Consider the following 288,358-nt stretch of genomic DNA (forward strand, 5'->3'; position numbering starts at 1 on the left):
CCCTGGTGGGGGGTGCGGGCCCCTTGGCGATGGTGGCTGTGTCCCTTGGGTGCCGGCTCCCTGGGCCCGGCGGTGCTCTCTCCGCACGGTGGGGGGGTTCATATTACACCTGAGCCGGGGGTGTTCGTGTCCCTGGGGGGTGGGTCCTGGTCCTTGCCCCTGAGCGCTGGGCCCCGCCAAACTTCCAACATGGCCGAGCCTGGTCGGGCCATATTTATAACACCCCTTGAGGGCCACCCTTTTTTCCCCGGGGTTCCCCCCTCCTGGGCGGGGGCGGCGGGCCCCTGCCTTGCTCCTCCCTGGACCAACCGTGGGCCGGGTGGGTGGCTGCCTGGAGTGCGGAGCGGGTCTCCCTTGGGGGGTCCTGGCTCGTACCTGGGGTTGGGGCGGGGGGATGCCCGGAACTCCTGGGTGGTGGTGGGGTGCTCGTCTGGGGCTGTGGGCGTCCTTCTCCGGTGGGGCCCTGCGTTGGGCTCTTCCGGCGCGGCGGGGGGGCTGCTTTCCTGGCTGGGCTGGGGCGGCGCTCTCTTTCCCTCCGTGCCTCCCTGCTCTCTGGCTCTGGGGGCCTCGCGGCGGCCCTGCTGGCCCTGGCCTGGGTGGTGGTCTTGGTCGCCCGGGGGGCGGTCGTTCCCTGCCGGTTCCCGTGTGGCGTTGGGGGAATTCCGGCTGCCGCTGCTGCTGTGGCGGGGGTCTGGGTGTGGGGGTGGCTGGGCGCTCCTCCTCCTTCTTTTCACATTCCACCATCCATTTTAGAAGAACATAAACACTCACCTGAGCACAGGTGTTAGCTCACCTTTGCACTTATAGTTTGCATGATTGAATGAATGAAATATTTCACACTAGTTGGTTTAAAGGCATAGGTATGCGTTCGTGAACACTATCTGTTTTGTGTAGAGGTTTACATGTGAACATTTTTTGCAGCTAGCAGGTGTGTTGATAATATTTGAGTGTGTGTGAACAGGCCCCGCCCTTTTTGTACTACATTTGAACTGTACCGTAATGATAAACAACCAGTAAACCTGTCTGCTTTATGCTGCTTCATGGTCTTACCCCCCCCTCTCACTATCACCCCCCCCCTCTGACATCCCTCCCTCTTCTTCCCTTCTTTCCTTTTCCGTCCGGTCCAACACCAAATATTTTCAATCATGGTTGAAATGAATAAAGTTTGGCCTCAATTACAAAAGGGGTTTATTCAGTCATACCTTTGGTTTGTCTGAAGATTAATAACCCCTTTTGTTAAAGTAAAATATGTCCAATACAAGAGGCCCTCAGCTCTCATCTGTCTGCCTAGCTGTTGGACAGGACAAGTTAAAAAAAAAAAAGAAAAAAAAGAAAAAGAAACTGTAGGTCCATAACCTGTGTGTTAAACTCTAAAAAATTGCACATTTATCCATCTGCCTTTGACTGTATCCTTATCATTTCAGCAGGCATGCATCCAATGATTCAGCCATGAATCCTTCTGGATAGCCACAGATGCCTCAAAGTCGTCTGCTCTCAAACACTCGTTCCTGTGTGCTTAAAGATGCAGGGTTATCTGAATTTGGCCCACAGCCTGTGCAGTTGACAGTAAACATGGCCTCTACAATGACAGCTGTCCCTGCTTTTCCTGAAGCCACTGAATCGGAGCCAGATCCTTAAAAGAGCCTGTCTCCCAGCCTTGTCTTCTGCAAAGGGAAGCCAAACAAAATGCAAGGCTTCAAACATTCAGGGGAAAAAGGTAAAACCATTTTGAAGACTTAAGGAACAAAAAAACTTAAATAAACTGGACTAGTTCAGTAGTGCTTAGCATTACTAGATAAAAAATGATAAAACTGTGAAGGTGCCAGTAATTCATTGGGGGTTCAAATCCCAGGCATCTGCCTTTCTCTGGGCGAGGCTTTTATATGGTGGCCCTGAAGTGCAGATCACTTGCAATTCATTAATGAATACATAAAAATGAATAAGAAATGACAGAGTGTACCATCCACATACAAAATAAACAAGTGCTACTAAGGCTCAGCAGGGTGACTGCATTGGGATAAATGTTTTTCCTGGGCAATAATGGTGACAGAGAGAGGGAGGTATGGAGAGGGTAAGTGGTGCCCTTGATGTCATTAATACATATTTCATAACTCCTTGTTAGCAGCCCAAGTGAATATTCTGTCACTATTGGTTTACCTGTATTTTATTTTGGTAGGATGGTCTGTAATTGCCATGTACTCTGGGTAGCAGGAAGCTCAGTGTTTTTAGCCAGTCCAAATCTGCTTCTGCTGTGTCTACATGTCCTGTAAACCTTCTAAACCAATAGCTGTAGGTTTGTTATGTGTTTTATAGCTAACACGGGAAGAAATCGTTCATTCAATGCGTTACTTAAAGTCAGTTTAGGCTCGGTTTTTGTTCATGTTAGCAGTCAGGAAACAGATCTACCTCATGTGGCTTGTTGCTGCTCATTTGCATAATAATGCAGGTGTTAACTGTGTAATTAGCATTTAAACAGTTCTTGTGATTTCTTATTTTGTAACTATTTTAATTTGTTTTTTTTTCATTTTGATTTCTGTAAATCACTTTTGTTTTCCAATTTTTATTTTATTTTATTTAGTTTTAAGGTTATCAGGAAGGTAGGCACTAAGAGACATCACTGATTGTTTGAGGACGTTCATCTGAAAGTTGTTTGGCATGAAGCGATCCTGGAATTACTCCTGTCATAAAACCTTTGGGAAAATTAGACGTCATCATCCAATTAGTCAGATTCCATAGTTTCTACCATTTCCATTTTCTTATGTGATACTATTTTTACATTTTTATTTGGTTTTCTGAAATGTATCTTGTTTTTTAAACTTTGTTTTCATTTCTAAAAATTAGTGGTTTTTATTATTTGTTTGTTTATTTTAATTTTTATCTCTAGAATGTTTTTGCACTGAATGATTTGGTGGTATGATTGGCACCTCAGTACATTTAACCCAACATTTCTGTTGATCGTTAGACTGTGGCTAAGAACAGCAGCTAAATGCACTTTTGTTGACATATTAAGACAGAAACTTCGAAAAGTAGTTCCTTATCTGTGACCCTCCTCTCCTTCCCAAATGGCATCATTCTTCCCCCGCCTCCTCTCATTACCCCCCATCCCAGCCCAAGCAGACGCCGTGCTCTCTGCGCCCACCCACCCAGCCTTCAGTGGACTGAAGCATTTGATCCGTACCAAGGATGATTCACGCGCTGCGATCTGGGCAGCAGGAGCAGCAGAGGAGCCGCTCTCTCGCCCCCCTACATCCATAATTCAGCATCTGCTCCTTCTTCTTCCTCCTCCTGCCTTTTTTCGCCCCCTCCCATCTCCTCCCTGCCTCTGCTGTCTCTACTCACCAACGTGCACACTCCCGCACAGCATCCACAACCTGAAGCATCAGTCGCTTGGAAATCACTCATCTGGAACTTGATGCCAAGAGAAGGTAGGAGCAGAAACTAAGTCGCCACTTTGGCTTGATGTGATTGAGAGTTTGTGATGCGAGGAGCGCGTGGCGTCTCTTCTGAAGCCTTGTGGGTGACTCGCCTCCCATCTTACCGCATAATTGACCCTTTTTCCTGACTTTTGTTGGTGAAAATTCTGCTGGGGTGGCCGTGCAGTGAGCCTGCTGAGAAAATATTTCCTGGTCTTAAGACATCAGGGGGTACATTAGAAAGAGTTGAAGCATTAGATGCTGGTTTGCAATAAAGTTTAATGTCCCTGTGTGAGTTACAAACCCCCCTCCATCCCCAACACACACATGCACAGCCATCCCACAGGCTGCTTGACTTTTATCAGCTCATAAAGGAAATCGCTGAAGCTTAGCAGAAGACCTCCGTCACTCTTGGTGGCACTCAACGAGAACTTGGCTGTGTTTTAAGAAGCCTCGTTAAAAGGCTGATAGCTTTTGGCTTTGCAGTGTTCTGCTTTTCATTGGTGCACACAGTTGTGTGGTGAAATAATCATGTTTGAGGGTCATTTTTCTAAAATGCTTCCAGGACGTGTTAAACTGAGACTCAGCCAGGCTTAGATCAAGCTACCAGCTTCTCCCATAACTGTAACAGCAGCATGTGGCTACAGGTGGAGGCTGCAGCCCTGCACGGGGGCAGAGAGCCAGTGTGATTCACTGTGGTGTGGCTTTAGGTTGATTCCAGCTGACTGTGTGTTTCATAATGCAGTAGGTGTGGTGAGAGGGAGGCGATGTGTGAAAACAGAGACACAAAGAGTGTGTACGATCTCACCCAGAGTGGCTGCTGATGTGTTCTTACATAAGAAACCATTAAAGGCCAAGAGGCTGAGTTCTGATGCAAGATGGCTACAGATGGATTTCAAAGAAAAGGCTTCTCTGAAGGATTCCTGTGAAGATTCCCAAAACAATGAGGAAGCGCTGACGGTGACACCCTCGCTCATGATCAAATTCTGCACCACTCTAGACACAACATCTCTGAATCCAACATCCACTGTTCCTGTCAGAAATGCTTTTTACATGTTTTTTTTATTTTTTTTGAGACATCTACAGTTTGTTTCTAACTCTTGTGACACAGTTGGCCAAATAGTTCAGGTAGCTTGAATGAAAAAGTACTTTAAGTGTTTCTATATTTGTGTTATTATATGTAATATGTTAAATTTAATTCATACTGTCCTGTCATTCAGAGATAAACAAGGAAGCTTCTCTCCGTTAGAAAATATCCAAGATATTTTAAAAGATTGCAGAATTCACACATAAACTACTCCAGATACCTGTTTACATTCTAGAGTACAACTTTAAATGTCATTTATGGCTCTAACATCATGAATAAATCACAAGTCTATCTTAATAAATAACAAAATCTCTTTTCTTTGTTTTACTTGTCTTGTCAGCAGCTGAGCAGACACATAGGAGCTGAAGCCTCTGGTGTTGGACATATTTTACTGTTACAACATATGAATATGTTCTTCTTTATTGTCCCTGACTGAGCTAAATGATCTCTGAAAGGAGAATTAACTTAAATGTTCATCATTTTACCGGAAACCTGCAGCTGTTTGAGGTGAATGTGGGACTATAATGTTAGCTAATCCCTGATGTTACAGGTCTGACAAAAAAATTAAAGTAGAAAGTCAGGAGAAAAAAACCTTTGTTTTATAAGTAAAAAGCCTTTTGGTGAATATGTGGATTGTCTTCAATAATAAAGGATAAACGGAGTCAGTCACTGACTGTTCTTTTATTTTCTCCCACTTTGATGGGATCAACCTGAATGAATGAAAATCTGCACAGATGTGTGTAATATGTGGCAGATTATTGAGAAAAGCCCAGTTTATCAGGACGTCTGATATAAAAGTTTTCTGGTTTGTACCGTAACATTTAGATTTCACTGTATTGCTGCCTTTGTCTGAACAACTTCTTGGTTTGTGAGGTGGTTGTACCGCTATCCGTATGAATACGGGTACGGGTTTGAGGACGGGACGAGTACTGGTATGGGTTCAACTTTTTTTCTTTTGGTTAACACTTCGGCTTGGAGAGAGATGACCATTGCACTTCACTCGCTCTGTTTCAATCACATACATGAGCAAAGCGTTATCAAAACTCTAGAAATGTCACAATGACGCTGTTTCCATTAAATCCTAATCATATAAATAAACACAAACGAACTCAGGCGACAAGTCTTTCAACAACATGACCACGGATGTGAACAATACTTTGATTGACGGCAGATCTATTCAAATTCCTGCCACGGCTCTAGCGGCCATCATCATCTATCAAAGGAGACGTCTGCGTCTTCTTCATGGAGCGGCGAGCTCCTTACACGTGGGAGTGGCTACGGATGAAGTAATTTTGGGAAATGGTGGTGGGGATTTTACAGAGGAGCTGGATCCAACCAAGAAGCGCATCGCCATCCGGTTGTTGGTCATGTGACTCATTTAATTTGAAAAAGTGTTTCCGTTGCAGTTTTGTGAAATATGTTAACATGTTGATATGTCTCAAAAACCCCTCCTCCTAGCGGGAAAACCGTTTTGATATTTTCTTTGGTGGTTTTTTTATTGGGCATTTTCATTTTTGCAAATCCAGTTTGTCCTCATATTCAATGGTAACAGAACTTTTGTTATCAGTCAGGTCTGCCATGCTGGTCTTCTTTTTCATACAACACACTTAGCAGGAGGAAGTGGCCTGTAGTCCACATAGTTATAGTTGTTAGTGTGTAAATTAGAGCAGTTTTATGAGCAAAAGTAGCTGTTTATTAGTCTATCCTTTGTAACGGAAAAAATTTACTGTCTTCTATAAATTTTACTTTAATGAGTTTCTCTGTGAATTTAATTTCATTTAAACATTAGCATTAGTGCTTGTTAGATAACATATTAATATATAAGTGTGTAAACTCAGTGAGAATAGTTCCTTCATGTAATCATCTATGCAGGTTTGTATTTTTCATGTGGAAATAGGTGGACTTATACATTTATGGGGGTTAAAACAGAGTAGGTCCTGTTTTTGCATTCTGGAATGAACATATTCTGTACTTCACGCTTTTGTAACATAAATACTCTGTAAAAGAGCATGAAAATGAACAAAGTGCAGGAAGAAAAGACTGCGGCTAATGAGCATGACGCTGTTCGTGGAGGAATGGCGCCATTAGCAGTGGATGGTCTACATCTGGCCTCCAGAGTTAACATTTTACTGTTGAACTGCTGATTTAAAATGCCTCCAGCAGATAGGTGCGATTACCCAGCTGCCACCTGCGACTGGGACACAATAAGCATAATGGCAGCGACACCAAATTACTTTCATGTCAGTGACTGAATTCTGTTTGACACTCGGCTTTAAATTGAGACATTCACCAAAGTCAAATGGCTCGGGATACAAAGTAGAAAATGTTTGAAATGTCAAGATTGTTAGATATTCCTGTCGACTCCTTTTTTCTGCTCACATTTATTCAGGAAACCAAATTTGTGCTTTGACACAATGCTTATATTGTGTCATAATGCCAAACCACATTGGTATTTGTTTTTTTGCTTTATGTAAAGCCCATAGTCTCCTAACAAGTGCTTCCCTCAGTGTAAAGTCTGTGTCCATCACTTAAATTAAAGCTAGAAGCCTTTCTCTTGTCAAATTACATTCACTGTAAACTCAACCTCTTATTGAAACCCTGTCTGACATCTACTTCACTTTCAGTGGAACAGAAAAAGAAGCTTTCAGATCAATTTTTGAAATAAAAACCCTAAATGATTGTCAGTCACTTGCTCTTGTTGCAGTAATTTCAGCCATTTTTCTTCTGACAAAATTGTTGTAGGTCATTGAAGTTGTTCATCGTCCTCTTTCTACACAGACTTTAAAGCTCTGTTAAAATGCTTACAATGAGGTCATGTGACTCCTCAATTCTTTCTTCGGTTACAGCATTTCTAACATGTGTATGTCGCCTTTGCTTTGGATCTTTGTTCTGCAGCGTGGATCGAGCTTTAGGCCCCATAATAATTTGTCAGTGCCCAGGTCACATTTGTCGCAAGGCCATTGGACGGGAAACGCCCCAATCACTGCAAAGAGTGACTCAAGCTCATTCCATCATCCACGGTTGGAATTTCACGCCAATTATGGCGCCATTTAACTGGAACCCTTTTTTGAGTGATCAGAAGACGCGACTGTGGAGCAAACTTGATCCAGAAAATCCAAAAACTAGTCAGTCTGAAAATGAACTTTTGCAGGTTCTTCTATGAAATTACATAGATCTGTTTGTCACCCTCAGGTGACCCAAAAACAAAATCAGTTCTCTGGAGATAAAACGAACAGAAAGGCTGCCCTTTTGAATTTTTTTTTTTTTTTTCTTCCTGAATTAGTCAGGATGGCAGGGGAAGAAGGGGAGAGTGAAGAGTGTGTACCCACTGAGGGCGGGGCATACAAAGCCACTCGCAGCTTTAATTGTTTTGTTCCCAGAATTCTATTTTTGTGTCAGAAGTCATGACTCTGTCTCCTGCTCTGATCACCAGTGGGAACCGTCTCCGGAGTACTGAATTCACTACATCTCCCAGCAACCCCAGCATACAGTTCTTGGATGCCACACACTTGACTCTCATTTGCATTCACTCACAGTGACTCTACACTGAGCCTCACTCAGTGTGAAGGATGTTTGTGCCTGAATTACTGAGGGTTATATTCAGACATGATCCTCTGATTTCCTGATCCTGTTTTGTCTCTGACTCCGTTTGCCTGCTGGCCCCGAATCTCGTCTGGATCCTGACTACCCCGTCTCTCCTCTGATGATCGTATGCCTGTTATTGACTCCTGCCTGCCTGACCCTGATTTAGCTTTGTGGATGGTAATAATCTTTAATCTGATTACATGAACAGAGAGGAGTGACGTGCTAAAGCTAACATACTGCTATAAACACGGTCACTATCTCCGCCTCTCTCGGCTTTAATTCAAAGTTTCAGTCAGAAATGTAGAATAGATAAATGAAAATTGTTGTATTTTCATTTGTAAACATTAAGATAAAACCATTTTTTCACGTTCATGATTTCTCTGAGCAACTTATTTTCTTTTTGATGAATCTCACATTGATTATTATTCATCTGTGAAATATTTGAGGTTAGGCAAATGGACCTTTGATATTTACAGGCCTTTTGAAGCCGCTTGCTGTGATTCCATTGATCCTCATTGATCCATTCCACATGAGACGTTTCTCAGAACGCATTTACTTTGATCAATGGGTCCAAGGGGTAAATTTAAAAGTCTGCCATCTTTCTCTTGCTTCATCCACTCCATACTAATCTTTCTGTATGGTCTGAAAATGATAATTTATTGTTGAGTTACTGTTTGCTCAGGCTGCGCGGGGTAATTTTCCAGTTCTGACATCTATGGATTTTCTGTGCTTTCTCCCTCTACCTTGGTGGTTGGTTAAATTTTTTCTTAAGCGTATGTTCTTTTCATTCCATCTTTTTTCCATTTGTTCATTTAAGAGAAATCCTGCAGGGACAGACTCTAAAATTGGGATTTAGGTTGATTCTAGCACATAAAAAACACAACATGCAATAGCAAAATGTTAAACATCCTAAAGGATTGTTAACAGTTTTTATTTTTAGTAGTGATGGAAACTTCCTTTCAACAGTGTTTTTTGGGAAAACATTGAGCACAAAAGAAAAAAAGAGAAGACGAAGAGAAAAGTGTGTCACCATAACAGCATGCAGAGAGTTTTGATCTGAGTTTGTTTATTTCATTATCACTTCACAAAAAAACCCATTCACACATTGACAGATTGGGCTCATCCATAAACACGAGCGCCTAAGTTTTGCCTTCACAACATGAAAGCGAGCGCTGCCGTCCAATTTGTGGATCCACCCGAAACTAAACAAAGCTCCGCTCCGAGGAGCTGAAACTCCGACACATGAGGGAACGGTGAACGCTTGTTATGGAGACACATTAATGAGAGCAGCTTTGACATTAAAAACTCCCCAAAAGACAAAGTAGTTAAGTGTCACATTCAAAACCAAATTCAAAACCGTCAACACGTCGATTTATCACGGCCCAGGACGCTCTGCTGCACAGAGAAAGCGAAGCTGTAGGGTTCTGAGCTGCAGCCGGTGATTGCATAAGTGGAAACAGGTGTGATGCTGTCTGGAAACAAGGAGCAGGTGTGACAAGTGCAGGGGAGGAAACCCGGTCTGGGCTGAATCCAGCACAGCGGATCAAGATAAACATGTGAAACGAGCCTCCTTCCAGTCTGTCTTCTTGAGATTCCTAAACCTGAAAAGAGGCCGTGTCACTTCAGGAAGACCTGAATTGCTATACGTTGAAAAGCTAAAGTGAGCTGGACAGTCTTCACATTTCCTCATGAAGCTGAAGACGATGAAGATGCAGGCCCTGACAGCAGCAGAACACTTAGAGTTCTGTTCAGTCAAGTTATGAAAAAATACAATACTTGATTTAGAAATAAGGAAGGTTATTTATCTGGTGCCAAAAGTGACATCACAGTCATCATCAGTAATGAATTTCCCATAGGAGTATTTTAGACGCCAAGATGCAGTTGTGCCTCGTGTGACCTAATTTGAAGGTAATCTGCCCGTCCCCAAAAGGCACCATGGAATAAATACATTTGCAAACATTGCTGTAATTGAAAGGCAGCCACGCTGCAAAGCAAAAGTGCTCATCTTTGGTTGTGTGCTCTGAGTTGTCTGAAAACATTGCTCCTCTGAATGAAAGTGATGAATGTCACTTGTTTCCAAGGCAATTTGGGTTGTATGAAGAGTTCTTGTGGATCGATTGGAGACTTGAAACTGCTAAAGTGGTTTGCCTTCCTTCAAAGTATCGACTTGGAAAACAAATCAGGACAATGCTGTAGTGAAAGCTCATTTCCTGCTCGGAGGAATCCTCATTTTACTTTGTGGAGGAAGAGGCATCTTCAGTGAGTCTGTGGTTTGGAGAGTTTAAAGTCACAGTTTTGTTTTGATGGATTTGTGCTAAATGTAACCTCTGCATGTAATCACAAAGCAGAAAATGTGGTTTTTGTCTGGAAAAGGAGACTGCATCGTCTGAGTGGACCGTCTGCATTTGAGGACAGCTGTGTCGTTTTTCTTAGGCTGAGTGATAAATGCAGTTTGAAGAAATCCCTCACAGATGTTTTTTTTTTGTAGAGCAACCTTTCATGTCTAGAAAAGACATGTCTAGAAGTTACATTTTACAGCCACTCATGTGTTGATTGGCTCCAAACGAAACAAATAAATGAACTGTTCAGTTCAGGCAAAGAGTAAATTTTACTCATAAAAAAACAGCACTGAAAACGTCTTCAGATCCATTTTCAGACATCAATGAATACCTTTTGGGGTCATAGGGTGGCTGGAGCCTATCCCAGGGACATCCTGGACAGGATTCCAGTCCATCACGGGGCCACACTCACACATTCACACCGCGGGACGTTTTAGCATCACCTATTGACCTAGGAAGCATGATGTAGATTGTAGAAGCAAACCTGAGAAAACCCAAACATGAACCAGAAGAACATGGAAAACTCCACACAGAACAAACTCGGCAAGGATTCGAACCAGGGACTTTTTTTCTATTTTATTTCACTCATGGGCCGGTTCCAAGTGACCCACAGCCGGGGGATTGGGAAGCCCTGGTTTAAAGGACACAGCAGCCCTAAAGACATGCTCCAAAAATAACGTTACAGTTGTTGACGTAACACAGAAGCTAATTCGTTAGCAGGTTTGCATTTCAATTTTCACACATAGAAAACGTAAAGCTATGCAAATATGTTACACCAGGGGGCGCTGTATTGCAGTTTCAATTCTGCCTCAAAAACAGGATGGTATTTTAAAATGTAATAGATTTGAAGTTACTTTACAATGAATTTAAAGAAAATGCAAAATGCATTATTTAAATGATGACATTAAAAAACCATAACAATTTAAAATTGCTTTTATCTTTTCTTTAGTATTTTATTTTCTAAGTGTTATTGAAGTGTAAATGTTCCTATTGAATTCTAAATAGCAAAGTGTATTTTCATATTCCAAGTATAAATTGCACATTGAATTGTCAGGTGAAAAATGTGTTTTACTTTGATTTATGACTCAGAACAACTTCCATAGGTTACGCCGTTTGCAGTATAAATATGGTGTCTCAAAGAACCTTGGGAAAAAAATGACTTTTTAGTCGAGCGCATTCCATTTTGAAGAGATCCCTGATCATATTGATCACATTGATCCAATCAGTTCCTGCTTATAGTGTCAGTCTCTTGAAGACTTCTGGGTAATTTCATGCATCGTCCTATCAAAGGTGAAAGCAGAATCTGCAGGTTCCTGCAGTAAGGGTGGCCACTGTGACATCACAGTCTACAGTTACCATCACACTAACTTTAAATCCCAAGCTGCAAACACTGTATTTTTACCTAAATTATTACTATCTTCTGACCGCACATGTTTGCTTTTGTTCCTTCATCTAAGACCCAAAGAATTTCCACACTCAGGATTTTTAAGATCTTTTTTATGTATTTATTAAAAATCAAACAGACAGCAGATTGGGACAAGCTGCACCCAGACAACCACGAAAGCGACACTCGGGGAGATGATCACTTCTCCAGCCCTGCCTGTCGAGCCATGCTGACACATTCCCCAGCCTGAAACAGTAACACATGGATAAAATATACCACCTGCATCACCAGGTGTTGACATTCATGCGGAAAATGGAGCAAACATGTTGTTTTCTAAGAACAGCTAAGCCCTTTTTGCTTATGGATTCTATAAGCTGTCAATGTTTCGTTAAACTGGAATCTTTTCCATATTTTTTGGAGTTAAAAAGCAACATTTGAACTAGAAATACTTGTATATTAATTGTGCTCCATGTTTTTTCTGTTTCTTTGCTTCAGAAGCAGCTGCTCTCATATTCTGTGCTCTTCTAATTAACCCCACACAAAAAGTAAGGAAATGTGTGTTTGGTAACACAACTAGTTACAATCTCAAACTGTTAAAGTCTGTTTATTTCCAGTGAAATTGGTGCCAAACTTGTGAGGAACATATATTTGTGGGATGAGCAGCAGAGCTGCGGATGTGGGTGGAACCAGGAAAAAATCAGCCAAGTGTTCTCAGCCAAACAGCTTGTGTTTCTGTTGATATCGACGTTGTTTTGTAGCTTCTGGTCTCCCAATCAGACGGTTGATTGGCAGCACCTTAAAGCACGAGCCCTGCTGCTGCGGCAGCAATAAAAGGGAAGAAAGCCTTTCCATTTGTAACTTATTTAAGGCTGGAAAAGCATTTCTACAACGGTAAGGATCTGCCAAACGCATATTATCTTACTTTTTGTGCTGAAGTGTATCAATCACAGCAGCCGTCCCCAACCTCAGGGCCACAGACCGGTACCAGTCCATGGGTTACTTGTTCCAGATAATAAAAAAGAATAAATGCACATGGTAAATTGGATCAATTGTTTATTTTCACTTTGTGAGGGAAGCTTTATCTGGGAAAACTACCGGATTCTGTCTGCCACAACTTGTGTACTTGCATGTCTTAAATACATCCCGCTACCTTTGTGAAGCAGCTGCTCTGACAGCTAAAGTTAAAAGCTAACTAAGTCAATAAAAAAATATGTATATATATATATATGTATACATATATATCTTCAGAAAGTTTCTTTGGGGAGAATACATGTACTCTGAGAAGCTTACAGACACGACGGATTCACGTTTAATACAATATTCAGAAAACATCATTACAGTTTTTTTTTGGTTTGTTTATCCGTCACACTTTAAAAGTCGGACGCAGATAAAGTTAGTGTCCAGTTGTTAAAAGAACCCAATTTTAATGTGACCTGAGTCTAAGTTTGATCAGGCTGTGAATATTTAACAGAAAATGACAATTCAATAACAAAGTTGATTTGTATAAATGTGTGAAAAGGGACACATGAAAGTTTCCTTACAGCAAATTAGGAGGAAGCTGTTCAGAAACTTTAGCACAGAAAATATACTGAGAATGAATCTATGAATCAAGATTTCCTTAAAACAAAGTAAAATATGATTATAATTATTTTTTTGCCCTGAAAGATAATCAGAGCTGGAATTGAGTTTTCAGGGTTAAAATGAGTCCTTATGAAAAAAAACCTAATAATAGAAATAAAGTTGCCTTTATTGAATTTTTACAAATCAGAAACAAGTTCTACAAATCAGCTGCTTTGCTTCATCTTCATCATCTGTAAAACCTCTTTAGTCAGTATCAAATGATCTTTTTAATTATATTGCATGAAGCAGAATTTTAATTTGAAAAGTAGATTTTTCAGAAACTTTAGCCTCTAAGCTTGAAAAAAAATAAACTGCATACTTTAGCCCCATTCAGACCAGTTTGAAAATAGTGACTCACTGCATTGCAGCAGGACTGACCAGTATGGAAAGTGAGGAAAATGCAGAGATTGGCTGTAGTTTTGGGTGTGTCCCTCCTGGGCTTCTGTGGGGAAACTATGTTTGTTCATTTAAAGGGCCTCTCCTAAAGATTTTTAGAGGATCTTTTCTTCTTGTCAACAGTAATCAGTCGTTTTTTAATTCAAAGGGAGAGCCTAAGTATGATCGTCGGCGTCATAATGAGTTGACGGCTTGGATAGCTTTCGCTCACACATTGCCAATTTGTCATTATTTTCTAATTTAGACAACCATGAGTGAGATCATTTCACACATCTGCACCTGCATATCAGCAAAAATGGCCTTTAGTGGAGGGGAGGGGTGGGCTCTGTGTGCTGGAGGGGGTGCATATTAACCGCCAATGTGAAGGTACAGTCTTTAGCCATGACCTATTCTTTTTGGCCAATGGAAAAGAGAAGTGTGCCAACATGATTAATGGTCATGATTACCTCTTCAGAAAATGTGGTTTTCTGGCCCAGCAGCTTCTCTTTTATGACTTAAACCCGGGGCGGGAGGTTTCATCATGCAGGCAAAGCCACGCACAGACGTGTGGGGATGACCGACGTATCCCGGATGAAGTGTTTACCAGCACACGCCTGCAGACAGCAGCACGGCTCGGCACGGATGGCAAAGGGGAACCTTTACATCAGCAGTTTAGGTGTAACGCAGTGCACACATCAAAAAACAATATCCTTTATTTTTACAGTGCACTGACACAATAATTCTGGGCAAAATGACATCCGACACGTTCCAGCAGTTTGACTCCGGAGTATCATTGTGCGTCTGGTTTGTGTCTTTGTCATTGGATACTGCAGTGAAGAGGATGTAGCAGGACGGAGACACAACTTTGCTGTTCATTTAAAATTAATGTGTGGCACCGGAAAATTCTGAAGATCTGCTTCAGTTGGTCAAAATGTACTTCTATTCTTTTAACCTTGGAGACTGTAGAGATTGTACCAAACTCTTCAATTCTCTCAGAACACACATGTGGGACGAGGTGATTCTATTAGCCTCAGTGCAGACCTGTGCAGCTCTTGGTTTCTATTCTACCTCCGGTGTTTATCTGCTTTTAGCTAAGTTTTCATAACAACACTATTCTATTTTTATACTTGTATTTTTATTGATTACTTGTAAATATTTTCTTTTGAAATCATAGTATCACCACTCCAAGGCTGCTACAATGTTGTTGCATTATGTACAATGACAATGAAGGCTGCTTCTTCTTCTGCTTCTTCTGCTTCTTCTAAGAGCAATGAGCTGATAAACAAGCCATTTTTGTATTTATATGATTTCTAAAAGTCGATGTTTGTCAGAAGTGGACTGTAGGCAGCACTTACCGGTCCAAGTGTTTTTATGTTTTATATCTAACTCCAGCTTTAGAGGCTGCTGCTTTTTATGTCCAATCTAAATAACAAAAAGGAAAATAGGAAGGGGCTTCATCTGAGTTTTCTGTGACAGAGAGAAAGATGCATTAATGCCGAGCTATGCTCTATATGTTTTAATCAGGCTTCAGTTTCCTTTTTTATGTTCATTTTGAATATTTTATTTCAAATCTGTCAAACAACCCTAAATTAGCTTTTGGCTGAAAATGAAACCTTAGGATTAAGGAAGGTTGCTGTGAAGGTTTGTCAGTGGTATTTCTTGGTTTTGGTCATATTCTGTTCTGAGTTGTCTTCATTTCAGTCAATGACATTCAGTGGATGTAAGTGTCTGCTGTCCTGCTCTTCATTATCAGATCGTCTGTTTGTCACTCTTTTATTTCTCCCTCATTGTGGGTTTTGGCATCTTTAGGTTATTAAATGTTTAAGTTTCTGCCACCAGTAGTTCCTAACATCTGATGTTTAATATAAAAGCAAACTCTGGGATAATGTGTATTTTAATAAGGAAGTGAACTTGCAGTCATGCATCTAATGCAGATAATTTGAGAGTTTCTTCATATTTATCCTTTTTAGCGTTTGTTGGATCCTGTCAGTAGTTTTTGTAGCTATCCCGTCTTGAAAGTTTGGTATTAGTTTCCACTTATCCATCCGTCTGCACCCAACCTCCACTATGATACTAGACAATCTATAGTCCAGTACATGAGGGGATTCCCAAACCGTCCTGTGAACCAAACCACTATAGATGTTGTTCCCTGGTAACTGACATTACTCACGACATGTTTGCAACTTAAACCAAACCCTTTGGGTCCCTGTGGATGAAATCCAGGCCTCAAAACACCCGGAGTCTTCACACAACCCTTCATCTCGGTCGCACATGTAAAAAGTTCTTTCTGGTTCTGCCGCACACGTGCTTTTTAAGGTTCTCAGAGGACACTTCAATCTTTGGCCTACAGCTAATTCCTGCAACAAACATGACAGTACTCCTCATTATAACTCGGCAGTACTTCACCTCAGACAAATGACTCTCCATCTAGCCACCAAGCCTCAAAGGTTAGTCCTTCTAAAAGGTTGCAACTCTCTGTGACATTTTCTTTGATGACTTACTTGGCCCTCTGTTTTGATAAATATCAACTAGGCTGTTGTTGCCACTTGGATTTACTTTCTCATTAAGACATAACAAGAGGGTTTGTTCTGGATTAAAGTCAACTGATAACGAGGGAAGCAGACCTGTGATTAATTAAGGATGTAAATGAGCTGCTTCCCGACCGCGCTGCATACGTCCTTGGCTTTTGGTCGGATCCTGTCAGACACGAAGTGATGGCTGGGGGGGCAGCAAGTTGGACATGTTTATCTGCAACTGACATAAATAAAGTCAGTGAAATCAGAGCAAATAATCATCAAGTGAGGAAGAAAAGAATCAAATCGCAGGTACGCTAAAAATCTTCCATTGGCTCCATCGACTGGTGAACAAAAGTTCTTGAAGCACTAACAGCATCATCCATCAGCTGGAGGCTGGACTTGTTCCAGAAGAACAGGCAGAGGTCTCCAAAGTGAGAATAGCTGAGTTTCTATCTGAATGATCTACAGCCACTTCAAACTCTGCAGATACATCACAGTCACATTTGTCCCAAGAGACCGTAAGATCTCAGTTATGGCACCTTAAACACCTTTAAACATGTCCGCAGACTCCCATTCCATGTTTTACCTAAAGATCATGGACATAAAAGCTACAAATGGATCCAGACCATATTTGGAGTCAAAGCTGAAGTCCAGTCACAGGATTAAGAAAAATGACTAAAGATTAGTGGAGGTTTGGATGATGACACAGGCTTACTATTTAATAAAAATCATCACACGTTAGTGATGTTTAAAATCATTTTTTGATTAGTCATTAAAAGATGGGTACAGAGCCAGCCGGAGGCTGTTGCAGTCGATTCCCAGAGGAATAAAATCCGTCATGTGTCCAGAGCCTCTCATCATTTCTGTGCTGACTCAGCCGTTTCCTTAATGAACGGCAGCTTCTGTGTTGTTGCCAGGAGTCCCACTGCAGCAGCTCAGCTGCAGCTTTGAGTGCTGCTCAGTCACTGGGGCAAAGGAAAGCCTCACCACTGAGCACCATCTGTGTTGTCGCACTACTATCACACCTTTCTGTGCCAAATTTAGACCCGGATCTCATTTATGGACAGATCAAAACTGTTCCTGTGCTGGTGAGCAGAATACTGCAGAGATGTGTGGCGTTCACATGAAGAAAAAGAGGAGGTCCTGCCACATGTGTGCAGTGGGACACATGCTTGTGTGGTGGGAATGCTCTTTACTCTTAGGAGTGGAAACCCGCTTCTGTCGATGACAGAGCACAGATGGCATTGGTTTGTGCACGACTCTGCAGCAGAAATGCTCTATGAATGCTTCCAGAAGAAACCCTCTTTACATCATTAGAAACTGTTGCCTGTTACTTTAACTCTTCACCACATTTAAAGAGCCACTCTCATGAAAATGGTGTTTTTGCTTCTTTTAGCATGTTCTTTGGGCATTTTGCTGATGATTGAGGACATAGATAAAGAAAATTAAGATCAAAATTGCATTTTATTCAAGTCATTGTGAATCAGAAGCAGACAAAAAATGCTGCTGGAAAAAACTTCTAGCTGTGATGTAGGTACTACAGCGGACCACAGTCTCCAAGCTCCGCCCCTTTCTGATCATCCACCTGCAGACAAACAGATCCATGAACGTCTTTGTTTTCCTGGTCTGAGCTGGAATCTGGATCAGAGCTGGACGGATGGGTAGCTAATGTAAGGTTGGGGTGTGATGGGCTGTTAGCTAGTAGGAGAGAGTGTAAACAAAGAGATGATGGGAAATGGGGGTGGACTTACTGCAAGCCTATAGTCTGCCCCTAACTCTTAGGTGAATTTTAAATGCACGGCAGATTTTTGGATTTCGGCTAAAAACGTCATAATCATATTCAGAAGACATTGAAAATGCATTAGAAGAAGAACGGAGTCTGAATTTAAATGTATGTTTCAGGTATTTTTTTTCTTTCATAGGTGAGTAAAAGCCCACATAAACCACTAAAGGAGGAAAAAGCCCTAAAAATTAGTTTTCATTGTTTTGCATTAATGCAAAGATTTTGCTTTGGTTAAAACATCTTATCTTAAATGAAAAAAAGTTTTCCATATTTTATAAAGCATTTAAAATCAAGTTGCTTGTGTAAAAATGAGAAATTGCATCAAATTAATGTACAACAATTCACTTTATGACATTTAACACACCAATACTTTGTTATAACCACACACAATGAATCCAAATGTCAGTTTAGCGACTCACACATGCATACACTGTCACTCCTTTGCAGTTATGTGTAATTATCCATGGATTATACAACTTTCATCACCGCGTTTATGGCCGCACTCACACTCTGATTGGTAGTACACCTCGTTGGTTCCCATGTATAGTTTATTCTGTGTGGTGTCGAGCATATGATTGTGAGGACTGTCATGTGGAAAAAGGTGCACGGTTTCTTGAATGCTCCAGAACTCCTAGCCCATCTGTCCCTGGGTTTGTTTGTTTTAACCGCATTACATGGAGCGTGAAGTTAAAGCCTGTCGTAACAGCTCCAGTGTCTGCGAAAGCCTTCGCACGGTGTGATCACACGTGAGGGATTAGTTTTTCTTCTGGGACACTTTTGATTACACACACTCTCACTAACAGATTTCACAGAGTCATAAATAACTTTGAGAAATTTGCACAGAAATAAAGGCCAAAAAAGAGGGAAATGCGATAAATATGTGCTGATGCGCCTCATATGAACAGAAACCACGAGCAACCTGAGCCACGTTTGAGCATCCACTTAAAACAAACAGCTCTCTGGTATTTTTTTACATCCAAACACATCAAATAATTTGTTCTGCTGTGGAAACCTGCCGAGAGTCGCCGGCCATCTGATTGGATTAGAAAACGTATTTCAGTTTCAATAACCTCCATCTAATCAGAAATACAAGACAGAAGCTCTTCTGCCGCCAGTCTGTCCTCCGCTTTGTGGAAAACTGGGTTAAAGTGCACACGTGTTTAGAAATGAGTCGCTGAGAGTGTTGGTGAAGAACATCAGTCAACAATACACAGATAGTGGATTTATTCTAAAAAATGATGACGATAAACTATCTTCTATTTTAATACGTAGTGATCTTCGCAATACGAATGAAAAACTTATTAGAGAAACAGAAAAAGTGCATGAAGGTAGTCCACAGTCTTTGGCCGGTTAGGCTCTGGGTCGGAGACGTCTTGAATGCGAGGGATGACCTCGGACCACAAATGTATGAATCCCAGAGTCTAAAGCAGGGGTGCCCAAATCTAGGCCTCCTTCTGGTTTTCCAGAATCCCTGCCTTATCTGCTGATGATTACCTGGCGGCAGTGGCTCAGGTGGTTGAGCAGGTCAGCCAATGATCGACGGATCGGCGGTTCGATCACCACTCCCCCAGTCAACTTTCGTTGTGTCCTTGGGCAAGACACTTCACCGTCCCTGCCTCCAGTGTGGCTTTGCTGGTGTGTGAATGTGTATGAATGTCCCGGTGATGGTCAGAGAGGCTGTAGGCGGGTATACTGGCAGCCACGGCTGTGTCAGTCTGGCCCAGGGCAGCTGTGGCTACACTAGTAGTTACCATCACCAAGAATGAAGGAGGAGTGAATGAACAATGGATAAACACTGGAAGAACTGTGAGCATCTGGAGAAGCACAGAAAAAAATCTAATCTATTATCATCAACGTCATTGCCTGATCTAGATGCTGATGCTGCCAAAGCAGAGAGCCATAAGGAGAATAGGGATGTGGGCCAGCGAAAACATCGGGAATGTTGAACATCCATGAATTTTAAGGCAGGAATTTGATTGTGAAGAAAGCGGGGACTTTAGCTGTTGGTTCAAAGTGAAGACATATTTATAAGTGACATACTGTGTGGAGTGAAGTAACCAGTAACCCACTTAGAATTGAAATCATTCATTCATCTTCTAAACCCGTTTTGTCCCTCTGGGGGTCACAGGGCTGCTGGAGCCTATCCCTGTCACAATTAGAGCTGTGTGGCAGCATCACCCCTCCCCTTCATGTACTGTCTCCCCCCTTCACAGCAGTTTGTAGTTGTTCATTATTATTTGAGGTATTTATGGAGTTGTCGTTTGGATGTTCATTGTCGCAGTGTCCTGTTTTGTCAATGGTGTCATGATTTTGTCCCACATATATGGGGGATCTCGGTTATGAAACCTTTTGGCATTCCAAACCCTTGGATTTGAGTCCTTCCTGCTCCAGGGTACCTTCTAGTTACTAACCATAACAATCTCGGCCACTTGTGGTTGAAGGCGGGTTACATCCTGGACAGGTCGCCAGTCAAATCACAAAGCACACTCGCATTCACACCTAGGGACAATTTAGAGTAACCAGTTGCAGAGTAACCGTGCAGCCTAAAGAAAGTTTCTTTTTTAAATAAATATTAAAGAGTAATTCAAATGTAATATGGGGGGTATGTTTTAAACATATCATGTAGTTTTATCCATTACTGAGTAACATAAGGAGACATTAAAGACTGCAGCGTCCACTTAAGCACATATTTACAATTCTGCTTTAATGAAGCAATAATCTCTTTTATACCACAACCATTCTATGTTATTGGTTTCATTATATAATATTTAAGAATCCCATTCTGAATGCACTAACAACTGTAAAGCAATGAAAGATTAAATACATAAATGTATCATGTTGTGCTAAATCAACTACATTCATAAGAACTAGCAGCCCAGGAAGGATGAAGGGCAAACCTATGGCTACTGTCCAACAAAAACCCTGACAACACATATAAATAATGGCTTCCGCTACTAAAACGCTGATAACAGTCCCTCTGAGATTCACGGGCTGGGCTGGAAAGTGAATCTGAAGAGCAAAACTTAAATTATTTGGACATAAAGTGGAGTCATTATTTTTTTTACTTGTTCCGTCCAACAGCTAAGCGAACAGATTAGAGCTGAAGGCCTTTTGTGTTGGACAGGTTTTACTATCACAAGAAGAGGTTATAGAACTTAGAGAAACCAGAGTGTACATTTGTATAAAGCCCTTTTTGTTTTTTATTATTTTTTATTTATTTGTTACATTTAGTGTGTGTGGGGAGAGAGGGGAAAAGTGTGAATAGAAAAAAAGGGAGAGAGTGGGAGAGAGTGGGATGCAAGCACCGATTTGAATGAGTTAATATTTTAAGCTGTAACAATTATACCAGATCTGCTGGAAAGACAAATATTACATCAAAGGTGAAATGAGTGGAAGACATCTGTCCATCAATACACTTTGGGTTAGGAGGAGGGATGAAGCAGACGGAGCAGTGTGGCAGTGTGCACGTGCACGTGGGGGTGGAGCCACATGCACGACCAATGTGACCAATGTGAATGTCAAAGTCTCATCAGCTCTGTTGGTTTCAGGCACTCTGAGGCTTCATCCTCCATGTTAAAAATGTTGCAGTTATCATCTCTATCTAATTGGATTTAACAATGAAAATAAAAGAATTGGTGAGCAATCAGGAAGAATCAACCACTTTCCTTGTCATTACTCATCCACCGAAGTGCATTCGTCTTCAGAATGGGTGCGATAACTAAAAGATGGACGTCTTGGTCTGTTTTAATCATCCTCCTGTTCACTGATTGCCCCCCGATGTCTTGGTGGAGCCTAAATATTTCCCACTATATTACTCATAAAGCTCAGCTGATTGCATTACTCATATCTGGGAAGACTGGATTATAGTAAAGCCCTTTGACTCTATTGCTTTTGATTTCCCTGGAGGCACAAGAATGAACTTTAATGAATCTCCATTCTTACCTGAAGGCTTGCAGTGCTATTCCTTAAACTGACACGCCTCTGGAATTAAACGAGTCAAATGAGACACATCGAATGACTAAATGCAGCAGTTACCTTCTAGTTTTCTCATTCCCCTTCATTTTTAGTCAAATTCACTGATTAGCAAAGACAGTTTTTCAACATTTTTTTTTTTACAAGAAATTCATCTTAAAGCTAAAAATGTTTACATTTCTGTCCACCTGAAATACAAACCCATAACATCTATGGCAAAGTTCTTTGCATTCTAAAACGTAACAGTGGACTTTGTCTAAAAACGCTGGGACCCAAAAAGCAATTTAGAGAAGTGGGAATTGTTAAGACAAAGATGAATGTAGGTGTTCCTATTTAAACCACTGAGTCTTTAAAGCCCATAAGAACCCACGGTGAACACAGTGTAACTGAAAAATATTAGCCATGGATTCTGTGGTGCACTTGCTTTATGGTTAAATACATATACGTTTATTATTAAGAAAAAATTAGTCTGGGTTTTTATGGGTTAATAACTAATGTAAGTAATAGGTAAATTGCACATCTCAGGTGGAGCTCACCCATCTATCCAAATGATTGGTTCTTAACCCTATCAGATACCTCCAACGACTGGATCAGTACCTGGGCGAGAAAAGAAGAAATATTCTATTTAAACTAAATAGTTGAATTGTACAAACAAGGTAAAATATGTGTGTCCAAAAAATGGTCTTTTGAAAAACTCCAGACCAAAAACTATGACAGACATCTGAACACTATGCAACTCAACTCCAATCAACTGGAATGAAGTCTGCCTGCAAAGGTTGTGAATTGATATGAATTTAAAAAGAGCAATGAAAGCAGCTGCCTCCCTGACTCCCATCCTAAATTTAAGTAAGAAATTATGAAAGTTATTAGAATTTTTGGATATCAAGCACAGGCTGAAAATTATAATAGCTGATTAATTATCAATGCTGTGAGTTTTTTCACGTTTTCTCTGTTTTTATTTATTTTTTTCAGGAAAAAAGTCCCTGTTGGTCAGCATTCAGGAGGGGTTAGAATGAACTTTGATTTAATAAATGTAATTATTAAAGAAATGTGCGCCAAAGAGGATTCTCTTAATATGAAAACAAGTTTCTCATGTAATCCAATTTGTTGATAATACTGACTAAATAAAATGTAATATCTAACAGATAACATGAAATATGTAATTTAAATAAGAATATGGACAAACATCTTCCATCAGTAAATGAATATATAAAGTTAACTTGGACCACTACCAGGATAATCTTAATAACCTTTGAAATTGAGTCTTATATCTATATTTCTAAGCCTAAATCCAATCTTCATGTTTGAAACTTTTGTGTTTTATTTGTGCCTTAATATTTTGGACATGGGGGCCAGCAGGCTCCACCTACCTTCACTGAGGCATCTGATTGGTCTGTTTATAACTTGGAAAACTTGAACTACAGAAAAAACATCCTCAGAAAAGAGGATTATTAAGAAGATGTTAAAAAGTTATCAGATCCAGAATGGTTATTCTGACCAATAGAAGGACTGAGTAACTGTTTGTTTCTCTATAGAAGTCCATAGGACTTTGGCTGCTCGGAGCCAGCGGATACTTCCTGTTTCCAGTCCTCATATACACTCAATTAATTCTTTAGAAAAAGAACATTTGTGGGTTTAAAATGTTAAAAAGTCCTACAAGCAACAAACCAACAAAACACCAAGTTTCTACCAAATCTGAATGAATGTTCTTTTTCACCTCTTCATCATCACTAACTGCTCTCTGTCCAATCACGGCTCTTCACCTCCTCTGCAGCATTCATTGCAGGTCTGTGAAGAAACTCTTCACCTGTTCTTCATCACTCTAACTTCCTGTTTTTGTCTAAGCTTCCGTGTAAACGAAGGTGATCTTCATGCTCACCCCAAAACAATGTATAGCTTCATGTGGCACAAAAACACTGCATTCAAATTAATGCATTTTGAGCTATTCATCCAAGTAAAGCCCCCCCTCCTCCGTAGGCCGACTCTGCGTCGCAGCATGAAAGTATCATGACGAGGCAAAAAAAGGCAAGAATACAGCAAATGCTTCTGTTAGTTGCCATTATTTTGTCTCTGATGTGGACATTCAAGCTCTGTTAACCCTGTTTGGAGTATTTTTTGTGTCTAAAATGTTTTCCAGAAGCAGGCCTGTATAAACAGCTGTGGTTGTCTTTTAGTTGCATGATGCAACTCAGTGCAATGAGATTTCAAATTCAGCACATCCAAGGCGCAGATGAAGTCTGTGGTCTGTCAACCTCCGGAATCCTTTTCTCCTCTGATTGTTACAATAAGCTGTAAGTCTTGGATAAGCTCCAACCAGTGTCACTATTAAAGAAATCTCCAAACCATAGACAAGTGAAATTGTTCTTGACGTCTTTACATTCAGCATTGGCCAATCTTTATGTCTTAGGGAGGATTTCATAGCCGAAGTTCTATAAAAAGCTTCGCTGAGTCAGCTCTGTCAAAGCTGAGTGACTGTTGTGACTGAGAGTTCTCTGTTTACATTCGAACAGTTTTCACATGGAGAAAGACAGCTTGGTGGAGGGTTGTTTCCCTCTGAAAAATAAGAACAAAAAAGACATTTTCCATTCTGGTGCAAGTCAAACTGTTCATATTTAATTCACATTTTTTTAATTTATTACCACTTTGAAGGATGCCAGCTTCAGCAATTTGACCTTGGAGCAGCGTAAACGCAGACACACTGCAGAGAAATGTCTATGATTGCGGCACAATATGCATGAAATGGCACATTTTGATGAAAGCTGTGCTTGTGTTCAGCCCCTCTGTGTTGAAGCATGTCTCTGCCAGATTTTATGGTGAGTCCCCGAGAGCATGGCTCAGAAGACAAATGTCTTCAGGTAAAAAGGATTTAATTGCAGAACAAAAGGAATAGCTTGTGGCTGTTAATACAGCAAATGTCTGTAACAGGCAGATTGTTGAAACGTAAATGTCTTCACAAAGGTTCTAATGCCTGCAAAAAATGAAAGTGTTGATTAGTATAAACTAAGGAAAGAAGTAAGAACTCTTTGGATGAACGAAGAAAAATAAGTAGTTTGCAGATAACGTTACAGGACAAACTAGTCATGGCTTGGAATTATGAAACAAAGTCCCTTTATTAAACTTTAATGTTAACAACTTCTACTATCTTCAGTCAGAAATGATGTTTGTTTATGTTTATTAACTAATAATTCATAAACTTCACAGTAACAGTACACAGAGAGGAGATAACTTTCTCGTGTGTGTATTTATCTTAAGTTGTGGTATTACATAATTAGAACAAATAAAGAGCGACAATCGCGTTTCGTGCACTTCTGTAAACCATGTTATTGGGGGGGTCCCTTCTCGAGCCTTGGCCACGGACCAAAACAACTTATATGTAAATATGTACATTTTTGAATATATTTTTTTACAGTGCATTGTTTTTCGCGCTCTGATTGGCTGTAGACCATTGTAAATCAACATCCTACATAAATCTTTGGTTGAAAATGGATCTTTGGACTTATTTTTTAAACAAAAGAAAAAAGTATTATAAAATATTTGTCTGCCTGAGAGAAGTGTATAAAGTGTGAAGTTAGAAGTTCAGTCTTAACTTCCTGACTACCAGCAAAACAAATGATTCCTCTGTAGAGGACATTTCTAAACCGGAATATCTCCTAAGCACTGCTTACGAATGAATGGACTCCTTTTGTTTTCTGCAGGGAACCTTTGGCACTTTTCAGTGGTGCCAAATGTAAAGGGGTGGGGCTCTGGGAATTGTAGTTTTGGTGGATTTAAAAAGAAATATTTTTTTTTTTTGCTTTGTAGTCAGGAGAATATGCTGTTGTTGTTCAGCTTTCAGCATATCCCTTCAGGGGTCGCCACAGCGAATCAGCTTTCGACAATTCTGTGGTTTGGCAGAGATTTTTACGCCAGATGTCCTTCCTGACACATCGCTGTGTTTTACCCAGGCTGGGGAACGGCACAGGGTGACCCAGACTTTGGCCCCCCTCGTGACATTCTGGTTGTAGTGTAAAGGCCCGTTCACACCGGGACGAATTTCGCCGGCGATTTTCGCCGACGTTTAACGCCTCGTGACTAAACAAAGGGCACCAATGAGAGTGTGCACACCGACGCGAAAAAACGCCACGCGTCAAAGCGTCAAAAAAAAAAAAAACGCCTCGGGTTCTTTTTTTTTTTGGACGCCTGGGTGTGAACACAAAAAATGTGGCGAAAAACGCCTGGCGAATATTCGTCCCGGTGTGTACGGGCCTTTACTTGAAAGAAACCTTTCAGAGGATGCAGCATCTGTTTTTTCGTGTTTTTTCAAATAAAATGGCAGTTTCCAGTTTCACAGCAAAATGTAACTGGAGCTTTGCACATAGACTTAAAAATCGATACCACCTGATTGATGTTTGTGAATAAGTGGTCCCAACGCGTTCATGGAAAGTGATAATTTGATCAACTTTTTAGGCCCAGAATGGAAAATTGATTGTTCTTTTTTTAAGAAAAGCATTTGTTTATCTCAATGGAGTGGAAACCAGTCATGACGACAGTATGTCAATTTCAAGATCAATTGTTGGCTCCTTGCCTCTGGCATTTGCATTGCATTACCATAGTAATGACTTTTTGACCCTCCTTCTTGGAGACTAGGCATTCCCAGTTGTACAAGTAAGTGACACACCTGAAAGTCATTGGTGGAGTGGAATGGATTTTTCTCACAGGACCACATTTATTTACATGTCAAGTGTTATAGCTGCCTGTCTGTTCTGTTTGGAATGAACTGGGAGGATTGTTATCCGTTCCATTTTATTTACGTCCCTACAGGTACCCGTGCAAATCTTAAGGGAACTGCAAGACCCACCTGTGCTCCCCTTAACCAGGACCTTGAATCAAAGAAGTGGATCCCCCGCTTAAGCTTATCTATTTTGCCCAAAAGATGTTCAGTGACTTTTTGCTCATCTGCTGCATAATCCGTTGTAATGTTTAAACTTAGTTGATCAATGTAATCAATAATAGATTTTCCAAAGTTCTTTTTGTTTGTTCCTCCATTCTTTTTTCCTCTTTTGCTGCAGCGACTAAGCCATCTCCTTGTCTTACTGAAGATTTTCCTTTGTTTGAGCATTTGTTCTGCTGAAGGAAAGACCTTCAGAAAGCTCAATTGCCAATTACAGGAGAATGAGGGTCAACTGAAGCCCTAGAAGTGTTAAAGAGCAGAGAAGGAAGACATGAGGGGGTGATCAGGGAACCCCACATTTAAAACGCAGCCAAATATATTCTAGTGTCATAATAAAAAGTAAGGAGCGGGGCTATAGGAAGAGTAATTCTTTAAGGACACGTCTTCAGCCTGAGGGCTGTTAGTGTCACCTTGGGTTTTCCAGGCATATGTTTCTCCTGGATACTGTTGGGTAAACTCTGGAGGGAGCACAAAAACCTCTGAGTTCATTTATTTTTCACAAATTCAAACATCCCACCGTATAGAACTCATGCTAACGCAGCCACACCTGCTTGATGTAAACCCATACTACGACGTGCTAACAAATGTGCAAAAGAGACAGTCCCACACTGTGTAGCAGTTTCACCAGAACTGTTACAGAAATGCTGGCTGGAAACACGGAGAAAATCCCCAATTATCAAATAAATATATAAATAAGTGGATCCCCCATTCACAGATGGCTGAACGTCTGCCATGCAAAATGTCCCAGAGGATACAAACTTGCTTCCACTGCCAGGCAGATATTTGGCATTTTAAATGTTGTCAGTAGGCCCCATTTGCTGGCGCGGCATCCTGGCATCACATACACAGTCACACATTTGTACAGCCTCAGCAGAGTTAGGCCGACTGTTGTCCCATCTCTGAGATGAAACAAACACTTATGGAACTTTGTGCAGGAATCGTCACACGGCTCTAGTGCGGACAATAGCTCAAAGAAGACGTCAACGATGGGTCATTGTCTCTGCTGCTCAGACAGGGATGGATCCTTTTTCCTGGTTGGTTTCTACTTTTTGGGTAACAGCTTAAAAAAATGATGATATAGAATTCTCATTTGCGCTGTCGTAGTATTCTCCAGTCTGAACAGTTTCTCTTCTCTTGTTAACGATTCAGTCACCTGTTTGGTATGCTGTTGATTAACTGAACAAAGAATTGATTCCTGATCATCCAGTCCCAGCAGACTTTGCTCCTCATCATGTCTCGGTTGTATCTTAAAAGCAGCAAAGATGAGCAAAACGATTCTGCTGTAATTTGTAGAGCTTAACGGATTTCCTGTCCGTGCTTTCGTTTAGCTGCTCGATGAGATCTGACAATCTACACTCGTGTTTCTTTTTCCAGAACTGAAGTAGACAGAAATGTCTTTTACAGCTGCTGAAAGCCTTTTTTATGTAACCTTAAATCAGGAACCAATCCATGTATTCATTGGTGCCTGACCCAGACGCACTTTTATCATTATTTAAATGTCAATGTATTGTGCTCCTCGGTTTTACAGTTTTATCTATAATTATTAACTGGTGAGAACAGTAGTCAATGTTTTTTTTGTTTTTTTTTTGTTGACTGAAACACATTTGACTATTTGGCTTGTATAAAAAGCTGCAAGCTGAGTTTAGTTGCTTTTGTACTCATCACATCTGAATACAAACGTTTCTTTGCATCCTTAAAAACAGTGACTTTCTTCTTATATTAAGGCAATTTAGCTTTTTTTAAGCTGGGAGGAGCATTTCTATTTTCCCTTTTCTTGAATAACTGCATTCATCTGGATTAAAGTATTTACATGATCTTGAAAACGGTCTTTTTCTGCAGTAACTGAAGTGCATTTAAATGCACTCATTAATCCAACTCTAGGAATGAATAAAAGTCAAAGAGCTTTTAAATAGATTGCCATGGTGAAAGTCTTCTGTCTGTAGGGTTTAAGGTGGTCCAACAAAAGCCCCGGTTTGACCTCTTTGTGCTCCTAATACTTTCAGGGTTTCCTTAACCGCCTTTCTCAGACCTCTGTGTTTGCCGCAACAGAAGCTTTGATAAATGCTGGAATTACTGGTATTCATAATAATGATATTTTTCAATGCAGGAGACAGTTGATGGTCAACAGCAAATAAAACCCAGATAAATCTGAAGCTGGGGGGGGTATTGCAGTCTTTGTAATCACACACAGGCCTGTATGCCTCCAACAGCACCTCAAAGCCAAAAAAAGCATTAGAGATCTTACAAGCATAATAATTAATCAAAGGGGGATTATCAAGGGGATTATGCGCATTGTTGTCTGTTGCAAGATTAAAATAGTCTAACTGGCCTTGAAACCGTAGCAAAAAAGACAAGTTAATGAACCCCAGGTGGAAACACTTCAGTTTCCTTTTAAACGTGTTCAGCAAACGTCAATAAGTAGTTTATGTTTATAGACATCAGATTTTAAAGTAGCTCACAGACTTGACTGTTTTCACTTCATGTGTCATTACGGCAGAAACAAAACGGCTTTTGTTTGCTCAATGTTTTCATTTTAATCATGTTTTTTAGCGCACAGAAGTGTGGATTCTCCCCAGCTGTGACTTGATAAATATGTAATAACTTTAAATTAGCATAATAGCTCAATTTTACAGCCCCATTTACTCTCATTACAACTAATACAAGTGATAAATTTGCATTATCTACACCCTGACACTTATATTAACGCTTTTCCACAAAGACTAAACGACAAATGTTTGGAAACATCAGTCTGCTCTTAAGTGACGTCTGAGCTGTTTCAGAAAGTCTCTCATTTTAAAGAGCCATATAAAAAACGGTTATTTTCCTTTAAAGTCAAAGTAAGTTTTTGAGCAGATGAGTTTTAGTAATGAACACACCTAAAGTCAGAATTTCAGTATAAAAGACATCGAAAGCATGTTTCCACATCTTGAAGATGGCGTGTTTGAATGCTAATCTATTTAAAGACCCACTCTGATGAAAATCTTGTTTTTGGTGTTTTTAACATGTTGCTTCTGTTGACTGAGGACATGTTTGTAAAGAAAAATACGTTTAAAAGTTTATCATTTTACTTCTGAGTACGTCTTTGTTTTCCTGGTCTGAGCTGGAATTTAGATCTAAACTTTATAGCTGTATAGATCTGATATTGATCACCATTTCTGTTGCATCAGTCATGTTATGTTGGGGGTGTGAGGGGCTGTAAGCTAGTGGGTGATGGGCAGTGGCAGGTCAGAAGATGATGGGAGTGGGTTTCTAATGTTAGGCTGATCTTTGTTTTACTCTGTAGAGCACATCTTAACCTTTGGATTTAAAACTAAAGATATGAATTTATCTGAACCCCAGTTCCACAAACGCCAAAGTGAGCTGAGCTAAAGCAGATTAGTTTTTGGATGGTTCCACTGAGAGCCTCTTTAAAGCAACGTTCAGGACAGTTTGACCCACGTTCTATAAACTGCAAGAACAACCAAGACTGTAGAACAACACGCACCTAAAATGTATGGACGATGGGAGTTAAAAATCAATCTATAAAGATTCTTCTTCATATCTGCTGGTACAAAATATCTTAAAAATATAGAAATTGAAAGGCTCTCATTTAAGATGTGCATTTATTGCTGCAGCCTCAGTCAACTTGAACTGTTTGTTCTGGTTGGACTGGAATAATCTCGTATGTCAGTGTAAAAGCTGTGCATATGACAATAAAAGGATTCTGATTCTGATATTCTTGGGGAAATGGATGGTTTCATAGCTTATTGTGATTTTTGTTTTGTGACATATGCATAGGATCTTTGAGCTTGATGCTGTGTAAAGTGCAGTGAGGCTGGCTGCTGTTATCGTAAATTAAAGTTAGATATTACACACTCAGCTTTAGAGTGAGATTTTCAAATCATGTGTGTCGTTTAGAGGAAAGTTATTAAACTTGTGATTGGTATCATTTCAAAATAAAACCTCAACCTTACGATCATCAAAATGTACGTTTACAGCTGAGTGATCCGTTTAGAAACCCGGTTCAGGCTGTAATGAAATCTTCTCTGCTGTCCTTATTAAACGGCTGCATAGAAGCCGATGAGGTTTTTTTTTTAATGTTGTTTCTTACAACATAATCATCATGCACATAATGCAGAACCTTTAGCTCTCCTGTTCCAGTGATTCATGCATCAGTTTACCAGCAGAGAGGAGAGCAACAGTTTAGAATGTCTTGTTTTTCAAAGCTTAAGCAGTTTTACTGTTTCAGTTCAAAAATAGATGAAATCTTCATTTACATTTGGTGGCTTCATGGGGTTCAGAGAAGAATGGTCTCCACGTCAACACCTCTCTACTGGCTCCTATAGAAAATGAAAAGAAACTATTGTTTTTCACAAAGAGGACATGCCACTTCCTAAGTTTGAGAGATTGGTGTAAGAAAAAAGTACAAACTACAGCAGAATTTCACAAAATAATGTCATTTTTTCTGTCAAAATCTAACTTTCATGTTCTACAATGTTCTATTTTATGTTTTCTTAACAAAAACTGTTCTGTCAACCTTTGGATCAAAACTTTATCTGAAAGTTTTTTGTAATCGGAGACGTTTACAAAAAGACATTTATAAATGTCATAAAAAATTCACAAGGACTTTTTTGACCCTTTTTTTCCATCCATTCGTATCTTTCTAGTCGAGGACCAGGAGCAGATGTCTGTTTTTTTAAATGGTGATAGATTCATGGATGTAGTGGAGGACATGAAGGTTAAATGGAGGCAAATGATTGGCTGTGGCGCCTCCTAAAGGAACCAGTTTTTTAACAGCCCAGAAAAAAATCCCCTAAAAAGTTATTAAATCCTTTTTTTGTTTTACCGTTTGGTGAATGTTGCCTATATAAATGTGTCAGAAAGTGTTTGTAAATAGGGATTTAGTTTCAGTGTTGCGTTAGATCTGCATGCACGGCGGCCATGTTCAGGTTAAACCTCCTGATCTTTCTCTTCATCCTGGTTTTGTGAGGCTGCTGAGTTTCTCTTTCAAAAAGGAGCTGCTGTTTGGGTGTTTGGGTCGTGTCATTGGTCACGCTTCAAAAAAAACCTGTTTCTACAGGTAGTCTTGGTGATTAAAACAAAACTTGATGTTAATTAAAAACAATTCTAAACATGTGGTTCTTCTAAACTTTTCAAACCAGAGTAGATCATCTTTACAGTTCATTTAAATATCTTCCCTGACAACAAATTGTCCTCTCAACATCAGGTTTGGATTGGATAATAAGAATTCCCACCGTTTGGTTCAGATCTACAGAAACTGGTTCTGTGTCTTTAAGGCTGGTCCTGCACAAGGTGGTTCCAACTCTAGCTAAGCCTTCATTCCTCATTTACGTTGTCTCTGCAGGCATTTATCCATATAGACCCACCCAGTTGAGCTTTAAATATTAAATATGCCCCAGGACAAAAATCAATAATGCACATTATGCACACAGCGGATATCTGAAGAAACGGTGTGAGAGGGAAAAACTGTCTTCATTTCCACAAAGAAAATGTGATGTTTGAGGATTCATTTAACTGATAAACATCCAGTTCTACTTGATGGTCTACTGTAAGGACAAAGCACATGTTCTAGACATTTTAGGGAACTCTGCTTTTATCTTAGCATTTTTCACAGGGATTCATGGAAACTAAACAATAAGTAGGAAGGCTTTGCAGCTCTAACAAACATCCTATGAGCTGTGATTGAGTTACTCCTGGAAAGCCGTGTCGCTGCTTCAGTGCAGTCAGATTGTTTCATTAAACAGTCAGAATGAACGCTGGTTGGATCTGCATCTCAGAGAGGTCCACTTTCTACCTGTCAATAGTCTGCAGAACCAACGTCTTAGCTGACTTCTGCAGTTTGTACTGATGGATCCTAAATCTTCCATCTGTGTCCTCCGGGTTCCAGCCGTTCAGTTACTGCTTAGAAATGAGGTTGTTTTTAATCTATTGAGCCACGTTGAGTCACGACTCTGAAAATGTGATGGTAATTACCTCAGACAGCAACGGTCTGCCGACATTATGTACCATTTATTACGGCTTTTGAAGTGAGAATCTGAGAGACTCGGCTGTGACGATGCTCTGCTGACGCCGTGTCATCATTTCAGAGAACCACCAAGTTTTAGCCTCCGCCTTGGTCTTCCCTCAGAATGAAGCCAAAGGACCATCTTAAAAACACTATTATACTCTTTTTGTATTTTTATATCTGGAAAATAAAGTGTAGTTTTTTTTCAACTATGATGTATTATTTTTCTTATATAAATGTGTTGTACATGTTTGAATACTTAGTTATTAATAAAAATCTGATTGTTGATACATTGATGGAGGTCGTCTGAACAACAGTGCTTCACTTAACTTAAATTCACTTTAAAGCTTTTTCACCAGTAAAAATGGATGGAAAGTCACGTTTAGTCTGATCTGATCAAGCTGATTTTACCTCTGTAACGAGAAAGTTTGTTTCCACGGTTACGGGGACTTTGTTACTCAAGCAGAATCAGGAGGGATCAACAGTGGGACTTTGTTAGAGTTTGGAAAACCTGTTATGAGTCTCTGTACAGCTGGAGGTTCTGATCCCAAAATTATGAAGAATGAATATTTCACACCAACAGACATCTCATCCTGATGAGAGAAAAATCATAAAATATGTTTTATTTAGCTAATATTCCAAAGTGATTACAATGAAATCACATTAGATTATCATTGAGTTACAAAGACATGAAATAGTGAAAACAGAAAACTGTTGAGAAATGATTACAATCATCAACACATAATAAGGTGAACATTCTAAATGTATAATTACTATAATAATGATGCATTTTATTTAGAATGCGCTCTACATTTTGGATAAAAATCTCAAAGCGCTACAACGAAGGCAGGAATAACAATGATTTAAAAATAAGGACAAATTAAGACAAAAACAACAAAAGTACTAAAAAGCATCATTAAAAAGGAAAGTCTTTCAGCCGTTTTTTTTTTTTTTTTCAATTTCCAAAATCCCATTTTCTAATGTTGCTTCTATGATGAAAAAAATCCCACAGTCTTTGAATGTGTCATCCCACAGCCCATGAATGCTGGTTGTGCATGCGCTCACACGTGCACGCTCACAGGCCGTGGGTCAGAGCAAAGTAGTGATGCCAGAAGAAAAGATTAGAATGACAAAGGAGAATGGCAGTGAGTCGGTGGAGCTGCAGGGAGGAGGACGGCGGGGATGGAGATGCTAAATAATGGCTCTCTTGTGGATAAAATATAACCTCTGCTGAAAGAGGGGAAGGCAGCGGAGGGAAGCAACCATAACATTTTAAGGGCAGACTGAAGAAAAAGAGCACATGGTGTTGAGAAAGTAAGGTAACCCTAAATCAACGTTTTATTCTGTTCTTGGGTAAAAGCCAAGAGGAGCACAGAGCGCTTTCTGCTGAGCTGATCCTGGTGACATTTCCTGTCAGCATTTTTATAGATAATTCAAACTGTCAGTGTTTTATTGAAATGCTTAGCTGATGATTGAAAGGAAAGCGATCCTGGATGGAAATCAGTGTACAGGATTTGACAGGAGAGGTCCTCCAGTCATGCCAGCAATTATTTGGTGAATGTGAGATTTATTTCTTACTTTAAGGAGGATTTGTTGTTATGGATGGAAGCCATGGACGTTTAATATTAGACTGACACTCCAGGCTGAGAGGAGCCGCTGCCTTTCATCTGCAAAATCCCTTCAAAACTCTTTACAATCGGCCCACTTCCATACTGAAGACGCAAAAATACCACGATAGAAATTAAAAGGCAACATATTCCAATGCTGAGCAACAGTCACATTTACAAGATGCCACAGCAAAGGCAAGGGCCCACAGTGAATTCAAGATCCATGAAATTTAATTAATAGACACCCACCCCTCTATCTTTTGCTGAGGGCAGGTTAAAAGAAGGTCAGGCATCTATTTTATGCATGTTCAAAATGAGTAATAAGGTTATTAATCCCCCCACGTGACCTAGATGTAATGAATGTTCGGTGGCACTGCGTTCAGCAGAACGGAGAATCATGCATTGAACCTTGAGTCTCGGGCTTCGAGCAAAGCAGAGGCGTCACAGGAGGAAAGGCGGCGAGTGGCGAGCAGGGAGGAGTGATGGATTCAAGGTGGTAGAGTAAATAAAGGAACATTGGCTTAGAATGCACCACAACCTAGGAAAAGGCAATGCCACTGATGATAATGGAGTACACTGATATGATTGAGAATAAAAGTTGAGGAACAAGAGTTTCCACGGCTGAGCTGCATGTCGTCTCCCTCTCTGGAGCATGATGGTGGGAGTGGGAGCCTGTCAAGATACATCCAACAAGGTCAACTGGTGTATAGCAGCGCGGCGTTACCTGAATGCCAGTAAAACACATCCTTCTGCCCGGGCTGCTGACCTTGTCTTGTTTAATGAAAGCTTGTGTCCGTGTGCAGCTTTGCAGCGCGTTAAACATCCCGTAGACTCACCTGCAGATGAAGTAAAATGGCTGTGACATCTGCCCACCGCTCTGTGAGGCAGAACCTGAATCACAGGAATATGAGCGCATGAGCAATGGCTGCACGAGGCTGTTCTGATGATGCTGGGATTGGCACAGCACGGTGAAATGTTGCTTCATTTAAAAAAGACGCTAATGGAAGGAGGAAGTGTAGCAGCGACCAATTAAAAAGGGATTTGCTGGTACTTCAGAGATGTTGGTGCCTCTACTGATACTCACCCTTTTTCCATCAACAGACAGCTAAGCTTGGGCTTTCTTCACCCCTGAGGATGAATACAACAGTCAAGTGTCAGCTCAATGCAGAATCAGTTAGGAGATTATCAGCAGAAGTGACTGCTAACCAAATAGATGGATAAATGGTGATCGTTTGTTTTAAGGGATAAAAAAAATGACCATGAACTGGAATCCTCACTCTATAAAGAAACCAAGTTGGGTTGTTGCTGTTTTGTGAATTGGATAAATGCTCAAATGCTGCTGCTCATTTTTGGCTCAAACCCGTCCTCTTTGGGTTTGTTTGGAGCTTTAAATGAAGCGTCACCTCTAGTAAATAAGGTTTATGTGCTCATTGCAAGCAGGACAATGTCCGTCATCTTCTAATTGAAGCAGAGGTGGTCTTTGGGTGCATCATGCGACTCTCCAACCTTAAGGGTAGAACCACATTTCCCCTTCAAGCATCACATTTTTGAGCCGATAGAGGATATGTGGTTTAGTGACAGGTTTGCATACGTTGACATGAAAAAGATCATTTCTATAGAAACATTTTTAGGCAACAGTACATCCATCTGAACACGTTTTCAAGTTTGGTGACATATGTTTGTATTTCTTTGATCTGCATGAGAACCAATGAACACCATCCTTTCTATGAATTCAGAGTATGCACATCCTCCAGACATGTTTCACTGCAAGCATTACATCATGCTATTGTCCCGGACAGCATCCTAACACGGTCAATGTGCCCATTAACCAGCAGTGATGCTCTAACCGTTGACCCAAATATTAACCTGGACACGCCTCATTTTCATGACACATCTGCTGCTTACAAATGACGTTTGCAGGATGTTCATGGCAAACATGATCGCAGTGGTGGGACATTACATTACACGTATGTAGCAGACTGCGACAGACTGGCGCCTGTCCAGTGTGTCCTGCCTTGTAGCCCTGTGACGCTGAAATTTATGGATGGATGGATGGATGGATATAGATAGAGACCAGTGGTGTCAGTAGAGGAAAGTGGATGGAGTCCAGTCATCAGAAATTCCTAATTTCTACCCACACACAAATACAATTCTTCTTCTTATTAATGATACATCCATGTTACATCAGTCAGTCTACATCAAACAATGTCCCCACTTCTTTATGGGAGACTATGATAGATGATAACACACGCACCTAAATTGGTATATTGATGTTCAGTTTCAGGTCTTCTGAGACTTGTACAGCGACATGATGCTAAAACTGTCTGCATTTATTCACTTACTTACATTTTAATCCCCAATCAAGTCCAATTAAAAAGTCACATTTCTATCATTCCTCTTATGTCAAAGCAAGGACCTTCTGACCCAAAGGAACCTCCCCCTTCCTGTCTGATCTTGTCCACGCCTGATTCCCATGACCCCCCATGTCAGAGTAGTCCGTCACCACATGTCTGAGAGTTACGCAGCCATAACTTGCGGCCAAGCTTTAAGAATTTAATTATTTATGAGATTGGGCTTTTCAAGTAGATAAGCACCCAATTTAGTTTTTCACAATGCTTGTAAATTGAGCATACAAAAAGAGGCAGAGCTGAAAACCAGAATTTATTTGAATTTTACTCTTTTTTTTTTTGCATGAAACCACAGTGGAACTGAGAACAAAATATCAGCGATTAGCAGATTCACAGTCAGACTTTATTCTGAGCAGAAGCAAAGATTTCTGCTCAGAATTACTGCTAGTCATTTACTGAGTAAATCAGTTAGAAGTTGTAATGAGGAAAAATATGCTGCTGCTTTTGTTATTCTCCCGTCTGAGGTGTGACTTTTCCCCAGACATGTGCCTCACGTCATTGCTGCATCAGCCTTGAAAACGACTGAAAAATAGTTTGAATGTAATGTAATTTAGCCCACCACGTCAGTCCAGGTGATGGCTGCATCCATCATTGTCAGCAAAGGCTGCATCAGTGCAGGCCCCAAGGTTCTGCCAAAGGATGCATGAATGGTGAATGTCTCACTCAGGTGTCCCAAGTCATTCTGTGTAGGAAAAGACACGTCTGAGGGAAAGTGGCAGGAACACCACGGCCAGCTTCTCAACAACCAGAGGACAGCCATGAGACACACAGGCTGCTGGGAAAAGACAGACCTCAGAGTTATGCTTCTTCTGGTGCAGTGAAAAACGTTCAGCTTCGGGGGCTAAAGCCCCGGTTGGAGTCCATAAGGTAAGATGGAGCATCATCGAACAGGCTGAGGGTAGAAGTTGTGCTGGCGCTTTGATTGCTGTTGACATTTAAGCCGGGTAACGGTCCACGATTCAGGGGGAGGCTATTTTATCATATTTCATTAGCGTTACTCATTAGAATCGGATGGAGGCTTTCAGAAGAGATTTTTGGCTCCTCACTGATGTTTGTGACTTCTACGTCTGCCTCGGACTTCAAAGGTTTCCTTATCTGCTTTTCATCATGTGGGGGCTGGCAGTTTTATGAACCAGTCAATTAAAGCTTATTACAGCAGTCCCTCTGCTGATGCTCCACTTCTATCCATTTTGCAGATTGTTGTACAGTATTTATGGTTTTTATTCTTCCATGCAGCTTCTGGTTGCTGCTCTTTTTCTTCAGGGTGATCCTTATGGAAGTTTAATGACTCATTTTCTTTTTGTTTTTCTGACTACACATTTGAGAGTCACCAATCAGTTTATTTGTTGATTTACACACAAGGTAAAAATGTTATTTTAGCTTATAAATACGTAGGATTCTTTCAAGTTCTTTGATATATTAATTCCATTGTCTGCGTATCAGAACTCTGTGACAAATATCAGTCATTTTTCTTCAGAAAGGAACAACGTGGGAAGCGTTCGTCCAATGTCAGGGATGATAGAGTCCAAAACAGGAAGAAGCTGGACCAGTTAGGAAAATAAAAGCCAAGTTACGTTTGAATTACTGATAGAGCGCATTTTGTGATCCTTGCACCCTGAACCTTATGACTTTCATCTGTTAAATGACAAACACCCTTCAGCAGTTCATCCACTTCTGGAACCTTTCTCGTGCATCCGTTCCACCTTGACTTTGAGGCAGATTTATGCTGCTTCTTTAAATTCTCAGTCACACACAACTCAAGCATGAAAATAAATCAGGAGTTTACCATCTGTCACTACACCGACCCAAGTCCAAGTTTAAAAACTAGCTTTGATTTTTACCCAAACTGTCAGGAAACCAGGAAAAGCCGAGGCATCAGTGAATGCTAACCAGATCCCTGCACATCTATGTTTGGGCTGTCAGAGCCAAGCACAGCATATTTCATGAGGCGGGGTGGTGCCAGCCTTTCAAAGCATCCTCATTTGGACGTGTTCACGTTCCCAGAACAAGTCAAACATTGAGTAAAGAAGGAAATCCAAATCACCAGCATCCATTTCCAGGTCCCTGCCTGCTCTGTGCATGTGTAATCTGAATGATGATGATGATGAAGGTGGGTTCGTGATGAGATCAGTAGGGTTTGAAGAAAAATCGGTTTTCTCGCAAAATACTGTCCAAAAAAGACCAAATGAGTTTTCAGGTTCAAAGACACTCCTGAAGAAGTACACGTTGCTTCTGAGCATTATTGAACCAACACACCAAACTGAAAACACACAAACTGTATCAAAGATCCACATTGACACGGTTCCACGGAAATGCAGTGTTTCCAGGGTTTTACTTAAATCAGATTATTGCTTTGGTGTCTCTAGAAATAAATGCACATCAACACATGAACTAAAGAACACGGTGAGCCGGACGGACCAGGGGATGAAGACAAATAAACAGTGGCTAAGTATGTGAAGGGGGTCCCCAAAGGGGGGAAGGAGCCCACCCCCAGGCACTCCGCTGGGGATAGATATGGTCCCCAAACCAAATGCCCCCCAGGTCTAAATAAAGTGCAGTTAAATCTACTAATGTCTGTCACAAACGTTTATCCACAGGTGTAAAGCTGAGTTTCCCCAAAGTTTGGAATGATGCACCTTTACAGGTCAGACTAGCTCCTTTACGGTTAATTAACCAGTGTTTTGAGATTTCTTTGTTGTTTTGCTTCATTCGATGTTGTTATTGTGATTAATTATTGTTTGCATTTTTGTCATTTTAGACATTTGTAGTGTCTTTTTTCTTTCTTGCAGCACTTTTATATCATCCTGTTATTCAGTTCATTTTAAATAAAGCTTAGTTGAGTCATGAAACCTGAGAGGTTCAGCAGAAGTTTGATTTGACAACAGGCAGGTAGCCTTTAAGAAATCATTTATTTAGACATTGAGATTTTCACAAAGACCAGCATTGTATAAAATATTATATACAGTAAACTGAAAAGGAAATTTTCACCATGATCTGTTCCTCTGATGGATTCATTCCTGATCCATCCATCGTTCTTGATGACACGTTTTGCTCACAGTCTCCTTGTAGACACCTCTTCACCTCTTTCCACACTTTACTCTGTTGTTCTAGACTAAGAGAACTTCCAGCCTTCCTGCTTCCTCATGCTGGTTATCATTTCTTTTCACACCTGCTTTCTATCTCCACAGCTTCTTTCCATTAACTGATTTGTCTCACAGTATTTTTCCTTTCATTGTTTCTTTTCCTTCATGTCAGATCTTCTTGCTGCTCTGTGTCCTCTCCAGTCATGGTTCAGCTTTTCATGGTTTAGTTTGTTACAGTCGAGAAAATCGTTGTCTTTTTGGTTATCAAATCTAATCATGTTTCCATCAGCATCGGGTCTGTCACACCACAGCATAAGCTGAGCTGCTATCTTACCAGTGGAAAGGGCCTAAAACAAGAGGAGGAGAAAATCTGTTTTTCTGGCTTGAAGTTGTTTTTGGTTTGAAGTGAACTGGAAACAGATTTCCAACCAAAACTGTAGGTGAACTGTAGGTAATGTAGTAACTAGTAAAATGAGTTTCCTTTCACCTGCCAGCCACTGTTTACCTAATAAATCATTAACTCCATGCAGACATTATCCAAGCTAGCATTTGTGATGAGGGCGGAATGAGCAATGCCGTTCTGGATGTTGTTTCTTTCTCTTCCCCTGATGATTGCTCCGTTCTTTTTCCAACATTTGTAAATTAAGTCCTCAGAACTTATTCACAGAGGGGCAAATGTTTTAATTTGGGACCAAAATGAAGATGTTTTCTTGGAAAGCGTTTCAACCGTTTTTCTCATGCCACAGAATGGCGTTCACACTGACCTGCCGCTACCTGATACCAACACATGTACCTACAGTTGGAAGAGTCTTGGTGTGAAATGTCAAAGTGGTGTCAATCTGGTGAATCTCGCTCCAGACATTTTCTTTCGCAGCTCTATTCTGATGAATGAAAGACTTGGTGTCACAGAATTCCGACTGAGCGAAAACCAAAGGTATTAATTTCTCCACTATGATCAATTCAAATAGTTGGAACCTCCGTGTTTAAAAAAAAAAAATAGGCTGCCTTCCCTACATTATCGAATAGGTCCCTGATTGGTCAAATTTCAACTGGTTTAACTTTTGAAGTGTGCTCAATGGCCGCATGTTTCATTTGTAGAGCCTGAAAAGTGACCTAAAAAGGTCTGTAGCGACACATGAAAGCATAAGTTTTGACCCAAATGTGCTTTTGCACGTTTACATAGACTTTTCATGGAAAGTGGTCATTTGAACACACATTTCTGAGTCTGGTGTGAACATAGCATCCACTTGGAGAAAGTTGAAACAAATCCAACCAGAACCAAGACATCTGAAAGACCAAAACTGAGACCCAGAGTCTGAGCCAGCACCAGGGCTTCGGTGGGGACATGGAATCACAAATCACAAAAAATGCAGCAGCTGCTCATAGATTAGGTTTAAAAATACTTAGTTTCCCACAGTAAACATCCTAAAGTAGGAGTAGAACTTTTCAGCGACATTACAGGTTGATTAAAAGGATGGATGTAATCGGACATGTTCTTGGTTCTGGTGAACTTTACATTTCCAAATGTAACTGTCCTTCCCCTCAGAGAGATCATGGAAACGGTGGCTCATTTCCCTCTGCTTTCCAACACAGATGGTTGATACTGTACTGCAGGGTGGGGGTGGAGGTGGAGGAGTCTTTATTTCACCGTGGGTGTGCATTACAAACCGCTGCAAAGCCAGCAGCTGACAGTTTTATGGATGGAAGGGAGGGCTCTCTGGAAACCAAGACGAACTGAGGTTTATATCTCCACAGGGGTGAATGCCCGTGTTCCCAAACAATCGTATAGTAAATGTGTACAATGTTTGTCTGAGGATCTGTGCAGGGATCCATATTGCTTTGAGACTAGAATCTAATAGTCTTTCCAAAGATGTGTTTCTTCTGCCCGCTTGCACTTTGTTCTCCAGAATTTTCCTGTCTATCCGTTCTACTTGCTGAAGCGAGGAGCTTGTTTTGGCCTGTTGTGAGGGATGTTATGTGTGTGTTAGCGTGACCTCAGCTGACATGTTTGAGAAGATCATGTTACATCTGATGCGACCATTCATGCAAGCATATCCACAAATATTCCCTCTGAAAGAAGCAAAGCTCTTAATTATTAAAGAAGCAGAATTGATTTCATGAATTAACAAAGAAAGTGAGGCTTTAAAAGAAATGACCCTTTTAGAGGAAGACCTACCACGTGTGTTTATGCTTTCAATACGTGGGTAATCTCCCAGGCTCTATTAAGTTTGTGACCATGTCCAGCTGGTTTGGGTGTTTTTTTAGGTCTAAATACAAGAATAAATAGATCAATACACTTAGGAAGATATTTTTAAGGAGATCCGTTTAGTGTATGTTTGTATTTAATCCTCCAAATTAATGGATTTTGTTAAATCACTTTAAATACATGTTAAAACAAAGTTCTGTACAGTTCAAAGTTCTGTAAATCAAACAGACCCTACACACCTCCCACTAAAACCTTTAACCTTTTAACACCAGAAAGGTCCCAATAGGACATAAATCATGTTGACCGTTTACACAAAAAGTGTAAATTCACACCCATTCTGAAGTGAAAAAGCAAAACTTGACTGTAAAACTTTGCATATCAGCACAAAGCTGCTGTTCTACACCTCAGAATTAGCTGCACATAAACCATTTATAAACCAGTATAAAGGGTGTGATGGTCAAACCTGAAGCAAATCTGAGAACTGTTGGAATTAGAGTCCACCTTCTGGTCTTCTTTAGGACACTTCTCCATCCTCTGGGTAAAGCTCTGTCCTGATTGGTCAACTTCAAGTTTTAGTTCACACCTGTGTTTTGACTGGGTTCCTGTTTAGGTGGGCGTGGCTAGTCATCACAAACAGAACAGGCTAGGAAGATTTGAAGACACGCAAGTCACTGAGACTTTTTTAAGACACATAAAATGATCTTATTGTAAATTCTTCACATATATGAATATATGAAGGGAATCCTATTTGATTCCATAGACATTTACAGGAAGTGTTCTTTAGCTAAACTGAATTTGAAGGTCATGTAGCTGCCTTTATATCTGCTCTTGAGTTTGTTTGTGGAATTTGAAGGCTCTAATGTGTGTCGCACGGAAAATATTATTATATTATATTATATCTGAGGAGCAAATCTATAATTCGGTTAGTAAGAAAACTAAAATAGAAAGTGATTTTTGGAAAGCTTCACTGTCAGCTGTGAACTAATGATGCCGCTGTCATCAGGTGTAACAGAACTTCAGGCTTTATTGTTTGCTGTGTTTTACCAAAAGCTGTTAGCCGATGATAACACATACGTCTACATGCTCTATTGATGTGTTTAAGGCTCTTCAGTCTCACTTCAGATGGATCTTTCTAAAGAGAACAAAGACGTTTTGACAGATTCATGAGGGCAACATCAACTGAGGTTTGAAATGTGTTTATGGATATTTGAGTTGCTACAAAAAGCAAAGTTAAACTCCCAGAATGTAGCCTTTTTGATCAAAGTACATAAGAAAAGAGAACAAACCAGCATCCGACCGTTCTCAATGAAGCTGTTATCTTTTTGTTGTGTTTTGTGTTGTTTTCTACAGTGATTGTGTTGTATGTTTGTGCTTTGAACAGCCTGTTGTTCCAGATCTGCATAAAGCGCCGCGTAAGTATTTCTGTCAGTCATTCCACTCCTTACAATCTCAATGTATACAGCTATGTTTACAGTTTGCCCCCCAAATGGGGGATTTAGGTCCACTTATGTCCTCACACATTTTCAACTGCATATTAGCATATTAGTCATATTAGCAGGTGGCAGTATTAGTCTTAAATCCTGTTTTTTTCATCAATATATGAGCAAATAGGAAAGAAAATCCTGGGACAGTTGGCTGACTGAATTTAAACTGTTCAGGCTCACTTGTGGACAGATTCCAGGATAATTGGTGACATTCGGGTTGTTTAATCAGACTAAACGACCACGTGAGTCTTTTCTTTCTGTGCTGAAATCTCCTTCCTCAGCTGCTGGAGGCAGAAGATTTCCTCAGGACACCATTCATCTTCCTCTGGTGTGAAGGTTAAGGACCTGTTCACCTGACCAACACGTATCATTGATTGTGGTACAATGCAGTGTAACTGTGTGCGAATGCATGTCACGCTTTTGCTGCACTTCGCTGGTTCAGTTGGCGTTGTGTGAGAAAACATTTAGACTTTAAGGGCCCACTGGGATCCGGCTTCACTCTGCCAGCCTCTCTTCTCTCTTACATTGAAAGGAGCAGGAGATCGGTCTGAGGCTTTACAAGAAGAAAGACACTCAGACTCCAAGGTGTATTTATATATATATTTTTTTCCAGGTATGGTAAATATGAGCAGATGCCTTCATTTTGTGCTACAAGTGTTCAAATTTAGTTTGTATTTTTTTAAACTGATTTTGTTTTCTGACCACTTTTTTGATTAGATAAAAATACATCCCATACTTGTAGGTGTTTAGAGTTTTTTTCTCTCGTATGTATGTATGTATGTATGTATGTATGTATGTATGTATGTATGTATGTATGTATGTATGTATGTAGGTATGTAGGTATGTAGGTATGTATGTATGTATGTATGTACGTACGTACATCACAGAGTGACACTCCTAGTGTGTTATAAAGTACGCTACAGTACAGTCTATCACCCTGAATAAAAAATACTTTTTATGTTGATCAATATTCCAATGTACTTTTATAAATGTTTCAGAAATGTTTCTGAAGGGTTTTTGATGAGTAACGATCGGTGACAGACGTTCTTCGGCCTCAGGGTGGGGCGTTCTCTTCAATACGCCAAATCCGTTAATATGTGTTGTCCCCAGCTGTCCCACCTGGAAAATGTGTCTGCTGTTCCACAAGCCGGAAATGATCTGGAAATGATCTGGGTCACAGACATGTACATAAAAAAAAAAAAAAAAAAACAGGAAATATTCTCCCAACCAAGGCAAGAAAAATGACATGAAGATGTAGAAGAGCAAGAGTAAAAGGTGGTAACTCTGAGTGCGGGTTGGGTTGAAGCTTCTGTCCAGATGCTAAAGTGTTGTTCACAGCATGGCAGCTGTCACTCAGCTGATCCGGGCACACCTGCTTGCTCCCAGTACAGCCGCTTTGTTCAGTGTGTTGCTCAAAAGAGACTTCAGCAGTTTGACTATCAAATGATTTTTGTCAGCCTGACTGCTGTGCAGAAATGGAAGCAGGAAACAATGGCCTCGTTCAGCTGGACCTTTGGCTGACTTCCTTCTTTGACACGACCAGTAGGTAATAGGAGTAACTGGCTGTTCTTTTAGGAATTTCAGCCTCAGGGAAACTTCAGAACACAATCAGGTCCTCTGAATGAGAGTCAAGAAAGGAAGTAAATAAGTCCTGCTATTAGCCGTCACTCAGCAACTAAATCGTATTTTGTGTGGTTTGCATCATGTGGTAGAATGTCTTCTGGTTTTGTCCATTGTTGAGGTTTTCCTTGGACAGACATCGTCCTCTGTCATGGCGCCTGTTGGACTGCATCCCTCCGTCCTCCCCTCAGCGGTGACGCAGCACGCCTTCAGACTCTCCCTGATTCTTGGCCCGTCACCTCTGCCTCTTTTAACCAGCTTCTGTCTTTGTGTCTTGCTGTTCAGAGCAATTTATGTAGAGTAGTGACTACAAAGACGTGATCGCTCTTTGTCATGAAAATCACCCGCGGCTGTTTTCAAGTTTTTTTTCTATTGCTTGACAACAAAAGACATAATTGCCCTCATTCAGAAAGTGTGACAGCTCTCCTGACATGAGATAGAAATGTGAACAAAACTCAGTTCTAACACAATTAGTTGACTTTTATGTCAACTCTTCTTCCACATTCGTCAGGACAAACGCATTTTGTTTTTTTTCGGGTGAAATAACAAGCAGCAGCTGTGCCAGTTTTATTCAATAACATTAATTAAGTAATAAATCAAGTCAGATAATTATTTTCAAGCAAAACAAATCATACAATTTAACTGAGAGGCTGGTGAGGATTGTGTTGAACATCTGAACCACAAAAAAATACATGAAATGTGTTTTTTATTGGAATTGTCTTACTTTTTTAGTTTAAAGATTGAAGTATTCACACAATTAGAAATGGAAAAATACTTTTTCATAATCCACCAAAGACTAATGTTTACACATGTGTGATGTAAAAGCTGATAAGCTAAAACATGTTCACGCAGCACGTGCCAACAGCAGACGATGCGTTAACGTTAACGTCGCAGGCTCCTCATCAGAGGGGATCCATCCTTTAATGCTGTCATTGCTGTCTTCCTGCTCAGTTATTATCCAGAACATTTATAGTTTAGGGTCCTCGCATGAGGCTGAGAACTGAAGTCTTGTCCAGGATTTTTGTTTGTTTATGCTTGAGATCAAGTGTTTTCCATGTCTATGCCGACTCCATTACTTGTGACTCCAGTCTGAGCAGTGAAAGTCAGATCCCATCTTTCCCAGAGGAAAAGACTTTCTTCTTTCTTCACTTTTTTTTAAACCTTTTCTAATGTTTTTTTTTTTTTTTTTTTTTTAATCAAGTTCTTTGGAGAGGCATAAAAAAGTTCTGCTCCCTGTTGTTGAAACCTGATGTCCGTCTCTGTGGCGCCGCTGACCACGAGGCTACACTGATGGTCCCAACAAGACTGCGTGCTCCAAGTCAATAAGACCTGGACTCAGATTTAAGACACCTGGCTTTTTGGGAGTAACAGTGGAAACCAAAAACACAGCAGCTGCAGGGCAGGGTTTATCCACACAAACAATTACAGCAGATTTTCACAGCACCGTGAGGACAAGGACTAACGTTTTCTGAAAGAAAAGATGGTAAACTGATGTTTGCAGGGATGATTGAAGTGCTGGGAGGTTGGTAATACGAGGTAGGGAGGGAGAAAGCATGTTTACCTTCCAGCTCTGTTCACGGTTGAAACAGCTCAGACAAAACCAAATCAATGCCTCCACTCACAGAGTCCAGTTTCCCTATCAGGAGGCCGATGATCGGGCCCTGTCATGGTTTTACTCTGAGAGGGGAAGGGCCCATCACTCGTCACACACCCAGCCGTGTGACAGTGGTGTGGAGAAACCTCCTACACCTTCATGGGAGCTCCTACTTTTTCTAAAAATGCCCAACCAGAGGGATGTCCTGGGAGAAAAAGGGTCTACTTGTTACGTGAGAGGGTTGAGGACGTACCCAGGCGCAGAGAGGATGAGGAGGCAGGAGGTTGTAGGGGAAAAGGGGCTTTAATAACATAAACCAAAACTTCAAAATAAAACCACTGCAGAAAGCAGGCAAACTCGAAATACTCAATTATACTTATGCAGACTGGAAACTGGAGACATGAAGCTACAAACTCACACAGAGACGGGGGGATCAGCATAATATGGACCAGCACAGGAGGAAGGGAAAGACAGGACAGAAATACATAAAGGACTGACGAGACACAATCAGGTGATGATGGGGAAAGGTAAAACTCCAAACCAACAACAAAACAGGAAATACTACAAAATAAAACAGGAAGTAACTCAAACCAAGACAAAAGCAAAGAAACTAAAACCGTGACACTACTAAAGCTGTCACTTTAGGGAGTTACAACCTAGTGATACAAAAACCACAATGTGTAAACACTCAGGAGACAAAACGATTTCAGTTTTCTAAGGGGGCAAATCCGATGAAGAACTTAACTTTGTCTCATAAAGGGGCACCACCTTTCTTCATGAAAGGAAAAATTAGTCAAAGATGTAAATGTATTAATTTTATATTAAAAACTGATTAAAAGAGTAATCTTTAAAATCCGTCTCAACACTTTAGGAAGTAAATTGTCTTCTGAAGGGACCTAATCACAAAGAAAGAACAAGATGGACAACAACTGCATTTTTGATATTTATTAGATTAGAAAATATAAACAATAATAAACAAACAGGTAAAAGTCTATTTTTTGTGTCTGTGTGAAAGTTGGTGGATGAGCAAAGTAACGCTCCAGAACAGTTTCAGAAAAATATTACAATCTAAAGAAAACAATCAAGTCAAACTGTTCAAGACTCTTCTTTGGCTAAATAAAGTTGGCTGTTGGAATGTCTAAGCCTTGGAATGCGTTCCTGATTATAGAAGACTCACAGTTCTTCCTCAAGTTCTCCTCCTTTGAGAAATCAAACAAGTCAGACGTCATTATGGCGTTCTACAGGAATGTTTCTGTTCCACTGTGTTGTTTCTGTGAGATGAAGTCTTCACTGCTTTTTGTGTCAAAAATTTTTGTTTTAATCTTCTGTCTAACATGGAATGATAATAAAACATTGATAAACTCTGTGGATTATTGGCTGCAGGACAAGATTAAAGCTGAAAACCATCAAGAATCAGAATGTGACCAAACTGTCCCTCTTATGAACTTACGCCTTATGACTCCTGCCTGCCTGACTCTGATTTAGCTTTGTGGACTTTTAGTTGAGCTAATAAACCTGCTGCCTTTGGATCCAGCCGTCTGCCTGTTCTTGAGACACAGAGTCTCATTTTCTTCTGTTTTATTCCCAACCAATCATGAAGAGAAGAATTTATTCTAGCTTTAACCAACATAAATAATTAAGAATAGAGAATTCAGTGTTTCATCTCATGAAATGTGGATGAAGCCACAAAGCAGAGTCTTGAAGCAGACCTGTTGTTTTCAAATATTCCAATTATGACCATATAATCTTTTTCCATTCAGGGTTACGTGTTTATATGTGGTTAACCTGTTTTTAAGACATTAGAATTTTTATAGTAGTCATTTCTACTGTTAGTAGTAGTAGTAGTAGTAGTTATAGTACTGCTTATCAATATTTCATACAGGGTATGATAAATGGTAAACTGTACTGGGAGAAGTTGGTGAAATCAGTGTTTATTAAAAATATTCTGAATCAGTCAGAGTCCCGTCAGTAATGTGTCGTCCAGCACAACTTCATACAACCCAGGTCACGCTGGAGTTCCCATTTACTGCTCCTCTGGATGAACATCCCTCCATGAGGGTGGAGAGACCAGCAGGAAGTGGAGGGATCCTGCTGGTGCAGCTCATGTGCAGAAAGCCACGTTTCTTTTCTTCTTTGTTGAGCCGTCTCCCTAAACAGTGATAACACCTAAATATACCAGCTGCCACAAGAGATGGATGGGAACTGTTCAATATTCTGAGAGATCACATCTTCTAACCAGCAGCAGAAGAAGATATAGATCCAGACCTTTAAACACCGAGCTGGGGTTCAGGGAGTTCCAAAGACAATAAAGCCTCTGCAAAGGCTGCACATACAAAATCCCAAGACTTTCCAAGACAGTTCAGTATGTTTGCGGTAAGTTCTGCTCAAAATGTGAATCTTAACATGTCCTTTGTGTTGTCTAGGAGTTGTCTCTTGTGAATGTTTGTGGGTCACTTCTGTTCCAAAGGTCCTTTTGTCAATGCCGACCCTAAATAAATAAAAAATGTCCAAAAGTCCAAATCTTTAGCTAGTTTAGGTCTTTCCTGATAATTGTTTTCTTCTTAAAAAAGCATACCCATGTTTGATGATGATCCGGGTTTTATGCTGCTGGATGGTGGAGCCTCAGTGGGTTGACTTGTTGTCTTACTATCAGAAGAAATGATTGTCTTCCCGTCAGAGTCGAGGGGCAGCAGTGATCCCAAAGAGACAATTTGTGCGTCTTCGTTGTGGTTCTTTTGCTTCAGTTAAGACTTCTTGATTTTCTTCCACATATGATGAATCAGGACATGAACTCGGGACACTGACCTGCAAAGCGCCTTCACTTGACTTGACTCAGACTCTCATGTGAAAAGAGGAAAATACACACTTTATACTCTACATGATAGCATCACACAGATTTGTCAGCTGCACATCCATGATACCAATCTCCTGCTTCACCTTATCCCAAAGGTGGTTTACTGGGTGCAGATCTGGTGACTGTAGAGGCCGTTCGAGTCCATAGAACTCATTGTCAAGTTCTAGAAACCAGTCTGAGATGATTCCAGCTTTATGACATGGTGCCTTATCCTGCTGGAAGTAGCCATCAGACCATATGCCCATAGAGAGAAACTGAATGCCTGCGTAAGAGACATCGATACCTGGATGACAATTAATGACCTCCTCCTAAACTCAGAAAAAACTGAGGTCATCATACTAGGTCCTAAAAACCTGAGAGATGCTCTCCCCGGATGGCGTAAGCATAGCCTCCAATTCCATAGTTACAAACCTTGGGGTTTTTTATCATTTAAGGCTCACATGACACACTAGCTTTGAACTGCAGCAGATGGTCTGGACCATGTCTACATGAATGCATTGAGCTGCTACCATGTGATTGGCTGATTAGACATTTGCGTTAACAAGCAGATGGACAGGTGCCCCTAATTAAGTAGCCAGTGAGTGTATCGGAGTTCAGATTATGTTGTTTCTACTCTAAAGTAACCTTTCTGTCTCTTGTTTGAGTGGAAGGTGGGGGTGGGGGGACATGCTAGCAGAGGGTAAAGAACCAGAAAAGGTTCAGAAGAAACCCAAGTGTTATAAAAGAATTAAAGCAATCTGTTTATCAAAGCGACATGTAGGATGTCTAAGTGTGTTCTATCAGTTAATATCTTATTTTAGATATTAGTTGATATCTAATTTCTTTAAGAACACCCCCCCCCCCCCTTGGTGAGGGAGATCTTTGGTTTGTTCGTCTAAGTTTGGCTTTGCGTCAGAGTTGTGTACTTCTGATTAGAGCAGACACACATTTCAGTGAAAGCGTCCTGGAGGTGGTCCATCATTTGGTGTGATTTCAGCTTTTTACAGTGATTACATGACTTGTTGCACACAGTCAGAGCCAACATTACATGTCAAAATCTTAATCACTAGTTAAAAGAATTCAGAATGAGATGGAAACAAAGACCCATTAGAACCATCAACGCTGCTTTTTGTCCCTTTTTCAGCTCAGTCTGAGAATGACTTAAGGAGAGAAACACAACAATATTAGAGCGCTGGCATGAATAAAGTCATTTGGAGGTTCAGAGCCTCCAGCCATAATTGAGTGAAACAAACCAAGAGGAGACCTCTTGATTTAACAAAGTGTAAACACAGCAGCTTGTGGCTTCTGTGTTTTGGCTGGAGATGACATCTATCAGTTGGAGATGAATGAATAGAAGGATTCCACAGAACGACTGCACTCATTTGGAGCTGTCCTGCTGAGTTCATGCCGCCTCGCTCTCGCACAAACATCTCCACACAAACACACAATTTCAGAGCTCTGTCACAGAAGTCCTGGGGCTAAGAAGCTTTCTGATTTACTTTGGTAATCTCAGCTGTAAGCCCCCCCCATGACTGTCAGTGTGCACTGATGAGGCGAAAAAAGAGGATAGAGTGGTAAAAATGTAATTACTCTGAATCTTTATTTTGTTTGGAGGTAATTAGCAGTGTTGCATCAACCTCAGGAAGAGGAGTTTGTCTGCCAATTATCTGGAATGGAGCAGTGTTTGTGGTGCTTTTAGAGCCCAGTAGCCCCAGCTAACACCCCCAATTATACCTGATGTGCTCCCAAACTGCCATTGTTACCCCTACAGGGCAAACTAATGCAACCTAGCCGCTGTGTTTCGTTATGATGTTTTCTTGTATTCTTTAATAGATAAAAAGGTTATTTATTGTGCGTCTGGGCCGTAATTATGGCAAATACCAATCTTCTGCTCTGAAACAGCACAGACGGAAGGAGGTTAATGACTGTTTGAAGGAAGAGAACATTTTGTATCCTATTAGGAGCTGCTGCCTGTCCTCTGGAAGGAACATTGAGACTTGCATGTAGGAAAGTGTGATTCAGAGACTGGGTTGAGCATAATGTACCTCAGCTGTGTGCTGCACACTGAGAAGCTAAGAAAAAAATGACTTTCATTAAATTACACTGAATTTTATACATCAGCGATGACAAGCTCTCAGAGGGGCCAACCATAATATAGAAGTGCACCATCTCCCACACTATGGGCAACAAAATTAAATATTGCAGTCATTTTTCTGCAAATGCACACCGTATGTCAAAGAATTCTGGGAAAAAAGATGTGGAAAAAAGACTAGAGAGGCCCAGATTACTGATGCTAAACATTTTAACTATAAAGCCTAAAGGCAGAGTCACACAGCCACTACGTACTTTTGCACACATTGCACATATTGTATGGGTGAAAATTTGATGTAAAAAGTCAGAAAAGTTGTGGTCTTTAGGTGAAATTTTTTACGGATGTATCACGAATGAACAACAGAAGAAGTAGGAAAAAACCACACAAAGAACACGTAAATCAACGTAGAACATGAACCGTGTGTGATTATTGATCTGTTTGTATGCAATTCAATAGTGATTTGTGCGTCAAATATGTCATTTTAATGTGAAATGTGCACTGTAAACGTGATATAAAAGTTAGACATCGGTGGTACATCCGTCAAGTCTGTGAGACGTACGTTGGACAAATGAGGAACGCCACAAATATGCATGTGCATCTTTCATAAATTCATGCACTAAAAACCATGATTTATGTAACATTACATATCAATTATGTAAAATATTCATAAACTGCATAATTCTTAACCAACCACACGTTTTGATCTGCTCAAAACCAAATCCACGGAAAGACCCTCGGCCGAAATCTTCGCACATCAACAAATGACGAACGCAAGAAACACTTCTGAATAACATATATCACATGTGGATCACTGGGTGTGCACGTGATCCGTAAGTGCCCATAGGACGTCCACACAAACTTCACTCTGATTGGCTAATTTCCTTCTTCCTCACAGTCACCTGCAGAAGCCCGTATTGGAACAGAGGCATAAGCTGTACAGTAAGCAGTGGAAGTGCTTTAACAGTGAAGCTGCACAGCAGAGCTTAATAATGAGTGATACCACAAAGACCAGATGTTCAGCTCATAATCCAGCTCCTAATTTGATTATGAAATTGTCGATACAGTCAGGCTCTACAGGGAAACTGGATGAAACCACACAAAAACACCTAATCATTCATCTGGTAAAGGCTGCAGCTCCTGCAGTGCAGTCATGGGTCAGATGCCAGCTCGTTCTATTATGAACAGCGATTTCAGGCAAAACCGCATTCAGCAGTTTAACCCCTCCAGGGCGTGAAGGGGGATCCTGATTGGTGCGTGTGACACTGTAGAGGAACAAATAAAAGCGTTAAACTCTCCCTCATTTCTCCTCACATACTTTTATGCATTTAGATAAAAATGATCGTGCTCAGCCGGCACTGGATCCTCTTTAATTACACTTCAAAGAGTTCTAGGACACGGGTTGTGGCTTACATTGAAAATCCACGGATGAGACAGAAATGTGGTTTCACACTCGCTTGTCTCCATCATCACGGGAGGAAAAGTGCACGTCTGACAGGCTGCAAGAGCTTCAAACTGTCTTCCCAAACCAGCCTTTGGACAGGCTGTAAAACACACAGCAAGCCAGAAAATCTCAATTACACCCTAAAACTTCTGCAAAAACGAGGCTAGACAGAGCTACGCAGAAGCTTTACGAGTCCGTTTTTCAGTTTTAAAGAGACATCCTTTTTCCACGTCAGGAATGCAATTTATTCCCGTCCGAGTTTGCTGCTCCCATAGCTGCTTAACATAAACTACTCATAACTGCAGAGCAGAATTCATGGAGGCCCGGCTTTTATCGGCCGGGATTCATCACCTGCCATCTTTGGATCACTTATCTGGGTGAAAGTGTTCCTGCTTGGTGTGAACTCAGCTTTTTTTAATTTACAGCGACTCAGGGGGCCATGTTGCATGAGAGACATGTTACCCATAATACTCAGGGGTTGTAAATCAGCAGGGCTTCTGTGGCCCAGAAAGTCCAACAGGGTTCAAAGTTGAAGCTCTCTACCGATCACGGTTCTGACCTGCGGCAGCGGCAGTCGTCCTGGACTGAAGGACCCGATTGTTTTGCATATTTGTTCTTACTTTCTGCGTGTTTAAGGGGGAAAATTGACCCTGCTACAAACTCACTAACGTTTGCACAAGTAACCAGTGAAAATATAAAAAATAATAGTAAGAATGATGACATCACAGCAGGAGAGACCATTAAAAACTAAATGGGGTCAAAAAATGTGTTTCAAAATCAAAGGACATGTGTCTGGAAAATCCAAAGGAACTTTTCAAAATTATTATGGGATGGCCACAGGTCCGTTGGCTTGACTGCCTTTTTTGTAGCGCATTTTCTCACAATATCGGAAAACTGTTGCTTTGTCAGAGTTTTTTTTATATTTGACCTCAGAAAGAAACCGCCATCTTGAATAAAAAAAATGTAAAAAAAAACTTTTGTTCCTTGTAGAAATTTAAATTCTTCCCAAAGGATTTTGACCGATCACCTCCTAACTCCTCGAGCATCATCGGGAAGCTACTTAGGAAAACATTTTGTAAATAAAGTTTGTAGATTTTCAACAGCGTTAGCAGGGTAGGGTTGCAAAAGTGGTGTTTCCCTGTTTCTTTTTTTCTACCAGAATATTCTGATCATTTAATTACATGAATCATTGAATGTGTTTTTGGTATTTTCAACATGTTCTTGTTGCATTTTTCTGATAATGGAGGACATGTATAATGAAAAAGCTCAAACTTAATTTCTGTAATATTCCAAAGACACTACTAATACACATTGGATTCAATTCTGTCATTATATTTAGAACTAGGCCAAATCCGAATTCGTCAACCTCTGCTGCTCTTTCTCCTTCCAAACAGGGAGTTATGGAAAATAGTGTCTTCCAACTCGGACGTCACTTCCACTCCATGACGTCATCAATAGTCACAGGTCAGGTACCTTAGCGCAGAGCTGCTAGTGCTTGTAAATGCATTAGAAAAAACGGTTTTATAACTTTAAAAAGGTCAGGCTAAATCAAAAAGTCATTCCCTACATTTAAATGTAAACTTCTGGGCATCAGAGCACACCAAGGTGAAAAAAAGCTTTTCTTTTCTGCGACGCAGATTAACCTTTTGAGGTTAGCCCTCAAAACTATTTGGAACAATCCACCCCCTTCCAATGCCCCTACAATTGCAGGGGTAGGGAGAAGCCATAGGGGTAGGGGAAGAATTCGGATTTGGCCTAGAAGTTTTTTTCTCAATCTCCTATGAATTATTTGTGCTGTTTTTATGTACCACGTCTTTAAAATGCGGTCACACGGAGCTGCTCATGAGCAAAGCATCAGTGTTGTGGTGCATTCAGTGTCTAATGACTCCGCTTTTCTCTCCAAATAAACTCTTTTTAAGAAACTTTCTGTTTCTGCTGTGAGTCCAGCAGGTTTGTCCTCCAGTTCTGACCAGATCCTGTTTAAAATTGTGGCGTGCTGCTTCATCAGTCAGACGCTATACGGATGTGAATAAATGGAAATGACCATCAAGTGCAGACGGTAGAGGAGGAGCATCAAAGAAAAAAGACATTCACTCAAAGGAGACTAATAACAAATTTGACGCAAACATTTACTCGCCATGTGGCGACTAACCTTCTACTTTTTACTCGGTAAAGAAGGAAAAATGCTTGTGAGGGGGGGGTTAATTTTGGACCCGTGATGCTCTGCAACATCATATCTGCATTTGCAGGAAACGGTCTTTTAGCTTAACATGTGGCTGAAACTGCCGTTAACAGGCTTTATGCAGCTTGTCCCACTTCCAAGGCGTTCCTCCATGCCAAAAATAACCCCTGTGCATCCAGAAAGGAGACCCTGTTGTTCAGTAAAATGTATGTTCAGCAGCTGTTGGTCTCTTCAGAGCAGCTTCGGATTCTGCTTGGAACCCCCCCATTAAGGAATCCTCAGCCTATGCTTCAGAACTGGCGTGGCATCATTTTCCTCCATCACATGGGGGCCGGGATGAAGTGTTGTGGCTGTCAGACCCAAATGCACCTCGGTGGAGTAAAAGGGAACATTGGTTGACGTGGAGAAATATATCAGTTGAGCTGCTCCTCTGGCAGAAGCTGTTTGGCTGCGTAGATCAGGAAAATGCTGCTGAAGCAGCTGCTGCTGTTTTTCTCTGCTGTTTGTCATGACCTGAAACAAAGAACCTGCAGGAAAAACTGTCTCGATGTCTAAATTAATTATTCTGCCTTTTCTGACAGCTCTTCCAAGAATGAGGAGCTGCAGAGTGTGGCGGGAAAATGAATATTTACAGCTCTGCGTGAGATAAAATGATGGTAAAACTCCTGTTTTTAATGCAAGGATCCACTGTTTTTTACAGACAAACTCCTCTGAAGTCTGCCGTTCATCCCTCTATCATCCCCCCCTTTGTGAATAACAGCAGCTGACAGCTGTTTACTGCAGGAGAGTCCGCCTTAACTGACGCCCTAAATGGAAATAATGATTGTGGAATACTACTGTGAGTTTTATTTCTTGGATTATTCATCCGTTGAGTTCTCTGAAGGCTCGGAGAACAGCAGCGTCCGGACGGTTGGACCCCCCCCCCCCCTTTGCCGTAGGTTTGATTCAGAGCATCTCTTCAGGACAGCAAGGCCAAACACCGAGCCGCTTCAGGGGTAACCTTGACGTAACATATTGCAAATCCACAGCCACCACCACCCGCCCCCCCGTGCATGTCATCACATCTTTGCACAAAGTTCCTGCATGCATTAAAACGGCCACCATGCTCCCCCCACCAGATGCCCCTTCTCCGAGCATATGTCCAAGGTTATAAATCCAGATTACCTACTTCTTGTGTCGCTTCTTGTGCCATCTGGAGTGATTTAAGCACCGGGCTGCACTTCTTTCAACACCAGCCCCCTCCCTCAGCCAACAGACGGGGGCACCTGCTCAGGAGTGACTTGGCTCCCACTTCACTCAATTAAAGCTAGACTTAATCACTGTTAGGGGTTTGATATTTTCCTGGGATTGTTTTTTCCGTTTGCATTCTTTTTACCTGCTGATCCACAGGAATGTGAAGGAGTATTCCTGATGTTCTTCAGAATCTAATGAGGAAATGAAGGCAGATCTGAGTTCACCAAAGGTGAATCGGCTGCATCCGGAAACAGTCTTCCATCTGTCCGTTAGGAGCCATTTGTGCCTGCAGGACTAAGAATATATCACCAGTTTTTATCTGGAAAAAAGATGATTGTCTTCTTTTTTAAGTTGAAATTCTATCAACTATAGATGTAAACATGTTGTTAAAAGTTATTCCTACAGCTGGTGGGTTCTTTTGAGTCCATCTGTTGGAAGATGAGTCTTCAGCTCTTTTCTTTTCTTTCTCCTAACTTTTTATGATCAAACGTTTTCCAAAAATATTTTAAGATTATGTTAAACATCAGTTTTACTCAAAACTTTGCTTTCTTTTGGTGTTCTAAACCTTTGTAGTCTCTTTTTTTATAAAGTCATTTATTTGCCAAGGCCTCCAAACTGCATTGTTTTTTTTACCAATACTTACCTGCCAATGACTCTCCCAGATGCAGTTCAGCAGTGGAACACAAGTTTTGTTTTGTTAGTTCAGCTTGTTTTCCTGACTTTTTACAAAAGAAATCATTTTTTTCTTGTTGGTGTATTTTTAAATAAAAGAGATTGTGTCAGATTTACAGCTTTGCTTTCCAGGTTTTATTTATAAATGTGTAGAAACAGTCAAAGGGTCATGTCTGGATGTCGTTTTTTTGCTAAATTTATTCTCTTCTTATCAAAAAAATAAATAAAAATAAAGACAAAACCTTAGATTTCTGGAGACATCAGCCATCAGGCTGATTGGTGAAAGTGATCGCCATGGAACCAATCACTGCTTAATGACGTCTGGCGCCAACATGGCGGCGTTCTTGTCACAAAAAAGTGGTGACTGTATTCACTTTGTTCGGTTGGAACCGTTTTCTATGGAAGTTCTTAGTCAATAGTTTGATAGTCAATAGAAACACAGTCTGAGCTGTGAGCCTCAATGACAACAACTGAGCCCATAAGTCTGTCAGGAGTCATTACTTCTAGGTTCTCCAAGGACTCATGTTCTATTCTTTTACAGGTTCTTTCTAGGATGGTTATTTGATATTGACTGATTAGCAGATCGGATGCAGAATCAAATGTGTGAAATCCAAACTTTTTGATGCAAAAGTTGTTTTTAATTCTGTCAAATTCTCCCAAATCTTTGTTTACTTGTAATGTGATTACTGTGCTATTGTACGTAAATTCTTGTAGGAGTCTTCAGAAAACATCTGAACAAGTTTCTGCATATTTTTCCTCCAACATCGTAACTATTACAATCTATATTAGCATAAGTGTAAATTAGCTGGGGGTTTTTGTGGATCATGTAAACAAACAACTGAAAATAACCTCAAACACACGGCTGACCTATTTCAAAAACTTTGCTGAGTGAGCTCAGCAGTTCTGCAAGGAAATGCTACACATGGAGAAATCAGGGATTCTTCACACTCCTGTTGTTTCCACATCCGGTCTAGAGGCCGCAGATTGAAAGAATAACACCAGAAGTAGCAGGCTAGGCCATGTGACACTGACCATGTCTGCCAAGGACCACTGAGGATGTGGCCTTTTTCACAGGAGCACACAGGGAGAGGGAATGACACCTGAGTGACCCCCAGACCCACTGATGGAGCATCTCCCCTTCACAGGCCAGTCAAGCTCATTGTCCGGCTGTCTTATCTTCAGGGCCATTCCTCCTGACGGCGAGGACTGACTGAGCGGATGCATGGTCATTCCTGCAGGGAAAGCCCTGAGGAGGGTTTTGGCAATGCAGGAGGGAACATCAGAAGAGCTTGGTCTAAATATTGTCCTGAGTATTTTCAAGGATCCTTTTGAGATTCCAAATGTAGCTAATTAACATCCTTGGGAATTCTTAAAGATGCCTCAGTGATGAGGAGCTTCAGATGGACCAGTCTTATGAGAAATGATGGAGAGATGCAATGGAAGAGTGCAAAGCACATTTGGTGGGTCTTTGTGAAGGAGGCCTTTTTGTGTCCTTCAGCATCAATCAACTAAACCCTTTCAGAACAGATAATGGGTCACTGTTGGTCAACGAAAGCACAGCATTAATTAGCCGTCTGATCAGCACAGGACCAATTTTAAAGCATTGTTACCATAAAATGGCAGATTCTCTTTCAAAAGCTGTTTTTTGTTTTGATGATCATGAAATCATGGAATTACCTTGAGGAAAATGCTGCTTGTTAGTTTCTGGGTGTCTGGCTGAGAAGTCTCCCAGGATAACCTTTTAAACAGCATTCATTTGCCATGACACACTCCAGTTTTCACATTTCAGAGATATGTTGAAGAACAGCCTAGAAATGTGTGACCAACAGGATGGGCACACATTAAATTGTGCCAAACTTTTCCTCAGAACTTTGACTCTCATGAACTCTTTTCCTGAAAGTCCTGGACATGAATTCTCGTTTCCCACCTGCTGCTGGGAGAGCGTGGCTCTGCCATCACGGCCGGACCAAACTCTGCCTTTGTGCCGGAAATGACAATTTCATCGCACATTATCCCGCATAATGAGGTTAGAGATTAAGATGCTGCCTCTCCCAGTGCACAGGCTGCACGAGTGCATTGGACTGAAATGACTCCACTAAGCCTCCTCATTGGCTGTTGTTTGGGCTGAGAGAGATGCAGTGCTGAATGATGACTCTACCCGTCTTTAATTTGAATTTACAGAGATGTGTGGAGTTGGGACGAGATCCTGAGGTATTAAGTGGTAACTGTGTCATAGCGGGCAGGAGGGTGGGGGTCCTGTCAAATTAAAATAGCTGAAGCTTTTCTCTTGTCTCACTCAAAAACTTTCCTTTCTTTTTATATTTGCTAAAACTTGATTTTCTAACCAACATAGTAATCCACTGCTATATGCATTAATAAAACTGACTGTTTATATAAAATGGCTTCCACACCAAGAAAGTTATTATTTTGTTGTCATTTTAAAAGCAGTAAAGGAGTTATTAAACGTTTGCATGACTAAAAAGACGATGGACTGTTGTACTCATGCGTGGGTTCATGGTGTGTGGTGAAAGATGAGGGTGTAGCAGGTGGTTGTTTAAGAAGATTCACTTTTAGGCGACAAAACATGAAATAAAAGTAAAATATATAAAATATTGTTGTTGTTTTTTGGCTTTATTTGCTCTTTAAATCTTGAATTCACGTGGATCTTGGTGGCAGAGACACAGGTCAGTGTTGCAGAACCTCATCTTCTCTGATATTCGGCCTGGAAGCTGAGGAGCTGAACCAAAAGATAAACCCAGAAACGTCTCTGGAGAAACGTCTCAGCCTTCGTGTTAGCCTGGAGGGTGAGCGGCCTCGTCTCTGTGGGTCCGTGTGTGACCCAGAGTCAAAGCTAGGACTATTATGTGAGGAAGGTATTGATCTGGCCGGACATAAAGCTAACAGCCATGAACGTTTACAGTTTAGAGACTGCGCTCCTCAGATGTTTATCTGGACTCTGTTGGTTTGTCGGTCTGCCATCCCGGCGTCTGAGTTTATTGGCATTGTGGCGACACTTCCTCCTGACCTTCAGATAAGATGTGTACTCGCCATCGGACTGCCAGTCTGAAGTGAGACATCAAAGCGTATGGATGAAAGGACTTATGCAGAGTGAGGTCGCTGACCTCAGCATCAGTCACCCTTCATGAGATATTCAGTATCTTTCAGATTGAATCACTTTATGATAAGGAATGTGGATTTACCAAAGCAGACAGCAGAAAGTGAAGCTGTTTAAAACAACCATGAGGACCACTGTCAGCTACTGGACTTACAAACACTACCTGTCTGGATAGGTGAGAGGCTAATCCCGCCGCATGCTTTCTGCTGTGCTGCAGCGCGCCAGCTGGAGGCCATATTTAGCAGCAAACACCGACATGCTTGACCTGAACCAGTCTGACACAAGCTGGATTACCTGGTGATACCATCCTGATTCTCTAATCCCAGATCTGTCTCGCAAAGATTAGCGCAGAAGAAATCAACCCCATGCGAGGCTGACAAGTGACACGCCTTAACTGCCCACACAGCCCCCCCGCCTGCACCAGCCCCACTGTTTGTTGGCTGTCTTCTCAAACCATCATGAAACTGACTCCTGGTAAATATCTGCTGCTGCTTTGAGGGCTTCAAAACATTCATTGAGTTATTTCATTACAAAATGATTTGTAGCACAAACTGGGGAGGGGGAACGTGTGTGTTGAGCTCAGTCAGAACAAAAACACAGCCAACATGTCAGCTTTGTATTTTTGTTTCAGCTAATCCACGGCCAAACATTGTTCTGATCCGTGTCTAATGTTCTGTTCAACAACAGACAGGCTTCTATCAAACACTTCTTTCTATTCCTTCTGTATAAATGCCACCATTTTAACATTGAACTCAAAGTTACACAGTTCTACACTTTGTGGTCAAATCACGCTTTACTCACTAAAGTGACTAATCCGCTTTAGACAATCAGTCAAAATCAGCGTAAAAGTATGAAGACAAGAAAATCCAACACTGCAGGGACACAGATGGAGAAGATTCCAGCAGAAATACAGCAAACATTAAAGAAACAGTGACTTCTCCAGAGACACCTGCCTTTGGCTGCTAAAATGTGGTGGATTCTGTTTTTCTCATTCCTGTTTATTTCCAGCATGTTTTTGTCCTCTGATGCTGCTGCCCCCCCAGCAGCCTGATAGTCTTTGGCTGTAAGACAGTTTGAGAGGCGCAGGTGTTTCCCCACGCCTGGCTCTCCATGCAAACGGCGTCCGACAGCGTTGATTCCCACTGAGCAGTCGGGGTTCAGGCTTCCAGCACCCGTCCGTCTCGGCTGCCACAGATGCCTTGTAGACACTTTGATAGTGTTGCTGCAGCAAACACGCTTGTCACTTTATGTCTTATCAAATGCTCCTGCCTCGGCATAATTACAGATAAGCTCCTAAAGCCAGCAGCTAAATGAGTCCCGTGGATGGAAACTGAACTAACTGGGTCTAAGTGTCTGGGGGGGGCATGGCAGACGATGGGAAGATTTCCTCAGACCCATTGAGTTCCTATAGATTTGGGGCTCAGGATGAGATGCAAGTGGAGACTGAGGCTGGCGGCGAGTTTAGGCCTGAGAGAGAATTATTGTAATTAGTTCTTTAAATCTCACACTCCTCCAATCTACTACAGAAATAAAAGAACTGCAGTTTACCTGCCAGGAAAGGTTTCCCTCCTTTGTATCCACTGGAAGCTGTTTATTCAGGAAGGAGGGTTATTTTAGAACAGGTTCCAGGTTTGCAGGTTTCTTTTTTGCATAAATTCCTTTCAAATTTTCTGTTAATAAAGATGTGAAGTGAGGTCAGTCTCACCACATTAGACAGTGCTGCTGAATATAATGTCAAATATTTCATTTTTTTCCCTTTCTCAGGCAGTGCAGCCATGAAACTTCTAAAAGCCTTTTCATGTTTGTGGAACAGCTTCATTTGGATGACATTTTCCAGACCTCTAATCAGGGGTACAGTTCTGAGAATGACATGCTCGTTTCTTCTTATTGAAGCAACAATTCTTTCTAAATTCTCAGAATGGTGCTTCAGTCGTTTATTGAGGTAAAGAAAGACAAAGAGGTGAGGCCACCAGAGCGGGATGGAACTACAAAAAACTCGTCTGGATAAACTTTCACCACTTGCAGGCTGCAGAACCAGACGGTGATGATCCGTGTTTTCCATTTATCCCTGATCTGGATCGGGATCAGGAGGGGCAAAACCTTCTATGGTTCTGGGATTCATTTCCTCCTGGATGGAGATCTCTTGGTTTTATTAGCAGGAGGACACAGTAAAAAGACATTAAACTGTATGCAGACCGGAATACTATTAACAAGTCAATTAGCTATTTATGAAATATGTGCTTTCAGCATCCCTGCAACAGTGGAACCACCAATGCATGTCGATAGGATTTTCCTCTTTTTCCTTTCTGTTTTTGTTGCAACAAACTCACAGTCAATAAAAATGTAAAGAACCAAAAAAACATATATTTTAAGAAGTGAAAACATGTTGGTGATTGATTTTGATGTGATTTTTTATTTAAAGAAAGAAGTTTACAGCTGAAAAGGTTTAAACATTGAAAATAAGAGCATCAATTATCATTAATAACTGCTATGTTCCACAATTTACTCAGATTAAACCCTAAGAATACTCTGATAATGAAAGGGAGGGTTTACCACTCCATCATCTCTGGTCATTTGTCACCAGGAGATTCCTCAACTGGTCTACCACGTTTGCTGGTTGTTCCAGAACACGCTATGGTCAAAGTGGAGTCTCCTTCATGCTTGTTTCTGCTCTGCAGCTCCACAAATGTCCCTCAGGCTGCTGTGTTGCTGAACAAGACCTCCTGTTTTCTAAATGAATGGGGACAGAAGAATAATTGCAATTTCAATCCTCACTGAGGCACACAAATCAATTTTACTGGATCTCCACCAGCATCAGTTTAACAGTAAAAAAAAGAAACATGGCAACGGTTAAAGAGAAAAAAAGCCCAGAAGAGCCAGATGTGTATTGGTGCTGATGCAACCGCAGATGGAAAACATTTTCTACAAGAACAATCGTTCTGCACGCGAGAGCTTTGATTGTGTCATTTGTTTAACCATGATTTGTGGGACCGTCATAAAGAGGTGAAAAAATGGAGCCGATCTTAAGGAAAGTCTGGTAAATAGATGTTGCTGTGCCACAAAATGATTCCATGACATCCAGCAGGATTCACCTGAGTTTGGCAAACCCCCAAACTATAAATATGTCATTCCTGGTAAAAACTGAGTGGAATACCAACACATCTGAGTCTGGGAGGGGTTTCTTTCTCTGATGGATGTTATGTGAGAGTGGCAGAATGGCAGATAGCCAGATGAGAAAAAGGCTCGTCTGAATGATTTAAGAACGACAAATGAATCCTTCTTAATGTTAAAGGGTCTATTTCAGGCTTTTCTTAAGCCTTTCAGAGTAAAATAAGTCCATATGACCATTTTTTGACACACTAAAGAATTTTCGATGAAATATGAGTTATTAACAAAACTCATTTTCTTACCAGAAAATAAGACGACTCAATCTCTGAGGCTCCGCCTTTCACTACTTGTGGGTGCCGCCCATTTTATGAGGTCAACCCAGACCCGGCGTCGGCGGTGTGTCCATGAAAGCAAACCACATCCAGGCATTTGCAAAGATGGCTGTGCCGATTGTAGCCTTACGACCTCAAAGGCGTTTCTGACGGGGAAATGAAAGGCCAAGAAAGGTTTCTTTCTGTATGGCTGCTGTGTCGCCTGCTCCCAAGATAAACTCCAACCGTTGGTTTTGCAGGACAAAGACCCTTTAAAGGGACAAGAAGTGAGACGGTCTTTGCAGGAACCGTGGTTTTCCTTTCCCCAGATGGTTTCAGACCAGCATGCAGTGGAAGTGGCTCCATGATGGACCGTGAAAGAGCAGCGCTCCGTGTTTTCACCTGCCAGCAGCAGTTTTTCCAACTGACTGACCTTCATGTGAATCAGAAACTTTGATAAAGCATGTGGCGAGTCAGGTTAGTGTTCATGGCCTATTTGCTCACAAATGTCTTCTTCTATCTTGCTCAGTAGCTCGCCCCTGGCCTGCTGGACGTACAATAATGCATTGTACGTGAGGAGTCACCTCTCAGCTCCCATGGGCTCTGACTGTATGGTCATGGACGTACACATTATGGGCTGTCTCATGGGGCCGTTGACCCCAAAGATGAATCTCAGTTTTCTGCTCCTCTGTTTCCATGGCGTCCTCCTCATTACAGCAGGTACATTTTATTCCCAGCATGCTTTGTGAGCTAATAGAGTTCCGACTTGGGTCTGAAGTTTTCTGACATGTTATTGATCAGATCAACGATTCAAAAAGCAGATTGGCTCTTAAACACCTGACAAGAACACAACAATAACACAACACAACACAAAAGCTTTGAAACATGAAATCAAAGCTTCTGCATATCTTTATCATATTGAGGCATTAGTGAGAAAAAACAAACCACAAAATCTTTCTGCATTTTACTTGTGTTAAAAATGCAGAAGTATTCAATTTGATTTTCCCACAAAAAAAGTTTTTTTTGCTGAAAAAAGGGACCAACAATATTTTGTAAAACATTTAAAATCCGGCTGTGAACAGGAAGTCTGTTCCCAAAACAATTGGAAGAACCTTCCAGCAGAACCAGGCCCAGCAAACATCGGCCTCGACCTCCTGAGGTCATAGGTCAGTAGAAAAGTTGAAAAACCCTGATTTGAAGATAGCAGTGACTTGAATCCACGCCTGGTTTCTTTGAAGCCAACAGGAAATTATGTCACATTCAAGATCCAACGTCACCTTTCTTTGCCCCACCCATTTGATACCACACCTTTAAATTTTGTCAACACAAAATCATTTAAGTCAAAGGCAAGACAGTTTCCATCCATCCATCTATCATCCATCCATCCATCGTCTTAACTCGCTGAATCTTTTCAGCCTATCTCTGCTTCTGTGAGGCGAAGGTGAGATTGAAAAATGGGTAGGAATGAAAAATAAATAAAAAACTATGGTGTGAATTGAAATAATGTCTGACTAATCTGTTAGAAGAAACTCTACTGCTGAAAAGAAACCTACAACAGAATGAATAGGCATTAAATAGAAGATGCATCCACAGAATGTAGCAATTGTCACTACGTCACAGCTATACAAGCTTTTTCAAACTGCCTTTTTTTGTCTGCTCTCATAGTGAATCACAATGACATGAACAAAGAAATACACAGAAATGCAATTTCCTACTCAAAAAAAAAAGGTTTTTCTTGGGAGCGGTTCTTAAAAATGGGAGAATTTAAACAGATGCGTTTCTTTTGATGATAATTATAACTGAGACTCCAGAGCCATCGAGGGATTTCTCTGTAAAACTGGGTCGTCCAGGACCCCTGGTGATGTCATTTAGTAAAGTCATGTTGTGCAGGTCAACCGCAGACAGAAAATATATGACCTCATTAAAAGACCAGGACTCTTTTCCCAGATCGGCAGGACGGGACTTTGGAGTCTTGCTCTCATGAATTCAGAGAACACTGGTTGTTTACCTTCTGGTTAATGGAAATATTGCAAATATCGTTCATTTTTTTGTTTCCTGACCTGCTTTTTCTCTCATTGAATCCATTTGTGGCCTATTAAAGGTCACCGGTTACTGTTTCTGAATGTGCTTCTTGTGTTTTTGTAGAGTAACCAGACTCCACATATTTGTTGACTCGCATGTCTTTTTGCCACTTCTAGCGCCGTGTGAGTCATGTGGTACGTGGGGCTAAGCAGATAACTAGGTTCATGAAGTGAACTCTGATTGGTTAGGCTGGCCTGCAAATGAGATGTGTGTGCCTGAGTGGACACAGCTCCTTGGGGCAGTGCCAGGAGCTGGAGGGAGCGTGCACTGCTGGAGCGCTTCCAGCAGGAACCTGCAGAGCATGTTTAGTTTGTGATCACGTTGTCTGGACAATAACGCAGCGAAAGAGCCTGGATTTCATTTAGACTTCAGACAGAAAGGAGTCAAATATTATCTATTGTGCGCTTGGATATGTCCTGTTTGTCTTTTCAGATTGCCTCTTCAATGGGAGATCTATAAAAACAATAGTGAGAATGGGGGATGCAGCAGTAGCTGAAGCAAAGCAGAAACTTTTTAGCATTGATTTTAATGAGTTTTCACATCATGTTTTTGTTCAAAGACTTTAAAAAGGTAAGATGAGTCAAACAGAAGCATTCTGGGAATTTTTATACTAACATTGCATAATCACTAAGCAGACCTCAAATATTTTTGTTTCTGTTCTGAGAGAATTACACAGATTAAAAAGCAACATGTTGATCTTTTAGAAATGCTTTGACCCCCTTCTAAAAAAGAATGAGACCAGACGAATATATTCTCCACATTTTTTAAAACGAGTCTTCAAAATCACCTGCTTGGACCTGATGGGCGCTCTCCATCTCAGCATGCATGAAACGGCATAATCAACGCTCGCCGCCGCCTGCTGCAGCATGCTTCATGCAGCACGCTTCGCTGCAGACTTTGTGCCCACATATGCTTCAAAACGAGGAGGCACACATCTGTTACTTTCTGGAGAGATAAGCATGGATAAACCCCCACTTTATCATGTTTTATAAGGATTTCTTTAAACACTCTGAATTGCGAAGACGCGTTTGGGACGATGCAGGAGGCGCATCCACCCTCACTTTGTTTACACGCATTTCTTTCACAGACACAATCAGATTCCTGTGTTTGTGTCAACACAGTCTGCTACTTTCCTCTGCTTTTGTGTGCACAGCTGCATTACAAAGGAAAAAATGCATTTTTAAGCTACTGGATAATCAAGAAATTTAGAAAATGACAGCTGGGGAAGCCGTGTTTGTTCCATGTGATCAAATACATGTATGAAGCTTTTTACTGCAGAATGTTATTGTAAAGTATTTCAGTTGTTAGAGTCGTGCCCTACATGAACTTCAATCCAAAACTGAACATGTAGAGCGGTAAAACTGTTCCTTCCACCTCTCAGTGTACATTAATTTAATCTGTGCACCTTCACAGATGTGGAAAATCAATGCAATTAGGGCGGTGAGGCCCATGCATCACCTGCAGAATGTTTCAGAGCAGCAGATCGTTCCAATTCTTCATTTTCACTGCGTGTTTCAAAGACGGAGCTAAATGCAGATGCAAATCGGAAGCAGACAGACGTTGATTTAGACTCATGACAACGAGCTCAGTGAAGCTCTGAGGCGGCAGACGAGCATTTTAAAAAACAAAACAAGGAAAAACCTCGAAAACAAACAGGAAACAGAAGGTTGAGCACAAAATACAGGAAGAAGAAGAAGGCAGTGTGTGATTGGCTGCTCAGTGCTTCTGATTGACGGCTTACGCCAAAGAGAATCTGGAAGTGAAAAGAAAAATAAACCAAAGAGAAAACAAAAAGAAAACAGGAAATCTCTTCTCCTGAACATGTTTTCTGCTGAATCAATATGAACAAGAGTTAAACAGTACAGGATTAATTACTGTTAAATTAGTAAACCAAAGACAGTTTTGTTCACATTTGGCTCCATCCAGATATTATCTGACAACAGACTCTTCAGGTTTTGTGGAAATTACGTTTTTCATTTTTTTTTATTTTAATTCATGTTCAGGGAACAATAAAAATAATCAGGAGATGCATCTTAGTTTAAAAAAAAAACATACAGACGTAAAATGACATTTTTTGTTTTTTTTCCATTTCTAATAGAAAGGTTTTATGTAACAACACATAATAACACAAAGTGGACTTTTAGACTGTAATTCACTCCGAAATGGTCAATTATATTTTATAACTGCAACATTATTTCAATCTTCTTAAATCTGGACCGTAAAGCATTAAAAGGTCTGGATACAAACAGACAAAGCTTTCTAACCTGAGGTATTTCTGAAGGTTGAATCCTTGCTGGTGACAGCTGAGCGCAGCTAAAAGCAGCTTCACCCAAGGCTGAGCGCATCTTTCTAACCACTTAGCCAAACTTTGTTAGATCAACAAATATTGTCAAAAATAGTGGAAGTGTAAAGAGCTCTGCCTTGTCAGGGTAGAGTGCTCATAATTGGGAAAAGGATAAAGAGGAACCCGAGAGCACAAACTCAAAGCCCCTAATGACCATGTGGTACATTTGGCCTTCCAGACCGGGGGTCCGACTGCATGAGCTGCTGTCAAACTGCAGCGTTCACTGTCAATGAATGATGGATGCACTTAGAAAAACCTTTTCTAGCGTTTGAAAATAGAGTTAAAAATGTTGGTCTAAGACAGATATTCTGGAGACTCCATCAATCCATCTCCTGAACCCGCTCAGCCCTGTGCAGGGTCACCAAAGGAGGCGGGGTTACGTTGGATTCCATTTTAAGATTTTATTTCTACCTTTAAAACATTTGAAGATTGAAACTCCTTTTTTATTATTTACAGCTCTGGTTCTTTCCAGAATCTGACTTAAGCCTAAAGGGGCGGAGCTTTCCCTTCAGAAGCTCCTTAAATACAGAAGCAATCACATTTAATTTTAATCAATATTATTACCTTTTTCATCTTTTGTCAGTTTCTGTAGTATTGCATATGTGTTACCTGATGATTTTATATTGTTTCATTTCACTGTTAAAATTATTGTTTAAGTGAAACTCTGTATTTTACAAGTCTTTGTTTGGACCCATGACCCGGCTCTGGATGATTGATGGATGATGGATGGATGGATGATGAATGGATGATTGATGGATGGATGGATGGATGATAGATGGATTATGGATGATAGATGGATGGATGGATGATAGATGGATTATGGATGATAGATGGATGGATGGATGATAGATGGATTATGGATGATAGATGGATGGATGGATGATAGATGGATTATGGATGATAGATGGATTATGGATGATAGATGGATGGATGGATGATAGATGGATTATGGATGATAGATGGATTATGGATGATAGATGGATGGATGGATGATAGATGGATTATGGATGATAGATGGATTATGGATGATAGATGGATGGATGGATGATAGATGGATGGATGGATGATAGATGGATTATGGATGATAGATGGATTATGGATGATAGATGGATGGATGGATGATAGATGGATTATGGATGATAGATGGATTATGGATGATAGATGGATGGATGATAGATGGATTATGGATGATAGATGGATTATGGATGATAGATGGATGGATGAATGACAGATGGATGATAGATGGATGGATGATGAATGGATGATAGATGGATGATAGATGGATGGATGGATTATGGATGATAGATGGATTATGGATGACAGATGGATTATGGATGATAGATGGATGGATGGATGATAGATGGATTATGGATGATAGATGGATTATGGATGATAGATGGATGGATGGATGATAGATGGATTATGGATGATAGATGGATTATGGATGATAGATGGATGGATGGATGACAGATGGATGATGAATGGATGATAGATGGATGAATGACAGATGGATGATAGATGGATGGATGGATGGATAACAAATGGATAGAACCTTGTGTTCTAATTTTTTTTTTCTAAATAAGAATCTTTCTTGTTTTTTTACATATACTGTTATGTAAACCTAACTTTTACTGGATGCAATAATAATAATGCTGTTGAGGTGACAAGAAACTTTTAGAGTGCGCATCAGGAAAGGAGAAAAAGGTTGTTGGGAAAAGGCTTTATTTAGTTACCTTAAACTGTGATTTTTCCCTCCCAACAATGACAAACTGCAGAATTTGCTGCCAGCCTCAGTTTTCTGGGTTAAAGTTCTTTGCTGGAGGTCAGAGGAAAGTGGTCACGCTGCTCCAGGATGACAAACGAGCAAGAGTAACTCAAGTAACGATTTGTTAAAACCAATTTATGCAAAAGACCATCTTTGAATGCAAGCGGCGTTGTTTCCTAAAGCAGATGGGGAACACTGCAAGTCTCTGTTTTCCGCCGAGAGCAGGAAATCCGGGCTGCAGGCCCGGCAAATCCGGCAGAATCAGCCACGGCGAGATGAGGGACGCATGGAAGAGCTTCCATCTCCAGAAATGATTCCAACGTCTTTCTACAAGACCTTTGCTCTAGAGATTTACAGTCTCAACCATTTCCTCATTATCGCTGAATTACCTTATCTTTAATCAGTTTGGTTCCCTCTCAGCTCATTCATTTGCTGATGTCAGACCAGGTTTAAGTTACCTTGGCCTTTAAGTAAACAGCTTTTTGTAACCCTCTTCTAGTTTGGACATCATTAATGAGAAGATATCTAATCTGAGCTGGGAATGTGAGCAAAGAAAACATCTCCTCCTTTAATGATGACTGTGCATGTTTGCAGAGATGGGCTCACCGAAGACTGTAGAAGAGAAAATAACAGCCAGATGTTTGATGCATTCCAATGAGAAATGTTTTTACTGTCGGTAGCAAAAAAACAAAGATTTGGATCAGTTCCCGGATCGGTTCGTGGTCCGGACGGCTCCGGATGCTCCACAGGTGACAGGAGGGGTGCCGGGCCTTTGAAAGCCACGTAACCTTGATGCTCGTAGGCCACATTAACGCCGACGTGAGAAGCAAACACATTCCCAGCTCTGCCCTGGTGATGTGTGTCTTCCAGCTTCAGCACAGCCCGCTGCCTCCGCCATTTGTCTGTGTCCACAGCAGTCCCCCACCCACCCACCCACACCAGCAGCTTGAAATGAGATTCACTCGAGTGCATAATCCCTCAGTTCTGCTTCGTTGTGATTAATTGACCAAATATCTCCCATATATGGATGGTCCACAGTAGCAGCTTTCATAATTAAAAAGGGAGGGGAGAAATGGTGCACCGCAATGATGTCCTCGCAGGTTTATCGCTGGCAAACGTGTCTGAGAGCAGCGCGTTGTTATCTCTAAGTATCGTTAGAGGATCTTCACCAATTAGCCCCCCTGGCAAAATGATTTACTGACATGTCATTAAAAAGCCGTCAGGGAAATGGACATCATGCAGAGAAACGGCCTTAGGATCGATATCCCAGGCAGCTCTGGAGCGCTGTGCCCCCCGCCCGCCAGCCTTCCAGGAGAAGACTGTGTTGAGTTTCACACATGAAGACGTTCTCTCATCAGAGAAATGATGTTCTCCTTATCAGAGTCATGGAGGGCTGAAAAGTGTTCATGTTTTCATTTTACGGTGTGTTTTTTTACTTGTCCAACAGCTGAGCAGACAGATGACAGCTGAAAGCCTCTCGTGTTGGACAGAGTTTACTGTTACAACAGGGGTCAGCAATCTTCTGACACACCACAGGTATATTTGAATAAACCCCTTTGGTAATTTAGACTAAACAAAATTAATCTTAATTATATGTCTAACAATCTTTGTTGGACCAGACAAAAGAAAAGGAGGGAAGATAAATGGGATAAATATGTTCTGATTCATACCTTACTTTTCTTCGAGATGGCATGAGGTGCCTGATAATTAATAATTTAATGACATAGCAGACCTCTGTCAGTAGGAGGTACATTGCCCTTTTTAAGCACTTAGACGTGCAGTTACTTTTTTGTCCGAAATTCTGATCACTTTCGACTAATGGGTGAGTGGATTGGACAAGCATTTCACTCGATCTTTCACTCTAAATGTAGAGGTGTGGCTATTCTTATTAATAAAAACATCCCATTTGTAATGTCCAAAGTTGAAACAGACTCCTCTGGGCGCTACTTGATTATCACAGGCAGATTATACAATACACCAGTTGTCCTAGTTAATGTCTATGCACCACACTGGGACAACAGCTGTTTCTTCCTAAATTCTTTTGCCAAAATCCCAAACATGAACACTCATCACTTAATATTTGGAGGAGATGTGAACTGTTTACTGTCACCTAGTTTAAATCGTAGTTCGTCACGATCTGCATCCCTGTCCAGTTCAGCTATTCAGTTACAACGCTTTCTTAATACAAACGGCGTTGTTGACACAGGGTGATTCTTAAACCCCAAATCTAAAAGTTATTCTCTTTTTTCTCCAGTCCACGGGACATACTCCCGCATAGATTTCCTCTTTTTGGATCAACTGTAAAACTATCAAATGAATGAACTCAGTAGGGGTGGGATCACATAAGCTGGCCTCTTCCCGCTCCTTTTCAAGCAATAAATCAAACTCTACTTATACCTCAGTTAATGATCACTGTATTTAATTAAGCATATATGATTAAAGTGACATTTTGTTTTTTTTTTTCTGTCTTTTTAATCTATGCATTTCATCATTTCTGTAATGAGTTTGATAAATTCTTTATTGCTTTGACTACAATGCTTGAAATAAATCAATAAAATCAAAAATCAAATCAATAAACGGCTCCTCTCCCTGGTTACAAAGTGTGAATGTTACAAACATGCCTGTTGGCTCCAAAAATGTTCACATAAAGCAGGTAAACATGGACACAATACAACTAAGCTCACACATGCATGCTTATGCATTCAGACTGCAGGTGTTGACCAATGTAGCCAGGGGGTATTTCCTGTTTGGAGCGCCAGGGGGGAGGGGCCACTCAGTCCAGTTCTTACAAAGGGCCAAAGGTGTGGTCATCTGTCCCACTCTGCTGCACTTCCTGCAAATGACATTCAGTGGATCTGCAGCTTTTTGATGCCCCAGAGTGTAAATATGAAGAAGCCGATAGCTTAATGTGCAGTTTTGGACATTAAACTGTTTGTTTGCCATTAGCAACACTTGCTAGTCACTGAAAGACAGACTCTCTTCCTTCACAATGACTGCAGTCTGCAGAGGATTTTCTGGCTCATCAAATTTTCAAGTCCACTCTCGTTTTGTTGGACAAATGTGTTGGGAGGAACTGATTGGATCATTTTATATCCCTCCTAGAAAACTTAGCTGCATTGAAGCTAACTGTGATTAAGTTTTTCTTTCATCTGCAGTTTTTTATTGATCCCTGAAATGGAACAAATAAGGGGCGGAGCTATAAACACACCCTACCCAGATTGTTGTGCCCCATCAACCCTCCAGAGGGGCAATTTCCTTAAAGGCAGTTGTTTTTTGTTTTGTTTTTTTAATAAATAGTTCACATGGAAATTCAGCCATCACACATAAACAGCTGCGTCTTATGATGGGAAAGTTTTTTTATTTTTTACTTGTTTGCCTTGTTTACATCTAAATCATGTTGAAGACCCACAAATGCTGCACGTTTTTGCAGCATTTTTCTGATGATGGAGGACATAGATAAAGAAAATTGAGTTTAAAATGTGCATTTCTGAGTATTTCTTTACTCAAATCGTTGAGAATCAGCAGCAGAAGAAAAAAGCCATCTTAAAAAAAGATCGTATTTGTGACGTGGGAGGGGGCCACAGGCTCCCTGCTGCCTGCAACATGAAAGGAAATGGGGGGCGGGGTTACTTGTGCTGATGAATCTTTCTGAGTCCTCGCACCGTCTCCCACCTCTTTCATGCTATTTAGTGACGCTCCGCCCCGATGGCCACCGGCTCTGCTGTGATTGGTTGAATATCAGGGGGGGTTGTGTGACTGTTCTTGATTGGTTCTGCTGAGAAGCACCACTCACCGTCATGTCTGTGGACAGGAACACGTCTGGATGTGTAGACACAGAAAGGTTTGTTTTAAACTCTTTAGGCATCTTTTCATCCACGGTTGACCATTACTGCTGTAAAAATGGCTGCAGCTGTTTGATCAGGAGCTTCTGCTGTTCAGGGAAGAGCCGACAGTGACGTCTGTCCATCTAGTCCACCTCTGTTCATTCACTCCAGACTCCTTGTTTGACATCAGGATTTCTGAACGTCCCCAATAAAACGTCCCAAATCTAAACGTGGAAAAATACTTAGCACAGAGGTAGAGCGGTCAACCTCTGAATGGAAAATTGTAGGTTTGGTTCCCGCCCTGCATGTCCATGTGTCAGTGTCCTTGAGCAAGACACTGAACCTCACATTGCTCCTGGTGGTTGTGGGCTGGCAGCAGAGTTCGGCACACACATCAATGTGTGAATGTGTTCATGAATGAATGGGACTGTATAGTGCTTTGGGCCTTTAAGAAGGTAGTAAAGCACTATAGTATGGGTATACTATGTAGTATATCATACACCAATTACCAAATATACGCATGCAGTACACCAAATGAAGGGGAAAAAACTCAGCTGTAAGCTGGTGGAGACACGGCTTCATCTGAAAAAGGAGGACAGTTCTATCATTCATGAACTGCTCTGCCCCACAGACCTAAGCCATTGTCCAATCCCCGTTTCTGGTTAGTGGCAAAGTTTTGTGTCCACAAAGTAAAATTCTCCACAAACATTTTTTGAGTTTTTTCTCCAACTGATTTAATTAAAATTAGCCTGGACATCCAGAAAGAAGGATTAAGGATTGACTAAAGTTTGGGGAGAGTCTGTCATGGAAAAGCTTTTGGAAATTCCAGTGCAGAGTTACTCCTGGATTTCTGGCTTTCAGATAAACGACATGATGTTTCACTGCTCATTCAAGCAGCGTCCTTACTTCTTCTAGATGAGCAGTCACGTGCTTTAAAAGTGCTAGAGTTTCAAATCACTACTGATGGAAACCTGCAAACGTTTTCTTCAATATTATCTTTACTTCTTTCTTGTTCCAGAAACATCTATTTATTTAAAACCGATTGAAACCTATTGCAGACGAACCTCAATGACACATCGGCCTCCAGATTCTCTTCAGATATAATTCACCTCTAAGTCAATGTCAGCATTTTAAACATTTGAGGTTCAAGAACTTTGACTTTTGTCTTGTTCGGCGGAGCAGAGTCTGGAAACCTGTCTGCAGTTTAAAAGAGACTTATTACTTTGTTTAGCATACTGAGCACATTTCCTTTGGAGGGTTTTAGCCGGCATGCCAGCTCTGGAAGTGGACCAGAGGCACACTTGTTTTGGCAGGGGGAGCGAGGCTTGGATGAGATTGAGGCTGGAGGCAACGTGCTGAGGAGCTGCTGATGCCTTCAAGACCCCTGTCTCTCCGTGTTCACTTCCTACTGACTCATCTCGCCCCTCGCCTCCTCGTCTCTGATGCCTAATCCGTCTCCTGCGCACACACACTCTTTCGTTTCCACCCTTTCCCCGACCCCTCGCCTCCATTCTCTTTGCTCCTCCCTCATGGATTAATTGATGGACGAATGCTAACAAGTTGCACTCTCTGAATCTCTCCATCATGTCCGGGTCCCGAGTGTCCTCCATCCCTCACTCTCGTCCTCCACTTGCCCATTTCACCACTGTGTTCATTATTCATTTATTTTCCCTGCGGACCTGCAGAGAGCCAAAGCATGGCTGGATTCATAAGCAAAGGCAACAGCTGGCCCAGGGGTACCTGAGCGACGCGAGCGTGAGTTCTGAGAAGCCAGTGGCGGGAACAGAGTGACTGACGGACAAAACCAAAGGCGAAGACGAGAGCTCTAAATAATCATAATTAAAAAAAGACCAATGAATGAAAAGCTGAACTTTAATCAGATCTGAAGAACAAAGCAGGAACGTCAGGAAACGTGGAGAAATAGAACAAAATACAGAGGAACGGAAAGCAAATTACAATCAGTGGATAAATAGTTTGAAAGTCAGAAGTGAGGCAGAGACAGGAGGGAGGCAGTCTCCAGAGGTGACCGTGAAGCATGGCAGCATTTTGTTTGTAGACAGGAAACAACGGAGCTGATGAAACTGGCAGTCAACAGCTCAGCATCCGGGATGCAGAGGAGGTCTGCTGTCTGTTTCTTCTCATCGCCTCAGAGCGGCTAGACAGCCAAAATTCATTCCTGCAGCCATGCCGTAGTGTCGCACACATGAAGTTCCTGATATCTCTGCCGTGTTCTCGTCATGTCTGCTGCTCCGTGACAGCCTTGAGTTCTCTAACATTTTTTCCCACTTGTTGTGATTTTGGGAGATTATTCTGGGGATAACTTGGGATTCTGGTGTTCCAACCACAGACATGTAGGAGCTACACCAAATGGATAATCTGCCATCCCCCAGAGGATTCTGATTCACAGCTTTAGCCTTCTCTGATAATTGGAGGACTGGCAGGACCAACAGTGTTTCTTCTGTCCTGGTTAGAGCAGGTTTAGGAAAATAGCCCCCAAAAGAGCAGATGTTATAACTGTTGTTTTTTGGTCTGGTCTGCTTGAGTCTTTGCTTCTAAGGGGCTTTTGAACCAGGACTCCAACCCACCAAACACTATTCAAATCCTCCTTCAGGCTGGTGGAAACCATCTGATTGGATTTAGAGGAATACAATCGTCAGATTGAGAGTCTAAACCATTTTCTGTTTTATTTCTTCTGCTTGGCAGTTTTCCCTGAGATTTTTTTCACCCCAAAGCTTTGGCATTTAGGCTCTTTTCTGAAGTTAAACTGAGAAAAGATGCAAAACTCCATGTGTCCATGTTCTTCTAACAGGAACTGCAGTTTTTTCATTTGGTGTTTCTAGTCATGTTCCAGTTTGTTTTGTAAGTTTTCTCCCACCTGCGTCTGCTTCATCATTTCAATGAGCTCAACTTGTTTTTCTGCAAATAATTGCTTTTAATCCTATTAAAGTTTGAATATATTGCATTTTGCTTGCGCTGTAAACGTCACATCCCACCATCCACGGTCAGTTTATGACCTGACAAGATCTCAGGGGAGACGGGCCTACTGTCGAGGGACGCCCTCAGGAAAAGTGTTTTTTTATGGATGCAGATGCAGCTCGGAATTTCATCAAACACTCAATAAAAAGAGGTTCAAAACAAAACATGTCTCTTATGAAAAGGCTTAAGGCGTCAGTTTTCATGATGAAGGAGTAGTTCATCACAAAGAGATGCAAGTCTCTGAATGGATTGAAAAAATATGCTTTTTGTTTTTAAAATGAAAGTCTAAGCTGTAATTCTGTATGTTTCTAGTCAGAACTTAGATGAAAAAGTTTCAGATTTACATAAAATATGCTGAATTGTTGTGCTGAGGAAGGCCAAATAAGTAAATGTGTCTTAATCTTTCACCCGCCTTTTCTCACCAGACTAATTAATGATGATGAGATTCTTGGTGATACAAAACACAGCTGAACTCTGATTGACTAAAAATCTCAAGCAGGAAGCCTATTAAATGAGTTTTTAAGGCAGCAGGTTTGAGTTTTCTGATTCTGCTTCCAATGAAACAGGATCTTCCTCTTTGTTTAGCAGAGATGAAGCTCAGAACCTCACAGGATGCTCTGGATCCTCTCAGACGACATCGTTATTGTTTTTTTATGTACAAAAATGGAGCAAAAATTAATAAATGAAAAGATGACTTTTTTTAAGGGAAAAAAAAAACAAATACGGAGACTAAAGTGAGGCTCATTCTGTAGAAAGATTGACCAAAATGACAACCTATGTTAGTAAGGACAAATGATCAAGTTTTCTTTAAATCTTTTTCTTCTCTTTTTCTTTCAGGTAAAACGTTTGGAAGACGGTTAACCCTTGTGCTATCTTAGATGACCCCCCCCTTCCATTGACGTGTTCATGACAAAGGTGGATAAAGGTGGAAAGATTTCATGTAATCCATGGACACCAGTGAAGATCACAAATCATTGAAGAAAAAAGGTTCAGAGCTCTGTCTAGTGGGTCTAGATGACCCAACTCCCAACGTTAAAGTGCCTAGGATAGCGCAACGGTTACAGTCAGATTTCTTTGATCAGATTGTCTCTGCTGGATTTAGAGGAAGTTTGTTTTTTTATGTACCGAATGATTCATTAAATTCACGTTTTAATGATGAAAAGCCAAAACAAAACGTTGAGGTGACAAAGTTTCCCGCTCCTCTCTCTCCTCTTGCAGGCTGTGGTGATACTTCTTTGTATTCAGCGGGACTCTGGCAGGGTGAACGGTGTCTGCACGTGCGTGAGAGCGCGCGCGTGAGTCTGAAAATGAGGAGGGGATAACGTATCACTTCCTGATCACTATCTCATATAATCACGTGTTAACAGAGGGAGACAGGAGCAGAGGATGAGGAGGAGATAATAGGTGGTGGTTTGCTGTGTGTGGGGGGGGGGGGGGGGGAGGGGCGTGCTCAGCCGTAGATTGATCTGAAATCCGACCAATCAGGCCTCTTCATGGGTCTGCTCCGCGCAGCAGCTGGGCAGGATTGGAGGAGAGATGCGCACACACGCACCGGCTCGGCTCCGGTTGCTCATGCACGTGCGCGCGCGCACACGCTCGGAGGAAAGGACGGTGCGGGCTCTGCGAGAGCCGCGCAGTGGAGCTTTGCCCCGAAGAGGATGGAAGCGGCGAAGGGAGGAACCTGAGCGGAGCACCGAGGAGCAGGCACGCGCTGGAACTCTGAGCCGCCGCCAGGCAGCCAGCCGTCACGCGCGTGAGGCGCACGAGGACAGGTGAGAGAGCAGAAGTTTCTGCGTCTTTTTGGCTGCGTGCACCAAGTTGCTCTTTGCGTCTGTGCGCGCGGCTGAAAGAGGCGGACGTGCGCCTCCGCAAACGCGCTGCTGCACTGAGTTGTGGGCTTTCTGATTGCGCGCGCGCATCTCACTGTGCCCCGTTAAATTGGGCTCTAAACAGGCACGAGGGGGCGAAGAAGGGCGGGGAAGAGGACGGGGGGGCTGTTTTGGCTGGAGCTGTATGCTGCATAGTTTGATGACAGACGGAGCGCGTGTCACAGCGGGAGTTGGAGGCTTTGCGATGTCGTGCGCGTGCCGCACCAGTGGAGCCAGACTGGAATTTTCTGACTGCAGCCTCTCTTCTGGCGGGAGGAGAACCAACGCCGAGGAGCTCCGAGCTTCGTCCTGTCTTCTGCTGGCTCTGAAAACGCTTCCAGCTCGTGTGGAGGTGCAGGTGTCAGGTTAGGACGCATTGCGCGCAGGCAGACAGGTCGGCGCGGCTGCCAGAGGCGCGCACTCCATATTTAAAGCTTCTCACTTCTCAGAGGGAGTGAAGGAGCAGCGCTGAGAAGCAAGAAGCTGCATGGAGGATGGGAATGTGGGAATGTCAGAACACTGCAGATGGGACACAAGTTGGATGCTTCTCCTTCATCAGGGCCTCTGGATGAACACTCAGACCCTGAGGGTCACCAAATCATCTCCATCCCCAACAGATTATTGATATTTGTTTAAAAAACACTTGATGGTTGATGTAAAGTGTGGCCCCTAGAATCCTTCCATGTTCAAACAGGAATGTTTGACCTTTCTGTGTGGGGGAGGACTCAAAGACCCAGCCCGTTTTCATATTTCTGATTAGATTTCAGCACCAAACCCCGTTGATGATTTCAGATCTGACCTGCAGCTCTCACAGGGGGATAAATCCTCTCTAAATCCATTTTAGTTTGACCCTACAAGATTAGTACAGTTCTCCAAAGATCTTCTGCCAGCTCCACACACGAGAAGTTCTCAGTAAGCTAAAGTTGATGCTTCGTTACCTTCAGAAACCATCAGACGGATGGTTACCGCCACCGAATCTGTCCGAGCTAAATGAGCCGGCAGCCTCAGCTCCAAGGAAGCCTGAAGAGTTGGACCTTCATCTTGAGATGTGGTGTTCTGCCCAGTCTGTTCTGGCAAGTGGAACAATCTGGAACACATGCAGGTTATTCTCTGATGGGGGTGGGGGTGGGGGGTGGTTATGAAGGCAACTAGTTAGCAGGTTAAATTCAATCCAAAAGATCATCTGATGGAAAAAAGGTCTCAAGTTGACTGAAAAGGCCAAAATCCACCTGATTGTACATTGATGCAGAACTGGTACTAATTACATAAGCTGATAATCGCCTCATTATTGACTGTTTTAATCCTGAAATATAATATTTGCATCATAAAGAGATCAAAGAGCCTCCGATCATAAACATCTTGAATCTGATCCCAGTTAGCTGCTCTTATTCCAAAGCGTGTTGTCTGGTCCACCGTTTCCATCTTGCTCAGCTGCAGAAAAACCAAATTTGCATTTGAAAGAACGCTGCTTGCCGGGTGATAATGGTAACCTTAAACGTGTTAATTACCCGGATCTCTGACAGCAGAGGAAGAGACGGCTCTGCAGTGTGGTGTCAGCTGAGGTGTGAGCTCTCCGCTGGCAGCAGAGCCTTCTCGGTTTGAAGCAACAGCAGCCTGCAGAGACACATTCAAAGTGCTTCTTAATGTTTCATCATCGCAGGCATTTGGTCTACCTGCTTTAGAGGAGGCTGCATTCAGGTACAGGACTGCTCTGCCATTGGTACTTAGAAATCCTCTTTTTGATTGGCACCTGTCATCAAACAGCCCCACCCTTGTTCCCAAAGCTTCAAATAATTCTCATTAGCTTCACATCTGAGCAAACCTTTACAAAATACTGGAGTGTCTGTTTTTGAGAGAGCAGCCATGTGGACCTCTGGGGAGGAAATGAGGTTCAAGCTCTGCTGCACAAAGTGAAGGTTGTCCTCATCATGTTTGAAAAGGTAGATGGTTTTTTTCTTATGAGAACACATATTCGGTCTGAATTGGCATGATTTTACCCTCCTGCTGTCTGATTCACTACCCAGAAGCCTCTGCTGCAAGGAGAAACAATCATTTTGACCTCTGCAAATAAGCTTCTCTGCTTTACATTTATGTCAAACCAGTCGCAGAAGAAAACAGGGAGCATCCAGGATTCCTGGTGCATGAAAATCCCCTCCCCAAATGCCTGCACTGAATCCAATAGTTCCCGTCGTATCACGGCAGACTAGACAGGGATAAGAACAGTGGATTACCATTCCAGCAGCTCAGTCAAAAGGTTTTCAAAGATGAATCACGCTTCCCTTCCAAACATACGCGTTTGCTTCATGGCAGCCAAACAACAAGTGGCCATTGACTGGCTCAGTGTGCCAGGCAGCCACACAATGCAGAGATAGCTGTGAGAAATGACTGCTCTGAAAAGAGGCCTGTCAATGATCTCCCCCTGAATCCAGGAAATGACAATGTGGAATCCTCTGCTGCTTCAGAGGCAGCACCCATGATCCGTGTGGCTCACAGTGGAATCTCGCTTTGCTTTCCTAATGGAAGTCTGAGCATGTTGACCATCAAACATGCTTCTTCAGATGTGGAGTGGAATCTTTGGTGAAGAGATGTTATTTGAAAAGAGATTTATTTATTCATCTGTTCTGCTAATCCAGACTGGATCCCACTGTTGTTTTTTCAATGTGAAGTCATCTCCAGAATATTTATGAATCTCTTGCAAATACCTGCTGAGTTTATCTCCTAACTAATATCCAGAAGTGACCGTTGGTACAGATGTGCCACGTTTGTTTCACTCTGATCCAAAGCAGTTTTCTCTTGACAGAATTTTACATTAGTTTGAATCAAAGCCCCTTGAATGAAATGTTTAATTTTAGTCGTAATGTTCAAGTTATCTAAAATTCAGTAGAGTTTCAGTCACAAAAACTTTGGAAAAGATCAGAAACTTTTAAAAAAGGAACTTTACATAAAGCTTAGGAAGGTATAATCGGTCCTTCCATCCATCCATCCATCCATCCATCCATCCACCCTTCTGTCCGTCCGTCCATCCATCCATCCATCCATCCATCCATCCATCCATCCATCCATCCATCCATCCACCCACTCATCCACCCATCCACCCACTCATCCACCCTTTTGTCCGTCCGTCCGTCCGTCCATCCATCCATCCATCCATCCACCCGTCCGTCCGTCCATCCATCCATCCACCCGTCTGTCCGTCCGTCCGTCCGTCCGTCCATCCATCCATCCATCCATCCATCCATTTCTGAACCCGCTGAATCCCTTTTGGAGTCGTTGTTGGAGCCTATTCCAGCTACTGTTGAGCAAAGGGGGGCGGGGTCACCCTGGACAGGTTGCCAATGTCACAATGAAGCTTAAACAGCATAAAATATTAAACATTCTTTATAAAGTGTATCCAGAGGCCAAATTCGTTGACATTTTTCAGTTTAATCACAGAGAAGCAACATGTGAGAACGGTTTGTTCTCTGATAACCACGAGCAGGTGGACCATGCCAGATTCTCTGTCCTGATTGGTTCTCTTTGTATTTCCTCCCAGGTTCTATTACTAACAGCTGCTCTGATTGGATGCCATCACCGCTTTGTTGTCATTCGTTAACAAAAATGTAATTAGCTTTGGGTGACGTTTTCATTCAGGAGTGGCGGTTTCTATTCAATTACCTTTTGTTTGTTGTCTGTGAAAACTTTGGAAAAAATGTCCAACAAGCAAACAAACACTGTGCAGATGCCAAATCCATGTCACCCGGGAAGTGACCCGGGAAGTGACTCGCCGAGGCGACTCTTAAAGGGAGACGCTGAAAGAAAACCCCCAAAAGTGACGGATCTTCATGTCAGTGTTTACTCCTTGAGAATAAATCCCTGTGATGCTTGTGTTTGGATTATTTAAAGGCAATTAAGACCCAAGCTCTCTTGAAATTAAAAGAACTATTATTTTGCAAAACCATCAAGTTTAGAGCAGAAAATCGTGTAAACCGGTTCAGGGGGGGCGGGGGGAGCATGATGTGACCTGTTCTTTGAGAAGAAAAGGCCGTCATGAGTGTGAGGATAAAGCCAAAGCTTTGGTCACAGACCGTCGTCATCAGCTGCAACAATGGAAAGACATTTGGAAACGGATCCCAATCAGGAGGAGAAAGCTCCACGTCTTACTTTGTCTTTTCCTGGCCCCTCCCCATCCACCACCTCTTCTTCTTCTTTTGTTTTTTTTGAGTTCCATTACTTACTGTGGGACACAGAACAGTATGCATCACGCTGACATTATTGCACTCTGGGTTTCTTCACTATGGGTGAGAGCAGCATTAGAATGATTCATCCCCTACTCTCTGTCAGTGACGAATGGCCAACAAAGCATTTCCTTTAAGAGCTCTCAGCACTATAAAAGGAAGTTGGAACGTGGGCAGGAGTCTACAATACTCTGTTGTGTCACGGCGTTGTGCCGCTGACCCCCCCAAACATACAAACACCACTAAACGTTACAGATCTACTATAAACTCAATCTTAGCGTAATCCTCCACAGTGAAATGAATGTTTTAGGGCTAAGAAAGTCTGATAATTTAAAGCTTCTCCTGAGTGTTTTCCACCAAAAAAAAGCCTGGTTGCTAAGAGTAGCTCTGATGTTTCCATGTTCAACTGTGTTAAAGCACTTTTATGAAGCAGATTCAAATATGTATTAAATATTACAACTAAAACAAAGTGCTCTATTTAAAATGCAGAGCGTGAAGGAAGATGGACAGTCTTCATCGTGTGACTTTAAAAGCACTGGTTAATAAATAACACTTTATGAGGAGGAATAATACATTTGCTCTTCATTTGAGTCGATGAGAATATTCTGTCTGAACGTATGTTCGTAGTTGACGGACAGACTTTGCAGAGCCTAACAACACAGGCGTCGGAGTGCATGAATACTTAATGCACTATTAGAGGGTGTTCATCCTATAGTTGGAGTGTTTGCTCAGAGACTTCCCTTTTTTAAATAGCTCTAAAAGATGAACTGTCATTATGTAACTACTCTGCATTGCTGCCTGCCTTTCTGGGGGCTGGTTTCTTCCGCTCACAGTCACTGGCTGGTGCACATCCTGTTTTTCTATAAGAAAATGTGTAACATTCAATTTTTACTACAGTCTTCTCCAGGCTTCATTTTACACATCTTTACTCTGCAGGTCATTTAGATCCATAGATGGACCTGGATGCTTTTTAAAAACTGTCTCAGGAATGACTGAAGGGAGCATGTTTCTGCAGAGGAAGATGTTTCCATGTCCTCCATTTCTGTGCAGAACTGCCCCGGCACTTCAAAGCCCTGAGATATGAACTTCAGTGGAATATGGAGTCGAACTCGAAAGCCACGTCGTTCCCTGACGGGGCGGAAAGGCGAGTCACGTCAGGTAGTTGTCAGTGTCACAGTGCAAAGAGAAACCCTGATGTGTGGCGTTGATAGAACATTAGTGTGCTCCACGGCTGCCAGAGCCGCTCAGCCGGCCCGCACATCGCCGGGACGTTAATTGGAACGATACATGATAGGGAGAATGAGAGGCAGGGGAGGGGTGATGGACAAGGCATCCATACTGATTTGCAGATTTGTGGTGGATGAGGGGGGGCCGCTGGGGGTTGTCTGCTAAAGTTAGGACGACAAATGGAATTTTAATGCCACAACACAGGGAGAGGGAAGAAAACCAGCAGAGAGTTTGATAAACAAGCGATGGATGACCCAAATATGCTGAAGACTCTTCTTTTTGTTCTCTCCTACATGACTAGGATTTTTGTGAGGAACTGAACTCATCCATATCAGGCAGCAGATGCAGAAGTTTTTGCATTTCTGACTTGAATTGAGATGCATTTATGCCGACCGTAGGAATGCTGTTGCCCTCCTGCATTCAGCCGGCAGTGACGGCACTCCAGTGGTTCCATTGTGGTTCATGCTCCATTTCATTGTGTGGTGTGTAATCAGATTCTCTTCAAATGGTTTCCTGAATCGGGACTGAACCATTCACTTCCAAACCCACCCCCCCTCCTCCCTCACTGAGCTGCTGCCAAACCGTCAGATCCCGCTCCAAAGTGTCAAACCGCTTCTCGTTTACAAAAATGAATCTGAGAGAGCAATTAGAACAAAAATACAAACCTGAACTCTGAGCCAAGAACCGGTTCTAAAGCTCCTGTAACCATCTGCAGAATTTCAAAGGTTTCTACGTCTTCAGTCAATCGGGCGTCGTCTGATTCTACATTTGTGGTCTAGTCTGCTTCTAGTCTAAAAAGATCTTTATTTTGAGCTGCAGGGAACAAATAAGGAAAATTCAAAACTTGTGAGGATTGTGCACATGGGTTTTGGTGATTGTGTCTCTGGTTTCCGTATCCCACCAGGTTCAGTCTGTCAATCATCCACAGCCGTCTTGATTTGTGGTAATGACCCCCAGTGCATTTAAGTCTCTGCTTTTCTGTTTTGAGTTTTCATGTTAACTGTTCTCTGTTGTTGCCTCCTAGTTTCTGCCATGTTTAAGTTTATTTCTTGAATGTTTAAGTTTCTGCCACCAAACCTGGTCTCCTGGTTTTTGGTCTTGTGAAGAATCAAACTCATGAACATTACAGACTTTCTTATGTTTAAAGAACCTGTAAATTGTCGGAAGAAAGCCCAACAAGTTCTAATTCCACTTCTATACTCATAATTCTATATCTTGTAAATAATCTGAAATATTTTCGTCTTTTGTGAGTTTACAAAGAATGTCTTTACTATATTCATTAAAGCTCTAGTAACTGATCCGTATTTAGTACAACAGACTTAACTGCTGTATTGAAAAGGAAAGAAAGATGCTAGAATTTGTCAAAATACTTGAAATCTACCAATCTGGGAAGAAGATACCTTTGGTCAATAAATGCTAGATCATATAGATTAAGTGGAAACCATTCATTTTGTGCATTTTTTGGAGCAGCTCTCAGGAATAAGCAGTCGACTGTTCCACTTCACAGACTAATCTTTCTGCTGTTGTCTTTGCTGTTGGTGTCAGCAGCTTGTCCTTTATTTGGATGATGACTTTGCATATTTACCTACCCCCCCATTCCATGGATCTCTGCAGGCTCTTGAAAACCGGTACAGTGAACATCTGTGAAATCCCCAAATCTCTCACACTCCATCCACTCATGGGAATCCACCTGGCAGCCGAAAAGCAAGATTTTCTGAGTGTGAACGCTGATGGGAATAAGCTCCGCCTCACTCTGTGGGTGAGAACACAAAGGCTGTCGTGTTGTAAAATCCACCTTCTGCTCTTGTTTTAGCACACGAGGAGCAAACTCTGTCAAAGCCCAGAAGGTTCCGTCTGAATTTAGACCCGCAAACATGAGAAGTGCTGCAGGTGACAGAATGCTCAGTCCAGCGTGTCTTTTATCCTCTTTGTTTGGCTGATGCTGACCTGAAAAACCAACTTCCAGTGTGACATGGGCCACGCGTGTTTTCATTGATCAGTGGAGTACACAAGGCCGTGTCTTTCAGATCATCTCTTCTACGTCTTCTACTCTTCTGCTTTTACAGCTGAATTCAAAGCTTCACCTAGACTTCTTTAAACAATATGAATAAAAAAAACAGCCTTCAGTTTCACAGAGGAGAGGTGACTGAAAAATGTCAGCTTTTACGGGGCTTGATTATGGTTTTTCATGGAATATCAGTTGGCCCCGGAGCACAGCGGTCCTCGTCTGTGTTTTTGTTTTATTTTCTAGCAGCTCTGGGCTTATAAAAGTTATTTTCAGCTTTCAGAAATTGTAAATTGAATCCTCCTATAACGTGTAATTTAGCGCTAACAGCGGCTCTCTGACGGTTCATTCACACCTTTCCTGTCTGAACCGCAGTTTGGGTTTGTCAGAAAAGGATTTGGGTAGACTCTAAAGCTTGTCTTAACGGTGGATTGTCTGAAAATGTGAATCTCAAATGACCTGAAAGTAAAGTCTGGTGGGACTCACTGCAGTGTAAAAGTAGACAGACTATTAGGGAAACCACAGAGGGACAGTAAAGCTACACCAAAAGGAAGGAACACAAGCGGCATGGATCTAAAGAAAAACAGTCCACAGCTGAGTTCAAGGATGTGTGAGTCAAGAAAAACTGGGAAAACATCTTGTTGTAGGACACTGAGTTCTTATTGGGATGTGGGGAAGAGGACACTACTGTATATGACAGCGCAGTGAAAAGACCACTGAGCTGGCTATCGTCTTCTTTATTATATTATTATTACAGGTCAGTGCTCCCAACATAAAAAAAGCTTGTTCAGGTGGTTTGGTCCTAATTCAGAAGCAGAGTGCTAAAGCAGACTCATCCACATCAACACCATTTAGCGATCTTCTCTGAGTGGAATCACGTCCCCACATGGTAGGACTTAATGTCCTCTGAATGATCCAGAGGAGTTTTCTGCTGCTGTTTTTAGCACACATGAGGAGCAAACTCTGTCAAACCCCAGAAGAGGAACAGAAGACTCCCTCCAGAGTCGACAGAAGACTATCTGAGGACACAGCAAGACCAGGTGAAGTGGGTGGTTGATGGCTTTTTACCAACAGCTGTATGAGGTGGAGAAAAGGTCTTTCTGTCACCTTCACTAAACCTCACATATGCATCTTCAGGCTTTGTGACAGCTTAACCTAATAATGTCAAATTAGAAAGATCAGAACACAAACAATCTAAAGGAGAGAAAAGCAGGAGCTTAGCTGAAAAATGGCTAAATGAAACTAAAGGTTGAGGCTCAAGTTCACCAGATGCTCCAGCTGAAGTTTAAAGGGTCTGTATCATGCTGTCCTAAGCCTATCAGAGTAAACTATATCCATATGTGTTATAATAATATAATAATAATACCACTTTGAGATTGTCTATAGTGAGGAATGGACATTATAATGCACTTAAAAGCTTAAAAAGTGGATTTTGCATGATATAAACCCTTTAATGAATTGTCAGAACCTACTTGTCTCCTAATTGGTTTTTGTTTTTTTTTGGTATTTGCCAAGAAAATGTCAGACAATATACAGATGGTAGTTGGTTTATGACATGTTTTAATAATAGTATTATAAATCATATCCGGTGTTGAAATAATATGTCAGACTTAATTCTTTTGTGTTTTTTTTGCGATGTTGATGGCGTATACTTTTACTTACTTACTTACGGTAAATGGTAAATGGCGTATACTTATGTAGCGCTTTCTACCTTCGTACGAAGGCCCAAAGCGCTTTACAGTCACAGTCCCATTCACCCATCATGCACACACACATTCACACACTGATGGCGGCTCCGCTGCCGAACACTGGCGCCAACCTCCCACCAGAGGCAAGGTGGGGTTCAGTGTCTTGCCCAAGGACACTTCGACACATGGGCGTGCAAGGCGGGAATCGAACCTGCAATCTTACGATCATGGGTCGACCGCCCTACCGCTGCAGCGGATGATGCTGCATGTGTCAACAGTTCTTTTTTTCCGTTACAGGATGTCTGTCGTGTGATTTTTGTAGAAAAAATCAACGTTAAGACGATTCATTTTTAGCATTTCCACCCACCTACTTCATTTACTTCTCTGCGTTCAGCCCATCCTGGTTACAGGGGCCTGGAAGTCTAAGGACTCTGTTAATTTGTCTTGCATCGTAGAACGCTTCACTGTATGAAAAGGTTTCATAGATAAAAATTAAATTAACGTGATTTTATTTATAACTGCTTCTCCATGTTTTCATGGCGACTCTGCCGACCACCTTTACTGACTGGCTCCATGCAGCACATGTTCTAACATCTGCACTACTAAAGGCAGTGGTGTAGCAGAAGGAAGGGGGCTCACAGGAGTTTCACCCCATGGATTAGCTCAGGTGGTGGCCAGGTGAGTCGGCGATTACTGGAGAAATGTCAGTGTGTGATGCTTTCTGGGCTTTGGAGACTCACTGGAAGCCTAAATACCGCCGTTTGCTGTGACAGTGTCGAGCGCTAACACATATTTCTATAAATAAGTGTGTCTCACAAGAACATCTTTTCATTCCATTCCAGGCACTAAAAGAACAACTGGGCCTGCAGAGACTGTGTTTGCACAAGCAGCAAGGATAATTGAAACACACCGTAACAAAGTATTGATCTATAACTTGAGCAATAAAAGAAAATCCATACCAGGATCATCTGTCACTGACCTCATTAATAAACACCTGAACTGTTTTTTCCCAGCATCCAAGTCTTAATCAGGTACTTTTATAAATGAACTGTTTTTGAAACAACTGAAATGGTATTGATAAAGGGTGGGCTAAACAATGACGCAGCAAAAAGGTCCCTGGTTCAAGTCCCGGCTGGGGGACCTGAACTAGAACAACAATGGGGGACCTTTCTGTGTGGAGTTAGCATGTTCTCCCCAACCCATGTGTGGGTTTTTCTCTGGCTTTCTCCCACCATCCGAAAACATGCTTCATGGGTTCATTGGTTACTCTAAATTGTCCCTAGGTGTGAATGGGTGTGGCCCCCCCAAGCCAGCCACTCATGGGCAGCCCTGTGACCCAGAAAGCCACAAAACAGATTTTGAAAGTGGAAGGATGGATGATGAGGGCTGTAAAGTTGAGTTTTTGTCCCTGGGTTCTTCAGGACAGAATGAGATGCTCCTAATGACTGAGTTTGGAGGGAAGCTCCATGTCCTGGAAGTGATTGAATCATTGAAAGTATGGTTTGGACAACTGGTCAACATGTCTTCTGTTTTAGGAATGTCTCCATGAGAAGAGAAAAATCCAGGACTTGTTTTATGTTCTTGGAACACCTCAACATTCATTTGGATGAGCTCGGGAAAATGGTTTAGCAACAGACAATCTGAAGAACTCAAACTGCAAACTTGTCTTTAAGTAGCGGTTGTTCATTTGGTAGAAGATGGACATTTAGGTTAAAATCTAAAGACCCACTAAGGAAAATCCTGTTTTTAGTGTTTTTAACGTTATATTAAAACTGCATTTCTAATATTTCGTTATTCAAATTGTGAATCAGGAACAGACAAAAAAATATTGCATTTATGACGTAGAAAATACACTGGGCGGGGCCACAAGCTTTCTGATTATCCACTGTCAGACAAATAGATCCATGAACGTCTTTGTTTTCCTCACCTGAGCTGGAATCTGGATCAGAACTGGACAGCTGGATAGATCTGATGTTGCTGCTATTTTTGTTAGGTTGAGGGTGTGAGGGGCTGTAAGCTAGCAGGAGAGGGTTTGGGCTTAAGTCCCGCCTTCAACTCAGAGGTGGATTTCTGATGAACTCCAGTTGCTCTGCAGAAGCTATGTCTTAAAAAACACCAGGTTTTTGGCTAAAATGCTTTGAAAACAGATCTGAAGATGATCAAAGTGGGACTAAAAGGTACTGAAAATCGGTTGGACGTTCAGATCCTAATGCTGCTTTCACACCGAATGTGATTTGCGTTTGCCATCTTGCCACGGCTGTCCACAAACATGTTCATTAACTCAAAGCTCCTGATGGGTGTGGCCAATGCGACCAATGCTTTCCACCTGATTTTTACATGGGGCAGCGTCTTTCTACATCTCATTCCAATGTATGGAAGACACAGACGATGTTCAGAGATCAGGTGGATTTATTGTGAAGAGTTCTACAAACACATGGGTAATCCTGTGTCCATGTCTGGGTTCTAGACATCATTCAGGGACTCTCCCAGTACAGTGAGCTTCACCGTCTACTGTAGGAACTGCGTCTGAATGATGGACGCTTCCTGTGACCCAGTTTGATGTCTGTATATTGACTAACGTTGAAACTAGACGCCTCTGCCACCAATCGCTATGGGTGTAAACGCAGCTTCACAGATGGTCATATACTGATTGACATTATGTGTTTTTTGTTTCGTCTTGTGAATGTGTACTTTCTGTTTCCTGTCACTACAGGTTTGAGTTGAATTTCTCTGAATATCTCAGTTGTGCTGCAGTTCTGCCTTCAGCAGGGATCAGGGCTTTTCTAATGGAACGTCATCTGAATGCTGTGCAGCAGAACTGCACTGTTTGGATGGAGACGGTGCGACTTGGAAAAAGGGGGATCGTTTCCTGTTCTCTGCAGTGGCCAGCAGATGGATGCTGTCTGCTTCATCCTGGCGCTCCTGCTGTACGATGAAAGCTGGAGAATCCAGCCATTAAACACACAACAGATGGAGCATTTTTCATCTTTTCCCCAGCTCTCATTAAGCAGCCCAACAACATATAGTGGGGTGGAGGAGTGCAGGCATGTTTTCTACATTGACACCTAGAAAAAGAGAAACACTGAAAGATCCGGATTGTGTAAGTTGGCACATAAGCATGAGAGACTTCCTGCTGTCATATTGCTGGCCTTTGCGTTGTTGAGTTGTGGTGAGTCAAAGTAATGAAAGCTGCAGGGTTAGGACAGATGGTATTTGGAGTCTAGTGTACCGGAAAGACAAGTTACTGTTGACTTTGGGAGAGATGGAGGGAGGCGGTGACTGACACACCATCTCCCCCTCATGACTCACTGGGAGTCATTACTGCAATGGGCCTAATTACCTTGAAGCCTAATCTGTTTTTAAAAACCTGCTGCTTTTTTGTTTTTAATTGCGCACAACTGTCAGGAAAGGACTGCAAACCGGTTCTGTTGGATGTGCATAAGCAAAGCAAGAAGGGCAGAAGTGATCAAATATGGAGGTGATCATAGCCTCACACTGTGTCTTTATTTACCAGTGTAGCCTTAGCTGCAGCGGACCAATCAGAATGTGGTTCTCGTTAGTTTCTTCCTCATGTTTACTAGTCAGATTTCAGTTGGACGGAAACCTTTTTTTGTCTAAATGTAAAATCACTCCCAGGCTCATTAAATTAGCTAAGAAAGTAGATGGCACTGATTTTCAATCTTCAGATCCTGCTCAGGTAGCAGATGGGTCCAGGGAATTCATATTCATCAAGGAAACTCGAGATTATTAGATGATCTCCGTGTTGTTGTTGTTTGCTGACTGCTTGGTTATATAATGGAATTTAAGTTATAATAAGTGTACGACTCAGACTTTTACGATGGGAAAATATCATATTTTCCTTCTGAAAAACTATAATTGAAATGTGTTGCGATGCTTACAGAATCAATTCTCTTTAAGTTGTAGGAAATTAGCCCTTTTTTGTTTCACTGGAGGTTTCTGTGGTTCCGATGTTGTTGGTGGTAAATTACCTTTTATAAATTCAAGTGTAGGTGGATTTAGCCTTATTAAATTTAATATTTGAGTTCTTTGGTTGAATCCATACATATGAGTATAATGTGATTCAGTCTAGAATGGGACATTTCGAGCCTCCAAACCAAGATTTGGTAAATTTGCCGCATTGGTAACAGAATTTAAAAATGTAAATATGGGACATAAAGGTGGTATTAACTGTAGTAAATGAGTTTAAAGGAATTTGAACTGAATAAAATAGATATATGGCAATGAATATTTGTTTAAATATACCCCATCCAACTACTATATTTAGGTTAATGCAAGAGTTTAATCATGTCCTTTAAACCACATTGAAATGAAGTTCAGCTTTATATGTGTCTAAAATACAATATAATGGTTGTGTGAAGGTGGGATTAAAAAAAGACGTTTTGTGGCAAAAACTACATTTAATTCTAATCTGTGAAGCAGATAATCTGTTCCTTTTGTGTCCACTGAAATGTGTACAAAAAATGAAAAGCCTGGTTAGAACTGCAAGAGGTTGTATAATTTATTTCATCTTTGGAGCATTTTAGTGAAAAAAATAAAACCCCACTTCAAAATGAAAATAAATCACATTGCTGTAAATCAAGCTGCTGCAGATCGAAAATGCATCCCATAATTTGAGAAGAAGAAATCTAAAGTTAAATACTTAAATTATGCTAAATGAGAATAATTCTTTGTGACAATACGGAGATGTGGAAGGGAATATTACTGCACCCAGAGGTTGACTTATTGTGAAAACCTTCCAAACTCTAGACTGCCTTGACTTGAACCAATGACTGAGACCTGGACTGAGTGACCCCTCCCCCTGGCGTTCCAAACGGGAAGTACCTGCCGGCTCCAAGAAGCCAAAACCTCATAAACTTCTAAAGAGAAATAAACAGCTGTTCCTCTGTCATTCTATTGGTCAGAAGAGAATAGAATAGAATAGACTACTTAAAGGTGGGGTTAACTATTTCTGCAGGGACATCATTTATCGCCACCTCAACTCTCTACTGAAAACATTGGTGGGGGCGATGGATCCCATTGAAGCTTCAATGTGGAAACCTGGTTGCTTTGGTGCACATAAAGCCATAGATTGATTTCTCCGGCAATCACATTTCTTTCAAGTTCTTTAAGCACACAGGTCCCCATCTTCATTGATCAGCAGATGACCAATAAGGAACCACAGACTGCTTGAGGGTTTCCATCATTCTGCAGCATTCATTAACCCTTGTGCTATCTTAGATGACCCCCCCCCTTACATTGACGTGTTCTCCCTACCATGACAAAGGTGGATAAAGGTGGAAAGATTTCATGTAATCCATGGACACCAGTGAAGATCACAAATCATTGAAGAAAAAAGGTTCAGACAACTGTCTAGTGGGTCTAGATGACCCTACTCCCAACGTTAAAGTGCCTAGGATAGAACAAGGGTTACATGATGAGTTTTCTCAATAGGTGGAGTCTATTCGTCAGTTCAACCAGTGGAAAGCTGTTAAGATGGCGTGGTTGTTTTGGACGCCAACACTAAGCGCCGGTCTCCTGTCCGGCTCGGACATCTGCTTAGCAAAGGTCCTGTGAAGTCTTGGGCTTATGCCATCCCACCCGGCTACTTTTATCTGGTTGACTTTCTCCATCTTTTTCTCACCTGGCTTATTGCCACAGTTACAGGTTGGAGCCTCATTTCCTCCGTGGGGATGGGTGTTGGGGGGTGGTAGAGGGTCTCAGATATAGGGGTTGATAGTGAGGTGTGAACTGACAGACTGCTAAGTTGCAAAGCCTGAGGTGGTGTTAAAATAGTCAGCATGAAGTTGGGAGCTAAAGCAAATGAACATTTATATAACAGCTCATATGTTCCTGTCATGCTGCCCCAGTGCTTTTGTGTTGAAACCAATGATTATGTTCATGACCTTCCAGACCCTCCAGATGTTGTTTTGCTGGAGATTATCTTTTTTCCTTCCTCTGTCTCACTCAGTATGAACTTCCTCTGGTTTAGTATCTTTCCGCCGGCTGCTCACCTCAGATTTGTTCTTCAAAAGGAGTCTTTGCTGGGACTACTGAATCCACACAGAAAGTAAAATAAACAGGCTGTATTGTTTTCATGGGGTTGGCAGAGAACATTTCAAAGCAGTCCTGTAGGCCTTCAGAGGGTTCCTCACCGTGCTGGTGGACATGGTTGTCTCTTGAACACATCATTGGACTAGTCAGCCTAAGATAATTGTGTCTGGACAAACAACTAAGGACAAGGCAGGTCACTTTTAAAGATATTAGTGAGGGGGAACACAGGTGAGATGAATGAGCTTGATTATAGCTGATGAGTACAGCAGGTGCACGTGACAGTGTCATATTTGCATGTCTGGTCCTTTGGTCATGATACTCTGGTGTCATGGATGTGATTGTGAGTTTTCAGAAATTTCTTTTTCCAGTTTGTTGATTTGCTTACATTCAGGGAAAATCCGATCCGGTTGCTGGTCAGCCGAGACGTGTCTAATTCCAGGTACGACCTGACACACTGGAAGCCGTCCGCTTGTTGATTGGTTCACGCTTGATGAGTGCTAATTCTAGGTGTGAAAGGAGCCTTCATTAACCAGCTGATGAGCTAAAAAAAGAGTTGTGTATATAAGTGAAGGTGGAGGAGATGCAATCCAGCCATTAAGGCAGTTCAGCTTTAATTCCTATGTGTTAAAGTAACACGAGTCACCGCGGTCTGGTGGCTAAACATCGGCATAACTGCCGTCTTCTAACAGCTAATTTATCCTCCTGTTATGTTTATGCAGAACATTTGGAGGATTGCTTCACTACTGAAGCTGATTTTGATCACCAACACTGAACTGCAGCTGCAGACTCTCCTTTAAAAAAGCTAAAGGAACAGATACAAATGTTTTTTTTAATAAAGTCACTGTTGGTTCTGTGACCAGATCAAGGTTAGCTTTTGTAGAGGAACATTAAATGGATTATATCCTAAACAGATTTCTCCTATCTTGCAGAAAGACCAAACCAATTTGCTACACAACAAAGAAAAACCAATAAAGAAAAACAATGTTTGCTTATGCATTACGATAAGCTTTGATCAGGACTATTACTGTGATCCAGCCACAGAAAATGTCTGCCTCTCATGAAAAAAAGCCCCTTTTATCTTGTCAAATGATCAAATGCTTAAACAGGGAACCTAAAGGAACCTGCCTCAAAGCACAGGATACAATCTTTTTATGGCATGTCTAGTGTTTGGACTTTGATAGAAATATATCCACAAGATCAGCTGAATATATATGTTGTTCCAGCAAATCCTCCTTTACCCACAGGAGGAAAAAAATAAACAAATGTTGTAATATTTCTTTTGTCTAGACTCTGTTTCATCTTTTTTCTCGGGTTTTTGGTTGCAGACGAGTTGAAAAGAGAATTCCTGATCTTTATATGAAGGATTTATTTCCAACGATTTTCCAGTTTGACGTATAGATCACGCCACGTTTGTGGTGAGAGGCTTTCCACAGGAACAACAGGATCATTAAGTAAATCCACACTTGTGTCTTGAGAGTTTCATCTCAGTGCTGTGTACCTTTCTCCCTCTGTTTGAGGTTTACTTATAGCTGAGTGAAACCCGCTCCGTCTGCAGGCTGCTCACGGCTCCATAAACCGGTGGAAAATGTTTGCTGTGGTTTCTTCTGCGAGGAGGTGAAAAGTCAAGAGGCTCTTGGCCGTGGTCATCTGACGTGGTCGTCGTCTTGTTCTCAGTTCGGAGCAGTGATTTGTGTTGTGACCCGCCCCTCCTCTGTTTTCTGTTTGACATGGACGGGAAGCCAAAGCTGTGAAGTGGAATGCAGTGGACGAGCACTCAGCGGGGGGCTAAACATTGACTATCTGCAGCAGACGACCAGAGTTTGTTGTCCTCTCTCCCAGCCTCTCTGTTGTTTTCTGCTGCATTTTGTCCTCTGTTGCTCCCATTTTCCTTGATGTATCACGGAGGGATTCAGCTCCTGCTGCGTCATCAGCAGCTGTGATTGTGTGCATAAAATGCTGGCTCTGCTCCAGCTAAGGTCTTATTAAATTGTGGTTGTTTACATGACCAGTTGAGCCCCTGTAATTGAGTTTTTCTGCTGTATGAATAAAACAGCAGGCAGATATATGGCGTCTCAGGCGATAAACAGAAGTTGACCAAAGGTTCAACTGGGATGCTGGGAGCAGAATGACAGGAAGAGATCAGCTGGATGTCAGATAAAACTTTGGTGTGAATTTCTGCATCGTTTTCCTGAATGACGCCGCATGGACAGACGGACAAAAGGTAGTAAGTACTTTATGCAAATGTTGATGTCTCTCTGTGTGCAACAGGAATTTCACGATTCAGCTGCCAAACAATAATGCATCAATGATAATTGTTGGCATATGTCCCAGATTCACCCTTTTAGGACTAAAAAGCTAAATGCAATAAAGAAACAATGTTACAGAAAACGGCGGGATCTGAATTAAAGTTATCACTTCAAACGCTGGACCCGCATGGACATTTAGTCACCCTTATGGAACAAATGTTTTGTTCTAGTAATTCTTTTTCAACACTTTTGTGTCTGTCAGTCTGTCACATGGTACTCAAACCGCCAAGTTGACATGCTACACGTATGACGACGAGCATGCATACAGACGTCTGCGGGGTGGGAGGAGCTTTGTCAGCATTTCCCTCCATGGGAGCGTCCCAGAGTGGCAGCATCGTTGCTGGTTTGTGGTGTTTTCACATGAAACTTTTCTTTTGAATCCTTCATCAACTGTGGTGGAACGTCCTTCATAGGGTGAGGAAAAATACAGACAAATCTTTGCTTATCCGGATTGTTCAAATTCAAAAACAACTTTATTTATAAAGCACTTTTCCTGTGACAAAACAGCTCAAAGCTTTACTGAAAACAAATATATAATAATAGTCAAAACAGAGAAAAAGTAAAAGCCAATTAAAATGTAAGGAAATGTAAAAACTATTTAAAAGTAAAGAGAGCAAAAACGCGTTTAAAGTCTTTTTTTTTTTTTAAAAACCTCCACAGTGGATGAAGCCGTCACATCCTCAGGCAGGCCGTTCCACGGGCGTGGCCCACGGCGCTGGAATGTGGCCTCGTCTGTTGGTCATGTCAATGTAGCATGAGAACTTGGCGGTTTGAGTACCATGTGACAGACTGATGGACACACAAGTGTTGAAAAAATAATTACCAGAACAATCTGGGGGTTCTGTTTCTGTTCAGTTGTTTAATGTAGCCTAACAAGACAGTTTGGAGTAAATCTGAGTTTGCACTTTTGAAATAAAAGTTAGTTACCACATTTGTACCTCCTTAACCCTAACGAGTTCCAGCCTGCTTACTGAACATTACTGGTGTGAAGAAGCGGCTGCAGCTCCGTCTTTGGACACGCATCCTTTAGAACGGAAATAAAAGCATAAGCAACGTCCATCAAATCACTATATGAACGTGCATAATCACATAAATCCACAACACTAGAACTCATGTTTGCAGAGTAAAACAGCAAAAAGCAGCTGAAAAAGGAAAAATAGGTTACAAACTGAAAAGTAGCAACGTGTAACAGTGAGTCCGTTTTTCTGTCAAATGCGGCTGCTGGCCGAGGCTCCCGGGAGATTGAGATGAGTTATTTTCACACTCGAGGTGTAGGACACTTGGGACCAAGAAGCATGAAGCAGGCGCCTGGCAGCCTTTTAGAGCGAGCTCTCCGTGTCTTTGTGACATCCACCGACAGGGACGTGGCGGGTGGCGAACTAGGGGTGGGGCTTGTCTCTGCAGCCCTCCCTGTTTGGACAAGTAACTGCAGAGGGATTAAAGTTGTGCAGTGAGCATCCGTTTAAACTCCTGGCTTGGTAGCGCTACTCAGAGTGGACTTTGATGATAAAATGACCTCTTTTCTGCACATAGGGACGATACCACTAATAGTTTGGAGGCTCACACTCAAAAAGATCAAACGCGTTCTTGTTGCTTCTTTTTAAGTTAAGCTTTTCAACTGTCATAAATGTGTTTTACTATGTTTATTCCCTAAATTCTTGTGTTTTGTATGTCTTGTATCTTTGCATAAATAGATATGATCCTTTTAACCATTTTACCGTTTTAAAAGATGCTCAAAAACCATCCTCTAGCTGTCACTGCACACCCTCTTCTGCTAAACATGTATGTAATGTAGCAGGCATGTGCAGAGCTCTGCTCACATCAATAGCATCATCAGAAACGGTGAAAAATGATTTTCTTTGACACAGCCAGATGCTGTTGATTTTATGGCTCCCTGAAATGTATTTTATTTGGAATCAGCATGATAATCAGGCAATTAGGGAACTGATTGAAGAAAACCCTAGGAGGCCAAAGTGAAACCACTGGAAACGATCTTTTCATTCTGACTCATGAGGTGGTTCAGCTCCAGTAGGTTTTTTATGTCAGTGTTCTGTTGCTGTGTGACCTTAAATAAGAAAAAAACAGATTCGGTCCTAAAAAAGAAAACTGAAATACCTTTAAATAGGTCTTTCAGAAAAGCAGCTCCATTAGCATTCAGTGAGGCGTCAATGTCCTTTTCTCTGCCAGAGGAAAACAGCAGCCAAAGCTGGATTTGGGCGTAGCCGTGCGGATGAGAACCGCCTCCCAGATTACACATGATCAGAGTGCAGCTGATTATTTACCTTCCACTGCTTTAACCCTGGTCGATATGGAGCGGACTCCACCTCCCTCGGCTTTTACAACAACTGCCTCCAAGTCAGCCGAACTACAAACTGCCAGTTTTTCCAGCTGAGCTGCAGAATTTGCATGGAGGGAATTGAAGCAGGAAGATCAGTCAGGTCCTCCTCACATCAGCGGGTTTTCTTCCACATGGAAAATTGACGCTTTTCAGGAAATCTCAATAAATCTGCATTCTATAAGTAGAATTCATCTTTTATTTTGCTTTCCAAAATGTAGACTAAAGCAGGTTTTGAAGTCAGTCGGCTCCTATATACGATTAAATGTCATATCCATGTATTTATTCTGAATAATCCGCACAAAGCTGCTGTTCTGCTGAAGCACTTGAATGTTCGATTGACTCTCTTTATGAAGGAAGTGTTTCTGCATCCTCTCTTACTGTCAAAGCAAAAGTTTTCTCTCTTCTGTTGCTTTTTTTTCTCGGATTTCTCTCAGAAGTTCTTTTTCTAAGTAAGGAGACATTTTTATTTCCAGCCTGAAACCATCAGCTTATCCACACACCGGCGTGCCAGGCTCCACCTTCAAGCGTTGACTTTGAGATTATCCTGGATTTCTGTTGTAGTTAATCTATAAAAATGTATTTTTGTTTAAAAAACACCTGATGTGGATAAAGGCTAAAAAAGCAGGTTTGGAAAATGTCAAAGTCTTGTATTTTTTATGCTCTAGAATGCATCTGTTTCCTGATAAATCACAGATTTAACTGTAATGAAATGGTTCAAGTCCCGTCTATAGCTGTTGACAATGATGATGGAGGACAAAGATAAAGAAATGTAAGATTAAAATTGCATTTCTGAGTATTTCTTTATTCAAATTGTTCTGAATCAGGAGCAGATGGAAAAAATGCAGTTGGATAATGTTTGTAGCTGTGATGTAGGTGCTACAGTGGGCGGGGCCACACGTTCTCTTGATCTAAACTGTACGGCTGGATAGCTCTGATGTTGCTGCCATGTTTGTGCACCACTAATGTTAGGTAGGGGGGGTGGGGGCTGTAAGATAATACGAGATAGTGTCAACAGGTGGATGATGGGAAATCAGTGGAGGCTTACTCCTCGCCAACAGTCCCGCCCACAACTCAGGTGAATTTCGAGCTTTCCCTTAAGCATCTATTGCAAAAGTCCTGCAAGCCCCATTCTGTTTCATATTCTAAGTTCCCAAACATTTTCAGAATGATTTATAATAATGATAATAATAATACATTTAATTTAGACAGAAATACGGTTTACATTTTGAAAAAGTCTCAAAGCGGATCAATGGCTCCGATTTCTGTAAAAGGAGTTCCCCGGCCCACACTGATGTCACCATTCCAAGTTTTTAATGTTTGTATTTGTTCATTCATAATCTACCAGATTCCTGTTTACCGTAATCAGAGTAAATGTTTTCTAGCTGACATGCAGCTCTGCAGCTCTTTAGGCTGTTTCTGTTGCAAAACAACCAAATCAAAGCTTTTCCATCATTTCAAAGGATTTAAATCTGTTTTGTGGGATTCAAAGGACCAAGGTTGCCCTGTGATTCATCTGACCTCATTTGGTGGACTCACTCACCGAACAGCACCATGACCTTCAAGGTTTAGAAAAGCGCTTGAAAGCAACGTTTGTCCAATGACTTTTGTTGGATCTGTGTAATGACAAAAATGAACCAAGAATGTCTGCTGCCTTTTTTCTTTATCAAAGTCTGCCAGTGTGGAGTGTGCGCCTTCGTCTGGGTGGATTTATGACTGGCAATTTAATTGGAGGGAATTAAAGGATATTTATCCTCTAATATCCATCAAATTAATCTCTTTCCCTCCTCTCTCTTCTAGGACATGAGAATGGCTTCCAGGATTAACCTCTGCTCTTGGTAGAACGACCCACGAGTTCACATCTGTTTGAACAACATCTCACGGCCCAGGAAATCCCAGAATGTAAACGTGACCCCATTTTTCAACTCCCGGCTTTTGGCCATGAACCTGAAAGGACCTTCCTGGACTTCTCCTTCCATAGTTGGGATTTGATTCCCCTTTTGGCTCAGACCACTGCTCAGGTCTGCAGCAGTGGCTGTTGGTGGCAGCTGCTGCTGCGGTGGACCTCGCCCCCTTGGAACACAGGGATCCGTTTACAAAAGCAAGCACCGCCATGAGGATACCCATGACCTGCTGTCTTTGCCCATTTTTGGTCTGCCTCTGCTTCATCCAGAGATGCTATGGGGCCAGCCACCATGTCCCCACCAAAGTGCCCTCCAAGAACCAGACCAAACTGGCCAATGGGGAAACGGAGGTGCACCACAGGCCTAAGCGTGGCTGGATCTGGAACCAGTTCTTTGTTTTAGAAGAACACATGGGACCAGATGCACAGTATGTGGGAAAGGTAAGCTTTTCATTAAATTCCCTTTTTGTTTCTTTAAAAGAACGTCCTTTTTGACACGGTTGGACATTTTGTTTTGTATTTTTAAATGAAATGCAGAACCCCGTCTTCTGCAGATAAGTAAGGACATACTCTGATATTAGGATTCAGGTCTTATCCATAACAGTACGAGATGCCGTTCTAGCATTTCCAATATCTGGCTGTTCTTCCCTGAACCGCGCAAAAATGTTTTATTCTCAGTAATTAAGTAGTGCCTCTGAGCACATCTGCCACTCTGGGAAAGCAGCCATGCAGGAGTATTAAGTTTGAAAGTAAGAATAGCCCCGTGCATTAAGCCATCTTTTAACTCAAATATTCGATTCTCTCTTGCGTTAAGAGACAACCCGTATTTCATTTTGCATTGAGACTTGAACCACTGTGGTAGGAAATTGGACAGAGGTACAGTTGGGACCATGAAAAGAAGGGCACTCTTTATCAGTGAGGGGGTATCAGAATGGCTAATACCACTTCGAGTCCACAAAGAGTGTGTCTGGTGTTGTTTTTGTTTTGGCGGGGTTAGTTGTGAACCACTTCCTGGGACTTGCTGGTGACTTTCAGTTAGCTCCACAACCAGCCAGAGGGAGCTGGTTAAGTCCTCTGCCAGCAGATTGCCCCCCCCTTATCTCCTGAAATGTGACAATGTGTTTCTCCACTGCAGTGATCTTTATTCTCAGCACTCACCCACAGACTAATCCTCAACCGCACTTGGCGAAAGAGAATGACAAGACAGAATGCCTCTCTGGCTGCACACATGTCTGTATTTCAGGCGTCATTTGATGGGCGAATAAAAAAAGGAGCATAATATGCCAGGACAAAAGGCGAGGAAGAATGCAAACGTGACTTTTCACTCCAGGTTTCTGCTTATTGAACTGAAGTTTTAATCGTGAGGCTTTATTTACAGCTGGAACATGTTTTCCCTGGATTTTTGCTGCAATAAAGAGGCTTGAAAGCCCACTCTTCCAAAAAAACAATCTGCTGCACTGATGTGCCGCTGCGTCCTGAGTGAGAGCGACGCCCTAAATGCTCATTAAAAGCTGTCTGCACACAGATGTGTTTTCCTTTTGTACCAAAGTGTTCGGCGGCTTTGAAGTGGGCGTTTGTCGGCGTTAGTGGTCGTTCTGTGCAGCCAGGTCCGGTGGGGAGTTTTGTTGCATGCATGCATACGTGGATGCATGCATGCATGGAAGTGTTTGCAGCCAATGAGAGAAGAAGAAACATAAACAGCTAACCCTGGATGTTAATAAAGCACTAAGAAGCAATCTAAACATTACTGAGGAATTAATTTGACATGCATGTTTAAAGTGATGAGGTCTCCAGATGGCTAGCACAAAGCAACATTTAATTATGCGGGTTGGGACTAGTGTGTCCAGGAGACAGAATGACCCTTAATTAGACAGACGCAGCTGAGGAGGAGGATTAATGCACTCTGCATGTACTTCTCCTTATTGTGTTTTTTTCCCGTTTTCCTCTTCTTGTTGCCTGATTAAAAACTCAGGACATTAGTGAGCGGGAAATGAGCGGCTCCTCTGCCAAGTATTTCCAGATAATTGGTTCATCAGAAGATCTGCAGCATAAGACAGACACTTCATGATGAGACATGAGGAAGAAGAGACGTCGTATTCTACAGAAGTTCTGGCTGGTTTAACATAACGTATACGTATAACGTTTACTCAAACATACATAAAAACCACAGAGGAACTTCTTGGAACGAGTGAAGCGGCCAGTTTGTCAGGAAGGATGTTAATCCCTTTGAGGTATCCAATAATCCCCAGTGACACCTTTCTGGGGGGCTGACGCATTTGGGAAATGACAGCTTCATGCATGAGTGAGAAGCAAATGCTTGGTTGGGGACAGGGCTCGTCCAGATACGAGACAGGAGACAACCCATTCTCCCGCTGGGAGGTGTGAATGTCTTCATGTCACTCAGCTCATCGCGGTGCTTTGAAGTCATCAGACAGGTTAGAGATTGGATGGCAATTTTTAGAAACCCATTCAAATCCCCAAACCCTGAGTGTGCTGCAGTGAACCACCCTCTGTGACTTAGCTGAGGAATGGGGCGCGTCTATTAAACAACGGAAGTCGACCCCTGGTCAGAAAGCCTTGGGGTATCAGTGGGTGTCGTGCCGCGGCTAATATATGCAGTTCATAATCGGATGATTTGACAGAATGGGTGCTTCAGCCTCGACTAGGAGGAATAGCCCGCTGCTTATCCTGTGTTCATTTGTAGAGCAAAGTGGCATCTATGAAGAAAGGTGCTTAAATGTTTTATTCATGCATCTAAAAATGGATTCTGCGGTGACAGAATCAGGCAGCAGTCCTTTGTGTGTACAGTAAAAGCTCAACTGTGGGAAGTGAGAAAATAAATAAATAAAAAGAAACTTTCTACTTTCTTTTTGCTCAGACTCAGGAAAATGTGCAACAAGTTCCTGTAAAGTACAAATATTCTGCAACGTAAAATACTTTTTCCCTGCACTTAACTCTATGGTCTGTAATTATTGAAGTATTTCTACTTTGGTTTTGTCAATAAATGAAGTAACAATAAAACACACAAAAAACACACAAAATCCTAAAAATAGACAGGATTTAAAACAGGATCAGGAATATGCTAAATGGTAAAGAAGCTGAAGAGTATCATCTCATCCATCCTCAACCGACGGACTGCTTGTGAGGCCTTCAGCCTTTCTGACCTTCACGGTTTTTTTATTTTTCTAGTTTACTCCTATTTTCTCTTTAATGCACTGGAAGTTTATGCACTGTCTCTGCTAATCTATGCAGTCCAGAACAGTTCTGCCTAAAAGCCATAGAAGGTATTAATACATTAATCCTAATATGAAAAAAATAAAAATAACAATTAATCAAATGTAAAAACTTTCTGGCTCTTTTTGCTGCTGAACACCAGAAACTACAAAGAAGTGAGACAGAAAGTTCAAATTTAAATACTTACTCTGGAATATTCAGAGAAACTCTCAACTTCAAAACTCAAGAAAAACATTTTCACTCCAGAATTCTGGGAATATCAGATCAAATCCTATATCTTATCATGATTTTATGAATCCAATTTATTTTACTTAATTGACCAATTTAGAGGCCTTGAGGGTAGAGTGTCCACCCTGGCACTGTCAGGTCGTAGGTTCAAATCCAGTCCTGTTAATTCTGAAAATGGAACCTAATGCCTCCTGTTTGACACTCAGCATTAAAGGGTTGGATTGGGGGGGGGGTCAAACCACGAGGGTGGCTGTCTCTGCAGTTTACCCCTACCCCAGGGGAGGGGCCAGACACAGAGAACAATTTTCACACACCAGCTAATGGGACTTTATATGCCGTCTTTAGCCCATGCCGTATGAGCAAAGGTTAGCTTCCCAGGGCGCATTGAGCTTACTCCATCCTGGGTCCTTATGCAAGACCCTTCACCCTCTTTATCCACAAGGGGGCCAAGTCTGGGTCTTCCTGTGCCAGGGCCAGGATAAAATACAGGGTTGTGTCAGGAAGGACCCCCAACGTAAAGAATCTCTGCCAAACCGTCTTCATGGCTGTGGTGACCCATGAAGGGATGTGCTGAAAGGTGAACAAGTGTCATCATGTCATATTAGCCTCATTTCTTCTTGTTTGTGTTGTTGGCTTCAAAGCTTAAGAAAAATCTATTAGGAATAAGAGTTAAAGGCCTTTTATCTGAAGAACTGTTGACGCATCACTGTCCATTTTCTTCGTGTGTAAACATGACATGTGAAACCGTAAAGCCAACTTCTTCTTTTCTGTCTCATTACGCATTTAGGCAGGAATAAAGGGGGCGGAGCCACTACATTTGGTGTCAGAATTGTTTTCCAGGACTCTTAATAATCTCATTACCCCGCATCAAGATGGAAACCCCGCCTTGAAGAAGACAACATCATTCTTTTTCTCCCAGCAGATGTCAAAATAGAGGACAACCATTAGGGCGGCGCTGCCTTTTGCGCATCAGCCGTGTGCCTTCAGCACGCCGCTCATCGCCTCCTCTTGATGTATGGTCATTAGGCAGGCGTTCCATCATCAGGGTTGGCTGTGACTGTTACAAATCAATCAAGGAGAATGGGGTGCTCAGAGGAGTTGATTGGGAGGGAGCATGGCCAAAATGTGGTAATCAGACAATCAAGCACACCCACACAAAAAGTGATTAAGTCCTCTTGAGTGAAGTATAAGAGTCGACATTTAATCAAAAACAAACCCGCCCCCTCGTAAAGTATGAAGTCAGGATGCCGAATGTCGGCTCAGAATGAGACTGCCGTCCCTTCTCCATGGTTCCTCCGGCATGCTGGAGCTGATGGAAGACAGGCTTCACGCCCCGACTCTCACCTTCAACTCCCAATTAGCCATTAGCAAGGTTTTCTCTCAATATCAAAGCTTTGCAATTTTAATGAATCTTCCAGAAAGCACACAAAGAAAACGCCACGGTGTTCATCTAGCACTTTTCAGATTGCTGGAGGAGGAAAATCCCATCAAACCCGAGCACACGGTGACAGGGGAGCACGTGAGTGCAGACAGCAAGAAGGAGTTCATCAGGAAACATTCTGCAGGTTTAACTCCTGGAAGCTTTGACGTGAGCCCAGGATACCCCCCCCCCCCCCACACACACACACACACACACACATTTGCAGTGAGTTTTCCTGCTTCCACCTCATCTCGAATAAGTGGACGTATCCATGAGAGAGCAGCGGCAAACACAAAGCAGACAGACTCAGCAGTACATGCATTATGTGGATCTGCCGGGTGAATTTAGCCACATCACCACGAAAGACACGCACAACTCATGCAACCCAGCTACACACATACGTTGTCAGGATCTGCACAGAGAAAAGGACAAAGGCAGTGAAGACAAAGCCAGGTAAAAGAGATGAAGGTCAGGCTGCTTAGCAACTAATAATACACCAGGGTTGCACTCAGTCAAGTATATCCTCTCAAGTGCTGTGGAATTGGGAAGACGGTGTTACATGTCATGCACCTTGTTTCCAGAAAGCTGACACTTTCTTTGCTCCATTAAAGTTCTCAGCCAGACTTTTATTTTTTACTTTGCCAGAAGTGTGTGTGTGTGTGTGGGGGGGGGGGGGGGTATGTCTGCTTATCTTGCAGCCACTTCTACATCTTTTGGCTGATTGGAGTAGAAGCAGGTGGCTACTCAGTTCTATATTTGCTCAGCAAACAAATTGGCAGGGAATGTAAGATTGGCATCACATTTATGTCTAAACTAATAATACATGCAGAAATGCTACATCTTCTTCTACCATTCTGATCTGCTTTCTGCTGTGGCAGATCCAAGGTTTTCATTGATGTCTGGAAGTGTAGTTGGACGTTATTCATTCAAATTAAAGCCCTTTTTTTCCAGAATTCTCTTGCAACAGATTCCTTTCGGTTTGCAAGAATGTCCAATATTGTGTGTTTTTCTTAAACACTAAAAGTATTAAGTTTGGAATGGTTGGAGCTCCAATACCTTTCCCCCCCACTCCTCTGATTTACTGACACATTTCTCTCAAAGGTGAAACCGCTCAATTCAGAAGCAATCTCCCAGCAGACGGCCACATCAGAGGAAAACAAACGTATCTGCAGCCAGGTGGACCAAATATGTTCTGTGCTCGCTCCAAAGGTGTTGGCATTAGCAGTAGACCAAAACCTGGTATGTTTAAAAAAAAAAAAAAAAGGTAATTCTGGATTTCAGACTTCATTTAACACATTTAGCATCCATTGAGCAGTTCATATTTGCTGCACGTGATTACATCCCTGACCCAGATCACAGCAGCATTATCAGACAGCACTATTTTTATCTCTGTTCCCAACGTCGGATGATAGATCTCTTAAACTCTTGCTTTATTCTCTGTGGGATTAACAGTCAACTCTGTCTAATGTTTGGCATCCTCACTTCTTGTGATTCTTCTTTTTTTTTAACAGCTGAAACTGTCGTAATTGTTCAATATGGGATGTTTTTCATTGGCAAAAGTTAACCTCTGAAAACTTCAGAGGAAATGTTTTGAGAATGAAACGCAGCAGTTTTTAGGCACTTGAGTATGCCAATGTAATCCTATTCAAATTTGGATTCATTTTGATAATCAAACAGCTCAGATGTCCTTACAGTCTATGTGGCAGAGTCAGCTCAAAATAGTTAGTTATGAACTAAAATGTGTTTAGCATCACAGAAACAAACCCCTGAATTTTCCATAAAAGGTGTCAGTGGTAGATTTGTGAAGCAGAGTCCACTTTTTACACCTCATTCAGCATCAGAGACATGATGTGGACACCTTTGTTTGTATCCGTGTTTATCATAAAAAACATTCCTTTATCAGGTTACCAGCTGAACATTTCTAACGTTACAGTTTACAGAGAATCGTCGCTCATCGAGGTGAGGTTAGCTAACACGTTTGTTTGTGAAATGTTAAAAAGATTTGAACAATTAACTTGTATAACATGCACAATAAAGCCAATTTGGAAAGAAGAAAAAAAACAACTTTAAGTCATTCATTTAATTAAACTGATCTTTATAAGTCTTATAGTCTATAAATGCATTTTATGGGTCCTCAGTTTTTGGAGGTTCTGACACGGCAAATGAATGGCTTTTGAGATGTGATTGTAAATGGCAGCTTTAGTTTCAGGCCAAGCGATTGCCAGCACCATCACAATGAGTCAAATTGCTGTTTAATGTTGCAGAAACAGTGATCTGGTGGTTTATTTCATATTTCCCCCCAGAATCTCCCTCTGAAATTATTGATTTTGACATCTGACAGGCATTAAGAGTCAAACTAGTTTGTTCTGCGTAGCAATTAGCCTGTGAACACAGAGGTACCCTCAAAGATGAACATCCAGATGCCTGGCAGCACAAACACAGCTTGTTGAGACAAGAAAAGTGAAGATGCTCTTTCATCTGGGCTGGTACAGGATGACAATTCTAGGGCCACTCTCTTTGAGCTCTGAGTGCCATTTGCTGTGTGGTTTTCCAGCCTCAGACTCTGCTGATTATTGTTAACGCCTCACAAATGCATTTCTAGCTGCCAGCTGCCAGCCACATGCCATTCATCTGGGCCACTAGTCTTTAATAAAGTCAGCCATACAGACAGAAGGATAAACACAATCCCCTGTTTTGATGCCCTGTGGATGAAATGGATTCTCAGAGTCTTTGTGGGGAGATGACAAAACAACATGCTTCCAGAGGTCATATATCACCTTCGTCAAGGAACGCTGGCATTCTCTCATCAGCCTGGGTGGCACTTCTGTTACTTTTGCTGTTATTTATTGTCTGTCTGTAGCCTACAGTCATTCCTGTAGTCAACACACATGCACACATGCATGTGCACACATACACATACATGCACATACAAACATAAACACACGTACATGCAGACTTAAGCATATGCATACACACACATGCACACACCTACACAAAAGCACACATGCACACTCTCATGTAGGTAGATGGATAACTTGATCTCTTTATAGACGTAAAGGTCATATAGCATAACTATATACTTGCTGCGACTGGATGGAATTTAAAAATGTTCCGTGTAATAAAAGGTATTAAACAGTAAAAAAAAACGAGACTGGCCCCGGAGATTGAATAATCTTTAAAAATTCTGTTTTTTGTAGGAGTGGATTATTCAACGGGAGACTGTTTCTGGCCCTTTCGATTTTATTTATATTAGACTCATAAAGGGCGTCTTGAGAATTATAAACACCCCTCTTCAACGGGGCTGAAGGAGACAGAAAGGGGGCAATGGAGACGAGAGAAATCCCTAATCCTAGATTCAATCTAGTGAGCTTCACGCCATGAATAAATTGGTTACCAACCATTTTCCAAGAATGCTGAGTTAAAGAAAACTATAATCAAATTCAAATTGCTGCATTTAACTGTAAATCCAAGTTGAAAATCATTTAAGGATGAAAGTAAAATCATTTAAAGTTTTTTTTTTTTATGACCTGGGACAAAAAAAGTCTGCAAAGTCCTCGCCTTTAAGCCTAATTCCTTCAATAGATTAGTATCAAGTGAAGCTTTTAGCGTTTTCAGGCTCGCCACTATCAGTCCAGCTACCATTTCTTTTCGTAATACTTGCTAAATATCACATAAAATGTCTCTGTTTGCGTCTTTGGCCAAACTCTAATGGGGTCATAATGACGTTGACCACGTGTTGTGTCACAAAATAGAAAATATTCATGGCAATCAAATTACAAGAATGCCATATCTTTTATGCTATGGCCTTTGTTTCATGTGTTCCAAACTTTTATTTATATATATGTTTTAATTAATACAATAATTCAGGGCTTCAAAGATAAAGAACATATTTTAACTGCAATGTTTATTTTGGTTTGCAGCAGTTTAACACTTCTAAGATGAGAAGTCACATGCAGTGTATTTGCTTTGCCAAAATAACTATAACACTTCTAAACGTATGGAAACCTATTATCCATCATCATAGACCATATGAAACATTTATGGAGCGTTTCTGACGAGTTTCACTATTCCAGAACGGTTTAAATCCACATAAGCTCCTGGCAGGTATGGTAGGAAAACTGTTCATTCAACAAGCTGAGACAATTGACAAAACCTTCAAAAAACAATGTGGTTACAATCCTTTTTGCTTTCCATGTGTCACATTCCGTGGTTATAGGCTTTTTTTACCGAAGGTTCATGGTTAAATGAGCTTTTATTAGGGCTGGACGATATGAGGAAAACTCGCAATTTGCGATATTAGTGATCAATATTTGAGCAGTTTTCTGATTAAACAGAATCTTTGGGTCTCTTTAATTACAGTCCTGATATTTACAATGAAAAGGACGGTCAGCTGTCATCAGGAGTCAAGCTTGGAATTACTAGCAGTTTGCAATTTAGAAATGAATGTTCAAGTTCTCGTTTTGATTATATGTGGCTGTAGGACATCCTCTGTTGAAACTGACAAATACATTCTGTGCATATGAAATAGGACTATTTGAGACTGCCTTTGGTGAGTTCATTTACTGCTGTAATGTTCTGTAAAGTTCAGTTCTTAGCACAGCCTTTAAGGTTCTCAGTACATTTGATAGCAGTTTGTAATGATAGATCACCTCTATATTTAGGTTAGCAGGCGGGTATTCTGTCTTCAGCACGTTTGTCCCAGTTTTGATTGAACAAAACTGCTTCTTTAGTGTGTCCAGTTATGAAAATGATGTTTACATGACAAAGATCTCTATTTAATGTTCAGAAATAAAAATATGGAATTGTTTTTAATACCTTCAGTGTGTTGGGTTAGTTATCTCTGAGAGATTGGGTTGAAATCCAACCATGTGGGAGGAGCTCAGAGAAGAGCCTGTTCTGCATAGAAAGAGTAGTTTGGACTTGAGGGATTTCCACCCGGCTGGCTCCCTGGTGAGGCCTTTTGCTAACAAGGAGGCCTTGTGGCAGAACTCTGACACATTGGTGTCCTTCTAAAAACACTAAAGAAGAGGTGGGAACTCATTCTCTTGATCCACTGCTTAGATGTCTTTCCCTGTGACCAAAGCTCAAATAAACTCATATTTATAGATCAATGGTCTTTGTAAATTTGAACATTGTTTTAGGCTTTTAAAGCTAAATTTATAATTATTTTTTATTTGCAAAAGAAGGCATCCCCTGAAGCTGAACTGTTTGTTTCTGCAGTGTTCCTTTTGTACGCCATAATGCTCCATTAAGCAATGAAGTACATGCCTGTAAGTAAAGGAGATTGTTACAAGGATTGTTTTAGTTGTGAAGTCTTCTTTATCTTTAGGTTGGAATTCGAAGATTTGCTCCAGAAAACCTCATTTATATGAATTGTCTAAGTCTTGACATGTATCTTCTATATATATATCTATAGATATAGATATCTATAGATATCTATATATCTATAGATATATATCTATAGAAATATCTATATATATATTAGGCCTGCATAATATACCGCAAATTTATCGTTATCGCAATATCCAGCTCTGCAATATGCATATCGCAAAAGACGGCGAAAATCGCAATTATCCGTAAACCTTAAATGTGTCTTAAACAATCTTATGGCAGCTTGAACGTTTTAACGAATCAAATAAATCCCTTTATGCATTTGACCAATCGGATGGACGCCTTCAAGTTGTTGACTAATCGGAGGGAGGCCTTTTATGTTGGATGTTTGTCACCTATGTCGACGAGGGTCATTTGGATTATAACTTTTAACTGTTGCAATGAAATGGTATTGATGTTTTTGGTTATTTTGTTATTTGTTTATATACCGCAAATCACATTGTTATCGCAATATTAATCTCTTACATCGCATATCGCAAGTTTTCCTCATATCGTGCAGCCCTAATATATATATAAATATATATATATATATATATATATATATATATATATATATCTATATATATATATATATATAGATATATATAATCAATTTAGTATGAATCATGAGAGAAATTCCGTATTTGTATTAATCAAAGATAAACCTGAAAAATGTGATTATTACATACATGCTCTCATCTGTACCCAACATTTTTGTTTCTTGGTACGCCAGTAGAGACATATGTACACAGGAAAGTGTGTTTTTTTTTTCTTTATTTGGAGGAAAATAAAACATCATTATTTAACATCCTTAATTTATCCATAAACAATGTAATTATGGGATGTTGAGTTTGTCTAAAGAACTGATAACAGCTCAAACTGTGAAGTGTCTTTGATTGAATGGTGCATTAAAGAATACACCATTTCAATTCAATTCAATTCCATTTTTTTGTAAAGCCCAAATTCACAACAACAGTCGTCTCAGTGGGCTTCGTAAGTCTTGTAAGTTAAACGTACAATCAAAAAGGATCATAAATGCATAGAATTCAACAGGATAGTACTAAAACTTTAACTAAACTGACTAAACTAAACTGGACATCCCTGCCCTTAGACTCTCCTTCGCGGTAAGGAATAACTCCTAAAAAAAACAGATTCCGGAAAAAATGAAGAAACCTCAGGGGTGCCCACATTGAGGAGGGATCCTCCCCCAGGATGGACGGGTGATGTACCAGAACTCTTAAGGCCCGTACACACCTGGACGAATATTCGCCAGGCGTTATTCGCCAGCGTTTTTCGCCACGTTTTTCGCCACGTTTTTTGTGTTCACACCCAGGCGATTTTCGCTGACGATGAGCCGAGCGAACATGCAATTTCATTCCCTGACATTAGATGGTGCTTAATGTAAACAGAAATACTCCTGTAAACAAGGTGGCGCTGCGCAACTTTACGCTTCTTAAAGTCGCTTTTCCCTCAGAAGAAGAGAGCAAGTATTTACGCGCTTGTCAGAATCATACAAAGAAAACATGAATATTTCAAGCACCAGTAGCTCCAACTGGTGCTTGGTTCGGGGATATTTTAGAATGTCTGTCATTATTTCTTCGCTGCTGTGTAGATGCAACTCGGCGTCTATCTTCTTCGCTGGTATGTGTTTTCAGCAAGGCAGTTTTGTGTTTGAGCGCCCCCAAGTTGTGTTTTACTGTAACTTCAGAAGCTCCAGACACGTGTGCAAAAGCGCCATTCTCATTGGTCGAATAGATTTCGACGCGACGCGTCGAAAAAAAAAAACGAACCCGAGGCGTTTTTTTTTTTTGACGCTTTGATGCGTGGCGTTTTTTCGCGTCGGTGTGCACACTCTCATTGGTGCCCTTTGTTTAGTCACGAGGCGTTAAACGTCGGCGAAATTCGTCCCGGTGTGACCGGGCCTTTAGAGAAGAATTCGCTTCTCTAACTCTACAACTAAATATATTTAAAGTCCAGCAAATGATCTTCATCCAGATGAAGTTGGGGGAGGGCTGGGGGCGCGAGACGAGCCGTAGACTGGATCCACAGTCAGGTGTAGAAGCAGTAGTAGAGGCAAGCCAGAAACGAGGTACACGGTCAGGTACTGGAGGGGAGTGGGAGAGAAGGACAGTACATGAATCGCACTGCACCAAACAGAGGCATGGAGAACTAAATGATAAGTAACCCTTGTGCTATCCTAGGCACTTTAACATTGAGAGTTGGGTCATCTAGACCCACTAGACAGTGCTCTGAACCTTTTTTCTTCAATGATTTGTGATCTTCACTGGTGTTCACCTTTGTCATGGTAGGAAGAACACGTCAATGGTCATCTTGACCCCAAAGGATAGCACAAGGGATAGAGTAGAAGTGGATGAGAATAGAGGACAGCTTCAAACTTCTAGCAGCCTAGTGACAACTTTATTGTTAGTGTTAAGTTTCATTTTAAAAAGTAAGTAACAGTTAGTTAAATAATCTCAGAACACTAACTAGTCTGACAATAAGCCTGTCCAAAGAGGAATGTTTTCAGTCTAACTTTGAATGTAGAAACTGAGTCGGCCTCTCTTCCATGAGCTGGGAGTTTATTCCATAAAACAGGGGCTTGGTGGCTAAACGCTCTACCTCCAACCGTACTTTTACTAATTCTAGGAACCACAAGCAGTCCTGCATTTTGCAAGCGAAGTGTTCTGTTTGGATGGTAAGCCCTTAATAGGGCTGGGAATCACTGGGTACCTTACGATACGATATGCAAGACATTGCTAATGATAACGATACTTTCGCGATATCGTCTCTAACAACTCACGATATAACAAATTATAAGAAAGAAGAACATATGTCTTTTGGATAATATTTCCTTATTTTTTTATTTTAAACACAATGATCACAAACAACTTGAGTCCTATTTGGTGCAACGAATAACAGACTTTTTTGGAACAATGCTGAAATCAGTAATATTCTGACTTTGACAAACGATATTAATATTAATTAGAAAATATATCTGTAAAATTCTGTGTAAACATAGACGGAAATGTTATTATTTAGTGCAAAATTGCTGTAAACAGGATACAAATTATAGAAGTCAATAAAGCTGCCAGGCACATTGGTATTCACCTCTAAAAAACAAAACCATAGCTATTGCATTAATTAAAGAGTGTAGCAGTAAATCAGGTGTTTAATACTGTGAAACTTTTCAAGTGTCTTTCTAATAAAAACCTCCCAGAAAAAAAATTGTTGTAGCTAGGAACTTAAAGTTATATAAGACATAAACTGCTTTAAAAATTAAATTACCAGGAATAAAATGCAAGAACTTAAAGTGCACTTAAATGTAAATATCTTTGAGAACATTAAAGTCTGGGGAACAGGTGCATGTGATGCATGTTGTATATGTTCATGTTTTTCTTGAGGAAAGGCAGTTGGTCAGCATGTTCAGGAGTGAGTGAACTTCTCTGGGCACTAATGATATCTCCAGCAGTTGAAAAAACTCTCTCAGCTGCCACACTAGTCCCTGGAAGACACAAATGCATATGGGTCAGTTTGGAGAGGAGAGGGAACACGCGCTGCTGAGATTTCCACCACAACAGTGGATCTTCAGTGAGAGGCAGAGGAAGGGCGTCTTGATATTGTTTGACCTCTGTCTCTGCAATGGAGGCTGCTGATGTAGAGGCATAAGAGGTCTTCTTGAGGTTTGACCCAGAAGATCTACTGACTTTCTTTTCTTGGTGGTGCTGGTGTCACTGCTGGAATGTGGCTGCCCCTCATCCTCCAAATCATCCTGTAGGTCACTACAAGACACTGGATCTCCTTCCTTTAAAGCTGCTGCTTTTGACTTCAGTTTTGCATAAGTGTCTTGGACTTCTTCAGGTGACAGAAACAAAAGAGATTTAAATTTAGGGTCCACGGCTGAGGACATGCATAGGAGATCTCTTTCCACCTCTGACTGATATCTCTTTGAAAGGTCTTGATTGATGGCTCTCTTGATCTCTCGAACCAGAGGAGTCACGTCTTCAGTGCTAGTTGTGTTGCACACCACTTGGGCATGAAGAGGAGCAATCATTGAAATGGTGGGATTCTTTTCCTCACACGTGATGTTTGTTGCCACAGGCATTAGTTTTAGTGCTTTAACCATCTCTTCAGTACTTGATATTTCATCCTCTGTCAATGCACAGTCTGTCACGTTCCTACTAATGTTAAGAGAAAAAAGAAATTTGTGCTTTCAATAAATGTATATTTTATAATTTATTTTGAACCAATTATGATTTTTAACTATAATCTTAATTTGTATTAGTAATATATGTATATATTTACATGCCAAGTTAATTTTGTATGTCTAATGTAATTTACATTACACATGAAAAGTATTTATTCTTTATGCCAGATAAATTGTGCATCAGTATTTATTTATTTACATAAAAACATTTTCCACAATAATTACACAAATTTAAAGTACTGCATAAAACATTTCTTACCTCTGGTGATAAGAGGGGAGCACAGACTGTTGTTCTAGAAACCTCAACACCATCTCATAGGCACTATTCCAATGAACAGGCATGTCTGTGATCAGCTTGTGATGATCAGGGAGGTCAAGGAGTTGATTTCTTTTCAGGGCTTCTGCTCCACATGTGCTCCACATGTTGAGACCCGCCTCACATTTGCAAGAACCTTGGCAACAGAAGTTACTTTCAGAGCATGTTGGGATGCAAGATTTAGAACATGGGCAAAACATCTAGCATGTTGGTGGCCTGTTAGCGCCATTGCAACACACATGTTAGATGCGTTGTCAGTGACGACCACTGGCTTTTTAGTTTCAAGACGCCACTCGTCTACTGCTGCTTTCAGTACATCAGAAATGTGTGCACCCGTGTGAGATACATGCATTGCTCGGGTTTGTAGAACATATGAGATCATTTCGCAGTCTTTGTTGATGAAATGGACCGTGAGCGTCATGTAGGACTCCGTGGCCCTGGAGGTCCAGCCGTCACACGTGAGCCCCACTCTTTCCAGCGCCGTCTCAACCTTAGCTCTGGTCTGGGCGTACAGCCCAGGGATCATTTTTTCTGCAAAGTCTTTCCGAGAGGGAATGTCAAAGCATGGCTCTAACGCGTTCATCAAAAACCGTAACCCCTCAGTCTCCACCTCGCTGTAGGGACGGAACCCCTTGTACACGTAATCGGCAATCCCACTCATTATTGCCTGTGCTCTTGCGGAAGACGTTGATAGCGTTGCCTGGAAAAAGGCTTCCACGCCGGGCTGTGTCTGCTTCTGGCCAGCAACAACCCCGGCTTTCTCACACATGCATGTTGGTTGCATTTCCAGTGTACCGAGCTTTTACAAAACAATTCTTGCAAATTGCATAGTCATTCTCCAGCTTAGTCCCGTCTACACTGTTGTAAAATCCAAAATGAGTCCATACTTTGTATTTGAATGTTGCCGGCGCGTATTTTGACGTGCTGCTCTCGGTTTTTTCCATGATTTTCTCCTTTTTTGTCTGACTGTGAATTCTTCTTTCTCCACCCACAACAGCCAATCTCGCAATAAGCGCCCCCTATCGACCCTCAGAAGAATTGTCTTACCAAAGGATGATTAACATAACGTTTTAAAGAGTCTTCAAACGTAAATAAAAGGTCGATGCTTGATGAAGACGCATTGAAAATCAATCACGGGACTAAATATCGCGACATATCGCCACATCGATATTTTGGCACATCCCTAGTCCTTAATATACAGTAGGATGGGGTCATACCATGTAAGGCCTTATAGGTTAGCAGGAGGATTTTAAACTCAATTCTGGGATCCAGTGAAGTGAAACTAACACAGGAGTGATGTGATCTCTTCTGCTAGTTCCTGCTAACAATCTAGCTGCTGCGTTCTGAACAAGCTGGAGACTTCTTAAGGAACTCTTAGGACACGCTGCTAACAAGGAGTTACAGTAATCCAGCCTCGACGTAGCAAATGCATGGATGAGTTTTAAAAGGCGGACGTTCTGGTTAGAGTGTCCGCCCTGTAACTGGAAGGTCGTGGGTTCAAACCCTGGCCGAGTCATAGACTTTAAAAATGGGACCCAGTGCCTCCCTGCTTGACACTCATCATTAAGGGGTTGGATTGGGGGGGTTAAGCCACCAAATGGTTCCCGAGCACAGCTGTGTCTGCAGCTCACCACTCCCCCAAGGGATGGGTCAAATGCGGAGAACAAATTTCGCACACCTAGGTGTGTGACTTTGAATTTGAGTTTTTCAGCATCCCTTTTACAGAGTATATCTCTAATCTTAGCTATATTCCGCAGGTGAAAAAATGCATTTTTGCACCTCTGAGATATGTGAAATGTGATAAATCCTGGTCAAATAAAACCCCAAGGTTTCTAACTGTGGAATTGGGGGCTATGCTTATGCCATCCAGGGAGACTATCTGAGCAGACAGAGCATCTCTGAGGTTTTTAGGACCTAGTGTAATGACCTCAGTTTCTCTGGGTTCAGGAGGAACCCAGAAAAATTATGACAGTTATGTAATTTACTTACGACACTTTTATGTTTTAACTTTGCAAAACCAACTACCCCCCACTCTAACACCTTATCACCCGTCTATGACATCCTACTCTGTTTCTTTCTCTCTTCTTTTGTTTCTTTTTTCTGTCCGGTCCAACAAGGAATGCACGCAAATATAATTTTCATAAGGCTTAGCCTCAAATACAAAAGGGGTTTATACAAATACACACTCAGTCTGTCTGAAGATCCATAAACCTCAATTGTAACAATAAAATCTCTCCAATACAAGAGGCACTCGGCTCTGATCTGCTTGCTCAGCTGTTGGACAGGAGAAGTTTAATAAAAAAAAAGTTGAATACTACTGGGTTCTAGCTCTACGCAGAGCTTTTTTATCATTTAATAGTCTATGCTTCCAGGTATTCAGAGACTGCTCTGAACCGGAGCGACGCCATTCTCTTTCCAACTTACGGGTTACTTGTTTAAGGGAACGTGTTTCAGCATTAAACCACACTGCTACTCGGTTTTGTCTAACAAGCTTAGGGTTTTACAACCATGTGAGATTTTAGCAACTTGCAATTACATTATTCTGTGTTCATCCAGAAACATGCTTCATAGGTTGATTGGCAACTCTAAATTGACCATAGGTATGACTGTGAGAGTGAATGGATGTGTGATTGTGGATATTCTATCCTCCGACAGACTGGCGACCTGTCCAGGGCGTCCCCTGCCTTCGCCCATAAGTGGCCGGGATAGGCTCCGGCAGCCCCGTGACCCCGAATTGGAAAAACGGTATAGAAAATGAATGAATGAGTGAATGTGTTCAGCCGTCAGTCCCATAGGAAAAGTGTTTCCTAGTTTTTTTTGTTTTGTTTTTTATGAGTAGAAATGAAATTATTTAAATAATAATGTAAACCCAGTGGTTTGCTTTTGACTAAAAAAGGAAAATCTTCATAGTAAATTATGTTTAAACATGAAAATCTGTATTTTTATATTAATACTATAATATTATTGAATCATGTGATCACTGAGTTAGATGTTGAAATTGTTTAGAGGAGCTAGAGACCACTGCAGAGAGATGTGAAGCAGACACTCTGTTCATCAGTTTTCTAATAATAATTACTCGCCTTTTGAGAAATCATTGCAGTCGTTAGAGCCTAATAATTGACATGCAACTCAAATTCCCTCTTTATACATTTGATTTGAAGATCTTCCACATCAGTGCACTGTGTGTTTTTAAGCTTCGCTGAGGGATTTATAGTCTGCAGCAAATCAAGTGTACGAAGAGGTTTTGCTGACACCCGTTTTGCTTTCTTCTCACACCCTCTGTCTGGTCTTCCTTGCAGCTTCACTCAAACTCAGATAAAGGAGATGGATCTGTCAGGTACATTCTGAGTGGAGAAGGAGCTGGGACTATATTTATCATCGACGAGGTGACAGGAGATATTCATGCCACCAAAAGCCTTGATCGGGAAAGGAAAGCACATTATGTCCTGCATGCTCAAGCTTTGGACCGGAACACAGAGGAAGCCCTGGAACCAAAGTCCGAATTCATCATCAAAGTGCAAGACATCAATGACAATGCACCGAAATTTCCAGATGGACCCTTTGAAGCTACAGTACCTGAAATGTCTGAAGTGGGTGAGTAGTGCCACAGAATCGACTTCAAATAAAATATCTCTCAACTGTTAATAGCTCTAAGCTTTTATTTGAATAGTTTGAAAGAGGAAAATGTTCTGAACTTGAAAGCTTCAAATGCTGCTTTTATGAAATTGACGTCTATAATCCTCGTCTTGCCTTGAGTAAATAAGAAAATGATCTTGGGAAGACTTTCAACTTGACGCTTGTGTGTATCCTCTGAAAGTAGGAATGTAAATGCTGCTGCTAATATAACAGTATTGGTGTGAAACCCTCCTGTAAACATGTGTTACCTCGTGCAGCATTCTGATTTGACTTCTCAGTAATAACGTCCTTCAGTGTTTGGTCTTCTGTAAGCCAGCCAAGTCCTCTTTTGCCTCCCGGGTGAACAGGTCTTTTAGAGCACTCAATTGTGCCTCTGTAGCGATTCCTGCCATCTGGACTGTGGAGTTCTCTGCATCACGGAGGAAAATAAAGCTTCCATTTAGCTCCACTGAGACGGCCACTCCTCAGATGCCCAGCATCATGTGGCCAACATCTATGTTTTATTTCTTTGTTCGCTGGTTCTGTTTTTAGCTCAGATGAACAAAAGCTACATTTTCTCAGTCCAGTGGATTCTGCCTCACAGCACGATAGCTCAAAAATGTGAGGCTGTAATATTTCAAGAGGATATATACAATGTCCAAACAGTAGCCAAACTGCTGCCGGGAGGCAGTTTCTGTGAATAAACCCTACTGAAATTGTTCTTTGTCAAACACAATTCTTTTTTTTTGATCATTCAATTGTTCTTTTTGTGTTTATAGATTCTGCACCTAAAGTGAATTTAATGAACCTTAGCTAATTTCTTCCCCCAAACCTTCTTCTTTGTCTTATGGATAGTCCCTTTAGGGGTCGAAACAGCAGATGAGCCGCCTCCATGTGTTCCTCTCCTCTGCATCCTCCTCACTCACATCTTCCACCCCCATGTCCTCCTTCTCTACATCCATGAACCTCCTCTTCAGGCTTCCTATAGGCCTCTTTCCTGGTAGCTTCAACGTTACCATCCTATATTCACTTTCTCTCCTCTCAACGTCTCCAAGTCATCTCAATCTGCATTGATGGCCTCTAAAATGCCAACGTCAGATTTTGAATTGACGTTTCAGTTTCAGAATACTCCATAAACTGGTCTAAAAGCACAATTTTACCAATTAATTGCAATTATCTAAATCCGTCATCTATTAAAATACAAACAGGCAACATAAAGTACTTAGGTATAAATATCTCCTCTAGGCTTTCTGATCTACTCAAGCTAAACCACACCCAACTACTTAAAACAACCGAGGCTGATCTCACTAGATGGAAAACTCTACCCATTTCTCTAATCGGGAGAGTTGCAGCCATAAAAATGATGATTCTCCCAAAAATTAACTACCTATTTTCAATGATTCCTTCCAAACCTCCAACTACTTGGTTCAAATCATTAGACTCATTCATTTCCCAATACCTCTGGGAAGGTAAACCCCCACGGATTAGTTTAAAAACTATTAAAAAACCTAAAGATAGAGGAGGACTAGGCCTTCCAGACTTCCAGGACTACTACTCCGCGAACAGATTGTGTTATGTACAAAAATGGCTGAATCCTGGTGTGCTGGATGAATCCTGGCTAGACATTGAACAAAATCTCTGTGATAACCTAGATATTTCTAATTTACCTTTCTTCAGTTCTAAAATTAAACAACACAAATGCTTCAGAAGTTTAAACATCAGCTCATCCTTAACAGCCTGGTGGGATTTTCTTAAAAAAAACAACCTCACATTATTTCCATGTAAACTTACCCCCATTTGGAACAACTCTGACATTTTGATTAACAAAAACATGATTCATTTTGCTTCATGGAAGAACAAAGGAATCGAGCAGTTCCAGCATATAATTCAGAATAGAAAATTTATGTCCCTCTCAACGTTATCCTCAACCTATGGAATTAATATAAACAAATTTCTAGAATATCAGCAGCTTAAATCAGCTATAAGCACTAAATACTGCCTGACCCAAATAGACCTAGACCCTCCCCTTACAGTAACACATTTCATGGACCTTAAAAATCCCAAACTCACCTCCAAAATTTATAAGATGTTATCAGACATAGATGAAACCATTTACTTACCCATGACAAAATGGGAGTCTGAGCTATCATTGAATTCTAGTGATCAATTTTGGCTACAGATCTGTTTGAATGCCTTTAATATGACCAAAAGCCCTAATCTACAACTTATTCAATACAAGATTCTCCACAGAACTCACTACACCGGACAGAGGTTATTTAAAATGGGTCTCAATCAGTCTGCTATATGCACACAGTGCATAGGTAACAACATAGACGACTATTTGCATGCCCTGTGGGTCTGTCCACCTGTCCAATCATTCTGGCGTAAGGTTTGTGAGGATTTATCAATCTGGTTTAATCATAAGATTCCTGCTTGCCCCAAATTCTGCTTATTAGGTGACCTGAATAACATCAACATGGAATCTAACAAGGCTTATATGGTTCTCACCGCTGTATGTATAGCAAAGAAAACTATCCTCCTAAACTGGAAATCTAAAAATAATCTTAGCATCAACCACTACAGAAACCTCATGTCAGAGCATATTAGTTCAGAGATAATGTCCTCCACAAAAAACCTGTCGGCTTCAGACTCTCCCTGGCTCCAGCTGGTTAGTCACATCACCTAGTGGGGGTGGGATGGTGATAGGTTGAGCCGGGTCCTGGCTGGTTGGGTGGGCCGGGGTGGGTGTGGGGGGGGTGGGCTCTGCCGGGCCTGTCGTTCTCCCGGTTCGGGGCTCTGGTTGCCTGGGTGGGGTGGTGGTGGGGGCGTACACTCTGCCGGCAACTTGGCAGGGGTTCCTGGGCGGGTGCCTGCTGGGCGCAGGGTAGGCAGTGCGGCTGACCGGGAACGACGGCCGGGTGCCGTGCTGGGTGGCTGGTCGCCGTGGCGGGGGCTGGGGGGGGGGCTTGGGGCTCTGGGGCCTGGGGTCGTCTGCCCGTGGCCGGTAGTTGGCGCGTGGCCTGGCCCCCCGGGGGTCGGCGCCGCAGTCACAGGGGTTAATGGGTTCACTTGGGTGGGTTTATTTCATTATTATTATTATTATTATTATTATTATTATTATATTAATTATTTTATTATATTATTATTATTATTATTATTATTATTATTATTATTATTATTATTACTTATTTATTTTTTTTGGGGGGGGGGGCCTGGGGGGGCAGTGTGCTAGTCCTTAGGGGGGCCAGGGTATGAATGGTGGGGCTGGACCCCCTGCCCCCCCGTTCTGGCGCCGGGACCCTTCCTTGCTGGCTGTCTCTCGGCGCCGCGAGGCTCTGGCCTCCAACTGCGGCTGGCTTGGCGTTTCTGGCTGCCCGGCCGCTCTGGGAGGGGGGGCGCCTACCGCGGCTGGCTGGGGGTCCGGTCGCTCGGGGGAGCCTTCTCCCCCGGTTGTGCCCATCCGCCCGCTCCTCCCCGCTCTCACCCAAACAAATATTGCACACAGGCACATAGGGCCCCGGGATCTGGATGCCCCTCTCTGGGTTCTCGTTGGCACCCGCCCTCCTCCCCGCTTTTTACTTGCATATTAGACACTCTGATTCATCTAGGGCCTTGTGGAGAGGGTCTGGTGGAGGGGGGCACGGTGAAACATCCGTGCTCACCTTTCGCTGGCCCCCCCACAATTTTAACTTCCTCTGTAGACACACACACTGCATGCTAGCAGCACACACACAGCAAATACACACCACTCACAGAGGGACTCCGGAGTGGGGGGCTTTGCGGCTTGGCAGCGGTGGATCCCCCCACACTGGTGACCTCCTATTTTACCTGCAGCACACACACAGCACTCCCACACCTCCATACATGGGTGGGGTCGGGGGGGGGCGGCCGGTCTTCACCCGCCTGGTCCTCTCAGGGCGGCCGGGCTTATGGGTGTCCTGTCGGCTGCGGGAGGGGTCGGGCATGCGGCGCTGGGGGTCGGCCGGCTGGGGGGGGGGTTGCTGCTTGGCGGCGGGGGTAGGGAGGGTAACCAGATGATTGTGAGTATGTGTGTGTGAGTGCATGGGTAGGACCGACCTGGGGGCTGGCTCGCTGGGACCCTCTGGGGCTTTCCCTCCCCATCACAGAGAGGGGAGGGCACTGAGAGGGTTGGGGAGGGGGGGTCAGATATTATGGCGGGGGGGGGGGTAGTGCGTAGGGTTTTAGGGGGGTGGCTGTGGCTGTGGGTGCGTGGCGATCCCTGGGTTGCTAAGGTCGCGGGCCTGGGCTGGCTTGCGGGGACGGGGCGCCGGTCGGGTGGTGGCCGGCTCTTGGGTTCCGGGGGCCCTGGCTTCGTCCCTGGCCTTTGTCTCGGTGTCCGGCGCCCGGTGGCCCCCATGGCTGCCGCCTGGTACGGCTAAGCGCTCCTGTCTTGTGGCCTGGGGGCCGGACACTGGGTTCGCTTGTGCCTCTGGGCATTGGGGGGGCCCCTGTAGGGGGGCCCTCTCTGTGCCTGGCTGGTGGGGTGGGCGGTCCCCTCCTCCTCCCCTCCCGGGCTGCCTGGGTCCGGATGCTGGGGGGGCTTCTGGCCTGGGGGGCTCTCCTCCCCTCTCCTGGTCTGGCTGGTCTGGCTGGGTAGGATCTGGCTCCCTTTATGAACACACGGTTCACGTCAGCAGCATGCATGTATCTCCACCCCCACGTGCACGTGCACACTGCCACACTGCTCCCTGTCTGCTTCATCCCTCCTCCTTACCTACAGTGTATTGATGGACAGTTTTTTTTTCTCGCTCATCTTAGTGTCAGATTTTCACCTTTGATGTAACATTCGTCTTTCCAGCAGATCTGGTATAATTGTTACTGCTTAAATTAATAACTTAGTCAAATCAGTGCTTGTATCCCCCACCTTTTCACCTTTCTTCCTTTTACTCTCTTCCACCCTCCCCTCACATTCTTCCCCTCTCCCTCCCCACACACACTAAATGTAACAAATAAATAAAAAATAATACGACAAAAAGGGGTTTATACAAATCTACACTCTAGTTTCTTGAAGCTATATAACCTCTTTTTGTGATAGTAAAACCTGTCCAACACAAAAAGCCTTCAGCTCTAATCTGTTTGCTCAGCTGTTGGACAGAACAAGTTAAAAAAAGAGAAAAAAAAAAAAAAAAAAAAAAGATTTTGAATTGATGTGTCTGACCATATCAGTTTAAAATCTAATGTTCAAAAACAAAATAAACAGGCAGGCCCCAATAGACCTGAGTAAACTCCCCATAAAACAGCTGAAGTCTCCGCAGTTACAGTCTTTCATTGTCATGATCTGACTGCAGTCTTTCTTTGCTTAAATGCCTTTTTTTCTAATTTTAAGTTCCCCTTTGAATGAAATACCAAATGGTGAATTTCTTACTTTTAGCCAACATTTTTAATCTAATAAAAAGCATAAAAGGCCAAAGAAAATATTGTTCCAAAAATAATTTAGTATTAGTCATTTCTCCTTCAGAAAATAAGACTACAAATTGAAGTTTTCCTCCAAACTACATCATTGGCAGCAAAAAGTACTCAGCCAACATCGATGACCCAAGAAAAAAACCAAGAACTGTGAAGGGGAAATTAATTAGCCCTTTTTTTTGCCCCGCCCCCTCCTTTGTTCGTTGGCTGGGCGTCTGTGGCGTCAAATCGGCCGTAACAATCAACTGTCCTCACACACCAGAGCACTAATCCCCCCCAACATTTGTCAATACTGGGGCTCCCAAGTGTGGAAAGGGGCTGTCTTGGAGTGAAGCAGCTAATTGGTTGTGATGTTCTTTTTCCTGTCCTAATTGATTAGCTGGGCACCAGCCAGGTAATTCAGCTGCTTCCTCCCTCCTACTCATCTCTGCAGAGTTTATTCATGTGACATGAAAAGACCGTCAACCCTGAGTTCTCTAGGAATAATCAACCTTTACACTTTTATATAAATATTCCACGATTAATCCAATCAGATTAAACTGAAATGGATCAGATCCAGCTTCTATTATTTTAAAATCATATTGTTCTTGTCAAGTTCTTTATTAAAAACAATTGTCAGTTTGGAAATTGATCATGGTGGAAAACAATAATTGCCATTTGTTCCCAGCCGTCTTCTATGTAACCAAGTTTTTTATATATCAGAATAGAACTATGAAAAAAAAAGACTGATCTGCCAGATTTGTACCGCTTTGACATTGCCTTCCTGTCTTTTTATTTTTTTTGCGATCCTTTCTACACACAAGCCCTTGTTTGACTTAAATGGTTGATCAAACTACATTTATTATATAAATCGTTTTAAACCATATTAGACAAGTAGAGGGACAAAAGCATTCACTTTTAGGACAACGTGTCTCAAAATTAACATTTTCTTTCAAGAGTGAAACACTTATTGGCAGACAATTCCATAAGGTCAATGGGAGTAGACGCCTTTATAGATTTTTTGATGGAAGCAAAAGGACACTTGTATTAAAGCCAGAATGATCATCCTCTGGCCGCTTGGAGAAGACGGTATAGTCTTCAACATGTTAACATGGCATAGCCTAGAACATCAGCTATGCATCACTTTTTACATTTTTACACAGGTCTTTATGAAATCCATAAACTCAGAGTTCTAGCCTGTGTCTTAGTGGGAATTATTGGTGGAATAGTAGAGCTCTAAACGAAGCATCTACAAAATTCAAATTGTGCTTAAGAAAGACTTCTTTTTGAAAGTCTACAAATAATTCATAAAGTTTCATTTTAAAAACAAATCCTTCTTTTGACAAATAACATCAAGATAGTAAAACATTTAGTTTTATTATAAATGATTAATGTTAGTTTTATCTTTGATTTGGGGATTTTTTTTATTCAGAAATTATTGGTTTGTGTCTCTTGGAGAGCAATGATGTGACAAGTGCACCACTCCAGGCTTGAATATTAAAAGCAAATATATTTTTTATGAAGTGTTATTCATAAAATGTTAAAGGATTCAGGCTCCAAAAAAGTAATGTTTCCTTTAAAGCTTGATGATGGCTGTGTTTGGAGGCTTTTACCAACACAAAATGCTGTTTGAATTTTGAGAATAGCAGTTAATCTGTACTTAAGATCAGATAATGTTTTTATTAGCTAAGAAAATGTGCTAGAAATCTGTTGGGCTAAGGTGAAAGTGAAAAATGCCCTAAAAGTTTCTAATTATGTGTTTTCCTGAATCAAAACAGAGAGGCAGTGGATAAACATCTAACTCATTACTATAATTATTTCATTTTTAGTAGTTTTATAGATTCTCTAATAGAACCATGTGACTTTGCTGCTTTCAAGGCTAAATCTGCCTAATAGAATTATATTCCGTCTATAAAACAAGGTAAATGTAAACATTTTAGCTCATTTGAATTTGTTGCGTATTTTTCATAATTTCTTAATTCATTAGGAAACTATTCAGTGGGAAATTCAGAACCAATACAGACCTTTTATATCGAATGTTGAGATGATGAGCACATTTACCAAACAGAGATGTTTAAAGTAAATTCTTTCAGTTCACTCTTTCTAATGTATCAGTCATCATTTGAGGAGCTTTTAGTAGAAAATCCAGAGGTAGTAATTAAACATTTGAGTTGAAGTGCATTACAATAAATGCTAGAACTGTAAATGATCTAACAAAAGTGCCTAATGTTTGTAGTTTTCTTCATCAGAAAGTGTGCAGTTTGCCAGCATTACACATACCTCTGTACTTTGGTACACTATCTCTGTCAGAACATGCCTGGACATCTGCATTTCACTGCCTCTGGTTATATCTGTTGAAGTTTAATCCAAACCTCTATTACCATCATATAACTTATACCATGGTCCGGGTGAATACTCCATTCTGATTGGCTGCTGGCTGTGCATTAAAAAGTGATAAACCACAGTGATAACCGCACGCCTAAAACAGTAGTTCTGGTCACTTACCTTAACTCTTCTGTATCACTGCGCCGGCTTCTTTAAAACCAACTTTATCTTCATCATCTGGACAAAAACAAGCGGTTAGAGGAGAACTTTCTCTCTGAAATGATGCTTTTTTCAGCACATCGTGATGACCAGCATAGATATCGCTTTCCTTTGCCGCTACACTGGAGATCGGAAATCGGAGCAGTCCTGTTACCGTGACACCACGTCACAAATAGTCCGCTTTTTGCGGAAAATAAGATCCAAACTGAAAAAATAACAAGATGAAAGTGCTAAAAACAGATTGAATATTTATTTCTTTTGGAAGTGACCGTGGTATAAGTGGGAAAAATGGCCGATTGCCTTATCAGAATTAACGCGCTTTGTGGAAGCAGCTATCCTCTGCTTTGGGTTGGATGGTTCAGGCTTCCACGGCGTGCGTTAATTTCTGAAATTGGACACTTCAAAGGCCATTAACCCTTAAGGCAACACCTGAAGGGAAGGCAAAGAACAAGGGGAAGGTTTCAAATACTATAATCACATATGTATGGTAACCTTTTTTTTTTTCCTTACATTAAATAAGAAGCTGCAAGTCTGTGTCCAGCATTTTAAGGAGCCCTTTCTGCCCAGCTCTATGATCTTCTATTGAGATTCTTTGCACATGTTTCTCCTTGGGTCTGGATGTTCCACAGATGGTTGCTAAGAGATGCCCAATAGAATTCCACCGCACAAATACACATCAGTGGTTTTGCTTTACCTTTAGTCTGCCTTTTCAAGAGAAATCAGGAAATAACTTTCACTGTGATCTTTGTTTTAGGCACCTCTGTACTGCAAGTCACAGCGACCGACTCTGACGACCCCACCTATGGAAACAGCGCCAAAATCGTCTACAGTATTCTACAAGGACAGCCATATTTCTCTGTCGACCCTAAAACAGGTGTGTTGTTACGGCGTGATTCAGATCCATATCATGTGGCTGCAGGCTGTGAAACAAAAACCACAAGTAGGAGTAGTCGTCTTAAATATTGTGTGCATCCAGCTGTGGCATCTTTGCAGGACGGACCTGCATGCAGGGGACACTCTGTTCCATTATTGCAGCAGCTGAAGTTCTGTGTTTAGCTGTGGTCCACTCAAACAACGGCCACATTGTCGAGTACGTGTTGTGTGCCAAAAGCAAGTCCAAGGGGGCTGAAAGAGACATTAGTGGAGATGTCTTCAACCAGACGCTGCTTCTGTGCCTCTGAAAGAGGGGAGAGCACGCACTGTTTAGTATTCCACAGTCCATTTTGGGGGGTTTTCTGGTTGAATCTATTAAATGTTAATAATCCCTCTAAAGTGGAGGACGTCAAACCTTTAAACGGAGCACAGCGAGTTTTCTGTCCGTCTACGGCGTGATTGTCCTCCGCCATCTTCATGGTTTTGAGGTTGGTTGACGTGAACAACTGATGTATGACGTGATTCATCTGCTTGGAACAGGTCTCAGTCCCTCTGAGACTGTGCCCCCCCACCATGTAAAACGCACATTCTTTGTGGAGAAGCTGCAAATGAATTGCTGCATCTTTTTGACTCACCTCACGGGAGAATGCAGGCAGGGCAGGATTGATGGAACAGTTGCACAGCAGCATGGTGGAGAGGAAGCACTGCAGACTCCTGACTGGAAGCTGGCCCTCCTGATGCAGTGCCACTCGTGTGGGTCTTTGTGGTTGAAAGCATGCTTCAGCAGGAAAGCTTGATCCTGCTGGAGTCACTTTCTTACATTTGTTGATCAGCAGTGTGCTTTCGGATAGATCAGAGGCTCGCCGTGCTTCAGCTGACGCTGCATCTTGTCTGCATTGTAATTGGGCGTGGGGAGTGCAGAGGATAGGGATCTAAGGTCTCTGCACAGCACAATTCCACCCACACGTATTCATTTGTACCAGTCCACTGTTGTTGTTTTTTTGCTATTGGCAAACCGCTCTCATCCCTGAAATTAGGACAAGGACCCCCAGTGGTCAGAGGAAAACCTGTGCATAAAGGGAGCCGCTTGTGATCTCTTACATGCTAAGCGCAGGTCTTAAAGCAGTTTTCCTGGCATGCCGCCACATTTGAGCGCCCACTGGAGAGATGAAACAGCTCCTGCAGCAGTCTTTCAGGGCATTAGCTTGCTTACACCTCCTCATATTCACATGTACCTGAATCCCATTATGTTTAACCTGTCATGGAAAATTCACACATCAGTAGTAAGATTAGAAGAAGACACATGCCCATTCAGCCTCATCCCTGTTGACCTTGGTTTGGCAGCTTTGTGCTGCAGTGGAAGACCATTCAAGGCAGGGAAAGATCATTCAAGGACAGGTTGCAGTCTAATAATGGCATTTGGCGGAAACATATGGCGAATGGAAAGGATTGTCTCAGACTTGACCCAAATCCTCAGCTGGAGACGGGGCTAACACTTTTACCTGTCTCTGCTTTATGAATACTCAGGTGTTTTACTATTCTTTCAGATCTGTGCTTGAAATAAAAAAACTCTGCTAAGGATTTGTTAGGTGTCTGGCGTTGATGTTTTTTGACTTGTTCACTGAGGAGTTGTCAAAAACCAACAATGAGCTGTAGTTTCAGTTCAAATGTCGACCAAATACCTCATCAGGATGAAACTGCAACACCTTAACCAGCTACAAAGTGTCAGCAGAGTTTGCAATACATTTTGCTTTTCACCCAAACATCGCATATATTTCTCCTCATTCATATGTTTTTATTATTTCATCAGCAACAGTTGAGGAAAAGTTGTGCATCTTGAAGTGATAGAACAGTACATGCTCTGTTTAAGTGCAGGAAAGATCCAGTATGAAAGCATCAGAGCCTCCTTTCATTGTGTCAGTCACATGGAAACTCATGACTGTAACATTACTTTATTTACATCATTTCTATTTCTATCTAAAACCGTTTTTGTACTACACCCGGCTGCTCCTGAGCCTTTGATTATCCTTGGAAGAAATAAAACTACATTGAATGTGCTTTCACATTTGAAGCTGTTTGCATACATTTTAAGAGCTATGATTCCCAGGTTTGTTGAAGTTTTTAAAAACTCTTCATCTAATTATAATTGTGGAGTAATTTAGTTTATTCAGTTTGAAACCCTTTGGTCGTACATGAATGATTTCTTTAAGAGAAAATCTTCTTCAACTATAAGAAAGTGTACTTCTAACTTTCACTCTAAGTTATACATTTGCAGTTAAAGTCAATGTTTTTTATGCTGTAATGATATTCATCAATTTTTTTCATCTTTCTGTCAGATGTACAGCCAATTATTTTAAAGCACAAACTATGATAATCTATTACTTTAAATGCAGAGTGTTTAATACTAGAATCCCCCCTTTTCAGTCAGTTTTTCCAATCTTTTCAACACTGGACCTTTGATTGCATAAGGAAGAGCTGCCCACACCGCCGCTATTCATTTTTACAGAGAGCTAAAGAAAGAACAAACATTACAGCCACTTAAACACGAAAATCAGAGTTTAACAAGCCCTGAATAAGTACATTTGTATAAAAAAATAGTTGTTTCAGTCTAAAATCACAGTATGAAAAGCAATTTAAAGCTGAAAGCATCAGTTTATGTCTTTTAAATCATCTCAATGCTTTGTAACCTGTTCTCTGAGAACACTGAAGTTCCGGTTGTTTTGTGATCATAATTCAGGAGCTCTGGTTTCTAACTGAGGTGACTTTAGGGAACATGGATGGTTTAAAACCTAAACATCTGATGAACTGGCCCCTCCTGGCTGGATCAGCCAATCTGTGCCTGATGAGACAACGATCCATTTCCCAATTCTCTGAAGAACATAGACATAGTTTGGTTGCATGGAATGATTGCAGAAATAATATGGGGGGGTTCTGTGCTTGGATGGTTTTTTCATGCTCTGTTTTCCTTGTCAGTCTTACCAGGTTCAGGTTGATCAGCTCCACAGCTGGCTTCATTTTGTTCATCTCCCTCCATCTATTTAAAGGTCTGGTGTTGAGTTTTTCATAGTCCGGTCATCTTCCATGTCTCAACCGTTTGTGCCCCCCTGATTTTGTCATGGTTCCGTTTATTTACTGAATGTCCCCATGCTGTCTCCTGTATTTTGGGTCCTCCACCACCAGTTTTCTGACATAATGATGTCATCCTTCAGTCTGTATTGCTGTATATCATTTACGTGTATGCTTTAAAATTTCTTTTAAAATTCTGTGTTTTTTGCTGCTTGCATTATTTAATCCATAAATTATGAATGATGGTCACTTTGAAGGTTTACTGTTCATCTACATTCAGAAAATGGTTGAGTTCTGAAACGATCAACTGTTAAATTATTAAGTTTAATTAAGTTTCTGAGCGACAAACACAAACTCTAGATAGTTCTCTGTCCTTATGTTGTCAGTTTCACTTCACATTTTCCCTTTATCAGTCCGGAATTCATCCGTCCGCCATTTGTTTGGGAATTCACCGGAAAATGAACATCCTATATGACAGCGTATAGAAAGAGGTCAACGGCACGACTCCCACTGTTAGTCAATGACTTGGCTGTGGTGTCGACCTGTCTCGAGTTACTGTTGCTTTGTGAGGAGCTTCCTTTACTGCTGAAAGCTGTCAGGAAGAACCACAAATGGCTGATCTTCAACTATTGCTTTTGTGTTTCAATAGAAATCCTCTTTGCCCGCCTAAATGAAGGTAGAGGACGCAGACTCTAGTGTGAACACATTAACGTGACAGTATCTGCAGTATGATATCGATCATTCTGCCTTCAGGAAGGTGCCTCTAAATGTTCCTATTTTAGATATAGAGTTAAAATGACAGCAAACAAACAAATGAGCTTAAAGTGTGATGGATTTGGTTTATTGATCTGATGGTTTGTCTCATTGTGGGTTTTTAGACATAAACATTTGAAACACATTCAAAGAAAACCTCTTGGGCTTTAGGGTTATCCAACTTAATACCATTTATCCTAGCATGTGTGCGTCATTCATAACAAGGAAGAGTATCTCCAACTAAATAATCCAGTGGAGAATTAAAGCAGAACCCCCTTTATGGGGGTGACATTAGTGACGGAGAGACTCTTCTTGCCTCCTAAAATCTCCAAACTCCATTTTTAGTTCCTGTTTGCGTCCATTTTGCCCCCTATCTTTGGTCTTTAAATCATGCAAACCTTGTTTAATGTTTAATGAGACTAAACTGAGAATTCAAAGCTCAAAGCTGAGATGACAGTAAACGCTGGCTTACGACTAAAACAGATATCACATTTTAACATCAGACACAAGACAGACATTGACTAACGATGACATTCGACAGCAAAGGGAGTTTCATCAGAGTTTCATCAAGTGAAGGCCAACGCTGAAGGACTCATGAGGTCATTTTGTAGGCAGAAAACACAGAAGTGTAACAAAAGTCAAACTGTTGTTGCTGATGGATTTTATCTGTTGCGGTGCTCTTACACCAATCATAGTAACACGTGGAACACAGACCTGTTGTTCTATAAATTGGTCATTTTTACAACAGCTGATCATTTTGTTCAAAAGTAACTTCCAGTTATAAAATATTATTGGGCTACTAATACCACCAAGTTTAAATCCCTACCTTATTAACAGTAATTAAGAAACATAGACAGAGGCTATATCACAATAACATACTGCTGACAAGAAACGCCCCCCCCCCCCCCCCCCCCATTACCAGATTAGCAGTCAGCTGTGCTGGAAGCAGCCAGACAGTTGATTGTAGAAGTCCGATTAGCGCTCAGGACTGGATTTGATGGACCGATGCTTTAGAAGCTCAGCCACCATCCCTGGATGTGGGTTTACACATGCTCTATAAACCTCTGTTTCCAAAAAATACGACCAAACAGAAGCTGGAAATAGATCATCAGCAGCATCATTAAAACCCTCTACTTTATATAGTAACATTTAGACATTTGTGCTTCAGGCCGCTGTGGCTCTAATGTCATCTTTCCGTGTTTCTTAACAACGCAGTGATAAAACTTAGATTGAGAAAGTCTCTTCCCGATGAGGATATGTAACATGTTGATTATGGAAATGAAACAATGTTGCTAACAAGCCTTTCCATTGCATCAGTGGCAGGCTAAAGGTGGTTTTGTCTTGACGTTTTGATAAAATGAAGAAACATTTACAGATGTTTTGTTTTCATAAAGCGGTCCATTTTATCCGCCCATTTCCTGGGCTGCTGACCAGAACCTGTCTGTGTTTCACCAACATGTAGTCTGTGGATCATTTAGATAGCAAAGTTAACAAATAACAAACATGTTTATAAAGTTTCTTTTGGCAGAAAATGGTAAATGGCGTATACTTTTACTTACTTACTTACGGTAAATGGTAAATGGCGTATACTTATATAGCGCTTTCTACCTTCTTACGAAGGCCCAAAGCGCTTTACAGTCACAGTCCCATTCACCCGTGCACACACACATTCACACACTGATGGCGGCTCCGCTGCCAAACACTGGCGCCAACCTCCCACCAGAGACAAGGTGGGGTTCAGTGTCTTGCCCAAGGACACTTCGGCACATGGGCGTGCAAGGCGGGAATCGAACCTGCAATCTTACGATCATGAGTCGACCGCCCTACCGCTGCACCACGGAAGAAAAAGCATTTCTGAAAAACCTTTTTTGGTATATTTAAATAAGATTTAGCTACAAAGAGTCAGCCAGCCTTCCCCTTCAAAATAAAAGCTGCATTAATCCCAGGACTCTTTAATCAACGGATGGATTTATTGTGACAGTTGTTCCTACACTCTAAGCCAGCTCTGTTATAACCGCATTGACCAGCTCTCTTGTGTTAAAAGAACACAGGATTCATGTTTATTATTCTAGTTTTTGTGATGGTTTTATTGTGTTTTTCCACCACATCTTAAAAGTCGGACGAGGCAGAAGTGGGCGTCCGTTTTTAGGGTCTTCTTTAACCTTTTAAATCTATTGCCTCATTTGGATGGTTCCTACACAAAATCTAGTGTACAAAGAACGTTTAAACTCCTGCAGATATTTACAGAGAGTTCAGGAAACTTAGTGATGGATTTGTGGAACTCGTCGAAGGTCATGGAAGTTTTTTTCCATAGAATCACTTTCCTACAGCGAAGTAGGTGAAAAAAAAAAGACTTCTTTGTGTTAAAGATAAAAACACTGTGGGTCAAGATTTATCAAGAGAAAAAAAAAGAGAAGATTAATCTTTTGCCCTGAGACCTGAATTTAGTTGTTTCAGTGCATCGGTTTTATCCCAGAACCTGGACTAAGATGGCATTCTATCAAAACAAAAAAGTATTTTGACTTATTTTTACACTACATTTACTTAGCACCATAAATCAATTTTCCTTTAACTTTACTCTCAAAAGTGAAGTGAATCCAGAAGCTTAAACAATTGTGCAGCATGTTCAGCCATGTACGGGTGGGTTGACGACACACAACAGGTTGGAGACCTCTGCCCTGAATGCAGGGTCGTCAATCATATCCTCATTTCATTCAATGTCTTTGTGAGGAATACGTCTAAGTGGAAGTCAAAGGTTTGCTTTGGCATCTCTCCGTGGAAGACTACATTGTGCGTGTGAATAGTAAATGTGAAGAGCGTTAAGGACCCACGCATGAATAAAGGTTAAAATGCGCTGATACAGTGCAGACTCCTTAACACTGACCTATGGTTGGTGAAGGTTTTGTCGTATTGGCAGATAACAGGAGGCCAATATGATGGGTTTCTGTATGTATTCTAAGAACTGTGACTGTTTGACCTTTAAAAAGGTAATAAAGTTCTACCTTTACAGTGTTAACGTTAAAAAAGGGTTACATCTTAGAAGCATTGTGCAATGTAGTGTTACATAGCTGCAGTATTGTGTAACCGCTACGTGGCAGTACTGCAGCGTTGAGTAAACTTTGCTTTGCTTAACTCCAAAGTGCCGTAACTCTAACTTGGCGTAATTGCAATGTGGCGTGACTGCGATGTCATGTCACTACAGTGTTGTGCAGCAACAGGTAACTACAATGGCACATAACTGCTGCATTGTGTAACCGCAGTGTCGCCTAATGGAGGCGTTGCATGACTGAAGCGTCGCATAACTGCAGCAGTGGCTCAGGCACCAGTGAATGTTTCTGTATTCATTTTTTCAGAAGCTCCTCTACTCCTGGATGTTTCTCTGTGAGGGGGGTTTGCGTTAAGTTGAAGTCCTATTGAAGCGTGAGTGCTCTGATCTGGTGAACTACGGCCAGAGAATCGCAGGAAACCAGCTCCTAGTGTCAAAATAAACTTTCACAGCCCATTAAAGAAAGAACTGTGTGAATTTGAAGCCACACCAGCTTCATGCATTCCACACAATTGACTGCAACATCTAAGTTTCCAAAAGGCACCAGGAGGTTCTGGTGAGATTCTTCTTTTCCTTGTGAGTTTTCTGATTTTTCTCTCCTGCTGCTGTTTCTAAACTTTCACTGACATCCGTTCAGTCTGAAAGGGAAGGGAATGAGATCAAATTGGTGAAGATGGACAAAACATTATTACATTTTAAATGGATGCAGAAAAAATTTATATTTGAAATTTTGGCCACACATATCTGAGTTTCATGTCAGACTTCAGTGGAGGTTTGGGAATCATTGGAACCAATTTAGTGTGATTACTTGTATGCATTGTTTGGAATTTATTGTCTATAATTAACTTTAAAGTGTCACAAACCTTTGAGGAGCTAAAGTCTCAACTTGAGCGTCTCAGTAAACTTTAAACATGGGTTTCAAAGGCTTTTAAAAGTCTTGTTAGATGCCTAAGTTATAGATTTATCTTTGTTGGTGGAAAAGTCAAATGTCTGGAAGGGTTTTGGGAACATTTCTGTTGTCAGCTCTTGTCTCTTGTGCTACTAGAACTTAAAAGAGATTCACAAATTTTTCCAGACAAATCTTTCCTCTGAAGAATCTCAAAATTGTTCAAAACCAAGTTGGAACTTTTCTCAAAGTTTTCTGATTACTTTTTCACAAGTGAGAAGGTGGCAGACTGAAGATGGATGGATGGATGGATGGATGGGGAAGGTGGTAGAAAACCTGGTGAGACGTGTCACGTGATGCTAAATTGTGACACACTGGAGGCAAAAAGAAAAAATGGGAAATTTTGGGTGCATGGATCAGATATCAGGAACCTTTGCATTTGAGCAAAATCACTGTTAATTGGTAAGAATTGTCACTATTTTGCATATTTTCTTTAAAGTGCATCTCACACAAGATGCAAGTCTAGTGAGGTAGAAGTGTTCAACTCTAAGACAGAAGATGCAAACTTTGATCTCCCTAATGAATACAAATGAGCCTGGAGAAAAAAACTACCATGCTACTGCCGTGTCAGCCGATACAAGTACAATGATGTGGAAAGCTCAGTGACATGCTAGCTCTGTCAGGAACATTGCAGAGGATTTACTCGATTACATGGTTTGCAAATCTTGAACATGCAAAGGCAGCAAATTTAGCAGACGCTGTCTATATCCCAGGAAAAGCAGATCTGAGAAGTGAGCTACATTTATCTCATTTACGGCTGCATCCTAACGCCTGTCCCGGCTTTCTTCACCCACATCCGTCACTTAACTCACAGAGACACCAAGGCTGCTCGTCCCCGGTCTCACAGTCCAATGGCCCGTAACCGTGCAGGGCTTCTGCACTTTTTCACTCCTGCAACAGACAAACCACACGGCTGAACCTCTTTGAATCCTAAATAGGCTAATTTCTCTGTTGATGTGGGATTTGTGAGTGCTTGAGTTTATTGAAGGAGCTGACACAGATCAAGACCCTTTTTTCAGTGTTTTTGCAGTTAATGGAGTAAGTCTTAACTCGGGTTGAATCAGGAAGGGTCCGTAACCTCGCCAGTCACTTGTGATGAGGGGCTCAGAACAGTCTGTGAATCTGCTCCTGATTGATTACAAAACAGGTCCATGAAAGTGAAATGTTATTGTTGTTGCTGCTTCCTCTTTTTTTGCACACATTCTTCAACAGCACTCAGGATATCAGGCTGTACTGGATGGGCAGCAAACCACGATTTCCAAAGCTGGAGATGGAAGAGCGCCTTAGTAATCTCCTATAATCCTTTTTGTTCACCCTGGAGATTGTTCTCCTTTAGAAGTTTCCAGCCAGACAAAGGGCTGGATAGTGTGATGGTATCAAATCTAATAGACTTGGGAGGTTGAGAAAAAGGCTAACCACCACACTGTGTCAAATTGGCCCAGGTTTAGGGAACTGGGCTCTTTCTCAATTATTTTCTGAATTAGTGGGCGAGCTCCGCAGAGGTTTAGCGGAGGGATTGCGGCTTAGAGATGGTCAGAACCATGAGTTCAGGGGTGCGATCTTTGTGTCAGACACTTGAAAAGGAAAAACACTGTGGTCTTGCAAATCATTTCATTTAGAATGACGGTGGCTGCAGCATCTGCTCTCTGATTGGTGTGACAGTGAGTAGATTGCACCCCCCCCCCCCCCACCTAGTCAGTGTGTGTTTTCTGTTTTTGAACCTGCAGCTGGGAAATATTGCACAGCCCCGCTATGCCTTTATGAGCCAGGAGTTAATAAGAGCGCTGAAAGGTCAGATCGTCTGTCTCCTGTGGTTTTAGTGGAAAGTTGGGCCACTTCCAAAGCGTTGTGTGTCTTAAGCACCACAGGTTTAGTTATTCTGGGACTGGCGCTAATAAAAAAAGATTTACAATGGATTACAGCGCTCGCATCATTACAGCTGAGTGTTTAGCAGCACTTTGATTAGCTATGGAACACAGAAAATCTGCTGATCCCTGCTGTTCTCTGGCATTTGGAAAGAACATTTTTGACGACAAAACTGGGTTGGAAGTCTTGAAATATTTTACTGAAAATGCCGAGTGCTTGTGCTCTCAGTGGGGGGCTGAAAGACCTACTTTATTATTTCTTTAAGACATTGTTATTCCAGTGGTGACATACTGGAGTTTATCAAAGAGCAGTTGCTTATAGAAATGACAAAGATGCGTTCAAACTGCACAGTGAGTGAAACGCTGCGGTTCGGCTGCTGCTTTGGTGGACGGTGGTGAAAGTTACCAGATTTCTTTTGTGCTAGAACTTTCTATCTGGAGTTCTTTTGTTAAGATGTTGGTCTTCTGAGTAGAAAAACAAACTTTAACTTACTTAAAGTGATCATCATGGCAGAGCAGGGGGTTATCTGTCATTCTGACACCCAACAGGGCTTTCAGAAGTGTTCTTTACTGCAGACAGGCTGCAGGTTAAGGTCATATATAGTGACCTGCTGATGTGCACAAAGGGAGACAGAGGAGCTGAAGAAAGTGTTTAAAGGACCTACACCATTCTTTACAGCTCAAATATTGTTTTGTGTATTTTTTAAACAAGTCTATTCCGTGGGTCAGACGCAGTTCATCTTTAGATTGTGGGATGGATGACCCTGACAGACACATGCAGCAGAATAGAGCAGCACGCTCCTCCATGGAGACGTCTGCCTTTAACTCAGTTTCTGTTTCATTCACATCCAACCTGCTCTGCTGTTTTCAGTTGGTCATTGTTCTCACCTGTTTCCTTTCATTGCGTCAGCTGGACTGAAGCCGGTTAATGAGCTGCTCACTATAAAGCTCTTTGGCTTGACTTTGGCTCTGCCAGACTCTCATCATGACGTGTTTCTGACACGGACAATAGCTTCCTCATCAGTCATGAATCACTGTTTGTGCTGTTAATCTTTCAGTTTGTAGTAACTTTTGTTGTAAATCTAGTCTACTGAATGACCCAATGTTACACATTTATGGTTAAACCATGACATCCTCAAGGAAAAGTGTTTGGGACAAACATTAGGGAATGGAGCCAAGTCCTTCTCTGTTTATTTAAAAAATAAATGTTGTGCTTCACACTTTATGGATTTGTGTTTAAGCTCAGTTGTGTTTCTTGGCATAAAGTTATCATACAATAAAAGCACAGCTTAGTATCTGGAGGGACTGAGATGTTTCTTTAAACCTCCAAAATATCTGTATTTGATCATAAAACCACAATTCTGACAGACTTTGGTGCTTGGATACATAGTTTGTACTTTTATCTATTAGAATCTAAATTAGAAAAAGAAAAGAAAAAAGGTCATAATTTGTCATTTACTTGTGTGTCTTTAGTTGGCAAACAAACAAAGTTTGTAAAGTTTATGACTCCTGTAAATTTGGTTTTAACGTTCAATAAATGAACTTTCTCTGCCTCAAGTCTGCTGACTCACATTTAATTTGGGAACACGTTCACATAAATATGACCTCATTACTTTTAAATCACAAAGAAAATGAGCTCCGATGTCGAACAATAAACAAAACCAAAAAAAGATGCACAGCAAATCATTGAAACCTGATTTATTTTGAGTCAAATGAACCTGGAAGCCAAAGTAAATGATGATCTTTGAAATGAGGCCTCGCTGCCCTACTTACCGCCGATTCTTTTGCCAGCATTGATGAGATTTACAATACAGCAGCATTATTCTCCTAGATAGCTATTCATCACACATTTACTGTTCTGAATCTGTGTGTGTGTAGGGGGGGGGGGGGGGGGTCCTTGGGACAGAACGGTAGCACACACCGTAAACTGCAGCTCAACTTTTAACTATGTAAGCATTCTTGTTTTTGAAAGGCATTAAAGAGTGAGCCTCCAGAGAGCTAAGAATGGAGGGAATCAATGAGTTAATTTATTCATAGCACTGCAGCTGTGAAAACTCTGCTCACAGCTCATTCATCAAACGTCTTCATATCAGAAAGTTTAAACTGGACAAAGTTGAACAGAGGTTCCTAAATGCTCTAACAACACAGCAAACATAAAAACAGTTCTGACTGAGCCTCGTTTTCCTCGCCTTGACCTGCACACACTCCACCCCCCTGGACTGTGTTGCTCATTAGATAAATTTAGGCTCGTCGTTTTCCTTTAACTCCTGTGTAATCCGGGTTCGCTCGCAGTAGCCGTGACCTCGGTCACTGCTCCGTGTGACAGACGATGTGCGACCCGACATCCCCTGGATCGTAATGCTGTTGGCTGCCGGGCTCCTTGACCCAGTTTAAATCATTATCCAGCCGCAGCACAGAGTTACTTTAGTCTATAGAGCTCCAAAGAAAAGAGGAAAATTACCTTTTTGTGCAACACAGCGCCTTCGTTTTTTTCAGTTCTTAGAATCAACAGTGAAGGAGTTTACATTAAGTGGAGTGTGATGGAATCTGTTTCATATGAAACTGAATCCCAACATCCTTCAGACACATCAGTGGAAGACATGCATGCAGGAAGGATTCATTTCTACACGCAAAAGAAAACGCTGTGGAATTTAAAAACAGCATTTGTGGGTTCTGTTACTGAACTGCCTGTATTGTTGTTTTTTTTGGTTTTTACCGGTTATATAGATTATTTTTACATAAGTTACCTGAAAAGGTTTTTTATTTTTATTTTATTTTTTTAAATTATTATTATTATTATTAGCTCTGTAGTTTTTCTAGTGTTTTATTTCTAAACTAAACATTCAACCTTTTCCTCAGGATGAACCTTCTGACCAGAAGACAAAAAAAACAAGCATGGAGGGTTTTTTAATGTTATAACATTTAATAAAAACTACCATTAAAAACAAACAGAACCTCTGCAAATCCTGTCTGTACAGACCATTGACTATGTGCAAACGGGACTCACTGACCCCTCCCCCTGGCGTCTCAAACAGGAAGTGGTTCCAGGAAGCCAAACTCCCATAGACTTCTATAGAAAAATAAACAGCAGTTAGTCAGAACAACCATTCTTGCTCTGGTACCTTCTTCTTAGCAGGTTCTTAATAATCCTCATTTTTGTCATATTTTTTTTTTCTGTAATTCAAGTTATTCAAGTTAGAAACTGACCAATCAGATGCCTCAAGAAAAGTAGGTGGAGCCTGCTGGCCCCCACCTCCAACATTAAAAACGTAAAAACAACAGACTTTGAAGGTGTAGGGGTGTGGCCTTCCAACAATCTCACTCCTGATTGTCCATCAGTGGTTGCCATGGAAACGATGACTCAGACGGACTGCTTACTGACTACGTCTGGCTCCATCATGGCGGCATTCGTATACATAAAAATGGCGACTGAAATTACTTGGTTTGCTTGGAGGCAGAAGTGAACCATTTTCTATGGATGACGTCACTCAGTCAGTCCAGGTCTGACATGCTTCTGACCCAGCAGACATATTATGATTGGCTAGAACCAATGAATCTTTAACTTGTGACATTTAGCTTGTTTCTTGATAAAAACCCTTTTCTTTTAGGTAAAGTTGTTCTCATTCTTTTACAGCCATCATGATTAAATATCATCAGCTTCTTCTGTTTTTGTGCAGTGACTCCCATGAGCAGAAGTTGATGTTTTGACAAGATTTGACGCAAAAATGACATTCACGTTACATAATGAGGTTTTTTTTAAGCATTTCTTAAAAAACCTCTGTCTTGTTGAAGCACTTTTATTCACTTTTTTTCTTTCCACATTTCTGTTTGTGAATGGACACTTATTTAAAATGGCATTACAACTCCATAAATTTTCTGTGGTTTGCTGAAAATCAATATGTGCCGCAAAAACAATCATTTCAAACTAGAACTCCAGAGTTTCTCGCGTAGAACCGCTTGAAGGCCAGAAAAACTCGGATGCAGGTCAAAGGTGATTTCTGCTCCACATCAGAAGGCAGCACACCTTCTTTGGGCTTTGGGGAAACCTTGTTCAATCCTCCAAAAGTGTGTTTGTTTCTGTCATCTTCAATGACAGCATGAGTAACAACGGCTAAAAGTCCGTTTCACCCAATAGTCAGCGTCTTGATCCAGCCCCAGGTCTCAGAGTTCCTTTCCTGCCGCTGTGTGTTTGGTACACAATCAGAGCCACAGGTTTCCCTGAACTTCTGGGGTAAAGTGCATTACCAAGGCTAGCGTTACAGGTTGAACATCCAAACCAGCCTGATTGTCTTCATGTGGCTGCAGGAGTGGAGGTGTCACATTAATTTGAACACAAGGTGATAAAAACCTACAGAAATATTCGTTCAACTCAATAAAAGCAGTTGTTCTGAACTGTGCAACAGCTGGCAGTGAAATTCCTCCATTCAGCATCAAGTCTTCTTCATATAAATGTAAATTCTTCCCTCTTCTGTCAACAGACCAAAGTCAGGAGTGTCTGAACGTTTTTTGGACGAAGAACGAAAATGGATTTTCTGTTAAAAACTGTCCTTATGATACGCTCTCTGTGAATATTGTGATCATCAGAGTTGTCACAAATAATTATTTGCATATAAATCTAAGATGTAGTTTCTTGTTGGGGCACAGCAGATCACGGCTCAGCCAGTGTTGGACCACACGGACCCCCCCCCAAATAGTTTTTTCAAATGTAGGATTATCTTGAGTTCAGAGATATTAGGAACAAATGTTTTAAATTTATATATATATATATATATATATATATATTCGTTTCTTTCAAAAGTAAATAAGCCTTTATAATTGTTATCATTATTAATATGTTGTTTTTTTTTTGTTTGTTTGTTTTTTTTTACTGATCCGAAAATTGATCCAAACTGAACCATCACTCTAAAACTGTACCACCAATCCAGATTGTGAGTTTTGTGACCCGTTGCACCTCTAGTTTGTTGCAGTAAACCGTAGGCATGATGAAAAACTGTTGATGTTGTGGTACACAGTATTAATGTGTAACACAACATCAACATTTATGGCTACAAAGTAACTGTAAAGCATAGAACGTGATCAATGTTGGTTTAAACCACACTCCCTCCTTAAAGCTGGTTAGAAAACTTGTTTGTTTTTTTCCACTACAAACCGCTTCACTTTTTTAGTGAAGTGGGCGTGGCCTGTTGATTGACAGGTGACTACTGATCATGTAGTTGTTTTGGCAAAGATGGCGTGGCTTAAACACTGGCTTAAATGGGCCTACTGCAACCCTCATGTGAATCCAGTATTTATACCTGATACATTTAGTCTCAGGTCACCGTCAGTCATGGTCTTTGGTTGATCATCGCGGTCTGTGCTGCACCATTAAATCGTCTCAATAAGAGTAAATCTGGGCGTGGCCTTGGCCACTGGGAGGTCATCTGTGTGCTTGGTTCAGGTTCAGCTTTCCTTTTCTTTCTAAAGCAGATGTTTGATTTTGCTGCAACCACAACGATGCAGTGCACGTGTGCAGACTTTGAAATATTGGCTACAGCAGGTGTGTTTGAGAGCGATACCTTCTGGAGCCCCGCAGTATGGCCATCATTAAGATTCACAACACACAGCAGTAGCATGGAATATAAACTGCTTTATGTTGTGTTCACAAGGCAGTTGTCTAAATATGGCCACAAATCAAAATGTCTGTTATCAGCATATTGGAAACTTGCAGCGGCCCATTGTGAGCCACGCGCCAGTCCTGGCTCATTAATCTGGTGGAGTAAAACACCACCGTCTACCAGGTCCTGCTCCTCAACTCTGATGCTAACACTCTTTGATCATGAGAACAGAGTTACCCACTGCATGTTTTTTCATGAGACGGTGCAGATAAATCACCCGCCTCTTCACTCCACAGCAGCTAATACTCCTCCTGTCTTCCGCTGGTTACTATGCTGCAGATACAGTTTCTCAGTAGTGGGCAGAGGTGCAGTCATATATCACAGAGTCAGCTCTCAGAAAGTTCATGGCTGAGTTTTCTGTTACTGTAGGAATAAAAGTGACAGAGAAGCTGCTGCATTCTGCTTTGATCTCAGGTTGCACAGTCATTTGAAATATAATAGAAGAAGAAAAAAGGCTCAGACAATCAGAGATGAAAGAGGATATTAGTCTTGGTGTGTCTGATACAGAGCTATTGTTAATAATCCGTAGTGGTCCTTCACATGTCAGGAAAATGGCTGAATCTTATCATTTCTCTATTAACCGACTTTGGTTCTCTTTCAATACCATCCTTTTTCTTTGGGTCATTTAGTCAGAGCATGTTTTATTCAGTTTAAAGCAGAGTATTTATGAAAGCCCACTTTAAAGCCATTGTCATTTCAAGCCGCTTCTTTTTCTTCTTCCATCCTCTCAGGAATCATCAGGACGGCCTTACCAAACATGGACCGGGAAGCCAGAGAGCACTACACAGTGGTGATCCAAGCCAAAGACATGGCAGGCCAGGTTGGAGGCCTCTCTGGTTCCACCACCATCAACATCACCCTGACCGACGTCAACGACAACCCGCCCAAATTTCCCCAAAGTATGTTGGGAACCAAGGTTCTCACTTCAATGCTTTAGATTTTTATTGTTAAGCTTTATTGTCAGCTGGTAAACTGAGCTCTTCCTGTGAGTGTGAACACGTCTCAGTAAATATCAGACAAAACACTGTGATTGCACTGGAGTGACTTTGTGTTGCTATGCAGACATATTCTAACAGGTGTTGGTTGATCCTTTGTCAGCACCTTTAACTAGTGTGAACTACGGATCGGGATGTCCCGATCCCAACTATTTCCAATAGTTGCTGACTCGACTAAAATCAGAAATAGTATATTAAATGTGTTCATTTTTTAAATGTGTTGCAAAAGTATCAGATGGGGACTCTGTATCAACAGATTCTCAAAATCGAGGGACTCTGAACCAGATTGGTACCACCTGAATGGGACTTGGCTACTTTTAGCTGCAGAGCTTCTGACATACGCCACCTCTTTAAGCAGTTATGTGTCCTAACCCTTACTGCTGTTCTTACCCATCAGACCTGTGAGGGAAATGTAAAAACAGCAGTTAGCAGATGGGTAGTTTCCATCCCTAAACTATGAATCATTTTGCACAAACACTAATATGTTGCAGAGCTGTTTGCATGTTTGGAGGGGATTGAAGCCTCAGTTTGTGCGGCAGATGTTTTTTCATAACATTGTGTGTTTAGTAACAGCTCTTATGATCATATTTCCCACAATTAGCTAAATAAAGTTTGTTTCTTTAATGTGTTTTGCGGTCTGGAATTCTCTGTTTAATTGTAAACACAAGTTAAGATAAAAATTGTATTTTTTTGCCTGTAAAAATGCTTCATGAGGCATAATACCCCCCCAGGCTCGAAGATTTCCATTTAGTCTGCAGTTTAACAGAAAAACTAACGAGTTTCAGAGACATCAAGGATTTCTGAATTATTGTCTGCGTCGTATTTGCCTGGTTGCAGCATTATCAGCCTCAGTTTAGCATTTAATGTGGATTGGAGCACTGCAGAGCTCTTTTAATGACATTCCCTCAGGAACAAATGGTGACAGAGTCGAATCGCTTAGCTAAGCCTTTCAGGGGAGCATTCAGACCATTGTGTTTTCGGGCCAGTTTTTGCTGTGTCTGAAGGTGTTTGCATCAATGTTCTCCCAAAGAAAATTACCAGGTGTTGGTGCTGGAATCAGCGGAGGTTGGAACACCTGTTGGGAAGCTCAAAGCCAACGATGATGACCTTGGCACCAACGCAGACATCAAGTATACTATCATCAACTCAGAGGGGGCCAACATGTTCTCCATAGCCACCAACAGAGACACAAAGGAGGGAATTGTCAGCCTCAAAAAGGTAAACACAGAAATGTTGAGTCTTTGGAGGAGAAGAAAGTAAATTTACTTTAGTAAAGTAACTTTGAGGATCTTTTTGGTGGGATTTTGTATATCCAATTTGAATGTCTTTATTCACATTTTTATGTTTAGCTGTAAAATCCCACTCTGATGAAAATGGTGTTTTAACATGTTTTGTGGCATTTTTTTGTCTGATGATGGAGGACATCATCAGACAAAAAAATGCTGTTTGAAAAAGATTGAATTTGTTACGTAGAAAATATGCAGGGCGGGGCCACAAGCTCCCCTTTCTGCTCGTTTCTGATCATCCACCTGCAGACAACTAGATCCATGAACGTCTTTGTTTTCCTGGTCTGAGCTGGAATCTGGATCTAAACTGTAGCTGAATAGCTTTGCTGCCATTGCTATGTTACTAATGTTTGGTAGTGAGGGGCTGTAAGCCAGTAGAAGAGTGAGCAATTAGATGGATGATGGGAAATGGGGGTAGACTTACTTTCGCTCCAACAGTCCCGCCCACAACACAGAGGTGAATTTCTGCTGAACTCCTACCGCTCTGCAGAAACTATGTTCTGAAAAACAACAGGTTTTTAGAATTTAGCTAGAAACAGCCTCTTTAGAATTAAAAGACGTCTGGAAACAAATCAGAAGATGATCGGAGTGAGAATTTAAATGATAGTTTTTGTTAGTTTTTACGATTGTCAGAAACATTTTGACTTAAACTGGATTCATAATCATCAGAAAGTGTAGTAGGTTTAGGGGATGTCATCTGGACTTGGTTTTAAAACCAAGTCCAGATGACATCCCCTAAACCTACTACAATGGAACCAACCTGGATGAATGAGAGTCTTCATAGACAAATCATCAGAAAGGTTCTTCTATCATCAGCATAGATTAGAAGTAAAAAGAGAAGACCAGTGTGAGCTAGAGGGCCGTAAAGATGTAAAAGCAACTTGAAGACATGGTGACAAAGGCAGAAAAAGGAACAGAAAAAAAACGATTACGACCCTGAAAAATGAAATGTTTGCAGTAAAATGACAGTCTGGCATAGAACATGTGGAGAACTCAGATCTGACTCAAGAGCACAAAGAATTCTCTAAGCTAAGGTAACCCAGATACAGGATATTAAAATGAATTTAGAAAAACAATAAATAAAGAAGCAAGCGTCAACCCCGGGTGTACAATGGCAAACCACAGACTACTTATCAGCCTGTTTTCTACTAGAAATCTTTGCTGAGATCAGAGGGACATCAATACTTAAATAAAATGTGAGACCGCAGAGGATTTGTTTTTCAAGATGAGATGCTGTGTGCTTTGAATCAAACCTGCAAGATTGTCGGTGAATGAACCTCTTGTGCAGAGCTTCAGGATTCCTCACAGCTGCTGCAGTTTCAAAGCAAAGGCTGAATGTGATGACAAACGGTGAATGTGAGCGGAACTAATGGCATGCTAATGGTCCGGCCCTGTGGCGCCTTCTCCCAACAGCCCCTCAACTACGAGAGGAAGAAGACCTACACGCTTCACATCGAGGGACTGAATACACATGCGGATCCTCGTTTTACCTATCTCGGGCCCTTCAAGGACACGGCCACCCTTAAAATCTCCGTGGGGGACGTGGACGAGGCCCCCGTCTTTTCCATGGATTATTATATTCTGGATGTTTATGAAAACTCCCCCAGCGGCACGGAGGTGGGAACAGTCACAGCTCGAGATCCGGATGGAGACAACAAACCCGTCAGGTGAGACTCTGTAGCTGCTGAGTCTGAAAACCTTTTCATTGGTCAGGAAGGCAGCCAGAAAATGTGAACTTTGGTTTGAACCGCCACAGTTTTTTAACTCCAACCAAAGCAATAAAGGCGCCTCGCCAGGTCTTTGGCTAATTCCACAGTTACACATTGATCCACACCTCACACATTCAGACGGTTTTCACACAGATTTAGTCCGTCAGACTAATGGCTAACCGCTGCTTTTGTTTTTTTGTTTTCTGGGACACTTTAGGAAGAAGCAACCAGGAACAATTATTTCTCAGTATAAAGTCTTCTACTTCCTAATAAAACAGTTCAATTCAAACAATCAGGTTTAGATCATCTATAAATTAGCAAACTTCAGAGTGAATGTGTGATATTTTTAGGCTTTCCCCAGAGAGCTGCTTGTTTTGTCTACGGGCTTGAGAAGCTACCTGAGCAACACAATTGCTTTGCACATTTGTATGCACTTAAAGAGACAACTGTGTGCTTATGGGGAGAGAGGAAAATGAAGATTCACAACCGCCCGGGGCTGTGTACGGAACAGGTGCCTTGTTCAGCGGTTCCACTCCAGCAGACGCTGCCTGTGTTCATTTGAATTCTCGTCTTTTTTTTTGACGAAAACGATGCAGCGTTGGTGAACAATACACACCTCTGGAGATGAAGTATTGCTAATACATCAGTGAGAAGCAGGCCTCTCATGCTGCATATAATTGGATCATGTTTGAGAGTTTGGCCATGGGCGGTTGAGGCTAGGAGGTTCCCAGACATCTGTGAACACTGGCACTTGTGCGCAGGGACGTATATTGCTTTGGTAAATAATGTCTCTTTAACCTGTTGGCATGGCATTCAATGATTTGTTAAAAGGCTGATATCTGCATCTAAGAAAGCCACTGCTGGGAGGAAGACGCTGATGCTCTTCCTCCCAGCAGTGTTCTTTCGTAAAAAAACACTGACAAAGTGCCGATGGACCGCTTTAAATCCTCTCACAAAACAAAAAAGTTTAAAACGGAACACAAACCACCTCCCCGCCCCCCCCAAAAAAGCGTAAAATCTTTCATCCCTCCCCCGGCCAAGTGAAGCTTCTGCATGTTTGTCTTGGTTTGGGGTACTAAGCCACATCAGCAGGAGAGGGAGGAAAGCATGGAAGAAGGAGTCAAGCCCGCTGTTGGTTTGGCAAAAGCGTTTCCTCCCAGTGTCGTCACCAGAACGCTGGAACTCCCCCGAATTCAGCCGCGCTGCAGGAAAAAACCATCTGCATCCAAACTTCTCAGACTTCAAGAGGAACACACATTTGAGTCCCACTTTGGCCTTTTTCTGTTTGGATTTAAACAAAACTAAAGATACGTTCCTCACCACCTAGATCCAAACTCACTGCAGGTTTGGTTCTTGTTCGGGAAAACGGTGCGAACACGCCACCCCCCCCCGAGGCTGCTGCAACACGCAGATCCCACCAGAGACGTGTTTAAGGCAGGTTACAGCGCTGTTCTGTACATGTACTGTAGTAATATGTAATATGTAATATGTCAGTGAAGCTTTCACTTATGTGATGTCAATTCACAAAGATGTTTAGACTGTAAATGGCATAAACCTCTTAAATTCACTTCTATTTAAAAAGGACATTGACTTATTTCAATTAAAAAGTCACATCTGCACAACCTCAACGTCTTCATTAGGATTTGTTTTTCATGCTCAGTATCTCTAACATGCCAGCATGCATGAGGTCAAACGGGTTCAGGTGGAAAGATTTCCCTTCATTTTTGCTCCTCCCTCAGCCTTAGACGTTTGTGAAAGAAACGGGTAAATGAACAGAACTGTTTTGATTTTATGGACCTTCATCTTTGGAAATAAATTCTTTTAAATAATATCTTTGGGTTAACAAGAGTTTTTTTTAAGTACTATGGAGTGATCAATTTTTAAAACACAATCATCCTTATTCTCAAACGTTGAAAATAAATTGAATAAAACATTTTATTCTGACAGCAGTTTAGCACAGTGGCAAATGTTCTGTTGGAAGACTAAAAGTGTTCAGAACAATGTGTAACAACGACGTATAAACGACCATAAAGACACACAAAACGTGTTTTGGTGTTTTTAACATGTTTCTGTGGCATTTTTCTGATGGAGGACATTTATAAATTATATATTATATATTAAGCTCAAATTTTCTATGGGTTTCCTTTTTTCAAATCGTTGTGAATCAGGAGCAGATGGAAAAATGCTGTGTGACAGATAATACGCTGGGCGGGGTCTCAAGCTCCCTGCTCCACTCCATTCTGATCATCCACTGTCAGACCAATAGATCCATGAACGTCTTTGTTTTCCTGGTCTGAGCTGGAATCTGGATCTAAAGTGTGAGACTGGATAGATCTGATACTGCTGCCATTTTTGTTGGACCTCTAATGTTAGGTTGGGGGGTGTGAGGAGCTGTAAGCTAACGGGACAGTGTGTCACTAAAGGATGATGGGAAGTGAGGGTAGACTTACTCCTCGCCAACAGTCCCGCCCACAACTCAGAGGTGAATTTCTGCTGCTCTGCAGAAACTGTCCTAGAAAACAACAGGTTTTTTTAATTATTTTGGCTGAAAACATCATAATCATTATTAAACGAGCAATGGGGAGACTTCAAAACAGATCAGAAGGTGATCAGAGTGGGAACTGAAGTAGAGCCAAAAATGACAGCCTTGTCATTAATATTTAGCTTCACTGATCATTTTTGGAACAGAGGGATCCTCTCAACTCAGAAATCATAGATGATCTTTGTTCTGAATTGAAGTTCAAACATGGAAAACAGCCCCAACAAAACTGAATAAACAACAAGAAAAACCAAAACCAGTTTTTTATCGTGCTTACACTTCAGTGTGAGGGCGGCTCTTAATGAAGGCTTTAAAATTCCAACTGCGGTAAAAACGAAACCGTAAACATTCAGTAGATTTGCATTTGAAAGAACCTGTCCTTCTGGAGAACCTGTTATCTTTTTCCAGCGGTTAAAAACAAGACAACAGCAGGAAGTCTATTAATGTCAGCATGGTAAATGGCATACGTATACTTGCATAGCACTTTTCTACCTACAAGGACAAAGCGCTTTACAGTCACAGACCCATTCACCCAGTCACACACACATTCACACACTGGTGGCCGCTCCACTGCCACCAGAGGCAAGGTGGGGTTCAGTGTCTTGCCCAAGGAAACTTCGACTCATGGGCGTGCAAGGCGGGAATCGAACCTGTAACCTTGTGATCATGGGTCGACCGCCCTACCGCTGCACCACGGCCACCGACATCCTGAGGGATAGACCGCTGCGCCTCTGCTGATCATGTCTGTGCATCCTGTCTGAATGCAAAGTGCGGCAGGGATCACCATTTGGCTGTCTTTGATCTGAAGCCACCAGATTCAGAGCATGAGGCCAACGTCTGCCTGACGCAGCTTTTCACACGCTGAGCCCAAACCAGCGCTTTCAGTCATTATCTTTACTTACCACTATCAGGGGCAGTTATGGAAAGTGATCCAGTTACTATCAGGCTCTACAGTTACCAGACAATTGATTAAGTACGCCGGCTTAATTGCTCCTGATCAGAAAAAGCCGATCACATTACAGCTGCTCTGTGCAATTAGTCATTCCGACAGGAGAAGGCAAACATGCTGAAATCAGCCCGAGCGTCAGAAAGCCGACCCGTCACGTAGTAGTGGGTACCAGAGTTCACAGGGCTGCAGCAAGGGCTGCTGGGATTTTTACACCCAAACATCTCTGAGGATTTCAGAGAAAGAAGGAGGCAGCTGAGAGGTCAGACCGACAACAAGAACGGACACAGATGTTCTCCTCTGAACTGGGAACTGGCTCAACCTCGAAGCAGAGGTTCTCACTCTGGATGCCAGTCCTGTCAGCTGAGAGTCTGGAAATGGGAGACCGGGGCAAACAGATTCCTGCCGTGAACCAATGGTTCAGGTTGGTGGCGGTAGTGTCATGGTAGCAGTTAGATGGAATGAAGTGGCACAGCCCAGCCCAGTGTAAGCTGTGGTCTGAGCAGACGAGATGCTCCACGTCAAGAAGACCAAATCACATCAAACACAGAGCAGCTGTGGATAGGCGGCCTGCAGGTTCAGACACCTTTTATGGTCTGTAGTGATCAATGAAGCAGCTCTGCTCCATGCTGCCTATTATCCTCTGCTGTGATTAAGACACGTTCTCCTGGAGAGCTGCCGTTCCTGCCGCCGCCGCTCCTGCCGCCGCCGCTCCTGCCGCTCCTGCCGCCGCCGCTGCTCAGCCAGCAGACCGTTACAGCAGCAGATCTAAAGGCTGACTTTGAACAGCAGTTGAATCTGTTTTTTTCTCGTCTTTTTGTGCGTTTCAGCTTCAGCAGGTCATATTGTCAAAATGTTAAAGTGGATCAAGCTGCTCTCATGTCTAATTAGTGTCTGAGTGGGAAGCTGAACAGCAGCTTCTGACAGAGGCGCTGATTAATGTGTATTTGTACACTTAGATATTTTCATCATTAAATAGAATTCATATTGCTGTCATCAAACTCTAAGGTTTATAGACACGAGCAGAGGCAGAGGCTTCATGCTCCAGATGTCTGAAGAGCAAAAACCACCACACGGTTTTTGATGGGAGCCAGAATGATGTCATCGTCTGTTTACCTGCGGTTCTACGCGTCACGGCATGTTTGTTTGAGTCGTTTCCAGGTTTTCTGCTGCCAATGGCTGTGGGTTAGCTTTAGTGATGCCCTCACCTGTGTGACACCTGGCCTTTTCAGAACAAGCGGTCACACTCACAGCAACCTGTGGAAACACCTTTTGTAAGTCGACCTGTGAGGAATCTGCCAGGAAATCATGCTAAGCTGTTCCCCTCATGATCAACACACATCAGAACAGCTTTAATTCACACACGCTAAAATGCGATTTCATGATTTATTTCAAGCGATTTCAAAATAAGAGAAATACAATAGATAGATAGATAGATGTATTGAAGCCACAACTTGTCTTCATTTTTAAGCCACTCCCCCTTTTCTGTAAAGTCAAGTGTTTTTTAGCACTAATGGCAGCAGAATTTTCTCATTCTACTACATTTCTTCTGTCAAACTGAGGAACCGTCTTTTTAAATGGGCTCATCCTGGACTGCAGTTTCTCAGGGGAGGACGGGGCGGAGCATGGAGCTTTTGGCCCCGCCCATCCTATTTTCTATGTCACAAATAGAATCTTTTTCAACAGCATTATCTTAATACTGAAATACTGAGAGAGATGCACATGTAAACCTTACTTTCTGGTGTTTTGTGTTTTAAAAACATGTTAAAAACACCAAAAAAGACAAATTTGATCAGATTTAAAAATAAAACCAAGAACCTCTTTGCTGTCACGTTTTTTCATCAACCTGTTAACAGATTCCAGGGTTTGTCATGGCTGTAAAACAAAAGACTATTGATCTGATCCCAATCACTGAGTGCAGCTGTCGACTCCAGAAAAGTCTCTCTGGTTCAGAGCAGCTCTGGTTTCTGTTTGACGGTGAAACGAGACGCACGGCGCTGCAGAGAGCCTCAACCTTGGATTTAGGAGGATCTCTGTGATATTTAATATGCTCCGAAAGGCCCCCCCTCTCTATGCAGTCCAACCATTCAGTATCTCCTTCAGAAACCAGATGCTGCTCAGGATTTGGACGACAATCATCATCGACACACATCAACAACACAAACGCTCCTAATATCCATGAAATACTGTCCAGGCTTCACATTCCTTTCCAGTATTTTCCTGCTTTCAACAGCAAGCCTTCCCCCGGTTGTGCTACAGTTGGGAATAATCCTGGATTAAAGGTGTAACCGGGTGATTAGGAGATAAATTGGGAAGTAATCAGTCGGTGCTCGTGAGGAGCAGCTGCTCCACTTCGTCTTTGGTGGCAGAAGTTCTGGAAAAGCATTAAAAGTCAGTAAAGCTGCTAACGAACGCCGTCTATGCTCACACCTTCACGCAGAAATGAACTGATTTGGAATTTTCTGGATCTTGAAGCTCAAACATTAAAACAGATTAAATTCTAGATGATGCTTTTGAACTGCAGCTGCTGTGGCTTTCATCTTGGAGAGTTCATGAAACATTTTGGAGACTTTTGTATGGTCTTGTTTTGTTTTTTCTGGTTCTGGTCCGTCCTGGGGGAGGATCCCTCCTTCAAGTGGACAATCCTGAGGTTTCTTCTACTTTTTAAGGAGTTTTTAGGGTTTTAAGGGCAGGGATGTCCAGTTTAGTCTGTTTAGTTTAGCTCAGCTATTATATTCTATGACTTCATGTTCTTATACATTTACCGGACGAAGCCCATTAAGACCACTATGGTTGTAATAATCAAACTGAACTGAATTGTTTCGTTCCCTTTTTTAATGGCATCTCAATAAAAGAAGACATTTCTGAATGTAAACGTAGTGCTTGGTTATAAGAATCGCTTTTGAAAAGGTCACCCAGGACCTCCGGCAGCATCTCAGACCATCTCTCCAGGTTTGCTTTACAGAGAACATTGGCTCCTTTTGAAAGCACCGATGTTTTTCCTCCAAGCAGAGCCTGAAAATCTCCAGAGTCTACTTTGGTAAAGGAGGAGGAAAGTACAGAGGCCTGTTTGGTGCTGCAGCAGACAAATGCTCAGCTGCTTTCATGCAGGAACTTCATTTGAAATGTATATTTGCTACAAATAACAAGAGACTAGTTTATGACTGGAGTGTATTTTTATAATAATGCTGTGCAACTTTAGCTCCTCTGCTTTGAGGAACATGGACGGTGTTGTTTAATGAACAAGTCGACTTTGTTTCTGGAGGATTGACCTGCAAAGAGATGAGAAAGCTTTTCCAAAGCTGCCAGTAAGAACTGAAGAGCAGAAAACCTGCAGAAACCTGGAATATTCCAGCTGTCGTTGCCAAACCTCACCTGAGGATCTTTGCTCTGGTTTTACATTTGCACCACGTCTTTGACTCGTCATCTCAAATTCCATCCGAACATGAGGAGACCCCTGTCTTCAGTTCAGGGTCACATGTCAGAAGTCCTGAACATGCGTGTTTGGAAGGCCGGTCATGACTGCAGGGAGTATCCCCCCCCCGTACAGCCTGTTCCTCTACAGCCTTCGTCAGGCGTGCAGAATGGAACGTCACACGTCTCTTAAAGGGTTCTGAAGGCCCCGCATGTTGGAACCATCTCTGCGACTGTCAAAGAGGAATTCCAACAGTAAAAATAAAGAAGTTTCCAAAATACCAACTTACTTCTAAAACATTTCTGCTTACATAATTTCAAACTGCTGTTAATTTCTTGACCAATGTCTTTATTTGTGACTAAATACAGACGATGTTTGAGAGAATTTAATTTTTTTTGAGGATGATTTAAGATTGAAAAACTTTAGAAAAGAATTTTCTGATCTTTTGATGTGGATTTGGAAAAATGCTTTAAACAAATTGCAATTTCAATGGAAATGTCATTCATCAAGTGAAACCTCATGTTAGTGTAATTATAGTTTACATTAACATTCTTAGACAACATCTATATATTGAAGAAAGTATTTTTTCAGTGTTCGTCAGTTTTAATTGGGATCCTGTCTAGTCTCTGACATGCAGGGATTCCCTCCCCTGTTGTAATTATACATTTGCTCCACAAAAGAGGGACATTTGGAACTCAACCCTTCTTCAAATTCTGAGATTTGTCCTCCAGCTGTGAGGCAGAAACCTTCTGAACTCTGGCGACTTTTTCCTGAAAGTGTTTCAGGTCACCAATGCAGTAGACACTGTAATTATAATTGTAATTAAAATAACAAAAATACTGTCAGATATTCACGTTTCCATGTGGTTTTAATCATTATACTGGAGTCCTGAGCAGCAGCACAGTTTAAAAGCCTGGATGCGCTTCATCAGGGGGAAACTGAGAACAGCAATCTCTTCTGTGACAGATACGAGCTGGACAGCAAAGAGGAGGAGGAGAGCTACTTCCGAATCGATGCGAAGAGCGGAGTCATCAGAACCACGCAGCCTCTGGACCGGGAAGACACGCCGTGGCACAACATCACTGTGGTGGCCTCGGAGGTTGGTAGGTACCCGGCATTTTGGTCACTTATGAGGCGTTGGAGTGAATGAAAGGACACGTAACATACGCTGGGTTAATCCTAAAGATTTAAATGATTGCTTCACCAAAAAAAGAATGAATTCACACAAGTCAACTAAACTATCGACAAATGACGGGTGGTGACAGCTGCTTCTAGAAGATCAAAAAAATCTTTCATCTGTCCCCTTATTTTGAAAATGTTTGATTTTTCTATATTAATACTTAAATATTAGATGTTTGTGGTTGTGATTCTATGTAACTGAGTTATGGCAGAACGCTGCTGCGTACATTTAAGACCGCATTAGAGGTTCTACCACATCCTCCATTGTTGGGAGGACAGTTTCAGACTCTGTCTGCTCTGATTGAGCTTTATTATTCTGGTCTGGGGGTCAAACTGATGGAAAACACAAGAATGAAGGTGAAGCGCCATCAGGAAGGGGCTTCATGGATTCTTCAAACTAAATCAAATATTTATTCACCTCAATCTTTCTAAAAAAATATTATTTTCTTTTAAGGAACCCATACTTTTTGCAATGTTATAGTTGCACTCACTGGTTTGATGCAGTCACGTCACACCAAATATTAAATATTCAGTCAAAACAGATTTAAACATTTGATGTTTCATTTAACAGAAATTCCCAAAGAAACTTCACAAACAGAGAAACGTCCATCTTTTGGTATTTACTGATTAAAAACCATAAAAATTGGGTCTTTTGGGGTTTACAATAGCAAACTGTTAAACAAATGTCTTTTGTTCCTGCGAAATACCCTCAAAAATAAACTCTAAAAGAACAGGTCAGTGTTTGTTTCTTACATCTGTCAATCAATCAGTTGAATCATGGGTAATCTTTGTCCCAGACAGCAGCATTTGAATTGATTTGTAAAGAAATGAAATGCTTCAGTTCCACTGTCCTCATGGAAAGACGCCCGAGGAAATCCTTTAATCAGAGGCCACTCAGGTTCAGATTCATAAAGGGGAAAATTGCAGACAAAAATCAATATCAACAAAAGTCAGATTACATGAGAGAGAAGGAGGACAAGAATCTGCTCTTTACTTACAGAATCTCATCGGTAGCAGATTAACGAACAGCAGCAGGTCTTCAACCGTGTCTTTGTGGTCCGCGTGAAGACCACCACCACCCGCTCACCAAAAGACAGATGCAGGAAACATAACCACCAACGCATCAGAGGAGTTATTGACCAATCACCAGGCACAATCAATGAGCATTGATTGGTTTGTTTCCAGCAAAGGGAAAAAAACAAGAAACAAGACAATAAAGACACACAAATAAATGATTTGATGGACTCATTCATAAATGTGTTAAAAATAAAAAGATGAGCGACAGGTCGAAGTGAACACCTGTACAACACCTAAGGGGGGGGGGGGGGTAGGTGAGAGGCAGGCGTGTCGTACAGATTTGTCTTTTTTCTTTAATCCCCCCCCCCCAGACCAAACAAGGAGCCCGTCAGTTCTGTTCACGTGACACGTGCACGCTCCTGAAGCCTGACTGTTAGAAATGAGACAATCAGAGTGTCGTTTGTGTGAACTTCCTACAGACACTTTTGGATGACGTGCACACCCCGTGCATGTGGCATTTGGGCGGTCAATGAGGAGCCAGAACTCACACCCTTCTAACGACAAACGAGTGTGGCGTAAGGACGCCGTACGACAGCATCAACCCTACGTCATAATTCCAATTTCCATTATCCTTCCAAATGCCTCACGACACACCTTTGCACCGCACACACGACAATGGTACGTTCCATTTTCATGACGGCTCTTGAGAACTACTAAATACACCTGGGCTCTCCTTAAATGCAGCCGCTCCTCTCTGCGAGGACCAACCAGAAAACCCGGACCAACCAAAAACCTGTTCGGCTCAAGCCCCCCCTCCCATTAAAAACAAATCTATTCAAAACAGGTTAGGGCTGCACGTCCTCATCATTAACTGCAAAAGCATCCCAGTCCTCGCCGTTTGACTGTTGGAGCGCCCCAAACTGATAATGAAAGCTGCGATCAGGTGACCTGGATGTTTCTGATCACAATTAGGGCATTTCTTCTGCCAGCCAACATGCTTTCTGCATGCTAATGTGGTTTTTTGTTTTGTTTTTTTAATCTTCTCACCTTTTTAGAATTCAAGGGTACAGTTAGATTTCAAGACGGCGCCAAAAGCCAAGCACGCTCGTCTTTACGGCTGTGAATGGGCCAGGAGTCGCATTGTTAAATAAAGAGACAAAGGAGCAACACGGCCCACCGCCAACCTTTGTGAAGAGCTTCTACACGGAGTAGATAGAATATCCAAAGGGAGCAAGTGAATTAATGAATGCATGATTGAATTTTACTGCTTTTTTATTGGATCACCTTGGCCCCTGGCAGGAAAAAGCATAAAGATCTGTCCTATAGAACTGTAGACTGTCAAACAGCAGGGGGGGCATGAAGAATTCAGTATAATGCCAGATAAAATCAGTGATATAAAAAATCCTTGGCCATAAATTGCACAGACGGCGTGCACATGCATGACTTTTTCCTTCTATATACTCAAGGTTTTGCTGAGCCAGCGTGCCATTTCTCTGCATTGATTTGCTGCACGCTCAAACTGCAAAACACGCTCATTTCCGGAAACAACCCAGCCAAGCCTTTCTGTTGTCAAGGACGGCGGTGCCTCGGGCTTTGAAGGTCAAGCGCTTTGTTCCTGAGCTGGTGAAAAAAAAGGGCGTCCTCCACCTTCCTGCAGGAGTTTTTTAAAACTCTCATATTGACTGTGGCCTCGGCGCAGAGCAGCCGGAGATTTCAGTTTGTGTTGCCGTATTTGCTCTGGAACCTTCTTGTGGAGCTGACTGGTCTTTACTGTTTTCCTGCGCGTCCACGTCTGGAAACCAAAGCCTGGTGCTTCTGAGACGCGTCTTTGGCCGAAGACATTTTTGTTTTTTACTAGATTACATATCTTTGTGGTTTCCGTTGCCTTATGTCAAGGACAGATCTAGGATGTTTTCCCTGATTTTAAGGTTAAAACCATTTCAGTTTTATAATAGATGCAAGCCCGTTGATAAAAAGGGAAGTTGCTTTTAGAGGCTTTGATTTATTTACTAGGAACCAACGTTTAACTCAACGCCTGAAATCTTCTCAGAGTTTAATTTCTTAATGCGTGAATTTAATTCCAGCCATCAAATAAATCACATATGATGCTATTTTTTAAGTAGATGACATTTAAGGAATTTTAGTGCTGACGTGGTTTGTTGCATATTTGAGACAACAGGGATTAAGGTGGTTTTCCTGTCGGTTGTTACATTTCAGCCAAACTGGATTTTTAATGACGGGCAGATTTATTTGCCCCCAAAAAAGACGCAAACCTGTGCAAAGTGAACAGTGTGTGCAAAAGCTTGTTGATTTACTGACCTGCATGTTGAAGCGGGAAAAAAAAAACAATCAACTGCATTGATCATGAATGCATTGCAATAGTTATGATTCTGGCAAAAACTGAGGAGCAGATGGTTTTAACTAAATGTGGCATATTCATGCATGGAGCTGGGCTGCAGGCGCAGATCCATACTTTGCACGTTGAAAAGTGCAAACTGGCACAACTTTCTGCACAAATTGCAGCAATGGTGTTGTTTCCAGGAGGAGGTGATAAAAGATGACAGGAGGCTTCTTTTCTGCTCGTCTGTCTGTTTGGGACTGAGACGGTTAAGGTAAAGAAGGCTGCATAAGGCACATTGGAAGGTTTGTGAATAAATGAAGAGCAAAGATGGTCATGGCGATGGAAGCCGACAGAAAGGGGGTTTCCCTGTCTCCCTCTTCTTCTCCAGTCACAGTTTTACCTTTGGTGCAAACTCCGCCCCTCCTTTCTCTCTCCAGGAGATGGTTGATGTTCTGATGTGCTCTTGGGCAGCTGAGGGGAGCGCTGCCCACCGCCTGGACCCGAACCTCGATCCCCTCATAGTCTGGCATTAGTGCAGGCTGATCAGCTGCAGAGCGGGTACCGATGTTCTGCTTTTGGCCCGCATCACAGAAAAACACCTGTGAGGTCATCTTTAAGAGCTGCAGGTTCATTAGTTCAAGCAGAGCTCCACCTATGACATAGACTTATCGTACACACCCTCTTCTTTTATTCTTTTTAAATCAACCACAAATTCTAATCAAGAGCAATTTATCCGCACGCATAGACAATTTTTTCAGTTTTAATTGGGATCTTAGTGATTTAAGTGCACTTTGTGCAAATGACAGCTTACAGCCTCACATACAAAAACTCTTGCAGTCGGGGAGAAAAACTGGGAAGCGGAGCTTTCATGAGGCTGTTTCTTCTGTTTTTGGCTCATGAAGACTGAATCTCACAGCTGGATGCTTTGATGCAGGAACATCGCTGAGTTAATGAAGGCCTTTACCCTCAGACAGTCAGGAATGGAGCAAAAATCTGTTTATTTCCACTTAAAAATACATGTGCTTCATAAAATGTGTCAATGTTTTAAATAGTATAGATTTTATCAATGGGATTCATCATAGAAAGTTTTAAGGTATCCTCCAAATAATTATCATAGGAATGTTTTATAACCAAACAAAATTAATTTTGTTTTTGTGTTGTTTATTGCATCATTGAAGCTGGAAGGTTTGTCTCTTTTCATCACGAGTAGGAATATTTGCATCAAGTGGATGCAACATCCGGAGTCACACTGCGTTCACACCAAACGTCAGCTGCCTGTCATTTGCCGCGCTGGGAATTTTCCGCTCGCCGCCTGTCCAAAAATGTGTTCCTGATGCCGTGACCGCGTGTGGGAGGAGCTTCCAGCTAATATTTTTAGCCTGATGGCCATGTAGGGCGGCGTCTGTGTTTATGCCGTTTACAATGCATGGAAGACGCGGATGATGCTGAGAGATCAGGATTATTTATTTGAAAGAGTTCTACCAAAACATCGGTGGTTCCCGTCTCCGTGTCTGGGTTCATTCAAAAATCTCCCGGTAGCGGCAGCTTCGAGCTCCGAGAGCTTTGTCTGTGACAGCCGTTATCCAGTTTGAAGGCTCACTGTCCCGCATGAACCCGAGACGGGAAAATCTCAACAGGGAACCTTTTTTAGCTGCTGGCTGGCCGGCAAACAGAGAGTCACCGTGGATGCAGCAGGCTGGCGACCTGTCCGGCATGTTCCCCCCCTTCGCCCAACAGTAGCCAGGACGCTCCAGTAACCCCGCCGGTTAGGGAAATGGATGGAAGTCCAGGACAAAAACACTGGCATTGTCAACGCCGCTTCAGTCAGATGTTTATGGACAATCAGTCTCCAGGTTCAAGTCTATTCAGGTTCGTGAGTCTTCATGACTCCTAGCAGCTGCAGCTCGGTGAGATACTATCTCTACCCAGATGACAGATCCAGTCTTCCTTCTGGGTCTTTGTGGTCTTTCTTCTTGTTCTTGAACATAAAAAGCTGTTAACTAAGCAAAATCAGCCTTTTTTCCCATAAAACAAAGTGTTTTTTTCGCTGTGCTGCATCTTTACTGAACAAACCTAAAAAAAGGAAATGTTGACGTTTCAAAGAAAGAGAAACTCGACTGAAACAACAGGAGGACTCCAAATGAGGCCATGTCTGAGAGGCTCAGCCAAGTCCAAAGTCAGACCCTTTGGCTTCTTTCCCACAGTTAGTAATACATAAATATCTGTACATGACTGTTATATGATGTAGTAAATCATTCTTCTGTTCTCAGTTTCTCTCCATCATGGTTTTGCTTTCCTAATGTCTCCGGTTTTTGCTTTTTCTTCAGGTAATCCGGTCCTCTTCAGCCACGTTCCTGTCACCGTCCAGGTCCTGGACACCAACGACAATCCACCGGAAGTAGCAGCTGATGAGGAAGTCATTGTTTGTGAGAGTTCAAGACCTGGCCAGGTGGAGTGTTTACCACACTACTTTCTTATCTTCACAAGTTCCAAACTTCTGAGCAGCTGAAGAAGTGTGAGGATGAGGGAGCAGGAAGGCGTCCATTAGCCCAGCTCTGACTCCACGCTCGCTGAGCTGAACTTGTGTTCCCCTCAGCGTTTTGGGCTGTTCAGCAGAGCGCGTCTGTGACCACGGTGAAGGCTCAGAAAGCTGCTGATCATCCCTTATTCAGAACCAGGCTCTCAGCAGCAGCTCCACATCCAGGCGCAGTGCCGTCTGCTCTCTGATTCGTTCAAACGCAGAACGTTTCAGAGATGCAGAGCAATCAGCAGCCTGGAAATGGCTGAAAGGTTCATTCTGCAAAGTATGAAGCACTGACTGGAAAGACAACGGAATACATTTTTGATACTTGGAAGCAGGAAAAGTTTGCATTGAAGTTTGTTTTAAATGGGAATTAAAGTTCTATTGTAGCCTCTGGCTTTGGGATCAGAGGACTGAGTTGAAGAGTTGAAGGCATGAAAAGAGACGCCACCCATCAACAGTTTAAGTATCACAGACTCATTAGCCATTCAGGTTCCTATTTAAACCACAGCTTTGGAACTGGAGCAAAGAGATTTGATGTCTCCAACTTTCAAGAATGCTGTGGATGTTCTATAGAAATGATAAATAATTGCTCCGTTTTTAGACCGTCTATAGATCCGTTCCAGATCTAAAATGAATTCTTTCCTTTTTCATGAAGCTGTAATAAAGTATTTACCCCTTTAGACCAAAGCAGTGCAGCAGAAGACGCCTTAACCCCCCCAGTTAATGTGAATCTGCTCTCAGCTCTTTTGTCACTTTCTGTGAAGTGTTGTGTTTGCAGAAAAACGGCGTGTTAGTTTGCTCTGAGAGCGCCGCCGTCTTTATTTGAAAGCGGCTCCCCTTTGGCACAAGCCGACGGCTCTGAAGAAAGTTCTTCACACGTCTTTTCTTTTTTTTTACTCTGTATTATGTCAGGGTACTCAGTCTATTGAGGTCAGTTCCTCCAGATCTGTCTCTTCTCGCGTCTCTCTGGTCATTGTTCACAGAATCCACGTTGTTTTGGTTCTGAGAGGCTGAAGTGGATGGAATATGATCCACCATAGTTGGGCTCGTATGTGTTCACATCAAACAGATAATAAATACGCCGGAGAACGACACCAGATACAGAATTAGACGCACCTGACGGCTCAGCACAGTTCTCTAGACCAGTGTTTTTCAACCAGTGTGCCGCGGGAGATGGTCAAGTGTGCCGTGGAAAATTGCCCTCATTCACTGATCTAAAAACATTAACCATCTCCAGGAAATCAGCTCTTTGTTCATCCAAACAGGTCCTGATAAAACACTGAGTAGTTAGGAATATGAAAGATCATAAAATACTTATTTCTTTGTGTTTAACTGATTCTATTAAAGACATTTTGATAAGAATGACGGCACCGCGATTTACCTGCAGCTATAACTGTTTTCTGAAAAGTCCCGCAGCTTTTACTGTCTCCACCAATCATTCTTGAAGGCTTAATCACATGTCATCAGTCTGACCAATCAGAAGTGTTAAAAGTCTAAACTTCCTTGTTCCGATTTAGCTCATAACTCACTCAGTTCCGACAAAAACACCAGCTAAAGCTCGTCTTTAGCGGTGCAGCTTTCCACAGAATCCGGTATCAGACCGTGGAACAAGTGAACAAAACCATGAAACTCAGAGACGCAAGTGTTTCTGCCGGTTTCTCGCCGTATTCACACTACATCTCCCATGATGCATTGGCTTAAAGGGACAGCGCCTTAGCGTACAATGAGTCGTCCTTGTTACATTGATTGAAACCACAACGAACATACAGTTTGTATGTAACTTAACTTTTATTACATCTTTTAGAAAAAACATCTGCAACTTCCTGCTTTTTCTGCCACAATTATCACAAAAATGCACGTCAGATTCGCGGGGGGGGGCTGTAGATCAAAACAGACTATGAGTTTCTGCTTTTTTTTGGGGGGGGGGGGGGGGGGGTGCTGGTGTGCCGCGGGATTTTTGTCAAGGTTAAAGTGTGCCGTGGCTCAAAAAAGGTTGAAAAACACTGGTCTAGACCGTCTCCGAGCCCGTGGAAAGCTGCGTACACACTGCGCACGTGATGCACGTTCAAGAACGCGCTGAATGCTGGTTATTGGATGTGGTCAATGCATACGGTGTCCATTCAATTCAATTTGATTTCTATAGTCCAGCATTACAACTACAGTGGTCTCAATGGGCTTTATACCGGTAAGTGAAAAGTAAACATAGAATCATAAGGATGATGAATTCAAAAGGGAAATTCTAAACTGAACTGGACATCCCTGCCCTTAGACACTCCTTCTCTGTAATGAAAAACTCCTGGAGAAACGATTCTGGAAAAAAAGAAGAAACCTCAGGGGTGTCCACACGGGGGGGCCTCCCCCAGGACGGACAGGCGATGTACCAGAACTCACAGAGAAAAAATAACTTATCTAACTCTACAACTCCAACCTGGACTGTCACTACCCGATACCAGCACAGGGATTCACAGTTGGAAGAGGCCTGGTGTGAAACGTCAAAGACGGGAAAATCTGCTGAACCTGCTCCAGACTTTTTCTGTGGAATTATGAGACCGAACGGGTCCGGCTTCCTACGGGATCAAAGAAAAAAAAACCATCAACGCTATCGCTAATACTTACATAACAAAATCAATAAAAATAAATGAAGACCAGCAATTGTTTTGTCAATGTCCTTGAATTCTAGCTGTGTAAGGAGCTAGCGTCACTTCTACAACTGCTAGCGATCGCAGAAAACGATCAGCACACGATGATCATCCCGACTGAGGAGAGAGAGGCTGTTTCCAGAAGTCTCTGTGAAAAGCCAGTGTGCATCAATGCTCACTAGATTGGTGAATATAGAACACAATGCATTGTGTTTGAACAATGTTTGAAAAAAATGTATTAAAATGTCATAAATAGTCGTAAATGGTTGCATTGATTACATTTTCACTTTGGGAAATGGGTGATGTCATATGTACCGTTTAAAACGGAAATGAGAGCATGCTGTCCGAAGTGCTTTTAAAATCCAGGATACTTAGGGAGCCGGGGGGGAATTCAGACTCTGTTTGGTGGAGGGGGGGTGTCACACTAATACCATCCCAGTGTGGAACTAATTTACTTAATAACAAAATTGAAACAATAATGAAAACTTATTACCAGGTGTTGACTCAAAATAGAATATTTGTAAAAATAAAATCCTAACTGTAGAGTCTGTGGTCAACTGTGGGGCTGCAGTAAATGTCGTCTTTGGAAAGGTGTAAACCACGGCTTCCTCTCTGCAGGTGATCCAGACGGTCAGAGCGGTGGATAAGGACGACTTCGCCAATGGACAGCGGTTTTCTTTTGCTCTGCCAAGCCAGCTCCCCGTTAATCCCAACTTCACCCTGAAGGACAACGAAGGTAATTACATAGATCCATCTTTGTTTGCTGTCCTGTTGCCTTTCTCTCTCTGCCTACACGTGGCTATAAAATGCTCCTATTTCCCCGTATCTTAATAACGCAGCGGCCCCGTTGTCTCCATGGAGTGGGCATTGTGAGCATGCGAGGACTCAAATGCCACTGGGATCTGCCTTGATTCTGGTCTGCATCAAACACAAGAGTCGCAGAGCTTTGGCTTGTTTACGCATTGTGCTGTCAAATGGATTACCCACTCAGGCGCTCCCTGTCTCCACCTCCCGTGTATTATGCTCTGCCTGCCGATGGCCAGCCGTGTGTGTGTTGCCATGGCAACAATTTCAGTGTCAGGTGAATACCTAGCCCTAGGGTGGTCTGCAATCACGGGGCTTTTATAGGCTCTCAGCCAGAAGATCTCACAGCTGCCCGCTGAGAAGAAGGGTTCACAGCACTCCGGATGCATCCGTGAGCACAAGAGCCACATAAAAACAGACAGCAAGGTCACACCAGAGAGATAAAAAAGAATCTGGGATAATAGGAAGCTCTTTTATCCCTTCTTCCCAATTATTTCCCACAGTAACCATTCTCTGGCTGCCTCTAGGAGAGAAGTTTTCCTGCACTCAGGTGTAAACCAACAGAAACCTCTGACTGTTTGTCCTGTCCCACCAAAGCAGCAACGGCCTCTGTGATCCACCAAACACGTGAAGAATGACCCCTTCATCACGGGTCCTGAGGAGGTTAAAATGGTCCTGCAGGAAGTGGTGAGATCCTCTGCACTGAAGGAGAAAATCAGGAAGAGAAACAGTTAAAATGTGACTTTCAAAGTCAAAAGTTAGTTGTTGCTCGGGCTTCAGCTTCTTTAAAAACAGGAACATATGTTTTCTTTTAAAATGGATTTTAGTTACTGACATTTCTCCCATTGTGATGGAGCTGTGAAGAGCTAAATGTACATGTTTGTCTTTGTTAACTTCACGGCAATATCTCCACCTACAGTGCTGGCGGTGGGTGTTTCTGTGCTGGTTCCCGCCTCTCTGGTCCTCTTGCGCTTCGTTTCATTTTATGTGTTTTTCTGATGTTTTCCGGTCTTGAACTTGCCTTGGGCACAGCGGTTATTACTGATAAGTAAATGTTTGGTGGATAAAGAGACAAAGTCAAAGCTCTCATTGGAGCAGCGGCTCAGGAAATGAATGGTGCCACTGGAACTGGGGCATCCTTTCAGGGTCAGCAGCCGTCCAGAAAAAGCCTCCACAAAATTCAGCCTTTTAGACACAGTTTCAGCTCAAAGACTGTCAGAAAAAAAAAAACAGGATTTCCAATGTCGACTTCATGATTGTCTAAAGAGATTTAGACTAGAAAGAGTTGAACTGTAAACGTCTGCAGAGCAAACAGAAAAGGATCTTTTAGTTTTGAGTTTGTGCCGTTGGAGTTTTGGCTTTTGTGCTTCAGCTGGAGCTTCGCTTTCGCATAATTGTTGTGTTTTTTTTAAATAGAAATGTGAATAAATGACTACCTAAAGATTATATCGACACTCTTTGTTTCTAATCAATGAAAATGCTGATGAACCTTCACGTAATCGGATGACTTAGAGGGGGGGTCGGGGTTATGAGTGACTGTTATTTTGGCTGATTTGGACATTTTTGGCTCACTTTAACAATACTAAAAGTTCTATTGTTTTAGATGGAAAACTGTTTCTGTTGTTTGTGTTTGTTTGGAAAAAATGGCACCGTGCTGATCTGCATGTTTGCTAAATATCAGGCGTGACTGAAATGTGAAACATCTTAAATCTGCAGTCCAGATTGAGAATTTTGGGAAATGATTTTCTTGTTGAAGACTCAGATGTGTACCCCCCCCCAAACAGAGGCTGGAAGAGACTCCGGAGTGAATCGTGGCTGTGTGAGTGTTGACTCAGCAGAGATAACATTCAATGAAAAAGTTGACAGGATAATAAATTGAGAACAGTGGAGCTCGGCTGAAGACTTAACTGTTATTTTCCATTCTATCTTAAATTGTCACCTGTGTTAGGATTCATTTTTCCCGCCAACATTAAGACGTTTCCATTAAAAGCAGAAGCTGAAGAGGCACAAACTGGGATTATAGATCCAGACTTTGGCAGGAAAGTCGCTGCACATCTTCTGAGGGAAGACGTTCCAAATTCTGTAATAAAATCCTCCGGATTTTTATTCCAATCCAGTCAAGATGTTTAAACACACGGAGACTTTTTAGAATGGCTCCAGATTTCCTGATTAGGAGATAACAATAACCTTACATTTAACTGGAAAATCCCTAGAAAGTAGGAAAAGGATTTGTCAGTGCAGGAAGTCAAAATCTAGAAACCCCAGGTTTCACACCAGCATTCAAAAAGGGACAAAAGCTGAAAAATTAAAAAAACTGTTAGATAGAAATACTTCACAGTGAATGTTATACAACCCAATAACAAGTATTTTTTTAGCTCTGGGCAGATGGCTTGTTTTTATTAATTTAAGTTCATTTTGATTAGACTAGTGTAACATGTGGAAATGACTCATTTTAGAACAAAAATCATTATTTTTAGAAGTTAAATATGAATTTTTGTTTCTGAAATAATAACCATGAATGGCAGTCTAACATGCACTGAACTATAAAATAACATCCTTTACAGTGAAATGTGAGGTTTTTCTTTTGTTTTAAATCTGTTAAGAGTTTAGAGCAAAAGGATTTGAGCTCATTTTAATAATAATTTCATTATGTCTACATCCCAGCTCTAAATGAGACTCAAAACTCCCAACTGTGCTGGTTTAGAGAAAACTTCCAACCTGCTTAAATATCTTGAATGTCTAAAACAAAAAGGGTTGAAATCTTTGCAAAAGTGTTAAAACTATCTTTGTGAAACGTGTTGGTTCATATGAACCCACATCTAGAATAACCCAAGCAGGGCTAATTAAATTCTCTGGACTGAAGGAGAGCAGAGGAGGATGCCAAACGCCTCCTCAGCAGGTTAATGTCTGGATTAGGGCGCGTTAGCTTTGTTCACAAACACACGGCGGCCTAAATGTTGGACACACTGTTTTCTAGCTGAAGCTGTTGAATGAAACCTTTGGTTTCTGCGTCCCTCTGGTTCATTCTGGGAGTGGTCTGAAGGTACCGTTGATGTTTCCTTCTGTGCATAAAGCTGCCTCTGAAAAGTAAAGCTGCAGCAATGTGATGTGCAGAAGCGTGGAGGCTGCATCTGCAGAAAAGGAGGGGGGGTCCGAATATTCTGGATATTACTTCCACAGCGTGTTATGAATTGCTTCATTCACAGTATCTGGGAGAGAGAAGATAGATCCTCGGAGCGCCATACTGTTGACTCCTGTGTCTGATAATTAAAGTAAGCTCCTCACACTCAGAGCAGCTTCTTTCATTTCTCTTGTTGCTCTCTAACAGTTGGTGGCTGTTGTGTGCCAAGGCCTAATACCTCCCTCTGTTGTTGTGCGACTGATGAAAATCCCTCAGTCACTCACACCACTAACTCTCTCATGACCTCCTTTCCTTCTCAGTTACACTTCCCTCCCCAAATGTTCATTTTTGCTGCAGCTTTCCCACCTGAAAGATGTCATTTACTTTGGAACATCTTGTTTAATAAGTACGTCTGCTGTTAAAACGGCTATTATATCTGCAAATTGCCCACACCTTTTATGGTTTGACAACCCCAGTTTTTGAGAGAGGCAGTTATCTAAAGTGTTGGCCCATTTTCAGGAAGGTAAACGCTGCACTTTACCTTGATGGTATTTTTACCACTGCATTGTATCAGACCTGCTCAGAGCTATTATCCTGTGATTATTGGTGCAGCAGCAGCAGCAGCAGCAGTAGATCTCTTTCACTTACATCAGGGCAGATGAGCATCAGCATTAAGCTCAGATCAAATGCAATCTCCTTTAAAATAGAAAGAAAGTCAGGTGGAGATGAGTAAAAATGAAGGACAACTCTACATCAAAGACGCCAAAAGTCGCAGAAGCAAAGAGGAGATCTTCTCTGCTCTTCATGGAAAAAAGAGAGATTATTAAAGTCCCTAATTCTGTGTATTTACCTTCACCATACTCGTTTTACAATCACCCAAAGAGTGAAGACCTTTATCTTTCATTTTTAATGACATCCTGCTCTAAAAATGTAAATACAGATGATCTGTAAATAGCCCCTCAGCTGATTTGTGAAGGCGGATGCTTCCCCGGTGCATTCACTTTTCAGTGTAATATTACCGTTAAGCAGTGGTGTTGACAGTATCGCTGTCGCGCCATATGTGTGCCGGTTCATTAACGTCTCTGCTCCTGCTCCCACTGCTTTTATTTATAGATTTCCAACAGTTGTTATCTTGTCAGAGTTTGCAGAGGACAAAGCTTCCTGTCAGCTGGACTCATCCCAAACCTGAAGCTGGAAAGTCTGACAGCGTCAGAGTCATGTGACCGCCCAACAGCTTCCTCTGGAGAAGAGACGCCGCTCAGATTATCATCACATTATGGCTGATTGGGGAATTATCATCTACTCACGTGTAAAATGACACCCATCATCAAAATGACGTTTTTTAGGGGTCAAAGGTTGGCAGAGACGAGGGGTTGAAATGCTGAACCAGATGGAGGGAACGTCCTGCTTCTGGTTTTCAGGTTCTGCAAACACAGACTGGAACCTGAAAGCAGACGTTTTCACGTCTCCAACGGTGGCTGCAGTAACATTTAGATCTATAGAGCAACCCTATTGCATGTTGGGTTGATTTGATTCCCAATTCCCACAGACACAATGCGATTACCCAGAAGCCTCCTCTCTGCTCTGATCTATGTTTTGTTTTTCAAGCCTCGTGGCTCCAGTCTAGCTATCTTTATTTCCCTGCTTTCCTGACTAACCGAGTCGCTGCCTCCATGTTCCCGATGTTCCCCGAAGGTCATCAGAATTCTGTTTAAGCCCAAATGTGTTGTGATGTAAAAGTGGCTTCAGATTCCTGTGGTGGGTTTGGCCGCCGTAGACGGATGGAGCCTTTTCCCTGACAGACATGTTTCTGCTTCCATTTGCTCCTCTGACACTTCTGACACAAACCCTAAACATCAAATTAAAAGACAACAAACCGATTTCTTAGCACCTCATTTCCTCCATGATTTGGTTGATTTTTGGGTCACCGTTTTGTTTTGGTTTGATAAATGATAAGTGAACAAAAAACAAAACATTACAGTTTTACTTTCATGATAATCAAGTAACACTAAAGAAAACTTCTTAGTCGGCTTATACTAAGCCTGCTGTGAATGAATAAAACAATATTTTCTTGAATTTAAAGCCTAAAAACCAGTTTGATGTCTTTAGCATAAACATACAGATATGCAGTAGAGATGCAGCGATTCACTGTCTGCATGATTCTGTTCTATGGTCTACCATTCGGTCTAAAGGGAAAGTGTGGCATCCCTCCCAAACGGTACCGTCATTAAGAATGGAGCTAATGAAGTTATAAAACGGTGCGTCTGTAACAGAAATGAGCCACTTCGGTCTGAAGCACAGGAACAAGACGTCCATCACATGGAAATGACACAAACCTCCAGCTGCTGGTTTCTAAAAAAAAAACAAAGCATTGATTAAAACATGAATTTAAACAACATGCATGCATGCATCAGATGAACTGAAATGTAGTATTTCTCTGCAGGAGAGAAGCTGCTTGGCAGCAGCAGCTCCTTCGCACACCCACTGAAGTTCTGCAGGAACACAGCTGAGTGTGTGGGGGCCAGTGGGAAGTCTGCAGGGATCTGAGGCGCGTGTCTGACTTTACCTTTATTTTTAGTCTAAAACAATAACGCCTTTAAATGTGTCTTTTCTGACACCTGAGCTCTCTGAACAAACAGACGATGAAACGGATGGATGTGATGGAGGCAAGGAGCAGATGAACCGTTCATTACAGATCCGGTTGGAGTTTACCTGCCAAGTGGAAATGGGAGTTTCTGTTGGGGAGGTCTGGAGGAAGTGAAGGACAAAGAGGATGAAAGCTCATCCCCCCGCTGAGGTGACGGACAGAGGAAGGGAGCAGGCGTGGGGATGATGTGGCTGAGGTCAGAGGGGCGCGAGGCTGCAGATGGCCTTATGGGTAAAAGTTCCTCATTCAACCCAGACATCCTCATAAACAAAAAAATAATTCACTTCCCAGCTTGGCAAGCAGGGGGCATAAAACAACTAGAGCACGTAATTATTGATAGAAGATTCATAACTCCCCAGGAACTTCAAGACAAACATGGAATAAATAACTTCTTGGAATATCAGCAACTTAAATCAATTATTACTAAAAAGTTTAAATACAGAGACAACGATTTAAAGCTACCAGATGTAGTTACCACTCTGATCAATTTCTCAATGAATAAAACTCTCTCCAAAATATACAAACTTTTATGTAATTTAGATAATAATATTTCACTTCCGACAACAAAATGGGATGCGGATTTGAGCATCAGCACAGATGAAAGCTTCTGGTCAGAACTCTGTCTAAACACCTTTAAACTGACAAAAAGTCCAAATCTGCAGCTAATCCATCTCAAAACTCTACACAGAATTTACTACACTGGACAGAGGATGTTCAAGATGGGTCTCAGTAACTCAGACATTTGCGAGCACTGTGATAATAATCTACCCGACAATTACATGCATGCACTGTGGTTCTGCACTCCTGTCAGGGCTCTCTGGCAGCAGGTATGTGCCGATCTATCAGTCTGGCTTAAGGTTTCAATCACAGCTTCACCGTCACTTTGTGTGCTTGGTGACATGAGTGACATCGATGTAGAAGAAGGATTAGCATCTATCATTTTCATAACTCTTTGCATTGCTAAAAAAAACTATTTTAATAAATTGGAAAAGCAAAAAAAATATAAATATAACTCAACACAGAAATCTGCTGCTTGATCATATCAGCTTGGAAAAAATGTCAGCCCAAAGTTCAAGTAACTTTGAAAGAATTCAGTCTCTCTGGTCTCCTGTGGTTGACTCCGTGACTTAGGGGGTGGGGGGGGCCTGGTCGTCGCTGCTCCTTGCCCTTCTGCCGTGGGCCGGGGTGGGGGTCGGGGCCTCCAGTGCCTGGCGGGGGGTGGTGGGGGCTCTGTTGGTCGAGGGGTCGGGTCCGGCGCCTGGGTGGGGCGGGCTGGGGTGCTGCGTTATCCTCTGGGCTTGGGTGTGGGGGTGCGTGGTGGGGGGATGGGGTGGTGGTCTGGCTTGGCTTGGGGGGGGCCCAGCGGCGCCGGATGGGCTGTCCATCTACACCTGGGGCTGGGATCGGCCCTTCCCTGGCTCTGGGGCGGGACGGGACAACCCTCTTGGGGCCCCCGGTCGCTCTGGGTGTCATCCGCTTCGGCTGCGGGGTCTGGGGTGGGGTGGGGTGGGGGTCTTGTCGGCCCTGTCCTGTGGGGGGGCATTCTGGGGGGGGGGGGGGGGGGGGCACTATTGGTACGGGGCAGGGGGGGTTGACGGGTCGGGGTCTCCACTGAGGCCATCGGCGGTTTCCCCTGGCCGCCTCCTGGGGTGGGGCCCCTGGGCTGGGTGGCCATGAGCAGCCCTTTGCTGGGGGGGGGGGGGGGGGGTTGGGGGACAGCTGTTTGACCACCGGGGGACAGTCTACCAGCTGTCCCCAACTTACCCCCTTCCTCATATAACCTCATATTAGGGTGAGGGGGTAGGGGGTCTAGCCTGCGATGCGCCTTGGGGGGGGGCTACTTGGCCGTTGCCCCCCTCCTATGGTTGCCGTATGGAGTGGGCCCCCCCTCTTTCGGTTTTATTTGCACCTTAGACATGTAGGGCCCTTCGTAGGGGGGGTGCTTGGACATCACTGCCAGCAAGCAGCAGATGTCCTCCTGGCACCCTACACGCCAATTTTAACTGCACCCCCCTTAGTACACACACCCCTCCCCCTTCAATATATACATTCCAACATAAACACACACATGCACACACACACACCCTTTCAAACACACATACACGCACACACATTTTGCAAGGAAGGTGGGACCTGGGTCCATCTGTCCCCTACCCCTTCCCTGGTGGGGGGTGCGGGCCCCTTGGCGATGGCGGCCATGTCCCTTGGGTGCTGGCTCCCTGGGCCCGGCGGTGCTCTCTCTGCACGGTGGGGGGGTTCATATTACACCTGAGCCGGGGGTGTTCGTGTCCCTGGGGGGTGGGTCCTGGTCCTTGCCCCTGAGCGCTGGGCCCCGCCAAACTTCCAACATGGCCGAGCCTGGTCGGGCCATATTTATAACACCCCTTGTGGGCCCTCTTTTTTCCCCGGGGTTCCCCCCTCCTGGGCGGGGGCGGCGGGCACCTGCCTTGCTCCTCCCTGGACCAACCGTGGGCCGGGCGGATGGCTGCCTGGAGTGCGGAGCGGGTCTCCCTTGGGGTGTCCTGGCTCGTACCTGGGGTAGTGGCGGGGGGATGCCCGGAACTCCTGGGTGGTGGTGGGGTGCTCGTCTGGGGCTGTGGGCGTCCTTCTCCGGTGGGGCCCTGCGTTGGGCGCTCCCGGCGCGGCGGGGGGGCTGCTCTCCTGGTTGGGCTGGGGAGGCGCTCTCTTTCCCTCCGTGCCTCCCTGCTCTCTGGCTCTGGGGGCCTCGCGGCGGTCCTGCTGGCCCTGGCCTGGTTGGCGGGCTTGGTCGCCCGGGCGGCGGTTGTTCCCTGCCGTTCCCCATGTGGCGTTGGGGGGATTTCGGCTGCCGCTGCTGCTGCGGTGGGGGTCTTGGGGTGGGGATGGCTGGGCACTCTCCCTCCTCCTTGTCACGTTCCACCATCCATTTTAGAAGAACATAAACACTCACCTGAGCACAGGTGTAAGCTCACCTTTGCACTAACAGTTTGCATGATTGAATGACTGAAATATTTCACACTAGTTGGTTTTAAAGGCATAAGTATGCGTTCGTGAACACTATCTGTTTTGTGTACATGTCGACAGGTGGACATTTTTGCAGCTAGCAGGTGTGTTGATAACATTTGAGTGTGTGTGTGGATAGGCCCCACCCTTTTTGTACTACATTTGAACCTTACCATAATGATTAACAACCAGTAAACTTGTTGCTTTATGCTGCTTCATGGTCTTACCCCCTTCCCCTCCTATTATCATCCTCCTACCCCCCCCTCTCTCTAACGTCCCTCCCTCTTCTTCCCTTCTTTCCTTGTCCGTCCGGTCCAACAGCAAAGATTTTCAAACATGATTGAAATTAATAAAGTTTGGCCTCAATTACAAAAGGGGTTTATTCAGACATACCTTTGGTTTGTCTGAAGATTAATAACCCCTCTTGTTAAAGTAAAATATGTCCAACACAAGAGGCCCTCAGTTCTCATCTGTTTGCCTAGCTGTTGGACAGGACAAGTTAAAAAAAAAAAAAAAAGTTCCTCATTCTCACTGAATCAGAGTTGGATGGAGATCTGCTGCTCAGGTGTGTTTATGAGAAACTTCCTGAGGAACCGGAGAGCTGCAACCACCGAGTGTTGGATGCAGCTGGATGGGAGCTGCTGCGGGATGTGGGAGGGGCCGACTCACCAGATGGTAGGAGGGAGGTTAGAGTTGCAGGCCATAGACTTTATTTATTTACAAACTGTTTCAGAGGAAATTGTGTGCATTTCAATGGTGAAGTGCTCATATTTGTCTGGATTGACACATGTAAGGAGTTCAGTGAGCTCAGCTGCAGGCTGTGATGAATCCGTACGACGTTGCCAGGTCCTTCCATGCAGCACAGATCCACAGCGTGGATGCATGCGGGCAGAGCGTGCATCTGCAGAAGGACGTACATCCGTCAGGAATGAGTTCAAAGAATAGCGCATGTTTTTTTGAAAGCATGTTTGTCCTCCGTTCCTGTTTCGCCGCCTCGTTCTGCAGGACTCTGTCAGTTTTCTGATGTGAACCTCGATTCCCAACATGGCGTTATGTATGTCCATCTTCCACCTGAAACCGCCGTGCTTGCTGCTCGCTGCTCGCTGCTGCGTTTCTGCATATGAAGCGAGTCGCATCAACAGACCTTGATTGTTCCTCGTTGGCTCAGCCTCCTTAAACTCTGTGTTTTGCTCAGATGTGCCCCCCCCATCTCTTCTCTGCCATTTGCATCTCCACTCTCTCAAAGCCCCCACCCATCTGCTTGCTGATATGGTAATACAGCAAGTCTGACTTAATAAAGCTTGAAGAACGTCATTCCAAATGTCCATCATTCTAATTATTCAGAGATGGAGCTGAGATTGGAGTGGGAGGCTGGGTCTCGGAGCAGCAGCTCCGTGGAGCAGCAGGCTGGAGGTGGAGAGAAAAGCCAGTTTCTGAGCACGATTCAGCATTTTCAGAACAGACAAAACACAGATGCTGCAAGCATACCAAACACACACAAAAAACATATTTATTCTATTTTATTGCATCTTTTCTAGTGGCCATGAGCAGCCATTTGCTTTTCCTTAAACTCTCTTTTAGATGGTTTGTTGTCTTGGTCTCCAAACCTTTTTTTTTAATTCATTAGAGTTCTAACTCACAGAACATTTTAGTGTCAGTTTGCTTTCCCAAAGGAAATCCCACGTCACTCAGTTCTTGGTTCTCTGTCCAAATGAACCACAAAACATTGTTTTATGTTTCAATAAAGACGTTAAAAACAAGATGGAACATAGTAAAGGGAGGGAATCTTATGATGCACATGGACTCTATACATCTGTAGAAACGTAAGACAATATGCCAGACCATAATAGTTCTAGTTCTTCTTGAGCATGTGCCACAGTCTAACCCCCCCGAGAGAGAAAACGTGGCCTTGACCTTTGACACATTGACTTTTAACCTTCATCCTACCACAAAGGGGTCTCCTGCTTCTGTCTGGGTATTGACGTGAGATTCTTTTGACAGAAACCTTATTTTAATTTCCAAAAGTTGTTTGGATTCTACAGCATGGGGGAGGAGCTGGAAACCCCCCACCCCCACCCCCCCTGAATACTTCCTCCTTGAGAATGGGTTAGCTCTTTGTTTCAGTCATGCCTCATGGAGTTTGAATCTAAAACTTTGCTGGAAAAATGTTTGTCAATAACTGTTCATCAATAATTTACAGCTACTTTGTGATATGAGTTCCTACAGATTCTTATACAGAATCTGGCCATTAACTTTGTCAGTTTGAGCATCTGTGTTGGAAAACCTGGAGGATTTCTGGATGAACATCCATCTCTGTGTTTTAACTTCAGGGCAGAACCACACCAAGGGTCCAGTCTCTGTTTAGGCTTTTTATAAAGACTCGTGTCACCTTCTCAAACAAGTCCCTCTCTTTGCTATCTTCACTGCCAAGTCCGCCTTTTTTTGTTTTTATTTCACCACATTTTCCGTCAGTTGAGCTTCTGCAGAGGCTTAGGTGAACCGCGCATTGCCAAGAAAGGCGTTAGCCTGGCTGGCCACACAGTGAGGAGGCAGAAAGACCTCACAGATAATGAAATCAACAGCAAATGTTCTGGATTCTATTGTGTTTAGCAGACTATTGTTATGCTTCTGCAGGTAATTACACGCTTCACTGAAGAGGCGCATCACCGAAAAGAAAGAGGACGCTGTCAATTAGTCCTTTTAGCCAAAGAGGATGTACTTTTCCATAACAGTAACTTTATTCATTACAGACAGCACGGCCAGCATCATCGCCAGAAGACGCCGTTTCAGCCACCTGACGCAGGAGCTGTACGAGCTGCCCATCGTGGTGTGGGACGGGGGGGAGCCTTCGCTGACCGGCACCAGCACCTTGACGCTGCGGGTGTGTCCGTGCCAGCGCCACGGCAGGATCCGGATGTGCCAGGGCGAGGCCTTCCTCTCCTCTGCGGGGCTCAGCACGGGGGCCCTGATCGCCATCCTGCTGTGCATCATCATCCTGCTGGGTGAGTTGGGGCAGGGAGGGGGGGGCAGACAGAGGAGATGGACCGTGGAGGAGTGGGACTAGAAGAGGCAGAAAGGTTAGGACAACGATGGAGAGGACGCCGGCAGAATTTGGAATGAAGACGTTGACAAAGGTGAAGGAGGAAGAACAAGGAAAGGTTGTTGTGTCTGTGATCACAATAAAGACAAAGAGGCTTTCAGCACAAAAGACGGCCGCTACATTTTTCAGAACTTCAAAGCCTCAAGTCAGCTCGTTTCCTTCATGAAGCGGATTCTCCTTCATCGTTCATGTCTTTATTCAGATCATTTCATGCAGAAATAAATGACTTTGGAGTTCTAAGGTGTTTTCAGACGATGGAGAACGCAGAGTGAATGGGTCTGTTTTATCAAATTCATGATGACTCAGCTGTTTTGTTTTGCCTCTTCTCCAAAAAAGCCGATCAGTGCAACATTTTTCCAGCTTTGAAAGTCTTTGATGCTTCCTCAGCTATCTCCTGTTGTTTTGGGAGGTTGGACATCCTCTTGTGCGCGTTCTTTCCCATCTTCTCTCTGTCCAAACATCATCAAATGAAAGAAACTGTTTCAGAAAGGCAAAGCTTTTCACTTCCTCGTAGGAAGTACCCGCTGGTTCCAAGAAGCCAAAATCCTACAGACGTCTATAGAGAAATAATCAGCTGGTATTCAGTCGTTCTATTGGCCAGAAGAACCGTTCTGGATCTGGTACCTTTTTTTTATATTTTCTTGATAATCCTCATTTTTTATGGTACTTTTTTCTGTAGTTCAACTTATTCAAGTTATTAACTGACCAATCAGATGCCTCAATAATAGTAGGTGGAGCCTGCTGGCCTCCATGTCCAACCTTCAAAGTGTTTGACAGCCCACTTTCAAGTGGTAGGGGTTTGCCTTAACAAGCTCTCTCCTGATTGGTGAGAGTGGTTGTCATAGAAACGATGACTCGGATCCTAATCGCTGCTTATATAACGTGGTGACATCCGTATTGCAAAAAAAGGGCGGCTGAGTTGAGTTTTTTTGTTGAAGCTGGAATTAAAGCATGTTTGATGGATGACGTCACACTCGCTCAGTCCAGTTCTCTGATACAGACGATGGTTGGGACTGTGTTTCATCATTTCTGTCCATGCAGGAACCAGAGCAAATCAAGGACATGCAGAGCATTATTCTATTGTCTTTTCTTAAACTTCAGGTGAGAGTTCAGAATTGGAAAGTCAACATTGGAGCTCTTAGAGCCTCAATTAGCCTGAAGGATGAAGAGCGAACCAACAAACTGAGAGTTTCTTTCAGAGCCGCTGCAGAGGCTGGGAAATCCATAAATTAGACTGTAGGTGTTTTTATATTTCATCTGCTAAGCTCCTGTGGACCGTAAGCAGAAGAAAAACAAAACAAAGAAAAGACTACAAGCAAAAGAAAAGAGCAAACAAGCCCAGACTTTTAGAAAGTCCTCTGTGAATCTGCTCTGGAGAAGTTCCTAAAGAGACAGAATAACATTCACTGCTATACTTTCACAGAAATTACTCTCTAAAAAAGGATCCTAAACCTCCAGAACTCTCAGAAGTGTGTAACATTAACAGACGTGAAGCAAAAACAGCCAAGACTCCATTCCTACATCTACGTGGGCTGCTATGACCAATGCTGCCGCCCCAACGCTGCCAGAGAGGAGCGAGGCGCTGCTCACACTCATTTGCCTAATCTACCCTGCACCTTCCACTTTGACAACAACTCATTGGCATCTAGGCATAAAATAATGTTAAACTATTGGCAAAAAGCTGCAGGTTTCTGCTGGTGTTTCAATGCAACCTTGAGATTCCTGGAGGGAAGGCTCATTGCATGTAAAGACTCTCTGGAACATTGGCTGCTGAAATGGTAATTAAAGCCTTTGAAAGTTGTTTATTATTTTGTCCGTTTCATGTTTGACTTTGGAGGTGAAATGACGCAACCAGGAGATCACAAGGTGGCAAACATCTTCATGTTCAACGATCAGACAGAGAGAAAAGAACGACGGCCCTTTGCATCGCTTCAAAACTCCAAGAGGTGCCAACTTAGTAGTGAATGTGAGCGCCTGGAGAGACAGATACGGATCCCAAAGAGGCTTTACTTCTTCCTCTTAAGACACATCACGGACGGCCATTGTTTCATTTTTAATGCCTCTTTTCGCAGAATGACTTGGCAGCAAGTTCTACAAAGTGCAGCTTTGCCTGCGATAATGAACAGTGAACCAGTTGGTCCATCTTGGGTCCATTTTCCCAGGAATGTGCTGGAACTGTCCTGCATCTGAACCAGATTCATATTGAGCTGCATTCTGCTTTCTTGGTGTTTCATAAATACATGTAAAGCATTGGAGAAACTAGTAAATAGATCAGAGACATTAACTAGTAGTTCTTTCTATGATTCTGTTTCATAAAAGGCATATTTTTGGGGTGTGTCCGTATCTTTGTGTCAATGGATGTCAGCATTCTGATTCCAAAACGGTCAAAGGTCATGGGACATGTGATCCAGATCTATTTGGAATATTTGAACATCTAGATGCTTTGCAGGAGTCTTCAGATTCTTTCCTGATGGATTGATTTGATTATTTTTCACAATTACAAAACAAACGAAAGACATTCAAGAAAAGAAAATGAAATCTGTTCCGAGAGTCGAACACCCACAGGGCGTATTTAAAGCCTCATCCTAAAACATTTGCATGAAGATTATAGAGAATGCAGGAGTGCATCAAAATACAGAAAAAATACTACAGCGATAGTAAATCACAAGTTCATCCCAACATGTTTCCCAGTAAATAAGATGGTTACAAATGAAGGTGGAGTATTGAGAAACATTTTGATCAAACATGAATTGATGGTAGGACAGAAATGTTTTCCAGACCGGCTGCATTTCTCCAGCATCCATTTGAATGTTTTAGTTCTTGAACCAGAGGCCTGCAGGCGAAGGCCAAAGATGGAGATGTAACTCCTGGCTCTGGCTGTTTGTGTGACCTTGGTAACCATTGAGATGTCCGCAGGCCGGATAACTGGCAGCTGCTTCAGAGAAGCAGAGAAGTTTGTCTCTGTGGGAATCTGGTGATGGAACTCTTCTTTGCTGCATTTCTAACTTTCTTCACATTATTAAGCAGCTACAGTTTCAATTTATGACTGATAATAGGGCAACGTGGAAGGAGCCAGAACAGTTTTTTTCTAAAATCATTAAGAAAACGTCGACTCGTGTATCTGCAGAGCAAACACGAGTCAACAACAACCAGAGAAAGCAGAAGCACAACCGTATGAAATGAAGTCTCTTCAATTGAATATAACAAACATGTTTTCAATGTCTGCTGGTAGATATTAATTAGGAATCCACCTTTCTTTCAGAGAAGCTCATTATGGATTCATATCCCAAAGTGTCACGACATCGGGGCATCGCTTGGACAGGCATGTTTGATGCTCCGAGTTCTCCCTCTGATTTGTTTATGCCTGATTGTGTTCCGTTTGTCTGATTAGTGTTCGTGTTTTACCTCCATGCCTCCCAATAAGCCACCTTAATTAAGTCTGCCGCCGACCGGGAGGGGGGGCAAACTGTCGGCTCTGGCTCCGAGGATAATGGCTTTTACACATGACTCGGATAATATTAATAAGCAGTTTCAATTACTAATGCTAATTTTGTTTGAAAGAAAGAAGTGTTCATTACAGAGCTAATTCAAATGTATAACACCAAAGAAATTGTAATCAACCTTAATTCTATTTCCTCTGAATATTGAAGAAGCTCACATTTCTTTGTGCCGCAAATAAATCAATGAAGAACCATAAAAGAAACAGTAAAAGTTGGTTTGGTCTTAACATATCTGCATGCTGACAACATGTGAGCATAATAGAAGTATTTTGAAGCTATTTCCATCTCTAAATGTGGGACAAATTCTGCCAAAGATGATGTGTACATCATAAAGAGCAAAGGTCGTTCAGTTTTCTGTACCTTCCTTTTCTGGTCAGTGTTTGTGTTATTTTGAAGGTGTGGTCCAGCACGGGAGGATCCACGTTTCATGTCACCTCAGATTGATATGTCGATGTAATTGAATGGGTTAGTTCAAAAGGGGCCCAAGTCCAAGAGGTTTGTTTTTCTAGGAAATGATTTTAACTGCATAGCTTAAAGGGAGGCTACACCAAATGATTAATACTTTACCCAGATTTAGCACCAATTCATAGCTTACAAATGCTAGAATATGAAGCACCTCACTTTTATCATTTTAGAGGACTAGCACACTGAAGTTTCTGGACTTGGGCCCTTCTTGAATTAAACAGGGGTGCTGCCATCTGTGGGATAAAGCTAAACTCATGCAAGAGAGGCCCATGTCCAGGAACGTTGCACTTAATGCATTTTAAATGTCAACCATAGTCAATACATTATAACAGACTTGGGACTTTTTTTGCACATAATCAGATAGCTTTTCCCTTAAAGACCATAAAACAAATAATATCTCTATCTTGAAAAATTGTGGACTTGGGCCCCTTTTGAACTAACCGATTCAAATGTCGTTTTCGTTTGTAAGAAAGTATTTTTGCAGCTAAGCTTGTGCTCTGCAGCTTTTCTAACCAGATGCAGCACTAATGTGTCTGTATTAGATGGATGTGGCTTGGCCCTGGTGACACCTACGGTGCAGAAAGCAGCACTCAGGCCTGATGTGGGGTTTGTCAGGAGTTTGAAAGTCTGAACGGACCACTGAGGAAACAGCAGAATCAACAGGAATGGCATGAAACCTCCACAGCAGTGAAAGGCAGAGTTTGTGGGTGCTAGGTGGTGATGAAGGCCCATTATCTGTTAGAGAGTTTTGATTATATTCTAGTTGTTTTCCTTCAAACTGCTGAGAGAAATGAAGTGCAGTAAAGCAAAGAAGGAACCAATGAAAAATACATCAGCTGCGGAATGAGAAGGAGGCGGCATTAAAAGTCCAATTTTGTCTTTTATTTCTCGTTTCTGCTCAATAATTAACTCAGCTCACCTCCCAAGCACAGAGTTAACCAGCTCAACCCAGAGCAGGCAGAATTTATGAGAAAATATCACAGAATGGTTGGAAACTCATTTAATGACTTTGGAAAATGCCGCCTGACTTCAACCACTGTGATTGCTGCTCACATATGGCTGTATTTTTATGTAATTATGATATTCCTTTTTACAAATACTGTTGGTACTTTGACCACCTCGTTTTATATAAATACTCCATAATTAGGATATAATTGGCCTGCAGTTAAAAGACGTTCTGTTGGTACCTTGTTGTCCTTTAAGTTATCCACCTTTGGGTTAAATGTACTTTAAGAGCATTACATTGGCAAAAGAAGATTAAAATACTTATATAGTAAGTTAATTTATTGTTCCTATTCAAAACATTTGATAGGAAGTTTATATACATGAGAATTGGAATTTACTACTAATTTTATTATGTTTGAATCCTTTTTACTGCCGTTTTAGCTTCTTCTTTGGTTTTGGGGCACCACCCCCGTGGGGGGGCTGTTGCTGCAGTGCCCGTTCTCATTGGGACGGCTGGGGTCCTGTGGTGTAATAGCTTTGGAGTGGGCCCTGTGTTGGACGGGCCCCACAGCGAAGACCTCTGGGTCGGGCTTGGAGCCCCGTTGTCCGGTTCTTCACAGCAGAACCGCGGCAGACAGTTTCCTTGGAGCTGCTGTTCTAACGTTTTAGTTCAGTTCCAACGTAGGGGTTGCATTGGGGTACAGGGGGGGCTAATTATGTGTGAAGTTCCTCTGTGGGCTTTCTTTTCTTTTTCCCTGTTTCTATTTTTAAACAGATTTTCCATTTTTTATGAGTATTTTCTTATATTTAAAGCACTTTTTGCTTCAACTATAATGAAAAGTGCCAAACAAATTATAAATTTTTAAAGTTAGTAATTACAAGGTAATGCTGGATTACTTCTTTGAATTTCTCTTTGCTTAGTTAAATATAAGTGACATTTAGGTCAGGATCCTTTTTTATAGTGAACTAGGATGTGAAGACCCTTAAAACCATCATCAAAGCCCTTCAGAGACTCAAGGAAACTATGAATGCATGCAATTTATTTTATTATTATTATTAATAATAATAATGGATTTATCTGCTTTGCCAGACGCTCAAAGCGCTTGCATTGTGTCCATTATTCATTCGCTCTTCATTCATACTTGGTGATGTTAGAGGCGTGGCTGCCAGTTGGCGCCTACGGTCCCTCTGACCATCATTGGGATCATTCATGCACATTCATGCTGATAGGCAGTAGCCTTTGGGGGTCTTGCCCAATGGCCCCCACTGAGTAATGTTAATTGCTAGGGTAATTGCCCCCAGTCCCATTGTTTATTCCCCTCCGGGAATCGAACCCTGAATTCCTACATGGTAGCCTTCTTCCTTACCAACGCTCGGTTTTATACATTTGAATTGATGTATAATTGATTATATAACATGCTGCTATCATCTTCACTGTTTGCCTTTTGTAGTATCACGGCACAACAGTGTCCAGATAAATAGTCAGCTTTAAGAATGTTAAGAATAATGTCCGCATGCCAAAGTTGACCAATGTTCTACTGTCTTGCAGCAATCGTGGTTCTCTTCATCACACTGAGGCGCAGCAAGAAGGAGCCCCTCATCATCTCTGAAGAAGACATTAGGGAGAATGTGGTGACCTACGACGACGAGGGAGGCGGCGAAGAGGACACGGAAGCTTTCGACATCGTTGCTCTGCGTAATCCGGCCGCAGCAGAGGAGCTGAAGTTCAGGCGGGACATCCGCCCAGAAGCCAGGAGTCAGTGTGGCTTTGCGCACGGCCAGCGGAGCCCGTCTGTGGAGCTGGACGAGGTGGACGTGCACAAGTTCATCAAACAGAGACTGGTGGAGGCTGACATGGACGCCAGCGTGCCACCCTACGATTCCCTACAGACCTACGCTTATGAAGGTCAGGGCTCTCCTGCAGGGACCATCAGTCCGTTAGACTCTCTTGGTGTACAATCGGAGCAGGAATACAACTACCTGGATGACTGGGGCCCCGAGTTCCAGAAACTAGCAGAACTCTACGGAGAAGCAGAGTCGGATGTGACAACCTAGTGTGTGATCGGACTCCAGTTCAAACCCGACCGTTTGAAACCCGTTTTTTCAGCTTTTCTGTGAATGACATCAACAGAGACCTTCAAACAGTTCGAGAGCCTTTCAACTTTTGCTGTTGAACTCTGACGACTGTTTGGTTTTTGTTTTTCCATTTTGTTGCGTCAGATCGTGGATCACTCGTCTGAAAGTGTCAAAGATTTTAAGATCGGAAAATATAAATTTGGGCCAGAGGAAAACCCTCTCCTTGGTGTATATTTTTTAATGCTCAATAAAGTCCTGAAATCCATTGGAGTGGAAATGTGAAACATTTGTACTTTTGTCTTTTTGGATGTGGATTTGGGGCCGCGGCATAAATGGTGCAGGTAAACACTTTGACCAACTTCTCCTGAAGTTGGTCAAAGGGGCAGATAAAGTTAGACACAGTCAGGAGCCTGCAGAGGACCATAATCATTTTCACAATATAACTCCATGTGAAAACAAGAAACCTGGTAGTAATAGACTCAGTTGTCCTTCTTTACTTTTGCCAAATTTACACATCTGACTGAGGCAGATAACAAGTCTTAGTGTTAACACAATATCCACACATTAATGTATTAGACATTTTCATCCAATGCAACCTCTAAGCCTTTGCCATAATAAATGATCCTAATAAAAATGCAACAATTAAAAAAAACATGCATTTCTTGAAAAATGTTTCTGTGCCTGGAGGAGGTGGTTTTTTAGGCGTATCGAAATTGACATTTTTGGCAAAACTGCAACGGAAACCCTTTTTTGGAATTAAATGAGTCCCATGACCAACAGCCGGATGGCGATGCACTTCTCAGTAGGAACTGGCGGCCTTGGGCGCTGCACAGCGGGCGCCACCAAAGGTCCAACGTCACACAGATCATCAGAAGTTGAGCGTGTCATGTGGAATTGTTGGATCCACAGCTCCTCTGTAAACTCACCAACCACCATTTCGAAAAATGGCTGCATCTGTGGCCACTCCTACGTGTAAGGAGCTCGCCACTCCATGAAGACGACGCTGGTGTATGATTTGACAGATGATGATGAGCGCTAGCGCGGTGGCAGAAATCTGAATGTATCTGCTGTCAACCAAAGTACTGGTCACGTGTGTCTCCATGTTTCTAATCGCCTGAGGTGGTTTGTCTTTATTCGCATAATTAGAATTTAATGGAAACAGTGTCATTGTGAAATTGGGATTTTAGAATTTTGATAAAGTTTTGCTCATGTGTATGTTGGAAACACGGCTATTTATAATTATATAATAATAATATGATATAACTTGCTATAAAGATGATGTATGTTAAAGAGAAAACGTACCGTTGTAAAAGACGGGTAGTCCTGTAGAACTCAGTCATCACAAACAGATCAGAAAGTACTCGAGTATCTGGGCTCAGATGAACCAGAACATTTCCTTAGGATGTGATGACCTTCTAGCAATTAGCCTACAAGCAGTCAGTGTCTTCACTGCTGTTGGATGATAATACGGTTTGTGTCTTTTCCAATCAAATCAATCTGTTTTTGTAACACAAAGTCCTCCAACTGTCAAACGGTTTAAATCCTACCTGACAAATTATTAGACACAATCTGGTCAAACTAAAGCAAAACTGGCCTCGCTTCACAAAAATGTCTTATAGTGTTATAGTAAAGGGCGGTTATAGTGTTAGTGTTATATTTCTGTTATTAATTTTCCTTTTGGTCTGAGATCTGCCTGTTAGACACTACATGTTGCTGTCAGAGCATTCCAGTGGAACATGAATCACTAAAAGACTTGATTGTTGTTTTAATCAGACGCAGAAAAACTGACTTTTGTAGGAAGAAGAAGAAAAACAGTTGGATCTTCCATTCTGGACGTAAAGATCCTTTAAGGAACAAAGGGTGGCTTCCACACTAAGCAGTGAAGAAATCTCCATTTCAAAGAGGGTTGGTGGTGACAACAGGGCTTTAAGTAGCCCGTTGGAATAAAAAAAGCGTTTAAATAGCTGCCGCAAATGACAAGTGTCTCATTGTGTATCCGAACGCTAAAGCTTTTTGGTGCGTCCCGATTACAGCGCCTGGATGGCTTAAAGGAAATTCGTGTTATCTCCACCCACCCTGACTTCACTTTCTTGTCATGCTCTTGTTCAGTTCTGCTTTCTCTTTTTTTTTTTGAAATGCTGAGGATAGTCTATAATAAGACGAAAGGAGGCTCATAAATATTTTAGGCCTTCCACTGATTCGGTTTGACATCATGAGTGTTCCAGTCCACTGTCTCATTCTTCCTCCCCGTTTCTTGCTCATTATTTCCCTCTGCTCACAGAATGATGGGTGGATTTAAACAAGGAGACAGGTCCAGAAACTTCCTCAGCTTTTGAGAGATGCCCGAGGCTGGCCGATGGCAAAGGTCATACAAATGAGCTAAAGGCACACGGTGAAGTTTTCCAAACTGACAATTAGTGTCTCTTTTTCTGCTTAGATTTACAACTGTGTGGTTGCACGTTGAAAGGGCATTTTCTGCATTTTATTTAGCCAAAATGGTTTGATTAATAAGTGATTACAGAAAGTCCTTAAACTGTAACCTACAATTTGTCCTGTTTTTCTTTATTCCTACTATCTTTTTTTCTGGTTGCCATTGGAAACAGTTTAAAATACTCCAGCATTTCCGAGTTAAAGAACAAGAATACTTTTTTTTTTTACAGGGAAACAGACTCTTCCTCTTTTTCTGGAGGACTGCCTTTGTGAAAGAAAAGAACATTTATCTTTTTGTATATGTTTTCTTTTTTTTCTCTGGAAAGTCATTTCAGTTCAATTGCTTTTTTTATGAGACCAATTCAAAACCAAGGTCACCTAAAGAAAAACGAAAACACTTTAAATCAGCCAAAAACTACAATGATAAACGTTTGTAATATTTCAGTTCAATGCAGTGAATCCAAACGATCCTAACTTTATCTCAATCACAGAGACAAACGGATGACACTAAACCTGATGTAATACTTTGAAAGGACACTTTTATCAAATGTGTAAAGATGATTCATTCTTTCAAAACTTTCATTCATTGTGGAAAGTTGTTTTCTAAAGGGATTTATTTTCAAATATTGCTTTAAATGGATTTGAAAATGTACTGAATGTCAGCCCCCACCCCCCCTGCCTGTTTTCTTGGCACTGATCACCTGGATCAGGTGTGTTGAGTCAGTCAGAGCGAGAACACACCTGAGTCAAGAGTGGGAGATGTGGAGGATGGAGCAGACCTGATTCAAAGTGTTGCCAGAAATAATAATTAAAAAAAAAGAGTTTGATTTATAGTAGTTTAGTCTAAAGAACACTTTTATAACATGTATGTAACATGTATGTAACTGTTAGATATGGAAATCAATGAAAGTGCAGATTTTAACATTTGATTTTTATAGAAAAGTCTTCACACATTTATAAAGCAACATGGGTTTCTCTCAGTGTTTTGATAAGTAAAGAAAAAGAAAAGTAAAGGTCCTCGTCTGAATGCTCCACGGCGCCGAGTGAAGACGTGTTGGGACAAAGACCTGGAGGGGGTCGTGTGGTCACCCGACAAGCGAAAGAGGAGATTCTGCATTCTCCATGGATGAGCTGCTGCAGAATCAAACAACATTATCTGCATTTGTAAGTGAAAATTAAAGTGGGGGGGGGGGGGGGGGGGGGGGCGGCAGCTCGGTTCTGACCATGACTGTGGTCCTTCTGAACCGCCTTTCCTGCCGCTGTCAGAAGCTGCTGCGCTCCTGAAGCATGTTCATCTCAGATACACGTCCATTCAGACTGTTTCATGGTAATGCTGGTTCTGGTTCTGGTTCTGGTTCTGGCCTTTCTGTGTGCTTTTTACACACAGTTCAAATGGACGTCTGGACCAAACCTGGATATTAATTCCTCCTTTTTCTACTGCTTTGAATGTGATCAAATGTTGTCATTGGCTGGTTTTCTAGGGTTTGTTTACCTTTTGAGGCCTTTTATTGTTTGTGGCAACAAGGTTTCAGGCGTGATGTGTGACTAAACGGGGCAAGAATGAAAGCAACGGTGAAGAAGACTGAGGTGAGAGCAGCCATGTTGCTGGTTTAGAGACTCTGATGCAGACAGGAAGCAGAGCTGGAGGCAGCAGAGATGAAGATGCTGAGGTTCTCTGTGGGAGTGACCAGGATGGATCTGGAATGGATGTAGAGGAGGGCATGACCCCTAAGCGTGACCCTTGACCTAAGTAAAGACTCTGTGGAACATGTTCTGCAGTTCTTAGGGCTGTAATGAAGTCCATCATCTTCCACTTGAATTAGCCAGTATTGCTGGATGTTTTTCAGTTTGAAAATTCAGTTTTGACATTCATGTCAGACTAGTTTCCATGTCAGAGGCAGAGCGGTCGACCTCTGACCGTAGGTTCGACCCCCGCTCATCCCTCCCTTGTGTGTTGAGGTGTCCTCGGAGAGAGCCTTGGTCCCGACGACCTGGTTGGAGCCGTTCCCAGCTGCTCTGCCTCCATGGTGTGAATGAAGGAAGGTCCTCTGTGCTGCTTTGAAGAAGGTTGGAGAGCATTCTGTGAATAGATGCTGCATTTATCAGTGATCTTCCACAGCTCGTTCTTGTGTCAAAGGTAGATCTTATGATGAAGAAAACTTTGAATGACGAGCGATTGCGGGTAAATTAGTAGATTTTCTAAAAGAATGTTTTAAAAATGTGATAAAGGGATAGGTGACACAGTTTAAACGGATTAAATTGTCGCCTGCTGAATAAAGATTCATTTTTTTGTGCAACAATACATCAAGACCCGACCGTGTTTGTGAGATAAGGCTGAGGTGAAACCTCAGATGCTCCTTTGGTTTGATCTTTCCATACTAGAACAATCTATTCACAAAAACACAGATCCTGTTGAAGTGGTGATGGTTCCTGTGACGTTCTGCTGCCTCCTCCATCCTTCTAATCTTCTGGAAAGAGAGCGTTGCATCACCAGAGTCCGTTTGTCTACCACAACAGTCATAGTTGAACTCTTCAGGTGAAGGATAGATGTGCACTTCTCTTTTCATCTCACACTGATAGAGATCACAGGACTACTCCTTTTTTTCTCGTCTTAGTTAAACATGTTCCTGAAAGTCCGTGTTCTAGGTGGGACCTTTGGGTCATCTGGTCCAGCTGCTGTCTTAACGTTGGTGGTCAGAAGCTTCTGAAGCTCATGTGGAGTATGAATTAATGAAGGAGAGCTTTGTGTGTTCTGATCATGGATGTTCTCAGCAGCATGTTGAGCTTCTGTTTGTGTCATGAAAGTGTCTCCGGTCTGAAGGATGTCCTCTGCAGGGTTCATCTCCTTCTTCCCTCCTCTTCCCCTATGTCCTCTCCCTACATTTAGCAATCCAAACGGAGAGTCATGGACAATAGTGTCTCAATGAACTCATCAATAGTCGCCAGTCATCTGCTTTAGCGCGTAGCTGCCAGCACTCAGAAAATACATAACATCAGTTTTATGACTTTAAAAAAGTCTTTACTTACATGTAAACGTCTGTGTGTCAGAGCACGTGAAGAAAAGCACTTCTCCTCTGCGGCCCAGCGTGACGTATTTCTCTTCTGAAAATGATGTAACATGCCTGAACATGCAGACTAAAATGGATTTATCCCAAATGCCATAGAAAACGTTTTGAGCACCGACATGGAGATCCAAGCCGACTTTAACGTCTGTGTCTTGCTGCTATAATTAGTTCACCTTGGAGGTGGGGAGCCACATTAGCACCTGCCATCTGAAACCTGACTCATTGCACACTGCCCCTCCAACAGGTGGCGCCCTGGGCCACCAGCAGCATCACCTGCAGCACAGACCAGGAGTGGAGAGCTGTTTTTGTACTACCTCTCCTCACTGATCCATAATTCCCACTGACACGATGGAATAAACAATGAATAAGTTAAAAAGTGTGGTTCAGAGCAGCCCATCACTGAGGCAGCTGACCTAGATAGCTGGAAGAACGTATGCAGGGGCTGTGTGGGCATGGCTGTCTTCAAAGTGGGACTAACGTACAGCTACAACATGAAACGCAAATCTCTTCATGACTGAGATGGAGTCATGAAATTAACAGGAAATGTTTGCTCTTTGGATGGAGTTCAGACCTTCAGAGTGGTTGGAGTTATTGCCCCCATGCTGGCAGAAATGGCTCGTTGACTACATTTTTCTGCTAAATGGGTGACTTTATTCTTCCTCAACATTTTTTCTCCAATTATTATTGTCCGTAGTGTCTGTGTTTTTTCTACCTCTATGTCCCTTAAGAGCCACTTCATCTGCCCCCCCCCCCCCCCCCCCCCCTCCAGACTGCAGTCAGCAGGCTTTTAAATCTCCCCCCATTTGATTCTAGTTTTATTTTTTGGAACAAATATTCTGTTTGTTTTTTGTGTTTCCAAAACCAATTTCTTTTTGTATGTCAGCGATCAGAAACATGGAAACGTTGTGCTGGTCTGACGGAGTGCAGCGCTATGACTCAGGATTCACAAAACTGTTTTTTTGTTGCTTGACATCCATCTTTTTGGTACGCCCCTAGCTTCTTTTTCTAACACATCTACATTTTTGATTATGTTACACAATAATTCCACCAAAGAACCTTAAACTGTCAAAAGCAGAACTTGAGTCTGTTAATGTTGTCATTTTTAAACGGTTTAAAACAGTTTTTACAGTTTGTAGCAAAAGATCAAACATGTAGAGACAAAATAAAAAAAGTCTAAATACTCAAAAGAAAAACACAACAAAGTGAAAAACCAGGCAAAGACGCTTCAAGGATTTCTTTAAAGTGTCACAATTATCAGTTATTGTCATCATTTATAACCTTCATTTACACAAAGTTTGAAGGAAAACGGTGCTAATGGGGGGTGTCATTGTAAACAGCTGATGTGATTGGCCGGCTCCCCGATGAGTTCAGGGACCACTCGGGGTTAACCAATGAATCAAGACTGAAAATAAAAAACAGGAACATTAATAAAGAACGATGGGCGACGGTGGACAAACCCGTGTTCCTGTCCCAAAGATGTTTCATAAAGTGAATATTAGACTTGATCTCCCTGTTTTTTCTGCTGTATTTATAATTCCTGTTTAGGAATGAAGGGGGGGGGGGGGATGCTGGGTATCCACTACACCAGCAGCAAACCTGCATCTCACCTCCATCGTTAGGACTCGGTGCACTAATGAGTGCCTGATGTGAACGTGTGGAGATGCCGCTTCATCTTGATCGCCCTGTTTGACTCTCTCCCTTCGAGCCCAACACTGACGGTTTGTTAGCAGCTGCTGTGGTTTGTGTGTTTTCTCTTCCTCGTTGGATCTCAGACTGTTTGCTGTTTACATTGTGAATACAATACTGCACAGCAATGCAAACGTTGCAGTATTACACAATTAACTAACTAGTGAAACCTCTGCCTTTTCATTGTTATTTGTACATTTCCCAGGCAAACGTGTTAAACCTGAGAAGATCCCATTTTCCGGCGCCGCATGTTAGCTGGAAGAGCTGCAGTTAGGTGAAGGCAGCTGCTTCCAATATACACAGTTCTTTCCTAAAAATGTTGGAAACTTTGCCTCCTGTGAGCAGCTCCATAAAAGACGCAGTGATTATTGCCAGCAGATTAACCCTTGTGCTATCCTAGGCACTTTAACATTGGGAGTTGGGTCATCTAGACCCACTAGAGCCTTTTTTCTTCAATGATTTGTGATCTTCACTGGTGTCCATGGATTACATGAAATCTTTCCACCTTTATCCACCTTTGTCATGGTAGGGAGAACACGTCAATGGAAGGGGGGGGGGGGTCATCTAAGATAGCACAAGGGTTACAAGCATGAATGTATCTCAGTGTTACCTGGTGTTTTAGCTGAAGGAAGCCTTTTTAATGTGTGGACTTTGATGGGAAGCCTGTTTTAAAAACATCTGTAGTCCATAACTGACATGCTGCACATTCACTTCTCACATCATTCAGAAAATGTCACAATAATCTGGAAAGCAGTAGAGATTTTTCTCCAAATAATCTTCATCCCCACAGCAGGACCAAGCAAATGAAGCGTTAAGCAGAGCTGTGAACTTAAAAGATAAGACACGATTAAAGAAGGCCAGGTTGAATTCTGGCCTAGTTGGAGTGAAAATGAAGTTTTGATCATCAGCCCATTTATCTCCTGTGAGGGAGGCGAGGATGGCCAGGTCTCCCGTGTTCATCACTGACAGGGCTGCTCGGGATGCCAGGTGGACTCATTTGTCTTTGAAATAATTGGAAATTACCAGGATAATGAGGTCCTCAGGGAGACCCCGATGAGTGTTTCCGACATTCAGCTGAACGAGGGACAGAATGTATAAACCGCTTTGATTTGCCTTCAGAAGCCAAACGCGGTAAAGCTTTCCAAAGCCGAGCTGCCTAAACGCCGGAGTCTTTCACTTCTAATAAAACAAACAGCGTTGAGCATTGTGGAGCAAAACCAGGAGAAGGAAGCCTCTCCAGCTTGGAAGGGAGTTTTCCTGCATGGGGGAGACGGACAGGTGATTTTGCAGAGCAAACGTGGAACCGATGGAAGGTGAAACAGCTGCAGGAATGTCATTCACCGTAGTTTTGCTTTAGAGCCGCTCAGCATGCAGACTTTATGTTCTGCAAACAGTTCATGCAGATCAAGCTGGACCCTGCAGAAGCCGGGAAAGCAACTATTTAACTGCTGTGTTTCTGAAATGTGACAAATGACACATTTTTGTTACACCTCCTTAAAAACAAAATGGTCATTAAAATGTTTTTCCATTTTTCTATGGTTAAAATGATCAAACATGGTGCCTCTTACAGTAAAAGTCCAGATATTACTTTATTAATGAACTGCTAGACTAATGTGAAAAATAAACCTCTGCCAGGGAAATATCTCCGCCTCTGCTGAAAAAAGACTAAAAGTGAAAGAATCAAAGTTTAACATTTAAAACTTTAGAGATGTTTTGTATTTTCAAGTGGACGTCACTTTAAAGTTTACAATGAAAGAGCAGATAATTCTGTCTGAATTGGTGTTTCTGATCATTTGATTTGCAGCAAAGAACAAGAAGAGAAAATAAACCAAGAAATAACAAAGTTTTAGTGTTTTTATGGCAGCAACAGCACTTTCCAGAGATGATTGCTGCAGAAATGGCTTCAGCTGTACATCAGGTTTTCCCGGTGAGAGCTCTTCATCACGGGGGCTTTTAAGGTCACGGCCTAGTAGAAGAAATTCTTCTGCTCAGACAGCAGCTCATCAAACCCAGACTGCAACTGTCCTGAACCACGTTACACATGGAGGAAGTCTGATGAAACAAACTTGAGCTGTTTGGTCCGCGCTCACGGCAAGAAGACTGAAGCCGAGAAGCTTGACACAGACAGTGACGTCAGAAGATTAGCTTTATGTGGTTGATCCATTTTTTAGGGACAAAAGTTTCTTTCTGCAGCACAGTTGAGCATTAGTCTCATGCAGCCGGTGGGGGTGTTGACCTGTACGGGTTCTGTGGGTTTTTGGGTTGTCCGGTCCACAGAGCAGCGGCTGTATCTTAAGGGGAGAGTTTCCTTGAGGCTGTTACGGCCACCTTAAGGGACGTCATGAAAATGGAACGTACCATTGTGGTGCGTGTATCCTGTTAAACGCACTTATGACGTACAGGTGACGCTGTCGTATGGCGCCCTGACGCCACGCTCTAGTGGTTAGGAAGGTGTGAGTTCTGGCTCCTCACTGACCGCTCAAATGCTGCACGCATGGGGTGTGCACGTGATACACGTGCACGTGGGATGCCTGTAGGACGTCCACACAAACTACACTCTGATTGTCTAACTTCTTCCTTTCTAACAGTCACGCTGCAGTAAGGGGTGTGCACGTTTCACGTGAACAGCACTAACGGCTCTTTGTTCAGTATCCAGGATTTGGAATATTCGAATATTCGCCAGGCGTTATTCGCCAGCGTTTTTCGACACGTTTTTTGTGTTCACACCCAGGCGATTTTCGCTGACGATGAGCCAAGCGAACATGCAATTTCATTCCCTGACATTAGATGGCGCTTATTGTAAATGCCTTTCACTCAGAAGAAGAGAGTAAGTATTTACGCGCTTGTCAGAATCAAACAAAGAAAACATGAATATTTACATATGGATACCAGTAGCTCCAACTGGTGCTTGGTTCGGGGATATTTTAGAATGTCCGTCATTATTTCTTCGCGGCAGTGTAGACGCTACTTGGCGTCTATCTTCTTCGCTGGTATGTGTGCTCAGAAAGGCAGTTCTGTGTTTGAGCGCCCCCAAGTTGTGTTTTACTGTAACTCCAGAAGCTCCAGACACGTGTGCAAAAGCGCCGTTCTCATTGGTCGAATAGATTTCGACGCGACGCATCAAACCAAAAAAACGAACCCGAGGCGTTTTTTAAAAAGTGACGCTTTGACACGTGGCGTTTTTTTGCGTCGGTGTGCACACTCAGATTGGTGCCCTTTGTTTGGTCACGAGCCGTTAAACGTCTGCGAAAATCGCGCGCGAAATTCGTCCCGGTGTGAACGGGCCTTAAGGTGTTGTAGAAGTGTTCACTACGAGCCGTCGTGTGGGGTAACTGAGCGTCCACCATCTTGATGTGTCCAGCAGGTCACCTGCGTGCCCCGTCCAGGTTTGACCATTTCGCCGACGGGCGTACCCCCCTGTGGATATCGTGTTTCTGAGTGTCTGCAGCAGCTGCTGGAGTAGAGCTGTCATTCTCATGATCAGCCACAGGTCTTAGCTGCACAACCAACATCCAGTTTTTCCAGACTTGGACATAAATGTGTGTCCATGAAGGCTTATGGCAGAGCCAGCATTCTGCTCTGTTCTAGTTTACTTCCACATAAATGTTTGTTCATCAAAGGGCAAATCATTTAGGGTTTTATGATGATGACCAATGAATTTCCACAGATGAAGTCATCAGTGTGATTAAATACAATCAACCCATTTCAATTCCGACGTACAATATAAAATCAAAGCCTGAAATGCTGTGTGTTCTCAGCACTTTGTTATTTCAGACCAGTTGGTGGAGTCTGTCCTCATTTGTTGCGACGTTTCTGAAGCTACAAGTGTTCGATTTGAGTTATTCAGGAATGCCAACAGCTTTTTCCATAAATGAATATACGTTTATTAAAACCCCTGTTGCGTGTTTCCGTTCTGCCATCAAAGCATCCCAGCCTGACTCATTGTGATTAATAATTAAAGAGGATTTGTTTTCTGCTGAGTTACCTCACACATTGCCGCTCACTCCGTGTTCTGCAGTCACCTATCAGAGGAACTGTGTTCACAGCAGCAGCTACAGCTGAGGAGCATGAAGAATTCCTCTGGGTGGTGCGTGCCCCTGAGCAATGTTTGCACGCTGGAGATATTATTTGTAGAGCTGAGGAGCTTCAGACAAAAACGCAGAATGATTTCTGCAAACCTGCTGAGCCAAACAGCAGGATGTTACTAATGGAAAGGTCACATGTTCCTCCCTGTTTGCACTTTCAGGAGTTTGCATGTTCATTTGAATGTGGAGATTAGCTTGTAATATTCCTCTGGTCTTCACATCAGTCATGAAAAAAGGAAAGTGCTGTGTGAGCTTTTAGTTCCTTGTTTTTCTTCCAGCTCCAGAATCCCAATGAACCTCAGGAAGAAAACGCCACTCAAGTGAAGAGACACATCAAACAAACATGAAGGCTACAGGAAGTGCTAATAGCAAATGGAATCTCAGGGATTCCTCTTTTGTTTCAGACATCGGAAATGGAAAAGGGAAGACATTGCTTTTCAATTATATGAATCCAGGGCAGGCCTTCATGGCTCTGAGGGGCTCATGCACGTCCCCACCCCAGCCTCCAAGACAAAGCTTTGGGGGAATATTTGGAAAGTCTTTTTAAAATCCGGCAGCAGCAGCAGCATCTAAACGTGTCCCAGTTCCTCGGGTTCATGTGTGGAGGTCACACAGGGCCTGCTCATAGAAAAGTCTCTGACGGAACTCGTCTGTTTGGGATGTAGATTGAATCTGATGCTGTGGATGAAACCAACAACCTTCATCACTGGAACTCTGATCTCAGAGCGACCACGCTTCACATCCAGGTGATGACGAAGGTCAGTCTCACAGGAAAACTCACTCATGTTGTCTTTTAATGGGTTATTTTTTCTTATGCTGTTTTCCATGAAATATGTTATGCTTTTAACAAAATAGTGTTTTTTGAACAGTTAGTTTTTTTAAACTTGTTTATAAAATCATAGGAACAACCCAGATTCTGGTTCTTATTTCTGGTTTTCATATTGATGTCTCTAACTCAAAATCCTGGTCATTTCATTCCAGCTTTAAGTTAAAAAAAATCACCCATTTAATTGGTTCAAACTGATAACTCAACCCTGTTGGCTTAACAGAACCCAGTGCCGGGTGGGACCATAGTTGACCCAACACAGCGGTTGAAGAATAAACCAAGTCAGGTTATTTCTGACCGGGATTTTGGTGTGAAGTCATTTCTGCTGCTTTTGAGTCCAACAGGGGTCTGGAACAGGTTTCAGTGAACAGGGAAGTTCTGAAACTGCAGTTTTGAAATGTTGATGAAGAATTGAGGAGAACTGCCTTCCTGTTAGCTCTGCTGGACTTCAGCTGCCTCCTAAATCTGGTTTGAACAGATCCAGGTGACTTTTCTAGAACACACTACGGTCAACACAATTCCCATAAAAAACAGTATTACACTATTTCATTTAAATGATTTCCAAACATAAATACGATGTGAAGAAATGGTGATACAAGCTGGAATCAAAAGTGCTGCTGGTTGCACTCCTGATGTTCGGCGTGTTGTTTCTTCAAGCTGTGTGGTTTCTGGAATGATAAACACATTTTTCTGTTCTGATGACTTTATTAAAAAGCTAAAACATCCCTGCTGTTGCGTGATAAGGCACCTCCACTGCAGTATGAAGGCCTCCCACTCAGCATCCCTCACAATTCCTCGTGTCAGAGAAAATCATCTGGCACTGAGCATCATCAAATTCACTCAGGCAGTGCATTCAGCTCCATTCTCAGATCAAAGACACACAAATTGCAACAAAATGGGTTTAAATGTGCGAAAAACTGAAATTTTGCCTTAAAGTGTGAGGGGATGATTGTGCTGTGTTGATGCAGCACTTAGAGGGAAACTCCTCTGGCTGTGCAGCTTCCATCAAAGGAAAAACCTCAGGGCTGCTCAGGATCTCCACAAGTAAAATGATGGCTGATTTCTGAAGAAGGCGACTTCCTCCTCCTTTTTATTGATGAAAAGGGAAGCTTGATCATCTAGAAATCTGGAAAAAATATTGAGAAAGAAGTAAAATCCAGAAAGCATCTTTGCACCGATGTCAAGAAGCATCAAGTCCTGCAGGAGTTTGTTTCTCCAACTAAAGGATCCCATGTCATTTTGGTGGTTATCACCTCCAACAGGCTCAGAAATGAATTTACCACCATTATTATAATAACGACAAACTCCCACAGAAACTGTCATTTCTATTATTGAAAGCTGATCTGCAGAGAAAAGTTAGATCATGAAAGGCAAACATCCACCCTGATTCCCATTTAACTAAGGAATCAACCAACCGAGCAGCTCTAGAAGTATCAACCTTATTTTTGTATAGACCAAATACTCCGGGGTTGTGAGTCGGCGCTCCTGTACTGCACTACATCTCCCAGCAACCCCAGCTTCCACCGGGCGGAGGCCCCGGGACGACCCAGGACATGCCCGGAGAGAAGAGCCCCCAGAGGAGCGGGAGGAAGTGGCTGGGAGAGGGAAGTCTGGATATCTCTGCTTAGACTGCTGCCCCTGCGGAGGAAGATGCAGCTTTAGTACCTTTGATAAACCCCACCGGGGGATTTGGATCTATCGCTTCCTCGAGCATCTCTGGGAAGCTGTTTTGGAAAAAATTCCAGAGAGGGGTAGCTCCTGCTGGCCATACAACAGCGTCCATCCATTCCTGATGAGCTGGTAAACAGGTATGTACATGATGGCTGTTATTCTTCTGGAAGGCACCAATGTTTTACTCATTTCTCTCAGTATTTCTTTGTTGTTTTTCATGCAGAAACATTCAATAGGCTCATCGTTGAGTGATTACTTATCAGGACTGAGTTAAGGCTGATAGGGCTGCAGCTTACCATCTGCTCTGCATCAATTACATCCACACTGATGTGTAGCACTGACAGCTACACACAGAACAGTGTAAATTAATTAATGAAAGGGCGCAAACAGTCTGAAGAACAGTATTATGGGAAAGTTCTCACATCAGGCGTAGTCAGGAGTTTGTCAGTGAAATGAGCGCCTGCGTCTCTTTTTACCAACCTTTCACTGTTGTTCCTGCTTGGCGTCAAAGTGAAGATTGAAACACAAACGTATGATTTTACAGAATACCCAGAACATTCGGTTAAAAATGCACAGACTAAGTTATGAAGGCATGCACAAGCTGATGCTAAGGCTAATGCTAATGTTATGAATGGACCCTCTTGAAGGCAGTTCAGCTCAGATGAACCAACTGTGCCACCACTTGCTTACACGACAGAGATGAAGAAGGAGCAGCAAACACCACAACAGCTGACGGTATTCTGGCCACTGTCTCATTTGTGTCCATTACGGTAAACTGCACATACCAGTACGGCACTTTTCTACCTTAGAAGGCCCAAAGCGCTTTACAGTCACAGTCCATTCACACAATGATGGCGGCTCTGCTGCCGAACACTGGCACCAACCTTCCTCCAGAGGCAAGGTGGGGTTCAGTGTCTTTCCAAAGGGCACTTGGACACATGCAGGTTATGAGTCTTCTTCTCTATCAGTGTCATTTTGGTTTGTTAAAAAAAAAATCCTGGGAGAACCAAAAACCAACCAATCAGGCAGCAAGGATGCTGTCAACAGATTTGGAATAAAAACCACAGCGGCACATGTCTGCATAGAAAAAAATCTTAATGTGTCAGACACAAGAGATGCATCGCTAAAAGACTGAGGCTTTGTCCTGTCTGACAAAATTAGGAGGAGGCGGTAGATTTGTGCCGTTAAACCAACTGCTGTCCGAACACGACCTCATTTTTAAGAAGGGATTTGTTGAGTGAAAGCTCCAATAAAAGTGTTTTCATTCTCATGTTATCTGACAGTTAGAATTGATGGAGACTGTTTGTTTGGCATTATTAGTAATATGTCAGGGCAGAGGTTTTTGTTTTTTTGAACAGCTGTTTGATTTCAGCTGGATGTGGCAGCCATGTTGAACACGAGGGCTCATTAGACCTCTAGTGCCCTACAGTCCCATCATCACACAATGGTCCAGTGTGTTGTCTCTGTCTGTTGCCCATCTGACCAGTCCACTGGGAACCCGTGCAGCCACAGTCAAGCTGTTCACGAGCAACTGAGACCTTCTGTGGTTTCCAACATCTGCACATCGTCTGCCTGCAGCAGCGTCAGGCTCTCCTCATGTCCACGTCTTCTTGAGACTTCATTCCTTTCTTCAGGAGAACGTTACCACACCTGAGAGGACGCAAACACATCCTTATGTTCACCTGTAGCCACTTTACTCTGATCCTATTGGGTTTTGCTTCTGCATCTCTACCATGAGCCATTTTCTCACTTTGGGTCAGGATGTACAACTATCCCTTCATGACCACACACAAACACACACACCCATTTACACATGCACACATTCACACATGCACACACATTCACACATGCACACACAAACACACACACACATTCACACATACCTCTACCTTCTTTATCTTCTTGCTGAGCCGCACAAATAAACCCGTCTGCTTCCCTCCTTTGAGAGTTTTAACTTAAACTACCACACAATGCGGCCTGAAATGCATCATGGGACATGCTCTTTCACCAGAGTGGGACAGGTCACTAAGATAGTTTTTCCATGTATGAGTAGATAAGAAAACCGCTGAAACTGATCACATGCTGTCATGTGTAACAAAAAGCAACGTTTTTTTGTGTTTTAGTTAAACTACATAAAAAGGGAGACATTTTTGTAAAGAACCAACCTTCACAAATAAAAACAAAGCACAGAACCTTTAAAAGAGTCTCATGTGCTGCAGATAAAGAACCGAGGCTGGAATGTTTTTGTGGCTTTTGAACTTCGTTCACATTTTCACTGCAGGACAAACTCACCAAAAGACGAACAATCCTGATTGTTGTTGAAATGCACCAATTAAAGCAGAACTACCGATCTGCTCTACCGTCAAAGGCCACGCCCCTATTTGCTACTTATCTCTATGTCAAATACAAAGCAAAATATTGATAACAGTTCTTTAAGTTTTCTAACTTCAACCACAGAATTATTATATTGTTTATTTCTTGTCTTTAAAAATGTAAAACATTGTCCTGCTTGCAAAAAGGCCTCTGCCAGGTGAAGGGATCTGGTTCCTCTTTCATTTCTAAAGTTGAAGTTCAAACACATAAACCTCAGATCCTTTAACCTGATTCCAGTCATGATACAGATACTGAATACCTGTTTTTATTCCTAATAAGCTGAAAAGTTGCTAAAACTGTTTACTGGAAAATATTTTGCAGAGATTCTCATTCTTTCCATCAAAGCATTAAATAAAAACTGGATTTGAATTATCTAGATGTGAGGATTGACTCTAGTTAGGATTTTGGGACATTTCTTGGTTCTTCACATGTTCTGTTAAGTTTTCTCTGTCAGTCACAGCAGCTTCAGGCTGTCAATCATCCACAGCTGTCTTGACTTGTGTTACTGAGCCTCAGTGCACATAAGTCTCTGGTTCTTTAGGTCTTCGTGATCAGGTCATGTGTTCGTCTCTCTTGTTGTGCCGAGGTTTTGGCGTGTTTGAGTTTCACCCAACCTGGTCTCTTACAGACGACTTTCATACTTGATAGGTTTTCTGGTGATGCATCCATAAGTTCTAATTGCCTGTGTGGGTTCTGTTTGGCCTCAGAGCTGCAAAGTTCTGACCACCCCAAGTTTGTGCTGAAGAGGATGATCAGAATCATATAATGGGTTCTGATCCGTGTGCGTGAGCTTCCTGTACACTTTCACATGGAGACATCCTTCTTCTTCAGTGATCACTGAACAGTCCAGGACAGTCAGACTATTCTCTTTAGCTTTTTCAGGGCTGAATTTGATGTTTTTGTCCACAGAATTAATGTTAGGTGAATCTTGATCCAGTCCGTGTGTCAGAACTGGGAAATGAATCGGGAGCTTTTCTGTCCCCGGACAGGTTAAGTCTGACGAGCCCATGGCACAGCCATGTCTTCACCAGTGGTTTTTGGATTGAAAACAGGGTGTTAAGACACTTGCAGTACCTCCCACATGTGGTCTGGAGTCAGTCTTGTCCTTTCTGCCTATATGATGGGAAGACGGGTAAATAGAGAGGTTACTTCATATAGCGCATTCGTCTGATCAGAATCTCTCTGGACATGTTTAGCTTTGTTAAAGTCTTGAGTTTCTGATGTGGTGCTCTGCATTGGCCACCAGGACCGGGGGATCAGGGTATTGGCCTGGTGTTTAGTTAGGTTGTACGTGTTGAACTGGTGAGACGTTATCCCTCTTCGTGGAATTTTGGAAGGCTATAGATGCAGGGAGGGGCTCCCCCCTGCTATTGTCTGATCTACCGTTGGTTTGTCACTAGGCTGTATAAATAGTCCTTCACCTGAAGGACACAAAGTCTTCATGGAGGACAATGAAGTCTGTATCTCAACCAGAGACTGAAGTTTAAAAGAAGCAAACACAAAGTTTCCCAATTGTAAAGATGACTATGACAAAAAAACTAAAAAAATGTGGTCTCACAAGCTTCATCACAGTTTAATTTGGGTTTCAACATGCCATATGCTCCATTTTGGAAACTATAAACCAGACTCCATGAGTTCAGCTGTCATCTAGTAACAGCTAATGATGAATGAGTCACTAAAAAGTCTGCCATTTGAGGAAAAAAGAGGATGTTTTTTGTTGTTTTTTGAGGGGGTCTGTTCCCTTTGAGTAAAAAATGTAATCCTAATTTAAAGGTTATGAGACAGATGGTATTATAGATAGAGAACCAATTTAAGAGGGAAATCACTGGAGCACAGCTTTGATTAATTGATTTGTAATTGTGTGAACAGTAGAGACGCTGAACCCCAGCAAAGAGCAGAGACACTCCATCATGTTCAGCTGAACCCAGATCTGTTGTGACACTCTCCTGCCGGCAGAGCCTCCAGCCAGATGACAGATTACCGCCGTTCAACAAAACAAACAGCAGGCGGCTTGTGTTACTCTGTTATGCCGTTGGAAGCCTGGCTTTGCATGGAGCATGTCTTGACTGCCGCATGGATGACATGTAGGCGTGACAGCAACCACCAACCTGAGATCATCCTATCTGCCCAATCTGCAGAGTTTATAAGCCTCAAGATAACATCAGAACTGAAGTGGAAAACAACATGTGCAAAGAATTAATCCTATAAAATAATTCAACAGTTTATGCAGCCCAGAAATAAGCTAAAGGCTAAGTGGGATGTAAGTTTATTATGATATACTGGAGTGGATGTGATGATAACAGGATAGACAACCTCCTGAATTTACAACACATGAAATCTACGATATGATCTGCACATGCTCCTCCAACAAGACCACAGTGGGATTTGGGGACGTGTTTCTGTGAAAGCCCCACTTAATGCTGGAGTTTAATGTGAATGTGGAAGAGCCAAATGTCATCGTTACTCATAAAGATTCTGGTTTCAGAAGAAGGAAATTCCCCATTGACTTCCCTGTTAAAAAGTTTGAACATAGATATGTTTGAGTTTGAGATGCTTTTTTCATGTTTTTCTCTCCATTCATTCATGGAAAGGGGAATATTTCTTTATTTACCGATTACCTGGCATGTTTTGTTTTTCTTTCTTTTAGACTGGCAGGTGGGCTGTCCGATGGGCGAACCCAACAGAGCTTCAAACTTGACTTTGTGCTGCCAGACACCATCGTTGGAACATTCTTGGATTGGGTAAACTCTGGTTACGGTCCTTGTCCCACTTCCGGCTCAACGTTCTTAGTATTATTCCTGCAGTGTCTCCACCCCCATGCTTTCTAAAGTTACCCCTGACCTAAACTCTGCTGCTGATGGTCCAGCATGGAGATGATGGAGAACAAATGAAGGTAGCTCATACGCAGAACAAGGCAAGTTACTAAATGTCTTAAAATCATTGTGAGGCTTTATTTTTTTCTACATGAGTCACAGACTTCGGTGGTGTAGTGAGTGTAACTGGAATTTAGAGCCATCATTTGTTCTAGGTTTACTTACAGTTGGTCTAGAAGAAATGCTTGTGTGACGTTTGTGCGTCCTTCATTCAGCATCAAATTAACACGAATCCAGGTGAAAAACTTTCTGAATTGCGTCTTTTCTTTGCTTTGTGTCCAAACAGTTGTGAGCAGCTAATGAGATACCAGCCGAATACCCATTTCCATGTCTTTTTTATGTAAAGTTAACCTTTTGGAACGCAGATCAATCCCCAAACTGTCTATGAGTCTACCCTTGAAAATATAGAGAAAGTTATTCTTCTTTGTTTTTTATTTTTAGTTCAGCCGAACATGAAATTTCCGGTCAGGTGATACAGGAATGTCCCTCGCTATTACAACAACATCAGTTAGCTGTAGCTCTGCTGACAGAAACATCATTATTGAGTTGAAATCTGCCTGGATCTCCTTCACTAAAAATTCTGTTGGATTGATTTAAGGTTTTTTTAAACCTTAAAGACGGATGAAAACCAGGCAACTGTTGCTGTTAAGAACTTTTTCCTCAGTGACGGCGAAGAGCCAACCAGTTAAATCTCAGATGTGATGGCAATGAAATGCTGCACCAGATAATTCCTTGTTGTCACTATGAACCAAACGTTCCGGGTTCACATTTGCTCCCACTTGCACACTGGAAAGTGTCATTTTTATGACGTGGGTGGTGTGAGTTCAGCCACCTTATTAGGAGCGGTGAGTCCTGACACGCCTCAGACTGACACTGATGCTATCAGGTAGACACACGCTGATCTGCTCTCTGCCTCCGACATGATCAGGCCGAGCACACCGCAGCCACGCTTTCCGGTGGACTCCCGTGTCATTATGCTGTTGATTCTGCGTACCCTCTTAGTGGCTTGTCCCCTCCTTTTAAGCACACTCCATGATTAATGAGTCATTAAGTCTGGCGAGGGACACCTCGGCTCGTGGCAGCAACACTGCTCTCCCAGTTCTCCATCACGGCCTGATTGCTATTACCCTTTCTGCACTGACTGCACACTACAGCAGTCCAGTTGAGGAACCTTTCTGCAGTACATGTCCCCGCCAATTATTTATTCCGAGGAGGTTGTTAGGAATACATGGCTGTCCCCATGGCAAGGACTTAAATTAACATCAACCACGGATTGTCTGAAGAGTAAGGCCTATCCATCTCACTTTCTTCTCTCTGATAATGGCACCCAGTGTCTGTTGGTAATAGCCTCTCTGTGCCATGCAGACAGCAGTCATATTAATGAATGCTGCCATTTGCAAGCACAAGCAGCTTCTGAGGGTCCATCACAGCAAATTGCTTCATCTGGAATAAATGTGACCCCATCAATGGTTGGCTTTTGTAAATAAGTCATTATGCATCTGAAGCATAATTATGATGTTAATGTCAGTTTGTTGCAGAGCCTCTGGACATGTCCCTGAGTCTGAATGATCAGCTTCATCCTAACCGATCCACTGCTTTACTGCAGAAAGTTGATACCAGTGAACATTAATTCATGTAAGGAGAGTGCTGGGGGGGAGGGGGGGCTGAATACATCCAGATTCTTGTTAGGACAATTTGCATGATTATCATCTATGATTGTGTTTGTTTAGACGATAACAAAACAGTCACAGAACTGTAGAGTCCCCCAGAGGTGTTCCACTGAAGCAGCACAGTGTTCATGGGGGGTCATGTTAGATCTGGAGACCCCACTGGATTAAAAAAATAAAAAAACTCATTGAAGGCTTAAAGAGGAGCAATTCAGTCACAGAGCAAAGTGCTCTTTTGGGAAAATTAAGAAGTGTTATATTTGTGACAGAGCTCATTAAGAACGACATGTTAAAAGGTATTTAGGACTCGTGGGATTCAGTGCTAGACAAGAAAAGCTACAAGTGGAGGATTTTTAAAAACGTATATATGTTGCTCCACTTAACAGTCCCGCCCACAACTTAGAAATCCATTTTGAATAAACTTATGCTGCTCTGCAGAAACTAAGTCCTAGAAAATGACACACATTGTTCAGGTTTTTTTCTAAATACTGCATATTCATAAATAAAAGACCACTGGCAAATCTTTGAAAATAGATCAGAAGATTAACGGACTTTAACTAATATGCTCAGTTGAGTAATATGCCAGCAGGGTGGGACTCAAATATTTAGTAAAAGTTACAACTTTCTTAACAATTTGGGCTGAATTCAACTAGATTAAACTGATTTGAACTGGATTAAAACAGGCTGAAGTGAACTAGAACATACATGAAAAGGTCAGGGTCTACAGCCGTACAAACATTTCTATCTTAAAGTTGTCATGTGATCATTCAAGCATTCAAATGGGCCTGAACAGCCTCCAGAAAAGCAATATGAATCCTGATGAAGGGTGTGCAGAACTGTTGATCTCCATGAACATAATGCTTTTGATTGAAATGATGCATTTAATAAGGAAAGAAGAATTTCTTGTAACAGTTTGTGTTTGAAAATGATCAGTGAGGAAGGAGCTCAGTCTAGCAGAAAGAAAAGACCGGCCTGTTTGAAAGAGGAGAATCTCAGAAGACCAGAGCGCTGCAGTCATTTTAGTGTGGAAATTTCAATATCCTGTTGTGTGCTTAAGATTCATTCAGCCTTTTTCTTGCCTGGAAGAAAAATAACGCCCACCTAGTACCTACCTGGCACCACAGAAACTCCCATTTGACATCAAAGCTTGAAATAATCTGACATCAACACCATCAATTGAACTTTTCTCTGTTACGACGGTGTGTTATCCCTCCCTGTACCCAGCATTATCCATTAAGAAGATTTGCTGAGGTTCGCTTTATTTCTTACCAGTTAAGAGCTCATGCTGTTACTACACATCAAGTTTTTTTTTCCACAGATCCTATTACAAGCTCGAGGCTTTGCAGCAGAAAAAAAATCTTTGGTGGATTACCTGAATGAAACTGAAACAGAGAAAGGAAGGATAGAGCTCTGGCAGTGTTTGCAAGTGTTGGATGCAGCACCGACTGAATGAGTCATATCATCAGTTAAGAGTCAGCGTGAGGAAACGCAGCAGGAGCAGAGAAGCCTGACTGCACAGCATCCGTGTTGTTGTAATCAGCATGCTATCTCAGAGCCTGTGTATTCAGGAGTGTCATCACTAATTAGCTGTTAGCAACTTCAGTTGTTGGTACGTTCTAACCACTACCACTGTGGATTGTAAATAATCAAATCACACCATTAAGAATTGTAATATCTGTTTGTTGAAGGGAGTTCTTTCATTTTGAAACGAGTGTTTGCAAAACAAAGAGGGAGATCATTTTCCATCATCTGCTGATTACCTCAGACTGAGTTCTGGTTTTCATTCTTCTGAGCTGGCTGTCAGTAATGCAACCATCATCTCCTCTTTACATTTAATGGTCTGTTTCCTTAAAGAAAATATCCTCAGAGTTTATTCTTTTTTTTGCGTGTTTTTAGCAGTGTTGTACTTTAGAAAAGTCAACCTTATTGTTGTACAGTAGTACACACTGAGTGCCTTCATTCCACACTTTTGCTGGGGATAGATATTTCATTGTACGCAAATGTGAAAAATATAATGTTGTTAAAAGCACAACAACTAAGCAACAGTTGAAGTTTAAGACGTTCTTAACACAGAGACGAAAGAAATAAATGGAAATGAGAAAAATACTGGATCCTGACAGTAACCCTTACAGGGAGCCGCCCCCAGACGTCCCTGAACCAGACTCCCAAACGAGGTGAAAAAGAAACAACATGTTTAGATGTCTGTATGGGGGTCATGACACAGGTTAGAGGAGGTTTAGAGCACAGCAGGAGTTTAAAAGTAAAAATAACGTATAAACTGGGAAAATCCAGTAGAAACAGAGGCAACAGCAATTTGGACATGAATAATGAAAAGAGCAACTCTGACCAAAGAAGTAAGTCATTCAGCTCATTCCAAGCAGAGACATGTTATTCACCAGCTTCCTCACCATAATGAGCCGTCGATAGAGTAGGTAATCCGACGGGTCGCCGCATTAGAGGCAGTAGCTGCTGCCCACACCGAATGAGTAGACTCTCTTCTCATTTGCTTCCTCTGTCGACTCTGGCTTATCATTTTCCAGCTCAGTGGCTGTCTGCAGCAGGGATGGAGCTTCTCCTAATGGAACAGTCGTCTTCATTTGGTCCCTTTCTGCCATCATATTAATGATGTCAAATTTCCTTGAGCTGCAGTTGAAGTTTATGACCAAAGCAAATGAATTTCATCGTCTTCAAGGTCTACAAACTGCTCCTACTTTGGTCTAAACATTAGTTAAGGTCGTACATGTGACGGTGATCAGCCAGTTATTAGTAATCTCTAATCATCAACTAAACAAGTTTTATGCAAAGTCTGCCTCATATTTCCAGGTTCTCCATCTTTATTTAGTGTCAGGTTTTCCAGCAAACACATTATGAAACTGAACTTTGTTCAGGGATAATAAAAGACAATTCACACCGCTGAAGACATTTAGATGTTTCATTTTGCATAATGGCCCAAATTTTAAATATTAAAATATGATTGGCCAAATATTAATTTGGTTTTATGGCCCCCACCTGACTAAAAACAACTAAACGCAAACAAAATGATGCAGAGAATCATTTTTAGGCTAATGTGCAGACTGGGGGTGAGTCCTCCATCCATCCATCCATCCATCCATCCATGCACCCATCCATCCATCCATCCACTCATCTATTCATCCATCCATCCATCCATCCACTCATCTATTCATCCATCCATCCATCCATCCATCCATGCATGCATGCATCCACCCATTCGTCCATCCACTCATCTATTCAACCATGCATCCATTTATTCATCCATCCATCCATCCATCCATCCATCCATCCATCCATCCGTCCATTCATCCATCTGGGGTTGGATCACAGAAACAGAGATGCTCAGACAGTCATTAATGGAGACACCTTAGCTGATGTTGTTGACTCTTAACTCCTCTGTCAAACATAAACCAACTGTTGGTCACATGGTGGCACTTTACAAACACACTTGCCTAACATGGTTTTTCTATCTACTGTCTGGTAACCTGATCTTTATAGCATCAGTGAATCATGTGAAGACATTATTCAGTATTTCTGTTGTCTTTTTCTACTGGATATGAAGCTGAAATGGGTTTTTAACAAATGTTGCACTTCTTCTCAAACAAGTGACTTCTAGATGGAACAAGAAATAAAAGCACGCACAGTCTGTTCATGTTGAGGTCTATACAGTGTTCTAGTGCTGATGGCATTTAGGATACAGACTTTATTACTAAATGCTGCACAGAACTTTATTATGGATTTTTCTATGTTAAAACAAAACTAAAACTCTGTTTTATTTATTTATTCTTTTTATTTCATGTTACTATAGCGAACTGGATTGAAAATCTAACACAATCCATTCAAAGTGGAGTTGAGTTTGACATTTTGTTTTCGGCTTTTAAACCCTTTCAAGAGAGAGACAAAGTCTTTCTGCTAAGTTCATTTCTTTTGCGGGGAATCAGGATTTTTTTGACATTTCCATCAGTCTTTTTTGATGTGATATGTCAACATTTGCATAATAGCGTTATTATGTAAAACCAGTTAGAATATATGCCTGCGTTTTCTTTTGACTTTTTGATGAGGATGTTATGAAAATTTGGGATTCCCTTTATTTTGAAACAACACCTAAAATATTCTTTTGTGTTGACGTGTGAGCTCAGTTGTGAGATTCCCACTACACTCAGCCTTGAACATTTGTATTTGTGCTCTATGAATGCTGGATGAAACCTCAGATCAATACCAAGAAAAAAGACTTTAAAAAAACGTTTATAAGCAGCAAAAAGCATCCATCAGAGTTTACAATCATAACCAGCAATTAAAAGGACAGTAATGCAAAGCATGGAGCCGGATGCAGCAGCAGGCTTCCCAAAGTGGCTCTTTGTTAGAAAACAAAGTGAATATTCTTGGTTCTGCCTCACTTTCATTTAGTGCCTGTGCAGGCAGGCAGGTATGCTAATGAGACACGTTTGTGGAGGAGTATGAACAATTGTTCCAGCCAAGCCCTTTTCCCCCGAGCAGAGCAGAGCGTGCTGTTCGACTTCCTATTCTTTCCAAACATATCTGCAGCCAAGACGCATTGAGTGCAGTCGAGCAGTTAAAATGCAAAAATGGGATTAGCAGAGACTAAATTCCCTGTTTCCATGTGATTCCAGCAACAAGATATGAGCCTGCTGAAGCCAGGGATAAAAGAACGGCTTCACAACACAGCAGCCTGAATTACAAAGGATCAGGCACCCACGTTTTTACAAATAATTACCTACCACTGCGTTCTCAGGTGTTCTCAAGCTTCTTTGACTGTCTGAAGTGCCGTGTGGTATCAGTTGTGACAGCAGGAACAGCTCGAGCAGACGGTTGCTTTAATGCAGTCGTCGCTGAAAACAGGGGATCATGGAGGAACATAGGTCTCGTCTCGGCCACGGTTGTCTTTTATAACCTTTACATCCTGCAGATGAGGACAGGAGTAGTTTCTAAATTGGCATGAAATTCCTTTATTAGAGAACAGCAGGTGTGAACTGGATGGGATTGATCATAGCTGCGTCTTCAGTGTATCCCTCCAAGGTTATCGGGGCTCTGACTTCTTTTAATTGAAGAATTAAATTGGTACAGTTTCCCTTTTAGAAATAGTACAGTCTGATACGGGACAGAAGCCTTTAGACCATTGATTCTTAACCCAGGTCCCACCCTGAGCTGAATAAAGAGTGTTTGAGCAGAGTAGCATTGAAAACATGGAGGTAAGTGAGTCCTCTGTTACAGAGGAGTATTAGGGCCACCAAAAAAAAGTTATACTTCCAGATTTAAAGTTGTACATTTATGTCAAAATGAGCATAGAGTCCAGCAAGCCCCTTATTTTACAGATGATACTCCACATTCCAGACACCAAACCCCGGAAAGCCGGCTACACTATCAATAAATAGGTTTTGAGTCACCAAAAGGTTCAACATTTTGTTGTTTTTTAAACAATCTGGAAATCTGGAAATAAAGCTCCTCAAAACGGTGCGCATCTTTCATCTTCAAGCTAAGCTTTGATAAACAGACAACTTTGGTGTTTTTTTCATAACTTTATGAATTTTAGCATGAAAACTGTCTTTTGTTAGAAAAAGGGCCCTTGATCTCCGTCGGACTTTACTCTGCGTTAAATAGCATATTTTTCTGTTTTCATGTTTTACACTTTACTGCTGGTCCATGAAGACTAGTTTTTCATTAGTTATTAATCTGTCCATTACTGACCGTGACTTTTGAAGAGGCAGCACCATTGGTACCAAATTCTGTAGACAGTTGGTGGTCATTATTTGTAAATTGCTGCCATCTGCCTCTTCTTCTGCTTCCTGTCACACGTCCTCTGTTATATTGTCAACTACTGAAGCTGCTGGTTGTTGTTCAGTCTCACCTTAGTTATCTTCTTTTATCAGCTGCAATTTAAAGTTGGCTCCAACATTATAGAAGCCCCACCAGTCACAATGTAAATGCACAAAAATCTCTGCCATCTAAACGTTTGAAGTCGACAGAAGATTTATCATGGAACAGGTAAAAAAGGGACAAGTTACAAATGTAAGCAGATCAGAAAACCGTCTCTTCTCTCTAGTTGTGTGAAGTAATACAAGGGAGAGGTTTGAAGTCATCCAAGCATATAATCAGTAATCAAAATCTATGCTGGCTGTAATAGCCTTTGCCTGCTGGTAGATTGAATCTGAATGTGCCGTAATGACTGCGTTTGGAAAGCCTTTCACAGTGCTTAATCACCTTGGATAATTAAGACTACACTCTGGAAACACAGACATTTTTCTGATAGAAGGCGAAACATTAAAACAACCAAAGTGCTTGAAAGTGGTAACTATTGCTGCACCTGTAGATGCTTCTAGGTTGGTTTGGACAACCTGTGCACAGCTCCTTTTCCATGGTTTCCTTAGAAGTGTTTTCCAGAGAAGAACTTCTGTTATGTCTTTACTTTCCCGTGGACATTCTTCTGGATCTCTGATCTCTTTCATAATGTTTGGTTTCGATGTTTGGCTTGCAGAGTGCAAAGTGAAACAGGAAATAGGTTTCAGTTTCTTCTTATTCGCTGTCTAAACAATGGCAAACATTAACAAGAAGAGTTCACTTTGGGACCCCAAATACTTTGTCACCAGCTTCAGTTTTAGGATCCAATAAATGCAATTATGAGGGTTTTTTTTTCATTTTCATCCTGAAATATTTGTAACCAGGTGGACAGATGACACTAAATGCAGCTGGATGGCTCAGTTGGCTACATGCAGGACTGGCACTTAGGAAATCAGGGTTTGTTTCCTAGAGGGCACCATGAGCATCATCCACTGGGAGTCTTTGGGCAAGACCTTCCCGCTACTGCCTAGCTATGTAGCCAGGGGCCCAAGTCTGGGTCCCCTTGTGCCCAGATGAAATACAGGGTTGTGTCAGGAAGGACATCCGGCATGGTGATGCAACCCCTGATGGGACATGCCGAAAGGTGAACAGGACAATAAATGACAGTAAAGACGCCCTGAGGGTTCTGTTCATAAAACGAGCTTGACCTATGAAGTATTCGCACTAGTCTGGTCTGAGTTAAGGCTGATGTGATTATGTAGACATAACACAGCTCATGATCTAGTGGCTAGGTTAAGGTGTTGGGTCAAAGTGGGATTGGATGTATTCAGGTGTGGTACGGGTCTGGTTTGATAATTGTGCTGCAACACCTCACATGAGCACAACTGTAAACTGTATTGTGCTCTCTGTACAAGCCACAGGCAGAAATGTAGGTTTAGCTGTGTGAGACAGACTGATTTTTTCCCTGCCATAGTCACATCTTGGTATCCCAAGCTTTTATCAGCCTCTCTTCTGTCCATTTATTGGCCATAAATAAAAAGGTTCATGTCATCATCCACTCTGTGTGTTACAGTAAGACCGTGTCATCTCACTTGAGTCTGGATAGCTGGATGACACTTTCACAGCAGTTCCCTCTTCTCCCTGTTTCCAGGTAATTGCTCTCACCTGTTTTGAGGTTATTGCAGCTGCATCTTGTTAATTATTTCCTGGGTTTCGTATCTCCCCATCGCCTCTGTTATCTCTAGTCTCATCCTTGGTGCCGTTTCTCTGTCATGTCTTAGTCGATCCTTCCTGACCTTTATTTGTTGGTTTGAGTTTCATTTTGTTCTGTTTAGAGTAGTGCATGATTACCTGATGTTTATTTCCACACATCGCTCCCGATTTCTTGCTTTTTTTCTTCTCTTAGACTTCATTAGATCACGACATAAAACGCACAAATACTCTCTTTGCCACTACGTTTTAACTTGGAGTTGAAAAAATGCCATCTCTAGTGTTTCAAGGTTAAATCTAGAATAAAAGATGCTTTCTGCAGGATAATGGTGCTTTTTCCAATAAATGCTTGAATGAAAAACTCATTCAGGCACCCACAATTGCATTCCCCCCCATGCTATCAGCTGCTTGATGTGATGACTGACCCTGGGGTTGTCACCCCTGCCATGCAGACCATCGATCCACCGACCCTCGCTGTGGTCAGGAGTGGGAGACTTGGTGTACTAATGCTTTGTGTTTATTGCCACTGGACCCCTCAGAGGAGGGCTTTAATGAGCGATGGGGACAATAAACCCCCCCACACACAAACATTGACTGCTGGTGATCACATGGGGTGAGTCACCAGAGAGAAGAAAGCCCGTGTTGTCGGTGGGTAATGAAGATGTGGCGGGCATCAAGGCGGGAGGCAGAGAGGCTAACTGTAAGTCACTAGAGTCCAGGACACCAGTGGCCCATTCTACTCACTTCTACTGATTTAAAAATACAGACATGTGGTGGTGGGGGGGGGGTAGATTTTTCTTGTGTGTTCTTTTAAACTATAACGTTGAAGAGCTTCTGGACTCCAGCTCTTATTGTATTCAGCATAAAGCAAAGCAAAAGGTCCTGGTTTGTCTATAAAGCTAAACTCTATTTGATTAAGGAGACACAGTAGAAATGTGTCATCAGAGTCTAGCTTGATGTGGTTGGAGGCCAGACCAGGACAAAGCATAGCTTCAGGTGGAGAACGAGGTGGAGGAGAATGAATCCCAAACTATGGTTGTGATTGGCTGAGAAGAAAGGCGAGCTATTAAGCTATTGGTTCAAAGCAAAAGACTCACTTATCATGGCGTGATAGCTGACGGAACCACCTGGAAGTGAGGTAGATCTTCCTTTTTGAAATTGTGCCAAAGCTTCACTAAAAAAAACAAGAACTATTCCTATTACAAACATTGGATTTGGGGAAAAAAGTTAATGCAATTATTGAACATTTTATGATTTGAAAATAAACTAGAAGATTTACTTTTAAAGTTATTTAGTTCTAATTACAACTAGTTAGACCCCCCCCCCCCCCCCCCCACAAGGGCTGTACCATTATTTATTCTGACAAGACCGATTCAGAACAGAATTCTTATTTTCATCTGAGACATTCTGCCATCAGAGTCACTGAAGTTTTCTTTTTTATGTTAACCATTTAAAAAAAAATGCTTTTGGGGCTGATAAGGACGGAACGTCAAACTGGGAAACATGGCAGAGGTTGTATGATTATATGTTCTGGCTGTGGTGCTTGTGGAAATGAAAGATTGGAACAGAAGCTGCTTGAGGAATTTTAAAAATGTCTTCAACTGGAACAGAAGACCCTCAAACGACTGAAACCCTCATCTTTATTCTTTCCATGAAAGGAAATGAGCAACAACTTTGAAATGTTGAATAAGTGAATCAAAGGGAACGATTAGGTGTTATTTCTGATAATTAAGTAAAGGCAGAAAGTGCTCTTTAGAACTGTGTGCATGAATAGAGTGGTAGTTTTTTTGTGTGCAAACAGTCATAAGAAATCCGTTTTCACCTTCAGAGTGTCATCGCTGTGCAGAGCGCTGTGTTTCTGCAGAACCATCCACAGTCTGGATGCAGACAGATGCACACGGACTAATTCTAAAGGAAACAGGTGTGTAATTTAAACAGTTTAACATGGAAGTTGAGCTGATTGGGTTATTTGACAGCCACAGTTAGAAACAGAAAAGCAGTGAAGTTGATTTATATCCAGTCATTTGCTAAATCCCTTCATTAGAGACACTCTCGAGCACAATATATAAGGGTACTAAGGCAGATCCGGGTGTTTGACACTGTAATTGGCCAATTAACCATGTCTGAATAATTAATGATCTGTTTCTTTTTTCTTAACTTTGGATTATTTCTTCCAATGAAAAACACAAAGTAAAGGAGAGTCCATCCTATCAGACAGCCAGGACCAGTATAGCTGGTCATCAGAGTCATTGTGTCAGGATTAATTCATCCATCAGATGGATCGCTCGACTTGCAGCACATTTGACGAGATTTAAAGGGGAATGAAAAGGAACAAGGAGCTGAAGTAAACAGGGTCACACAGTTCACAACTGTAAGCCTGTGATGAATGTGAGTTACCACAATACAAACGATTGATCTGGAAACAGATGATGACCGACTTTAAAAACAGAGACTGTTGATTGGCCCTTCACTAATCTCAATGTGATGTCATTTTTGTGCAGAGAATCCACTTTTGTCAAGGAAGTGATAAAAACAACAGATGTAACAGCTTCCTTTTAAGGCTGAACTGGATCCAACAGAGAAGGATTGAACGTGTACAAACTTTGATCGTTTCCAGTCTTTTTTCTCTTGCATGAGCCACCAAGTGTGCATGAAAGGAAGAAAGAACTTCCATTTTTCACCCTTTCTCAAACATGACAGACTGTTATTTCATTTTTGTGACAAGTGTCTAAAATTCAGTGTGACAGGCCCCCCTTCCATCACAAACACCCCTGCAGCATGTACACTGACGTTTCCATGGTGTCCTGCAGCCCTTCTGCAAACTTCCCACACGGATCTCAACAATGCCGTTGCTGCTGGAAGCGTCCTGCTAAATGGAGTTTAGCAGATTTTTACCTCTGCTTTGATCCACATTTTCCTCTGAGAGAAACATTTGTGTAGTGATTCGTCTAAGAGGACAAACTGTCTGTTCTCAGTGATGGGAATCTGTTTTAATGCAACCAGGGTTAGATTTGTTTGCAATCAAGTCTGAAGCAACAGACGTGTTAGCAAAAAAGCATTGATAAACAACAGTTTAGCGCTGTGTGTTTGAGTTCAGAGCTATAACACTGCAATGTCTGGACAAAGAACTAACTGAAAGCAGCACTGCCATAAACAAGGCCCCAATAACGCCCCCACATCCACCACCACCCCCTGCTTATTCAACTTTGACTTGCATCCACTTATACTTGGGTCCTGGTAAACACTGGATTCTGATTGGCTGGAGGGTGCCGTTACCATGACAACGCGTCAAAACACGTATCATATAGTCCACTTTTTGTGAAAAACTATTAAAATCTAAAAGAAAACAACAACATAGTAGTAATAATTGAAATTATATTTATTTCTTTTAAGAGTGACCGTGGCATAAGTGGGACATTACCCTTTGAGGTGTCTGTTATCAGAAGTTAATGGAGGAAAAAAAAAAAAAAAAAAGTTAATGGAGGAGTGGGGGGAGGCGTGAGCCGCCTGACATGAAGCAGAGGATGGTTGGTTCCACAAAGTCCTCATTGGGCATTGTGCTTTACGTACGAAACGCCGCAAAATGTCAGAAATTTCCAACTACTTTGATACCAGTGAATGTCCTTTTTGAGATGAACGGCCCTGAGAGTATTTCAGGCAGGCAGCTCAGCAGTGCGTTTACCTGGTTACTCCTCCTCACGGGCGGTTCAGTCTAGTCTAACTTTAAATGTGTAGTTGTAGAGTAAGACAAGTTAATTCTTCTCTATGAGTTCTGGTAAATCGCCTGTCCATCCTGGGGGAGGATCCCTCCTACATGTGGACACCCCTGAGGTTTCTTTGTTTTTCCGGAATCCGGTTTTTGGGAGTTTTTCCTTACCGCGAAGGGGGGTCTAAGGGCAGGGATGCCAGTATAGCTTAGTCAGTTTGTTAGTTCATTTTAGTATTTTCCTATTGAACTCTTTTTATTCGTGATCCTTTTGAGTTCATGTTTTACTTCGAAGCCCATCGAGACGACTGTTGTTGTGATTTTGGGCTATACAAATAAAACTGAATTGAATTGAATTAATCAACTCACCTGTTCAGCGTCCTACTTAAGTCCAGGGGCCTCATTTATAAACGTTGCGTACGCACAAAAGAAGGCGTACGCCACTCTCTACGCAATAGTTGAGATTTATAAAAAGCAAACTTGACGGGAAAATGTGCGGTCCTTCACGCTCTGACCCAGGCATACGCACAAAAACGGGTGAAATGAGAAATGGCGACACCGTCGGCAGATGGAAGAAACACGTGAAAGTGACAGTGTGTGCCAAATCGTGCTGGCATGTGCTGTGCTACACAATGTGGCACAGCTTAAAAACGTGCCTCTACCCCCTGGCGCTGATTGCTGTGTTGGCCCCGACCCTGAACCCCATCCCCACGCATTTGAGCCATTTGCTGCTGCTGTGCGCCAGCGTTTAGAAGTGATGCGTCGCTTATAAAGAAAAAGAGGTGTGGAAAATATTATTTATTTAAGAATTCCCTCATCGTGCAGTTTATTTCAGTCAGGGCGATCTTGATTTCGCCCAACTCCTTGGCCACCTCTCTGATTGAACTACTGACTTCCCTCTGCATTTCAAGGACTGCATCGGTGAGGACGCGCCCACTGCTGGAGGGTTGAGAGCCGCGTGCCGTGGAGACGCTGGGGCCAGACGGCTGCTCAGCTGCAGCATCGTAACCACTGGCCCCGCTGGAACACCCAGCAACTAAAATAAAATTGTTCTATATTAATAATCTGTAATTGTGTAGCCTGCATACATGTGACTTGACTGCATTCATTTGAATTATTTCTCTTACCTGTGTCACCCTGACCCTGGCGCGTCGGCGTCCCCTCCGTCTTAGTCAGGTGACTGAGGCGGAGGAGGACGCCGATAAGGGGGACTTAATAGGGATTCCCCAATAATAGCGGCCAGTTTCTCATCAAGAGGGGTCAGCTCCCCCCCCCCCCCCCCCCCCCCCCCACGTGGCGGACACACTCTGCCGATGCAGCGCTAGACGTTTTTTTGCCTCGACTTTGATGTCCGATCATTTCTTTCATGTCTTTTTTATTTCGGCCACGGTCCGAGGTTGTGAGGCTACAGCATTTACGGCGTCTGCCACCGTTTGCCGCTCACGTGCCTTTTTGGCATTAGTAATGCCCACACTGGGCCCTCCAAACAACGTTTTATCCTCTTTTCCACCTCGCCAACGATAAGTTACGTTTTTTTGATTTCCTCTCTGTGTTTGCCATGATTTAGCAAGCCATGAATATTCATTTGTGGGCGTTTCACGGACTATTTATGGGCAACTATGGGCGTGTCATGTAGCCGCAAAAGCTGCGCTGCATTTAGAATCGGTTGTGATTTATAAAGGGAAAGATGCGTAGGATGTGCGTGCCCACGGTTTTATAAATCCCAATATTTCTGTGCGTACGCACGTCCTATGTTTCATCCGTACGCCACTTCTGACGCAAATCCTACGCAAAGTTTTATAAATGAGGCCCCAGGTGCGGTCCAATCCTCTTCTTCCATTTCCGTGAGCTCTGCGTTCGTCATCCCACCCTCCTCCCCGGCTTTCACCTGTGAGCCCCATTAGGGGTAGTTTAATACCCAAAGTTTTATGGAGATCTTTGTTTTATGTATCTGAACGGAGTCTTATGCCAAACTAAAAGAAATAAGGAATAAATCTCCTTTACTGCACAAGTTGTGTGACTGAAATGACTAGTTTGTGTTGAGATCGACAACATTCTGGATCATAAACAGAAAAAATAAATTATAGACAGAAAAAGATTTTGTCATTTTTCTAGAGGAAAAAGGGACATTTGTAGTTTCCCCCCTCTTAATACAATGATTGGGGGGGGGGGGTGTTAAACCTGACTATGTCTGAGAACTGGAGTCAGTGTAATGTAATGAAAAGGTTTTACCCATGGCCGGCCCTCCCTATATGCGAAATACGCAGCCGCATAGGGCCCCCGCCATCCACCAGGGCCCCGAAGTGGCGAAAAAAATAAAAAAGAGCCAAATCTGGCAACCCATTTCACAGCGCGTCCGTACCAACGTGCGCTCTGAATGTTGTGCAAAGGAAAGTTGGCTGCACTTTAATGATCGCCCCCTTCAACACACCTGAACCAATCTGGCAACCCAAATGACGACGTTACGCCACTCTTAGCAACGATTGGTCAACATCATTTCATCTGAGCCTGGCACACTGTGCATTTACGAGTTTACAGTTTGTTTCAATAAAGTCTGGAGAAAGAAAAAAACGAGCTCATTTTGTCGTTGATCAAGACGACAACAAGAGAACTTTATGCCAAAGAGACTTTATCCATCAGGAGCTGAAGAAAGATGAAGAATTGAAACATCAGTCACAAGGTTAGTTTGGAGGATGTTGTTTTCTTCTCCTGCATTTCTGTGCAGCTGCGCGATTTACGTAAAATACTAATCAACCAGGTGAAGATTGCACAAAACTATCCAGTTTGTCGTTATTTCCAATGGAAAACTAGAAAATAATTCTGACACCCAAGTTTCCAAGATGAGGTCAGACATGACCTTCCAAAACGGCAGAGAGCAGAGAAAAGCAAATAATGACAACGGCGGCTGATAAATAAATGTTTTAACTCACGTGATCGTATTGTTTCATTGTTTTTCTAACACATATTTAGTGCGATCTGCATTTTCCGGTTCATGTCAGCATAAAAACTGCTGTTTATCTGCTACAGACAGTCAGGTAGTCTGACTTTTACAACAATGAGTGTGTCTTAAAATCTTGCATTAGCATGAAATATGGAGAATCAAAACTGCCAAAATACAGGAAATAGATTTTCCCATTTATAAATGACGAAATAAATTTACTAATTTTAAAATTATGTACATACAAAATGACAATAAAGAAGTGTATAAATGTGTATATTTCCATTTCTACTCAAATTAGTGTTCACATTTCTTATTTATAAATGGCTACATTTATTTCTTATTTGTATTTTGCAGTTTTGGTTTTACATAATGAGGATGTTTTGCACAGTTTCTTCTGCTCTCATAAAGTATTGGAGGTGGTGCAGCGTCCACCTCCCAAGATGTTCCTGACATCATTGAAGATGTCATCTCAGGTAACTTTAATAGCATGTAAAGTATTTTAAAAAACAGTGTCTGCATAAGTCTATGAAGACTCTCATTCATCCAGGTTGGTTCCATTGTAGTAGGTTTAGGGGATGTCATCTGGACTTGGTTTTAGAGTTGGAAGACCAGAATTGACAAAGCCTCTTGGATAAGAGGCGAAATGTCTTCCAACTTTAAAACCACGTCCAGATGACATCCCCTAAACCTACTACAGTGTCTGCATAACCCCTTTTTTCATAAACAGCAGCTGTAGAGAATGAAGTCCCAAATTGTTCATATTTAAATAAAAAAATATGACCTCATGCAAATATACAATCAAACAATCAATCTCTCATAAATATATAAAAAGATCATGAAATTGTGAAAAAACTCCTGCACACAGATTTTAAATGAGCCAGTAAACTATTCTTAGTATTCTTATTTTATTAGCTTTATCATTGATTATTGTATAATAATAATAATGCTTTTTTTGTAGCTGCAGAAGAAACTCCTGTCACCACATCACCTGTTGAAAGGGAAAACGTTGATGCTGCTGCTGGTGAGTTTGGTCCAGCTGAACGGCCAACCACAGTCTGATCCAGGAAGAATGGATTTGGTGCAAAGAGGTCCTTTTCAGACGGATAAAGACTCTGACTTTCCTAAATCCCCATCATTGAGCTGTTGTGTTCTTTATTTTGGATTGTTTTATCGTTATTTGATTTTCTATTAAGTTTCTGTTTTTAATAAGTTGGAGTTTTGTGAATTTAATTTGTTGAGCGCCTAATGTTACATTAAAAAATATATATCTATATACATTTTTCATTCAATGTTTTTTCTTTTACATTGTTTTGGCACCACTAAATGTGCATCCAACATGCAAGCAATAAACTGTATTCAATTCTTCAGCAGCAACAATAATACATTCACAAAATGTCTCATTTCTATCACAATAACAGTTGCATTTTGTTGGTGCTGCTGATCAGTTAGAGGGCCCACAAATTAAATTAGCCTCTGCTGTCAATCAGACAGACCTCCGCATCACCACGACGCTCCGCCACCCCTTTACACTTTGTGCCGTCAGTCAGACCACACCACACAGAGTGGTCCAGCCTGGAAGTTCTCATCAAAACGTCTGAACTTCCTGTGATCAGTGATGATATGTGAAGTTGCTCCACAGTCGACCATCTAATGTCTGCTCCCTCGGAAAGCAAACTCCTTCTCCTGGTTTATCGTCTCGCTGCAGGCTTTGTGTGCGTCGTCTGGTCCTCTGCAGGTGCTGTCTGCGTCTGCAGGTGCTGTCTGTGTCTGCAGGTGCTGTCTGTGTCTGCAGGTGCTGTCTGCGTCTGCAGGTGCTGTCTGCGTCTGCAGGTGCTGTCTGTGTCTGCAGGTGCTGTCTGCGTCTGCAGGTGCTGTCTGCGTCTGCAGGTGCTGTCCCGGTGCGTGCTGCTTTTGCACAAGCTGCACCACAGTTTGCGCTGGCAGGTTCTGACCAGGTGTCCCTACAGGCCGCATCTGAAGCAGACAAAGTCCTTTGTCGCCTTCTCTGCTCCTCGCTCACCTGGGCTGGCAGGTCTCCCTCTGGTGCACGCGGGCGTTCATCACGTTGTCACCTGCTGCGGTCGCGCACATCTTTTCAGTGTCCTCACAGCTCCGTAGCTTTGTTTTAAACTCTGCAGATGACATGGTCTCATCCTGTTGTGTCACATGGATTGCAAATGGTTGGAATGACTCAGGTAGCCCCTTCAGGACCATGGCAACCAGCCGACCATCGCTCAGGGTTTCACCGGCGTTTCTCAAGGCCGTGATCGCTGTCTCAGCGCCGATTATATATTCTGTCACGCTTTCATTGGCCGGCTTTTTCAGTGAAGTCAGTTCAGTATAAAGACTGATGATACGAGGCTTTCCTTTATTGTGGACCTGTAGCGCCTTGCGGCCGTCATCTGCTGCCTCACGCATCACCAGCGACAGTCTCTTGTCATCCAGAAACTGGATCAGTTCAGCTCATGCCTCCGCATTTTTAGCTGGATCCTCATCGTCATCATCAGGGTCAGGCGCATTTAGAATGGCCTATGGGAAACTTGGTTTCCCATAGGCCATAGTTCTTCTCATCTCCGTCGAACAGAAGCCGGGACCAGCGGCTTGCATCAGCTGTTCATCTGCTCATGGTGTCAACTTCCTCACAAAAGTGGAAAACACACTTTATGGTCTCAGGCGTCTCCTGGGCCCAGAACCTGTTAGCAGGTTGGTAACGGTGTGGTGCTGCTGTAACTGGGTAAGTCCTGCTCTGCGTTGTGTTCCAGTGACTAAAAGACCACGCTTGGATGCTGAGTCAATCTCTTTTAATCTTGGTTAACAGAAAACAAAAATTCACGATGCTGTCCAGAGTTTCTTCTGTGTTTTTCCCCCTCGGCCAGAGCTCGCAGCAGTCTCAGTGCGCATTCTCATTAGCACCTTCCCCCCACAGCATGTAGAATAACACAAAAAGAACATGACAAAATGAGAAAACTGCACCGTACCTGGATAACAGAAAAAAAAAATGTAATTAAATAGAGAGCGCCATACTTTAGTCAGACGGAGTCTGAGATTTTAATGGCGCCGTATGAAGATTATATTCCCATCAAAAAAGTAATATGGCTGCATCATCAGCAAAAGAAAGAGTTCCTGCTTGGAGAAAAAGAACAAAGTAAACACAGGAGTTTCTATCACATGCTTCACCAAAGCCTCCATCCACCCGTGATCCACTTTCAGGATGTGAACCAAGGAAAAAAACAAACCAAACACTTTCGGTGAAGCAGCAGCAACTGGTGATGTGAGGTCGTCAACTGTCAATCAAACTTCAGCTTCAAGGTTCCACTGATGGAGATGAAAGGAGACAGTAGAGCAAGAAGGTGTTGGTTCAAATCCCAGAAAGCACCAGATGGAGGAAAAATGGTGATCGACAAAGTGCTGACTGATGTACAGAATAGTGCGATGGAACTGACTTGATCTCCAAAGCAGAGAAGCGCTGGTTCAATTCCCCGTCTCAGTTTTGGTGTTGTCAGTTTTTGCCGCTCCTTGACAGTCATCAGCTCAAAGGAACAAAGCAACACAGTTCTGCTGTAGACAGATTAGCACAGTGGGAGTGTTTCTGTCCTTGAAGCGGGAGAGCGCAGGTTCAAGTCCCAGTCAGGAACATCGAGGTGTTCAGTCGCCTCACAATTCAAGCTGCGGCTAGGAGGAGTCAGGACGACCGGAAAGGGGGGCTTCATCTTTGCCCCCCCCCTTGCCAGAGGAAGGAGGACCAGGAGAAGAGGATCTCCAGAAGAAGATGTGCATTTAGATAGATCCATGCAGAATGCAGCTTGGATGTGTGGAGGGTCTGCATACTGTAGATGCAATACAGGTAGAGCAACACCTGGAGGTGGAGGGCAGGTGAGGGATGGTGGTGTAGGTAAGTAAAACTTTTATTTTAGCAACTACACTGTCAGAAAAAAGGGTACGGTTGGGGTACGTTTGTGAACACTTAGGGTACAAATGGTGAATATGTACCCTAAGTGAGTCATAATTACACCTTAGGGTACTCATATGTACCATTTAAGGATAAAAAAGGTACAAATATGTTTCCAACCATCAGAGGGCCCACATTTGGACCCTTTATTCCACAAACAAAGGTACAATCACTTGTGTGACAAAAGTAATAATTCAAAGTGTATGAAACGTCACCCAAAATCATTTAATATGTTGTTAGTTATTTATTTAAATAACCAAATATATTTAAGAGACCACACATCTTTTATGACTAGTTCTGAACAGTACACAAGCAAATTATATTTTATTGATTGTGCAGAGCATCAAGATAATACCTTTGAAACATGTATTAGTGTGAGCCTGTTTTTTTTAACTTATATATAAGTAAAAATATACTTATATTTAATTTAGAGCAAAAGCACAATGTAGACAAAATTATTTGATGTTTTTTACCTTATATGGTGTACTTTAACTTGGCCTAAGTTCAATTTAAATTTCTAGTCTTTGAGCTGTTAATTTAAGTTATTTTTTTTCTAATCATGCATTCTCATAAAAAAGTACATTTCTCTGTTACTACGTTACATTAAGTGTACATATTAGTACCTTTTAGCTTTTGTACCTACACAGGAAAAATGAGAGAGTACTTTTTTCGGAGTTACCATCAGTAATTTTTATTTAAGTAGGTGTAAAAACGTAGAGGAAATATGTTGGAGTAAACCAGCGAGACCACGCCCACTCTACTTTCTTAAGTTTCGTTTCTTCCGCCATTTTGTCATCCCGCAGCGGCCGGAGGAAGATAGAGGCTGTGACTGAGGTAAGTCTGCTAATTGCTCAAAAATAAGTTGGAAACTTGTTTTAAGCGGGTTCGGTTATTTTATCTGTAAGGACTAACTTTTTTGTAGAGGAATGCTGCTGTTCCGCCGTGTATGTGCCTGTGAGGAGATTGAAAACTACGAGCAGGAGTTTGCTAACGGTTAGCCTCAGCCGTTTGAAGTTCAGCTAAATGCAGCCATTAAATAACTTAAGCTGTTGTTGGTGTTGTACCGCGTTCCGTTAAATACATTGAAATATATACATTTTTTCACTAGATAATTCTGTCGCCGTTTTACCGATGTACGCTGGCGTTGATGCACCGGTTGTTGTTGCCGCCTACCCCCCTCCCCTTTTTTTTTTCTTTCTGTCTTTCTTAAGGAAGCCAGCTACTTTTGAAACGACCAGCTCCATAATTCCTTCTGATATTTATCAGGTCCGTTGAATTCAATGCGTTAATCATTTTAATCTGTAATGTGTAGGAGTCCAATAGCGTTTTATTTTTTTTTACACCCCAGTATGGCGGTCCTTCCCAATTATGTCAGCCTGCCTTAGCTGCTGTGCGCGGGCAGCCACCATTTCTCGAATGCAAGACAGTAGTGACAGACTGTTTAGGTTGTCATGATCGCTCATTGTTGGTCAAGCAAAGTTTACACTGTGTTGTTGATTTTGAACATTCTCCTGCAGAGATTATTTTTTTTAAATGGAGGTCCGTGATTCCAGATACTCGTCACGATTTCCCATACCAAAAACTCATCTATAAACCAGGAAAAAATAAAATTTTTTAAATGAAATTCCAAGAAATAAATCTGTAGGCCCTTAGAAGCCAGTGCATTGTCGCCAGTGTTTTTTTTTTTTTTTTAGCAGTTCTGCAAATTCTGCAACATTGCTGTGGCAGCTAGTGTGAACTGTATATTTCCCATTACTATTTTAAAATGTATTAATTTATTTGGAACAGGGCTTAGATCTGAATAAATGCTGTGTTGGTACCTTTTGGTGTTGTAATGTTTTTCCTTTTTTGTAATATATTATTTTTTTTCCCACCAGGAAAAATGCAAGCTGTGCGTGAACATGTCGAACGCCAAAAAAAAATGTTTTGAAGTTCAGCTGACCTTCAAATCCTTTTGGGAATGTGGTGAGTGGAAACATCACAATTTCCAGCATTTTTCTTTACAGGAATCAGTCAACTTTGTGGATAAACTGTCAGCTGTGATGCAAACAGATTTTTTTAATTGCTTTTTAATTTAAAGATAATTTCTGTGCTGCATTCTAAACATAATTTTGCTGTGTTCACAGCTGTCCAAAAGTTTAACATCCCAACCTTGGACTTGAAAGTGTTTGATGACTCAAAGACAGAAGTTGATGAGCAGGTTCTTGATCTCCTGTTGAAAAACCCAAACCTTGGTGTGTTGGAAAGTTGTCTGGCCGAAGATACAAATCCAGAAGGTGAAGTTCTTCTTTTAAATTGTAATTTATCTATTTTGTTTTGAATGGTTTTGGGTAAATTCCCCTTTGATGCCTGAATTTATTTCCAAGGGAAATAATCTGTGTTTTTGCTTTCAAGTACATGCTAAATTAAGAACATTTTTGAGCTGAAGAGTTTTGATTGTATATTTGCATCAATAGGAGTCTAAGGGTTAATGATTTATTTGACAGGATAGTGTGGGGAACAAAACACGGGCAAATAAGTGAGTTTTTTTATCCTATTGCTGTCTTAGACAAGATAATAAATCTGCTAAACTGTTAAGTCGGTCAGTATTTAAAAATCTTTGTTTTTACTTTTTTTGTTTTTGCTATCATACTAATTTAAATATTACAGTAACTGAAAGCTTTAATACTTTGACAGATCAGCTGAGTTGTCCTGCAAAGAGCTGCAATACCAGTTCAAGTGGAGATACTGAAGTGGACTCAGATGACAAAATAATATTACAACACAGTCTTACAACAAGACGAAGACTTGAAGACAGCTCTCTTTCCAAAGTAAGTAAATGATTTTTTCACAAAGTCATTTCAAGCATTCAAAGTCAGGCTGTCTTTCCAATTCAGTTTAGTTGTCAAACAGTGCAGTAAGGCAGATCATCCAAACTAGTTTAAAGTTTTCTAGGGAAACAGCAGATTGCACCGAGTAAGTCACAACACATTGAATACATTCTGGAATACTGTCCTCATCATACAAACATATAATTCTTCTGTATTTCCTTCAACAAAGCTCTGTATAATTAACAAGATATTGACTATACGGGCAATAGTGGCTCAGGTGGTTGTGTCCTTGGGCAAGACACTTCACCCTCCTTGCCTCCAGTGTGGCTCCACTGGTGTGTGAATGTGTATGAATGGTCCCGGTGATGGTCAGAGGGGCCGTAGGCGCGAAATGGCAGCCACGCCTCTGTCAGCCTGCCCCAGGGCAGCTGTGGCTACAACCATAGCTTACCATCACCAAGTATGAATGAGGAGTGAATGAATAATGGACACACTGTAAGCGCTTTGAGTGTCTTGAAAAGCGCAGATAAATCCAATCCATTATTATTATTATTATTATTATTATTATTATTATACAAAGACAGGCATTGATTATGCAGTTTTTGAGGGGGAAAAATGTTTACTGGGACATGGTTTCTGCAGTTCAATTGGAATACACCTTCAAGTTCTTGACAGGACTGTTTTGCAGAGTTAACCGGCCTTAATTTCCCATCATGCCATTGTTTACGCTCCCGTTACCTTACAGTTCCTCACAACCCCCAAGCAACAGAATTGGCGTGCAATATTGGAGCTATCTAGCCTTATAGATGTGAGCCAGATGCCAATTCAGACGACAAGAATGAAGACAAGCGGAGCAGGGAGCTTGTGGCCTGCCAAATGTAGCTTGTACGTAACAACTAAAAGCTTTCTCAAATTACATCTTTTCATCTGCTCCTGATTCATCCCAATTTGAGAAAATAAATATATTTAGAAACACAGTTTTATTCTTAAACCTATAACAATATGTCATCATAAAAATGCTACATTTTAAAAAATAACTTTCATTGGAGTGGGTCCCCCATTTTTAACATGTCGCAGTATAAGTTTAAAAGAACACGTTTAAAACTGCACATCTGAGTATTCACTCAAATTGGGATGAATCAGGAACAGACAAAATAAATGCAGTTTGAGGAAGCTCTCTATTGTGACGCACCACATGAAATGAAGTGGGTCCGAGTCCCTCTGCTCTGCTCTATTCTGATGCGTCCACTTGCAGACAAACAGATCCATTAACATCTTCATCATACTTGTCTGAGCTTGATCTAAACTATGGCCAGAAAGCTTCAATATTGCTCACCATTTTGGTTTCCCCTCTAATGTTAGTTTTAGGTTGGAAGGACTGTAAGCCAGTGGGAGAGGGCGTGAACAAAGGGATGATCGGACATCAACAGAGGGTTACTACTGTGTCAATAGCCCCGCCTACAACTCGGAAGTTAATTTCTGATCAACTCCAAACCACTCTGCACAAACTGTCTTTAAACATCATCTCAAAGTGCTTTAACCCCAGTAATCAGTGCTTGCAGTTGTATTTTTTATTATTAATATGGACTTTTAAATTTGATCCAATAGGTGGTTACTGTCATTGGTGAGGATGCATCATCCGTTGAAGGTCATGTGAATGTCCTGCATATCCAGTACAGCAAGGTGCGAGAGGATATACTAAAGAAGTACCCTTTCTTGAAGACAACCTCAGGGGTCAGTGACATTTTAAATCAGTTCTTAGCTTAAAATACATTTTGAATGTTAATATAAGCTGAGACATCTGCTAAAATGACCATTAACAGCTTTAACTCAATTGTAAAAACATTGTAATTTTCTAAACTCATATATAAATATATAGTCATTCAAGCTAAGTAATATTTATACAATGAGATCACTAAAGGGAAATGGCAATGAAAGAGGCAACAAAGATTATTAGAATGTTTTATGTCTTTTGTTTTAGTTAGTGAATGATTAATTTTCTAATTTTTTTCAATTTTCAGATGTTTGAAGTTGACTGAATGCATCCATCACCTGTCAGTTTAAGCCAGCGCTTCAAGGACGGCGTTTACCAGAATTGTGCCAAAGGTGCTTGAGCTTGTTCAAAGAAAAGCTCCATTAGCCAAAGTCTCCAAAGAATCAAGAGAAGAGATGCTTGCAGAGGATCTACTAGGTATTGACATAAACGTAATCCTTGGTAATCTTTAGTGTGTTTTATAGTTCTTCTTTTTAGAATTCGTATCAATATTATCTTATCACATTTATGCATTTTATTTAAATTATTCATTTAAACTTGGTTATAAGTTTACTTTTTTATTATCTATTTTTAGAAAATGTAGAATGCAGTAGAAAGATTTACTTAAAATGAGGTCTAGTGCTTCTTTTGTTAATGTCACAAGTTTTCATGGTTTAAAAATGGTAACTGAAGTGCTGTGTGCTGTTTACAATTGATCAAATGTTAAGGTTATAGTTACAATGAATGCAATGTGAACTGAAGGAAAAATATAGATTTTTCATTATTGTAAAATTGCTAATAATTGTAAATATATGCATCCTTATGTGACACTGTACATACTGTGAAAAGTTGTATTGTCAGCATTGTAATTGTTTTGAATGTTTAATAAATGTGATAAACAGTATACTGGTCTTTTAATGTGCTGTATCTGGTACAAATTTGCCATCAAAGGGTACAAAAGGCTTGTCACTGGGGCAGTACCCTTAAAAGAACAAATTTGTACCTTTTTTAAAGGTACATTATGGTACCATAACACTATAAGGTACAATTTAGTCCACAGAGGTACATATTTGCCTTTGAAAGGTACATACTGAAAGGGTACAGATATGCACCCATATGAAAGGGTACAACATTTGTACCCTTGAGGGTACTGCCCCAGTGACAAGCCATTGTACCTCTAAAGGTACAAATTTTGCACATTTTTTCTGACAGTGTAGCTACAATTTAGGTTGGTATATTTCTACAAATAGTTGATAATATGAGCACCAACTTAATTTTAGAGTTATAGAAAGACAAGATTTAGAAAGTATAGTACCATAATGTAGTGTTTGTTACCGTGAAGAGTCCTATCATGATCTAGTTGCAGCTTCTACGCATTAGAAAAATCTACTCCCTCCCTCCTGTTAATAGTTTGAGTTGGTTTAGCCCTCCTGTCGGTTCTAGTCTTCTAGGTACCTGTCTCACTACTAGTTAGCTGTAGCTCTAATATCAACCTTCATCACCTATCTTATAGCACAGAAGTCGTTGATCTCCTACCAGATCTAAAGATGAACCCACCCCCCCTTCCCAGCATCCCTGACTCTTCCTCACCCCAAGCATGAGTTGTGATGCAACTAGCCAGGACTTGAACCTGAACTCTTCCGCTTCAAGGACAGAAACACTCCCACTGTGCTAATCTGTCTACAGCAGAACTGTGTTGCTTTGTTCCTTTGAGCTGAACGCGCTCCACATGTTTCAAAAATCAACAATCAGGTTTAAAGACACAGACTATGACATCTACTTCCTAAGGACCCTTATTCTAACTGGGAATTGAACCGACACATTCTCACTGGAAGCACAGAGACACTGCCACCACACTACTCTATCTGCATCAGAACAGGGATTCTGGTCCATGAATGATCTTCACGCAGAGTCAGCTTTTATAGCGACGGTTTGTTAACGAGTCGGGAATTGAACCAGTCACTCCCACTGCACTATTTAAAGGCCCACACAGGTCCACAAAATGTTCTTTTTCAGTTTTTAAACTCATTTGGATTTATTAATACATGACAGTTGTTTAACTTACTGGTACATCCTTTTGTCCGTTTGTAACGTCACACTTAAACATAAAACAAAGTCAAAGAGATTTCATCATTACACAGAACATTCTTCTAATGCTTTATTTCTGCTTTAGCTATAAAAAATGCCCTTATAAACTTACTTTGTAAAAATTTCAAAACATTTAAGGCACGACAAAATGTCGAAAGCTTTTATCAATTTGGTGTCTATCCATCTTCAGAACTAACTGAATCCTTTTCAGGGCCACATAGTTGCTGGAGCCTATCTCAGCTGCTTTGGGGCAAAGGCGGGATACGCCACAAAAAGAAACTCCCTTTTATGTTTTTGCTTTCATGTTGATGCTAAATGTGGGTAATTTTGGAGCCAAAGAATGCACATTTATTTTTGATGCATATTTATAGGCATTAAGGGATGAATGCATCGTTTTTGTCTATTATTCAGGATATATACGTATTTATTTACCTTCTGTCATGGTATATTTGGGATGCACAAGCAGCATTCCAAGGAAACGGATATCCAATCTTGGAAACGTTCTGAGGGAATGCACGGATTCCAAGCAGCAACACCAGCTTTACACGTCAAAATGTAAATTGTTTTCGCTATTCTGCTCACAAATATCATAATGAAACACTCCAAAACAGTTTTTGGAGGTTAACTGTACATATTTCATACTGAAAGCAGTTTAAAAAACATTTTAGTATCCAGTTGTTCTCAAATAAAACACTTAAATTTTACTTCCGTTCAAAGTTTGTTTTTTTACTTGCTGGTATTTGCATTAAATGACATTCCAAACAACTCCTTTTTTTCCAATTTTATTTGAGATGTATATACATAATATGCAAAGTTTGCTGAACAATAAGTAAAAATAAAAACAGAAGAATTTATAAGGATATGAAAATTACAGGCAAAAACATTTGGATTAAAAGACAAACAATTTTTAGTTTCCTCACAAACCAACAAGGGTTTTGTTTAATTCACACAAAGAATAGAGGATGAACTCCTGAGGACCAGACTGGGTGGACGACCTAGCAGCCCCTCCCTGAAGCTCTTCAATTTTAGGTCAAGTTGGAGACTTATGTCATAAATAACCGGAAGACAAAAACGATTTTTAGAATGTTCTCTAAAAATTGTGTTAAGAGAAAATGGCCGTCCCTGGTACACATGATGCGCTGTCCCCCAATGGGTTAGTGCGGGGGTCGACAACCTGCGGCTCAGGAGCCGCAAGCGGCTCTTTGGCGCCGCCTTAGTTTGAAAATGTAAAAAGATGGGGGAGAGAAATATATTTTTTGTTTTAATATGGTTTATGTAGGAGGAAAAACAAGACACAAACATTCTTAACGTTCTCCAATCATGTAAGAATGTGTAGAATAAATATTAAATTTCAACATTCATAGCCTGCGACACACGTTTCTACCAGCAGGGCAGCGTTCTAAGCAGGGGGCTGATGGAAATGAACCCCCGTCAGTTCCGTGCATTGCTTTGTAACAATTCACCCTCCACTCAGCAGGGGAACGTCACAACGCCGTTCTACGGCTGGGGCATTAAATATCAAGACAATCTGCTCTCTAATATTACCAAGAAAAAAACTCATTACAGTTTGTTGGTGCTGCTGATCAGTTAGAGGGCCCACAAATTAAATTTCGCTTAGGGCCCCCGGAAGACCAGGGCCGGCCCTGGTTTTACCTCCTGCTCCGACCAAATTAACTCAATGTGGTCACCATTTTTTCATGATATGGATGCCGCCAGACGTCCTCAGACATTGGTATTGAAAAATAATAAACACAACAGAGAAACAGATACTGTGTTGATGGGTCCAATGGTTGTCTGGGTTCCAGAAAAACGTGAGGTAGATCATGTTTCCAGAGTTCTGTGGTTGATTTTAGATCCAGAACTCCACAGTACAGTTTAGTACTAGTAGTACTATAGCAGTAGAGGTTAGTTAAAGAGCTAAACGGATTTTTAAAGAACTTGACTGAAGAGCTTTTGAGTGTTAGTTCTAGACAGGTTTTTATCTGGAACAGCAAAGGTTTTAGGGGAGAAGTACGTCTAGATGACAAGCCGGCGTTTACACGGCACAGCCACAGCAAACGGTAGCAGCCATAGACAGGAAACAGGAAGTCATACTCTGACCTGGATGTTATATGGGACAGGACCCACAAAAATAAGGGTGGAGAGAAGAAATCTCACAGGCTTTGATTTTTCAATGCAAATTTTATCCTTCAAACCAAAGCAAGATGTCGTTGTTTTAACCCCAGAAAAAATGGCCTCAGATTGGATTTGATGGGATAAAGGGACGCAAAACAGGAACAAGATTGAGCACATTTTTCTCAGTTAAAGCTGATTAGACAGAAATCCTCATGTGTGTCTGCTGGTTGCTGGAACCTCCCTCATCAGCTCAACATGTGGTCTGAAAACCACCAGTCAGAGCTCCAGCAGACCCGCTGGGGTGGTTGTGCAGTATATGAATGATCCTTGCCATTCCAGTGAAGTACGTGTTGAACGCGAGGGCGTGAGGAGTCATGCTCTCTGCCTGTTACATTAGCCATGTGGCTGAGCACAGCGTGTCACGCACACTCGCAGCCCCTAGAAAAACTTTTTAATTAAAAAGTGACATGCACAATTAGAGCTCAAAATTCAGGATCCAATAAAGTGGGAGCATCAAGCATGATATTATCTTCAACTAAAGTTAAAGGGTAAAGGACACATACATTATCTGTGACAGCACAGCTATTATGAAGACGGGAACAGGGTCCACTTTCCCTCAGCAGAGATGGCTGTGCATGAGATGTGAGGAAGGATGTGACAAAGGGAAGCAAATGTTCACTTGAATGTGTGCAAAAACTGAGCTCAGTTTGAAGAGTGGTCAGTCCTGTTTCAGTGCAGGAAGAGGCGGAGGTAAGCGAGGAAAATCATTATTTCCTGCCTCTACTGAGGCCAAATCGACCTAATCAACCTTTTCAACTGGGTGAACACAATCTATTCATTCTGAATAGTTTAGAGGAAGGAAATTGGCTGCTGATATGTAATCTGCTCTGAAATTGCTTTGTTTTTAGGCTGTTATTTCCCTCTGCTGTCCACACTTCAGCCCACACACAAGATGTACAGTGTTGATTTCTCTGTCCATCAGCAAAGCCGCTCCTCCTCCGAGCAGATCAACAAATGAAAAAATAAAAACGTGATCACACAGATGACATTTGCAGAATAGATTTTAAAGTGGTTTCAAATGTTTTTGTCACCTTTGACAGTTCCCATGAAGACGTGTTGTTAGCTGCATTTCAGTTTGGATGGTGCAGTTTGAAAGGAAATGGGGAAAAAAAGACACTCAGACCAGAAAGGATAAATGAACCCATGTCCTGAGCTCTACAGCCTCAGTTTCACCCAACATGAACTAAAGGCTGCTTCAGGTAGAAAGCGTTCTGATCTGTCAGAGCAGTCCTAGAAAAACACAACAGGCAGCGTGGCGCCTGACGGTCGCACTGACAAACTGTGGACCGGACAGTTTGATCCTTTAATCTGTTTTTTGACAAATTTACACAAAAATAAACAAAAAAGGAACAGAAATGTCAAAGGCAGTGCTGATCGCCGCTCTGTTACACTTCTGCAGAGCTCACACCATGAGGGCACCTGGAACAGTCTCACCTCTCAATACCATGAGCATTATCAACTTTATCCTGTCTTAGTTGAATTATTCTCCATATTTTCTTCAATGAGGAGAGACTGAAGGGGAAATCGGTTTACATTAGCTTCACCTATTTTACGCTCAGACCGAATAACTTCCAAAAAAAAAAGAGATGAGACTGATTTTTTTGGGTGGAGTTTTTCAATATTTGCGATTGAAGAGAGCCAGAAATGACGGTTTCAAACATCCTATTTCCATTTGAAAAGCTTTGTGAGGTTCTGTTGTCAGAATGAGGCATGGATTCTGCTGCAGCTGTCTCAGTTCTTCCAACATGCTCCCTGAGGATTCTCCGCACAGTTAGAATGTTAAACCTGCTGACTGTGGTGGACAGAATTCAATTCAATTTTATTTATATAGTCCAAAATCACAACAACAGTCGTCTCAATGGGCTTAGAATACATAGAATTCATTAGGAAAATTCTAAACTAAACTGGGCGTTCCTGCCCTTAGACCCTCCTGAGTCAGAAACCCAACAAGCAGAACTGCTGGTTCCAATCCCTCTGTCTTCTGTCAAAGCTCAGGTCCTTTCTCCAAACGTGGACCCATCAGGTGCATCAGAAAGCCTAAAGTTTACAAAAGAGGAACTCTCCAATGAAATAATAAGCATTTGACTTCATTCCGTCATTAATCAGAGTCTGCCGTAAACAACCAGGACTCAAAACATTCAACAACTTTTTTACATTTGATTCTTACTGACAGCCTCTGACATGACTGAATTATAAAGACTGACTTTGCCTTCACAATCTTATGCTTTATTTTGAAATTGTTCATATTTTCACCTGTTTCATTGTCAGCATGAAGCAGTGACGTGTCAGACACATCTCTGAATTCACTCATATCTGCTCTGCTCTGGAAGTCACAGCTCTGTTTCTCTGTAGCTGCATCCAGAATTTTTTTTTTGAATGTCCAGAATCTGTAGAAGAGTCACAAAGCCAAAGTTCAGGTCACCAAAGTTCAGGTCACCAAAGTAAAGTCAACAAAGTATGGATGTACAGGATACAAATGCGTACCAAAAAAATCAATCTAGAACAGGGAGCAGCAGCAGAACTGGTTCAAAACCACAGATAGAACAAGATAATATTGGTAAAAAAGATATCAAATCTAATCAGTTTCTGTCAAAGTTTGTCCATTTCTCTTTCTGTCGTGTCTTTGCCTTTATATTTGCACAAAAAGACGTCCAATCACAGGCGAGCTCCAACCAAGTCTGGTCAATTCCAATTGGCTGAAGGTGAACCACAGTGAGGGATGTGTGTCGTGTTCACTAAACATAAGACCGTTGCATTTTGATAGCACTTCAAACATTAATTGAAAGTGTCTTTTTAGTGTTATTTATTATCTATCTGCTGCTTTTCTTAAAAATTTTGTGGTAATTTCATCTTTCTGGGATCCAAAACATTCTATTCTAATCTATTCTATTCTATTTTTTAACCACATAAACAAAACTGCAGGTCTTTATGTTTGAAGCTGTTATGTTCTTTAGAAATTTTATTTTTGTTACATAAAATAATAAATGCCCTCTTTCTGAAGTATTAATATTTATAGTTTAAAAGCATAATGAATAATAAATATGTCGATTGTTTGGTAAAGTAACTGAACTGCATCGTGTTGCCACAAAGTTGGCTGAATTCTTTTCTAAATAGACTGTGACCATGTGTGGAGATGTGCATCAAATCATGTCAGAGGCAAAGAAACACAAACCTACAACAGTTCCTGCATTTTTTTAACTAATCAAGTATTTCCTGCAGAAAAAGTTTCAAACTACAGAGAGTTCAGATTAAGCATTTAAAACCTGAAGACATCATTTAAGATGTTGCATTTAGTTAAAGATATTCATAAATTACTGTTTGTGTTTTTCTGCATAACAGGATGAAAACCAAAGAGGCTTTTTCTGTTTAAATGTCTGACATCTGTTTGTCCTGAAGCTTCAGGAGTTAAACTCAGTCTGAAAAAAAGAACCAGTTTCTGGATTCTTCTCTTTGAAAACTGCCCTGAAATAATTCATAGTGGCTTTTACGTAAGACAGTGTCCCACTCTCTGTTTACCCTCAGAAATCAGGTGGACCACACAGAGCCTCCATGTGCTCGTTCCTCCAGGATGAACCCTGGATATTAGACTTGATCTGGGATCAAACCTGTGGGATCATTTTCCTGATGGCAGCTTGGCTCGTGGGCAGAGGCGCCACCACAGAAATACTCCATCAGTTCAGTTAAAGACTTCGGAGTCGCAGCTCCAACAAAAACCTGTCCTTTTCTAACATGAAGCCTGGGACCTGTGGCCTTTTCTTTTGACAGAACTGCACCGTCTGGCCTAATGTGAGATTGAAAAATGAGGCTCCAAACCAGCAACCAGTCATTTTTCTCTGTTCATGGAGGCAAGTGCAGCAAACTTCTCTCTGCTACTGCATCTCACCACTGAAATCTAATGGATTCCCGGAGCACTCAGGACTCATGGAGAGACTGTTTTATATAACTAATCTGCAGCAAGGTCAGAGTGGCGACTGCTTTCAATACCAATTGGGAAAAAGTCTAAAAGGCATTACTTTTCATATTCTCAATCTCCTTTTTTCACAAAGATCTGTAGTCTTCCCATCAATTGCCTGGTTGGATCTGAAACACTGGCTGAGTTTGAAATCATCATCAAGGTGGAAGATAATGGGAAACCCATGGGAGTCCTGCTGCAGCCAGGAGACGCTGCTGTCTGCGGCGCACAAATCAGTCCTGGGTGGAAATGCGCCCTTCTTTCATCTTCCTGGCTGAGCTCCAGTTCCATCACACAGCCAGAAAAGAAATGAGACAGCAAGTCCACAACAATGTGCCGCTTAACTCACAAAAAGTACACAAGAGGCCGCTCTGCACACAAACCAGTTCTGGCATCGCTGCGTCCGAAAGCAGTTAAAGCTGACCTAGAGTCTGCAAAGAAACGTCGCCGTCCTCCACGGATCAGAATGAACAAACAAATCTTAATTTCTACATGATCTCAGTCATTTTATTTTACTTTACAAAAAAGAGATAAAAACTAAATTCAAAATAAATTAAAATAACGGCATTACAAAAGACAGATAAGAGTTAAATCAAACAAGAGTAAAAAGATGCTCAGCCACGTTGATGTTTGAATGTTTAAAGACCCACTCTGATGAAAATGCTCTTTTTGGTGTTTTTAACATTTTCTTGTGGCATTTTGCTGATGATGGGGGACATTTAGAAAGAAAAATTAAGATTTAAACTGCATTTCTGAGTATTTCTTTATTCAAACTGTTTAAATCAGGAGCAAACCGAAAATGCTGTTTAAAAATATCATATTTATAACATAGAAGATATGCTGGGCGGGGAGGGGAAGAGGGGTCGGGGTTGCTCCATGCCAACAGTCCCAGCCACAACTCAGAGGTCAATCTCTAATGAACTCCTGCAGAAACTATGTCCTAGAAAACAAACACTTTGTTTTTTATTTGGACTCAAACGGCATCATCATCAGAATGAAAATGGATCAGAAGATGATCATGGGAGCGGCCTTTACAGCTGTTGAGGTCTGATCCAGTCTGACGTCATGGTGTCTCCACAGATGATTCTACATTTCGTGGAGGCAGACGCAGTAACGTCATCAACTCTATCCCTTTTGTTTGCAGCTTAGCGAGGCTCGTGGGAAGCATGTTTCCATCTGAGTGCCGTCTTAGTGTTTTTATGAGTGACGGGCCGATGCAGCTGAACAGAATTCAGGTGGTTTTAAACCCTCCATCTGCTCCAGTTTGTGACAGAAACTTTCAAAATACTGATGAGCCTTTTGTTCTTAAGAAGGAAACTTGAGCAACAGGTTTTTCTGAAAGACAAACGGAGACGACAGCTGCAATCCTTAGTGTTGGTGGCTGGCCAAACATGACAATTAACAAATATTTCTACAGTCTCATTAACATAAATTATCATTTTTTAAATGTTAAATTCTGCCTCTGAAAGCAAACGCAGTTCCTCACAGAGAAAAACTGCATAGCTGGAGTCCCACAGAGATCCTGAGCGCTACAGGTGGCACATTAACATTTTCAGACTGCAGTTTTATCATTAAGTATGTTTGAAAAATTAAAAAAGAAGGGACTGATGGTCCCCACACTGTTCACTTTATCAGAACATTCTAGCAACACATTTCAGGCAAACAACTTTTCTGTCAGACATTTTTCATGGAATCAAATGTTCATAAAAAGAAAAGTTACACTCATTTCATGTACCTCTGAGGTTTCACATGATTCAATTTATTTAATATTTAATTTTATATTTGGAGGATCCAGACAAATAATTAAAAATAACAAGATTATTTTGAAATGCTGATACATTTATATAAAGATAAAAGTTAAGAAAGTCATTTCGGTTACAACATGTCTATTAGACAACTAACATACATACTGGACATCAATTCTATCACGTTAAGGGCTTAGCCTTAGCACATATCACAAATGAAACATGTTAAAAACACGGAAGTAGCACGAATAAACCATGCAAAGAACACGGAAACCTGAATTTCTTCACTTTGACATTCAGAGCAGTGAGCAGAAATCACATCAGCACCATGGACAGCTCCCACCACGGCTTCTCCTTTGTTTTGATCAGTTGGATTTCCTTGATCTGCACCAGTTCCAAGTCACTTGCCAGGCCCCAGCCGAGGGGGTCCACCAGGGGCGGTCCGCAAGAAAGGTCTGCAAGTTTGTGTGTGTGTGTGGGGGGGGGGGGGGGGGGGGGGGGCCTGCGTCCATGCGCGGTTGGCAGGTTGTTACTCGCTCTCAAGAGTGCCAGGTGAAACAACAAGAAACCACATCAGCACAAGAAAGTACAGTAAATAAAAAGGGGAGAGACTGGAAAAAGAAGCAAAAATATGGAACCATTTGACTTTTATTAATAATAAAAAGGAATTCTGCAGGAAAACAATTCATTTAGAACCAGTTCCAGAACCAACCTGAACAGGAACCTGAGAGAACCTTCTCCAGAACAGAGCAGGTCAACAGAAGAAACCAGATCAGCTCCTCTAACCTCAGACACCTGTAAAAGCCAACCTTTACTGTGAATAAAAGTCTTTGTTGGGTTTTGTTCCATTTTATTGTGCAAATTTATATTTTTATTTTGTGTTGTGGTTGCAGTGTTTTGTGTTTTTTTGGCTCAAATTAGTGTAAAACAGAAAAAGCTAAAATTTCATAGTAGTTAAAAGCTGAATTGTAAATAGCAGTTTCTTTGTTTCTTTCATTTATTTTGAACATTTTATCTGGAAGGAATAATAGTATAAACATATCATACACTTGAATTAATGCACATTTATTACATTAGTTATTTAATTTTTTTCATACTTTTAAATAGTTGTTGATAATAAATTAAACAAAGCAACAAAACAACCCAAAGAGTCATTCCAGTTCATTTTAGTGAGGCGATCCAAGAGAGCCGGCTCTCTAGGAGCTGGAATTCCCATCACTAATATTCTGTGCATTAGTGATTCGTGCATCAATTAAATAATGTTGATGTCATATGTGCTCCTTAGACACCACCAGATTGTTTTGTAGAAGAAAAAGGATTGTGGAATTTATATGAATCTTTACGAAAATGGTCTTTAGCTGAGACAGATGGCAGTTTGTTTGCAACCTGCAAAGCATGATGGGACTGCGGCGAGATGATCTGTGGAAAGTCGTCTGCTAGAGATCTGAACAGCGACTGAAACAGACCTCTATGAGTCCACGTAGATCTAAACGTCGGACCAGATGATTTAGATCTGTAATAGACGGGTCCGTCCTCAGGGGGTAAATCAGCAGAAATGCAGAGCAGAAGATGTTTTCGGTGACAGATATTTCAGGATCAGACTGGTGAGTATTGTGTGTTTGAATGTTTTATTAAATGTGTTGAATTTGCTCTTAATATGTTGAACTTATTATGTGACTCCTTGTTCACTTAGTATGATGTCCAAACCTCCGGGGGCCCTGGCTTCATGACTTATTCATTGCATAAACAAACACACTTACAGGCAGCTCCTCAAACACCTCCTGCACCAGCTCCCCTCCAGTCCTCATCGCCTCCCTTAATTGGTATTCCAAGCTCCTGGTGTCATTTGGTCAAGCTGGAGATTCAAATCTACAATTAGCCTCTGACTCTGCGCTGTAGATCTGGCGGCTCCGCCTGTCGTGACACCCGAAGCGGCTCCAGCAGGTCGGGGTCGGAGGCAGCACTTCCAGGTGACAGCCGAACAGAAGCTATCCAGCTCCGTCCCCCGCATGAGAAAGAGATGTAATTGTTTAGGCTGCCGGCACGGTGGGATGGCTGGGGGACTGATCCCTATTATGTGGCTGTGCTGCAGTGGAAACAGAGAGGCCTGTTTGCTCAGGTTCCCCGGGGGGGGCTCTGTTCAATAGCAGCAGGATGGATGCTCCCGCCTTTGTTCTCGGGGTTTCCACCGGCTAACAACAACACTTGCTGCTGCTCTCTTTTCAGCCAACATCTGCATTTGTGAAAGCAGCTCTGTTTCTTATTCATCTGTCTTTTTTTTAATTAAACAAAGCATACCTGTGTGGACTTCTCCACGCAGCAGGTCTGCCGCCGTGTGCTGCATTTTAATTGGTTTCCCAGCTTGTTGGAATTTTAAAAAGCTCCATTGGTGAAATGTTGATGTTCATCCTGCTGGAAGGAATGTGTAATGAGTGTTTGGTTATCTTCTCACATTCTGTGTGCAGAACAAAGCGGAGCTTGAGCTGCTGAAAACGCTGCCACAGGTGTTTTGATGGGGGCCATTTCATGTTGTTTTACCTCTCTGATTATTTGGCAACCTTGTGTTTTGCTTTAGGTGCACAAAAACAATTTTCAGCAATAAAAAGAGCAGAACGACCAAATGTTCCTGAACCTGAATCAAAGAACGCTTTGGTTTTTCATGGAGGAGCTTACCTTTTTTATGTCTTCATCCATCAGCTTTGTGTTCTTGTGTTTGTTGTCGTTTGTGTATTTATTGGTTGAATGCTGTAAAACATTCAACCCTTTGTTTTCCTGTTTCTCTTTCTTTATTATAGTATCTTCCGCCGTTTTTCGGCACTTAACTCCTTCTACAATTTTTAACCTGTTTTAACCATTCAACCTTTCAAATGTTCAGCTCTCTCAGCTTATTCCTTTCAGCCATGATTTTTGCTCCTTCAAATCTTTGAACCTTTCAACATATTCCAGTGGATTCAAAAATTTTCCAAGATTTTTACTCCATTTAAATACATGAAGAATCTTTGAAAACCTCTGTTTCTTTTAACCATTGTAACTTTAACATGCTTTTGGCTAGAAACACCGTTCAAACATTAAACTGTTCACAGGGCTTTGGACTTCAAAATATGTTTTGAAGTTATTATGGGATGGCAACACTACCTACGGTTTGGCGGCAATTTTAGGCCAAAATGTGAGGACATTTTAAACTTCAGGGTTTTTTTTTACCTATTTTAACCATTCTACTATTAAAATGTTCAGATCTTTCAGCTTTTTCCTTTCAGCTATGACTTTTGGTCCTTTAAATCCTTGAACCTTTCAAGATTTTCCAGGATTTTTGAAGACTTTTGCCAGGCCTGGGGGGTGTCTGTGCTCAGGATTATGGTGTCAGATGGTGACATTCTGAGGTCTGTTAGTCAGGAAGTCCATCATCCATGAACAGAGCGTGGATGAGAGAACGAGATTGGAGAGTTTGTGGACCAGTTTATGAGGATCACAGTGTTCAAAACAAAGAGCATCCTGACGTAGGAGTTTGGCTGCTCCGGGGGGGTCAGGGCTGTGTGAAGTGTGGTGGAAAGAGGTGGAAGTGTGCAGACCTATCTGCCCGGTAATTAAACTGATGGTTGTCAAAGTTTGCGGGGATGCTGTCTTTGAGACGATCCTCCCAAACATTTCATTACAGCCGGAGTGAGGGCAGCTGGACGGTCGTCATTATCTCCTACATTTTATCAGACATAAAAAAGGGCGACACGCTAACGTGACGGTCAGCTACAGCCTCACATTAGCGTGCTCGTGTGGGTTTTTCTCTGAGTGCTTCAGTTTCCCCCACCCAACCAAGAACTACTGACTGTTTAGTTCAAGATTTCCAAATTAAATTCATCCTAAAAACTGATTGAAGGCAAAAAAACAACAACTTTAGTTTGAGATTATTAGCAGACATTTGGACAAGGCTAGCATTGAGGGAGGGGTTCCTGGGTCAGCGCCTTCTGGGTGCAGGGCACACAATACACTACCACAGGACCCCCCAGATCTAAGATTAAGAGCCAGACCTGGGAGATCAGACTGCAGTGACCCACCCGTTCACTGAGAAGGGTCGGTCACTGATGTGGAGGATCCCTCTGAGGAAAACACTGGAGTCACAAATATAAATTAAAATAGATCAATAACCAAATTAATACATAAATAAACCTTAACAGACAGATATTTAACAGTAAATAAGAATTTAAGAAAAATATGTATATACATATATATATATATATATATATATATATATATATATATATGTATATACATACAGACTAAACTAAACTAAAAACTAAAGATAAAATGAGTAAAAATAGAACATAAATGATTAAATTATAAAATAAATTCCTAAATTTCAACTAAAAGCAGATTAAAAAGGTCTTGAGCCTTCCATTAAAAACATGAACAGTCTCTGCGGCCCTGAGGCATGCTGGGAGGCTGTTCCACTGCCGAGCTCCAGAAAAACTGAATGAGGCCTCGCCGTTACTTTTGGGTTAACCAAAAGGCCGGTATCAGAGGACCTCAGGGTCTGCGAGGGCTCCTACTTTAAAATCATATCAGATAAACATGAAGGCCCAAGAGCATAAAAACATTTATAAACCAATAAAAGAACTTTCAATTCACATAAAGTCACATCAGGGAGTATTTTATAGTGACTGATCAAACCCCTTTACAAGAAAAGGGCCAAATTTTCCCCTCTGTGAACCGCCACCTTATCGTGGTGGGGGGGTTTGAGGGCTCGAGTGATCCGAGGACCTAAGCTCTCTGGGACCGACGACCCTGGTAGGGTCTCCCATGCCAGACGGGTCCTAGGTGACGAGCCAGACTAAGAGCGGTTCAGCGGTTCTCATCTACTTCTACTCTTCCTCTCTTCTCTATTTTGGATCATTATTCATCATTTAGTTCTCCATGCCTCTGTTTGGTGCAGTGATTCATGTATTGTCCCTCTTTTCCTCTCCCCTCCTGGGGAGTGGGAGTGCTTCCAGACTCCAGTTGGTTCATCCGTGCTCCAGTTCCTGACCGTTTCCCTCGCCTCTGCTCCTGCTCCTACACCTGGCTGTGGTTCCTGTCTCCGGCTCGACTCGCGCCTTTGACTGTCCCCACAACAACGGCTGGATGAAGCTCGTCTGCTGGACTTTTATATATGTAGTTGTAGATTTAGATAAGTTAATTCTTCTCTAAGAGTTCTGGTAAATCGCCTGTCCGTCCTGGGGGAGGATCCTTCCTTCATGTGGACACCCCTGAGGTTTTTTCGTTTTTTCCGGAATCCTTTTTTTTGGGAGTTTTTCCTTACCGCGAAGGGGGGTCTAAGGGCAGGGATGTTAGTTTAGTTTAGCCAGTTTGTTAGTTCATTTTAGTATTTTTCTATTGAACTCATTGTATTCATGATCCTTTTAAGTTCATGTTTTACTTCGAAGCCCATCGAGACGACTGTTGTTGTGATTTTGGGCTATACAATTAAAATTAAATTGAATTGAATTCAGACCATTTTGTAATGACACCAAATAAAAGATGGCATCAATTTAAAAGGTAATGACTAAACTTAACAGACTAGGCTAAACTTTTCAAATATGTCCAGCATGAGAGGCTTTCAGCTCTGATCTGTTTTATTTGACCTCTGGAAGAGGCCACCATGTTGAATAAAAATAAAACACCTTTAGTAAAGGATCTACTGAAAACTCGTTGTTGGGATTATTAACCTGTAAAATGTGAGTTTACGTAGGGTTCTATGGTGTAGTGGTTAGCACGCTGGACTCTGAATCCAGTAGTCTGAGTTCAAATCTCAGTAGAACCTTGAAACTCTCTTTACTTGTCAATGTTACATGGATCCAAACAATCCAGTGCCTCAAAGTAACACGTCAAAAATAACCAGCACCCTCAAACAAAGCTTCTGGCCTTTAGCAACTCATTTTTTTCCTCAAAAATACTTGCATGCACTTCCCGGTTTTCCGGGATTTTTTGCCCCATAGAAATACATGGAGAAGTTTTGGTGCATGAGTTCGCCGGTTCAAGACCCCGTTCAGACACTTCAAATTTTTTAGCAATTCAACTATTAAACTGTTCAACTCCTTCAGCTTATTTCAGCTATGACTTTTGGTCCTTCAAATCCTTGAACGTTTCAACATATTCCACGATTTTTGCTCCATTAAAATACATTTTGCTTAACTTCTTTTAAAGTTTTTTACCTATTTAACCATTCTACCATTGAACAGTTCAGCCTTTTCAGCTCATTCCTTTCCGCTAACACATTTGTTCCTTCTAATCTTCAAATTCTTCAAACAGTTCAGCCATTTCTTCAACAATGTCAGCTTTCATATTTAACCCCTTTTAGAAATTGTAACCTATTTTAGCCATTCTACTATTACACTGTTCAACTTTTTCAGCTTATTCCTGTTATGACTTTTGGTCCTTTAGCTTTTAAAGATATTCCAGGATTTTCCAGGACAGTTCAGCTATTTCTTTAGCAAATTCAGCTTTCATTCAGCAATACAGCATTCAACCCTGCTTTTTCTTCTGGAAATGCAGCTCCTTCTAGTTTTTTACAAAGTTTCTCTTCCGTTCTCTTGTGAGAAACTCCTGTTTTTTTGTTGAACATCTCTGCAGCTCCTCTGTTTGGTAATCAGCAAAGTTGAAGTTATCTAATTGGAGTTTTTATGATTCTATGCATTATGGGTATTCATTTGCATTTAGCTACTAATTGGGTTTTCCCAGACCTGCCTTTGGTCTCCAGCTTGATGCATCCATAAGACCCCGAAACATTAAGGCTTCTCTTGTTATCTCAGACAAAACTTGCATTAATTTAAAGCTTTCCAGGAGAACATCCTTCATTTCAACTGTTTAATGAAAATATCATGAAACCAGCAGCGAGTCAGGAAGTGGATTTTCTCATGATGCCCTCTGACCTCCCTGCAGCTTCAGGAGACGCTGGAGCTTTAGAAGAGTTCAAAACCTTTGAAAGTCAAAGTGAATGTTTGAAGTTGTCAGAAATGCATAAACCAGCAGAGCTTGTGTTTTGAACGTGGCGGAGCAGCAGAAGTGACCAGTCCAGAATGCAGATGGAAAGGCGGGAACAACAGATTCTTTTGGGCTTCTTTCATTTCCAGCTGTTTTTGAAAATATTTTAGAATTAGTTTTCAGTTAAACATGCTCAGATTTGATTGACACAGGGATAATGCAGAGACTCACCTGCTGCTACATGGATGCATCTGCCTTTAAAAGTTACTGAGCCAGAATGGTGACGAGGCTTAGACTGGATTGAGAATTTAAAAAGTATTGTGCTGCATTCAAAGTCTGGCTCTCCGAGGCAGCGAAGTCCAACCTAAAGCAGGGTTTGTGTTACTGTTCTGAATCCCGCTGACATGGTGAAGAAGAAGAAGAAACTTTAAAGCTGAAGATTGACAGGCCTGCTCTGATCCACTGCTTCTTCCATGAGAACTTCTTTTTCTGACACGTTCGACTTCAAACGCCACAGGAGCTTTTTATCAGAGCAGAGAGTGTAACCTTCAGGAGCAGAGATTTGGCTCTCTGCGGGAGGAAGTATCTGGAATCAAACAGGAATTTCCTTATTTTTAAAAACCGAAGCTCTTCATGAGTTCATGTTTGTGGACACGAAACCTTTGTTCCTCTTCAGATCCGCTCTCAGAGTGATGCCTGATTGCGTTAGTGTTCCTCTTTCCACAGACTTCTGCTCTTTCATCTCAGTGCCTAACTAAAAATCCCCCCCCCCCCGACACACCCTCCCGACTGCTGCGTTATCGGTCGGTCACCACCACGGAATTCATTGGGTTCATTTATTTCTCGGTTGTTCTATTTGGTTGAAAATGTCTCTAAAGCTGAGAGAATGGACTGAGTTGATGCTGATAGAAGTGAGAAATATTTGAGGAAAACGTTTACCTTCACTCCTCCCCTTCTTTTCTAGATATAATAGTTTAATGCGATTAGTGGAGTTTTTTCATTGTTCCTTTTTAAAGCTTTCAACTTCATTTATTTTTTTTTTGCAAAACTTTCCATCAGAATAATCCATTTCAGAGAAAAGTCTTCAGAAATATGTTTTCTGAAGCTTTAAACCGGACTGGACTCACTCAATCCATATTGGCTGATTAGAAAGTCTTTGACATTTAACAATGATTTCTGCCGTATCCATTCTCCAGAGAACACAATTCGACCTTTAAATACTCAATTGAACCTGTGAGAAAAGATAAAATCAGTCATGTGTTGAGCAAGACAACGTAACATGACAGCTGCCGAGGAAAAGGAACATCATTAGTTCCTGCCGGTGTGTCGGGGAGATCCGTCCACGGACTGATGGCTCCGTTGTCACAAAGGCAATCTCAGTGAACAGATGATACCACATTATAGCAGCACATAGGAAGAATTCATTAACATGATCTTATTGTCATCTCAACTCGGAGAGTAGGAAAAGACAAGAACATTACGATCATTCCAGATCGCTAATTCACTGATAGATTACCTTTTAAATGGTTGTGAGTCCCTCTATCTCCACCGTCATTTCATAAATGGCGTCATTTGTCCAGCGTGTCGTGTGTGACAGCTACGGCGCCGGCGCCCCGGCGGCATTGACTTTTCCTGCGCTCAGGCCACCAGAGTGAACCGTGACATTTTGCAAGTCGTTGAACAATCTGCCTCTCAGGTTCATCTGCTGCAGATGTTTCCATGTAGTTAAAGATGCACATAATTACTGTGGCCCCCCCGGCAGCAGCACACCTCCCTCCCTGGAGCAGGTCAAAAGCAGAGTCGGTAGTGCTTTTCCTGGATGGCGCTGTGCTGCGGGGACATGCTGCTTTCTGTCTGCTTGTGTTGTTTTTTCTTTCCCTCCCCTCCAAGCTGATTATGCTGACGACTGAACTCTGGAACAAAAACACGAAGGACTTGACTGTCTGCACAGTCAGGACTCTGCAAATCTGCCTGGCAAATGAGGCATCCATGACTTTCAGATATACCCTCCTGGTTTTTCTGAAATGTGTTTTTGAAACTGGAAATAGACCTGCAGCTGCACCGAGTCTCTGGGTTTTTATCAACAAACTGTTGCCAAAGCAGGAAAATGGGAATTTCTCTTGTTTGAAAAGACACATTAAACCACCAAAGTCTGAAGATCGCTTTGTGACCAAAGTAAAAAGATCTCACCGTGTCGATCAGGTAAGATCTTTAGGCGAACCTGGTGACACTTGCAGAGCTGAAAATGAAGAAAACCATAAGAGGACTGAGTGAATATAAGACGGATCGACAGTGGGCGGAACGACAGCTGCCAGGCACAAGAAAGAGACTGATCTAAGAGCGGTGACAGCAGCAGGAGCTCGCCGTCATGACGCCACGCAGCACGCTGAAGAAAAGTGAGAGTGGGACTCAGACTGAGCATTAAAGCAAGAAAAGATCAAACTGAAGCTTTAATATCGTTTCTATTTTCAACCCTTTTTATAGGTAATTCCAACTTTAACAAAAAGCTGATTTTTGTGATGAAGGCAATAAGGGTTGGTGTAGATTAACATAAGACCTTGTTGTCATGGCAACAGACGTGTTACTCTTCATATAAAGGGCAACATTCTTTGTACCTAGCTGTTGATCAAATGGAAAGTGATCTTTCACAAAGTTAAAACTTTTATATTTAAAACATGAGAATTCATTGACAAAGTTTCCATGAATGAAATCCTTAAATGTTTAAGATGCTGCTGAAAATGTTCACTGGTTGTCTTGATCCTCATTGCAATGTTGCTGAACCTAAAGTCCCACTACGACCTTCTTCTGATCTACTTTCAAAGCGTTCCCATTGGGTTCTTTATTGATGATGATGGTGTTTTTTCAGCCAAAATCTAAAATCCTGTCTCGTTTTCTAGGACATAGTTTCTGCAGAGCGGCAGGAGTTCATCAGAAATTCACCTCTGAGATGTGGGCGGGACTGTGCTTCATATATGTCTTCCATCATCAGGAAAAAGACAAAAGAACATGCTAAAAACACCAAAAACAGCATTTTTATCTAAAGAAACAGCAGATAATTCATTCAAACCCCCCCTTGATGGTTCATAGCAGGGTTGCTTTAAATGGACCGGTCGATTGTGAAAAAATTGTAGATAGATACGGGTCATCAAAAGTGAAAAATCATAAATATATTCATCAAAAATTGCCAGTGTCCAATCATCTGAAACATGTGTTACTACACATGCGTGTATGCATGTATGTAGATATTGGTCTTTTGGAGTTGGTTGTTTCTGGAGTAACTCACATGCTAAAAAAGAATGTGCACCCCTGCTTTAAGACATACGGAGGAAAATTATGAGGTGGCGTGTCAATGTGGACGGCGTATCAGGCGTTGTGAGGAATCATGACGCCATACAGAGTCATGTCAGATTACCAAGAAGTGCTAATCCCTGGAAAAGAAGGACGAAGGAACTTTATCCTCACAACTTTTTAGCAGCTTCATGTGTGAAAGCAGCTTTACACGCTAGGCTTAATACGTTCAGGAAACTGAATTTATTTATTTTCAAACAGTACATCTGAGAAAAAAAAGAATTTCTTTTATGAACTCTGTGGGGGACTTGAATACATTAGGCGCTCCGAGTGAATAGATGTCTCCCATTATTGGTTTTCAAGCAGCAGTTCTTCTGGCCACCGTCTCTCTGATCCCACAACGTTCCAAGGCCGCGGCTAACAAGCAGGACAAGTGGCCTTCCTTATTAGCCCTGGTCTGGACTCTGTGACGTGATTCACCAATGTAAGACTTCTGAAATCTGCTCTCCATGAACAGAGCCTCGCTTTCACACATTAGCAAATTGGTTTTTTAACAGAAGACGAATCATTTCTTATGTAGGAGGGAAAAAAATCACCTTAACAAGTCGTTGAGATTTCTACAGATAAAAAAGGAGCCAAAGCTCTCAGGAAATCACTCTTCAACCACTTGATTCTATTTTTCTTGCCATAATTGGAAGTTTAAATCAAAGACATAGCTAAAGGGTTTTCTTTTTGCATAGTTTGTGGTCTCCTGGAGAGAACCTGATTGCATTTTTGTCACCTAATTAACTGTACAGGTTCTAAATTTCATCTGGATGTTTCCAGGCAGAAAGAACGGAAAGTCGACTTCACATTTGTCTGGTGTTTAGTAAAGTATGGACCTCGTTACAAAGATGGGTGGGAAATGATTCGGTTTCAGTCAGAGTCACGCTTTCCTTCAGTGGGAAACATCACCTGCTTATCCCGCTGAAGGATCTGTTGACTTTGCAAGCGGGGGCAAACACTGCAGCTCAACAGATACTTGGCTGCAGCGATGGGAGCGAGCAGCTGAACCCAGGAGCTGGCAGCAGGGATGTCAGGAGTCTGCAGCCACTGCTGGCTTATTTGACATAAGCTTTAATCACATTGGACCAATTATCAGCTACCTGAAAACATGTGCGGCCTTTAAAAACCCCTGAATGGTGGAGGTTTTAATCCATTAGGCTACCGCTGCAAATCCAGCTCAGGTTGTAAATTTGAAAAGAACCACAACTCCTGAGAAGAAATTCAAGGTTGATTGGTCGACAATCTAATGGTTTTACCTCGCTTTAATAAACGAACTCGCATTTGTTTGTGCCATGGAGTTGTTTTCTTAAACACAGCAGCGGTAGAGCAGTTCATTAATCAAACAGGATTTCTATATAAAACCAACACTGAGCTACAGGGATACAGTCAAGGTGTGAGGAGCAGGGGGTCAGCTCCAGAGGTAATTAAAAGAACACTTTCTCCTCCTTTAAAAAAAAGGTGAAATCTTTGGCCCACTTTTCTCTAATGAAAGACAAAAGATGCAAAGCTGAGCAAAAACAACGCACAGGTGGCAAAAGTCAAACTCTTTAGTGCAGCTTCTGCCTTCAGATGGACTTTCTCATCCTCAGGTGGAGTCTGATCCTGCTGACTCACACTTACTCCAACTATTTCAAGTGACAGCAGGAAAACTGAAGGCAAGAATGACTGATGACTTCATCAGCTACACAAACATTTGCCTTTCATTTGGCTAAGTGGAACATTTCAGGTGCCAGCATTACGCTGTAGTATTTGTGCATAGTTTAAAGTTTTCTTTTGGAAAGGGACACCTGGGAACAAAACCGTCCATCCATTATTTTTGCTTTGCTGGGTTCAGGCTGCAGAAATGCAGCCTCGGTAAGAACAGTCAAACGTTCTTCTTCAGAAGGTTATCCTGGTCAGCTGAGAGATGTGATCCATAAGATCCTCAACTGCTCTATCATTCAATAAAAGGAAAAACAATCAGAACACACTGAGGTCTTGAATCAAGAGAGAATTGGCTGACTGAACTGTTGGCTCCACAGATGTAATGTTGCTTTAAAATGCAGTTAAACACAATAAAGTTTGGCTCTGAAAACAGTCTGACCGATCTGACTGTGTTTCAACAGTTAAACGTACCAATGCCTGCTGCATTTTACACTAAGAGTACATCCTGGATGAGGGAATATTCTGATACACCTGTTGAAGATTCAGTGATATTTCCATTTACCTCAAAAATACATTATTTCCTCTGCAATAGCTTTCTTATTTGGAAATATGATCAATATTTTGCTGCTGGATACATTTTTTTTATAATTTTAATTTTTTTAATGTACAAAATAACCAAGGAACACATCTTAAAATATTCTTTTTCTGCATGAAAAGTCACGAAATCATCAGAAATATGGTGATTCTGTGCCTCTTTGAACATCATGTTACTACCAGTAAGGTGTGTACAGTAAACCCTTGTTTTTCGCCGGGGTTACATTCCAGAGAGAACCCGTGATAGGCAAAATCCGTGAAGTAGAAACATCTATTATTTTTTTTACAATTAATATGCAATTAAATCCTCTTTTATACATTGAAAAGAAAGAACAAAACATTTTACAGGCTCAAGCATTTGTTTCACAAATCAAAGTACTTTAGAAACGTTTTTTTCAACAAATAACTTCTGTACTGTACTGACAAAGAATAATTTTAATCATCAATGTGAACAGAAGGCTTCAAATTGCAGAGATTAGCCCCGCCCACCGCGACCCGAGTAATTGGATTAAACGGGAGAAAATGTAAAATGATTATGAAAAAATACAAAGTACAGTGGGACAAATAGTGACTCAGGTGTATTTCACTGCTCTTCAGACTGAGCCGCTGCATCCTGACTCCGCTCTGCAGTGTTTTCTTCTTTTGAAGCCCGCGGTGCAGCTGTGTTTGTTCAGGAGAAGAACATGGTGAGAGGCAGTTGTTGTCGCTCTTTTTCTATGGTTTTAGAGAAACTCGAAATTTCAAGAGAGTTTGCACGTGCGTAATTTAAATTTGACAAGCTGTTTTACGTACGTGTACATATTAAGCCGCAACGTTATTGACGCACAGATAGAGAAGAAGCGGAGTCACTTTTTAGCCAATCAGAATGCAGAACACAATGCACAATGCAAATCTGTGAAGTAGCGAAACCATGAAAAGTAAACCGCGTTATAGCAAGGGATCACTGTACATCATTCTCATCTGCATTAGCATGCTGGGGTTGGAGCGGTTGGGTTAGATTGGGGGAGTTTTGTTTCCAACAATAAAACAATGACTGTAAAGATTTAATTCCACTGAAAGATCAAAGAACAAAGGAAGATTGACCAGGTCTTAGCTAGATGTAAACTTTTATCTCTTTAAATCGTCCTTGTCCAAAAACAAACATGGAGTCCATTCGGTGTACATTTTTTGATATCTGCTTTCCATTCAAGACGTGAATCGTACTCTGTGAAAATTGTCTCTGGTCACGATGACCAAACTGCTGCACATCGTTTTCTTTTCACTGTCATCCAATGAAAGGCTAAAATAATGATGTATTTTAGAAAGTGTCTACAAATGTTATTTTTCTCTAATGTCAGCTTTTCCAACGATTTGTGGCGCTCCATGAATGCTTCCCCTGCCAGCATCTTACATCCTGCAGTTATGTGCTTGATTGTTTCAGGTGCCTCTTTGCACAGCCTACACCTTGGGTCTTGTCTGGTGTAGATCTACACCTTGGGTCTTGTCTGGTGTAGATCTACACCTTGGGTCTTGTCTGGTGTAGATCTACACCTTGGGTCTTGTCTGGTGTAAATCTACACCTTGGGTCTTGTCTGGTGTGGTAGACCTGAGTCTCTATGGCTCTGGTGCTCAGGGCTGGTTCCTGACCTGCCAGGATGAGTGCTTCAGTGCTGCCCTGTGGGCCAGCCCTTTCTAGCAATTGGTAGGACTTATCGATATCTGTAGTCTGTCTCTTTCTTTGGCCATCTCATTCTTCCTAAAGAGTATCTGATAGCTGGCAGAAAGTAGCTGTTTATTGCGCTGGTCTTGTTCTTGGCATTGACCTGGCTTATCAAGACTTGCCTTACTCGTTGGAGGTATTTGGCTGTTCTAGCTGTTCCAGCTTCTGGGAGTCAGACCCCTCCTGTATATATTTATGTGTATATATATGTATATATATATATGTATGAATATATATATATATATATATATATATATATATATGTATGTATATGTATGTATATATATATATATATATATATATATACATATATATATATATATATATATATATATATATATATATATATATATATATATATATATATATATATGTATATAAATATATATGTATATAAATATATATATGTATATGTATATATATATATATATATGTATATGTATATATATGTATATAAATATATATATGTATATATATATGTATATAAATATATATATGTATATGTATATATATGTATATAAATATATATATGTATATATATATATGTATATAAATATATATATATGTATATAAATATATATATATATATATATATATATATATATATATATATATATATATATATATATATATATATATAAATGTATATATGTATATAAATATATATATATGTATATATATATATATATATATCTATATATATCTATATATATATATATATATATGTATATGTATGTATGTATATATATATATATATATATATATATATATATATATATATATATATATATATATATATATATGTATATAAATATATATACGTATATAAATGTATATAAATATATATATATATATATATATGTATATACGTGTATATATATATATATATGTATGTAAATATATATATATATGCGTATATATGTATATATGTATATGTATATATGTATATATATGTATATATATTTATGTGTATATATATATATATATATATATATATATATATATATATATATATATATATATATATATATATATATATATATATATATATATATGCATATATATATACATGTGTGTATGTATGCATATATATACATGTATGTATGTATGTATCTGGGCTGCTCCTTATTCCTTTCTCTGCTTCTGTGCCTTTCCCAAGCTTGGCTAAATTGAGAGGGTTGCGTCAGGAAGGGCATCCGCCGTAAAACTTTACCAAGATAACCATGCGACTTATCCGCGAATGTAAGGATGATTTGCTGTGGCGACCCCTGATGGGAAAAGCCAAAAAAAAAAATATATATATATATATATATATATATATATATATATATGTGATATTTGTGTGTGTATCTATACATATACAAACACATACAATTTATACATCCAGTACAGACCAAAGGTTTGGACACACCTTCTCATTCAAATGAATGGGAAGGTTGTCCAAACCTTTGGTCTGCACTGTATATATATGTATGTATATGTATGTATATCTCAAATTGGTAAGGATATATGTAAATGTATTATTTGTGTCACCAAATGTGTCAACAAATAATAGTGAAGATTGCTCCTTTTATTACATTTCTTTATTAAATTAAATTTCCTTCTCAGGTTGTATCAGTCACAGCAGGTTCAGGTTGATGATTATTCACAGCTGTCTTCATTTCAGCTAATGATCCTCAGTGTATTTAAGTGTCATTTGCTTTGTCATCTGTTTGTTCCTCCTAGTACTTGTTGGGTTTTTTTTGTGTATTGTTTAAGGTTGTTTCTTTGAGGTTCTGTCATCAAGTCCAGTCTCCTGCATTTTAGATTCTGTTATGTGCTGGACCTATACATTATTATAACACAGAAATTCTTGTGGGATTGGAAAAGCCTTGATAAAATATCAAAATTGGATTTTTTTTTTTTTTTTAAATTAAACTCTTCATCTCCAGTTTTCCATGTAAGATCAAAATGTGGTCAGTGTTTTTTAATCTAATATTTTTAATTTGATAAAACAGCAGAATGGTTGCATATGAACCGAATCTAAAAATGATGATGATGGATTCCCCCAAAGAGCAGATTCTGATTTAATATTGGTGCAGAGCAGGAAGCTCAGGTGAGCTTTAATCAGCTGAAGCTAATGCTAAGCTGCACTATCTTCACCCTCTGCAGACACCTGCTGAGCAGAGCGCTGAGCTGCATGCTGAGCAAATTTCACCAGCACAAATTATGCATTAGCCGAAGGAGAGCTTACTTCAATACCACTGATTTGCCCATTATTGGAGCAGTAAACAAATGAGATTCCATATGGAGATGGGCTGCCATGTCTGCAATCATTTTTCAGCAGCGAGGCCTTCGGGGCTCGGTTAGCTTAAAAACGAGAGCTGGTCATTGATTACAGAGAAACATTCATTAGACGCATGTCTTCATGCTGCATGAAAATCCCTGCAGCCTGATGTTTATCACATTCTGGTTCCTTCTGTTCTGCAGATGTAGCTCAAGCTTCGTTCTACAGCTGAGCTGCTTTATGTTTGATGGATTTATAATTATGAAGGTTTAATGTGTTTTTGACTGAGCCGACCAAAGTTCAAGCACAGGAAGACAGTGATTTATTGAATGCATTTGTGTTATCTACTGTTGGTTCACCTGGAGCACACGGCGGGCTGTGGGGCTGGGATGACACCTTCTTGTTTTCCACTGCATCCTAATGTGCTTCAGTGGAAAAACAGGCTGACCTTGAAAAAACACAACTCCTCCTCAATGGACTCATGCAGGCTAGAGTGAAAAAAGCCAAGTCATTAAAATTTGAAACGATGAATGTTTTATTTTCCACAGACATGAGATCAAATCGATTCGGCGTCCAGAGGGACAGAAAACAGACCTTTGTGAACAATGTCATTCAGGGAGAGATTATTGGAAAGAGTCCAGAAAAATCCAGTTAAAACTCCACAGGATGTGAAGCGGGTACTTCTACCTTATGCTGATCCTTTCACAGTAAGAGCTTGAACTGCTTTAGCGTGTCCAGACCCTGATCCCAGATGACAACATGTACATGAGTCTGCTTTTGCTTCTCAACCAATGTGAAGCTAAGAAGCTAACATGCAATTAGAGTCCCGCTAAGATGCGGTTCACCCTTTGCAGCCTCAGTTTCACAGCTTTGGCGACTTGCTTTTTTTTTCTTTTTTCTTAACAGCCATTGTCTTCTGCGTCCTGATTGGCTGCACACCTTGTCAATCAATCCCGCGTCTGCTGTCCAGAATGCGTTAACTTTGTCACATTTCCAAATGTCTTTGATCAGGAGCAGATCTTTGTTTTCATTCTATGGTCAACAGTTTATTTGAACAGTTCTCTACTACCTTCACCCAATGATGGGAGGGGCCTTGTGGCCCGCCCACCACGTTTTCTACAACACAAATACAAATAGTTTTCCAACTGCTTCTGATTCATAACGATTTGAGTGAAGAAATGTCCTCCAAATGTAAAAAATACCAAAAACTTTAAGGGTTGATGTCTAAAATGCTGCTTAGCAGAACCTGAGTCTGTCTGATCACTGATAAAGATGGTCAACACTTTATTCCCTGTGGTGTGGTGTGTGTGGGGGGGGGGGGGGGGGGGGGCTTTGCAGCTTTAAAACAAGAAAAAAAATTATAAAAAAGGAACCCCCCCACCCCCACCCCCACCCCCCCATCCGCACACATACACAACAAAATGGGACATGGGACAACAATAAAAGTGTAAAGAAACCAACGCAGAAACCTGACAAGACTTAATTTCAGTTACGTCACATGGCACAAACAACACAACACAACACACTTCTGACATCCTCACGTATGATAAAACTATCAACTATGTAAAAGAGACTAAGTCTCTTTCAGGGTTTGGAAAAGCTGACCAGCAAATCAAATTATGTAAAAACTGTCATTTACTGACGTCATAAACACTTTGACATGAGTCTGGTACTTTTACATATCTTAATGCAGAAGCTTTTACAGAAGTATCAAAATATTTTGACTGGATTTGTAATCATAATTTAAACTATGTTCTAATTATTTTACTACTTAATGTTTAATATCAAACTTTTTACTCATAAATTCATAATAGTCAGTAAAACCAGATTTCCAACTGCCTAGTGTAAACGTGCTTTGAAGTCCACTTCATTGGTAAAGATGTATAAATAATTCATTTTTAATTATTAGCCAGTATTGGATAAACTGACAGCATTGTTGGTTTATTTTTGCTTCTAAATTCCCTTTTGCTTAGAATTCCTCAGAATGTAAATGTTTCTCTGCAGCTTCATGTCAGTAATGTATTCAGAAGGAAACCTTCATCTGTGAATCCAAACTCACCTGTTTGTCGCTGGTTTTCACAAAAACGGCTGAAAACAAAGCGCTTTTGTTTGCAGCAAAGCTAAGGTGAAAAAAACAGTTAGCCCATGTTCTAACCCTGAGACGGGAGGTCTGTGGTTTTTAAGTTCTGCTCTTTATAACTGTGAATATATTGAGGCATCTCCAGACGTACCAATTATTTCTGCTGTTTTCTTCCCGTTTGCTTTCTTGGCGTCCATGTTGGCGTTCAAACAGGCGAGCTGCCACGGGTTCAAAAAGCAGGAGCGCTTTCTCAGGTTAATTATGCAGGATTTATGTAGCATCGTGGAGATGCTGGCAGATCTGCATGCCTCAGGATCCAATTTCCAGCTCACTTGCAGATCAGCGTGGGAAGACGAATGCATCTCTGTGCCTTCTCCTGCTTTTCTTGTTCAACAGACGCGTGCCGCAGGTGACGTTACACCGCACAATTGAAACTCTCTCAATTGCTGCTCAAGTCTGCAGCCATGGTTGTGTTAGTTTGCTCTGTCAGCAAAAGAATATCTTCGAATAAATTTAGTGTGTCTCCATTTTAAGGAAAGCTGAGGTAGGGGAGGGGCTCACAGATATTTGGACAACAGCTCCCATTTGTGGCAAAACTCCAAAAGCAAATTCAGTTGAAACGGCAAAAAACCTGGGAATTGTAAAACTTTGGAAAAACATGTTTTTAGTCCATTTATCAATTTCCCTCCAAGTAAAGTGTCGGCACCTTTATTTATCTAAAGCAGACTGTTTTGCATGTTTGCTGAGCTAATAATAAAGCTCTCTGAACTGCTGGATGAAACTATTAGCATGCATTTGCATTAGCAGCCGGCATTAGCATGTATTTCGGCCCTAAAACCCACTTCTAATTGAAAACATATCAGAGCGACTCTGACAAGAATCCGGCAGAAAAGCTCTGAATGCGACTTTCATGGAGCGGTGAAGTGTTTGCCTTCAGCGCGGATGTTGTTTGCTTCCACTGCTCTGCTTTGGTCTCATGGGCGGCTTGTTGGAGACCCTGATGAATATTTCACGTGCTGGTCTGTCTTTCAGCCTCACAATGAATACAAATTAATAAGCTGTGAAATCCTGCTGCTGGCGAAATGTGTGAAATTGTGGCTGTCACGGTGCAGAGTGCTGTCCAAACGGCTCACGGGAACACAGAAAAACATTCTGGAAGTGTTTAGATTCCTTTCATTTTGACACGTGTGCCTGATTTACACCGGTGCGTCTCCGTTGTGTTGCGTGGGGAGTCCGGCTCACGTCTCCGTTACATTTCCCCGTTGTGTTCCCTCCTCCTCTCTGGTTGCCAGAGGAGTGGTTTGTCCAAAAAGATGTCCTCTCCTTCCTCACGGAGTCCTTGTTTCCTGTCAAATGGTGTTTTTTCTTTTGTACTTCCACAATCAAACTGCCATGGGTCAGGGTCAGAGTGGGCATGTGTTCATTCTGGGGACAATAACTGTTGTGTCAGATGTACTGAAGAAGCTAAGGGAAATATCTTCCTGGTAGAAATGGTTTTCTCATAGCTCTTGGCAGGAATCACGTTCTTGACTGACTGGAATCCCTTTCCTCCGTTTTGGCGATAGTTTCTGCGTTTGAGGTCCTGATAAGTTCAAACGTCTAATTGGTACGTCCCGCTGTGTCCTAGAAGTTCCTTGTTGGCGCTGTGAGGAGGGTTACGGAGCCGATAACAGATGAGTGAAGCCTCCCTCTGTCTGCTGGGGTCACATTGTCTCATTAATTACTTATGAGTTATCACTGTACATATGTGAAACAGCTGGGGGCCATTATGATCTTGTTGGAAATAATACCCTGAAGAGTCAAGAGCAGAGCCAGAACAACATGCGCTGCCTAGTTTTTCCCGTAAACAAATGAAAGTACGGCCTCCCACTCCCCACCTCTTCTCAGCCAGCAGGTGACTCATTAGCATTCCCTCACATCACAGGATTAAGAGCTTCGCAGGTTAAAAATAAAAAAATCAGCGTAATGAAATTATTCAAATGACCCTCACTCCGCTTCGACCTTCATAGCGCCGATTTGGAGACAATTACAGCGAGCTGCTTGTGCCTGAAACCCTTTCCTATCAGAAACAGACTGAAGAGAAAGTTGTGAGGGGGTGAGCGAATCAAAAGATGACGGAGCGTCCAAAGGAGCAGTTAATTAAAACTCTTCCCTCTAAGATGTGCTTTTTCAAAGGGATAAGGAAAGTGGTGCCGTGCAGCTGATATCTTTCTGCTTCGCTGAGTGAACAGCAGTCTGGTTTTTGTCTTGCTGATTTCCTCTGAAAATGGGCCTGTTTTACTAAATCAAGCAGCAGGACCTTCCAAAAGTCCGAAATTACATCAGAAATGTTTCTTTTCTGATGTTAGCTGTTATTCTGCTTTTACACTGCAAAAACAGGCTCCCTAGAAATAAGTCAGAAATATTTTGAAATGTGGAAAAAAGAGTTTATGAACAAAAATCTGCCAGTGGGGTAAAAATGGTCACTAAGACAAGTTTTCCTAAACGAAGACTTGTTTTTTTTCTTACGAACAGAAAATAATTTCCTTGAAACAGTTTTTGGGTTAAATGTTTGCAGTGAATCTGTGATCTGCTGGACAGATGAGAAAAGTCCTAAACAAGCAGAGAATTGTTTATTTTTTCAGCAGCTCCTTTAGTTTTTAATCACGCATCCCCTCATGTATTCCAAAAGTGAAGCCAATTATCAAAAAAGTGTTTTGCTTTCCTTGATGTTATTAGTTTTGTTGCGCCTGGCGCTGAGAGGAAATTTAAGAAACAATCAGCCACACATCTCATCATTTTTGAGCAGGGCTCTTGTTGGCCTCCAGGTAATTAGCGTTGGGCCTTTGGGGGGGGGCTAACCAGCGTGGGCCTCCTTTGCCAGGCGTGATAAATATTGACTGACTTTCTTTCTTTGGCTGGGTTAATTAAAGTGTGGACTGTTTGTTTTTCTGAGGCTGCCAGCTTGAATATGACGGCCCGTATTAATCAACACCCACCGTGTTTGGTGTCTGTGGAAGCAGCCCCCGCCTCCTCCACACCTGTGAATGTCTGAACGTTTGCCGCAGTTTGAGACCTTATTTAGGGTTTTAACATCCTGTCAGATATGAATCTGCTGTTTAGAGGCTCAGCATCAGCATGGTTTATTTAACCCAGCAAATGCGTAAGAGCGGAGCCCCCTCACCTCCGCCGCCGTGGAGCCGATGAGGAAGAGCTGTCTAGCTTCAAATCTCCAAGCTATCAGACAAACGCTTTGTTTCTGCTCACGATCACGTAGCTGCACTTCTCCCCGTCCCTGTTTGTTGTGGCTGGGTAATTGAGTTGCTCTGCTGTCATGGAGTGACTCGTCAGAGACTCATTATTCCAGCAGCTGCCAGAGGAAGAGCAGCAACATCAGCCGCAGTCAAGCGTGGTCATTATAGCAGCAGCGTACCTGAAGTTAGACATGGATCTTGTCAGAAAGACTCCAGAGTAATAAATGATACGCTCACGCATTGCTAAAGGATTCATCAAAATCATTGCACTTCTTTTTGCACACATTTATTTATTCTTTTGACGACGTTTCCTAATTTGACAGTGTTACCTGTAAATGACGACATGTGACACAAAAGAGTAAAACAGCAACACGATCAAACCTTTGACATGAACTGTTGTTCTAAATGTTCCTGTAATGTTGGAACAGAAACAGATGTTTATAGGAAAACTGGCTTTCACTAAAGAGGTCTGCTCTCATCCATTTATTTCATCACCTCTTCTTTTTGAGCTGATTTGATTCTACAAAATTCACTTTTATATGTCATATACTTATTTCTTTTAGATATTTTCAATCAATGTGTTTACTTGATATCCAAAAAGAAGAAATTCAAGCCATTTATCTACACGTATGAAGAAAACGTTAAACCAAAGACAACTTATAGATGATGGATTTCATTTTTATCTCCAAACAAATCTGTGGGTCATGTGACCACATGGCTCGTCCATCTTTTATTTCTGTTTTTCATCTTTTCAAAAAAAAAAACAGTGGTGAAAACAGTGTCAGGGGAGACAGGAAGTCATGCCGAAGCTAACAGGAAGTCTTCCTTCTGGACAAACCGGACGTGGTCACATGATGTGGAGTTTTCTGAACAATTTTCTTCTTTCAGAGAAGCATGTTGGGTCCAAATACTGTCCAGTTTTCTGGGTTTGTGAGATGTACCATTAAAGACTAGAAACAAGCAAATGATCAACCAACACAGGATGGCCTAACCTCAGGAGGCATTATGGCCACTATTGAATCAGAAAATACTTTCCTAAACTGCAAAGGTGTTGAGTAGAACCTGATAGGTCCAAGCATAGAGCATGGTTTAACACTGACGACTTCTATTTGTGCACAAAAACGTCAATCAGCTGCAGAGAAGGACTGCCACTAATTAAAGTAACCTCCATATGAAGCGGGACATGCATCCTTTTGTATTTTGTCTTAAAGATTTAACCTTGAAGGTTGAGTCGGGCATCAAGAGAACACGGTTCTTTCTTTCTTGCACCTCTTCCGTCAGTAGAAGATGCAGATTGGTTCTCGGTGCTCCCCTCTGGTCTTTTCTAAATCCCACTGGCAGCTTCCTCAAGCCTTTTAGTCATGCATCATGTTCCTCCATCTGTAAAATGATTCATTTGCTATTTGATCTCGACTCTGGAGAAAGATCTTATCTCCAGAAAAGATCATTTCCCATTGACTCAGAAAATCCCGCCTTGCCTTTGATGGGCGTCTCAAAGAGGCTGCAGCCAAAGGGACGGGGAAGCTAATTATCACAAATGGGGCTTTGACGATGGTTTGAGCGGCAGCTTCTCCTCCTGTGGACACCTACGATTCCTTTAGTGACATTAGACCTGCAGGTATCAGTGCTGACAGAAACGGGCTCATGTCCTGAGAGTCCATCTTCAAGCCGGTAGATGCAAGTGGGTTCCTTCAAATTTGCTGAACACGAAGTTCCCAACACCAAACCCAGAGAGAGCACTGCTGCACATTTTCTCCCACCTTAAAGTGAGGATGACATAAAAAATGGCAGGGCTTTCAGATTCCCTCCTGGGAGGAGTTTTATTTTATGTTTGCCACTACAAACGCACAAATGACATGCAGCTGTCAGACACGGTCATTGAATAACACGGTCAAACATTCAATCGCGCTGGAATGTATTTTTAATATTGAATGTCAGTGGTGATAAAGAGCGAGTGGGATCTCCATTTGTGGCGGCGGCTGCCAGGCACTTCAGGTAATGGATATGGAAGTCGTCACAGGGGAAATATCCCCACGCCTGAAACCCAATACAAAAGTCCTTCTCTCTCGCTTCCCTCTTCCAATACATTAACGACATTACGCTCACCCAGTCAAAAATAATCCACACATTATACAAGACTTCAAGCAGGAGTGATGCCTGCCTCTCGCCTCCTGTGCGGATGCCTCGCCTCGGGTCGTGTTACCCCTGAGACAGCAGGCCAGCCGACTGCAGGATTTCTCCCTTGATCAGTTGTGGGACAGCTCCTTTGACTCCTCCTGAGCTCACTGCCGCCGACAATGCAGACGACACGGAGTTGAAAGAGGCACGAAAGCCTGGAGTGGGCTGCTTTTGTTGGCCAGGATGTTGAATGAGACGAGTGTCCCTGTTGGGTGGAAGGAGCTGAAGCTCAGCTAATCACAGCATGTTTGGACTTTTAAAGGAAAGACGGCAGAGATGAGAAGTTCTACAGCTTCTTTCTGAGCTTCATGACCAACACTCTGCAGGGAGACTCATCTCTTTGGACACTGAGAGGCCTCAGCAATGGAAGGAGAGCTGCTTGGACAGGCTTTTATTTTGAAGGAAACGTTGACGCTGAAACTTTTACTTTGCAGATTTCATTTGCAGACTCTTGGCCTTTCTGCGTAGCAGTGAAGGAAGGCATAAACGCCTCGTTAAAGCCACGCATACCTGCAGCTATTCTGGATTCTCTTTCCTCTGTTCAGCCAAAACCTTCTGTACCCTTAAACAGAAACAACACCTTTAACGATCTACAGAAAAAAAATGCTTCTTTTTGCTTTTCTTTTAAAAGAAATACTTATTAAAAATTATCTCATAACTTAGTCTGTTTTTATTTAGATGTTGTTGTTACGGTGCCTCTGGCAGATTCCTCCCCCTCATCACCTACACCTGGTACCTCCAGCTGCGCCTCCTCAACCTCGTCAGCCGGCAGACTCTTAAGGAGACCTCGGACCTGTAATCAACGCTAGTTCGTTGTACTCCCACGGTGTATCTCCTGGCCTCATCTAGATTCTTGTTCATGCCTTTGTCCTCGACTAATTACCTTGTCTTGTGTCACTCCAGGATCTCGCCCTCACGAGTTACTCCACTGGTTGCTGTCCACCTCTCGCTCCATCGCCCTCCTGGCTACCATCACGGATCATACGGTTGTCGCCGCCAAGACCCTCCAACCAACACCTCTGGCCTCCACAGAAGAACCTGGGACTCAATATTATTCCTGCAGTTAAAATTAAACCTTTATTACTCACCTCAGTGCCAGTCGAGTCTCCTTACGGGTTCCAGCACTTGGGTCGGCTAAGTCAGCTAAACCATGACAGAACGAACTAGCCAAACTCCCGACCCAGCTGACCCGGAGGGCCTCCGACATGCCGTAAAACAACAAGGTATCTTTTTGGGACTCCACTCCAACGCACTCACCCGCATTACGTCTGTTCAGGAGGATCTGGTCTCCCATGTCAAGGATCTTACTCGGACTATTACCAATTTAACTGATCAAACCTCAAATTCTACAGCCTCTGTTTCACCTCCTGCTTCCGGCAACACTCTGGCCGTCACTTCCTCTCCGTCAGACGAAAACATCCGCCTTCAACCGGAGCCGTTCCACGGAGATGTTAAAGCCTGCAGCGGCTTTTTGCTACAATGCCGGCTCCTATTCCTTCAGGCACCCAGGTACTATCAGTCCGATCAGCATAAAATCTCTCTCATTGTCAACTCTCTTCGCAGTAAAGCTCTCCAGTGGGCCCAGGCCTTCCTAGCCTCTAATCCCCTCACTCATCTCCCCTTCGACCGGTTCATTGGTGAGTTTCGGCTTGTTTTTGACCAGCCGCGCAAACAGGAAGAAGCGACCCGGCGGTTACTCAGCCTCAAGCAGCGTAACCGTTCGGTGAGTGACCATATCGTTGACTTCCGCATTTTGGCAGTAGAAGCAGGCTGGCCAGACATAGCCCTCAAGGGAATTTTTTATCAGTCTCTTAACGAGGGGATTAAGGATCATCTATGTACCCAACCTGAAGCGGATAATTTTGAAGAACTAGTGTCAGCGGCTCTCCGATCTGATATTCGGCTTCGTGAGCGCCAGACCAAACGAAGTTTCACTCCTCGCAGATCTTCTCCCGACTTTTTTCCCCGTCCTCATCTGGATTCACAACCAGCGCCTGCTGGCATCAGCGCCCCTAGTCCCCATTCTGATGAACCTATGCAGATAGGACATTCCAAGCTTTCCCCTGAAGAAAGGCTTAAACGCCGTACTAATGGTTTATGTTTTTACTGCGGAGACGCCAGCCACATCGTCTCACAATGTCCAAAACGATTAATCTCCCCCATCCCCTCGCTAAGTGACAGGTCACGAGGGGACTTGGCCGAAGGTTCCGTTAAGCCCTTCCTTTTCATACCCGTCAAGTTTTCTAGTTTTAACCAAGTCCATGAATTCAACGCCCTTATTGATTCGGGTGCTGAACACAGCCTTATTGATGCTAACCTCGCTCGTCAACTTAGACTACCAGTTGAAACCCTCGACACTCCTATTAAGGCAGCTGGTTTGGGGGGTAAACAATTATCTAAAATCACCTCACGTACTGAACCCATCCAGCTAATTTCTTCTGGCAATCACCGCGAATACCATCAGTTTTTTATTACTGACTCCCCCCAAACTCCTGTCATTTTGGGGTATTCTTGGTTACGTTTCCATAACCCCCAAATCGACTGGACTAATTCTCGGATTATCAACTGGAGTACGTATTGCATGGCCAATTGTCTGCACTCTGCTATTCCTTCCACTACTATTGCTAATCCGCCAGAAAATGAGGATATTGATTTGTCAAGGGTACCATCATGCTATCATGACCTTAAAATCGTGTTCAGTAAATCAAAGGCTCGTGCTTTACCACCTCATAGGCCTTATGATTGCGCCATTGAGCTCCTCAGTGGAGCCTCCCTCCCCAAAGGGAGATTATTCAATCTTCCGGGTCCTGAAAAACTCTCCATGGAGAGTTACATACAGGAAGCGCTCTCACTCGGTCACATCCGACCCTCATCATCTCCAGTCGGTGCAGGGTTCTTTTTCGTTGAGAAAAAGGATAAGACCCTGAGACCTTGCATCGACTACCGCGAGCTCAACCAAATAACGGTTAAAGATAAATATTCCCTTCCTCTTATTAATTCTGTCTTCGACTCTGTCCAGGGTGCCAACATTTTCTCCAAGTTGGACCTTCGCAATGGTTACCATCTCGTAAGGGTCCGAGAGGGGGACGAATGGAAAACCGCCTTTAATACCCCCCTCGGACATTATGAATATCTCGTCATGCCCTTCGGCCTCACCAACGCCCCTGCCGTGTTTCAGCGTCTAGTTAATGACGTTCTGCGCGATTTCCTCAATCGCTTTGTTTTCATCTACTTGGATGATATTCTCGTTTACTCCAGCAACGCCGCCGAACATCGCCACCATGTTCGTTTAGTCCTCGAGCGTTTGTTGGAAAACCAACTTTTCGTTAAGGCAGAAAAATGCGAGTTTCATGTAGATTCTGTCTCTTTTTTGGGTTACATCATCGAGGCTGGCAAAATCAGACCCGACCCCTCTAAAATCCAGGCCGTTTCTGAATGGGAGATTCCTGTGTCACGTAAAAAGCTCCAGCAGTTTTTGGGCTTTGCAAACTTTTATAGAAGGTTCATAAGGAACTACAGCAGCATCGCTGCTCCTCTCACTCAGCTCACCTCCGTTAAAGTGCCTTATGTTTGGAACCCCGCAGCAGACTCTGCCTTCCGGAAACTCAAAGAACTGTTCACATCCGCCCCCATCCTCATACAACCGGATACTCACAAGCAGTTCATTGTTGAGGTTGATGCCTCTGATTCTGGGGTGGGAGCCGTGCTGTCCCAGCGTGAATCTCCATCCAGCAAGCTCAAACCCTGTGCTTATTTCTCCAGGAAACTCAGTCCCGCGGAACGGAACTATGACGTTGGCAACAGAGAATTGTTGGCCATAAAGCTGGCTTTGGAGGAATGGAGACACTGGTTGGAGGGGGCTGAACAACCATTCATTGTGTGGACAGACCACAAGAATCTGGCCTACCTGCGATCGGCTAAGAGACTAAATTCTAGACAAGCCCGCTGGTGTTTATTTTTTGACAGGTTCTGCTTTACAATCACCTACCGTCCTGGCAGTAAGAATGGCAAACCTGACGCCCTGTCACGAAAATATAACACCACGGAGGGGAGCTCTACGCCTTCCATCATTCCAGACTCCCTTTTCGTGGGCAACCTCACGTGGGATATCGAGACGAGGGTGCAGCAGGCCCAAGGTGAGAAACCGGCCACCATCAATTGTCCCCCAGGAACTTTGTTCGTTCCCGATAACCTCAGGTCTGACGTCATCACCTGGGGGCATTCATCAAAAATCGCCTGCCACGGTGGGGTTCATCGTACACTCACGCTTCTCAAACGCCGCTTCTATTGGCCCTCCATGGAGGACGACGTGTGTGCTTACGTCGCAGCCTGTACTACCTGTGCTAGAGCTAAGTCATCCACCTCACCGCCTGCTGGTCATCTGCATCCGCTTCCCACACCCGGTCGACCTTGGTCCCACATAGCCGTTGATTTTGTCACTGGACTGCCTCCTTCTCAGGGTTTCACTGTCATCTCCACTGTTGTCGACCGCTTTTCTAAAGCAGCTCACTTCATTCCCCTCGCTCAACTGCCCACAGCCACCGAAACAGCCAACATCCTGGTTAATCATGTTTTCCGGCATCATGGAATACCTACCGACATCGTGTCCGACCGTGGGCCGCAATTTATATCACAGGTTTGGAAGGCCTTCTGCTCCGCCCTCGGAGCCTCCATCAGCCTCTCATCGGGGTATCACCCCCAATCCAACGGCCAGGCCGAAAGGGCCAATCAGGAGCTGGAGGCCGCTCTGCGTTGTTTGGCGGCCCAAAACCAGGGTGACTGGTCGGACCATCTCATCTGGATTGAATACGCCCATAACAATCACCCATCTGCTGCTACGGGTATGTCACCCTTTGAAGCCTCTTTGGGATACTCACCACCCTTGTTCCCTTCTCAGGAGTTCGATCTGGTAGTGCCCTCTGTCCAACTCCATCTTCAACGGTGTCAGGACGTTTGGCGCCAGGCTAGGGCGGCTCTCCTCCGCACCAAGGAGAGCAACTGCCAGATCGCCAACCGTCACAGGGTGGTGAGTCCTTCCTATCAACCTGGTCAACAGGTGTGGCTTTCCTCAAGGAACATTCCCCTCCAGGCCACTTCCCGTAAGTTGGCTCCACGCTACATTGGACCCTATGTCATTGAGCGAGTTATTAACCCCACCTGTGTCCGCCTCAAGTTGCCTGCCGCCCTCAAAGTGCATCCTTCCTTTCATGTTTCCCAAGTCAAGCCTGTCCGCCAGAGCCCCCTTTGCCCGCCGTCCGCTTCCCCACCGCCCGCCCGGCTCATCGACGGGGCCCCGGCCTTTACGGCTAGTCGGGTTTTGGACGTGTGGCGCAGGGGCCGCGGTTTCCAGTATCTGGTCGATTGGGAGGGTTACGGCCCGGAGGAGCGGTCGTGGGTCTCCCGCTCCCTGATACTGGACCGCTCTCTCATTGACGATTTTTTTTCCGCCCATCCTGATCGTCGCCCTGGCCCGCCTGGAGGCGGTCGTTGTGGGGGGGGTACTGTTACGGTGCCTCTGGCAGATTCCTCCCCCTCATCACCTACACCTGGTACCTCCAGCTGCGCCTCCTCAACCTCGTCAGCCGGCAGACTCTTAAGGAGACCTCGGACCTGTAATCAACGCTAGTTCGTTGTACTCCCACGGTGCATCTCCTGGCCTCATCTAGATTCTTGTTCATGTCTTTGTCCTCGACTAATTACCTTGTCTTGTGTCACTCCAGGATCTCGCCCTCACGAGTTACTCCACTGGTTGCTGTCCACCTCTCGCTCCATCGCCCTCCTGGCTACCATCACGGATCATACGGTTGTCGCCGCCAAGACCCTCCAACCAACACCTCTGGCCTCCACAGAAGAACCTGGGACTCAATATTATTCCTGCAGTTAAAATTAAACCTTTATTACTCACCTCAGTACCAGTCGAGTCTCCTTACGGGTTCCAGCACTTGGGTCGGCTAAGTCAGCTAAACCATGACAGTTGTTTCTGTCTCACAGCTTTCCTGTTTACTTTTCCTGTACAACATCTAACCCGCTAAGCATTTTTTTGGTACTGCCTCATTAAAATGCAGCTTCAACACTTTTAGAATCTACATTATTATGTTTACTCAAAGGGTTTTCCTTTTAGACGTCTGTTAAATGTCCCACCACACAACTGTAGTCATTTATTTTTATTTATTTATTTATTTGTTCCTTTCATGAAAATTGATGTTCAAATATTTACATGTTTCTCTTACATATTAAACATTTAAACAAAGGTTTTTTGGATTGAAAGTAAATAAACAGTTCAATGTGTTTCTAATGCTGTTTTTTTTCTGAAATAAAAATCGACAGAGAGGAGGAAGAAAACCGGGCTTCAATTTAATAAATGGATCAGAATCACAGATGTAGGTTTTCAGGGTTAAAACAATAATCCTCTGGTGTTTTCTTGAGTTAAAGCGAGATAGTTATTACTGTAAAGAGTGAAAGCTGAAGACGGCGGGTTAATTATAGTTCAGCAGAGAGCAGTCTGCTCTGGAAGTTGAGGTCTGAGCGTCAGCATGGCGTTTTTCTGCTAAAATGAGTCCTTTTCTGTGCATTTCGTTTGTCATTCCTCTGCCGTTTGCCAGGTCTTCCCCTGTCCATCAGCCAGAGGTCTTCCAGTTGACCTCCTGCTGGAACACCTCTGAGGACGTCTCCTGCTGAGGGCGGGGCTTCTTCTGCCGCGGCTGATCCTGGTTTTGATGCTGATGGTCAGACTTTTTTGCTCCAATGATTTTGATTCCCTCTGGACCTATGGATTACAGCTACAAGTTACTTTTTATTGTGAAACAAACGAAAGGCTTTAGTAATGATATTTTATTCATTAAATGGGTGGATGGATGGATGGATGGATGACCCTCATCTAAAAGTAATTTGTCATTTTAGATATTTAGGTTCTGTTTATGTAGGAATCATGTAATCATAATTTCTAATTTGAGAAAGTTCCTTATTACGTATTTATCAGTAATCTATTACAGTTTGTGAGTAACTGGCGATTGGTTCCCTCCTCTGTTTACCTTCTTCCCTTTGAATCCGTTTGACTGTTTCCCGTGTTATTTGTTCATCCAGCAGCTCGGCCGGGTCTGGAATAGAATTTATTAAGCCTTCATACTTATAAGTGAAAGTTAGTCTAATTTAATTTTCCCAATATCTCACCTGCACCGCTGCAGACCTGACTAACCTTTGTAGCTGCAATTTCTTCACAGTCAATTTAAAAAAAGGTGCAGAAAGATAGAGGGGTCTTTTCTAAGCCGCTGATTATTCAGATTCCATTTCACCTTCATTACATCGTCTTTTCTGCAGGAAAATTGCCTTTTTATTGAAAATGTTGAACCAAATTTTTGGTGTTTAGCTTTTTTTTTTACCTTTGAATTTATAAACTGACTTTTTGGTGACTGAGGCCGACTGACAATGAAATCAGGAAGTTCTCATTTGAATCTGTGTAATTTGACTGAATTTGCAAAAACAGGAGGAGGAGAATAAAAATGGTAATGACCCCCCCCCCCCATCATCATCATACTGGTTTCATTCATATTAGAACAAGAAGATTTCAAGAAAGTTTTGGTTTTAAACAAAAATAAGAAGAGTTATGACACATAATTGACAAAGTCCTTCAGATTTAAACGTGTTTCAGGTCTAATGTAAAATTATATTGTAATAAACGGGAAAATGTGTGTAGAACAAAGAAGATGGGCTTAAAAAAGGATGTTATTATTGCCACAAAAACTCCTTTAACGGTAAGTTATCACAGCAAATTGTAAAGTATTATATAATACTTTATAATACTTTAACATACTTTATAATATATATATATAAACTATTACCGGTATACTAGTAAAGTACGACAAAACCCTGAAAAAGGCCCAGGACTACTAAGGGTTCAGCAGAAGCGACTTTGTGTTTTTAAGCGGTCAGAATCCAATTCATCTCAGACAGAAACATGTTAAGACGACGTCATCCATGCAGGCCAAACGTGGGGGGGGTCAAACATGTCTCAGAGGTTTTCCCCCTTTAAATGATAACATTTTGCATTTTTAAAGCAATGTTTAAAAGAATCCTTCATCAGATTCTGGAGTTTGGACACACAGGTTTCAGATCAGAAATAGCTTAAACTGTAGAAATGCTGTTATTTGGACAAAATCCCAATGAAAGACTGAGAAACAGAAAAACTTGGATTTTTAAAAGCTGCTCACTGCTAATGAGGTATTGTTGTTAAAAACAGTGAATTAAAGAAACCTTTCAGAAATCCTTCTTCCTGTTTGTAGTTTGGGCGAAACAGACTTTCTGTCACAGATGTGATCTTTATGGATTTGATGAAGTGACTATAAAACATTAAATTAGACATTTTTTTGGCTAGTTAATTTCCATAAATGGAACCTTAAAGTCATATGTAAACTCATGTTAAGCTAAATCCCAGCAAAGCATTTGCCTCTGAGGTTTTTCCATCCCATTTAAACAAGGGCAGCTTTTGGACAGACATGGACTCTGCAGCTTCTCCTCCAAGACACTGAGAGAAAATCCTGGGAGTAAAAGCTGCAGTTTACGCGATGTTTTCCAAGATTGTGAGTCAGAAGGAAGAAAGCTGGAAGACCTATAAAGGCTTGTACACAAACACCTAAGGATGTGTAAATATAGAAAACAGTGAGTCATTCAGTTTAGTGCAGCATTAGAAACACAATCAGAAGAAGGCTTGATGGGTTTCTAAAATGAAGAATCTCTTCATGAAGACTCCTAAAGACACTAGAACATTTCAACAGCATTTAGCAATCCCCAATGATACATTTAGGGATTTTCCTTTAATAGCAGCAAATCACAGCTTTTTATTCTGACACTCTTGTTGGGAGACATGAGGTTCATGTATCTGTGGTCACATGTTAGGCTCAGAAATGTCAGACTAAAACCATAACAACAATTATCTTCTTCATTCTGCACCAACTGGCAGCACCGCCTCATTAAAAGTTCAAGCAGCGTCTGATCGCAGGCTTGCAAAGCCATCGTTCTGAGACCCGACCGGTGACATTTGCTGGTGTAGCCTCAAAGTGAGGACAGCCGAACCACGACTGCAAGAGGGAACAGCGTGGTCGAACAGAGAAGACAAGAGGGATGGAGGAGAAAGAACAAGAGGAAATTGTCAAGAGCAGACAGAGACGGTGACTGGAGATCTGCAGCAGGCAGTCAAAGGCCAGCGCATGTGGGTCATCTGCTGGCTCTTTTTGCTTTGGATAAAGAGAATCTCCCTCACGCACACACACAGCCTGAGAAAATGAGGAGGAAATGTGAAATAAAGAGACAGCAGAGGGAGGAGGTGTACGCAGGTGACAAGCTGCCAGGGGGAGAAGAACAGGGTTTGGCTGATGCTCCGTGGGGTGAGAGGCCTCGTCTGACACCGCAGCAGCGATATGGGAGCTGACAGGTCGAGGGGGAAGGAAAGAAAAGCCAGTGAAGCATTCCTGCTGAGGATGAGTCCAACAACTCTGACATGACACATCCAAAAGCTAATTTAGCGCCGCTGAGAGATGTGTCGAGCTTTCTGCACCTCGCAGTGCTGCTTCGTATGGAGACGCCGATGTAATTACACCGCCACGGAGGACGCCTCGGAGCCTGCAGCAGATTCTTCCCTGACATTTGTGCAATCCTTTTGTGTTGAGAGCTTTTAAAGAGTGCTGTCAACTTGAAATTTCACACTTGATTATGCTGTGGTCAGGACACGAAGAACATTTAGCATATGCTGCAGTTTTACTTCTACTAGGGTATTTTCTGCACAGAGATGTCCTCTTCCAGCTCCCGTAGACGCACAGGAGGTTCTGATGAACAAAAGCGAGGCTCCTCCCAGCACTGGACATCCCGTCTTCCTGCTCTGCATCTCGTTTAAGGTCTTTTCTCCATCATCCTTCAGTCAGCTGGAATCTGACTCACAGTGGGAAAAAGCAAAGTCCAGGATGATGAATCGGACCAGCGGGGTCACGATGCCACCGACACCCAACCGCCTTTTCAGATCGAGGTTCAGGGAACTTGAGAGGACGATGAGAAAAGGCCACATAAGATCCTGATGCTGCAGCACTGCCACTCCCAACACAACCTCATTAAGCGAGTGGGAGTCCAGCTACAGCCCTGGCCTTTTCACAATAAAAGGTGAACTCAACCCGCTTCAATTAGAGCAGCCATTACAGCTGAACCCGTCAGCTTCTGTCATGGACTGTAAAGAAGCCCAAAGTGATGAGCAAGAGTCAAGAGTTTATGTTCAAATCACAAAAAGAAAAGAAATCAAATGAGACATTTTGAAAAAAAGCCATTTAATCTGAAACAGAGTCTTTGGTCTGATGTACAGGGATGTTTGTAGGAGCGTTTCCATGGAAATGAGATTTACAAACATCCCAGTACATGTTGTTGTTCCTCATGTTGGCATCTTTTCATAACCATGTTTGGCCAAAGAAGGTCAAATGTGGTTTAATGACCCCAAAACATGTGTTTTCAATTACTACATAGCTGCAGAGCTACTGCCTTACCTTATAACTTCTCACTGCAGCTGATGACAAATCTAAACACCCAAGAAAAAAGGAATTACAGGAAACACATTATGGAAAGTCAGGACATGTAATAATACATTTTATTTAAACTCAGATGAACAATGACAAATATCTCAATATGAGGCTTTGACAGCAATTAGGTAAATAATAAAATAATTTCAATTAAAAAAAATTGGATTTATTAAGTACAAGTCACAAATAAAATGAATAGGATGAAAAAATGGATTCATCCTGTGTTTACTGCTGTGGAGAGCTTCCCGGCGCTCCGTCGACGTGTCGGCCTGTTTTGTTTTCTTTATGGGATGCAGACGAGGTTGGATGTTATTTTAAATACTTTTACGTGACTATCATGCAGCGGCATCGGACGGTTTTATTTTTTAAATGTTACTAGTTTGGGAGTCGGCGTAGTCGCATAAAGTTTGCTTTAGCGGTATGCATGTTTGTGTCGTAAACGAGGTTAAGAGTTGCAGGTATTGTGTAAAGGCCAACACTTCTGACGTGGGCGGGGCTAATATGTAGCGTGTAACAAACGAGATCTAGAATGCATTCAGAAGGTCTGACTGACGGACTTATCTCCTAGTCTTTTGTCTCCTTCAGTGCTGAAAATACGGTACACAAAACTCAGATTATGAATGTGAAGAGGACTGAAATAATCAGAATGCATGCAGAAACTGCACTCATCGGTGGATAAATGAGGACTCCCCATGACCCTGCTGGGGTTGTCTTTCTGTCTGTGCAAACCCTCGTCTTCATCAGTCTCTGCTGAGGCCTCATTCTGACTTATTAAAGCAGATAACCAGTGTGTCTGCAACACTAAACAGCAAATGGTTTGCTTTGCTTTTGAAAAGGTTCATTAGGATTTAGCTCTAAGGTAGACTGTTTAGACTAAATCATAGGCTATCAATGTTAGCATTTGATAGTCATCAAATCTCCATTTATTTTAATTATAGGAGCTCCATGTTATTTTCATGTCAAAGGTTTTGCTTTTGTCGAGTGTTTTTCACTAAAAAGTGCAGACAAACCAGGAGAAAGCCTCTGGAAACCTTCTTATGGCTGCCGCTACCTTGGATGCCTGTGCCAGGCTGATAGGAAATGTTGTTCTACCGTCTAGTTTCAATATGAAAAGTGACACCTTAAGCACAGGCGACTGCATCCACACGCCTCTCTTCTCAAGCTTCACATTTCTTCACAGATTGACTTAAATTTTGCTGCACAAGCTCAGAGTGGGGGGGTGCACAGAACTCTCTTTCCTCCTTTTCATTTCACGAGGGCAGAGGAGTTTGTACACTGCAACTTGGCTCCAAAATCATTGAAAATATAGAGACGAAGCAGTGATGGAGCACAGCTTATGGACAGAGATGCAGCTCGGCTGCCAAGCCTCACATCTCACTTCAGGTTTGTGAATGTTTTCCAGATTAGCTGATTAATGCGAGCCAACAACATACTTTCATATTTCAGAAATACAGGCACACAGGGAATCCATCTGAGGATCCACTCCCTGCATTTGAAACTCCAACCACTTTGAAATGGATTTCTATGCTCTGCAGTCCCTTTCTGCAGAGCTGCAGCAGACAAAGGCAGGTGTAGCTCACAAAGCCTAGGAAGAAAGGCTTTTCACACTGCCGCAAAGTTAAAGAACAATTACAAAAAAGACAGAACAATTATCTACTAAATGTCATGTTTCCTGGAATGAGTCACAGTGGTGACTTTTTTTCCTGTGATGGCCGCCGCGATAGCAAAAATCACAGCCCCAGAACACATTTACATTCTAATAAGCCTCCAGCTTCCTGTGCTCCCTTCGCCTTGTTCTGCTGTTTTTGTCAAACTTTTCCAGACAGAAAAGAAATTGTATTTCAGTGGAAACAGAGGGGCGATAATCTGAGCTTTTAGAGCAAGTTGTTCAGTCTGCAGAGCAGACAGTTCCTTTCATACGCAGTGATAACAGGTGCATGTAAAGCCTTTGCTCGGGGCTCAGCATGCACAGGATGCCACATAATCACTGCAGACATGTTTTCCTATTCTAAACTCTTATCTGCAAAAATGAAAAGAGAATCAAATGAAAGGAGAAGTCATTTCCCTGCATCATTAGGTAGCTGCATGATATAGCGCGTTGCATTAGGAAGGATCATTCCCAGCCAGCATTGTCTGCGGTTCTGTTTGGGTTATAAATAGGCTGAAAATGGGCCCCATATGGAAATGTCGATGGCTTTTAATGTCGGCCTCATGAATTGCTACATTGGTTTCATGTTGTTATGAATGCATATTCATGCAAATGGGGTCCACTTGGGCCAAGTGGGTGAACCCTGAACACGGCTGGCACCAGAATGGCATCATAACTTTTCTTCTGTTACTGATTCTGTGGATTTTTAAATGTCCAATTGCAGATTCAGAAGAAATGACATCGTAAAGAGATTCTTAGGAAGAGGCGGGATGTTTGTTTTCCTGCTGTAGCAGGAGGAAGCTACAGGCAATCCCTGCCTACCTGGGAGCAGTATGAAAATGGTTTGGCCCAACACTTGAGCACTTGGTGTGCGTTGTGGTGCTCACACCCTGCCCATTTCCTGGTGGCTAACCCTCTGAGCTTCCTGTTGAGAGAAGAACTCTGGCATCCAGAGCCCCTCCACGCCCAAGCTGAAGGTGTGGATGATTTTCTCCTCACTGCTCTGGAGCATCAGAGGCAGCTCTGCTGCTTTGTTTGGTTTGATTTGATTGCTCACCGGTTGCGGCTGCTGCCGCCAGCTCTACCTGTCTGCCCTCTGGGACACGCTTCTCTCTGCAGCAGAGCACAGAAGATCCTGGCTGTCGTTGGTTACAACCGTCTTTAAGTCAATTTCAATTTGGTTGCAAACTTTTAGACAGTTTAGAACAACACAGTTTATGCAAATTTTACGTGGTTCATGTTCAATTTTCACGTAAATCTAACACAATTGTGGATGATTTTCGTAAGATGCAAATGTTTGTCTTTCCAGGACCGTTCCACGTTTGTCTAACGGACTTTTCACACATGAACCACCGATGTATAACTTATAGATCACGTATACGGCGCACATATCACGTTAATGTTCTGTGATTGACGCAGGAATCACTGATAAATTGCACATAAACGGCCCAATAACTACACATGGTTCATGTTCTGCTTTGATTTACGTGTTCTTTCCGTAGTTTTAACGTGGTTCATTCGTGATGCATCTGTGAAAATTTCAAGTCAACACCACGACTGGTCTCACTTTTCCCACGTATGTTCACGTACGACCACAAAGTGTAGATGGTGGCTGTGGGACACGGCCTTTGGGTTTATTGTGTTTTGTCCGTCGTAGCTTTAGAGTCCTGCACTGAATTCTTCTTTTCAAAATGAGACCTGAATTCAGGAAACACTCTTATCATAATGAACCACCAATCATATTAAAGCAGCAATTTAAATTTGATGAATTAATTAAGGTCATGGCTGTTGTTTGGGGAGAAAAGTTAACTTTATTTGTAATTGTGTAAAAGAAAAGGTTCTTTAATGTTTTTTTTATGTGTAAAGTGATGATGGATCCTGAATTTAATGGTCCGTCAGTGTGGCGGGGTCCCGCCGAGAAAGGATGCAGAGGAGCCAAGGTGAGGAGGTTCAGTGTTTAATTCAGACACGGTTGCTACACGCAGGGCCATGCAGCACACAGCACACACTGTCACTCCTCTCATGTCACCACCTGCAGTGCTCCCTCTTAAATGGGACGCCACGCCCACGAGGCGTTGCTCTCAATTCCCGTCCAGGTCGCACCACAGGTAGCAATCAGAAAATACAAAACACATTATTACACAAACAGTAAAACCTGGTGTGGCCCCCCCTCGGCATCTGACGGTGCCACACCGTCACAGTCAGGAATTAGCAACGTTTGACATGAAGGGGTTAAATCCAGATTGATGTCACTCTGTCATCTACCAACTCACTGAAATGTTCTGTTAATAAACTATAGTTTGTTGTGGAGATTTACAGCATCTTTTTTCTCAGGTGTTACTGAGCAGCTCACATAATTTCTATTCTATTCATAGAAATTACAGCTGGAAATCCTGCAAAGCTCCATGTTTGATGATGATGAAAATGACAGAAAAGGTTTTTTTTATTGCTTCATGCTGTTTTTGATGAACTTCAAGGCGTTTCACACAAACACCTGTTTTGAGTCACACTCTCTTTACATACAACAACCAACAGCAGCACTTTTCAAATATGCAGATGGAAATAAACGGTTTTCACTGAAAAGAGAGTCAAACGGAGGGATGTTGTGATGTTCTAAAAATGTAAATTAAATGCTCCCAAAAAGACCTTTCAGGGACGTTTTTACTATTATTATTGTTTTAGACTCTCATTTCTCTCCATTAGACAAAACAATAAAAAAAAAATCTACATCTTGATTTTTTTTTTTTTTCACCTTTTCAAAGTGACTGTTTGAAAAAAATGCAACTGCTCTTAGTGGGAAAGCCAGGTGCAGGTTGTTTAAGATTCATATGAGATATTTAAGATATTATAGTAATGTAGAGTAATTTAATTAGATGTATTGATGCCGGCTCAGTCTGCGCTCCAACATTAGATCATGATTTTAGCAGGAATAACCACACGAGTGATGAGAACTGCTGCCTGCAGCTGCAGCTGCAAACACAAATCCTGGTTTTCATGGTTCTAAGTGTCGACACTCACCAACAATCTGCTTTGAGTGACACAAACACTGAACACGGACAGGGCGTGCTCAGACTGCGAGGCACATTCAACACGGTCCAGATCAGTGGCGGTTCTACACTAACTTACTCCCTGGGCGAGTAACCCCACCAGCGCCCCCCCCCCCCCCCCCCCCCCCCGCACACATACAAAATTTGACAACATCCTGTTGTGTTCCCTATCTTCTTTTTAGCCATTTTACACAAAAAATGCATGAATTTTCTAGACTCGTATTACAGGGGGGTCAAACTCAGTCACACAGGGGGCCTAAGTTAAAACATGCTTAAGGTTTTGGGCCAAAAAAGATAAACATTTACTGATCACACTAAAGCTAAACTTTTAAACCTTTTAAACTGAACTTTTTCAACATAAATATGAATAAAAACAGGAACACAAGTTAACTTAAACCCTAAATAACTTGTAATATTTTGCTCTCCATAGAAATATATTCTGTCAAAATTATACAAATATGAACATGCTGCAGAACAAAACAAAGAAAGCCTGGAAATATTAATATAAATTACAAATCAAATATTTCCGTATTTTTTGCTCTTCAATCATTTTTTAAAGCTTTTTTTTTTAGAGCTGGACTCCTGCTTCATTTTTAGCAATAATTTCTTAATGTGTGACGTCCTGTGTGTCTTTGTGAAACATAACAGAGGGATTAGATCTAAAAAAAAACTTATAGTGATTAATATTTTTATGTCTTATAAAACATTAAAGACTAAATCATTGGAACTCATCAGTGGGATTACTCCAAAAATATTTGGCATTTCCCTAAATTTGTGCAACACCAACAGCAGAAATCCTCCAAAAAAAACTCAATCCATAAAAAATGGTCTGCACCCAGCACCCCTGTTACGGTTTCTGTTTCTTTGCCCTTTGTAGTTTGTGTCCTTTTTGTTCTGACATGTTTTGAGTTTAACTTCCTGTTTTATTTTGTAGGGTTTCCTGTTTCGTTTTTGTTGTGAGTTTTACTTTGGTTCCCCATCCTTCCTGATTGTGTTCACCTGTGTCTCGGTTGTCTGTATGTATTTAAGTCTTTTCATTCCCTTCCTCCTGGGTTGGTCCATAGAATGTTAGTCTGCTCCCCCGGTTTGGGGGGTTTAGTGTTTCGAGTTTCTAGCCTGCCGTCTGCAGTGGTTTTGGTTTTGTGTCCTTAGTTTTGTTTATTAAAGCCCCCGTTCCCCTGCAACCTCCTGCCTCCTCTCGCTCTCTGCGCCTGGGTGCTTCCTCCCTTCTCCCCCCGTAACAACCCCTCCCCCTCCCCTTCCCTCTGACACACGCGGCTCCGTCTCTATGACGGGAGGCGCAGCTGCGGCTCAGAGTTGATTGTCAGATAGAAAATTCTCCGAATCACCTGTTAGTGTGATTCAGCCAGCCACCGGCGAGTTGCGCCCCCCTCTCGAGTTTTTTGACTTATGTTCCAAAGACTACCGCAAAGAGGCATCTTGCAGCAGAGGGCGGTGGTCACGTGCGCGTCGGGTCTGCTGTGTCGGAGCAAGTAATTGTGGGAAATAATCCCCATTGCCTGCTTTTGTCGAAATTGGGTTGAGTACGGGGGTTTCTTCTGCCTAATTCCTTTTCATGTGCCTGTTTTACGTTGTTTCACTCTGAGGTATTTCATCTTTTTTCTTTCTTTTTTTTTTTTTTTTTTTTTTTTTTTTTGCACCATAAGTGTGAAGGGGAAACAGGATGAAGACATTCTTAAGAATCTGATGCGTCAGGAAAAAAGTGGTAAGTGTCGGCAGCTGAAGCAATTTCAAATTAAAAGCGCAAAGCTTACTCTTTGAATATAGTAGCACATTATTTATAACGCATCGGACACGGCAAATGCCGCCCTCTATGAAGTGCCGCCCTGGGCGACCGCCCACATCGCCCATATCAAAAACCGCCACTGGTCCAGATGCATGTGGAGGAACACACGCTCTCACATCCATCTCCAAAAATATCCCGCAACATGCCTCACACTTCAGCACAGACATGCAATGCAGGCAAAAGCAGGAGGACCAATCAACAACAAAAGCCCCCCCCCCATAACCATGGATAATTGGCTGCAAAGACGGAACCTGTTTTTCTGGAAGATTCTGGTGGATCTGCTCCCACGCAGTCATTGGTGAATCCAGTTCCTGGTGAGGTTTGGCCTCCAATCATGTGACCCTAACGGTATTAGAAGGCCTCAGGTCACAGTGCTGCTCAGGGCTCTGCTCAGGTGTGCTGCAGGTGTGCTACTCAGCTGTCTGTGGGTGAATGTGGGACCTGCCTGTCCACAGAACGCTGAAATAAAACTGGACTTAACCGAGTCGTCGACCACTCCTCATATTGTTTGTTTATTTTGCGGGTCAGCAGTTCTTCCACCTGGTTCTGGTTTGGTTTCCTTTTTCGCTCCTCTGACTATTTTCAAATGTGTTTAGTTTCTACTTTGAGTTGACATTTGATTGCAGGTCACTGTACTGCAGATACTTCTGAAAGGTTTGCATCAGTCTGGTCCCCTGCAACACTTTTCTGTCTAAAGCCATTTGACTGGCGTGCTGAACGGAGGCAGCGAGCCCACATCTTTTGTTAATGACTACTTAACCACTCAGGTGACCCTGAGCCTCCAAACTTCAGCCCACAGACATTTAGACGAGTTTGCATAGCCTGTAATTCAAAGTTGTCTCTGCTTTGAAGCCGTCAGACGTGAAATGGGAGAACGTCTGACACATTTTAGCAGAAAGCGGGCGCTTTTTCAGCATATTCATTCTTTCTGCCTCCATCTCTTTGCCTCACACCTACAGAAAAACATAATTCTGAGTGAAAGGAATAGGATTCTTTTCTCATTTTTCGTTTTATTTTTTGCATATCCTGAACGTAGAAAACAAAATCATTGGAAGGTGCATTCAAAGAGTCCACGTCCACTTCCAGCCTCCAATGGCTTAAAAAAAAGCTTCTCAGTGGTTAGAGGATGAAAACATCCCACAGATGATGTCATTTTTGTTTTTGAACACCTCACACCAATCTGGAACCTGTGGAGCACGGATGAAATCCTAGTTTTACACAAAACTGCAAGTCACTCAGGTGTTGTGGCTGCACAGTGATCCCATAGCATCATTCTCCCTCCTCTGTGTTATAGTATCTAAAAGATTTACTCCCAAAAGTCTCACTGATCCAAAATGAAATCTGTCTTGTTGGGTTTGCATTTTAATCGGCCTTTTCAAAAACAGGCGGGACACTTGCGCCTGAAAGCTGAGCTGATGCCGGGTCGACCATTCAATATTACCGGTCTGTGAGCATATTTGATTAAACTATCAAAGAAAGTGATGACAACTAGCAAAAAATCTGGAAGAAACACATCTGTGATGACCGTAACCAAGAAAGCAAAACCTTTTGTAACCAAACTTTGTTTGTTGCCGATGGAGCGTGTAACATCAATGTATTGACTCGTGTCACCAGCCACCTGCTGGGCAACGGCTGAACTGGCTCAGCTCCAACTGTTGGTTAATGTGCTTCAATCAGGAAGTCAAGACACCCCCACAGACTCAAGGTTTCTGCGTTTAATTTCAGCAAAATAAACAAATAGACTGAACCTATTTAACACCGACTCTTCTTCTGCGTCTAAAGAGAACATGAGGGAGGGCAGCAGGTCCAAAGTATTGTTCTCCTTTGATGCATTTGGCAGTGATCTCTCCTCAGGCTGCATGTGCCGGCCCTGATCAGCTGTTCTGAGGTGGAATCACTTCCCCAAAACGTAGTGGAATGGAAAGCTTTGCTCCTTTGCACCACATTAGATTGTGCCCTTGTGTCAAGGAGAGTTGTTTGTTTTTGTCGAGTTTCTCTTCGTCAACGGGTCAAAGGAGCAGGCCAAGGATTGTCCCGTGCAGCTTTTTCTAGCACATTATTTATGGGGTCGCTGCAGCAGACGGGTAGAGCAGAAGCACAGGCTGCGCAGTGATAAAAGGCTTTCTCTGGAAGATGGCAAGTGTAAGAAGACTTTTACGAGAAAATACATCAAGAAGAGCTGGCGCAGAAATAGCTGTTTGAGTTTATGTGATTGTTGAGACAAAACTGAAAATAAAAATATTGGCAGGGTGGCAAAAGCTGTTTATTTCTGCCTTTCTGCAGAGAAAGGAGGGAATAAATCAGTGTCAAACATGGAGCTACAGTGAAACATGTGATGGTCAGCGACAGCATGAATGATGACTGCATTATGGAGCTATAAACTGCAGCACCAACTCCACTGCAGTAATGCTATGCCTTCTGGACAGATCTGTTTCAGACGTGAATGTAAGCGGTGTGTCATCAGCGGCTGCATCAGCGAGCTCGTCCATCAGTCCGGACATCGTTCAGCAGAGAAACGGCTGCAGACGTTGGGAGCTCATAATGACTGTGACCCTTTAAGGTGCTGCTGGACCAACTGTTCACGCCTTTGCTAACGTCATAGATTAGCTCCAGATCAATTCATTTTCAACATAAAAAGGATGGCTAACCAACTGCTGAGAGGAATGCCTGAAATCCACAACAAATGCTTCATACTTGAGCTTGAAAACACTGAAATATCTCAATTCCCCTGAGCTGCCACTCAAACCCAGTTTCATTAACACACACATTGACACAAGGCATTCAAAACACCGACATTCCAGAACCAGCTGCAAACACGACTCATTCTAGTGGATGTGGATGCTTTTCATACTTTTAAATCTAGTGATGCAATACATTTCACTGTTTCTTCACCCTTTGGCTTATCCCTGAAATGACCCTATCCTATATCAAAGACCTGATAGTGCCTTACCACCCAATCAGAACACTTCACTCATTGCTGAAGGTTCTCATTTCTCCAGGCGACTCTTAGCAAAGTCCTGCTGAGTCTCAACCCAAATCCAAAGGATCCTGCTGAGTTTTCTAAAAGTGAGAAACGTGAGGCGACTTTGATCAAAATGAATCAAAACTGTAAAGTAGAATTACATCAATTAAACGTGCAGACTATAAATGTATCCCAATGTCCACCTTAGATATGCTCTACCTAAATAATGTAAGGATGCTGCATTACTTGGGTTTAGAATGATTTGAAGTGAAAGTTGGATGAGTATTTTTTAATCCAATTAGCTGCAGCCCACTGAGATTTTATCTGACACAAAGAGTTAACCCCGATCCACATTTCATCCAGCCGAACCTCCCTTCAAAAAACCGTAAAGAAGACGTTTACTCCTCTGAGGATCCGAGGAAGATCAAAATCCAGTCAAGCTGCCGGGTGAAGTACCATCTGAGTTGGAGCCAGCTGGTTTCTGACTCAGATGTTCAAAGAACAGACAGTTGTACTTCTCTCCAAAAATTCATGAGGAGCATTGAGCGTTGGCTCTGAACCTACCTCACCGATCAATGAGACGCAGCGCTAAACCCTGACGTTAAACAGCCTGGATTTCTGTGCAATGATGAAACGTGCTCCAGCCGTCTCGGGAACCCCTCCTGGAAAAGGATTTTCAAAATAAAGCCTTGTTGTAGTTCTTGAGTGTCGTTGGGTCTGCCCCCATGTTAACCAGGGGAATAAAGATGCTGCATCACTGTACACTGTAAAGTGATCTGATTAAAGGACCTGGTGACTGTTGGCCTTCAAACCACGTCCACAGCTAAACGGGCCCCACAGCTGCACCCCCTGTTAACTTTTCTTCCCACCTAAAATAGGTCATCACTTCTACATGGCACCTTTACACGATGTCCCCCATAAATATTAACCATGTTTATTTTTCTCAGTGTAAACAGAGAGATGCACACCCAAAAGCTGCACACTTTTCATGTAAATGTCAGTGTTTGTTATTCCTCCTGCACCCTGTTCAGCAGAGCGCATGTGAAACACGGAAAAGGTTTCATGCATTTTTAATGCTGTTTTTGTCATGTGGCTCAGATGAAAATCCAGCTTCAAATTTGAAGTAATGCAAACTGAAGCTGTGGCTCACACTGTTTACAGGTATGTGGGCGGGGCAGCGCTTTGTCATCAGGTTTGATGGAGGACAACATTTGAAGCTCCTGCTGTGGGTTTGAACTAATCACATGAGTTTTTCATGCACAGACATGAGAAAAACCTCTTTCCTTTGCGTTTTAGAGCTCCAATAAATCTTTTCAGGCATTTCTGAGAGTCGATCATGAACTCCAGGCGATGCACAGATTGTTGGGCTGAGGCATGTTGGGCACAAAACCTCAATGACCTGAGGTAACCTTTGGAAAACTTGTGGACATATTTCTGGATACAAGCCCAGTCCTTTGTGGAGAAAGAGCTGTTTTCATTTTTTTTTTTTTTTTTTTTTTTTTTTTTTTTTTTTTTTTTTTTTTTTTTTCTCTTTTTTCTTTCTCTTCGCTCTTCCTCACTTGGGAATTTGTGTTTGGCTTCATTTTGTTTCCAAATTTTAATTCAAGGGGTGGAACAGTTTTAATAAAACGCTCACCCTGAGTTTTTTTTTTTTTTTTTTTTTTTTTTTTTTTTTTTTTTTTTTTTATTGCCAAACTTTATTAATTTCAATCATGTTTGAAAATCTTTGGTGTTGGACCGGACGGAAAAGGAAAGAGGGGAAGAAGAGAGAGGGACGTTAGAGAGAGGGGGGGGTAGGAGGGTGATAATAGGAGGGGAAGGGGGGTAAGACCATGAAGCAGCATAGAGCAGACAGGTTTACTGGTTGTTTATCGTTACGGTACGGTTCAAATGTAGTACAAAAAGGGCGGGGCCTGTTCACACACACTCAAATATTATCAACACACCTGCTAGCCGCAAAAATGTCCACATGTCAACATGCACACAAAACAGATAGTGTTCACGAACGCATACCTATGCCTTTAAACCAACTAGTGTGAAATCTTTCATTCATTCAATCATGCAAACTATTAGTGCAAAGGTGAGCTAACACCTGTGCTCAGGTGAGTGTTTATGTTCTTCTAAAATGGATGGTGGAATGTGAAAAGAAGGAGGAGGAGCGCCCAGCCACCCCCACACCCATACCCCCGCCGCAGCAGCAGCGGCAGCCGGAGCCCCCCCAACGCCACACGGGAACAGGCAGGGAACAACCGCCCCCCGGGCGACCAAGACCGCCACCCAGGCCAGGGCCAGCAGGACCGCCGCGAGGCCCCCTGAGCCAGAGAGCAGGGAGGCGCAGAGGGAAAGAGAGCGCCGCCCCAGCCCAGCCAGGAAAGCAGCCCCCCGCCGCGCCGGAAGAGCCCAACGCAGGGCCCCACCGGAGAGGGACGCCCACAGCCCCAGACGAGCACCCCACCACCACCCAGGAGTTCCGGGCATCCCCCCGCCCCGACCCCAGGTACGAGCCAGGACCCCCCAAGGGAGACCCGCTCCGCACTCCAGGCAGCCACCCACCCGGCCCACGGTTGGTCCAGGTAGGAGCAAGGCAGGGGCCCGCCGCCCCCGCCCAGGAGGGGGGAACCCCGGGGAAAAAAGGGCGGCCCACAAGGGATGTTATAAATATGGCCCGACCAGGCTCGGCCATGTTGGAAGTTTGGCGGGGCCCAGCGCCCAGGGGCAAGGACCAGGACCCACCCCCCAGGGACACGAACACCCCCGGCTCAGGTGTAATATGAACCCCCCCACCGTGCGGAGAGAGCACCGCCGGGCCCAGGGAGCCGGCACCCAAGGGACACGGCCGCCATCGCCAAGGGGCCCGCACCCCCCACCAGGGAAGGGGTAGGGGACAGATGGACCCAGGTCCCACCTTCCTTGTAAAATGTGTGTGCGTGTATGGGTGTTTGAGAGGGTGTTTGTGTGCATGTGTGTGTGTTTATGTTTGAATGTATATATTGAAGGGGGAGGGGTGTGTGTACTAAGGGGGGTGCAGTTAAAATTGGCGAGTAGGGCACTAAGGGGACATCTCCTGATTACTCACAGTGATGTCCCCTCACCCTCCACACCAAGGGGCCCTAAATGTCTAAGGTGCGGTTAAAATTGGCGGGTAGGGTGCCAGGAGGACATCTGCTGCTTGCTTGCAGTGATGTCCAAGCACCCCCCCTACCAAGGACCCTACATGTCTAAGGTGCAAATAAAACCGAAAGAGGGGGGGCCCACTCCATACGGCAACCATAGGAGGGGGGCCACTCCCAAGTAGCCCCCCCCCCAAGGCGCATCGCAGGCTAGACCCCCCACCCCCTCACCCTAATATGAGGTTATATAAGGAAGGGGGTAAGTTGGGGACAGCTGGTAGACTGTCCCCCGGTGGTCAAACAGCCGTCCCCCAGCCCACCCCCAGCAAAGGGGCCAGGGCCACCCAGCCCAGGGGCCCACCCCCGGAGGCGCCGACACCCCAGGCCCGGCACCACCCACCCCACACAGAGAGAGAGGAGCAAGAAAGCGTCGCCCCCCCCCGGAGCAAGCCCAGGCCCCCACCCCCAGACGCCGGCCCTAGAAGAGCTCTGGTCAGGCCTCGACGGGACCGAGGAGGCCAACCGGCCGAGGCAACCACCGATTGCCTCAGCGGAGACCCCGACCCGCTAGCCCCCCCCGACCCGTACTAATAATGGGCCCCCCCTCCCCCCCAGAACGCCCCCCCACAGGACAGGGCCGACAAGCCCCCCACCCCACCCCACCCCAGACCCCGCAGCCGAAGCGGGTGACACCCAGAGCGACCGGGGGCCCCGAGAGGGTTGTCCCGTCCCAGAGCCAGGGAAGGGCCGATCCCAGCCCCAGGTGCAGATGGGCAGCCCATCCGGCGCCGCTGGGCCCCCCCCACCCGAGCAGGGCCCCCCGCCAACCCCCCCCAGCACAGGCAAAGGGGCCACCCCCCCAAGCCAAGCCAGACCACCACCCCACCCCCCCACCACGCACCCCCACACCCAAGCCCAGAGGACCACGCAGCGCCCCAGCCCGCCCCACCCAGGCACCGGACCCGACCCCCCGACCAACGGAGCCCCCCACCGCCCCCGCCAGGCACCGGAAGCCCCGACCCCCACCCCAAACCACGGCAGAAGGGCAAGGAGCAGCGACGACCAAGCCCTCCACCCCCTAAGTCATGGAGTCAACCACAGGAGACCAGAGAGACTGAATTCTTTCAAAGTTACTTGAGCTTTGGGCTGACATTTTTTCCTGTTTTCATTTTTAATAGATTTTAAAAACCTCAATATTTTTAATCATCTTTCAGGGGGGAGACGGTTTTCTTCAGATTAAATGGGTTTTTGTTTATTTTTTTGTTGTATCGCGCACCGACCCACTCACCTGTTTATATCTATAGACGTTTTAGCCCACTCAGGGAGCTAACCCCCACAGATGTGTCCTGCCGTTCCCCCAAGGATCAAACAGCCACCTAAAGCGACATCATGAAAATGGAACATTACACTGTCGTTCTTATGGCAAGGATTGGTGAAAATGCAAGAGCAGGGGTCGGGAACCTATGGCTCGCGAGCCATAAATGGCTCTTTTGATGGTCACATGTGGCTCGCAGACAAATCTTTAATTGTACTTTTTTTTCATTAGACCAGTCCTTCTCGTGCGCGATGCGATGCCAGAGGCGCGCAGTAGTAGCGGTGCTTGGAGAACAAAATCTGCACCGCATATCAGTTTACTATTATCTAATTTTTCTCAGAGTTTGTACCAGCTGGAAACCTGTGAATTGCCGTGCCTAATACTAATACTGCGCGCTCTTTCAGTTGCGGGGACGGGAGGTGTGAAGAAGAAAGCAGAGGGTGGGGTGAGGGGTTGTGGGGACAGCAGGTGAATCGCGCAGGGATTATAAAAACGTAAAACCCGCTACCCGTCACTCACTGCAGCGTGAGAGTGTGTGTTTGGCTCCACGTCTGCATGTGATCAATCTGTCTCACATCTAAAGTACATTCATACTAACCTACGATCACGTTTAAAGTATCAACGCCTGCATGAAGCAGAAACTCACCTCGTATCAACCAGACTAGACCATCAGCAAAACTACCACGAGAAATACTCATCATTTATTAGCAACAGCATAACAATGTTATTAAAAATAATCCACAGACTTATTGTACTTTAAAAATGTTGAAATTACATCAAATTCACACATTCATTTGTATATTTAGTTTTAAACATATTGCACATTTAGTTTTAAACACCTCGCGGACTGAGTTGGGCTGGGTGGGTGTTGGGCCGCTTTATAAGTTCTGGAGTTCATTGAACGCATCATGCAGCGATCTGATTGGCTCTCAGTTCTGTCGCTCAGCCTGTTGTTAGGTAGTTTGGACCAATGGGGTTCAGCTATGGGCCGAATAAGGGAAATGGGAGGGCTGACGCGGCAGTGAGGGAATATAAAGTTGGGAGAAGTGCTTTTGTCTCAGCGGGAGAGATTCAGGAGTTGCTGAATTAATTTTACGGTGTTTGTTGCGGTCTACAGTAACCAGAATAAAGAACTTTAAAAGAGGTTAAGTCTCCGTGCATCAGTGTGGGAAAGAGACACTACATTATTGTATGGCTCTTTCAAAATTACATTTAAAAATATGTGGCGTTTATGGCTCTCTTGGCCAAAAAGGTTCCCGACCCCTGTGCTAGAGGTTTCACACACTCATGACGTACGCCGTCCTTACGACACTCTGGTGTGAGTACTGCCTCCTCACTGACCACGCACACAAAATGAAAGAAGCGTGTTGTGACCTCACAACACAGACGTGGTGCAGCGGTCGACCCATGATCATAAAATTGCAGGTTCGATTCCCGCCTTGCACGCCCATGAGTCGATGTGTCCTTAGGCAAGACACTGAACCCCGACTTGCCTCTGGTGGTAGGCGGGCGCCAGTGTTCGGCAGCAGAGCAGCCACCTGTGTGTGTGTGTGTGTGTGTGTGTGTGTGTGTGTGTGTGTGTGTGTGTGTGTGTGTGTGTGTGTGTGTGTGTGTGTGTGTGTGTGTGTGTGTGTGTGTGTGTGTGTGTGTGTGTGTGTGTGTGTGTGTGTGTGTGTGTGACTGGGTGTGTGACTGGGTGTGTGACTGGGTGTGTGACTGTGTGTGTGACTGGGTGAATGTGTGTGTGACTGTAAAGCGCTTGTAGGTAGAAAAGCGCTATATAAGTATAAAGGCCCGTTCACACCGGGACGAATTTCGCCGGCGATTTTCGCCGACGTTTAACGCCTCGTGACTAAACAAAGGGCACCAATGAGAGTGTGCACACCGACGCGAAAAAACACCACGCGTCAAAGCGTCAAAAAAAAAAAAACGTCTCGGGTTCGTTTTTTTTTTTTCGTCGCGTCCAAATCTATTCGACCAATGAGAACAGCGCTTTTGCTCACGTGTCTGGAGCTTCTGAAGTTACATTAAAACACAACTTGGGGGCGCTCAAACACAAAACTCCCTTGCTGAGCACACATACCAGCGAAGAAGATAGACGCCAAGTAGCGTCTACACAGCCGCGAAGAAATTATGTCTGACATTCTAAAATATCCCCGAACCAAGCACCAGTTGGAGCTACTGGTGCTTGAAATATTCATGTTTTCTTTGTATGATTCTGACTAGCGCGTAAATACTTGCTCTCTTCCTCTGAGTGAAAAGCGACTTTAAGAAGCGTAAAGTTGTGCAGCGCCACTTTATATACAGGAGTATTTCTGTTTACATTAAGCGCCATCTAATGTCAGGGAATGAAATTGCATGTTCGCTCGGCTCATCGTCAGCGAAAATCGCCTGGGTGTGAACACAAAAGACGTGGCGAAAAACGCTGGCGAATAACGCCTGGCGAATATTCGTCCCGGTGTGTACGGGCCTTAAGTATACATCATTTACGCCATTCACATCCTGGTGAGTGAAGCTCAGAATTGACTTTGGTTGGGTCCGAGTTCCACAACCATAAGACCTCTTTGTTGGTGCGATCCGGTTACTCAGAAAACAAACAGGAAGTCACAAAGGTGTGGTAGGAAAGAGAAATGATAGCAGGCCTCCTGTTCCAGAAAGAAATGATAGAAATCCCTGGTGCCAGTGGACATGTGATAAGAAGGCTACAGCAAATTTCCATTAAAAAGAAAAAAAGAGATTGTAAGAGACCCCGAGAATGGAGATCAGGTTTCCTGATAATGAAGGAATAGGAAAAGGGCAAGATGATAAGAGCAGCCAGGGAGACTGAACACGGCTGACACTGATATATCTCTGCATGGTCAAACGCTGTGCTGCCTTCCTGTGGAGGGAAACATGGGGGAGGAGGGGGGGGGGGGGGTCTTTGCTGAGTTATTCCAGAACCCTGATTCCTGTTTCTCATTACTGCTCTGTTAGATCAGGCAGATGGGTCAGAGAAGAACAAGCCCGGATAATCACCCTCCCCTCACCATGCCTGACAGGGAGCTGTTTCTGTTGATTAGGTACGACCGGCTTTCCCAGCTTTGCCTTTAGGCCCTAACATCTCCTGAACTCACTGCTCTGCTGGAGCTGCAGCTGCAGAAATTTGGGAATTTTTGTTGACGACTTCACTTCTTGCTCCTGTGATCGATATCGTTTTTATGGAGGTTAAACACGAAGCCTGTAAAGAGTCAACATGTTGAATCTTCAGGGACTTTGACTGGTTGAACAGTT

General features: G+C 42.2%; 1 protein-coding gene and 1 non-coding gene across 3 annotated transcripts; both read left to right on the forward strand.

Moving 5' to 3' along the window:
* Nucleotides 1-3,183: 3,183 nt before the first annotated feature.
* On the forward strand, nucleotides 3,184-183,639 carry cdh18 (cadherin 18). 2 transcript variants are annotated; one of them, XM_004081197.4, is made up of 12 exons: nucleotides 3,184-3,425; nucleotides 100,483-101,026; nucleotides 118,657-118,951; nucleotides 127,677-127,796; nucleotides 143,857-144,024; nucleotides 145,151-145,338; nucleotides 146,820-147,073; nucleotides 154,982-155,118; nucleotides 160,880-161,001; nucleotides 164,334-164,451; nucleotides 176,020-176,271; nucleotides 182,829-183,639. In XM_004081197.4, exons 2-12 carry the CDS (start codon nucleotides 100,796-100,798, stop codon nucleotides 183,332-183,334), a joined length of 2,391 nt encoding a protein of 796 aa, XP_004081245.1. In that variant the 5' UTR covers nucleotides 3,184-3,425; nucleotides 100,483-100,795; the 3' UTR covers nucleotides 183,335-183,639. The 2 variants fall into 2 exon arrangements, with proteins under 2 accessions (XP_004081245.1, XP_023805907.1); XM_023950139.1 differs by lacking the exon at nucleotides 3,184-3,425 and adding an exon at nucleotides 78,542-78,760.
* Nucleotides 183,640-242,387: 58,748 nt separating this feature from the next.
* Nucleotides 242,388-242,459, forward strand: trnaq-cug. The gene has a single exon. It is a non-coding gene; the product is annotated as a tRNA-Gln (tRNA).
* Nucleotides 242,460-288,358: the final 45,899 nt, after the last annotated feature.

The sequence above is a fragment of the Oryzias latipes genome, chromosome 20 (assembly GCF_002234675.1).
Source record: "Oryzias latipes chromosome 20, ASM223467v1".
NCBI classification, from domain to species: Eukaryota; Metazoa; Chordata; class Actinopteri; order Beloniformes; family Adrianichthyidae; genus Oryzias; species Oryzias latipes.

Excerpts from the sequence above, each read along its gene's own strand:
- cdh18 (XM_004081197.4), top strand. The coding sequence starts at position 100,796 with ATGAGGATACCCATGACCTGCTGTCTTTGCCCATTTTTGGTCTGCCTC. Across the intron at positions 101,027-118,656 it reads ATGCACAGTATGTGGGAAAG|CTTCACTCAAACTCAGATAA; the intron begins GTAAGCTTTTCA and ends TCTTCCTTGCAG. Across the intron at positions 161,002-164,333 it reads AGAGTTCAAGACCTGGCCAG|GTGATCCAGACGGTCAGAGC; the intron begins GTGGAGTGTTTA and ends TCCTCTCTGCAG.